This window comes from Polypterus senegalus, chromosome 13 (assembly GCF_016835505.1).
Source record: "Polypterus senegalus isolate Bchr_013 chromosome 13, ASM1683550v1, whole genome shotgun sequence".
In the NCBI taxonomy this organism is placed as follows: domain Eukaryota; kingdom Metazoa; phylum Chordata; class Cladistia; order Polypteriformes; family Polypteridae; genus Polypterus; species Polypterus senegalus.
In genome coordinates, this window is record NC_053166.1 from 69,081,437 (window position 1) to 69,369,794 (window position 288,358).

Sequence of the window (288,358 nt, forward strand, 5' to 3'; positions counted from 1 at the left end):
ATATGTATGTGTGTATATATATATATATATATATATATATATATATATATATATATATATATATATATAATATGTTTGTGTGTGTTTGCTTGAATAAATAAGAGATCATTTAATCCTACACTTGTCTGAGTTCCTGTGTTTAGTGTAATTGGGTTCATTGCATAGTGGGGCCTTTAAGGATCTCATTGAAGGAAATGAGGAAATAGGGATACTCTGGAGTGACAGATTATGCTTCTTCAGTCCATCACACTTCAAAAACTACATAGTCTGGTGAGGAATTAGCGAAAGGCTCTTGGCTGCTGTCGATGGGATAAGTTATGTGACACTGTTCTAGACACTATAAAGAGTATTGAAATAATATTGATTGGTACCAAAATATATAATGCTGAAAAAATTCTTATCATTACAGAACTCAGATTTGGCTCATGGTTTTCATGCTCAGCACCTCAGCATACCTCAAACCACAGTGCTCTCTGGCAAGAAAATACCCAAAGGTACGTTTGTTTCAGACACTGTTTTATTTGGGTTTGGGTTGTGGATTTGCATTGTAGAGTATCTACAGTGTGTTGGTGAATCTAATGTTAACATCTCTGCCTCATCAAACTCTGGTGTCTGGCTCATGTGGAATGACTATGCAGCTGAATATGATGTGTTTGCAATGAGAATGAGCACTTCCAAATTGCGGGTCTTGGTACTTCCCTGGAGAAAATTGTCTTGGTCCGCAGCGATAAAAGGTTGAACATATAGCCCAAGTCCAATAGAGTCCACCTGGAGTAGAGGCATTCACAAGACAAGATAGGTCTACTGACGATAATGTGGGAGCTAGTCCTCTGACAGTCTTGAAATTATATCTCTGTCCACACCCTAATGAACTGTAGGTAATGAATATTAAAACGAGGTTTCAAATGCAAGTGACAGAAATTAGGTTCTGTTTTATGTTGGTTGGCTTACTCTCTATGATAGGGGTACATTGAACTAGAACTTCTGCTTCTCTGGATTAAAAGTAGCCTACTGAAGTAATCTGGGAATGTTGTTAGAATGCCTTCTATTTGCCTTTCAGTTGGTGTGTGCTAAACACTAACTGGAAGAAGACTTAGACCCTCCTGGAATTTGGATGGGAATTCCTCAGAACCAGCTAGTAAAAGTATCTAAAATATGCCAGCCTAATTTGTCAAGTTTAGTATGTTGCCATTGTGGCCTTCACAATAGAAAAGTAGATTGAAAGTGAAGTGAATGTACAGTTGCCTTTTGAAAATGTGTTAAAGCTGAGGAGTAAGAAGAAATCTTCATTTCACTTTACATTCATTTGTATCCTCATGATTTGGAGAAATTGGATATCAAATGTATAAAACTTGTGTACATACAAAAAGGGTTTCAAAATATGCATACTTTATTTGCCACACAAATGTTGAAGTTTATAAAAGAAAACTTTACATGACAATGTTCATAAATATACGGTAACTCTGCCCAATCCTCACACAGTATTTTAGAGAAAGTGGGAAATAACAACACTATCAATTGAGGAAATGCAGCCAACCAAGTTAAAAGGTGTCAAATGCAGATTATAATAATGTGCATTGAAGTGACAAACGTTAAAACCTCTAAAGTGAGGAATATGATGTACAGACTGTATTTTATTTCCCTTTTAAGGGGGCCAGTTCTATGTATCTGCACTGCAGAACTTTTTTGGGTTTTCATCACTTTATATATCCTGGCTGTTCTCACTTCTCAAGAAACTGGTCAACAACTCAGCAATATATCAGCTTTCTCATCATATTCCTGTTTCACTCCATCATACCGGCTGTGCTGGAGGCGATTAATCAACCAAACAAGGTGCAACAATCAGTTTTTATTTGGTGTGGGTGTACAGGCATAAAACATAACAGGTTTTTGTTGTCATAAAAAGGCTATTTTTCAGCAGTGTCTGGTTTTCCTAACTTAATCGGAGTAGTCTACTGCACTCATATTGCAATAAGTGCACCAAGTGAGAATATGGTGTTAACCATAAGCAGTTACATTAAATTGACACACACGTTATTTATGATGCCAAGATGAGACTGACAAACATCGTGGCATGGTGTCCTGGGTCAACGCATGATTCATTTATTTTGAGTCAAATTAGCATGACAGACAACTTCCTGATGGTGCTTTATGTGGTGGCTGGCTTGCTGGTAAGGTAATTAAATGAACCCTCAGTTTTTTTGTTTTTTTTTTTGGACTGCACAATTCACTTAACAGAATCATGTCATTACTTGTGCCAGGTGATAATGGGTATCACTCAAATGCTGGTGGTGTCAGGTTAATCTCCTCCTTAATCTGCTGCAAGTAGCTTGATTTACTGATTAATAAGGATTGATTCCATTGACTGGTTAATGAGAAAGCCTTTAATGCTGTGATCAGACCATACCAACTTTAGATTACTACCTGTGTAATAATATTTTAACCGTTTTTGTTAATTCTTTGTATTCTTTATCTGTCATTTTTCAGAGGTGAAAGAATATTGTGAAAAATATCTTCTGCCTGTTACTGCCCAACCTTCGCAGCATGCCTTTCTCTGTGCCTCTCTTTTAGAGAGGAATTCAGCAGATATTAGTGCTGTGCAGGAATGGGAATCTGAATGGAATAGTCAAGGACTTGCATCCCGGCTTTCAATAGATGTATGTAAATACAGTTTTTATGAATGTTAAGAAATACATTTGACCTTTTAATTGACAATGTCTTTAAATACATAAATTTGCCCTACTTGGTCATCTTAATGTAGTGAGCTAGAAAACACTGGTGTTATAATCTGGTAGTCACTTGTTTCAAAATTACATTTTTATTTATTTATTTTTTTGTTCTCTTTTTCAAAAATTTGCAGTCTGAGGTCCTTGACTCTCTGGTACCCATTGTCAGCTGGATGACCTCTTATAGACAGTTATGTGGCTTTCCTAATCAAGTGTGATCAGTTGAATTGAACATGACTACAAACAAAGTGTAGAATCATCTCAGTGGTAATCAATAGAATGGGATATACCTGAGCCAAATTTCACGTGTCATAGCAAAGGATCTAAATACTTGTATCAATGTGATAATTACATTTTCTATTTTTAATAAATTTGCAAGGATTGCTAAATTTGTTTTTGAATATCAAGTTATCAAGTGTTGATTGATGTGGAAAAAGTGCATTTATATGATTTTAGCATAAGGGTTGAAACATAGCAAAATGTGTTAAAAAAAAAAATTTAAAAAAAAAATGAAGGAATCTGAATATTTTCCGAAGCACTGTATGAATAAGGATTTATACAAAACTCATTTTGAAGTAAACAAGTAGAAAAGTTGATGCAGTCAATTTTTAAAAAGGATGTGACTTCAGTTTTGTATTAAATGTCTGTGCATGCCTTACACTTTACCTAGGAGTACAAATCCCGTAAGAGACAACGTCTTCAGAAACGTCTTCATGATCAGCTTCGCCATGCTGTTCAGCAAAATCAAGAAAACCAGCACACATCACGTTCCAGTTCTGACCTGGCTGATCTTCTGAAATCCTTTGGTGCAGGACCTTGTGGTCATGAAATCTTGGTTAAGGGAACCCGTTTCACTCATACAGAGAAATTCACCTTTACTCAAGTAAGAAGATGGTCACAAATACTTTGCTTTTCTTAACAGTTTGTATGTTTTTTTTTTGTTTTTTTTTTTTGCTGGTGTGTTAATTATTATATTACTCAACACCAGGATTAAAAACTGGCTCATTGTTTGCAAGGTCATTTACTTACAAATTTTCCCCAGATGCATTGAGTGATATGTAGACAAAGAAAACATTGAGTGCAGCTAATATTGAGATAACTCAAATATTATCCATTGAATTGACATGAGCATGTTGATAATAATACAATATGTTATTTAAAGTATGACAGCACAATAATGTGGTACACTACTAGTCAAAAGTTTTAGAACATTTTTTTTTAATTTTAATCAATTGAAATGCAATGAATGACCTTAAAATGATGAAAAAGTAAGCAGTAAACTGCCAGAGGTTTACATTTTTTAAATTTAGGTTAGCAAAACTGAAAAACAAAGGAAATTTCAGAATATTACAAATGGACCTTCTTCAGGGAACAACTAACAGGTTACAACCTACAAATGTTCTGCAATTAAAGTAAATTAAGCCTTGCAAGTTGAAACAAACAATTTGCACAGTTGTCCCAAATTCTTTTGGATTACTAGGATATATATCAAAGTGTCAGTGAGTACTGTGTCCTACACAATCCAAAGGCAATTATAAACTGGAAGATACTTTTCTAAGAAGAGATCTGGCAGACCCAGATACACAACCCAATCAGAAGACAAGTTTTAGAGGATCACCAGCCTGAATGATAGGCACCTTACAGCACAACAACTTCAAGCATAGCTTAATAGTGGACATAAAAACAAGTATCAGTTTCTATTGTGAGGTGGAGGCCTTGTGCTGCAGTTTTAACAGGGCGAGTGGCAGTAAGAAAGCCATTCCTTAAAGGACAAAATAGGGCCTTGATAATATACCACCTGTGGACTACTGCTTCAAATTGCAAAAGCTCAATTTACTTTAATTTCTTAAGAACATCTGTAGGGTGTAACATATTAACTGTTCGCTGATGAAGGCCCATTTGTAATATTATATTATAATCCTTTTTTCAGTTTGTTCTAACCTAAACTTTAAATTTAAACCTTTGGCAATTTACTGCTTACCATTTCAACTGATTAAATTTGAAGAAAAACTGGAAAAAACCTAAGGTGTTCTAAAACTTTTGACCAGTGTTGTATACCACTTGTTGAAGAGGCTAGATGTCTAATTTTCTATCTGTTTAATACTTATTTTATTGTCATTTCAGTCCTGGCCCAAAACCATTTTTTAGCTTAGGTTTGTTCTTTTACTAATGTTAAGCCAAACTGGTTTGATCCACACTAACAATAATTGTGCCTGTGTGAGCATTACACTTCCTTAGGTTGAAACAGCAATGAGCCTAGTTTCCATACTACTACAACATTTTAAAATATCTTGATGAAGAGTCGATTAACATGTGGAATTACAGAAAATAGTTTAAGATTTGTCACTGTTCTGACAATATAAAGAATTCTGCATCTGCAAAATCAAGGAAACGTGTTATTGACTTTCACAACACCATAGACTCTCAATGCCTGCTCACTAATTAGGGAGTGGATGTAACAGTGGTATATTGCTACAGGTACTCTAGGGTCCACATCAGTGACAAAGTGGGATGGTGTAATAACACAGAGGAACTATTTAAGAAAGGGCAGAACAAACTTTGTTGTTAGGCAAGATGTGTTTCTGAGTGGCCAATCCATGTTGAGCTGCTTTGTGACAGGTGGATATGCTGACAGGCAACATAATGAAGTAGGTGTTCTCTGACAAAACTAAATAATTTATGTTGGTTTCCCTACGTTAATGCTTCTTGGGGCCTGGTCTATCTTGTTTTACATTCCCCTTTTGCAGCCCCTTATAGTGTTGTCATCTTCTAAACTACAGCAGTACAGATTTAAATGTTTCTTAAATTGTGAGCCTTGCAGTCAGCATTAACTAAGAGCTACCTAAACTAATGCAACAGCATTCGATTTTTAATTGCATGGCTTTCAGCTATGAAAGAGCAACTGATAATAAAAGGGAATAAACCTCCAAACAAAACACATTTCATGATTCAAACAAAGCACTCTGAGGCAGCTTTTTCAAATTAACCATCTTTATATCTTCGTGTTTCAGTGGTTGTCAAACAGCAAAATGTGTGCTGCATCCACAGTCTGATCAGAGTAAGAACTTGTGCCAACATTGTTTCTGGTTCAGTATGTTTTTTCTTTAAAAAAATGAAATATTGTGCCTTGAAAAAAGATTTCTTGATTTCCTCTATTTTTGCTTATGCATAACACATCTCAAACATATTTAACAACATTAATACAAAAGACATCCTGACATCATTCGATTTATTGAAAGAAAAAAGTCCACGAAGATCCATATATCACCCATATGAAAAAATAATTACCTCCTTAGTCACTTAGTCAACCAGTGAATCAAATTGAAATCTTCTTCTTCTTTCGGCTACTCCCGTTAGGGGTTGCCACAGTGGATCATCTTCTTCCATATCTTTCTCTTCTCTGCATCTTGTTCTGTTACACTCATCACCTGCATGTCCTCTCTCTCTCCACATCCATAAACCTTCGCTTAGGCCTTCCTTTTTTCCTCTTCCCTGGCAGCTCTATCGCTAAAGAACTTCTCCCAATATACTTAGCATCTCTCCTCTGCACATGTCCAAACCAATGCAATCTCGCCTCTCTGACTTTGTCTCCCAGCCGTCCAACTTGAGCTGGCCCTCTAATGTACTCATTTCTAACCCTATCCATCCTTATCACACCCAATGCAAATCTTAGCATCTTTAACTCTGCCACCTCCAGCTCTGTCTCCTGCTTTCTAGTCAGTGCAACCATCTCCAACCCATATCACATAGGTAATTATCCAATTTTAAATAACAAGTTAAATTAGACTAGACCAGGGGTCCTCAATCACGGTCCTGGAGAGCCGCAGTGGCTGCAGGTTTTTGCTCCAACCCAGTTGCTTAATAAAAAGCACTTATTGCCAAAGTAACTCTTCTGCTTCACTTTAGTGATTTTGAGCCCTTATTGCTTAATTTTGTCTTAAACAGCTATTTTAATTGCTCCTTATTATCAATAACATGCAAATGACAAGAGAGAGCAGCATTTCTCCATTTAGCTTATTTACATTTACACCTGTGTGTATTTACCTGCACTAGAAAAATGGAAGAGAAAAAAGTGAAGGACTGAGAATTACTCGTCCATTTTAGCCTTCAAATCATTTGCATGATAGAAAGGGAAAGAAAATCTAGGGTATGAGAATGACCTGACATAGCAGAGTTAATTTAATTTCATAGCTTGTTAGTGCTTTATTGGCAAGAATTGCTTTCTAATTAAGCAACCAGGTCAGAACAAAAACCTGCGGCCACTGCGGCTCTCCAGGACTGGGATTGAGGACCCCTGGATTAGACACATTCAAGCTTGATTGCTTCCTGTCTTACTGAATCTAACCATCACTTAAATGCTCAATGATTAGCAACAGCAAGAGCTATTTTTTGCTGTTGATTACCAGCACTCTTAGAAGCGGAATGACCCTCATCTTGGTTATCTGTTCTTCTCCATCAAACTCCTGGCGTGATGTGACAGGTGCAATGAAGCACTCTTGGGTGGGTGCTGGACCCACATTTGATGTGTCAAGAGGCATGAAACACCTAATACAAATAATGATTTGGGTAGAAAGGGCATGGTTGGGTACTGGACTCCCATGAAACATCAAGTTGTGCCAAGCACAAGCACATAAATGACAACCTGTTGACCTTTGGAGTTTTAGGAGCCATAAGTATGTTGCCAAAAGGTGAAAGGCCTGGGAGAGGGAGTTATTACCCTAATGACAGCTGCATGACAGAACAAAAAGGAGAATTACTGATTACCTGTTTCAGTTCAAAAGAATACACTTTACTGTAGAATTCTCTTTTCCAAAGACCATCAATAAAAGCCTAGTCACCAGGAAAAAGCAGAAATTGATCTATGGCAAGAACATTTTCCTCATGGACAATTATGTATAGTCTGTTCAAGAATAAGCAGCTCCAGTGACCTAATACTTTTATTATTACTTATTCTTTGACTGATGCCTTTATCCAAGTTGAATTACAACATTAGAGATATAATTGGTTACATTTCTTTTGTTTTACCAATTGGAGCACAACTCTTAGTTAGTCATCGCCGCCCCCTGCTACTGTCTAAGACAGTGGATTGTAAAATGTGGTTTCTGGCCCCTGCAAATCTGACATGATTAAAAAATCAATTCCAATTTTAAAGATATCTTTAAATTGCCTGTTTTTTAAATAAAACAAACAGGTAATTGAAAATGTGCTTCTGCTGTTGCAAAGAAGTAATCATGTATTAATGTGTCTGTAAATGAGAGCAGTGATCAGGGTGTTCCTGCTGTGACACTCCACTCCTGGCTTTTCAGATTGAAGTCTTTCATTGCTCATAGCATACATACCCCACACCAAAACCAATGGATTTATGTGAAAGTGTCTTTCTCACTCCCACCTACCTGAGGTGACTGCAGAGCTTCTCTGTCTTTCACTGATGTTACTAGATTTCTGGTGAGCTAGTTTTTTGTACCCTCATTTTTAGAACAGCTTTTTAAATTGGTGGAATAAGGCAAAATGATAGATAATGAAGACAAATTTTAATAATAAAATATATGAATGTAACATTCTAGTAGCTAAACGGTACTGTTTCAAAGAGTTGCCCATATTTGGAAACCTTCATTCTACCTTTAAAATTAAATACAGGCATTGGCTGATGTTAGAAACAAAACTGTGCTTAAGGTTGTCAAAACTGGAGCTGCCATCTATACTAATAAAAGGCAAAGCCCTCAATGACTGACTGACTCACTCACTCATCACTAATTCTCCAACTTCCCGTGTAGGTAGATGGCTGAAATTTGGCAGGCTCATTCCTTACCGTTTACTTGCAAAAGTTAGGCAGGTTTCATTTCGAAATTCTACGCATAACGGGCATAACTGGAACCTACTTACGTACATATATGCGGCCATAGCCTGCAGCTCCGTCGCCGTGTGAGGCGGAGTTGCGTCCCTTATCGTCACGCCTCCCACGTAATGAAGTGCCTGCCCATATAAAGCCGTCCATCAGCAGCAATTCAATAGACACGCTGCCGCTAAATATTCGCGGGTGAAGGACTGTGCTTATGCAAACGAAGATGAAATGGTCGGGGATAGACTAGTGTTTGGCACAAACTCAGCGAAAGTGTGAGAGAAACTTTTAAGTGCCGGGTCTTAGCTAACATTAAATAAAGCCGTGGACATCGCACAAGATCGCACGAGATAGCACAAGCACAGCTGAGAACCTTCAATGCATGTACTCCGAGCGGCTCACATGAACTGACTGTGAACGCAGTACGCAGAGAACAAGCAAGAGCTTCAAAGAGCGCTGAACAAAAAACACATTACGCAATTGAGAAGGCAACAAAAGAATATGAAGCGAGTGAGGCATACAAGCATATTCATAAGTGCAGCTACTACGGAAACCAAGCACGGTGTAAACCTTAAGTTTAAATTAAGTTCATAGACACGCTGCCCCTGGCGCTTGTCATGCCTACGACAAATACGATATTCGCGAGATACAAGTTTAATGAGAAGACGCAGGGTATAAACGAGACTTTAGATCACTTTGTAACACAGTTAAAATGGCTGTAATGGAGTTAAAATTGCTGGTAAAGGACTGTGCTTATGCAAACGAATAGCAAAGCAAGGTGTAAAGCTTAACTTTAAATTAGGGTCATAGACACTCTGCCGCTGGCGTTTGTCATGCCTAAGACGAATACGATATTCGCAAGATACAAGTTTAATTACAGGACGCAGGGTATAAATGAGACTTTTCATCACTTTGTAACGGAGTTAAAATTGCTGGTGTAGGACTGTGCTTTTGCAAACAAAGATGAGATGGTTAGGGATAGAATAGTGTTTGGTACAAACTCAGTGTAAGTGCGAGAAAAACTTTTAAGTGCCGGGTCTGAGCTAACATTAAATAAAGCCGTGGACATCGCAAGATCGCACGAGATAGCACAAACACAGCTGAGAACCTTTGATGCATGTACTCCAAGCAGCTCACGTGAACTGACTGTGAACATGGTACCCAGGCAAAAAGCAAGAGCTCCAAAGAGCGCTGAACAAAAAACGCATTACACAATTGAGACGGCAGCAATAGAATATGAAGCGACTGACGCATACACGCATATTCATAAGTTCACCTACTGCAGAAACAAACCACACGGTGGAAAAAGTCAATGTCCAGCTAAAGGAAGACAGTGTAAAAAATGTGGTAAATTGAAGCACTTCGCTAAAGTTTGCAGGACTGGGAAAGGTAAACCCGTGCTTGCAGTGTGTGATGTCTCAGATAAAGAGGAAGACGAGATGTTTATTGATGCAGTAGGACGGGAACTCTCTGACGCTGAACAAGCCTTTGTGGACATATCAATAGGAAAGCAAGGTGTAAAGCTTAAGTTTAAATTATGTTCATAGACACACTGCCGCTAAATATTCTCAGGCAAATCCACAACTTAATACCGGGAATGCCTTTTAAACATCTTAGATTCATGTGTACTGATTTGGGTGGTGATCACTTCGATGAATGAAACCTGTTATCTTTACAATGGTTGACAATGAAGATGAGATGTTCAGGGATAGACAAGACAAACATGGAATGTAACTTGAACACAACACATCCTCCAAATACAAACCTGATTGAAAGAAATGATAATCAAATCCTTGATGACAGCAACTCATAACACAAAACAATTACATTGACAGTCATGTTACGTTATTTTTAAAATGTCTCCTTTTCTCTTTCTTAACTTCTTTAGCACACTACTTCTCTGCTGCGAAGCGCGGGTATTTTGCTAGTTGACAATAAATGATCCTATAGAGCATGGGTGGGCAGATTCAGTCCTGGAGAGCCGCAGTGGTTGCAGGTTTTCGTTCCAACCCAGTTGCTTAATTAAAAACCAATCCTTGTCAATTATTTAATTTCATGACTTGCTAGTGCTTTAACTCTGTCATATCAGGTCATTCTCATATCCTAGATTTTTTTTCCTTTCTAAGGATATCATCCAAATGATTTGAATTCTAAAACAGACAAGTTATTCTCAGTGCTTCACTTTTTTTTTTTTCACTTTCCTTCACAGTATTTAATTAAACCCAATAGTGTATGATAAATACACACTGGTGTAAATGGAAACAAGCAAAATGAAGAAATGCTGGTTTCTTTTGTCATTTGCATCTTATTGCTAATAAGGAGCCATTACAAACTGAGACTACAGCTGTTTAAGACTAAAATAAGCAATGAGTGTTCAAAATCTTAATGAGCGAGACAACTAATGTGAAGCAGAAGTGTTACTTGAGCAGTAAGGGCTTCTTATTGGGCAATTGGGTTGGAACAAAAACCTGCGGCCCTCCAGGACTGAATCTGCCCACCCCTGCTATAGAGGATAAAGACACACAACCTTCAAAACTGACTTTGAGTTACTTTCCTCTCTTGTGAGTGGAACTAATATATGCAACTTGAGTTTCTTTTCTGCTTCCTTTGATCTGTATTCATATGTAAATGTATACTTTTTTATAAGTTAAAAGAAAATAGGCTTTCTAATATTTATTCCTTATCTTACATTATAAAATCATTTTTAAAGTATTTGAAGTACATAACAAAACAAAATGACATACACAACCACACAAAAAAACTCACTGTAATCACTTGTTAAAATCCGCAAATGCAATATTAGGGTGAAAGGTGTGAGAGTTAAGAAGTCTCACTTTCAGTTTTGCCTGGTAAGAGTTCATTACTTAAAATTTTAAGACTGAAAGAAAATAGGAGTACTATAGAATATTTCAATTCCAGGAGGTAGTATAGCATGGAAAACTCCTACCACAGAGGTACCATGTGAAATTGAATCACCTGTGTGTCAGTGGTCTGACGTACTTAAGCATTTGCTTTGATTAGTAGGTCTACTAATATACAAAATAATCCAATTTGACAGCTGTTAGCAGTAACTGAGATCCAAGATCATGCTTCATTTCATTGCATTGAATTTATATTAGTGTGGAGCCTTGACTTAACGTTTAGGAACCCCTGATCTAATCTATTCCGTAAACATTAGCTGAGAAATATTACGTTTGTAATGCTTCCTTTGGGTTTAAAAGTTCTCCTGATAGGTCAAAGGACAAAACTGTCAATACTTATAAAGTTAGTGTAGGTAAATATAGTTATCAAAGAGGTACAATCTCCTAGGCTTATTACTTAAGAGAAGAACATGCATGATTCTGCTGTAAAAACTTTTAAGGTTAGACAGCAATATCTGTGGAGGACTACAATCCATGAATGTACAACTCGAATTATATCCATGAATGAAACAAAATCTAAAGCATTAAATACCGCTGTTTATTGCAAAATGGATCAGAACAGACTGCAGACTTCTAAATATAGTTGAAGATACAAGACTGAGATGATCGTTCGGTGAGGTCTGACAATTCTTACACATTACCATCACATGAGATCACGAAGTCATGTTTTAAGAATTACCTGAAAGGCACAGGTCTTCTCAGTTTGAGCAGCTAAGAAGTTGTACAGCTATCACATCCACAAAGGACTAATGGATATTGGTTAATCACGCAATTAATTGAGTGACAGTTTGCAGTTTATTCTCGATTAAATGTTTTAAAAATTCAATACCTTTTACATACTGTTTATGAGGTCTTGCTCTGAACAAGTGACTAATTATTTGAATTTTTCATCAATAATTTGTGTATACTTTTAATAGGTTTCTTACGTTTTTTTGTAACACTCCGCCATACTTTGGCATACAGTCTGAAATGAGGAAGTTAAGTATCAGTTCCACTTACTCTGCTTTCTAATTATAGTGATTTTGGAATTACCCAAGATGGCCACTTTGTTGTTGATATGATACTTCAGTGGTTTTATTAAAGAAGGTGCTGTTTGAGGGATGGTGAAATAAAATTATCATCAAAAAAGAAAGTAACACTTCTATGAATAAGGAGAGAAAGGAAATACTGCCGTTGGGGTACATGTAAATTATATGCCTTATATTATTTGTTGTAATTAAAATAAAAATGTTTTTCAACTTTAACCAAAAATACTTAAGTATACAATTGCATTACGTTATGTTTTGCTTCTTTTTTGGTTTGGTGGAGATATTTATACATCACTACATTTTGATTCTGTATTTTTGCCTCCAGGAGTCAGAGAAAATGGTCCAGCAAATGCAAGCTGCAGCTGACTGTCTTCCAAGCTCAAAGCAATCAGAAAAAGAAGTACAGGCACGACAAGAAGAAGAAGTTACCGGATTACAGCAACAAATAGAAGATATAGCTGTAAAAATTGAAGAAGTGAGCTTGGATATAAAGAAGCTCACTCTTTCTGTTATGCAGGTACATATAGCCACTGCTTCTTTTTTTTCTTTTTGAAATGCTTTGTTAATCCCTGAGGGGAAATTGTCTTTTGACATAAATGTAATGAATTATTATTATTATTACCTTTGGGGTTCAGAGCACAGGGTCAGCCATTGCACAGCACCTTTGTAGCAATTTTCAGGTTAAGGGCTTTGCTCAAGGGCTCAACGGAGTGAAATTCCTTCTGGCTGTAATGGAATCTGAGCCAGCAAGAAGGAACATAAATGCCTTAGCGAGTAAAAGGAAAACAAGAAGAAGTTGTGTGAGAGATAATTGCTAGTGACATATATTGTACTTAATAAAAGGGCATTATATGGTTTACACCAGATGGTGTTTTGATACAGGAAATATTGTGGGTTAGAAAATTTTGACATATATTGGTACAATAGCAATGGTCAAGGTTCTGTTGAGGAAAGGAATAGAAAACAATAGCATTATTTAAATATGTTTGTTTTAGAAGTGATAAATGAATAGTTATTGAAGATAAATAATTGAGAAGTTGTGCAAAATGTGAATCTACTTGGCCAGAAAAGTTGCATGCATTAAAACATCATTTGGTAGAAGATAATGTTTGAGCCAGAGGCATGATCAAAGTAAAAGGCTTAAAGATTGTAAGATGTATAAGTACAGTCAAATGTGCAGATTCAATTAGGCATTTTCATTAGGGCTGAGTGAGTGAGACTTCAGAACCTTCAGATGTGAATGTTAACACTAGAATTACTAATGCCTATGGAAAAAACTCATAATTCAGGCCCACCTTAAATCCCTTCACACCTCTCAGTCAGCGTCTTTTGTGTTGTTAATGCGTCAATAAGCACAAGCAGACTGCTATACCATCCCCCCTACCTTTGGAGAATGGGCAAGAAGTTCTCCCAGCTCAAGCCTTGATTATGTTGGAGTGAAGTTTTAGAGGGGAAATAATAGATCGTTATTTGGAATACATACATTTCATGTGTTTTCCATGTCTACAACAATAACGATCACATACATTTCATGTGTGTTCCGTGTCTACAACAATCTATGTAAACACCTTGTTAAAACAGAAACGTTTTTCATGTTTTAGTAATTCATGACAAAATGTCGACGTGAACTGTATAATGTGTGAAGCCTGAAGTCAAATATCAAATAAACACTTTTATAAAAGGTACAAGTGCAATACAACAGCTTCCGTGGTGTAGTGGTGAGAACTGCTGACTTGTAATCAAAAGGCCGCTGGTTTGATCATGGGTACCTCTGAAATTTACTGTTTTGAGTAGTGAGCTGCTCTTATTGTTAATATTATAAAATAAAAACATACATTTGATTTGTGTCTGTAACAGCTGGTGTAAATTGATAATACTTGTAAAAGTTAGCGTTTTTTATTTTTCACTTTTATTCTCTCAGTCACAATCACGATACAACTCCCCCCACCCAGATCTGATGATGTCTGTTTTTATTTGAAACTTGGAATAACTATAGATGTGAGTGGTGTTTTGAGACAATGGAACTGGAAATTCTCTGATCTGGAGGGATAAAAGCTGACACACAAACGCTGGTGAATCTGCCTTCTTCGTGTCTCACTGTCACTTGAATTTTTTTATTCAGTTTAATTGAGTGTTCCTGAATTAGTATGCACCTTATGGGCCATCATGTCAAGGCCACACTGACAAAAACCACATAGACATAGGTATACAGTAATCCCTCCTTGATCGCGGGGATTGCATTCCAGAACCCCCCGGCGAAAGGGGAAAATCCGCGAAGTAAAAACCCATATGTTTATGTGGTTATTTTTATATATTCTAAGCCCTTATAACATCTCCCACACTATTATAAACATTTCCCGCACAGTTATACAGCATAAACCCTTTGTATTCTATTAGATATTAGGTAAGATTTGTTGTAATTATGTATGTAAACTCACTGTTTATATACAGTAAAACCTAAATATTATTTTGAAGATATTGAGTGCCTCCGATATCACATATGTTACAGCCATTATGACAGACAGGCCACCAGCAATAAATACGTACAGTGCAAGAAAAATTGTATACAGTAAAATGTGTGTACAGTGACACTAAACTATGTACATGTAATAAGTACTGTATGTAGAAAATTATTTATGGTTACTCACCAACAATGACACGACGACTTGTCCGATAGTGATGAGTTTAATGTTACTGCACAACAAAGGAGAGCGTTACAGCTCTTCTAAAGGAGCCTGAAGAAGATTGTGTAGCACCGCCATTGTTCTTTGTCCGGCAGTCTTCAATCCAAATCCCTAAAGCAGATTACATCTGGACTACTGCCTTATTACATCCACTTACAACTCGTTTTGCGCCCTTATTAAAGGACACTGCGGGCGTAGATCTTATATTCCTTTCCTCCTTTTTAAATAAAAAGAATTGTGGACTCATTGATGCCGTAATGGCGTCCTGCAGCAGCGTAGCTGTTCCCTTCCTTCAACATATCGAAAACTTTTACCTTTTCGGCAATCGTTAGCATCTTCCATCGGCGCTTGGGTACGGCCCCTGAAGCAGTAGCCGGAGCAGATCATTTTGGAGCCGCAACGAAGGGCTTGACTATGCACAAAGATAAACACAAAAGAACACAAAAGTTAACTCTTTACACAGCAAAACACGTTGATGCTGAATGAGTGAGACGAGACTTCCTGGTTAACGCAACAGAATCGAGTTTGGCGCTCCATCGCTGAGCCAGTCAGCACACAGGAATTTAACTGTGTGCTCTGATTGGGTAGCTTCTCAGCCATCCGCCAATAGCGTCCCTTGTATGAAATCAACTGGGCAAACCAACTGAGGAAGCATGTACCAGAAGTAAAAAGACCCATTATTCACAGAAACCCGCGAAGCAGCGAGAAATCTGCGTTATATATTTAGATTCTTACATATAAAATCCGCAATAGAGTGAAGCCGCGAAAGTTGAAGCACAATATAGCGCGGGAGAACTGTATATTTGGAATATTTGAAATAATTAATTTTATGACCTTATAGTACATTTTGGAAAACATTGTGGCACTGATGCAACATTATTTATATTCATTCGCATACCTTCTTGCAGTTTTAATCGGTGGCCACGTTTTGTTTTTTTTCCCAGATCTTGCCCAATCTCCACATTTTGGTGCATGTTGGTGTTTCTTTTGTACTCCAGGACATGCAAAGGAAAGAATAGTACAGATAGGTCAGTTCTGCGCTATATGCAATCATCAAATTCAAATGTTAACAGTTTCCTTACACCCAAGGACCGTCCTTCCTACATTTACGACATGTATACCTGCAATGTGTGTTAAATGTACACACTTCTCCCTGTGCTGTGGTTCCTATTACATTGAAGGGGCACCTGACACTGACTGAGTTTGCTTTCCTGGGGGAAGCAGTGGTCTTGGAACAGAAGCTTGTCGATGTTGCATCCTCTTTTTCTTTGTCCATCACCTTTTCTTGTAAGAAGTGACAACAAAGTTCCTTTGCAAGTTGAGTAAAGAACACTCTTCCCTGTTTCTGTTCACACTGAATAAGCTCACGCCTTCAGGCCCATGATGTCAACGTGGCATCATGCAAAAAAAGAAACACAAATATATGTTACATTTTGAAGGTGGGGGTGGAGAGCTTGAATGTGACTGAGAGAATAAAACTGGAAAAAAGCCAACTATTACAAGTACTATAAATTTACACCCGTGTTGATCGACACATTTACAAGGCAAAAGATACTGATCGAGAGGTGCGAAGGGATTTAAGATGGGCCGGATTTACAAGTTTTTGCGTGGGCTTTGGTAATTCTAGTGTTAAATGGGTTCTGATGTGGTTCAAACCCAGAAAACAATGTTTGTCATTAGACAAAACTTATATTGGTGTTAGATGTATGCTATTCTAGACAAGATGAGAGGCTATAATCTATGCAAAAACAAAGGTTGGTTGCACCAGAGGAAATCTTAATTCTAGAAATATTTTAACACACAAAAGGCCAAAGGCAAAAATAGGATGAAGAGTGGCAAAGAAAATTAAATTTTCGTTGTTCTTGGAACAAATAGAGAAAGAAGAGATCTGGTGCAGTTGAAAAGTGTGTTTGAAATTATTTTAAACATCTTAAGGAGAACAATATGATTGATAATAGTAGCAAGCACACCTGGAAAAAGGGGTGTTTTTAATAAGTGACATAACTTTTCTAAACCGTCTTAATCCTTTTAAATGTTCGAGGGGGACTGAAGCCTATCCTAACAGTACTGGGTCCCAGCAAGGAAACATTCACGGTTTGAGCACCAAATATTCAAATATGAGCCTAGTAACTTAACATGCACATCTTTCATGAAGTAGAAGGAAAATCAGAATAGCCAGAGGAAAACCCACACAGAATTTGCAAATTCAATGCTTAGGCATGGATCTTCAGTCCAGATTGCTGCATCAGTTTGCTGGCATACTGCAATACTTCATCACCATACTATACTGCCACTCAAAAAGTATTGATTTGTAGAATTGCATCAGATATCAACTTATCAAAAGTATATGAAAATTGTGTAAAGAGGTTGTACAGGAGTAAGTTATAATCAGCAGCGTATAGATAAAATGATTAAAATAAGGATGATTAGTTGGATCTATAGAGTGTTACTGAGAGAGTAGAAAACCAGTACTTAGTTGAGAGAGAGGATTGGTGTGAAAACAGCAAGTTACAGAGAAGGAGCAGCAGGCAAATAGAGTAAAATTTGGAGTGTGACTTGGTTGAAGTAGAAATGCACCATGAATGAGATGGAATGAACCAAGCCAAGAGAAATAAATGAGAAGAAGTTGTGGCTCTTCTAAGGATTCCCAAGACTGTAGAAAGGAAGAACCTGTAGAAACATTTTTTTTGTGAAGAAACATTAGTTGACCATAAACTCCCATATTAACCATTTTTTGCTCAGGACAGTAATTATTTTGGAATATGTCTTAAGCATTATGCTTTGATGTAATATCAGGTTATCCATTTTTGTAATTCTTTTAATGAAATATAAGAGCTATTGAGCCAGAGGCTACCCATAGTGGAACACCCACCCACAATCAGTCATACTGGACCATTGTAAACTTGATGATTAATCAGACACAAATGTGTTTGTACTGTGGTAGTAACACCAGAGTAATAATTGAGTTTACCTTAATTTTGATATGAGGATACATGTCAAAGTAAATTCATTTTCCTGGTTATATTGTACAAACTGACTTAAATCTAATATTGCCTGTATATTTTTAAATTATTCAATTTAAGGCATCTGATGAGATTCACCAAAAGCAACTAGAAAATGAGGAGAAAAGTGGATCAGTGCAGGTGAAGAGCAAAACAGTTGAATTGCTTCCTGATGCAGAGAACAACCTTGGCAAGCTGCAGGTAAAAGCTTAAATTTTACATGTCTTTATGGGGCAGCCACTGAAAGGATCTTTCAGATGTGTTAAATGGGTTCACATGTAGTAGTTTTCTTATGTTTCACTACTTTCCTGATAGGGCTTAGCTTGAGGAAAAAAATCCTGACCCTATAACTTACATATGGTATGTTTAAATCATTTGCAAGAAAGGTGAGGATCAACCTTTATTTCTAGGTTATTAAAATTAAGTAATACTTATTTTTAACATAAAGAGTGTTCTTTCTTCTTTATTTAGCTTTGTTTACATGTATTTCTTTGTATACATAAAAATATCAGACAATAAAATTTCAGTGTTGAATGTTTTTATTCCCACTATGCATTATACAGTTTGTGTGTGTCCATATACTATATACATGCACTTTTATAAAATATCTAAAATGCACAATATATATCATGCTATAACTGATAATTATCAAATTCTTGTCCAGTTGCTAAAATCTGATCAGTCTAACCACAGATGACAAAACAACACAGTTTACTTGTCATTATTTGTTCAACAAAATTTTGTCAACATGAAGAGGGCCTGTGCAAAAGAGTATTTTTAGGTCCTATTGCAGATTAATGTTTCAGCCTTGGTCTCCTGCCATTCTTGTTATTCTTGAAAATAAATATTAAGTCTGGTTTCTGGGCCATCTGGAAGTGAATGTATCATTCCTCTCCCCCTTCAACTTTCATAGTTGTTTATTTTTCCTTTAGCACTATTAAAGTCTCTTGCAAATAAACCCTAATTATCAACATATCCAAGGTATGCATTGGCTATATTGTATATCAGCGCCCACAAGTGTTTAGCTGTTGACCTCTTTCAGACCCTTCCTGCCAAGTACAAGAGTCCCTGGTACTTTTCTCTACGTTTTCTGGAGCTTTCCTTTTACTTCTGTGTGCTGGCTTAATGTGTCTAGTTTTCTTTCTTCAGTTTTAGCCACATTAATTTTTTTCCCTTATATGTGTCTCTTCCTGGACCCTTCTTCACACACTCTCTCCCTTTCTTACCCCAGCAGAAAATGTTTTATTTAAAGACTGCTGCTACCAAATTCACCCAAACTGTTTTCTGGAGAGAGGCTAATACCTTATCATTGATAATGAAATCCTTTAACAGTTATTACTAAATGAACTATAAGCAATAATAAGCAATAACATTTATTTATATAGCACATTTTCATACAAAAAATGTAGCTCAAAGTACTTTACATAATGAAGAATAAATAAATAATAAATAAACAAAATAAATCATCCAGTATAAATATTAAGAACTAGTCCTCTTGTACCCCACATCCAGAACTGAATGTTATGATAGTGTCGATTAGATAACAATTTTACATTAGTGAAGATTGAGATTTGGTGGGTTTGTTTTTTATTTCATGCTCCCTTTTGTTATAATCTTGTGACTTAAATAAGGTCTTGTGTGTCTTAATAGGCAAATATAAGACTTTGGTGGCCATGAGCATTTATGTTCCAATACCCTCAAGATTTGTTGGTGATTAGTCACCTTGAGTAAACCGAGAAAATTTATGTTAAACCCTCAGAGAGGGAGAGAGTATGAAGTGATCCACAGTACTTTTTTTATTTTTTTATATATATATATATATATATATATATATATATATATATATATATTGTGGAGGACTGCCGGCTTCTCATGCCGGTCCTCACCCCCAGGCCGTCAGGAGGAGCTCTCTCGACAGCAGGATCGTGCCCCGAGGTCCAGCAGGGTCTTATAGACTTTGTAGTATTTATACACAGCCCTGCTAGATACTCTGGGGGCCACCAGGAGTCGCTGTGGGGAGGCTTATGGGCTCTTTTATGCCTTATGACCCGGGAGTACGTCACAGTCACGTGACAGGAAGAAACGACGTGCTCCCGGGTTGAAGTAAAGGACTGATTGCTCTGACCCAGAAGGAATAAGGAACTGTGGACTGATGGGACAGGAACACCTCCGGGTCATGGGCTATAAAAGGACTATGGCTCAGTCCAGACACTGAGCTGAGCTGGGAGGTAGGAGGGCGAAGTGTCTGGGAGGAGGAAAGATTATTGAGTTTATTTGGTTAATTAAATATATGAGTAGTGTGGAGGGTGCTTGGTGCACTGTGCAAAGAAAGAATAAAGAATATTGGACTTGTATCCAGTGTCTTGCGTGGTACCTGAGGGTTCAAGGGAGCACTAGCGCCCCCTACTGCCACTATATATATATATATATATATAAAACTTAAGTACTTATTTGCAAACAGATTTTCAACTACTTCTTTCCCCTTGTTTGTGCTTCAAGGGTATTAATGAAGATGGCAAATCACAGGAATCTTGACATACAAAGTAGTATCCAGATTATCATTTACCAATCTTTCTTTGTATAATGTAATTGGTATTAGCTGGCCATGCTTATTCTCTTTCGATGCTTGTGCAGCTAATACATACCACTCTCATAAATGCCAGCTGCCATTGAACATACTTTGATAACTTTTTTCAATAATATTTTCCTGAGTCATAGGAATTAATAAGCTGTTTCCTAAGCACCTTTCCATTTTTAATTTTGTCAAACATTACACGTGTTGTTGCTCAACTCATAGTATTTGACAGTGACAGTGAATACTAGTGCAATTAGAAACCATGAGTAGTTGCACCCATTTGGATAATAATTAAGACTTGACATAGTAGTAGCAAAAGAAGTTAATGATTATAGGAAATGAAGGGGAACAGGATCTCTCAGTGTTAAATTGTTAAAAAAGTGTCCAGGGCAAATTCCAAGCTGAGGACACTATCATAAGGTGCCTGCATTGATAATTTATATGTTTTGGTAATTTTCTGCACACAAACTATTTTGAGCATAACATTTTTTTTATACATCATGAATTAAGTTGGATTTAAAATCACACTTAATGCCTTAATGGCAGTATCTGGAGCAATGCCTTGTAGGATAATAGCAAGGTGTGGAAAATCACACTACTTGCCTGAGGACTTATTTTGTTCCTCTGGAAGAATCCTAATCCAGCCTGTCTAACTCAGTGGGAGAGTGATGTTCTATGTATCTCAAGTTGGAAAAAATAAAATCTCAAAACTTCAGAACTTGGCGTTAACTCATTAATATAATTCTAAAGTAAACATATCGATTCTATGCTCAGCCTTCTTATTTTATTTGCTTTCTTTAGTACAAAGTGGCTCTATTGTTCTGGTGGGAACTGAATGCACTGTTTCATAGATTGTTTTTTAGAGCATATTGTTGTGCATCGTTTGTTTGACTGAGTTGTATTCAGTTATAAAATTTTGTTTACAAATATCCAAGCTAAAAAAGAAAAATGTATATAAAGTAAAAACTGATTGACACTGCTCCTATATTACAGTGTTTCACATGATTAATATATGTCACTATTGCTTTAACCTTGACACTCATGTATTTTATTTGTAATGCAGGTTCTTGTTGACAATAGTGCCAAGCGTATTGTAAATCTGGCTTCACAGTGGGAGAAACATCGAGCTCCGCTAATTAAGGAGCATAGACAACTGAAAGAACTTTGTGGGAACAAAGAGGTAACCTTCATTTGTTTATCTTCTGAAAGTGTTCAATGTGGTACCATCCAAAATTTTCATGCTGGAAATACGTCTGCAGGCATCAACTGACAACTGAATAAGTGCACTAGGTGCCAGCAGATCCTTGCTTGTCACCCTGTGGTTCCTTATTACATTCTTGAGGCTTGTATAGTGCACATTCTGAGTAATCTTTGCAGGTGGTAAAGATTAGATTGTGAATTTCTTCTTTTCTACCTTACTTTATATTTATGGTGGCCCACCTCTTGAGAAATGCTTTCCCAGATTTTTGAGCTTCAACAACTTTTATTTTGAGGTCTTTAAAAACTCTTGAACAGGCCACATTTTGCTTCAGTAGGTCTTAGTTATGAAGAGCAGAAAGCCCTCTGGCTTTATACATGCCCTTTCCAATTACCATTGTTTGTAGACGGTCACAAGTTTTCTATCGTTAACCATGAATATTGAAACTATGTGCTAAAAAATGAGATAGCAATTTTTTACTGTTTGTTCTTTCAGATGGTGTTTATTATTATGCCCATTCATATATAAAATCTAGAAATTTTCACATGGTTGACAAATGTTTTGTTACAATGGTATATAAATATTCATTGTTATGCTGTAAAGTATATATATTCATGAATTGACGGGATGCCTTGGAAGGACCGGGGGAGTGAGTGTGGACAGGGCATCACCTCCCCCTGAACACTAGATGGCAGCCCCCAGGGTGGCAGCAGTACATCAGACTCCAGCAGGGCTTCATGGGAGATGGATACAGCCCTGTTGGGATTCGGTAGGTGCTGCCTGGGTGCACTGCAGCTATTCCTGAGCTCATGTGGGCGTTTTTTCCGCCACACCCGGAAGTGCAGCTGGAAGTGGGGCAACGAGCACCTGGAGTACTTCTAAGTGATTTATATAAGGGGTCAACAGAGACTACTTGGTGAGCCAGATTCGGGAGGAGGGAGACAAAGCTTGCTGAGGAGAAGGAAAGGAGAGAAAAAGTAAAGTATTGTATTTATTGGTTTGGACCAGGGGTTTCCAACCTTTTTTCCCCTGAGAGCTGCTTTTACAAAATGAAAATGACCGAGAGCTACTCATATTTTCTAACGTTTATTCTTATAGCTTATTTCAACCCAAACAAACTGAATAAGCTTGTTTTGCCTGAACATTTACAAACTATTGGTGTCCTCAACTCATATTTAGCATTAAAACAGCACTACAAATATTTAATTCACCTGCAAGTGCATTTTGCATGTCTGTATGCATTTTCAAGTGTATCTCACACTATTGTATTAAAACATGAATGCTGTCAAAACAAAACAATGTAATTACAAATACAGATATTACTTATTAATTTGTCTTTTTGTTACATGTCACTGTTTCACTTCACAAGAGTATTCACATATCCAGTTGCATGTGTCATGTGTTTTTTAGTTGCGATTATTGGCACTACATGGATTCAACAAGAGAGGTGTATGGTGGAGTGTAGCCACTTACGTTCACTCTTCTGGAGTAATTTAAATGTTCATTTGTCAGTTGTGTTCTGAACTTTGATTTCATGACATTCATGTCAGAAAAGGTAGACTCACAGAGTTATGTAGACCCAGACAAAGTAGTCGTTTTCAGATCTGTTTGGTGGCGATTCTTTTGGTTATCTGGCTCTACTAAGCTCCAGAAATGCTAAGAATGCTGTTGAGACTTTAACTGCACATTATTTTGAAGATTTGCTAATATGTAATATATAGCAAAATACCCGCGCTTCGCAGCGGAGAAGTAGTGTGTTAAAGAAGTAAAGAAAAAGAAAAGGAAACATTTTGAAAATAACGTAACATGATTGTCAAAGTAATTGTTTTGTGTATTTGGCCGCAGCGTCACGAAGTTGTTTTCGTCTAGCTGCATCAGAAAATGTACCACGACGTCTGACACGCCTCCTTTTTAGTGTTTTCTCACAGCTTGGAGTGCTGCTGTTATAATCGGTTTGAGTCTACATATATATATATATATATATACACACTCACCTAAAGGATTATTAAGAACACCATACTAATACGGTGTTTGACCCCCTTTCGCCTTCAGAACTGCCTTAATTCTACGTGGCATTGATTCAACAAGGTGCTGAAAGCATTCTTTAGAAATGTTGGCCCATATTGATAGGATAGCATCTTGCAGTTGATGGAGATTTGTGGGAAGCACAGCCAGGGCACGAAGCTCCCGTTCCACCACATCCCAAAGATGCTCTATTGGGTTGAGATCTGGTGACTGTGGGGGCCATTTCAGTACAGTGAACTCATTGTCATGTTCAAGAAACCAATTTGAAAAGATTCGAGCTTTGTGACATGGTGCATTATCCTGCTGGAAGTAGCCATCAGAGGATGGGTACATGGTGGTCATGAAGGGATGGACATGGTCAGAAACAATGCTCAGGCAGCCCGTGGCATTTAAACGATGCCCAATTGGCACTAAGGGGCCTAAAGTGTGCCAAGAAAACATCCCCCACACCATTACACCACCACCACCAGCCTGCACAGTGGTAACAAGGCATGATGGATCCATGTTCTCATTCTGTTTACGCCATATTCTGACTCTACCATTTGAATGTCTCAACAGAAATCGAGACTCATCAGACCAGGCAACATTTTTCCAGTCTTCAACTGTCCAATTTTGGTGAGCTCGTGCAAATTGTAGCCTCTTTTGCCTATTTGTAGTGGAGATGAGTGGTACCCGGTGGGGTCTTCTGCTGTTGTAGCCCATCCGCCTCAAGGTTGTGCGTGTTGTGGCTTCACAAATGCTTTGCTGCATACCTCGGTTGTAACGAGTGGTTATTTCAGTCAAAGTTGCTCTTCTATCAGCTTGAATCAGTCGGCCCATTCTCCTCTGACCTATAGCATCAACAAAGCATTTTCGCCTACAGGACTGCCGCATACTGGATGTTTTTCCCTTTTCACACCATTCTTTGTAAACCCTAGAAATGGTTGTGCGTGAAAATCCCAGTAACTGAGCAGATTGTGAAATACTCAGACTGGCCCGTATGGCACCAGCAACCATGCCATGCTCAAAATTGCATAAATCACCTTTCTTTCCCATTCTGACATTCAGTTTGGAGTTCAGTAGATTGTCTTGACCAGGACCACACCCCTAAATGCATTGAAGCAACTGCCATATGTATGTGTGTATATATAATGTAGATAGGTGTGTGTGTGTATATGATGTAGATAGGTATATATACATACATGCATATATATGTATGTGTCTATATGTGTGTGTATAGCTTTGGTCACTGAGTGCAAGGGAAAAATAATAAAATGTAGTCTATAAGTTGTTAAACAGTAAAACATTAACGTTTTAAGAAGTAAAGCTACATTGAGCATTACTTGAGTGGTTTCGGGTAAACTACATTTTAAAGACAGTGTAACACAACAGGTAAGTAGTACTAACAGCAGCTAAAATGTACTTGTATATGGATGATCTCTTGGTAGTAGATCCCTTATTAGAGGCGCTACACGACGGCTGTGGTATAGAAATTACATTTTCTATGTGAACGTCCAAATTTCTGCCTCTGGTAATGTGCCTTACCGGCATTACCAGCAATTAAAGAAAATTAGTTTTGTGTCCTCTGCAGTGTTAAGACAGAAAGGCTTTGGTTTGGGATAAAAGGAAAAAAGGTGTAAAGAAAGGAAAGTTGCTTTTTTCTTTTATATAGTGTAGAGAGAGGTCTTCGCTGACGATATGAGCGCCTTTTGGGGACAGTCGCGGTGGGTCTTGTGTAGACTGGTGAGACGTCCCTGCCATTAACTGGCTGGGATGGCACTGTCAGTCCTCCACTCCTGTGCGTGTCTTCATAATCCGAGCTGACGACCTCATAATCGTATACGTGCAAAAGAAAGTGTGAAGTGCCTTAATATTAGTTTGCCGCTGTGTAGAAAAGGGATCCCGTGTTTGCACTTGTCTGGGCTATAGCTCAGGGGGAAGAGGAAAAAATGAAAAGTGCTCACTTTGACTTAAGGCAGAAGCGCAGTCAGCGTCTCAAAGGCCGGCACAGCTATGCGCGCACGCTGGCTGCTCAAGTTTTGTAGGGCAGGAGACGCCACTTTTTGCAGACACGTTCACGTGATCAAAAGTCTCCTCACTCTTTGGAGGTCATTCATATATATTTTCTGTGGCAGAAAAGTAATGAGACTGGCAATGCTGCGCTGTTGTCCTTGATAGATCACGTGTATCAGTACCCTTCCATAGCTCAGTGCGAGTTTCAACTCCTTCCGCTAACTACGTGATTTTTGTGACTGCTGTTAACGAAGTTGTGTTTTTGGTTGTGCGTCACGCAAAGTGGAACAGCGGAATTTGGAGCAACATTGTGCCATTAAATTTTGTGTTAAGCTTGGAGAATCGGCAAGTGTGACGTTTGAAAAGTTAAAACAGGCCTATTGGGAACATTCTTTATCCCGATCTCAAGTTTTTCGCTGGCACAAATCATTTTTGGAAGGCAGAAAAACACGTTGAAGATGAACACCGTTCAGGGATGCCTTCAACTTCGAAAACCAATGAAAACATCGAACGTGTGAGCACTCTTGTGAGATCAGACCGTCGTTTAACATTAAGAATGTTGAGTGAACAATTAAATTTGAACAGACTTACCGTTCATCAAATTTTGACTGAACATTTGCACATGCGAAAGGTCTGTGCCAAAATGGTGCCGAAAAACCTCACAATTGAGCAGAAGGACAATCGAAAAAACAAGTGTCTTGATCTTCTTGACAGAATCACTAATGAGCAAGATTTCTTTAGTCGTGTGATCACAGGTGATGAATCATGGATTTTTGAATACGATCCTGAGACCAAGAGATAAAGTCAGGAGTGGCACACTGCAAACTCTCCTCGACCAACGAAAGCTCGAATGAGCAAATCGAAGATCAAATCAATGCTGATTTGTTTTATTGACAAAAGGGGAATCATCCACAAAGAATTTGTTCCTCTGTCAACCAAGTTTTTTATAAAGACGTCCTTGAAAGGCTCAGAAAAAGGTTCATTTGCGTGAGACCAGACATTGCAGACAAATGAATGCTCCATCATGACAACGCCCCATGTCACACTGCCCTCTCCATAACAGAATTTTTGACCTCAAAAGGCATTCCTGTGGTTCCCCAGCCCCCTTATTCACCTGACCTCAGTCCGTGTGACTTTTTCCTTTTCCTAAACTGAAAAATGTCCTCAAAGGACGTCATTTTGGGACTTTAGAAAACATCCAAAAGAGTGTAACGGACATGCTGAAGACCATACCGGTGTGTAGCTGCCCAAGGGAACTACTTTGAAGGGGATAACATTGATGTTTGAAAAAAATAAAAACTTTGGTAAATAAAAAATCAGTCTCATTATATATATATATATATATATATATATATATATATATATATATGTATATATATATATATATATATGTATATATAAATATATATACACACACACACACAGTGGGTACGGAAAGTATTCAGACCCCCTTCAATTTTTCACTCTTTTGATATATTTTAGCCATTTGCTAAAATCATTTAAATTAATTTTTTTCCTCATTAATGTACACACAGCACCCCATATTGACAGACAAAAAAATAATTTTTGAAATTGTTGCAGATTTATTAAAAAAGAAAAACTGAAATATCACATGGTCCTAAGTATTCAGACCCTTTGCTCAATATTTAGTAGAAGCACCCTTTTGAGCTAATACAGCCATGAGTCTTCTTGGGAAAGATGCAACAAGTTTTTCACACCTGGATTTGGGGATCCTCTGCCATTCCTTGCAGATCCTCTTCAGTTCTGTCAGTTTCAATGGTAAACGTTGGTGGACAGCCATTTTTAGGTCTCTCCAGAGATGTTCAATTGGGTTTAAGTCAGGGCTCTGGCTGGGCCATTTAAGAACAGTCACAGAGTTGTTGTGAAGCCACTCCTTCGTTATTTTAGCTGTGTGCTTAGGGTCATTGTCTTGTTGGAAGGTAAACCTTCGGCCCAGTCTGAGGTCCTTAGCACTCTGGAGAAGGTTTTTGTCCAGGATATCCCTGTATTTGGCCGCATTCATCTTTCCCTCGATTGCAACCAGTCGTCCTGTCCCTGCAGCTGAAAAACACCCCCCACAGCATGATGCTGCCACCGCCATGCTTCACTGTGGGGACTGTATTGGACAAGTGATGAGCAGTGCCTGGTTGTCTCCACACATACCACTTAGAATTAAGGCCAAAAAGTTCTATCTTGGTCTCATCAGACCAGAGAATCTTCAGGTGTCTTTTAGCAAACTCCATGCGGGCTGTCATGTGTCTTGCACTGAGGAGAGGCTTCCGACAGGCCACTCTGCCATAAAGCCCTGACTGGTGGAGGGCTGCAGTGATGGTTGACTTTCTACAACTTTCTCCCATCTCCTGACTGATCTCTGAAACTCAGCCAAAGTGATCGTTGGGTTCTTCTTTACCTCTCTCACCAAGGCTCTTCTCCCCCGGTAGCTCAGCTTGGCTGGACGGCCAGCTCTAGGAAGGGTTCTGGTCGTCCCAAACGTCTTCCATTTAAGGATTATGGAGGCCACTGTGCTCTTGGGAACCTTAAGTGCAGCAGAAATTTTTTTGTAACCTTGGCCAGATCTGTGCCTTGCCACAATTCTGTCTCTGAGCTCCTCAGGCAGTTCCTTTGACCTCATGATTCTCATTTGCTGTGACATGCATTGTGAGCTGTAAGGTCTTATATAGACAGGTGTGTGGCTTTCCTAATCAAGTCCAATCAGTAAAATCAAACACAGCTGGACTCAAATGAAGGTGATCAAGGATGATCAGAAGAAATGGAAAGCACCTGAGTTAAATATATGAGTGTCACAGCAAAGGGTCTGAATACTTAGGACCATGTCATATTTCAGTTTTTCTTTTTTAATCAATCTGCAACAATTTCAAAAATTCTTTTTTTTGTCTGTCAATATGGGGTGCTGTGTGTACATTAATGAGGAAAAAAATTTATTTAAAATGATTTTAGCAAATGGCTGCAATACAGCAAAGAGTGAAAAATTGAAGGGGGTCTGAATACTTTCTGTACCCACTGTATGTATGTGTATTTGTGTGTATATATATATATATATATATATATAACTGATCACCCATTGGCCTCACTCACTGAGTGCAAGGGAAAAAAATAAAATGTAGTCTAGCTATTAAACAGTAAAACATTAACGTTTTAAGAAGTAAAGATACATTGAACACCACTGGAGTGGTTTCGGGTAAGCTACATTTTAAAGCCGGTATAACATAACAGGTAAGTAGTACTAACAGCAGCTAAAATGTATATGGATCATCTCTTGGTAGTTGATCCCTTTTGAAAGGCGCTACACGACGGCTGTGGTATAGAAGTTACATGTGAACGTCCAAACTTCTGACTCTGGTAATATGCCTTACCGCCATTAGCAGCAATTAAAAGAAAATCATTTTTGTGTCCTCTGCAGTGTTAAGAGAGAAAGGCTTTGGTTGGGGATAAAAGGCAAAAAGATGTAAAGATATGATGATGAAGATAAGAGATGCCTTTTTCTTTAATATAGTGTAGAGAGAGGTCTTCGCTGACAATTTTGTAAGTAGTGCCTGGAGGATTCAGAGTGTGGAGAAACTCTAGAGACAGCGTGTGTATTAACTTGTGTATTTTTCTGTATTTGGTGGCAGCGTCACAAAGTTGCTTCCGCACGACTGCGTTAGCTGCGGAGCTCAGCTCAGAACGAAATGAGGGGAGATGATGACGTGACTCCCCCACCCGCCTTAACTGTCAATCCCCCCACAAACACAGTCTCTCGGAATTTGCATAAGCACAGCCCTTCACCAGCAATTTTAACTTAGTTACAAAGTGATCAAAACTCTTGTTTATATCCTGCGTCCTCTCATTAAACTTGTATCCCGCATTAGCCGTGGGCATGACAAACGCCAGCGGCAGCCTGTCTATGAACTTAATTTAAACTTTAGGTTTACACCGTGCTTTGTTTCCGAAGTAGCTGCATTCATGAATATGCTTGTATGTGTCACTCACTCGCTTCTTATTGTTTCGCTGCCTTTTCAATTGTATAATGCATGTTTTCTTCAGCGCTTTTTGGAGCTCTTCCTTGTTTTCTACGTACTGCGTTGACAGTCAGTTCACGTGATTATGTGGGAGGCGTGATGATGTCACACGAAACTCCACCCCCCACGGCCATCGAGCTCAACTCCATTACAGTATATGGAGAAAAATAGGTTCCAGTTATGACCATTACGCGTAGAATTTCAAAATGAAACCTGCCCAACTTTTGTAAGTAAGCTGTAAGGAATGAGCCAGCCAAATTTCAGCCTTCCACCTACACGGGAAGTTAGGGAAATAGTGAGTGAGTGAGTGAGTGAGTCAGTGAGGGCTTTGCCTTTTATTAGTATAGATATAATCCAATGTCTGTATGTCTCTCTAATTTGCTTGAACATAGATTTTGTGACTCCTCTCATTTCACTATGTATCATAGTTCGCTTGCGGTACCGATTTATTTGCGCAGATCCGAGAAACACGGAGCGGGCCAAGGGGAGGGGCCTTCCTCACTCACTAGCCAGCTTCGGGGCATGTTCCTTAACTACGCTTAGTTGGCGAACGAGAGAACAATTGAATTCAACTTTGTTTGATATTTAAAATAGTGTGTTACTTAGGTCTTGATGAGTTTGATTCCAGATAAGTGCATGCCACATTGAAAAGGTAGATTGCATTCAGATTGTGGATCGTGATTTTTGTGTTCAAAGGATTGTGATATGATTTTTTTGGAAAGATCGCCCTCCCCTAATTTGACTAATCAAGTTTTCAAATTTATGTAGGATTCATTAACCTTTTGGCAAGCTACTTGGAAAGGGTTTGCAAGCTACTGGTAGCTCGCAAACGACGTGTTGGAGACCCCTGGTTTGAACTGTGTTGTACTTGTGGGAACGAGGAAGGAGTTGCACAAAAGTGAAGAAACAAAATAAAAAGCTTGTGGTTTTATAAGTTTGCTTTCTGCGTCTGTCTGTGTTGGGTTGAGTGACTGCTACACCCTCTACACTTGTCACAATACAGGTGCTGGTCATAAAATTAGAATATCATGACAAAGTTGATTTTGAATTTGGGACTTTCATTAGTTGTCAGTTATAATCATCAAAATTAAAAGAAATAAACATTTGAAATACATCAGTCTGTATGTAATGAATGAATCTAATATACAAGTTTCACTTTTTGAATGGAATTACTGAAATAAATCAACTTTGTCATGATATTCTAATTTTATGACCAGCACCTGTATATATACTTACACACCTTTGTATGCAAAACACTTTATGTACTGCAAAAATTTACTTATTCATTTTCTCCTATGTAAGAAGATCTTAACAAAATGTTCTTTTAGTTTTAATTACTTTAATAAGTGCAGTGTGACATATTGAGATCCTTCAGTACTCTGGTAAAATTTCATATGAATATGGAGGATTCACAGGTTTTATACTGAAGTAAGCAGTAACAAAAAAATATGTTTGACTTAAGCCACTTCTGATTGTTCCAAAGTTAAGCTGTTTCTGTAGGCCATATTACACATAACTAATTCAGTGATATTTTATAAGTGTTATTAACACCCCAAGAAGCCATTGTTAATGTCCTGTTACATTTTTTCAGCACCTAAACTAAATTGTTACCCTACCCCAAAATCTTATAGAGGTGGTATGTTTATTCTCCTATTTAGTTGGAGTCCTCTCGAAAGGTCTCTGAGATCAAGGGGCTTCATGAGAAAATCCGTCAATCAGCAGATGAAGCAAAGAAAAAGGAGGAACTTTACAAACAACTGGTAAGTACTTTAAAGTTTACATTTGATGTCTTTAAATTATTTACATAAAGTGCTACAAGGCAGTCTGACTAGAATATTTCTTCTTACACCTTGTAGTGCCCATAGTCCTCTTCTTTTTTCTTGCTTACAAAAATGTTTTTGACTAGCAAAAAATTAAATTAAATAGGGCAGAATAATACAGACTATGTAAAAGTTTAAAGCATGTGTTTTCTCTTCTTCAAAGACACTGGCATATTTCTTAAGGATCTTAATTGGCTTCCATGGCTAGGAACTGTATGAAACAACAAAGCACTGATTATGCTTAATTTTAGTATTATTTTTATTTAGATATTTTGGCACAGTGGATAGCACATATGATAGATCATAGATCCTGCATTCTCATTTTAAATCCCCTGTTTGGTTGTTTTCATGTCATTGGTACACTCTGCCTATACATAGTTGGTTTTCCTTCAGATGCTCCAGATTTCCTCCTACATCTCGAACAATACAAATTTTATATTACTGATTATTCTGGATTAGCTATATGTGAGGATTAGTGTGAATGTTGTGATAGTGCACCATGCACTATCCCTATCCAGGGATGATTCCTGCCCTACCAGTGCTATGATGGACTTTGTCCTCATGCAGTGTACAACTGGTCTAAGTGGATGTTTTACTGTTTGGATTGCTGTTTATTACTACTTGTTATGTAAGTGCAATTTTTAAATAAAGTAGATTACAGCCACATTTATATGAAAAATACCAAGGCATTCAAACTTTGAGTGAGTAGGCTGTGTTTTCTTTGCTAATTCAGTTAACCTTTTATGGTGTGCAAGGCAGCAGGGAGATAGACGCTGTTTACCAAATGTAACCTATTCCTGTTTTACTGTGAGTGCAGCTGAGATTTTGCAAAATTGACAGAAAAGCCACTATAAGCCTTATCTGGCTTATGTAGTGAATTGGTGGTTTAAGAAAATGAATGTGTATGCAGGCTGCACTTAATGTTTTGCTTCAAGAAGTGAACCATGTTAATTAGTATGGTGATGGCAGCAAGAAATATTACTATAACAAATAACCTCAAACAATGCTCTTCCTACTCTTGCCACCCATGTCCCAAGTTTTATACCATATTTAGTGGAACAATGTTAATGTCATCAAACTATACTTCCAGACCTAAGTGCACTGTAAATTATTTGCACTAAAAGATTTTACCAGAGAAGCAGCAAAATGTGTCTTGGATAGATTCACTAGATGCCATTATAATTTGTGATATAGATAGCTCAAGGTGAATCACATTATAGAATGAGAATAGCTAATACCTCAAGATGATTAATTCAAGGGACTTTTTTGGGGAGCAAGGAACAATTTAGCAGTCACACTGCACTAGGTGATGAACTTGTTTTGGTGCACAGTGAGAGCAAAGCTGGAGATGTCTTGGGAGAATAAGAATTTGAGGTAACATACAATATCAAAGAAAAGCAAGACGTTATAGACTAAAACTACTGAACAGGAGGATAAGACAGCACATATGCATAAATATGCCATGAACACCACCGAAAGAGAGGAACAGGAAAAAAAATCCTATTCAGTAAAGCTTGTGACAAATGAGATGAAGCTTCTGCGTGTATTTAAAATGAGTAAAATAATCATTCGCCAAGAAATCTCTTTAGAAGATTATTTTAGAAAACCGTATCCCAGCGGGGAGGTGAGATTAATCAGAGATCCAAGGCCTATTAAGACCTGAAAGTAATAGCTTATGAGAGTTTGTGTAACACAGAGTAGAAAACAAACTTTCTTTGATGAGAAAAGGAGATGGCTGTAGAGAGGTGATATAATAGAGATCCTGTAGCTCCTTAGAGCACTATGGCAAATAGAAGGAAAAAAGAAAGGAATGCCAAAGCAAATAATGGATGTTTTGAAGTGACTTGAGGACAAATTTACCAAACAGATCACCCATTATCCTAATGCTGTGCTGCATCTGGACAGATAGAATACAAGGTATAATTATTATATAACTATAAATATTGATGAGTACATGTGTAATTTGAGTGTACGATCAAACTGACTTATTGTTTTGTAACAAACTAGTATTGAAAATGCTAAACTGGGCCCCAGGCAAAATTTACAGGTTTGGAGAAGTACTTACCCAATTCCAGACTGGATGCAACACATATCCAGTGATATAATTGTAGATCTGGAAGTTTTATACTGTACCTACATCACACCCGTATCAGATTAGTGTTAAAAGATTTTCATCTTACTGTATATCTTGCGCAACTCCAAATAAATCTACAGAGGAAAGACTGAGGCTACATCCACACTGCTATATTTTTATTTAAAGACAAATACAATATTCTCAGTTTTTACCTTTCTTTCACACTACCCAGTAGGGCTTTAACAATTAGTCGACGTAATCGACGACGTCAACTACAAAAAATCATCGAAGCGGATTTTTTATTGTCGATGCGCTGTAAACAGAACCTTCAATAAAGGCTCCAGTCACAAAGAATCACATTGGTTTTTGTAACTGCAATGCACTACATGAACATCTAGGGGCAGCATCGTTTGTTATTGTTTGTCAAGACTGCACACAGTCCTACCAATGAAGAAGAATGTCTGAGGAGAAGAAGAATGTAGAGGAAAATAAACGTGGTTGCAATGGTGAGTCGGACAGAGTAGGGGGAAGGAGATGGAAAAAAATTGAGACAGAAACTTTTTAAAGTGTGGGAGCACTTCACTGAAAAAGAAAACAAAATTGAATGCAGATTATGCAAAGCTGAGCTTTCTTTTCATGGCAGCACCATCGCGATGCATGAGCATCTGAAACGAAAGCATCCTGGAGATGTGATGCCACAGTCTCTTGAGAATTTATGCTTGCGCTGTTACTTAGTTAGTTAGGGTCAAATCAGGAGGGCAGGGAGAGCGTGAACAACACTGAGAAAATAAAAGTAAAAAAGCTAACTTTTACATGTAACAAATTTACACCCAATCTGTTCATTTTCAAATAATATTGCATTAGTGTGATGATGTTTTCTGATTAGTACTATTCAGGTCATACAATGATTTCTTCAAAATGTCACATATACAGTATTGTCTCTTTCTTTTTCTATTTTCCCTGGTGCTGCGCACCGACACCAGAAGGCATGAGCTTATTCAGTGCTAGCAGCAGCATGCAGGTGGCCAGTTGCTTGTGCTATAACAAACTTGACCTGGAGGTGATCAAAACATATGTACTGTGCAAGGCATGTACAGGGTCCACTGAGAAAAGAAGAGCATTCATGGCTCACCTTGCAGAGGAACATTCTTTCCTCTGCATGTCCTGGAGTCCTGTGCACACTGGGCAAGATCAGGGGTGAAAAAGAAACACGTGGTCATTGATTACAACCGCAAGAAGGTACAAAAATGAATATGAATGGTGTTGCATCTGTGCCACAATGTTTTCCGAAATGTACAATATGGTCATAAAATGAGTAATCTCTCGTTTTATCGTAAAGTCTCGTTTTTTTGATCAGTGCGGCTTTGACATCATGAGCCTTAAGGCGCATACTAATTCAGCCTAAGCAAGAAGCAGTTTTTACCTAAAATTCTGTACATTCACTATGGACGTATGAGTCCTTTTTGGCCTCGACAAACAAATGACTCTAGAACATTGTGTATAATTGCAGTATAACATGTAAATCTATAAATTCACCATCATACATAGGATATGATACACACAGCTTTATACCTAAACTTCATTATATTCGCTATTGACATACGTGTCTTTTTGGGCCTTGCAAGTCATGTGAGGCCTCAGACTACAAATAAATTATCCTAGGGCATTATGCATAATTGCAGTATAGCAAATGAATACCTAAATTGACTGTCATTCTTGGTATTGAATAAACAGAAGTGTTTACCTAAAATTCTGTACATTCACTATGGATGTATGAGTCTTTTTTGGCCTTTCAAACGAAATGAAGCCTGAAAGGACAAATAAATGACTCTAGAGCATTGTGCATAATTGCAGTATAGCAAATGAATCCCTAAATTCACCATCATACACAGGATGTGATAAACATAGCCTTAAACCTAAACTTCATTATATTCGCTTTTGACATACGTGTCTTCTTGGGCCTGCTAAGTCATGCGAGGCCTCAGACTACAAATACATTCTCCTAGGGCATTATGCATAACTGCAATATAGCAAATGAATTCCTAAATTTAACATCATACATAGGATATGATAAACATAATTTTTTACCTACAACTCTGTATATTCACTATGGACGTATGAGCCTTTTTTGGCCTGTCAAACGAAATAAAGCATGAAAGGACAAACAAATGACTCTAGAACATTGTGTATAATTGCAGTATAGCAAAGGAATACCTAAATTCACAATCATATACAGATATGAAAAGCACAACATTATACCTAAACTTCATTATATTCGCTATTGACATATGTGTCTTTTTGAGCCTGAAAAGTCATGTGAGGCCTCAGACTACAAGTTAATTTTCCAAGTGCATTATACATGATTGCAGAATAGGAATTGAATACCTAAATTGACTGTCATACGTGGTATAGAATAAACAGAATTTTTTTCCTACAATTCTGTATATTCACTATGGACATATGAATCTTTTTTGGCATCTCAAACCAAATGACGCCTGAAAGGACAAACAAATGACTCTAGAACACTGTGTATAATTGCGGCATAGCAAGTGAATCTTTAAATTCACCATCATACATAGGATATGATACACACAGCTTTATACCTAAACTTCATTATATTCGCTATTGACATATGTGTCTTTTTGGGCCTGCCAAGTCATGTGAGGCGTCAGACTATAAATAAATTGTCCTAGGACATTATACATGATTGCAACATAGCAAATGAATTCCTAAATTAAGATTAAGATTGAAGTACTTTGTTGGGTTTAACGACCTGTTCACTAAAAAAATTGTTCTAACATTGAATTATTTAATGAAAGAAATACATTATTCTTGTTTCCCATTGTTCAATCCCATAGGCATTTTTAGTGCATTCTCTTAAACTAATTGAAAATATTATAGAAATCAACTGTACTTGTAAATGTTTTTAAAACCTAAGCCAATGAAGCTATTAAAATAACCACTACTTGACTAAGTGTAAAGAGACAACCTTTATATAAGGTAATCAGTCTGGATTCAATGAATAACTAACTTTTACAGCAAATCTCTTTTGGTAACATTTGCTTTGAAATATTTATTACATACATACATATACAGACAAACACAGAGTTTCAACAGTGGCATATTGTGTATTACTCAAACATGCAAGCAAGAATTTCACTGTACATGAGAAAAAATATGGTTATATAGGATAAAGTGTAAACTCTCGCTACTGCTGTATAATCTTTAAGAATACTGTACGTAGGTAAAACACAAATAACCACACATATTCAAATCTGCAAATATTTTATTGTAAACTATCTTTTAGATTTTTTTTTTCACTAAAATGAAGAAAATATTGGAGTGTTTCAGAAGAGCAGATACGTCGTCCTTTGACCACGGTCTTAAACCTTTCTTCAATGAAACTTTATATGTTCCTCTATAAGAAAGAAATATTATGTTAAACGGTAGCCAATCAAAATATGAATTTTGGTATCTTTACCATATATGCATACCATAAGATATTCCGTCTTCATCTTCGGTTATCTAGTTTGGCAGCTTTCTTTTTCCTAAGGAGAGAATTATTGAAAATTATTTCTATATTAAAGTGTCAAGTAATTTTGCAAACACTAATTTACAACAAATGTGACTGAACCACACAAACAAATAAACAAATAATTAAAGTTATATGAGGTTTCAATCACTAAATAAAGTCTCTGCTGTTGCTAGAACAGATACAATTCTTAAAAATCTTTTGGTTAAAAATAAAATTTAAACAAAAAGTACTAGCCAGGTTTTATTACTTCTGTACTAGATTTTACTGTCTTAACCTTGCCTCTTATATGTAATTAAAGCAAGATATATTGATTTATTACTATCTTACATATCAAAAAAAGATGTGCTTAAATATGTAACAATAAATTAGATAATCCCACATAACATCCATACAATATTTGTTAAGGTTGTGTGAAACATGGGAGATGCTTAAGCGGACACAATGTAGTCCTCTCAACTCAAGTGTCTTCATAAACCACAATATTTTAACAACACACACAGATTGCTATTCTCAGAGCAACGCAAATCAGTCACCTAACATGTCCCTCTAAATACGTTCCGTCCTTATAAGTCACATTCTGTCAGACAGACTTCAAAATTAAATCCAACTGTAATGTTCATCAAAAATTCAAACTAACAACTCTCTCTCCATTAAACTGTAACTGTGTGCCAGTAATCCCACCTCACACTGAAAGACCCTCAAGTCCTGCCTGCTGAGCAGGTTCTCCTTTTGATGCTGATCTGCAGCTCAGTGCTTTGCTGGCTTTTTGAGGTTGATGGGTCACTGACAGAGTCACCTGAACCTTAGGTATTAGATGTGCACTGTAGAAAGACAATCAAACCATGAAGGAGAATCCTTAAGGAGTCATTGCATTGTGTGATACAGTAGATGTTATGTGACATGAAACCACAGCCCACCGGCGTACAGAAACAGAATATGTGAGAGCTGCAGGTTCACATTGTCATACTGAGAAAAGCTTGGAGAGAGGCTTTACAGTTTGAAACAAAAAGGAAAGTTCTTGCTAAAAACGGCCACATACTTACGTAATGGCAGCACAGTGAAGAAATATTCAGAAATGTCAACCTGCGAATGCTGCAACCAAGTCCCAGCCTCACTAGGTCACATGTTCTGGGACTGCAACAAATGAAAATTATTCTGGAACTAAATTTTTAATTACCTTTCAGGCAGCCTTGGTCTCACAATCCCTCCTACCCCATTAACAGCTGTATTTAGGGTTCTTCCAGAGGGGTTTAAAGTGGAGAAAGACAAACAAATTGTGATTGCATTCACTACACTTTTGGCACGCAGACTTATTCTGATAAACTGAAAGAACCCAAACTCTCCTCTTTTAAGTCAGTGGGAAACGTGTTATACTATTTGAAATTGGAAAAAATCAAATACTCAGTTAGAGGATCCGTACAGACTTTTTTCAAAATATGGCAGGATCTAATCAGTAATATTTTAAAATAAGCTCATAAAGCACAGAGAATTTATTAATTTAGGTATGTTTACAAGCCTTAAATTTCACGCCGTTTGCCTTGCTCTCTCTCTCTCAGGGGTGGAGATCGATTTGTCCTTAACTCAATTTTTTCTTTTTGTAAAAACATGATTGATTTGTATGGATTGCAATAAACTTAATAAAAATATATATAAAAAAAGAAATGTATTTCTGAAAATCAAAGAGTGAACAAGTTTAATAAATTGTACACATGTTCACAGAGTTGTCAAGATTTCTGTGCAAAACTTAGGCAACACCTGAGCCGCTATATCCTGATTTTTTTAGAATAAGGCAAACTAAATACGTGTAAGTGAAATTATATCAAATATCTACAGTAACAGATAAACCCAAGTGGTATCTGAAAGGAGCAAAATGGTTGGAAGCCAATAAACCTTTACTTCTAATCACATTTCTACAGTTCAGAGTCAATCACTGATCTTAAAAACACATTACATTTTGTAAAAATACAAAGTCTCACCCTTTTCGTTCACCAAGATTGCAATTATGTACTGTTATCACAAAAAAAAGACTTGAGGCTATAATTGCTGCCAAAGGTGCATCGACAAAGTATTGAGCAAAGGCTGTGAATACTTATGTACATGAGATTTCTCAGTTTTTTTATTTTTAATAAATTTGCAAAAAACTCAAGTAAACTTTTTTCACATTGTCATTATGGGGTGTTGTATGTAGAATTCTGAGGAAAAAATGAATTTAATCCATTTTGGAATAAGGCTGTAACATAACAAAATGTGGAAAAAGTGATGCGCCGTGAATACTTTCCGGATGCACTGTACTTAAAACGAATTCTTTAAAACTCACTTTATAAGCCCTCCACAGATTTTATACTAACAAACTGTAAATCTATAAAGACATTGATGTAATATTTCACTTTTTTTTTTGCCTATATCACAATTTCGGTGGGTCAAAAATATACATATACTTTGTTAATATTTGGTAGCATTCCTTTTAAATTGTTTAATTGAGCCACATGTTTTGGGTAGTATTCCACAAGCTTCTTACAATAAGTTCCTGGAAGTTTGGCCCATTTCTTCAGACAGAACTAATGTAATACGCAGGCCTCGTTGCTCGCACACGCTTTTTCAGTGCAGCTCACAAATTTTCAATCGGATTGAGGTCAGGGCTTTGTGATGACCACTCCAATACCTCAAGTTTGTTGCTCTTAAGCCATTTTTCCACAAGCTTGGAGGTATGTTTGGGATCATTGTCCATTTGGAAGACCCATTTGTGACTGAGCTTCAACTTCGTTGCTGAGCTCTTGAGATGTTGCTGCATAAATTTCATTCCTCATGATGCCATCTGTTTTGTGACATGCACTAGGCCCTCCTGCAGCAAAGCACCCCCAAATTAAACAATTTAAAGCAGTGTTACCAAATATTAACAAAGTGAATGTAATCTTGCAACCCACTGGAATTGTGATATGGGCAATAAGAATGAAATAATCAGAAATACTATGTCTTTAAACCTTGCTGGAAAAAATTACTCTTGCCCTGCACAAAGTCGATGTCTTAAACAGTATTTCAAATTTATAGATTGTTAGCGTAAACTCTGTGGAGGGGGTTATAAAGTGAGTTTTAAAAAATGTGTATGTAAACGTCTGACTTCAGCTCTATACTGTGGTCCATGCTGGGTATGTAGTTTTATTTTTGGCCCTCAATAAAATTAATTTTGTTGTCCCAGTCTTGTTGAATAGGACTAGCAAACTTTTTTTGGGTGAATGGCCTGTTATTGTTAAAATAGTTTTATTGTTCTTATTAGCTGCACATTATTCTTGTTTGTCAACTCTTTGTACATTTAAGTCACTCTTTCTCGATGGAGCTTTGGACAAACTAGCCCTTAGCCCTTTAGGCCTTTTCTGAGTACCTGAGTGTAGGTGCCATGTACCTCTGGAAATGGGCTTGTAAGAAAGTGGCCATGATCTAGGAAGAGGAGAGTGTAAGTTCACCCAGAGTTTGAGGTTTTGTAGTGGAGCCAGCTGCATAATATTTTGAGGGGCTTTTTGTTTTCCTTTAATCAATTTTGCTGACTACTCATTGATCTTTTTCTTGTGTCTTTCTATGGCAGTAAATGCAAACATATTTTGAGAATTTTTTAATTATGCTGAGAGATATGAATTGTTTTTGTCATATAACAAAAAGATCCAATTATAATATCAGTGTGCTATATACCTGATTTATGTAAAAACATGAACATTACTACTTAAATTGTCAATGTTATTTGTTTCTCTTCTGTGTTTTATTGTTTATTTTGATGTTTCATTTCATGCACAGATTGTTTATCTTGTTTAATTTATTCACCATCACATTCTCAGTAACATTAACTCAGTAATCATTAAAGCATAGTAAACATTTATAATATGCTGCAGTTTAGTTTTATTATTGCTGAACTTTAGCCTGACTTAGAGAGGCAGTGTAACAGCCACCATTGCTTGGACCCTTATTTAATTCCAACCTAAGGTGCCAAATTTGTAATGTATTTAGATATTCTGTTTGGGATTACACTGATAAATCTACACCCACAACTTGTTTACTTTTTAGCATAATTTTTATTTTTGCTGCTTAGGTAACAGAGTATGAGAATCTTCCAAAAGATGTGTCTCGTTTAGCATACACTCAGCGAATTCTCGAGATTGTGGGCAACATTAAGAAACAAAAGGAAGAAATTACCAAGGTAAAAATGTGTTTCTCATGTCCCTGTCCTATATAATTATATATTTATTTCATGTTCTAAACACTTCATCATTTAGCATTTTTCATATTTATTCACTTACATGAATTGGGTTTTTTGATATATTTATTTTTCACAGAAGGGATTCAACTTTTGATATTTTGATGAATCAGTATATCAGTATTTATTGAGCTCACCTTGTTTTTGATAAAGAACTATTTTTGTAACCAGTTGTGGCTCTCTCACATGCCCTGGTTTATCCTCGGTATGACTAAGCAATGCCCCATTGCTGAACTGTTGCAGGGTACATGGTGTGTATGGGGCATCACACAGCTAGATACACAATGCTAGATTTTTTATTGTTTTAATAGTTGTAATCAATAGTTGAGGCAGATGTTGCCTCTTAGTGGTCATTCAGTGGTAACTAGTTATTTTATTAATGTTTTACAATGCTAATTCCAAATTATATCTTAAAAATAATAAAGTACTGTACATAGTTGAAACTATAGTGTGAATAAAACCTAATATAGCTGAACTATTAAATTGTTTCATAGTCCTACTCTGTGTAGAAAAGCTCTGTAGCAGAAACACGTCTTGCTTGCTTGCACTGGTTTGTACAGCATGTAGATTACCTCTTAAATCTTTATAGTTACATAATCTGCATTGAACAAACCATTTGAAATTTGTTTTTACCAATATTTTATAGATTTTGAACATAAGCACCATTATTTTATGTTCTGTATTTGTTATCATAAAACCCCAACATTTATTTTAACCTTTTTATTTATTTAACCTAATTGTCTGGAACATGAAGACATTGTGGCAGTATAAAAAAAAAAAAAAGCTTGAAATCTTTTGAAAAATTAGTTTGCTATTTGGTTTTATTTTTATTTATATAGCACCTTTCCCGTGCTTAAGGTGCAGTATTCTTTTTACCTGCATTTTACAGTTTAGGGTGGTGTCACACTGCATAAAGTTTCTAGTACTTTTTACATAGTCTTAGCAAGTTGTGCACAGTTGTGACACATACCTGTGACTACCAGTTGTGTAGTAAGACATCCCCAGTGACTCAGTTTTAGCACTCGGTGACTAGGCATGACAGAATCAAACAGGTCTGATTTTGTTTTAAGTCATAGTTAGGGCATCTTAGTGTGTGAACTTTGACAGTTGTTGAGAGGTCACCCTGAAGTACAATTCCTATAATGTGACTACAAGGAAAGGAGGAGTATTTTGGACCACACAAATGAAAGAGAAACATGTCAATCTGATGTCCCACGATTGTTATATGATGATAGAATGAAAAGAAATATGGGAGAAGATTGTGGTGAACTCGCCATATCTTGAAATCATTCACACATCCACTGGATATGAGTTTGCAATATCTTGGAAGTTTGAAACTCCATCATCCACTGTGATTCCTTTTGTAATCTGGCATCCTCAAGGAGACGAGATCTGGCAACTGCCGATATTGAGTGTGAAATGTCCAATTCTAAGTTGTGTATTGTGAAACCTGCTAGTCTCTCTGTGGTGTTTTTTTTTTTTTTTTTGTTTTTTGTTTAATACCAGTTTTTAATGTAATCTTAAACACAGCAATAGAAATAACAACAGACAGATTGAGTACAGAGTCAACTGTTTTTATTTGTCATACCAGTGTTCAAATTAACTAACTGTATCTTTATCTAACAAACTATAGAAGAGCAATAGCTGTAATGTACATTACATGGCGAGAAGTATGTGAACATCCCAACATCACACCCATATGTGTTTGTCGGCAATATAAACAGTAGGATAGTAGTCATAAAAATGGCTTGCTAGTTGGTTGTTTTACAATCTTGTTACAGTGTGAAATGGACAAAAATGTTTGTATCAGGTCCTTGCCATTCACTTTTATTAAAAAAAATGCTATTTTTCCACATCTAAGCATGCTGATTGATTGACACTTACAGACTGTGGAGATGATATTTAATATTAAAACAGATTAGTATGGACCTTTCTTTAACATGTGCTTTATTATTGTTTTCAGATTCTTTCCGACACTAAGGATTTGCAAAAAGAAATCAATAATCTCACTGGCAAGCTGGATCGCACCTTTGCTGTGACAGATGAGCTAGTTTTTAAGGTAACGTTGTGTTTTGAGGTTGAAATGTTGTAACTTATTGAGCACATTTAGACTGGGCTGCCCAGCTGTAGGTAGTATTTTGCATTTGTATTTTTTTTTCTTACTGATCTTAGAGCAAAACTATAATGGTAATATGTAAAGACTATATAAATTAAAGGAACACTTTTTAGTCAGAGTATAGAATCAAGTCAGTAAAATGTCTGGGATATTGATCTGATCAGTTAAGTAGCAGAGGGGGTTGTTAATCAATCTCAGCTGCTTTGGTGTTAATGAAATTAACAACAGGTGCACTAGAGGGGCAACAATGAGACAACCCTCAAAACAGTAATGATTTAACAGGTGGAGGCCACTGACATTTTTCCCTCCTCACCTTTTCTGACTGTTTTTTAACTAGTTTTGCATTTGGCTACGGTCAGTGTCACTACTGGTAGCATGAGGCGATGCCTGGACCCTACAGATAGTCAGGTAGTCCAACTTCTCCAAGATGGCACATCAATATGTGCCATTGCCAGAAGGCCACTGGTGTGAATGTCTCTGACCAAACATCAGAAACAGACTTCATGAGGATGGCCTGAGGGCCTGACATCCTCTAGTGGGCTCTGTGCTCACTGCCTGACACCATGGAGCTCAATTGGCATTTGCCATAGAATACCAGAATTGGCAGTTCCACCACCACTGCTTTTCACAGATGAGAGCAGTTTCACTCTGAGCACAAGTGACAGACGTGAAAGGGTCTGGAGAAGCCGTGGAGAACGTTATTCTGCCTGTAACATCGTTCAGCACGACTGGTTTGGTGGTGGGTCAATGATGGTCTGGGGAGGCATATCCATGGAGGGACGCACAAACCCCTACAAGCTAGACAACAGCACCTTGACTGCCATTGGGTATTGGGATGAAATCCTTGGACCCATTGTCAGACCCTGTGCTGTTGCAGTGGGCCCTGGGTTCCTCCTGGTGCACGACAATGCCTGGCCTCATGTGGTGTAAGCATGCAGGCAGTTCCTGGTGGATGAAGGAATTGATACCTTAACTGGCCCCCACGCTCGCCTGACCTAAATCCAATAGAACACTTCTCGGATATTATTTTTTGGTCCATCTGACCCTGCGAGGTTTCACCCCAAACTGTCCAGGAGCACAGTGATGCCTTGGTCCAGATCTGGCATGAGATCCCCCAGGACACCATCCATCGTCTCATTAGGAGCTTGCCCACCCCAACGTTTTCAGGCATGCATAGAAGCATGTGGGGGCCTTACAAACTACTGAGTACGATTTGGAGTTGCTACAATGAAATTTCAGCAAAATGGACTACCCTGCTGCATCATTTTTTCACTTTGATTTTTGGGGTGTCTTTGAATTCAGCCCCCTGTAGAAGAGTTTAATTAGGGGTTAATATAAAAACGTAAAGCAGTTTTTTTATTTCTTTCTTTGCATTGTTCACATTTTCTGCTACAAAAGGTGCAATGTCATTGAGAAGGCTTAAAAGTTAAAAAATATGTAGATGCTTACATACAAGTGCTTGATGCATAGATGTGTTCTAAGAGAAGAAAAAAAAAACTTCAGCATGGCAAGAAAATGTTGTGTTGTATGTAACAAATCTTCCCAGACAGAGTATTTGAAACTGGACAGTGAAAATCTGGTCATGAAAGGCAGTGTAACAGACCCAAAATACCCACAGATATGGGAATCAGATAACATGTTTTCTTTACTCTTCACTTTGTTTAGAAAGTATGTAATATGCATGTAACTCTAGTGAACTGTTCAGCCACGTTATGAATAAAAAAGCAGCTGCTTATCCCATAATTATTTAAACGTTTAAAGTTCCTGAAAGTCTAATAGTTGCATTCAGAGCTGCCAAAGGTAAGTTTTTTCAAATTGAAAATATTTAGAGCATTGTGGAGTCAAAATGGCTACACTTTAAGATAATTTGGTGGCTCCTCAACATTTGAACTTTGAAGTAAGGATGGTTATAATAAGCAAACACCCTTATTAATACATTTATTTAAAAGCAAATGTGAATTTCAGCTGTCATCCTCACACAATAAGGTGTAGTAAGGAGGACAGTGAAAGTAACATAAAATTGCCTTCAGAATTAATGAAAAACACACATTTTGTTAAACAGGTTTGGTGAAAGCTTCTGGATTTTTTTTTATCATGTATGTTAGGTAAATTCAATACAGTTCAACAAAAAAACATTCTTCAGTTCATTTTCTTGAAATTGGTGTATTAAATCTGGCAGAAGAAATCAACTGTTAAAGTACTTGTAAAACAGATAACCTGCATTTACTTATTCTTGCTTTAATTACAATAAACATAAATCTACTCGATTTAATATTTAATCTTATGGTTACCATGTTCTTTATAATTGTAGAATTTTTTTCAAATAATTATTTTTATAACTGGTGAATTGCAGGTTGTGCTTTATTAAGTGACAGTCATGATTTTTTTTGTGTGTGAAGTTTAATAGTGTGCTTTTTATAATTATTCAAGCTGTTTTGCAGTTGTTTGTTAATTTACATATTTGTTACAGGATGCAAAACGGGATGAATCAGTCCGGAAAGCTTACAAATATCTGGCAGCTCTACATGAGGTGAGTATGTACACTATATTCCTTGTAATACATTCTGGACACAGTGGGTACTTTTATGACAGATTTCAGTTTTTGATTTTTAATAAATTTTCAGACCTTTTCGAAAACATGTTTTCACTTTGTCATTTTGTTTTTATTGAGTGTAGATTGACAGGCCAAAATGACAAATCTATGAATTCAAACTAAAAATCTACAACACAATTAAGTCTGTAGAAAATGGACTCTGAATACTTTCTAAATCCACTGTATATGTGGATGCAGTCCAGACAACAGAGAGCTAATAAAATGGTGTGATATGCTGTTAAACTATGTATTACTATTTCTTGGTGGGTAAGGAGCTGCATCAACCAGTCATTGAGTTTGTAGATGGACCACTACATGTTGTTGTGCCTAAATGTTTTCACTTCATGCCTAAACCACAAACCCCTTCCAAACCAGCTCTCCTCATCTTGTTTCTCCCTCTCTCTCAATTATGTAAGTGAGTAATATTCAAAATTGAATGCAGGAGGTAGCGTTTCAGATAATCCTAATTTTTTATTTGTTTATTTCCAGTTTTGGAAAGCACATAAAAGCTGAGGTTGTCTCTCTTGCAATTATGTGTTTAGGTGACAGACAACCATTGAACTGCAATGAATTTGATTAAATATCCATCCATCCATCCATTTTCTAACCCGCTGAATCCGAATACAGGGTCAGTGTTTGAAAATTGACTGTTGATAATCTGTCAACAGAAACAGAATAATTTGTGACTTCAGTCAATCAGCTAACAGCTGATTACAGCATATCATAAAGCACCACTTGTTTCTTGTCATAGATGTAATTTGGCACGTGACAACCCAAATGAGTTTCTCATTAATAAAAATGTAGGTTATAAAAAAAAACATCACAAGGGCAAATGGTGGAGCAGCTTTTTATACACAGATGAGGAAATTTTAAATTCACTTATTTGTAATTAAGGAAGATATTTATCCTTGAAAAGCTCAGTAAAGTGGTATGTGGCTATTATAATATTAAGAAAATTACAACAAATTTGGGTATAATAGGAAATGACGTGCTTTTATGATTAAGAGGTCCAAATCTCCAGGATTAGACATTTATTTACAAGTACTGAAAAGAGCAAATGATTATATATGCCAACCTTTAACATGCTATTTTCAAAAATCACTGCATAGTACAGAAGTTTCTAAACATTGCAAGCTTGCCAACATTGATTAACTATATAAAAGAGGTGACTAGGTTGGCCTTTATACAGTGACAAGAAAAAGTAGCCAGTTGAGATCTAAAAAAGCTAACTGGACTCTAAAGTTATCATACCTGGAGTCCAATCAGTGAAATAAGATTGGATACGTTTTAGGAATACCTTTACCAATTAAAAAAAAAAAGAAAAAGCTTAGACATTTTGAGCTTGCTATTCACTTGAAACTTTTACTTACATGAACTATGCCTCACAAAAAAGAGATCTCAAAATATCTATCATCAACAATTGTTGATATGCATAAAGCTGGAAAGGGTTACAAAGTAATTTTAAATGTTAGACATTCATAAGCCCAAAGTTAGACAAACTGTATATAAATGGAGAGAATTTAGTATTGTTACTGCTCTGCCTAGAAGTGGACTCCAGCCCATGCGACGGAAATGGTGCAATGTGTAATGCTCAGTGAAGAAAAAATAAAGAACCCTAAAGTATCCACTAAAGGCTAAAAGGAATCTTGGAAACAGGTTAATATCTCTGCTCATGACACTACCATTCGCAAAACATTAAACAGGCATGATATTCACATGGCAGGACATCAAGGAAGAATTCACTGCTCTCCAAAATACATGGCTGCATGCCTATAATTTTTTAAAGAACACTTCAATAATCCACAATACCATTGGGAAAACATGTGTGAACTGATGAAACTAAGGTTAAATTATTGAGGAAGAATATTCTGCAGTACATATGACATAAAAAGGGTACCGCATACTAACATGAAAACATCATCCCAATGGTGAAGTACATATTGGAGGGAACATTATGGTTTAGGGCTGAGCTGCTTTGCAGAACTGGGACCTAGAAAGCTTTCCATCATTGAGTTTATTCTCAAATTTATTAAGTTATGCTACAAGATAATGACTGGGTGGCTTTCCACCATCTGAAACTCTGTATTAACTGGGTAATACAGCAGGACAGTGACCCTAAACATCAAAGTAAAACTGCTATAGAATAATTTTGAAAAAAGGAAAATCTTCCTTTAGTAGTTTTCCAGTCAAAGCCTATACCTTATTTAAAATAGAGATGCTATGGAATGACCTCAAGTGAGCCATTCACATGAGACATCTTAGAAATATGGCTGAGGTGATACACTTTTGTAATGCAGAATGGTCCAAAATTTCTCCTGAACATTGTGTGCAGGTCTGATTTGTAACTACCAGAAGCTCTTGTATAGCTGCCAAAGAAGATTCACACAGTTATTAAATCCTAAGTTTCACTTACTTTTTCCAAGCACACTGTGGATGTGTGATGGGTGTGTTCAATTAAAACATGAAAGTTTATAATTGTGTGTGTGTATGTGGTATAGCATACACATACTGTGCTTGTCTACACTTGTGACTTAGATGAAGATCAGATCACATTTAATGGCTAATTAATGGAGAAGACCACAGAGTGTTCAAATACTTATTCTTGCCACTGTAACTACAGGCCAGTTGGCTTAACATTAAAAATAAGCTATTGCAATGACTGGAAAACTGTGTATCTAGTTAAGCTGTATCAATGGATCATCAGCACAGATTTAGAAAGAAGAGACTTTGTTGCAGAGGTAAAAGTTAGCTTTATTTGTAAGAATCATTTTATTAGAGTAGAAAGTAAAACATCATTTTATCATTTTTCTAGATGTTTTTTGAAGTTCCTCTATGAGGCAGTGAGTCAGAGTGTAGTGTACAGATATGTGCAGATTTGGCATAAATTCAGAAAACAACAGGTGTTAGTGAAAAAAACTTCTGTATTAGGTAAGGTCAAATGTATGAGTCTCAAGGAATAATTGGTAGTGCCACTGATCTTTTAAATGTGTAAATTAATACATGATAACCTCTTAAGTTCTCTTGTGAACAGAATTAACATTACTAAGTTAAATATCCTCCCCAAATTTTTATTCTCATATAGGTTCTCTCATAGAGTGAGGCGGGGATGCTACATTCAAAACTGAGGGACTCACGGGAAACAAACCCATAATCTGCTTACTACAAGGCAGTAGCGCTACCATTGTAAATGGTGTGTTAAGGCAGTTGATCTATCATCTGTCTGACAACTATTTCCAGTAATTTGTGACAATGAAAAATCTGTTTGGATGTAGAAAAAAAAATCTTATAAAAAGTCCTCCTGGTGTGCTCAATGTTCCAGTCATCAATAATTATCACTAGTTTACAAATAATTAGATTGTGTCCTGTAATAGTGCAGCAGACAATAGTATGAACTTTGCAATCGATCCCTCCCTTAAGTACACAGTATTTACTTAGTGGACATTTTTGGTATGTCACCATTTAGAGGTCTATAGTATATATTGATAACTTGTTTACAGTGTAGTTGGTCAGAAGGGGCAAAAATGGACTTACCTTAGCATACCTTTTTTTCTTTTCAAAGTTCGAAACATTTTATAGAATATGGCTATCATACCTAACCCTCAATATCAAAACTATCTTGATTATCAATAATAATATTGCCAGTGTTTTCAGAGTATATCGATTAATGTCACATCACTCATTGCATGGTCTTAAGGAGTGCTGATTTAAGTAGGGAGTGAATTTTATTAATTCACAATATTCATTCTTCTTTAATTTATGTGTAACACTATAAAAAAAATTGTATGCTGGACACACCTCTCCAGATTAAAATATATCAGCATTTGACCACCCTAATTCAGAATGATGTTGTGTAGCTGTTGCCTCTCTAGGGCATGTTTTCTAGGAATATCCTAAATTTAAAAATTTTTAGACAGTTTTTTTTTTTTTTTATTTATCCCAATAGCATTGTATTTATGATCATCCCAGATCCTCTTACAATAGCATTTGGTGTTATATCTAAAGAGATCGGACTGTCTAGCAATAAACTCATCATGATTTTCCTACATTAGATTGTTAGTGTATCGACTGATCTTGCCCAGCTGAAATAATCACCATATAAACTCAATGGCAAACTAATAACTTATGTTACCTAAAACTAGGTAAAAAAAATAATATCATTTTTGCAGTGTTTCTCTGGAATTTTCCAAAAATTAATTATAAGACCACTAGGCCCCTGCCACTTTTTCTGCAGAACTCCTGTTGGTTCAGTCATCACAACGATGTACAACACAATGCATATCCTCTTTAATAAAACCCCTGTATGCGTCCAGGTGTCCGTGTGTGTGTGTCTTTTGGTGAAGTGCGCATGCGCGAGGCTCGGTGCGACATGCACGACCGACATCGTGGACACACACACACTGGAAGCTGAGCACGCAGTGAATGGTGTAGCCGCGCATGATAAGCAAATAAAGGACATCATTGCTGGGGAGACCATGTACGCGCACACAGTGAATGGCTTAGCCGCGCACATAAAATCCATTGCTGGGCCGACGCCATGCATACTGCCCCGTGCATGTCTACTAACTAACTATCTACTAACAACATGCCACCCAAAAAAAAGGACACATCAAGTAGGACAAAAGACACAGACACTCAAATCGTATATAAGCAAAATCTCCTGGAAGAACGGTCAGCTCAGCAAGTAAACATCAACAAAAGAAAGGCTGAAAGACAAAGAAAAATACGAGGAAATAGATCGATTGTAAAAAAGAAAATGAGCGTCAGAATATTCACCGTATTGATTTGGCTCTATCCTCTACTAATTTACCCTTTACCATAAGAAGGCAACAATTGAGTTACATTAGCCCTTGCCATAACAATTAATAAAGCTCAAGGGCAAACCTTAGAAAAAGTTGCCATTTACTTGCCAGAACCAGTATTCAGCCACGGTCAGTTATATGTTGCATTATCAAGAGTTAGAAGTTTTACAGATGTTGTTGTCAACGTTGTAGATGGTCCTGAACAAGAGTGTTTGCAAAAAATGTTGTCTATAATGAAATTTTATTGAAAAATTTCCTGAAGTAAAAAAATAAAAACATTTTCCTAAATATCTTCTTCAGATATTGTGTATTACAGGTTGTTACAAAGTTTTACACTAAGGCAATATTAATTATACTTACTGTATTGTCATATACATTTCTATTTTATTTTTAATATTATTTTACTTTAGGCTTCTTGCAAAAATATTTTTAACAAAAAAAATTAAGACAACAAACAAAATTAGGTCAAGGTCCCTTGCCTTTTAATATAGACTGTTCCTAATAATGTTTATGCAATACTGTTCTAGCGCCCATTATTGTAACAGGCTTAATGTCTAGTTATTACATAATATATAACAGACAATTGATAACAAAATTAGTCTGCACCTATTTTCACCATTAATTAGTAGCTGCAGTTTTTTTGTCTATCAATCTATCTCTTTCACTATCTCTCTTATATACAGTAGGTCCTTTCATATTTATCTGTCTCTCTCTGTCATATTAAAATATATGATTTCTAATACTTTAAAATGATGGTGAAACAGATGTTTGTGTGTTTAAATTATTCGTAAACAATTAATTACTGTTTATTTTGTAATAGAACTGCACACAGCTGATCCAAACTATTGAAGATACAGGAACTATTATGAGGGAAATCCGTGATCTAGAGGAACAGGTAAGGGCCCTGAAATTTTGTCTAAATATATCTTCAGAGACTGGCAAGTGGCACAATAAATTGTAATACTGTGCCACTTGCCAACCTCTGAGCATATTTTTATGGAGAGTGCAGGAATATTTAGTTGAATTTAACAAAAAAAAAGTTTGGTTGACACTAATATTTGGGTTTGAGTTAATCTGGATTTCCCTATGACTTTTATTCTTTTTTAATATAAAGTAGGCCTTATTCAAAAAGATGTGTAACAAACACCACAAATGGTTCATTGGGAGAATCAGACTATTAGAACAGATTCAGTCCTGGGACTGCAGGTTTTTGTTCCAACCAGTTTCATAAGCAGTGAGTTTATCTTTTGTTGATCTCACTGGTTTTTTTTTAACTGTTTTTATTTCTTCCTTTTTTGCATTCAGAAAAGTGCATTAATGCTAGATTTAAATGTATAAAAAATACAGAAAAATACCTTTTTTTATATTTTGAAAGCTCTGTCATTTTCTTTTTAATTCACTTCATCTTTGAAGCTTGATTTCTTAATTACTGAATACTGACAATTAATAAAAAAGGGCAAGTGACACTGGGTGAAGGGCATTTATTTTAAGTGTTGCCTGTACTTATTAGTAAATAGCGCTGAGCGAACCCCACTAAATTTGCTTCACCTCAACTTCAGAGAAAATGCGGAAATATTCAATATCTTCACTGAACTTATCAAAATGTGTTGAAGTCATTGGGGAAGAAGAAACTAAACTAGTCTCGAGTGGATTATAATGGTGCATTGGTCAATCAAGCATCACTGACAACTAGGGAAAGATCTGACAACTTTGATGGACTGATCATTGTGGCAAGAAATGTGAGGCAGCAGTGCTTAAAGCTGCACCACCATGCTTCCCTGAGACAAAATGAATAGAACTGAGTATCAGAGACCAGTAAAATTTCTCGCAAATGGGAAGCATGAATTCACTTATACATGCTCCCCACAGATCTGATAGAAAGTACTTAACTCTCTGAAACTGATATGTTGACTTTATTTTCCCCCTGACATTTTTGCTTGTTCACTTCAACAGCTACCAAATGATCATATCACATGGATTTTTCACTCCTTCCTTTTTTGAATCACTCACTCACTCACTCACATCGCTATTGGTAATAGTATTAAATAAATAGGCTTACTATTATATACTAGTGATATATAAGACCATTAAATAAGACATTTCCTTTAAGAAACAAATACACCAACACTTTTCACTTTCCTTCCCCATATGCATTTCTACTTTATATATTAATTAATCTACTTCACAGTTTGGTGTTGCATTGTCCTAACTCCACAGGTGCTGAAATATGTATACAGAAGTATATTTTTTTCAGTTGCCTTCCATTATTACAAAGATGCCTTACAAACGTGGAAGGCATGTTTTCCTCAATTGAAAACTTTGCTGCTCCAAGGTTTTAAAGATTTAAGGCTGTATCAATCATATAATGTCACTGGTTTCCATATTATCCCTTTTAAAGCTGCAAAAACAGATCAAGCACCTTTTAAATTCATTTAAAAAAAATATAATTATGGGGTAGGAATCAGCACCTCCAAATCCGAGACCATGGTCCTCAGCCGGAAAAGGGTGGAGTGCCCTCTCAGGGTTGGGGGCGAGATCCTGTCCCAAGTGGAGAAGTTCAAGTATCTCAGGGTCTTGTTCACGAGTGAGGGAAGAATGGGGTGTGAGATCGACAGGCGGATTGGTGCGGCGTCTGCAGTGATGCGGGCTCTGCATCGGTCTGTCATGGTGAAAAAGGAGCTGAGCCGTAAGGCAAAGCTCTCAATTTACCAGTCGATCTATGTTCCTACCCTCACCTATGGTCATGAGCTATGGGCAGTGACCGAAAGAAAGAGTGCGAATACAAGTGGCTGAAACGAGTTTCCTCCGCAGGGTGCCTGGGCTTTTCCTTAAAGATAGGGTGAGAAGCTCAGTCATCCGGGAGGGGCTCAGAGTAGAGCAGCTGCTCCTCCGCATCGAGAGGAGTCAGATGAGGTGGCTCGGGCATGTGATCAGGTGGTGTTCCGGGCACGTCCAACCGGGAGGAGGCCCCGGGGAAGACCCAGGACACACTGGAGGGACTATGTCTCCCGGCTGGCCTGAGAACACCTTGGGATTCCCCTGGAAGAGCTAGAAGAAGTGGCCGGGGAGAGGAAATTCTGGGCATCTCTGCTGAAGCTGCTGCCCCCGTGATCCGATCTCGGATAAGCGGAAGAGAATGTATGGATGGATGGAAAATCATTCATTTCTGAACACAGTTTTATATCGAAAATGTATATAATGATTGTGAAGAGATCACTTCAACTTGAAAAATACAGAATTTACCCTTTAAGCATTTCCAATGTATGGAGGTGGGGACTAAATTTAATGCTGGCAGGATTTAGGTTAGAAATGAGAATTTGTATTTTTGGTATGCTGAAAGAAAGGATAGAGATTTAGAAATTTCTGCATTTGAAGAGAAAAACAGTAAAACCTCAATTATCCGTCACTTGATTAACCATCAGTCTCCATTTACTGTCAGGCACCTGTAGTGCCTGCCTATTACTGGTACTACTACTGCCATGTAGTATGCTGCGAGCTTTGCACATTGGAATAACTTTCCCCTGTGTTAGCGCATTGTGTTCTTCCCCAGCACCACAGTGTCATTTTCATAACTTCATTTTTAATAGTGTTAAGTAACTTTTCTCTTTTGTTATAATTAATCTGCTGTACTTTTTGTTATGGCCAATAAACTTATGTGTGTGGTTCTGGAATTGTTGCAAAAATTGAAATGGTTAAACATTTACAAAATGGCAAAAGTGTTTTAAGTATTGCTTCAATTTACGGAATAGGTAGAACAGTGAATAACATAAAACATGGTGCAGACAAAATTGAAAAATGTGTCGAAAATGGAAACCCCTGAGGGTAATGTTATTCTGTAATAATGTTAATGTTCTTCTGTATTGCAATTTTCTTTTTAAAGTTATATTATGTTTTGTTAATTTATTGTGACATGCAGGCAACTTGTGATGTGGTGTATGGGAGCAGAAAGGGTGGAATGAATGCTGTAAGTGATGGGACTGGGTAAAGGGCTTCTGTTCTGTAAGGGGGTGGACATGCCTCTTAGGAGATGAGTGACAGGAGAAGTCAGGAGAAAAAGGAAGGTGCAGAAGAAAGATGTTTTGAGTTGGGGGATAATAAGCACAGGAGTGTTTGCTGTATAATGAAAAAAAGAATGTAAAACTGATTGGTAGCGAATTGTTGTTTTGGAGGTGTGCTCTGTAACCCAGATAACAGCGTATAAGACAGGGCACTGTTTGTTACGGAACAAAGACTCCAAGCTAAACATAGAAAACTCCAGTACCTCTGAGTTGTATTTTCTTATTGTACTGGTCATTACAATATTATATGAATTAATGACATTTTTTTAAATGATTATTACATTTGTTAAAATGATTATTATATGTTGTTAATATAGTTTTGTTTTGTAAATAAATATGACTATTCGCAAAGCTAATCCACTGTGTATCATTTTTAAAGTAGCTGTTCTGTTATCCGTCTTTTCTCTTAGCCATCATGGCCTCTGTCCCGATCCCTGACAGATAATTGAGGTTTTACTGTATATACTTCCAAAATTTTCACACTTAAATTTAAGTTTTAGGTTAAACTGAAGCGATCAGTTCCTTAAATACTCTACATTGCTGATTTCTGCCATTTCTTATAGCTGTCTTTTAACAACTTATAATTTATCAATTTCAATTTGAAAGTGATAGAAATTATGGACTACATTTTTTGGAACTTTAAATGAATATACACATAAACTAAATGTAATTAGTTTTTTTTTTGTTTTGTTTTTGTAGATTGACACTGAAAATGGAAAAAAAACTGTGAGCAATTTGGAAAAGATTTTAAGTGACTACAAAGCAATTCGTCAGGAGAATTCTGTTTTGGCAGCTAATATTCGAGATGCCTGAACTTCCCAAACCCTAAGTTATCAAAATATTCTAGGCAAGCTGCTAGGCTTGATGTCAGTTTTTGTCGAGGCCACAGTGAGAGAATCCTGTAAGGAGCTGAAGATGATTTCTGCTGGTATAATTTCCATCATCTGCCTCAAGCTAAGTCTGGACAAACTCATGTATTTTGCTAGATCACTAACATGTTACCCACTGAGGCTTGTGGTGATTTAATTACTGGGGAGGCATTTTGTGATCTGTCTACAACTTTTGATACCATTTTAAAAATTATGGATCAAATGAGCTATGTTTCTTGAATTGTTAAAGCAAAAAATAAGAGGAATAAAACTGAAAGAAGTCCACAGATATCATGAACTCTGTCTCTAATCCTTGTGACTTTTTTGCCTCCCATGTTAAGGTATATGGCTGGAAAACTGAATGTTGCTGTTTTGCTTCACCAGTCTGAAGAAACTGGAATATTTTTGTACAGAACTTTTTTCCATCAATTCAGAAAACTAGGAACAAAAGATACGAAGGTTATATTTTGAGATGTTGAAGTTAACCTCTCTTGTTCCCGTGTGTGTGTTCATTTTTCCCAATGTCTTCAGGAAGTAAGCAAGATAATTTACTTTCTTTCTCTCTGTCTTTCTTTGACAGGTCCTCCACACACAAGAATATGGATGTCTTATTTAGGTAGAAACTTGATGAAAAAGGATTTTTTTAAGAGTTTCTAGGCTATTTTTACTGAACATACACAGTAGCCAATGTGCTATCATGGTTATTAAGCACATTTCATTTTGTTTTTATTTAATTATAACAAAAAGCAAAAACAAACAAAATGTATCCATATCTCCTTTCTGCTGTTTTTTGTGGAGTATTTTGAGCTCTTTTAACTTCTTTTTGTTTTTACTGAGTCTTTATTGGTAAAAGCACCAAAAATAAAAATTTGAATAATGAAAATTTTCACATTAAGCGGTGGGGAATATTTAAAATCAATAAGATTCTGCCTGAAGTATATTCTCAAAACTTAATTTTCATTCTGTTACCTTTTTTAAAGGATTGTTTATTGCAGCAGATTTAAACTTTATTAAAACATCTAATTTCCATTATTTAGAGGATCACAGAAATGCATTCCTCTGAATTGAAGGAATGTGTTGTTTATGTAAAATACTCATCTGTTAAGTAAGTCAAAAATGCAGTCTTTTATCTTTGTTTGTTTAGGAGTTTTTGCATCAAGTTTCTCTAATAAAACACAATCATAAACTTATTTTTAATTAACTACTGTTTTGTGCTATGTGAAATTACTGGAATTTCACTCAGTTAACCAAACATAGCCAGGTACGCAATGTATTTCTACTGTAGCAAAAGCATACAGTGTGTGCACAAGCTTTATAGTTTTTATTACCCGACTGTCACTTTTACATATTTTTGCATTCTTTCTTGTCCTAAGGATTTTATTGTCATTTGTCACATTTACTATGGGAAAGTAGTAGCTCTCTGTTGTAATGACAAGCCATGATGTAGTCGCTAGTCATACTGGTTTCTTTGGAGCAACAAAAAATATTAAAATTGCATTTCTCATAAGGGTGTTCAATTTCTTACTGCTAAGTGTGTTTAATTCAATGTCCTGGCATCTGATAAAAAAGGAATTGTAGCATGTGTTTTGGAACCAGTGTTATCAGTATATGGGCACAAATGGTTTCCTGGTTTAACTTAGCTGAGGGAAATCAAATAATAATTTACAGTATGTGAATTACAAAATGATCCTTACATTGAATTTTTAAACACAAAATGTAGGTATGATTTTTAGATAGCATAGGTCGGGATTTAATATTTCCAAAACTTGATTTTTGATGAAAAGTGTTTATTCACAAGAAAGTTAAATATGTCTACACACCAAGAGCAAATCCTTAAGGTCATATAAAATCAATTTGCATACATTAAATGCAGTTTTGTTATTTAAGGCACATGTAGTTATTGTTTTTCTTTTTTGTGCACTAGGAGTTATTTTGTAGTATCATATTAGGTACTAGACTGAACTTGTAACAATTCAGTGACTGTAGAATAAACACAAGTCTTTGATCCTGCTAGGGGGATTTTAAAAGAGAATTAATCAGATTGTGGAATCATTTTAATAAAATATTTATACAACTAGTTTCTGCTTTGCCAGCTGAGTGAGTGGAATAGCAAAAATATGATTTAGAAGGAAAAAAAATCACAATATTAGGATACATCTGCATTAACATTAATACCTTTAAATGTTCTTTTTATCCTTTAAAAGAGTTAAAGCCTTTAATGGAAATTATACTTACTGTACTGTACAGTCATCTCTGATCTCTCACAACTGTTGAGACCAGGATCCATTTATTGGTATGTTTACATTTTGACCAGTGTTATCTGCAGAGTCTTTTAATTATTTTTTTTTCTTTCAATTATTCATTTTTGCCTCAGCCAGAAGTGTAGATGATCAAATAGGTTGTCATATCGCTGTGAAAAAGAAAATGTTAAACTAGCACTGTGAAAACCAGTAGAATCGTTTTTTTCTTTTCACTTTTTTTTAAATACACATTAAACCGTTCTCTAAATGTTTGGTGTGATAAAGTTTCATTTTTTTGCTTTTTCAAAATGCACGACAAATGAAAGGAATTTAAAAAAAAACAATTGCAATGTTCTTTATGTATTGGAATAAATAAGAAAGGCATCTAATTATTCTCCCTGAGTTAAATGTAGAGTGGAATATGTTTATTATTAAGAACAACAACACACCATGCAACCTATAAATGTAATTCAGTGGGGTAAGTGCACAGTTTTCATTCTCTCAAATAACTAAATGCTGTAAGTGTATTTCCGAATTTCTTGCCTAGTATATTTCATTTTAATAATGCCCTTAGTATATTTTAAATCTGTATTTTTAACTACACAGTATAGGAATGCAAACTCCATCTCTGCAGGAACACTCTGGGAAACTCTTAAGGCCTTCTTAAGAGGACAGATTATCTCATATCTTTCCCACAGAAATAAATCCGAAGCGAAGAAAGTAGCAGAGATAAAAAGCGAAATTACTAAAATAGATGAAGAACATGCCAGACTACCAAGCGAGACTCTACATAAGAGGAGGCAGGCTCTACATTCAGAATTAAACCTCTTGACAACTAAAGAAACCGAACAACTAATTTACAAATCCAGACATCATTATTATGAACATGGAGAGAAAGCTAATAAGCTTTTAGCGCAACAAATTCACAAGCAAGAAGTGCGCATACGCAATCTCGGTAATTACTAACACTAATGGAGATAAAATCATCGAACACAAAAATATAATGTGCACTTTTAGAGACTACTATAAATCCCTATATACTACTGAGTTTAAAGAAGACAATATACAATCTAATGCATTTCTGGATAAATTACAGATACCACAAATTGACGCTATTAGTGTGGAGGAGCTCGATAAACCTCTGTCATTATCAGAATTACTGGATGCTATAAAGTCACTCCAAGGTGGAAAAGCAGCAGGCCCTGATGGCTACCCTGCAGAGTTTTACAAGAAATTCTCCGCTCAGCTAGCTCCCCTCCTATTAGCAACATTTACAGAAGCCAGAGATAACCAATCTCTTCCACAAACCTTTCGCCAAGCACTAATCACTGTCTTTCCAAAACAAAATAAGGACTTATTACAATGTGCATCATACAGACCAATTTCACTTCTGAATAACGACGTTAAAATACTCTCTAAAATCATAGCTAGAAGGATGGAGAAAGTGCTCCCCTCAATAATATCACAAGACCAAACTGGATTTATTAGGGGCCGACACTTATCTTCAAATCTTGACGCCTGTTTAATGTAATATACTCACCAACTAAATCAAACACCCCAGAAATATTATTATCATTGGATGCAGAAAAGCATTCGACATGATTGAATGGAAATACCTTTTACTATTTTGGAGAAGTTTGGGTTTGGCCCAACATTTGTGCATGGATTAAATTACTGTATACTAACCCAGAAGCTTCAGTTTGCATCAATAACATTTGCTCAGACTACTTTAAACTAGAACGTGGCACAAGACAAGGATGCCCTTTGTCACCACTGCTGTTTGCAATTGCCATTGAACCACTGGCAATACATTGTCGAAATACTGATCAGATAAAGGGGATTAGCAGAGAAGGACTGGAACAGAAAATCTCATTATATGCAGATGACATGGTACTGTATATATCGGACCCAGAAAATTCTGTGCCTGCAGTCTTAGCAGCACTCACAGAATTTCAAAAGCTCTCTGGTCTCAGAATTAATCTGAATAAAAGTGTACTCTTTCCGTGAATTCGCAAGCATATAATATTAGATTAGACACCCTTCCTTTTATCATTGCAGAACAGTTTAAATACCTCGGGGTAAACATCACAAGTAAACATAAAGCTCTTTATCAACAAAATTTCGTCGTCTGTATGGAAAAAATTAAACAAGACTTGCATAGATGGTCAACCCTTCATCTCACACTAGCTGGAAGAATTAACACTGTTAAGATGAATATTCTTCCTAAGCTCCTTTTTTTATTTCAAAACATACCAATATACATTAATAAATCGTTCTTTAAGCAATTAGATTCAACAATAACCTCATTTATTTGGAATTCTAAACATCCACGCATCAAAAGAGCGACCCTACAAAGACAAAAGGCAGAAGGCGGCATGGCTCTACCTAACTTCCAGTTTTATTACTGGGGCAAATATACAGTCGATAAGAACCTGGACACAAATAGAAGAACATACACAGGCATGGACCGCAATAGAAGTAAAATCCTGCAGTACTTCTTTGTATTCCTTGCTTTGTGCTCCAATAAACACACGCTATCGGCAATACACTAATAACCCAATTGTGCTCCACTCACTTAGAATCTGGAACCAATGTAGAAAGCATTTTAAGACGGAGAAGCTTCTTTCTGTGGCACCCTGCAAAAGAACCACCTCTTTCAACCCTCACAAACATATGCAGTTTTAATATCTGGAAAAATTTGGAATTAACTTGCTTAGAGATCTTTATATAGACAACGCCTTTGCATCCTATGAACAATTACATTCCAAATTTAACATTCCAGCTACAAATTTCTTTCACTATCTTCAAATCAGGAACTTTGTTAAACAGAACCTTCCAGATTTTCCTCATCTTGCACCCTCATCCACGCTGGAAAAATTATTGCTCAATTTCAAGGAGTTAGACTCCATCTCTACAATATATAAAATCCTTTTACAATCCCTTCCTTTCAAAGATCCAAGAGGACACTGGGAAAATGACCTCTCAATTAATATATCAGAAAAGGAGTGGAAAGTAGCAATGCAGAGAATTCACTCAAGCTCCATATGCGCAAAGCATACAATTATACAACTCAAAATTATATATCGAGCACATCTGTCTCACTAAAACTCTCAAAATGTTTCCAGGGCATGATCCAACCTGCGAACGTTGCAACCAAGCCCCAGCCTCACTAGGTCACATGTTCTGGGCCTGCTCCAAATTAACATTATTCTGGACAAAAATTTTAATTACCTCTCAGACAGTCTTGGACTCACAATCCCTCCTAACCCATTAACAGCTGTGTTTGGGGTTCTTCCAGAGGGTCTTAAAGTGGAGAAAGACAAACAAATTGTGATTGCATTCACTACACTGTTGGCACGCAGACTTATTCTGATAAACTGGAAGAACCCAAACTCTCCTCTTTTAAGTCAGTGGGAAACTGATGTGTTATATTATTTAAAATTGGAAAAATCAAATACTCAGTTAGAGGATCTGTGCAGACTTTTTTCAAAACATGGCAGGATCTAATCAGTAATATTTTGAAATGATTTTATAAAGCACAGAGAATTTGTTGATTTAGGTATTTTTAAAAGCCTTAAATTTTACACCGTTTGGCTTGCTCTCTCTCTCAAGGGTGGGGATCGATCTGTTCTTAGCATAATTCTTTTTTGTAAAAACTTGATTGCTATGTATTGATTGTAATAAAATTAATAAATAAATAAAAAAAAAAAAAAAAGGAATGCAAACTCCTTTAACTTTTGCATCCTGAAGTGACATAGCACAACTGTAGTATTTTTTTAAACTGCAGGATGAGAAGATGCAAAGCTTCCTGTGCATACATCATTAATCGTTTGTGAGTAAAATTCACACATGCACAGTGAGAAGAAATGACCTTTGGGAAGATAAGACATCAGGTGCAATGAAAAAACAACTCCAGCTTACAAGATCCCAGAGAAAACAAACTTGCAAGGCCAAAAGACCATCTAGCCCCATCTAGGCATTCAACCTAACACAATTGTGCTGAAGTAGTTCATTCACTTCCCTAGAAAATTGGGTGCAGTGGGTCTCATCAAGAATTAGAGTACTCAGATTTCTTTCAACATCACCTCCGGCTGGAGAGTACTTAGATCAGATGTCCGTGGCACTGGACACAACCTCAGAAAGCCAAACAAGAAAATGGTGAATAGTACAGGTTAGTAATGATTGCAAATCTATAAAGTATATGCCATCGCAATGCATATTTTAATCTGTTAGATCTGGCCAAAAAAGTAACCATGAAAAAAACAAAGTAGTAGGTTTTTGGGTCTTTAAAAATCTTCAACAGTATAAGCCTGCTGTGTCTCTACAACTAAAGCATTTTAGATTATTATTGTGTAATATAATATTGTATAGCCCTGCGCCCTGCCGGGGTTTGTTTCCTGCCTTGCGCCCTGTGTTGGCTGGGATTGGCTCCAGCAGACCCCCATGACACTGTAGTTAGGATATAGTGGGATGGATAATATTGTATAACATATTACTGTATAACACTACTTTTATGCATAGCTCTTAGAATAATGAACAAACCAATGTTTGAGAGGCTGTGATTATGACTGGGGATATAAAAGGGACATGCACACCAAGATAGGAAAAGTAGGATTATTCAGAGCATTGTATATAATTAAAAGAATTTGAATACTTTATGTAAAATGTTTTATATTTTATATAAAGTACTTTATATGCTTTATAGCAACTACTAAATACATTTTCAAGGACAAAGGTAACCAATGTAAAGATGCTAAGATTGATGAAATATGCACAGATTTTCTTTTTTTGGTTATGGTTGTTGCTAATGATTTCTGAACAAGTTGCAGTTAATTTTCTAGGTATGAATGTTAAAAGTGCATAACAGTAATTTAGTCGACTAGAAACAAATATGTTAATTCTTTTGTCAGCATCTTGAGATGTTATTAAAGGTTTAACCTTTGCAATATTTCTTAAACAAAAAAATGCATTTGCTGATATGTGATTTGAGGTTTAGACCAATGCCCGTAGTATCACCTCCTTAGAACATTAGAAAATTTTTTTCTGAGAACAGACTATTCAGCCCAACAAAACTCTCCAGTCTTATTCACCTGATTTCATGTATGTGTATCAAATCGAGTTTTGAAGGCTCCTAAAGTCCTACTCTCTACCCCACTACTTGGTTATTTATTCCATCAGTCTGTGTTACTCTGTGTGATGAAAAATATTCTAAGGTTTATGTGAACTTTATCCTTACCAAGTTTCTTATTATGTCCCTATAGCTGTTCTTGTTGAATGAATTTTAAAGTTACAGTATGGATCCACTGTACTAATTCCTTTTATAATTAAAAAAAAATCAACAAGTCAGGTGATCAAGTTAATTTCTTCACAATTACTGAAATTTCTAGTTTTGTTTTTTTTTTAGATAAGTAAAGCTTTGTGCAATCTATATAGCTGTCTCAGTTCAACTTATGTTTCAAAATAATCTGATGTAATGGGAGCATGCAGATTGAAAATAACGGTGTTCGCAGAATAGATCTTTGTGCTATCTTGGTCCTGCAAAATAACAATCACTGCAGCTTATGAATAATTTAATTCTTATAATGCAGGATTGAAACAAGTTTAAGACACAACCAGAGAGAACTACCCAGTGTTTGAGGCAATAAATGAGACTACTGTGAATTATGTTATGTAATCCTGCACTTAAATTCAAAGGAATAAAAACAACAACAACAAAAAATGTATTTATAAAGCGCATTTAAAAAAACAGCCAACGCCGAACAAAAGTGCTGTACAAACAAAAATAAAATTAAATTAATCACATAAAACTTGGTCACATAGAATTAAAAATAAACAAAAAAAGGAAAATACACTGTGTGCACAATTATTAGGCAAGTGAGTATTTTGACCATATCATCATTTTTAATGCGTATATTCCAACTCCAAGCTGTATTAACTTGAATGCTTATTGGATTTAAGCATGTCAGGTGATGTGTATTTGTGTAATGAGGAGGGTGTGGCCTAAGGAGATCAACACCCTATATCAAGGTGTGCAGAATTATTAGGCAGCTAGTTTTCCTCGGGCAAAACGGGCCAAAAAAGAGATTTAACTGACTCTGAAAAGTCAAAAATTGTAAAAAGTCTTTCAGAGGGATGCAGCACTTTTGGAATTGCTAAGATATTGGTGTGTGATCACAGAACCATCAAACATTTTGTTGCAAATAGTCAACAGGGTCGCAAGAAACATGTTGAGAACAAAAGACGCAAATTAGCTGCCAAAGATTTGAGAAGAATCAAACGTGAAGCTACCAGGAACCCATTATCCTCCAGTACTTTCATATTCCAGAGCTGCAACCTACCTGGAGTGCCCAGAAGTACAAGGTGTTCAGTGCTCAAAGACATGGCCAAGGTAAGGAGGGCTGAAACCCAACCACCACTGAACAAGAAACATAAGTTGAAACGTCAAAACTGGGCCAAGAAATATCTGAAGACAGATTTTTTTCAAAGGTTTTATGGACCGATGAGATGAGAGTGACTCTTGATGGACCAGATGGATGGACCTGTGGATCAGTAATGGGCACAGAGCTCCACTCCAACGTGGAGGTGGGGTACTGGTATGAGCTGGTATTTTTAAAGATGAGCTAGTTGGACCTTTTGCATTGAAGATGAACTCAAAATCAACTCCCTAACCTACTGCCAGTTTTTCGAAGACACTTTCTTCAAACAGTGATACAGGAAAAAGACCATGATTTTTATGCAGGCCAATGCTCCATCACTTGCATCGAAGTTCTCCACTGCATGGCCAGCCAGTAAAGGCCTTAAAGATGAACGAATAATGACATGGCCCCCCTTCCTCATCTGAACTAAACCCTATCGAGAACTTGTGGGCACTTCTTAAACGCTAGATTTACGGGGGAGAAAAACAATACACCTCTCTGAAGAGTGTCTGGGAGGCTGTAGTCACTGCTCCACAAAAGCTGATCGTCAACAGATCAAGAAACTGACAGACTACATGAATGGAAAGGCTTATGACTGTTATTGGAAAGAAGGGTGGCTATATTGGTCATTGATTGATTGATTGATTGATTTTTTTTGAAATGTCAGAGATGTTTATTTGTAAATTTTGAGGTGTTTGTTTATTATTCTCACTATAACAGATGAAAATAAACAAGTGAGATGGGAAAATGTTCATTTTTCCTTTAGTTGCATAATAAATCTGCACACTAATAGTTGCCTAATAATTGTGCGCACATATGTATTCCCCTGATGATGTTCACACTCACATTTCTGTTGTGAAACATTCAGGTTTCAGGTTTATTAACATTTTGGATTGACTGATAGCACTGTGTTTGTTCCATATTAAAATTAATCCTCAAAAATACAACTTGCCTAATAATTCTGCACTCCCTGTAGAGTAAATTAAAATAGCAGCAGTAGGATAACAATAAGAGAAAAGGGAAAAACAAGACTTACACCATTGATTCAAAAGCCAGCATGAAGAAGTATGTCTTCAGTACTGACGTAAATGTAACTAAAGAGCGGGCCATTCTGATATACTCTGGTAAACTGTTCCACAGAGAGGGAGTTGCTACTGAAAAAGCCCAGTCACCTCTCTGTTTAGACCTTGATCTAGGAACCACAAGGAGCAGCTGGCTGGATGACCTAAGTACCCTCTTTGGGGTGTAAATTTTGAAAAGATCCAAGAGATAAGAAGGCACCAGTCCATTTAGGCATTTAAAAACCAATAGCAAAATTTTAAAATCAATTTGAAAATGAACCGGAAGCCAGTGAAGAGAGGCGAGCACTGGAGAAATATGGTCACATTTGTGAGTGTGAGTTAAAAAAATGGGCCACAGCGTTCTGTACCATCTGGAGGTGATGTAAAGATGCCTGGTCAACCCTTAGGTACAGACTATTGCAGTAATCTAACCTGGAGGTTATAAGCATGTGAACTGCTTTTTCAAGATCATTTTAAGATAAAAAGGCCCTGACCTTTGATAAAAGTTTCAAGTGATAAAAACAGGATCTAACTACAGCATTGATCAGTTTATAGAATTTAAAAGTTCTTGGTATAAGGCCTCTCGTATTATACCAGAGAACCAAGAGCGTTAGTTAAAGAAGCTGAAATTTCAGCATTTCCAAAAAACAATTTTCCTGTTTTCTTTTCATTGAGCTGAAGAAAATGTATTGCCATCCAGGATATTATATCATTTAAACATACATGTAACAGGTGTGCTGAGCCTCCCTGAAGTGTTTTAAATGGACAAGTAAAATAGCTCTGTATCATCGGCATACAACTCGTAAAAATGAAAGCCACATTTCCTAATATTGGAACCTAAAGGCAGCATGTAAAAAGTACAGGACCGAAAATGGAGTCTTGTAGAACACCAGAACTAAGAGGGGCATTAGCAGGATGAAGAATCAGCAAGGCATAACAGAAAAACTGATTTATTAAATAGGTATAGTTTCTGTGTTATAACAAGCTTGAAAACCAGACTGAAAATCATCCAGAATAACATTTTTATTTACAAAAAAATCTTCAAGCTGAATAAGAACAACTTTTTCAAGAATCTTGGCAGGAAAATGCAATTTAGAAATAGGTCTATAATTGGACAGAGTAAAGCGATCTAAATTCTGCCTTTTTATCAGAGGCTGCGCACAGCGTGTTTAAAGGCTGCTGGGACATTTCCTGAAGACAAGCTAGCATTTATCAAGGCAACAATACTCAGACCAATAGTATCAAATACCTCCTTGAGTAAAAGGGGAGGTGAATAATATCAGCGGGACAATTAGAGGGCTGCAGGCATTTAACCAGTTCCTTTAACTGTACCAGTGAGATGGGCTGACAGTGATCAAAAACAGCCGAATACACTTGAGGGCCAGAAGGATCATATACAGGTAAAATAATAGATGATTGAATGGCAGTGTTCTTGTTTACAAAAAAGTTTAAAAAATGTCTTCACAAACATTAGAAAATGCTGTGTAACTGTCTGAATCACCTGGGTTAACTACAGAGTGTATGGTGTTCAGTAAAGCCTGCGGCCTATGAGAATTATTTGAGACCAGCATGGAGAGATAATGTGACTTTGCATCCTTAACTGTGTTCTGATATTCTCTTAATCAAATAAAATGCTTTGAGAAACATGCAAATTGCCTTTCTTCCACCTTCGTTCAGTATATCTATACATGCACATCTAAGAGAACAAATGATTTCATTAAGCCAAGGCTCTGACTTAGGCTTACAGCTCTTACTCTTAAGCACAGCAGTAGAGTCCAAAATAGACCTGCATGTACATTCAAACTGGCTGAAGATTTCATCTACACTCAAATGAGAGGATTGCATATTGTTAATTTATTGTTTCTTTAAAAGCAGAAGAAAAACAATATGCAGTTGTTGAAGTAATACATCGTGCACAATGTGCAGCAATATGTGGTTTTACATTAAAAGAAGGCACAGTGATAATAAATAAAATAGAATATAAATAATTTTTTGCAGGCTAGAGATAGGTCTAAAACAGAGGAATCAAGATTATTTTCCTGAAGTAAAGTTTTAACTACTGAAGTCTTTAAAGAATCTGGGAAAACCGCAGTATTTAATGAACAGTGAACTATTTTTAGAACACTTATTTAGCACATCAGAAAATTCTTGGGGGAAAAAACAACTGTTCATACTGTGTGAAGGTAGATGATTTTACTTGAGTAATTAGTTCAGACAAATCTTTTTGTAAAGGAATGTAATTCACAGTAATGAGCACACTGACTTTCAGCAGGGTTTGATTTAGAAGGATATATTATATTACATCTAACATTATTTTATCTATGTTTATTAGTTCTAGTCACCAATTATTTCTACATCAAATGCAAAATGCTCAGATATACCAGTGTCAATGGCACACCATGTGTCAATTTTGAATCCTTTTTAAATTGCTGGGTTCACCATGTGTCTTCCTTTGTGAGTTGGCTGGGTGACATGCTAACTGAGATCAAAAGAATGAGGCAAGTTGTTAAACTCTCTTGGTTTGGGGCCACATTGGGTATTTACACAAAAATTGAAAACCACCTATTATCAGGAACGTATTATAATCAGTTAATATTAGCAACACTCAGACCTCCGGTCCTCAAGGAGAAATGTTTCGTGCAGTTCTCATAAAAACAGCACCCAAGCCCAATAATGTGGCAGGGGATGCCCACACCTCCATATCTTTGGTTGTGTGTGACTTTTTATTGCACCCGGTGTTTGTGACTGGCATTTGGAATGAAAACAATTAATTGGCCTTTGCAATGTCACTGTCAGCAGAGTTCACTGTAGTTCTTTTCCTGTCAGCAATGTCTGCAAAGCTGTTGTTTTCCTTTTGCTAGCAGAGCTTGCTGCGGTTCTTTTCATGTCAAGAGTGCCATGTGTTTGGGCAGCTTTTGTTTGTGCCAAGGAAACTATTGTTTTTTTTCTGTTAGTCGTGGCATGTGGCCACATCTGTGCTTGCCACAAGAAGGCAATTGCCCAATTTCATGGCCAAAGTAGCCTGTACCACCAATTCATGGGTCATGTTATGCATATCATAGCATAAGCTCTCGATTGAGATCAAGATTCAAGGACAGTGGTTCACAAGTTTTTATGTGACTGACAAATATCCCTTAGTACATTATATATTTAGATAGTTTATCAGCAAATTCTCAGACTTACTAAGAGAGAGGTTGGAAGCATGTGCTGATAGGACGTTGCCACACCCACCACATGACAAACCACCTGGATTAGTGAGTGACACCTCAGCACCACGCTAGAAGAGTTGTGAGGTTTTTTCCGGTGGCAGGAGTGTTAATCCTGCCACCAACCCCCACATTTTCCCTGTAAATTGAGGACCTGCTTTCAGGGTTGAATGCAGATTAACATCACACCCAGGATGAAGCAATTGCAGGTTAAGGGCCTTGCTCAAGGGCTCAACAGAGTAGAGTAACTTCTGGCATTTTACAGGATTCAAACCAGCAACCTTCTGATTGCTGGCGCAGATCCCTAGCCTTGAGCCACCACTCCACCTGAACTTATTACGGATGTATTGTATTTTGTTGAACAGTAAGTGCTTAATATTAGAGTTATTTCTTGAATAACTGTGGAGAGATGCACAAAAGGTGTGAAAGTGCCAAAACGTGTATTTTCGCAGTTTAAATGGCTAATGGAAATACTTGCTAAACCACTACATCTTTTTTTTTTTTCTTTGACGAACAGAGCAAGCAAAATTATGATTTTGGAGGTGTTGCATTGCAGCACTGTCTCTGCTGATCCATGTTTCACACAAAGTTAGAAAGCCTGTTTTCATAGCGATGATAAGATTATTTATGTAAAATGTCCTACTAGTTAAAGCTCTGGTATTAAGTAACAGCTGCATCAAAGATTTAGTGCATTTTTCAACTATTTTGTCCAGGTCTTAAAAGGTAATCTGCGATTTGTTATAATAGAGTTAATATAGTGCACATCTTTAGGTGAACAGACTGCAGAGTTCTCATTTTTAATGCATATTCATGGCTAACATTAGACATAAAGCTAGGTAGTTATGAATGTTGTGTTTAGAGAATCCTAGTGCTAAGTTTATTTGGTTGCAAATCATTATGTATGAACAATCATGGACTCTCTCAAAAGAGAAGCTAATGTTTTGCCCACCACAAAAAACATTCATTTAGTAGGCTTTGTCTGATCTTCTCAGCCTTAGCAGCAGTCTGTAAAGAACAATTCTTGGAGAATGAGTTGTGTCTTTTATGGCTTGAACAAGTGATGAGAAGTCATACTTCAGAGCCTCCAACTGGCAACATTGAATGTTCTTGTTTCTTTTGGAGGCTGACAGGGGTCTTCTTTTAACATCAAGAACTTATGTACCAGGAAAACAAGATTCAAATATTTTGCGGTTATATGGAGGAAAGTTGTGCACAACTGAATTTTCATTAAGAAGGACATCACTATGATCTGCTGGCTTGGTGGAGGAAGAAAGAAACTCTAAGCAGTTGTTAATGGTGAAGCCTTTCTAAAGAACTGGGGTTGGGGTTCCACTTTTGTTGCTGAAACTCCCAGATTCTGTCAGTGTTATTAGAAGGAGAGAGCTGACTTGGCTTGGATTGCAATCATGCTTCATAGTTGACTTCAGCTACAGAGAATGATTTTGGTCTCAGTTGCACTCAAGTCTCTGTGTCCTGAGATAAAATTGCTCTGCTAGGAGCTGCTGAATCTGTCTCTCCAAAGTTCTAAACCTCCCTTCTAGTTGAAGCAGAGCATTTGGTTCGTCCCAGCTGAAACACCTGTCCACCCCTGCCATCCATCACACTGTCAGTAAAGAACAATTAAAATAGAGGTATCCAAAGAGTGTAGACTTACAGTTTTAAAAGAAATGTCTTTATTTAGCCCACTCCAAATGCTATTCCAAATTACCGGGTAAAATGGAAACAAACCTTCTGAACTTCTGTTGCCAAGTAAAATAGTTGTAACATTGTTAGCAGAGAATTTCTTTTTTAATCTTTAACTAGACAGCATAAGACTAACATAACATGCATCCATTCTGAAACCTACTTCATCAAATTCAGTAGTACTAAAAGAGCCAAAGCCTATCTCAGCAGAATTGGGAGCAAAGCGGAAACAAACCCTCGCTGGGGCACCAGTTTATCACAAAGTTCGCTCATGCACACACTCAATAAGGGGTCTATTTAATACACGTTTTAGGATTTTGAAGAAAGACTGGGATACTTGGAATGAAACACGTACAAATTTAGATTGTGACAGGAACCTGCGTAGGGGGTTTAACTCTTTCAGGGCTGATGTTGACTTTTGTCAAAATTCACGAGTAGAGGACGGTAATCAGCTATAAACTGCAACAAAACTCACCCTTACGTTTTAGTTTGACTCTCTTTGCTAGAAGGAAAGTTACATAGCTTTGTTGATTGAACCTCGACTCCCTAAACGTGCAGGAGTAGCAAAGAGTATACAACCTCTAAAATGGCACCAACATCTGGCGAGAAACCAAAGCAAATGTGCAAAGCAAAATACTCGGTGGACGTTATACGTCATTTTGTTGAATAGGGCTCTGACCTGTCGGACTCTGATGTAGAGATGGATATCAAAAATGAAAATGAGTTACCAGCATCATCTCGATCGGTCCCCAGCTGATCGTGGTAGCTGATGCACCTACAGCAGTGTTTGCCTGGGAGGACCACCACTTATGATGATAAGAGGTACAAACAATATTGCATCACACTGCAACCGTCACCACCACCCACCTGCTGTGCGAAGACAGCCAGGCAGCCGGCCCAACGTGTATACCTGTTGGCCAACAAGGTGCCCCCACGCAGCCACTGTCACCAGAGATGCTGAACTTGCACCAACAGCAGCCACAGCGCATAGCAAAAGATGTTTACTGTTGACATATGTATGAGGCCATTGCTAAGTGTGCTTTCCATAGAAAAATATTCAGCCCTCAAAGAGTTAAGCCCATGATTCTAGATCAGAGAAGCATTACTGCTAAACATTGTACCTCCATGTCACCCAGCCTTACATTCCACGGCTCATATTTATCATGCATCTCAGAATTACTCTTAGGAATTGCACCGATAGTCTGATCAGGGTAAGAATTTATCCTACCTCAGAGTAGGATGTGAGACGTATTTACGAAGCATCCTAAAAACACTCAAAGCGAGGAGTAGGTGGCCATATCTCAAAAGTGAGTGACATCATGATTTCATGGTAAACCTATGCTTTTGTTTGCCACGGTTGATGATGTTCTGTAGTTTCCTGAAACAAATACTAAGATTTCACCACAAAGTTAACAATAACGATAATAATAATCAAAGTAGTACGAGAAGAAGAGGATAAAACATAGTAAGGATGCTGATAGTAACTGTTGCCACTTTATCACAATATTAAGCATAATGCTGTAATGAGCACCACATACAGCAAATCAGAGTTAACCCCAATAACTGACATGTTTATTCAAGAATTAATGATCCACATCCAATTTTTTTCAAGAGCATCACCTTCTCGCTGTTATGGCCACAGGAAGTGCCAGAGTCATGGGTCGTGACCCTCTCTGTGATTCCTCTCATTTTCTTGTGTGGGGATATATTTGTCTGACTCCCCAGGAATCTCCATCTGCCTTTTTGAACATTTCCTGGGTTTATAAAGTGTAACACAAATATTCCACAGGTTCATGGAATACAGAGCTCACTGTAGCTGTGAGACATGTCCTTGTCAATCACCCATCCAGCCCTATTTTGTTTTGGTTTTTTTTGGAGTGCTCTACTACCATGACCACCTCTATCTTGATACTATAATATTATTTGTGATTCACATATGCATGTTCATCCTCACTTGCTTTAATGTTACCTCACATGCAGTAGTTGGGAAATCTATAAATGTGTTTATTATCTCATGCGTTGTAAGCGCATTCAAAGTTTGGTGCAGAATTCAAGAAAAGGTTTGTTGTGACATACCCAACTCATGGCCAAAAACATACCGATACTAACACTTTAGTTTCAGCTGACATTTCATGGCATGTGTGCATATATAGAGCAGTTACGTGGCTTTACAAGATTTGTTACAAATAGTATGTCATATCTGTCAAATCAGTATATTTTTACATGTTCATTGTTGTTCAGTGTTTCCAGAACATTCAGCCTTTCCCAGGATGTGTGTGCCGATCTCTGGATAAACACCATCTTCTGACAGTTCCTGGCGACTCAGGACAGCTCACAGGGAGGGTTAGGCATGCTAGAGAATAACGGTGGGAAAAAATTGCATTTGGTGGCTTCATGCCTGCACAAATGATTGATTACAAATCAGATATAAATACAGGAAGAGAAGTTAAACTTTGCCATTGTAACCTCACTAATCATATCATTCTGTCAACAGGAAAGATTTTTGCACAATTTTGTAAATGTAGGGGGTTGCAGATGAAACTAAAATATAAATCCTTCGGATGAGACGTTAAATCAAGGTCCTGACGCTCTGTGGTCAAAAAAATATTTCGTAAATAGTGGGGTCTTTCCTGATGTTCTGGCTAAATTTCTTATTCTGACCCGCTAATCATCCCCTGTCCCTAATTGGCTAAGTATCTCTCCCACCCCTTCACCACCTTGTGACTAATCTGCGGTTAGCATACTGCTGCAAAAATGCCTGCTGGCATATCATTCACGAGGATACTGCCCAGTGGCAGTGGTTGAAAGGGCTCCCCCCTCTCAGTGCTTTGAGGGTCTTGAAAAGCACTAAATTAATCTAATGTTGCCTTCTTCTTTTGAAGCTGGGGTTGTATATAAAACTAAACACCATTCTTCCTTTGCCAGTTCTTCAGATTTCACTCGTAACGTACAGTAACACCATTTTTGTTAAAATGATTGCCAAGGAAAACACTTAATTTCACTCTAAATACTTTGATATGGCTGGCTCATAACTGTAACTGACATTTTAATATCCTCAAATTCAAGAAAATCCTGCAATGATTGCCAAAATGCATTTTAGAAAAGGTTTTGTTCCTGTCCACCAAGCCATTCAAATAGACATCATTGGAAAACGCTGAGATTCAGGCACAGTTTTGCGTTGTTTACTTCATACCCATCAAATTGGTTTCAGTATGTGCTGAACGTTAAGATCTTTGGCTGTTTGCTTTTTGATAAAGGTTTGATTAAAAATAATGAGCTAAATGTTAAAACAGTTCCCCATCATGACCAGCTTATTCAGGAGAACACATGATCAGTTCCAGCAAAATCATTCTTAGGGATTAGCTAAAGAGTCGCTGGAGCATGGATGGGTCCTTAATCTTCTAACACAGTAGAGTGAACTACATTAGTTACATTCCGAAGCAATCCTATTTCTTTTCTTTTAGTTTGTTTCTTTATTCTTTTGCTTTAATTTATTTTCTTTTGCTTGAGTGCCATGCCATTTGTTTGGTCAAATTAGAGGCATCTCACTGTGTGTGCCCCCATCTTTTATAGTGTTGTTGGACTGACTTTAAGCACTGGCACCTAGCATTGTGCTATACCAGCGGCAGTGCCTAGGATTTTTATCTGCGGCTAATGTCTGCATCCTGGTTACAAAATGGAGATCTAGTGACATCACTGAAATTGTATTAAGAAATTAAAACAATAAGAAATGAATGTTAAAAACAGCATGTACAAACAACAAAAACATCAAACAATAATTGCAAACACGTACCTGATGTTCGCTATAAGTCGTGTCTCTCTTTTATTGTTCTCAGTTGTCTTCCAAAGTTGTGTGCCACATCTCCATCCATGATCTCCCCCCCATTATATTTTGCAAGGCTCTCCACCTCTCTTTTTGAACATTCCTGGTCTTGTAAAGTGTAACACAAATATTCCTGGGGGTTTGTGGAATGCAGAACTCTGTGTACCTGTGTAACATTTCGTTGTCAGTCACCCATCCAGCCCTGCTTCTCTTTGGAGTAATATTCTGGCTACTATAGTACAATTTGTAATTTGCCTATTAGCTTCTGAGTTGTGAGGAGGGTCGAAGTTTGGTGCAGGATTCGAGTTAATGTTCGTTGCGACATACCCAAATCATCACTATTGCAAAGCTGCATTTTTCCCTTTGGCCAAAAATACTTTCATTTTGGCTGACATTGCATGGCTTCTCCTTGTATATGGAGCAATTGCATGAATTTACAACCTCAAACCATAATTTTTAACACGTTGTTGATGGCTGTGTTCTGAAGTTAAATGTGGTGACCGTCATCATTCAGTTCTGCGACTGTTAAACTTTTTTTGAACTGTGCTATCTAGATGAGCTTTTGAAACAATACAATCGCGTTTATTCAGATTTGGCTGACACACAATTACAGTTGTGCTTGAAAGTTTGTGAACCCTTTAGAATTTTCTATATTTCTGCATAAATATGACCTAAAACATCATCAGATTTTCACTCAAGTCCTAAAAGTAGATTTAGAGAAACCAGTTAAACAAACGAGACAAAAATATTATACTTGGTCATTTATCTATTGAGGAAAATGATTGAATATTATATATTTGTGAGTGGCAAAAGTATGTGAACCTTTGCTTTCAGTATCTGGTGTGACCCCCCATTGCAGCAATAACTGCAACTAAATGTTTCCGGTAACTTTTGATCATTCCTGCACACTGGCTTGAAGGCATTTTAGCCCATTCCTCTGTATGGAACAGCTTCAACTCTGGGATGTTGTTGGATTTCCTCACATTAACTGCTCACTTCAGGTCCTTCCAAAACATTTCGATTGGATTAAGGTCAGGACTTTGACTTGGCCATTCCAAAACATTAACTTTATTCTTCTTTAACCATTCTTTGGTAGAACGACTTGTGTGCTTAGAGTCGTTGTCTTGCTGCATGACCCACCTTCTCATGAGATTCAGTTCATGGACAGATGTCCTGACATTTTCCTTTAGAATTCTCTGATATAATTCAGAAGTCATTGCTCCATCAATGAAGGCAAGCCGTCCTGGCCCAGATGCAGCAAAACAGGCCCAAACCATGATACTAAGACCACCATGTTTCACAGATGGGATAAGGTTCTTATTCTGGAATGCAGTGTTTTCCTTTCTCCAAACATAACATTTTTCATTTGAACCAAAAAGTTCTATTTTGGTCCGTCCACAAAACATTCTTCCAATTGCCTTCTGGTTTGTCCACGTGATCTTTAGCAAACTGCAGACGAGCAGCAATGTTGTTGTTTTTTTTTTTGTTTTCTTTTTTTTTGGAGAGCAGAGGCTTTCTCCTAGCAACTCTGCCATGCACACCATTGTTGTTCAGTGTTCTCCTGATGGTGGACTCATGAACATGAACATTAGCCAATGTAAGAGAGGCCTTCAGTTGCTTAGAAGTTACCCTGAGGTCCTTTATGACCTCCCCGACTATTACATGCCTGGCTCTTGGAGTGATCTTTGTTGGTCGACCACTCCTGGGGAGGGTAACAATGGTCTTGAATTTCCTCCATTTGTACACAATCTGTCTGACTGTGGATTGGTGGAGTCCAAACACTTTAGAGATGGTTTTGTAACCTTTTCCAGTCTGATGAGCATCAGCAACTCTTTTTCTGAGGTCCTCAGAAATCTCCTTTGTTCGTGCCATGATACACTTCCACAAACATGTGTTGTGAAGAGCAGACCCTGATAGATCCCTGTTCTTTAAATAACACAGGGTGCCCACTCACACCTGATTGTCATCCCATTGATTGAAAACACCTGACTCTAATTTCACCTTCAAACTAACTGCTAATCCTAGAGGTTCACATACTTTTACCACTCACAAATATGTAATATTTGATCATTTTCCTCAATAAATAAATGACCAAGTATAATATTTTTGTCTTGTTTGTTTAACTGGTTTCTCTCTACTTTTAGGACTTGAGTGAAAATCTGATGATGTTTTAGGTGATATTTATGCATAAATATAGAAAATTCTAAAGGGTTCACAAACTTTCAAGCACAACTGTATATTTATCAGTCAAACCCAATGTGTTTTCAAAAATTGTGTCCCCCATTCCCTGGCAATCGTTATTTATATTTTGAGCTTTTCAGTACCAGTTCTCTATTGTTTTCTTTAATTTTTTTAATTGTATATTTTGCTGTCGTTTTGTTTGTCACACCAGCCACCATTTTCCAATTCTTTCAAGTTTAATGAACATTTGATGCGCGGAAACTCTACTCCATTGCTATGACTGCAGACCAGAAAGATGTGTGTTGTGGTGTCAGCCTCCTGAGACTTTTTAAGATAGTGATGTGCTCTTCCTGGCATCTAACATTTCAGATTTATAACAGATCTTTCTGGGTGCTAGTCAGTGTTCCAAAAAGAGCTCCTTTCAATGTTCTTTCTAAAGACTTTTGAACTTTCATTTTTGGTTGATGTTTTTTTGATAGTTTAGTGCATTGGTTTCCTGCGATTTATAGCTTTTTAAATTTAATCTCAAAATCCTGCTTAATTAATTTTATTGCCTATTTCTTCATGACAGTAAAGTAACTTTCATTATTTTATAGTCTGCTTTTCAGTAGCATACACAATTTTGAAACACTTCACAAGACTAGAGCCGAACTGCATTACGATTGTTGATATTGTTATATGTGGTAATTTTGGAGTCACACTTGTAATGGATAATCTAATGACATTATGATTTTGACACAACATTTTTGACACTTGTTCTGACTACTCTATGAACAACTTTAAAGGCAAGACCTGCAGGCTTAAAAAAAAAAATAAAAATTGGTGAAGTAAACTTTTTTTGGGCCGGTGTGTGAAAATGTCAGCTTGGTGATATTTTGTATATTCATTTCCCATGATTTATTTCTTCTTTCACAATTTTTGCAAATTATCATTTGATAGGACAGTTCCAATAATCAGAGCTATTGGTTAGTGACCCATTCTTGTTCGCCTTTCCAGGTGGGCTCTCTGTGTAACTCTTCAACTGTACTTACCACAAAACCTGAAGCAGCACATGTTGATAGTAATGTGCACAGCTAAATCAAGGCACTACAATATATTAGTGTTGCTGCCTCAACGCCCTAAAGTGCTGGTTTTGGTTTTTGACTCCATCGTCATCAGTGTGGAGATTGCATCTTCTTGCTGAACTTTGTGTCTTTTTTCCTCCCACTTTCCAAAGAGAGGATATGATAATTTATCAGAAGACAAGTGAGTGTACTCTCTGATGGGCCAGTGTCTTATACTGTACATCATTGGCTTGGTTCCACTCTGCAGTGGATTAAAAAATAAATGGGTCCTTGGACAAATACATCACTATTTAATGTTCTGATCTTAAAAATGATTGGCTTTGTATTTCTAGTGATGATTACATATTCAGACTATTATTGTGTTTAGCCATAATTTCTAAATGTCTCTGTTCTTCTGTTCCACTAGAGCTGCAGTTGTTGGCTTTGTCTTTCAATCAGCTTCACATCGGTTAGTCTTTACAGCAGCCAGCATTGAATATGTTTGGCTCCAGAATTCCATCACAGATGACATGTCGTTCTGTTCCAAGGGTGCAATGCACATGCAGGGTCCTTTGTGAGTGCAAAGCAGAAGCAACATGTTGAAAATAAATTCTACACCTTAGCACTCCACACTGCACTAGTGTACTAAAACAAGGGGCAGACAAAAATGACCTGGGAATTAATTAAAATCAACACATTCAACACGTTAAAGTCATGAAAGTGAAGAAAGTAGAACACTGGCTCCCTCACACCTACAAGAACTTGCTTTCAGTTTCAGATGCTCTTTAAATGGATTGTGTGTGCTCTTTCTGTGTCTATGGGTCACCCAGAAATATTAATGTTTTTAATACAAAATGGTCCCTTTTATTACTGGTTAGTTCTAATTTGCCATCTTCCCTTAAGACACTAACAGACTCCTTTGCATTAAATTTGCTGTTCATTGGAATTCTGTCACATGGAATATAACCTCCATTCTATAAAATAAAAAAAAAAAACAACAGGGCTGACACATTAGTTGAGAAAGCTTTTTCAGTTTGGCCCTTTTTGAATCCAGAACTGAACTTTAGGAATGGCCAGTACCTTGTAACACAAGTGAATAGGATTAAAAATTAGGGTTAGGATTAGGGTTAGGGTTTCTCTAATAACCAGCTAGAATGTAAACATGACCAATTAATGATTAGCTATGGGAGTTTACCATTAGGCCACTGGCAGCTGAAAATGGGGCCTTGTAGCCATATGTGAAAAATAAATTAAAGTTGGCAATTTCATGCAGTACTAGTTATTACATCCATCCATTATCCAAATCGCTATATCCTGACTACAGGGTCACGGGGGTCTGCTGGAGCCAATCCCAGCCAACACAGGGCACAAGGCAGGAAACAAACCCTGGGAAGGGCAAACACCCACACACACCCACTACAGACAATTTAGAATCGCCAATGCACCTAACCTGCATGACTTTGGATGGAAACCCACGCAGACACGGGGAGAACTTGCAAACTCCACGCAGGGAGGACCCGGGAAGCGAACCCAGGTCTCCTAACTGTGAGGCAGCAGTGCTACCACTGTGCCACCGTGCTGCCCTAGTTATTACATATACTGTACTAGTAATGCCTTGGCTATATTTTTAAATCAATTTAATGGTGTCTTGATAGAAAAGGTATCAATTTCTATCAAAAACATGAACATTTCTGGTGACCCCAAACTTTGACTGGCATTGTATGTGAGATATATTTTTATTGAGGGGATCACCAAACCCCCTCACTGTCAGTTACTAAGTTCAAGAGTTCCCCATATACAGTACACACTAGCTTCCTGAGACTTTGAACTGGACAAACTGGGAGTGATAATAGGCTCCAGCACCATGTGAGCCTGTGATGGACAAAAGAAGGTTAAGAAAATGGATGGCTGGACATAACTTAGCCATTGCTCTATTATATTATTACATAAATTATGAGGGTAGTATGGTAATACTACAGCATCCACTGAACAGGATCATCTCCGGACAGAGGAGCAGCTTCAGCAACAGACTGCTGTCACCATCCTGCTCCACTGACAAACTGAGGAGATCGTTCCTCCCCCACACTATGCGACTCTTCAATTCCACCCAGGGGGGTAAATGTTAACATTATCCAAAGTTATTGTCTGTTTTTTGTTTTTGCATTTTATCACTCTTTAAATTAATATTGTTTTTTTATCATTATGCTGCTGCTGGAGTATGTGAATTTCCCCTTGGGATTAATAAAGTATCTTCTATCTATTTATCTATCTGTCTGTCTGTCTGTCTGTCTGTCTGTCAAGTGGTTCTGACCAAGGAACAGTCGGCACAAATATTAATTGTGTTAGTAGTATGGTGGTGCATTTGTTTGTTTGTTTGCCTTTCATCATAGCCCCTTAAAGAAGTGCTTAAGTAATTTCTAATTCCCTTTCACTTTGACATGTTTGAGACACTGTACACCTATTTTTTCTAATTTCTTTATATAGTATAAAACTGGATTCTATTGTCACATGTAAACACTGTTGTAAATGTTTGAGAGTTTGTAAAAATGCTGCAGGCAGAGAGGTTATTTTGCATATTTCCCTATGCATTACTGATACTATGGCTTGGGGTCTTGTTTTTATTCTTTTTTTTTTGCGCAATAGGAGGTTGTTCTGTCTGTCTGTCCCTAAATGGCACTGTGTGACTAATAAACAGGAAAGTTTGTGATGAAGTTAGGAAACCACAAGAGGGTGCTGTTCGATTATGTAGATTTGTGGAGGTGACCAAGCAGTCACTAGGAACAAAAAGGCAAATCTAAGGCTAAAATATTGCATCATCGCTTTCTTCTTTACCTCTTACTGATTTGTTGCCCATTTCCAGGGTTGAGATTCTCTCTGAACCAGAAAAGTCCTATTTGTCCTTAAATATGTACATCCCAGTATAGTGGTTTGTGCCATGACAATGTACTACCCAATACAAGCACCCAGTCACTGCATCCCAGCATGTTGTTGCCAGATATTCAGCACAGGACCCAAAACAGCTACCATAGCATAGATATGCAATGCTTAGTTGTTCCAGACTCGGCACAATTTGCTCTTTAATGGTGATCCCAAAGCCCTTAACCTGAAAATTGCTCCGGGGTGCCATACAATGGCTGACCTTGTGCTCTAACCTCCAAAGGTCACAATTAATAATGTATATAAAATCAAAACATCCTAGAAGATAATCTCTTATTCACATTATATAAGGGTAACTTTACATTGAACAAACCAGACAGTTTATTTACAACTGATAAACAATTTTTATTTTGTATAGCACCTTTCATAGTTAAGTCAATACCTACAAAGCTGACATGTACAATTTGTAGCAGAGGCAGGTTACGTGACTTGCATGCAGTGCATCAGCAGACCTGTAACTGATGAACAATTTGCAAAAGCAATTTCATAACTAAAAAGCTCATATTCAATTTTGATTCTTTTAGTTCACTAATGTGGCTCTCTAAGTGGCTTAGCTTGAATGAGTGTGCTTAGAAGAACATCCCATTCAGGGTTTGTTCTTGCCATTCATCTGGCCAGGATAGTTTCCAAATCTCAAGTGATCCTCAACTGGAATAAGTGGGTTCAGAAAGTGGTTGGGTGAGCATATCAATGCATTCAGAGTTTGTTTAAGCACTACTACCTCACATCAATTCCCAGCTCAGTCTGTGTACAGTTTGCATATTGTCAATGACCTGAGAGTTTTCTCCAGTTTCCATGACAGGCTACATTAAAGCATACACTCACAACAGGCAAATCTGCAGTCCCTAATCAACCTTAACTGCACTCCTTTCAAAAGAAAACCATGAAATGGACATGAGGAGAATGTGTAAACTCTCTATGAAGACTGGCCAAACAGAGAACTGAGCCCACGCAGATACTTGATATTTATCTCTCTCCTTTCTAATGATGTGAAGATTCAGATATATATATATATATGAGGTCCTGGCACATACGGACCCCCAGAATATTTTGACTAGCCATCAACTGGATAAGAATGAGACTGAATGGTGCCCTGCCCTGTGAAATGTTGAAAACGGAAGACATCCATGCTAATAATGGCAAGATAATTAAAACCTGATCTGTCAGGGTTAGGGTTTAACACAGAAATCGATAAGCACAGCTGCCAGGGATGCAGGAGACCCAGTTATCGATGGTGTTAACTCCAGGTATGCATTTCTCCTCTTGATTGTGGTGATGTGCTTCATGTAGGCAGCCATGCAACAGTTCTCTGTACCCTGTACACGTAACAATGCAAATACAGTGGTACCTTGGTATACATCTGCTTTGGAATAAGTCCAACTTGGTATACGTCCTGTTTGGACGCGAAAAATTTCACTTGGTATACGACCTTTGTTTGGAATACGACTCACGTGCTAGAACACCGCTCGCTACCCTTGTTTACCTCTCTCGAGACAAAGCCACCACTGCCCACGAGCGTCAGTACGCCAGTTGCAAGCATTCAGTGAACAACCTGCGCTATAACTCTCTGTGAATTTTCACGTGATTTTGTGTTTTTTCGTGTAAATTTGAATTGATTGTTGAAAAGTATGAGGGTGGCATGCGTACCCGGGACTTGGCTGCTGCATACCGTATGCCGAAAATGACGGTATGTATGATTGTGAAAAACAAAGACGTTATTATAAAGTAAAGTGAGGTTAAATTTTCTTTTATTTCATCTAATTGCTTTTGCATTTATGTATTTTAGTATTAAGCAGTTTTTAAATAATTTAAACAACCCGATCAATGTATAATATGCCAATAACAATAGGATGGGAACGGATTAATTATTTTCCCTTTATTTCTTATGGGAAAAACTTGTTTGGTATCCGTCCTGTGTGGTAAAAGTCAAAGGATGTGGAACAGATTAAGGACGTATACCGAGATACCACTGTACTACTAAAACTGAAAGATATTACCCACCAATTCCTTTAAAATGACTATGGAATTTATTAAAGTTATGATAAGAGATGTCTGTAGGGAGCCAGAGCCAAAAGCAAAACATGCTTATTCTGTGAAGACATTAAGTCTAAGCTCTTAAACAAAATGTACATAAGCATATAAAATCGTCATAGAAGCAGAAGCTCAAACAATGTCATTCAGCATGAGTTTTACAGATATTTTTTCTTTATGTCCATTTATGTAAAATCAGAACTTTTTTTAGCTTGTAAATGTTTGGTTGGTAGGTCATATCTAAAATCTCTGTTGATTGATCCATTATAACAAGACCCTCAAATGGGACAAGGAATAAAGGCGCAGCACAACCACGGGGATATAACTGGCAGTCCAAACTAAATTTGAAGGAGCGGCACGCTTTCCCTGAGCATACTGTGTGTAATGCTCACAGGCTTGGCTGTTTAAATGCGGTGTGTGCAAGTGACAGGAAGATGTGTTTTGTCAACTTCACACTAGCAAATGCATGAAAAGGAAAAGGAAACCTGTTCAGACTTTCACATGATAAAAACGTTGCCTACTGGATCATTTATTACAATTCATTCTGCGTTCTCTTAGCTTCACAGCTAAGATATGTTTGTGAAACAATTTGCTATGGACAGTGTGTCCTTTATTTTAGTACCAGATACTGGCTGTAAAAATGGTTCAAGTCTCTATGCATCTTACACAAATGTAAAAATTCCTTGCACAAAACATGAACAGAATTTTCACTCACATATATACTCTATATACAAGCAAACGTATACTTTTTTTTTTTTTCACAAGAAAGTCACTACAATTTATTCCCTAAAATCATAACTGCTCCTCAGTGCAGACATGGTTCGTTCAGGTATAACAGTTTTGACAGGAGGTGGCTTTCTTTTTGGTGTTACAAGTCATCCATTGCTGCTGACTCTTTTCAGCTGCTGTTGGGCTGACCAACTTTCCATGGCTCCTGTGGGCAGAGGTGAGCATACGGACCAACCCAATGAACATCCTGGTCTCTGGAAATACAATAATATATTTTACCAACAAATAGTTGTTTTGCTTCATTAGTTTTAAATGTTTTATTTGTTTACAAAGTATGACCTATTATGCCAGTAATCTTGTGTCCCTCCGGTCTCATAAAGGACAACTATAAGAGGTTGGTGTCAGGAAATACATGCAGCTGTATACACTTCTGCTCCAGTACCTCATTTGAGGTGGACAACTAATCAATCCGGATGAATCCAGAAAATGGCAGAGTGAGAGAAAGAGAAAGTGTAACCCGTATTAAATCATACCTTGGGCAAAAGTTAAACTGCACACAATGCAGGACTTACTTTTGCTTGCATTTTTTTGGTATTTCCTACTGGTCCTGGACTGGATGCTATTTTTCATACCTTTGTGCATTTTAAGTTGTTATCAGGACTGTATCCATGTAAGAATACATATTTGGAGTATTGCTAATTAGTACTGGACAATGATGATGAACTGAGTGCAGTTTTATTTTCATCTGAAAATGCCATGACTTCTACTTACCATCTCAGACAAGACTAAAATGCCATCTGCTTCAGAGTGATGACTGAATTGGCCTGGACGTGTGACACCGTATGCATACTGGGGTTTGGTTAAAACTGCTTTCGGTTTTTGGTGAGTACAGTAGTAGCTCATCCAAGGAACTGACTAAAAAGCAACAATCGGATTGCAAGAATAGCCAACAAAAACCTCCACTGGTTCAGAGCAAAGCATCGCTGACCTGAAGACGCTCAAAATACACGTAGACGGAGGGAAAACAGAGACTGCATTTTGTTAACAGGATTGACTAAAAGGTATTGTTTCAAAGCTAATTTGTTTTCTTCCTAACTTCATTAAAGATCCTCAGCATGTTAGATCCTTACAAATGTTACCAGAAGAACCCTGAAAAGGTCTGAATAGAAAAATTATTTAAGAAACATCTTGATGAAAGAAATTTTAGTGGACCTTGAAATTATTTTCAATGCAGTTGCATTTTATTAAAATTTTGTACATCCATCTTTTGTGAAAAGTATTTTTTACTATTTGATGTTATTCTCTGATGAACTGCTGCTGGAAACTCTCAGTGATTAGAAGGCAGCAGGCATGGAAAACGTAAGCACAAACACTAATGCATCAAAGGAGAATGGGTGGTTCTTAGCTTGAATAATTAAATAAATAAATAAAACTTTAATTATGAAATATCAAAAGTATTATTTTACTTGAAAACAATTGCTGCATTCTGAATAACTGCTTTAAATTGGCATTTCTCGATGGTCAGTAAGATTTCAAGCAAAACGAATGGTTAATTGAATAAAATGCATTCTGCAGATCAGCCTCCACAGCTGAAGGTTATTCTTACTAAAGGCTCTATGAAAAAAATATATTTGTTGCACATACACATTTAATATGGTCAGTAAATGAAAATGAATTCTTAATATATGAAACTGATTTACTGCCACATTAGCACTTTATCATGATATGTTTAATGAGTTGACATAGTCTGGCTGATCAACATTTCTAGAAGCCAGGCATTAATGAAAGAAAAGAATATTCAATGCAAGTAGAGCAGCTCAGTGTTCTCTGTACATGTGATAATAATGAGCCTATAATATTTTGCTACAGTTATACATTCATACATTTTCTTTGGCTATGTGACATATGAAGTTGTAGAATTCCAAGGAAGTAGCCAGGTGGCGTACATCTGCAGAATTCTCAGCACATCGTGCCACACAAGTCTATTTGCTCCACTATCAACATGCCATTTCTTTTGTTAGCTAGGAGTTAAACTTTCCATTTTCACTATAGTTATTAAATCCTGTATTCCTGTTCAGTTATCCATCCATCCTCCAACCCGCTGAATCCAAACACAGGGTCACAGGGGTCTGCTGGAGCCAATCCCAGCCAACACAGGGCACAAGGCAGGAACCAATCCCGGGCAGGGTGCCAACCGACCGCAGGACACACACACCTACACACACACACCAAGGACAATTTAGGATCGCCAGTCCACCAAACCTTCATGTCTTTGGACTGTGGGAGGAAACCCACGCAGACACGGGGAGAACATGCAGGGAGGACCCGGGAAGCAAACCCAGGTCTCCTAACTACTAGGCAGCAGTGCTACCCAGTGCGCCACCGTGCCTTCAGTTATCCTAACATGGTTTATATACTATATGTAAATGTTACTGGTGTACTGGAATAAATGTTCTGAGCCTGTAATCTGCAAAATAAGGAGATTGGTATCTGGTCTTCAAAACTTTGCTTTAACTCTTTCAGGGCTGATGTCGATTTTTGTCAGAAGGAGGAGTTGACGATGGTAATCAACTGTAAACTGTGACAAAACCAAACGTTATGTTTTAGTTGGATGCTCATTGCTAGAAGGAAAATTAGATTCATTGGTTTGAGTAAGATTCCCTGCCCTTTCATGAGTAGCAAGGCGCACACAGTGGCAAAAATGGCACTGACATCTTGCGAGAGATCAAAGCGAATGCGTAAAGCAAAAATACTCCATGGACGACATGTTGCCTATTATCTCTGAACTGGACTATGACTTGTCGGACTCAGTGATCAAAAACGAATGTGAGGTTCCAGCTTCAGCTAATTGGTCCCCAGCTAGTTGTGGTACTGACAATGTTTGCCAGGGAGGACTGCCACTTAACAATGATAAGAGGTAGAAACCAGATTGTAATGTACTGCGACTGTGACCACTGCTGCTGTTCCAGCCAAGCAAAGACAGCCTGGCAGCAAGCAAGCCGCACATTCTTGGCAAACTGACAGCCACAGCATGCAGCAGCAGACATTTTATGTTGATTTCTGAGTGAAACCATTGTTTTTTGGAAAAAATATTCAGCCCTCAAAGAGTTAATGCCCATTGAATAGCCTTTTTCTCATTAGGACAGCATCACTATTATCATCTTTTAAGCCACATTTAAAATGTTATTTTAGTGTCTTATTTTGTGGTGATAGACAATTTTGAATTGGTACATTTTTTTGGGTAGTTAATTTTGCTTATTTTCATTTACTATTATTTTTATGTCATTATTGTTTTTCATTTTGCCTTTATTGTTGTTGTTATTCTAATAATCAATATACTTCATCATTTCAGATATGTGTATGATTACTTAAATGAATATTTACTTTTAGCTAGCTTTATTTACTTAAAGTAATTTCTTGTGCAAAAGTCAGCCATAAACTTCTTTTAGATATTTTTCACATTCCTTAATCAGAACTCACTTTTGCAGTTGTTGCTCAACCCTGAAACTGCTGAATGGTGAGGAGATGTGCTTACCTGTTGAATTTCTGCCCCCTTCTCCTCTGAAACTCGGCTTCATCCACGGTCCACACAGCACCCTTGCCTCCTTCCACCCTGACAAAGCATTTGTGGAGACTGAGATTGTGACGCACTGCATTCTAGGGACAGAGAAAAGAGACAGATGGGAGCTAAAGGGGTTCTGTATGTTACACGAAGAGACAAGGAACTCCTTGATGAACAGTTTCTTGGCGTACTTGCTCTTTTGTAAGCAAAAAATAAGTAATGTTGATGGAGTATTCTATAGGGTGGTCCCGATCTAATTATGCAACTTTTAATGCAATGCAGGAAAACAATACAAGACAAAAGAATTGTTCGAAATGTCTTGTAATAAATGAAAATGGACTTAAATAGAATGAATTCACTGATTTTCCATGTAATGACTTCCAATTTTTTGTGAATTCTCTATGAAATAAACTTAATAAGTTATAGCGTAATGAGAATTGCATAATTAGATCTGGACCACCCTGTAATTCCTTTTGTGTAGGGAGCTTAGTATTTAGAGTGTAGCACATTTATCACAAAATACTTCTATTTTAAATTTAAGTCTGGTCACATAAATTGTAACGATACTCTATAATCCCTGCTTCCTTTCTCTTTTTGCGCTGTCTAGCCTGTGAGCACATGGGAGATCATTAAAAGGGAGACTGAGCGCTACAGTTGCTTCTGGGACTGTTGTCTCCTTGTTGCACAAGGGCATTGGAAGTGCAAATTGGTAATAAGTAAATTGGAAACCCATGAAGTCCACCCCAGTACAAGAATGTTCACAAGGATTGACTGAACTGGTGCTGGTTAATCTGCTGGTTATGGATACTGTATACGTGAAAGGCCACTGAAAAAGATGGCCAGAATTTCACTTAACCTCAATAACAGGACAGAAACTCCCATAGGAAAAATCAACGAACGGTACCAGAGGGCAGAGGATAAAAACCCCATTTTTACACAGAACTAGGACTTTTACTGCGCCCGATTTCCCAGATTCAAAGAGTTGACTGCATCTCCAGGTTTTCAGCCTTGTGGCCATAGTATACTGTAGACACATTGTGAAGCTGTTTGTATCAATCTGCATCACTTCCTACTTTAAGCAGCACTTCTTATGAAAACCGTTTTGGCTTTTTCCCCTTTGATGATTTTTTTTTTTTTTTTTACTATTATTATTATTATTATTTGTATCATAGTTTAATGAACGCTATTCTGTGGCACATGGGTACTTTAAGTATTCGGGCCAAGTAGGCTTATAGCCACACACTTTGCTCATTGGATAGCCTTGTTTGGTAGCTTAGCGTTTTAATTTATTTATTTTTTTTTTTGCAAATGAAACAATATGGCAAATGCATATTAATAAGCATCTCTCCCATTAAAATCTGAATTATAATCTGAACTTTTTTTGTAATTTACTGAATTGCTAGTTATGTCTTGTTGGAGGGAAGCTAAGCAATATCTAGACAAGCAACTTATTTTGGGTTTTAGTAGCCAATAGGAAACAGAGAGGACCGCAAAACATTCATTCCACTAGCTCTGGTAACATTAGCAATGAGTTTCTTCAACACTAGGATGTCCAACACCATTTCTGGAGGACCACAGTGGCTCCATGTTTTCGTGCCAGCCACTTTCCTTAATTACTGATTGTATTGAAACATACCGTATTTGTTTTCTTTAATAAGCGCCCAAACAATAATGAGATGCAAAGAGAGCCAACAGATGACCAGACTAATGCCGACCCTTTTGCACTTGTGGCTATCTGTCTCAGTAAAACATTGAAAAGAAAGAAAAATGAAGGTCTGAGAAATACACATCTGCTCTGGCCCGCAAAGTATTTTGAGGGTTATTTCAGAAAAGAAAGAAAATAAGTTTTTTGGAATTCACTAGTGTGGCAGAATGAGAGTGTGAACAACCTATGGAAATAAAATCAAGTGCTTCACAGCCAGCTAAACATGAAATAAGTTGGAGTGAAAATAGTGGCCACCAAGAACTGTTTGAGATGCGAAGCTTAACTTTGTCATTTACCAGCTTACTTTGTTTCTCATTATTGTTTGGCTGTTAGTCAAGAGAAAAAAAAGCACAATTAAGCAAGTCAATCATAATTAATGCTAAATAATTGTATTAGATTGGCACCAGTAACTTGTTGTTAATTAAGAAAGTAGATGGTATGAAAATCTGCAGCCACTGTGGCTCTCCAGAATCTGAGTCTGACACCCCTTGTCCAACACTTCTACTAAGTGGAGTGGAAACTCTACAACTATTCTGCCACAGAATGTTAAAGGATCAGATCTTGGATTGGTCAGATATTCATGAACCACAGCTTCTGTAATAGCCGGTAGAGCAGTGGTTCTCAACCTGTGGGGCGGGCCCCCCTAGGGGGGCGCGAAGATGTGACAAAAAGAAAACAAGAATCAAAAATATGAAAAAAACATCTGTTGAAACCAAAACAAATGAACTTAAACTACATTCTGATACTAGAACAATAAATATAGAGTTAGATAAATGTCGATAAAAGTTAAGTAGCTATAATAAAATATGCATCTACAATTCAAAAAAAATGTTAAGGGGCGGCGCGATTAAAACTGTTATGAAAACTCGGGTCGCAAATACTTAAAGGTTGAGAAATGCTGCCGTAGGGCTCACAACTTTGCAGAAAAAAATTGAAAGATGCTTTTTTTTGCCAGAAATGTACAGAAATTTTGGTGATAATCTAATTGAGGACAGACTCATTTGTAGAATCAGAAACTGAAAACACACTTGTGAATTGTGAATTTCCCCTTGGGATGAATAAAGTATCTATCTATCTATCTATCTATCTATCTATCTATCTATCTATCTATCTATCTATCTATCTATCTATCTATCTAAACTTATCAGGCATGTTTAGAGTAAAATAAAAGTCCTGGGTCAGCGCTTCATAAATAAACTAGTTACAATGAATGCCATAATTGGTGCCAAAAATGGTAGTCTATCAGTTTGCTGTTATGGGATCTGGACTGGTAGCTTGTAAGTTGTTGGTTTTAATCCTGGCAGTGACAGAAGCAATGCTGCTCTGCTGGGCCCTTAAGGAAGTCCCTTAACTTACAATTGCTCCAGGGGTGCTGTACAAATACAGTTAGGTCCATAAATATTTGGACAGAGACAACTTTTTTCTAATTTTGGTTCTGTACATTACCACAATGGATTTTAAATGAAACAACTCAGATGCAGTTCAAGTGCAGACTTTCAGCTTTAATTCAGTGGGTTGAACAAAAAGATTTCATAAAAATGTAAGGGAACTAAAGCATTTTTAACACAATCCCTTCATTTCAGGGGCTCAAAAGTAATTGGACAATTGACTCAAAGGCTATTTCATGGGCAGGTGTGGGCAAGTCCACCGTTATGTCATTATCAATTAAGCAGATAAAAGGCCTGGAGTTGATTTGAGGTGTGGTGCTTGAATGTGGAAGATTTTGCTGTGAACAGACAACATGGGGTCAAAGGAACTCTCCATGCAGGTGAAAGAAGCCATCCTTAAGCTGCAAAAACAGAAAAAACCCATCTGAGAAATTGCTACAATATTACAAGTGGCAAAATCTACAGTTTGGTACATCCTGAGAAAGAAAGCAAGCACTGGTGAACTCAGCAACGCAAAAAGACCTGGATGTCCACGGAAGACAACAGTGGCGGATGATCGCAGAATCATTTCCATGGTGAAGAAAAACCCCTTCACAACAGCCAACCAAGTGAACAACACTCTCCAGCACAGTTCTGGAAAAACATTCTTTGGACAGATGAAACCAAGATCAACCTCTACCAGAATGATGGCAAGAAAAAAGTATGGAAAAGGCGTGGAATAGCTCATTATCCAAAGCATACCACATCATCTGTAAAACACGATGGAGGCAGTGTGATAGCTTGGGCGTGCATGGCTGCCAGTGGCACTGGGACACTAGTGTTTATTGATGATGTGACACAGGACAGAAGCAGCCGAATGAATTCTGAGGTGTTCAGAGACATACTGTCTGGTCAAATCCAGCTAAATGCAGTCAAATTGATTGGGCGGCGTTTCATGATACAGATGGACAATGACTCAAAACATACAGCCAAAACAACCCAGGAGTTTATTAAAGCAAAGAAGTGGAAAATTCTTGAAAGGCCAAGTCAGTCACCTGATCTTAAACCAATTGAGCCTACATTTCACTTGTTGAAGACTAAACTTCAGACAGAAAGGCCCACAAACAAACAGCAACTGAAAACCGCTGCAGTAAAGGCCTGGCAGAGCATTAAAAAGGAGGAGACCCAGCATCTGGTGATGTCCATGAGTTGAAGACTTCAGGCTGTCATTGCCAGCAAAGGGTTTTCAACCAAGTATTAGAAATGAACATTTTATTTCCAGTTATTTAATTTGACCAATTACTTTTGAGCCCCTGAAATAAAGGGATTGTGTTAAAAAAATGCTTTAGTTCTCTCACATTTTTATGAAATCTTTTTGTTCAACCCACTGAATTAAAACTCAAAGTCTGCACTTCAACTGTATCTGAGCTGTTCTAAATAAAATTCATTGTGGTAATGTACAGAACCAAAATTAGAAAAAAGTTGTCTGTCCAAATATTTATGGACCTAACTGTAGCTGACCCTGCACTCTGACCCCAAAATTCTGTGCGTGTCTCTGGAAAGTAAGTTGGGGTATGTGAGGAATGAAAAATTATAATACAACAAATTGTACTGTATATGGCGAAGAAAGAATTAAAATCCGTAATACTAGTTTTCAAAAATTATAGCAGTTATTGTTTAGTCATTTGTGCCTTGCAGTGGGCTGGTGTCTTGTACTTCACCATTTGTAAGTGGATTTAAATTTGTGTTAAAAATGCATAAAAAAAAAAAGATGAATGATTATTACTGTGAAATACATACTCCTTTTAAAAAACATCAGCCATTCTAACATTAACAGATGTTTTTTAAAGAGGAATTTATATTTAACAGTCATAAAAATAAAATTAGGCCCTTCCAATCATGAACCATTGAAGCATGGTTAGTAATGAAATACAGTTTAGGGCAAAATTGCATGTAAAGAGACCATCACTGCCAAAGACTATGCTACAAGTATGTTGAACATAAACTAATGCCACATGGCTTGTAAATTCTTCATAAAGAAGACTGGAAATATTGAAGGAAGTGTATCCACAGCAGGTTATTTACATATTACATCTATTTTTTCCATAAACATTTTCTGAATTATTTGAATCCTCCAGTGAATCAGCTTGTATTCCAGTTACAACTAAACCATTACCTTCCAAGTAGCAGTATTATAGCGAAAGAATGCAAACATCTTCATAAACCAGTGATAGATCTCGTTGAGAGTGAGTTGTTTTTCTGGAGACTCCAGAATCGCCTGTGAAAAAAGGGAAGAGATCAGTAAATTGGCAATAGGAACAGGGTCTCCACTTTAAACATTCTTACTAGGGACCTAGCCAAGCTATGTAGGACAATTCTGTACAACAACATGTTGTTTATCAAGCTGCCATAAGTTAATACTTTGTCAATCATGCATTCTTCTTTTCCAGCATCATCTATATCATCAGGAATGCTAAAAGGTAGCATGTTAGGACATACACGGAAGAAAATGTCACCCATTTTATGTCTTTTCATGGCAGTTCTGTTTGATTCTATGTTATCTCTGTGCTGATAGATCTTTTTATCTGATTGGCATCTTTTCTTTTTTTATGGATGTCATTTCTTTCACTGACCTTTCTTCTTGTTAGCTATTTTTTTGTATAGCGTTCTTTATTGAGCACAAACTTACACCACTTCATAAGCTTCCAACTATAGTGCTTACAGAGCCGCCAATTCTACTTAATATAATGAGATTCTTTAGCACGATTGTCCCATTCACAAATGAAACAACAGTCCTTGGGATATTTGAGCCGCATTTTTAGATCAGCACAGTTGTTAAAGATGTAGTTGTTGTATTTTATATGTTTCAACAACAGTCCCATGTTGGCCTATGGATATTGAAAGTTGGACATTGCTATTCTGTAACAGCTTTCCGGATTAATAGGACCAAATCAATAAAAAAATAACATTGCTGTCGATCGTGTTCACAACCTAGAGTCGTGAACAGCCCATCAATGTCAGTGTAAAAATACTGTGGAAAAAATATTATCAAGTACTCTTGGCCACTCTGAAAGGCAGAAATTTCTGTATCTGGCAACAGCAAATACCATGCTTGCAGTCGTGAAAAACAAGTAGTTCTGCTTTTGCTTTTGACAAACCATAAGTCCTTGATGGAAAAGCAGTATCAGTCTCACAATAGCATAAGCGTGTTCAAAAAACGTGTTCAGCTTGTTGGATAGTGTCAGCTTATTTTTACATTGTGCAGAGGGTGCAGACCTATAAATACCTGGGAGTGCAGCTGGATGATAAATTGGACTGGACTGCCAATACTGATGCTGTGGGCAAGAGAGGACAGTGCCGACTATACTTCCTTAGAAGACTGGCGTCCTTCAACACCTGCAATAAGATGCTGCAGATGTTCTATCAGGCGGTTGTGGCGAGCCCCCTCTTTTATGCGGTGGTGTGCTGGGGAGGCAGCATAAAGAAGAGGGAAGCCTTACGCCTGGACAAACTGGTGAGGAAGGCAGGCTCTATTATAGGCATGGAGCTGGACAGTTTGACATCTGTGGCAGAGCGATGGGCACTGAGCAGGCTCCTGTCAATCATGGAGAATCCACTGAACAGGATCATCTCCAGACAGAGGAGCAGCTTCAGCGACAGACTGATGAGATCGTTCCTCCCATCACACTATGCGACTCTTCAGTTCCACCCGGGGGGGTAAATGTTAACATTATCCAAAGTTATTGTCTGTTATACCTGCATTTTTATCAGTCTTTAATTTAATATTGTTTTTTATTAGTATGCTGCTGCTGGAGTATGTGAATTTCCCCTTGGGATTAATAAAGTATCTATCTATCTATCTATCTATCTATCTATCTATCTATCTATCTATCTATCTATCTATCTATCTATCTATCTATCTATCTATCTATCATTGACCTCTGGCATTTTTGGTGTGGAACAACTCAGATCTGAAGTTTAATGCAGACATAAACAAATGTTTGAAGAAAATTAAGAGTACAGTCAAATTTCAACTTGTGGTTCAATATTTCCATTATACTGTGCACAAACAAACTTATTAGTTCATCTTTGAAGGCAAAACCATGTTTAAGAAGTCAAAACTAGACAGTGTTAAAGAAAACCTTTCCATTTGAATATGTCACAGACTCTAATAGTTAACTCTTTAAAATATGTATCCGCTTAACAGCAAGCTCTGCTAACAAAGAGGATGTTATCTACCGGTAAGTGTTAGTCTTTCCAACAAGTCAGTGTCAGAAGTTCATGGACTGCCAAGAATAAAGAGACATACTCACCCATCTAATGAGTGATGCATATGTGTATGGAGGTCTGATATTGCTGTATTTGTAGTAGTCAGCAGGCACCATTTCTGTATTTAAAACACAATTGCACATAATTATAAACTCATTTTAGCTAATATGAATTCTGTTTGTATTATATTTTATAGAAAAGTAAAAGACAGCATTCTGAAGCATGTTTAATCCAATCCAGGGGGTTTAAGGGGCTGAAGTGTATCGTAGTAGTATTGGGCACAAGACAGGAGCCAACCTTAGACACGGGGTAAGTTGATCAAATGGCTCATTCATTCAGATACCCACACAAGGCCAATTTAGAATCACCATTCAGCCTAACTTGCATATCTTTGGGATAAGGAGGAAAAGCTCAAGCAGACATGGAGAGACTATACCAAGTCAGCACAGAAAAGGACTAGGTGTGTGATTTGAATACAAGACTCTGGACCTGTAAGGCTGCAGAAGTAACCACTGTGTCACTGTTGTTCATATGAAAATAATATCTTTCATTAATTCTACTGATGCACAAAAGTGCTAAGAATATGAAAATGTGTGGGGTCCAAAACTTCTTACTGCAGCATTGGGTGCAGGGTAGGATTAGTATTTAAACCATTTAAGAATATACTTTTTAACAATTCTAGAATATTCAGTTTGTGTTACTATATTTTTGCTCTTTTCTTATCCATACCATTTTTGTGGTATTCATTTCATTAATTATACATATGTGTAGTCCTGTGCACTTGCATTATGCAATATATGCTTGGAAAGTAAAGTGAATTGTTTCAGGCCGCTGTTTATGACAATGATTAATATTATAGCCATTACATTAAAATAGGTTGCTTTGTTATTAATTGATATTGGTTCTAAAATTGATTTTACCAACTTAAACAATGTTTCAGTGGGTTTAAAAGAAATGCACATCTCATTTCAGAATTATTGAAGTAGAGTATTTAACACCAGATTTCTTGATATCAATCTCCTATAGTTTCCGTTTATAAATCATAGAGGAAGAAATGACTGCATTCTAACTCAAAGAGTCACTGAGGTAAACTTCTAGTCAGCTGCAGGGTTCATTAAAATGGTTTTTGCTTAAGAATTTGTGGTTTTATGTATGAATTTATTCCTTTTACTTGAGAACAAATCTTTACAACTGAACACAACACAATCAAACAAAGATTAACGAAGCAAACAAATCGGTATGGTTTAAATTTAATCCAAAAAAAAGAACTCTTATTCCAGAATTTTAAAAACAGATGACAAATGGTGATATGAGAAAGTGAACTTAAGAGTCTGTAGTTCTATGTCAGACATTAAAAACAGATAACACAGGTTATATAAAACAGCGATGTACCTGGTAATAGTGAAGTACTGGGCAAGCTGCCATGTCCAATTTTACTGAGTTCTACTGCAGCCTCCTGAGAGCCTTCATGAAGATGGGTCTGGGAGAGAATGAAGGTGAAGCCATGGGCTGAGAAATCCATCTCTGATGCCTCCCAAAGTTTCTTCAGGAAGGGAATTAAGCAGAGAGTCTCTTATATCGAACATAACTTCAATTTAAAAATAATTTTGGCTATTGAGAATGTCAAAAATCTTTGAAAAAGAATGATCATGTGTACTAAGGCAAAATAAAACTTAGTCTTATTAGACTGATGTAAATAATACTAACCATATTTTAATTTCTGCTGTATGTAATTTCTATACTTTGTAAATTCTAGTGCATGTTATTTTTATCCTGATGGTTATAATTGGTAATGTCCGCCAATTTGTGTTCTTAACTTTTCCTTTTAACCCATAAGTCCCAGGATCTCATTGGGCAGAATTAGTTAATGTGTGTGCATATGGAAGAAAACTGCATTGTGATGCAAATCACTGCTATTGCTGTAGTATGAAACCCTTATATGTGAAGAGTATGGTTATTATTATCCATTATAATCCAGTCATTCCTTTCCCAGCTTCAATGATTATAATTACCAGTATATTAGAACATTAAACTTCTGCTTGTAAAGGGGCCCACACACACTATGTTCTATGTGATTAAACAAGCATCACAATATACTTTAAGTAAAATTTTCTTTTTATTGGATTATATTTTCCCTTGATCCACTACTGTTATATTCTGTCAATGTACAATTATAACATGTTAAAGTTATATTACTTCTAAGTAATATTTTCAAACATACTAATTTTACAAGCACTAGACGTTTTGTAAATTTGCAAGAGATGTTGAGGGAAGTGTTAATGCAGACAGTTACATTATTGAATTCTTTACCAGTGTACAGGAACGTTTTACAAATAATTTTCACTCACATTTGTTGTGGCGCTAAGTCTGTGCTCAGCAAATTGCAGATGAAGTTGCATAGCATGTAGCCTCTGTCTTTCTATGGTAAGCTGTCAAAAGACAAATACAGTTTTACATATAGTGATTTTTGTCTAAGTTAATTTTATCTAGTTTGAAAATGACTTTTTCCTTCACAGATGAATTTCAAAACAAAATAAAAATGATTTTGATGCACCTATATTTTTGTATAGTAGTCTTTATCCATATTTTAATATGATTTTAAATTTTAGAACATCATTTTGCCTTTTTTAACCCAGAATGCATTATAAGCCAAATTCCTATAATAAATTCAGAAACAGAAACTAAACAGAGAGAAAAATGAAATTAACAAGCAGGTCAGAAAATAATGTACGTATCGACATTATTGTAAGTGCTGATAATTAAATTACTGTAGAAATCTAACAATACAAAAACAGTATGTAGCATGTTGGTTACCTATGCTGCCTCATGTTTATACGCTCGGACACTATCTTTTTCAACTGTGCATGTCTACTTGAATTTTTCCAAGGTGTCAGGTATTTGGCAATACTAAATTTGTCCTGTGTGAATGTGAGCAGGTCGATTCCTTCTCAGATAGACCCCTGACTCCCTTGAATCTGAATTGGTATAGGCTGATTTGAGAATGTTGTATTATCTGCAGGATGAGCATATTTACTGAGAATTAGTAAGGGTTAGGGTTAGAGAATGTGGTGTTTGATGACCCCTAATTGGTAGCAGCAGCAGAATAAAAAAGGTGGCACATGAAAAATTGGAGAGCATTAAGAAATGGCACTGGCAAATTACAGGGATGAAGAGATGATGTGAATACAATTGGAGGAATGGCAACATTAAGAAATGGCTTGTGAATAAAGAGAGTAGCAGCATAGAATTTAACTCTACTGACAATTAAAACAAATATTAAATATGAGTGACTATTTTGTTATTGGGATTATATGACTTGCTAAATTTACCCCAACCTACCAGCACCAAATTTTTAATGTCATTAAAATCTCCTCCTACATTTCTGGATATCGTGTTTAATTTGACCAGCATTACTGACATTGACAAAAACAATAAATAACATTGGAACAATTCAAGCCAATATTTTGACATTCATAACACAGCCTGACTTGACAAACCCAAAAATCATTTTTCATTGATTGTGTTGTTTATGTGAGAAGACTGAATAACTAAACCTTTTAACAGGCTGTTTCTGCAAAGCAGGCGGGAGCTTGAGGCTAGATCACCTTCGTCATCTCAGGCAAGTGTCGCCATCCAGAACCACTTCGACCCTCTCTATTCCCCCCCATTGTGCTGGCAGTCTTTGGTGATGTACTTGTTATTGGGCATTCATTTGTATGCCACCTCTGTATTTCATGCCCTGAACATACAACTTTTGTTCTTGTTTTTCCAGTGCACTACCGGTAGTACGAGACATTACGAAAAGAGCCCAAACAGTCATCAAGAAGCACAACGACAGGGCTTTTGGGACCATCGTACTCCAAGGAGGTGTAAACAATATTCAGTATTGACAATCGGAGGTTCTATAGACGGACTTCGCAGAACTAAATCAAACGACGGAAAAGAGGACCCCGGTGGTGAGAATCATCATTTCGGGTCCTTTGCCATTGACTAGAAGGTTGGATGAATCCTCGAGTTGACTGCTGGCCTTGAACAACTGGTTGAGAGGCTGTTGCAAGAGACAAAACAGGTTTTCTGGACAACTGAGATCTTTTCTGGGAGAGACTGTGTTTTTTCAGATGAGGTGATCTACACTCAAGCAGATTCAGGGCCCAGGTCCTGTCCAACAATATCTCAATGGTAAATGCTTTTCCTTGACTACATAATTTTAATACTAATGCTTTTTATAATGCTGTGTTATGATGGGATAATTCTGTAGTGAATATAACAATGCAGTCTGACCTTGAGAGGCAGTCCCATTTGTCTAAAATTATAAATGCTAATGCTGGCAGTTCAACCGTTTTATTCTTAACTCATCTTCTAAACCCAGCTCACTCAATGGAATGCCTCCTAAAAACTACTAGTGAAACTTGTGAATCTGTTGCTGTATTTTTTTAAGCACAAATAAACAATATTAGAAATAATATAGCACATCCCTCCAAAAAATCCCTTTGAATCTCAGCATGCCCTTTTAAGCAAGTTAAATGTTTTCAATGGAATACTATAGAACCACCCGAACTACATAGAATAATTTCTGAGCTGAAACCCTCCAGGCGACATGGTGGCGCAGTGGGTAGCGCTGCTGCCTCTCAGTTAGGAGACCTGGGTTTACTTCCCGGGTCCTCCCTGTGTGGAGTTTGCATGTTCTCCCCGTGTCTGTGTGGATTTCCTCCTGGTGCTCCAGTTTCCTCCCACAGTCCAAATACATGCAGGTTAGGTGCATTGGCGATTCTAAATTGTCCTTGGTGTGTGTGTGCATGCCCTGTGGCGGGCTGGCGCCCTGCCCGGGGTTTGTTTCCTGCCTTGCGCCCTGTGTTGGCTGGGATTGGCTCCAGCAGACCCCCGTGACCCTGTAGTTAGGATATAGCGGGTTGGATGATGGATGGATGAAACCCTCCACCTGCGTCCTTGACCAGTACCAACAGGCTTTTTCAAAGAAGTCTCTGATAGTGCACTTATCATATTGAGCTTATCATTAGATAAGGGGGTCTTCCCTGACTGTCAAAAGACTGCAGTTATTAAATCCCTCCTCAAGAGAAATAATGTTGACTTCAGCAACTTTAAACCAATTTCTAACCTGCCTTTCTTAAAAAAAATTCTAGAAAAGGCAGACTTTCAGCAGCTAAATGATTACTTGAATAAACATTTTATTCTTGACAAGTTTCAGTCAAAGACCACAGTATTCCTTTAAATCGCTTCAGACAGTGGGTGGGCCTCTCCAGCAGCATCTTAAATTGGTTTCAGTCTTACTTAGCAGGTGGAAATTTCTTTGTTAGTTGTGATGATTGTACTTCGGAGCCCCGTGATATTTTATATGGTCTACCACAAGAATCTACTCTGGGCTCACGGCTTTTTTCAATCTGCATGCTTCCATTAGGTCAGATTATCTCAAAGCTCAAGGTGAGTTACTGCAGCTACTCTGATGACACATAGCTTTAATTAATGAAAGAGCCTGAAGACCCTGATGCTGTTGGCTTTCTGATCCAATGTCTTAGCAGTATTTCTGATTGGATGAGTAGAAACTTTCTCATACTAAATAAGGAAAAAACAGAGGTCTTACTGATTGACAAATATGGAAATATCAAGGGTATTAGAAATAAACTTGATCCCTGAGGTGCAAAAGTCAAGGCGGAGATAAGGAATTTTGGGGTAATCGTTGACTCTGACGTTAACTTTAAATCACATATTAACCAGGTTCCTAGGACTGCATTTTTTCACTTAAGAAATATAGCAAAAGTTAGATCTATTATAACATTGCAAGAAGGTGAAAAATTAGGTCACGCTTTTTTTTTTAGTCGACTAGATTACTGTAATACACTCCTATCAGGTCTACCCAAGAAAGACATCAATCAGTTGCAATTAGTGCAGAATGCAGAAGTCAGAATCTTAACTAGAAAAAGAAAATCTGAGCATATCTCATCAGTTTGAGTGTCATAACACTGATTACTTGTGTCATTCAGAATTAACTTTAAAATATTACTAATGATTTATAAAGCTTTAAATAATCTTGCTTCATCCTATATTTAAAAATTCCTGTCCCCCTACACTCCAAGTCATAACCCTAACCCTAAGCCTAACCCTAACCCTAATGTTGGTCTGCTTATAGTTCCAAGATCCAAACCTAAAAGAAGTGGTGAGGAGGCTGTTTGCTGTTATGCACCTAAAATTTGGAATACTTTACCGAATGAATTTTGTCATACTAATACCATGGGACACTTAAAAAAAAACTGCTAAAAACCCATTATGTTAATTTGTCTTTTCCATAGCTACATTTTAGTTGTATTCCTAAAAGACTATATGAGCATAGAATTATCATATTCTTCAGGGATCTGCACCATGCAGCCATCTGTGATGATGGAATGAAGGTGGGTGCCACAGTTTTCCATGACACCAACTTCTTCAAATCCTATTTCATGAAGCCTGAAAACAAAGAGGAATGAATTATAAACATTTATGTTAGGTAGAATGCTCATTGGGGGATAGGTGGTCTTTTGGTTTTAGAACCCCTGCAGATGTTTTCTTTTTCCTCCAGATTAACTGGAGATTTTTAGTTTTTTTCTGTCCTACTGGCCACCCAACCTATTCACTGAATCCCTATATATGAGTATATAAGGATGCTGCTCTTCTACTTCATATTTATCTGTTATATTTATGTGAGGGACAGCCAGGGTCATTACCTGGCTGGGACGCCTCCTTAATGGAAGGACAGGGGGCCGATGCCTTATGAAGGGCACTATCTCTCCTGAATTGCTATTTGGCAGCCCTCCTGGGTTGCAACAGCACCTCAGGCTGGAGTTACAGGGCTGCATGGGAATTGGTGTTTGTCAGCTCAGCCCTGTTGGGTCCTGGGGATGCTGTCAGGGGGTGCTGTGTGGGAATTACTGAGTCCTTTTATACAGGGCTCCAGGCTTACTCAGACGTACTCCCAGGCCCCAATTATGCGACACCAGAAGTACTCACGAGATTCTGAATATAATGAACAACCGCATCTCATTTGGGGAGCCAGAGTCGGGAGGAGGATGAATCTTGTCAGGAGAAGTGGAGGTGGAAGAACAGAGAAGAAGTGCTGTGTGCTCAGTATTTGAATGTGCTTTATACTGTGCTTGAGTGGGGAGCGATTGTAAATAAATGTGTGCTGTGCTGGACTAGTGCTAACGTCTGACTGTGTGGTGTGTTGGGGAGCCAGACAGCCAGGGGTGATGGATAGCCAGGGTCCTTACCTGGCCAGGATGCCTTCTTAAAGAAAGGACATGGGAAACAGGTATGCACAGGGCACCGCCTCCTCCAGAGAGTTAGATGGCAGCCCCCCTGGGTTGCAGCAGTGCCTCAGATTCCCATAGGGTTCCATGGGAGTTGGAGTTTGGCACAGCCCTGTAGGGTTCCACGGGGGCTGCCAGGGGAAGGTGCAGAACCCCTACTTTGTCAGGCTTCTGCCACATCTGGGAGTGCTTCTGGACCTCTCTAATGAGCCAGCTGGAGTACTCTCAGGTGCGGCATAAAAGGAGCCGCCTGACTTCATTTGAGGAGCAAGAGTCAGGAGGATGAAAACGAAGCTTGCTGGAGGAGGAGTGGAGGTGGAAGGAGGCAGAGAGAGCAAGAGAAAGAAAAATAGAAAAATGCTGTCTATATTTGCCTGTTGGTATTTTGCTGTACTGTGTTGTGCAGGTGGGAAACGAAGGGAAAGCATTTCCCACATCAAAATAAAGCCGTGCGTGCCTAGTGTCTGTGTCGGGTTTGGGGAGCTGCTTTGCACACACATATGCACAGATATTCAAAGGTTTATGAACACCATATATTACAGTATATTTGATCTAACTTCAAGTGATATGATATGGTCACTGTAAACACCCTACAATTAGAAAAATTAATTAAGGTAATTTTAATCTTATTACAAACAATGTCAATCTGATTGGTAATGGACTAGATCTTAGAATGATCATTTTAATTAGGCCCTTAAAGTAGGTAACATACATTTGTCTTCCAGTTAATGTTAACACTGCCTATGTTTCTTTTACCTGTATTAGTTGTTTTACTTTTCCTGTGTACTTGCCTTTATTAAAGCACTGATATAGGATTGTATTATAATCTGAGAGCTTTACTAATTATTAAGTCCTTAAACACAAAGATTTTGGTATTTGATGAAGCATTCTAAGACACTTGGCAGTTGTCATGGAAAGTAAATGTATATCCTGGCAGAGAAAAGGCAGCCAGTTTTTAAGGCATGAAAGCTTGTCTTAAAGGGGAAGTGCACAAAAATGAATTTACCACTGAGCACTAATGTATGCAATATCAAAAGGCACCAAGAAACTGGAAAGAACTCTGATCAAGGAAATTCTGGCAGACCTCAATCGACAACAAAGTAAAACAAGAGCAGTGGTGCTTGAAAGTTTGTGAACCCTTTAGAATTTTCTATATTTCTGCATAAATATGACCAAAAATATCATCATATTTTCACTCAAGTCCTAAAAGTAGATAAAGAGAAACCAGTTAAACAAATGAGACAAAAATATTATACTTGGTCATTTATTTATTGAGGAAAATGATTGAATATTACATATTTGTGAGTGGCAAAAGTATGTGAACCTCTAGGATTAGCAGTTAGTTTGAAGGTGAAATTAGAGTCAGGTGTTTTTAATCAATGGGATGACAATCAGGTGTGAGTGGGCACCCTGTGTTATTTAAAGAACAGGGATCTATCAGGGTCTGCTCTTCACAACACGTTTGTGGAAGTGTATCATGGCACGAACAATGGAGATTTCTGAGGACCTCAGAAAAAGAGTTGTTGATGCTCATCAGACTGGAAAAGATTACAAAACCATCTCTTAAGAGTTTGGACTCCACCAATTCACAGTCAGACAGATTGTGTACAAATGGAGGAAATTCAAGACCATTGTTTCCCTCCCCAGGATTGGTCGACCAACAAAGATCACTCCAAGAACAAGGCGTGTAATAGTCGGCGAGGTCACAAAGGACCCCAGGGTAACTTCTAAGCAACTGAAGGCCTCTCTCACATTGGCTAATGTTCATGTTCACGAGTCCACCATCAGGAGAACACTGGACAACAATGGTGTGCATGACAGGGTTGCAAAGAGAAAGCCACTGCTCTCCAAAAAAACACTGCTGCTCGTCTGCAGTTTGCTAAAGATCACATGGACAAACCAGAAGACTATTGGAAGAATGTTTTGTGGGCAGATGAGACCAAAATAGAACTTTTTGGTTTGAATGAAAAGCGTTATGTTTGGAGTGTGGAAAACACTGCATTCCAGCATAAGAACCTTATCCCATCTGTGAAACATGGTAGTATCATGGTTTGGGCCTGTTTTGCTGCATCTGGGCCAGGAAGGCTTGCCTTCATTGATGGAACAATGAATTCTGAATTATATCAGAGAATTCTAAAGGAAAATGTCAGGACTTCTGTCCATGAACTGAATCTCAAGAGAAGGTGGGTCATGCAGCAAGACAACGCCACTAAGCACACAAGTCGTTCTACCAAAGCATGGTTAAAGAAGAATAAAGTTAATGTTTTGGAATGGCCAAGTCAAAGTCCTGACCTTAATCCAATCGAAATGTTTTGGAAGGAACTGAAGTGAGCAGTTAATGTGAGGAAACCCACCAACATCCCAGAGTTGAAGCTGTTCTGTACGGAGGAATGGGCTAAAATTCCTCCAAGCCGGTGTGCAGGAATGATCAAAAGTTACTGTAAACATTTAGTTGCAGCTATTGCTACAAAGGAGGGTCACACCAAATACTAAAAGCAAAGGTTCACATACTTTTGCCACTCACAAATATGTAATATTCGATCATTTTCCATAATAAATAAATGACCAAGTATAATATTTTTGCCTCATTTGTTTAACTGGTTTCCCTTTATCTACTTTTAAGACTTGAGTGAAAATCTGATGATGTTTTAGGTCATATTTATGCAGAAATACAGAAAATTCTAAAGGGTTCACAAACTTTCAAGCACCACTCTATATAAAGGTCTCTAGTCTGCATAACAGAAGGCTGTCTGTACCAGATATCAAGGCTCAGTTGAATGAGACTCAACATAAAGTGTCCACTTCAATAGTCCTAATAAGACTTTGGGAAGCAAGGCTGGTAAATTGTGTGGCGGATTAGAAAGTTTTATTAAAGGAAATAAAATGGTGTTAACAGGCTTTCTTGGGCTAAAAAGTGCAAAAAACTGGACAACTATAGAAAGGTATAGAAGTTAAAAATGTATGTGTGGAGTCCTAAATCTTAGGAGTATTTGGAGACTTATTTAACTGATTTGAAAGTTGGAGCATTTTGCATTTTTAATTATATTAAAGAGTCAGTTATCACATTCTTCTTTTTAAAATATTTTTAACAGTAATATTTGTGCATAAATATCACTGATAATATAATGCAATTATATGTGTTAATATACTACATTAAATACACACTTTTTAATAGCACTTTACAAAATCATGTCGTTAAAAAGAAACCCAAATTGGCTTTTGGTGACTCAATAGCTTCCAACTTCTAAGTAATATAAAAAAGTAATTAACTGATATACTATTGTTAGTTGTTGGTTGTAGAGAGTCTATGACTAACTATTGTTTAAATTTCTTAAATACAGCAGTTTTGAAAGACATACTAAAAGAGATAAACTCTGTTTAAGTCACAGGTAAAATTGTTAGACCATAATGTAGAACAGTTCTGGAATTTTGCCTACAAATTAGAGAAATATAATAATTATTATAATACGTAGATAATGCAGAGATGAAGTTCTTCCTGGTATAACATACTGTAAATGTACATATTTATTCACTCTGTGCTTGCAGAGAAACACTTACAAAATTCCTTCATTCATTCATTCATTCATTTCTAGATAAGTGACGTTTCTTTGTTATTTTTTTCTTTTATGGTTAATGTACCTTAACCAGCAGCAGCACTGAGCTGATGTGCACACACACCTCTCCCAGCATTTGATGAACTTTTAATTTGAATATACAAGTTGAAGTGCCTGATGAATCCTCTTTTATAATGCTGGAAAAAGAAGGCACACACCAGAATATACAGCCACTCAGATTATGTTGAGTATTGTAAAGCCAAGAGTATTATACGTTCAGCAAGGCACTAGTCAAAGAAAAACACACAGACTTGTAAATTTATCAAAATCAATCAGGTGGTTGTTAACAGTTTGTTTTCTGTGTGATGCATTCAGTGTGGTCTTTTAGATAGATAGATAGATAGATAGATAGATAGATAGATAGATAGATGCTTTATTAATCCCAAGGATTTTGTGACATATATGAAGCCTAGCACAAGCTACTATATTTGGACAGTATGTGTGGACATCTGTATTAACTTTAAAATCTCATGACATCTGATTGATCAAATCTTATGGCAGTTTTGAATAAAACTGAAGTAATTACTTATTACCCCAAAAAAAAGAAAAAGTAATTACTTATTAAACACATTGCAACAACATGTGAGGGTCAGGAACTGTATGCAAAGATGTACGCAGTGATATGTCTGTGTATGTTATGTTATATGTGCAAACATTTTAAGGCTCTTTAAGGAGACATTTTTCAGGTACATCAGGGTAATAGTAAGGAGGTGGAACAGTTGTTGACTTAGTCTCCATTGCTCTCCGCTCTAGAATGGTGGAACACTACTCGAACGAAGGACACTTTTTCTCCATGTATGGGTCCACCTCTTATTGATAAAATTTGAAACCTTCCTCAATCTGGCATCATTTCCAATGACTGTCTTTAATGGTTGGTATTTAGTGCTACAATGTTGTGGCTAGTTTTTCCTGGCATTATTTATGCATTCAAACTTCAAATTAAGCTGTTCATTTCACTAATTGCCCTTCCTTTTTACAGTTACTGCAGTGAAGAATTACATCCATCCATTCTCAATCCTGTTTAATCTGAATCAGACTCCTTAGAGCAGGAACCTGTCCCACCAGTCATGAGACAGGAAACCACCTGAGACAGGGTGCCAATCCATTGCAAGGTATGCACATGCCCTAATCTCTGGGAATGTGAAAGGAAAATCTGCACAGACACAAAGGGGAACATGCAAACTCCAAGTAGACAATAACTGGGCTCTACCCATTGTGCCACCTTGCTGTCCAATGTAAAATAAGCTGTGTCTAAAGTACAGGACAAGTAAGATATTTTAAGAATAAGTTGGACACCTAAATTGGGGCTGATACACAGGACTGTCTCAAAAACTAAGGGGAGTCTAATCAGCCTAGTTACTGTATATAACATATGCTCAAGTCGTTCCGAACACATATCTTCCACCATAACCTGTCCTCTCTCACAGACTGGTCAGATCTGTTTCTGATGTACATTAAAACAATTTTGTCAAGAATGGACCAATTAGTCCAACAAAGTTTGACAGTTGCATTTCTGTAATGAGCAATGGATGCATTGTAGCAGCCTGCCATCAATGGAAAGAACCCCCACACTGTGATCATTTATTTTAAATATACAGTTTGACAGCCCGTCTTACTGTGACTAGGAGTGATTCTTTACTTACAAGACATAAGCAGGACACACAAGTGTGAAGGTCTTGTTTCTGCTCAGTAAGAGGTGATCATATAAGGAATTGGGGTAATATCATTTCCACTTTCCTACAACAATTTTTATGTGCATTACTGTCTCTTATTTTCTATTATGTTAAAACCAGTAGCCCTTCTAGGGATGGTTGTGATGCCATAAACACTCTAGACTTGATGTTTTTTAGAGGAATTACTTTAAGTGAATTGTATTGGCGAGCTTTGTTGGGCTGAATGACCTGTTCTCATCTAGATTGTTCTTATGTTCTAAAAAAAATAACACTCACTGGGCAGATGATCAAGTACACTATATTTATACTGGGTGGAAGCTCCTTTTGCTCTGAAAACAGCCAATTCTTCATGGCATGGATTCCACAAGATGTTAGAAACATTCCATGCTGACATGACTGCATTACACAACTTTTGCAGAATTGTCAGCTGCACATTCATTCTGTGAATCTCCTGTTCTGCCACATCTCAAAGGTGTTCTATTGGATGTAGAGCCAATATGTTCATGATGTTCACGAAACCAGCTTGCAACAACTTTTTCTTTGTGACATGGCACATTATCTAGCTGGGTTTAGCCCCTTCCAGGATGGGTAATTTGTGGCCATAAAAAAATGCCCATAGTCAGCAGCAACACTCAGATTGATTGGTATTAATGGGCCCAAAGTATGCCAAGAAAACATTGTCTACACCAGTGGTTCTCAAACTGTGGGGTGGGCCCCCCTAGGCGAAGATGTGAAAAAAAGAAAACAAGAATCGAAAATATGAAAAATACATCTATTGAAACCAAAACAAATTAACTTAAACCGCATTCTGATACTAGAAAAATAAATATAGAGTTAGATAAATGTCTAAATAATAAAATATGCATCTATGATATATCATTAATTAAAAAAGAACAAATTGGTATTAGTGGGCTCCTTTCAAAAAAAGTTGGGGGGGGGCACGATTAAAACTGTTATGAAAACTCAGGTCGCAAATACTTAAAGGTTGGGAAACGCTGGTCTACACCATTATGCCACCTCTAGCATGGACTGTTGACACAAGGTAGCAACGTGTGAGGATTCATGCTGCTGATGCCAAATTCTGACCCTACCATCTGTGTAGCTCAGCAGAAATCCAGATTCATCAGACCAAGCTATGTTTTTTCAGTCCTTATCTGTCCAGTTTTGGTGAGACTATACCCAGCTTCCAGGTCTTGGCTGGAAGGTGTGGAACCTACCCTGTTCTCCTGCTGTTGTAGCCCATATCCCTTCAGTTTTCATATGTTGTGCATTCTGAGATGCTTTTCTGCTCACTGAGTTACTGTTATCTGAGGTACTGTAGCCATTCTGTCAAGTAGAACCATTCTGGCCATTCACCTCTGACCGCTCTCATCAACAGGCTTTTCTATCAAGAAAGCTGCTACTCACTGGGATGTTTTTGGTTTTTTTTTTTGCACCATCTGAGTAAACTCCAAAGACTACTGTGCATGAAAATCCCAGGCTGTATGGCACCAGCAATCACGCCACAGTCAAAATCACTGAGGTCACATTTTCTCCCTCATTTTGGTGTGTGAGGTGAACATTAACTGAAGCTCCTGACCTGTATCTACATGATTTTATGCATTGCACTGCCGCCACATGATTGGCCAATTAGATAGTTGCATGGATAAGTAAGTGTACAGGAGTTCCTAATAATTTGTTCAGTGAGAGTACATTAGATGGTGCTACACTACTCTTGAAGGATTAGTTGATTTTCTGTGTGTAGTTTACAGCAAGTTATCCTGGGCTTCTCATACTATTGGTGCTAGTTAGTCAGGATCATATTTAAAATCATGTTTTATGCATTGTTAACAACTCTGAACTGCTCTTCTGTGGAAGTCTTAGATGTACTGATGCAGAATCCCTTTTAGTGAAATATTCTAACACTGAGTCTTATCTTTTTCAGAAAGAAATGTATGCATCCATAATTCTCAGTTTTTCACAATAAGAACATGCTTATTGTTTTTTAAAAGAGAAGCAAAAGGATGAAATAGGTATTAATAATCATAAAGCTCAAAAATGTAAATTAGTGTAGTTGGTAATATGTTTTAATGATATGCTGCCATCCACCACACTATAAATATACCTGATTCTGAAGCTGTAGCACCACCTCTCTCTGCACACGCCACTGAGCCAGGCTCTTTTCATCTGGGCTGTGATCCCGATAAAGGTGCCTAAAACAAATAATAAGGAGAAACTGTGAAGAAATGGACATTAGAAATTATGGCAATAAGGTACTACAGTATATCTACTTTTCCCTGAGTCTGACATACTAAATGACTGTCAATGCAATGAACTGGTGCGTTATCTAAATGTAGACATTTAGATATTTCATTTTGCTTTAGGTAACAATAAAGTTTTGGGTTTTTTTGATAACACATGTAATAGACGTAAAAGACATAAAAGTCATTTGTGATTACAGACAACAGGTTGTTCTGTAACATGTTTGCTTCTCCTAGTTAATTATCAAAAATAATAACTAATCCAGAATTCCCAAAACACATTAAATCTTTAAAATATTTAGTCACAGAAAATGTATAACTACCTAAAATATTATATTAAACCTAAACCAAAAACTCCATTAAAAGTGTAAAACATACATTCATTTTTCCAACTTCTTTTTTCCAATGTAGAGCCTGAGGGTAAAAAAGCTCATCACCACTACCATTACCTCAAATTAAAGCAAAAAGAAAGGGGGCACTAATTGGCCACAAACCTCACTCTGGGTTAAATTCAAATTTCAAGGTAACTAGACCCCTCAAAAATGGTATCATTGGTCAGAACGCAACATTTATCAATATCTTATTCAATATAAATAGAGACGGCCAACTTTTTCATCTGTTTGTTAATAATGCTGTAAGAATGCTTCTCTTCTAGGTATTCAGAGGACATACAGTATGTCAGAATGCACAGTGCCAGTTTTCAACTCTCATTTAAGCCTAATGACTGCTAAAGGGCCTCACAGTCACCATGGTGTCGTAGCATGAATTGATAACATTGGTAAGGCAGCTACCATTCACAGTACTAACATGAGTTCCCCTGATAACAATACCTGCCAAGTTAGAGTAATTTCACATAAGTATACTTGTTCCTCCTCCAACCTTTCCACTCATGCATTTTCCCTTTTACAAATGAAGATTTTATTTGTTTAATATGGTAGCTCTCAAACAGTTTATTATCCATCTCAACAAGTCAAAAGTTGAACGATTTAACTTTTCTGATTACTGAATCATTACTCTACTTTCATAGCCACGAGAACTACAAAAATTGGAAACTGACCAAATCATACCTCAAGATTACATTCTCAGGGGAAACAGAATGAAAGATGTTGGAAACTCAATTAATCATACACTGAATTTGCATTGCCTTAAAAAAATGGGCAAAATGGGACTGAAAGTATTTCTGATTGGGGTCTTTCTGTTTTGTTTTTTTGCTTTTAACTTTTTGTTTTGTGTTTGATTGTTAAATACTTACCTTGTAATGCATAGTTTCGGGAATTAATAAACTGTATAATGAATAATGCATAAATAAATGTTGTGTATGGGATGAGTTTAAATCTCATTTGGGCACTCTTGTTGAGTCGTATTTTTTCTAGTGTTTGGCCCTGTTTTCTCCATGAATTCAGTCTTACTTTTATGCCCAAAGGCATTAAGGTTAACACTAATTTGGCATTCTATAAATAAAGCAATAGTTCATCATTCCTGTATAGAGTGAATATTAAAAATAAACTAATATTTGCAAGATTTAACTTAGGCTATACTCTAAAAAAGCAATATTTCATCTTGGCTTTTTTTTCTTTTCAGTTCTTTTTTTTATTTAAATAGTTTTTTTTCATTTTACTTTCCATTATTTAGCTTTTTTTAAAATTTTGCATACATTTTATTTGAAAAGCTAAACATTACAATGGCATACTAATCAATCAAATAAAAAATAATAGCACATCAAATAAAATAATTGACTTCAAAATCAATCCAGAGAAAACAAAGAAAAAATAAAAATAAAAATGACAAAATCCAAAATAAGATTCAACCACCGCCAAAAAGAAAGAAAAAAAGAAGAGAGACATAAAACATCCCATGCAACTTTCTAAAATATAACAATTAATGGCATATGTAAGTCAATTACAGGCAAAGCATGCTTATTCTAAAATTATATTAATGAATTCTTGCCAAGTTTTAAAGAGGTTTTAGACATAGAAGAATTAGATTTTTTTGTAATTTGAGGTAATATACTGCAGAATGTTTCTTACCCACTTGGTTATAGAAGGTTGCTTGTGTTTTTTATCATAATGGTTTAGCTGTTTAAACATTACCATCTTTAAGCACCTTCTTGAGGGTTACTTGATGTCAAATGTGGAGATATTGTTGCCAGGCACTTGGGTTGAGATCATTACCCCACATCCTCAATTACATTGATTTTTACACCTCTCATTTGCCACTGTCTGGCAATTGCTATGAGTCTATCAATAACTGAGGCTCTTTTTGAGCTAAGTATGCTTTAATATTTATGCAGGCTTCTTGCACTCGGTCAGCAATATATCACATCAAGTCATATCCATGTTTTGCCTGTTATTAACAAAGTCTTTACCTGTTCCATTAGTACTGATTATGAATGACTGATATAATGATATTTCTTATTCATTCAACTTTGTTTTTCAGTCTTCCTGAAATTCAACTCAAAAATTTCCATATTTGCAGTTCAGAGGCCTTTTGAGCACTTCTAACTACAATTTCTGGTTCACTTTTTAATGAAAAACTGCTCAGGCAATCACTTGTCTCAAGGGTATGTTTTCTCTATCATCTGTGTTAATTTCTATTACCTTGAAAAAACTAAAATTTTAACAGTGATTTTTATTTTTCATTATAAGGCATTGTTGTTGGTCACACTAGTAGCCTTGTGTTTCTATCTGTTACTAACATGGTTGTGCAATATTTAATTTGCCCTCCCAGACCTCATTTTTCTCCGTAATTTAAAGGTCAGGAATTCCCAGTATCTACTGGATATTTTATCCTCCAGCTTCCTGAGTAAAGGTTAGATTTCCACCCAGGCAGCATCTCTCTCACCTGTAATGGTGCCCCTGCCTGTTTTCCATTCACAATATCCAGTACGCATACAGTATAATGTGTATAAATGGCACCTGACTGCCTGCTGCATTACCACACTGGCAAGTGCAGGACATCAAGTACTGCTAGGGTGGTTCTGCCTTTCTCTTGTCTAGATGTCTTATATGGACCTTTAGGTTCCCCCTTACGCCTTTGCTTTAGCTATCCATATCCATATCCATACATAAATGGGCAAACAGACACAAAAGACAATATGTTAAAAAATTAAATATACTACATTTCAAGTAATGTGATTAATTATATTTATTGCAATGAGATATATTTTTACAAAAATGGTCACTTTAGCAAGAGCTTACTTGAGAAATTGCCCATATTCTTCAAAGACTTCTTCACAGCCTGGCCACTTGCACATTCGGTTCACAAAGAGGGTGTTGGGTGCTTCTGGTATTTTCTGGGAAGAGCTGTACAAAGAACATTAGATAAAGCATGTGAGACTGAGACAGTTATTAACATGTGTTTTTAAAGTTTTAGGTAACAGTATGTTGAACTCTGGGTTATTGAACTATTAATACACTGTGCTGAAATTAGTAAAATGTGTACACACATGGGTCACGTATGTAGCAATAGTACCATATTGTGTTTGAATTTAAATATCACCAAATGAACTCAACGATCTGAAAACTTACGGCTTGATTGTGGCTATTCTATAAGTTCCTCAAAATATGTTTAGGTCGTTTCCATATCTGTGTACACTTTATCTCTAGAGTCAACAAGCCAAGCATTTCTTATTGTTATTAACAGTAACAATATTAACAATACTACGGTGGGCTGGCACCCTGCCCAGGGTTTGTTTCCCGCCTTGTGCCCTGTGTTGGCTGGGATTGGCTCCAGCAGACCCCCGTGACCCTGTATTTAGATTATAGCGAGTTGGATAATGGATGGATGGATATTAACAATAACATTTTTATTGTTATTTATGAATTGTTATTGTTAAAGTTTGTTTTACTAAAATAGGAAAGGATTTTAACAATTTGCTTATGTTATAATTTTAAACAAATAAAATAATGAAGGTTATCAAGAAAAATATATGTGTACTTCCTGTCATTGCTCTGTTTTGGTAGCAAGCCTTTCAATTGATATGCTATAGATACACCCAACATCCCTTGCATCTTTTTGGTTTCCAATAGCAGAGTGTTTGCACTTGTTTGGCAGACACATTAGTACAATGAACAGATGTATCTTGATTTCTGAATTCCTACAATCTTTAGTATGTGTTAAATACATTTTTACAATTAATCACTATGTAATTATGCAGATGTGTTAAGCTAATAGTCAAACCTGTCTTCATTCATATGCAAATGTTATGCTACAGAGGGGATAAAGGGGAAAGTGGCTTGGGCAGTTGAATAACCAGACTGCATAAACATCAGTACTTAATATATTCAAAGCCTTACAAAAATATTCAGCTTACTGAAATAGATTACATTAGCTTTTACCTCTGATCTACAAAGCACTTGCACCATTGTAAATCTTGTAACAGTTCTCAAAAACTTTTAACTTTATACACAAAGAAAAGCAAAAAATATCAGGCTAAAAAAAAGTTCACCCTTTGTAACTTAAGTCTCAGTTTGCTTACATATGGTATATTGCCTCAAATCACAATCACTTTTTGATGGGCTCTACCTGTATTTGTGAAATGAATTTTAAGCAATGGAATCACTAATCTATCAGGATAAGTGCCTATTCTTTATGTGATATCCGACAGACTGTTAGAGAACTGCAAATGAACAGATCAACATGAAGACAACAGAAAATCCCTAGTATGTCAGAGATTTGATTGTAGAGGAGCACAAGCCTTGGAAACGGTATAAAAGTATTCCAAAAACAATGCAAATACCCTGAAACTCAGGGCAAGTAAATTTACAGAAAAGGAAAAAAATAATAAACTGATGCTACACTGCATCAGTTTATAAGTTAATGTAAACATATTTGTCTGAGGTCTGAGTTTTCAGAAATCAGTTGATGTTCCAGGATCAGCTATTTTCAGTGCTTGCCACAAGTTGTGGCTTTATGGAAGAAAACCAAGGAAAAAACCCTGGCTGAAAAAATTAAACACGTGTAAAAAGTAGTATTCATGGAACACTGAACATCAGCCCTGATGCATCATTTACATATTAAATTGTGGCAGTGATAGGGGCATGTTTTAAAAATGATTTTCAGTACTAGGAAATGGTAATTTTCAGGACTTATTGAAGGAGGAATATTTTACAATACTGAGAAATACTGGATACAATCACACCTGAAAATGCGGAATTAAGTTGTGTTTTAGCAGAATAACAATGTGAAGTCTACTGTCATAGCTTCTTTGCAGTGCTTATAATGAAGAACATTTGGCTATTTGAGTCCAGACTTAAAACTGTTTTGACAACTGTTGTGCTTGTTGTCTATGTCACTATGACTTAATTAATTTAATACAAACTGAACAATTCTTAAGGGTGGAATGGCTAAATATACAGTATCATCATTAAGATAATTGTGATGTGCACGTTAAAAGACTTGCTCAGATTGATTACTGGCTGTTATAACTGCTATCAGTGGTATACAAAATTCATAAAGCATAAGGATGAATATTTAAAAAAAGCATTCTTTATTATTATAATTGCATTCTTTGTAGTTTGCTTCCTTTTGGGAGGGAGATTTGTGGGGAAAAAAGGTGTGACTCACAAATAAACATGCAATAAAGAGATCAAGGCTCAAACCTTTTCTCTGACACTGCATAAAAATAATGTTACATAGTTCAGCTTGTAACACATCAGTTTTGTGGATTATAAAATACTGTCAAAACATTGCATGTGCTAAATGTAAATAGGTTAATTTGAAATTAAACATTCTAGATTAAGGGTTCCCAAACATTTTCAAGCTGACATCCCCCAAAATGTTGTACCATCTGGTCAGGGTCCCCCATTAATATAAACCCAATGCTGCAAAGTAGAGTATGATCTTGAATTCTTGGTTGCTGCTAGTCACACAAATATAGAGTTGTTAATTAAAGTAAATGCTAAAGTGCAGTAGACTGTTGACACATATGTGACCAAGTGTTGTGTAATTTCTCTTCCCTTTCGGTTTTCAACACCTTTTTCTTGGCATACTCCCTCCAGGAACTAACTGTTTTGAAATACCACAATAACAAACTCTTATTTGACAGAACAACTAAAGGTGATGCTTCTTAAATCCTTCATCCCTGGTATTGTATTTTGGTATTTTAACAAGTAATTGCTAGTTTTTTGTGTTTTTTTGTGTCTTTTAGTTTTTCTTAATAGCTGAAATACCCAGCGTTGCACAACTTTAAGCATAAATATAAATGAACAAACAATGAAGACTCACTAACATGGTTGATTTGGGGTCTTGTATGTATGTTATCATATAGTTGACACTCTGAACCAGCCAACTGTATTTAATTTCAAAAGCAACAAGGGCGCGGTGGTGCTCAAACATAAAGAATGCTGGCAGTCACCTCCAGCTCGCCCTCTGGTGGTCATTCCGAGTGTCAACTAGATGATAACATGCATTCATGACCGCAAGATCACCCCCCACCCTACCCAGAAGGGAGTGAGTTAGGGTTGATTTCATTCTACAGTATTTTAAGTTGACCAATCAGAAAAATGTACCAAGTGTCGTGAAAATCGCTCCAGCCGTTCAGAAGTGATGCTGGAACATATATACATAAACAAACACACATACATTGACTTAGTGAAACAGGACAAACTTTAAAAATCAATAAAAGTTGGCACTGTATGTGATCATGTTCGGCACTGATGGGAGAGCGTTCCCCACGTGGGGAGAAGAGCACATGGCCGTGATATCTGTGGCAATCAGCAGCTACCCTCTAATACACGTAACTCTGATCTCTCTCTCAAAAATGTCAAACGGTACTCCTTAACAATCTGTAGATGATAATGTCTGCTGAACAAACAGGTATCGCTAGCTGAGTGGAGGCAAGGTGCATTCCAACAGGTGGTGAGAGGTGGACTAACTCGAACAGAGGTTGGCGAGGTAATGAGGAAGGCCCGCCCCCCTGCTTTCGGCCCACAGCCACTCTGATGGATTTGCATAAATACATCGGTACCACAAGCGACGTATGGTACTTAGCGCGATGACAGAAGTCACAAAATCAACCGGAAAGTTCAAGCAAATTATAGAAAAAAAACTATTTAAATCCGCTAAGTAATTCTCTTGTGAAAAACAGACAGACATAAAGCGGACAGACATACAGGCAGAATGCTCATAGACCATGAAATTTTTAAAACCATTTCTTAGTGAGCACCTATAGGCCAAGGGTAACCTACATTCCAAATTTCAAGTCCCAAGCCCTCATGGTTTGGGAGATTTCGTGATGAGCGAGTCAGTGGTATTTGGCTTTTATATATATATATCTATACTAATAAAAGGCAAAGCCCTCACTGACTCACCCACTCACTCACTCACTGACTGACTCATCACTAATTCTCCAACTTCCCGTATAGGTAGAAGGCTGAAATTTGGCAGGCTCATTCCTTACAGCTTACTTGCAAAAGTTGGACAGGTTTCATTTCAAAATTCTACGTGTAATGGTCATAACTAGAAGCTATTTTTCTCCATTTACTGTAATGGAGTTGAGCTCGAAAGTCGTGGGGGGCGGAATTTCGTGTGACATCATCACGCCTCCCACGTAATCACGCAGTACGTAGAAAACCAGGAAGAGCTCCAAAAACCGCTGAAGAAAACATACATTATATAATTAAGAAGGCAGCGAAACAATTAGAAGCGAGCGAGTGACATATAAAACCATATTCAGCGGCTCACGTGAACTGACACAGTGCGCAGACAAAAAGCAACAGTTCCAAAGAGTGCTGAACAAAAACTGAATTACACTGTACGCTCAAATAGACAAACCACACGCCGTGGCGCAATAGTAGAGGCTTCGCCTCTAGCGCCGGCTTCCTAGGTTCGATTCCCGAGAGGGGATGCACTGAGTATGTACGCGCGCTTCCCGATACGTTTTAGCCTCGCATCCCCTTGGTTTGAGACGTATGAAAAAATATGCAGTTAACGCGGAAAGACAGATCACCAATTGAAGCTTTATGAATAATGGATACTTTATTCGCGATCAATGATTGTTTTGGTAAAGCCATACTCAGTATATTCATTAGATGAACGGTAAAAAAGTAAGAGCGAGGGAAGGATGACTTATTGAGGCACGCAGGCAAAACCACAATTGCACCCAGGCTCGATGTACTGTAGTGCGCGTCAACTCGATCTGAATTGCATGATCACATTTGAAAAAATATATCTTTTCAAGTCCTATTTAGTCCACATGTGTCAAACTCAAGGCCCGCAGGCCACATCCGGCCCAGCTTGTAATTATATCCAGCCCGCGAGATCATTTTATATATTATTGTTATTAATGGCCCGGGGATATGAAGCGCTGGTAACACAATAAACTACAGATCCCATAATGCAGCGCTTCAGCTGCCTTGCCGAACACTTACCGCGTTAATCAAATCTAGCTTATGATGCTGCAAGTTATTGAGAAGCTAGCCCACACGATGCCGAAGAGAAAAGGTGATTATGAACATAGAGCCTTTAAAAACCGATGGGAGGCTGAGTATATGTTTACTGACATTGCCGGTAAACCCGTGTGTCTCATTTGTGGAGCTAATGTGGCTGTAATTGCAGAATTTAATCTAAGATGGCACTATGAGACAAAACATCAAGATAACCTGAAAGACCTGAATGCAATGCACAAGATACTGAAAGCAGAAGAGTTAAAGAAGAATCTGACACTTCAGCAGATGTTTTTACCTGTGCAAAATCACAAAGTGATTTCAAGTGAAGCTACTTTTATGGGAGACACAAATGCACCAGTGCAACTTGCCCTACCTTCCCTGTTGCCAAGTAATGTCGAACCAAGTTGGCACAACAGTGTTCCCAAATACGCACTTTGCTGATAAACTGAGCGCACTGCGCACTGAGTTCACACGGCACTTTGGTGACTTTGAAGAACAAAAAAAGAATTTTGAGTTGTTTCGCAACCCATTTGCCGTCGATGTGGAAACTGCACCTGTGCAGATTCAGATGGAGGTGATTGAGCTGCAGTGTAATGGCACACTGAAGGCAAAGTACGATACTGCACGGCCCGCACAGTTTATTCACTCCATTCCCGCAAAAATGCTCCAGCTCCGTCTACATGCGGCTCGAACCTTGTGCATGTTTGGTACCACATATCTGTCTGAGAAGCTCTTCTCAGTCATGAAGACTAACAAAACAGCACACAGGAGTCGCCTCACTGATGAGCAAAAAATTAGCCCCCAACCTACCCAGAAAGGGGGTGGGTTAGGGCTGATTTCACCCTACAGTATTTTTAGTCGACCAATGAGGAACATGTGTACCAAGTTTCAAGAAAATAGCTCCAGCCGTTCGGAAGTGAGGCTGGAACATACATAGACACTTTGACCTTTATATATATATATAGATGTAAGGCAAATGCTTTTTAGTGAAATATTTCTTAATGTAAGGGTGATAGTGTGGCTTGATATGGAATAAAAAATAAAAAGCCTAAAATTTTCATACATTTAATTTACAAAAATCATACAGTTACATCTGGATTCAGATCAAATGAAGTATTCTAAGGTTACTTACTACTTCAGGTCACAAAAAGAGCAAAATAACTCAAAGCCAATATATGGGATTAGTTTGCTTCTTGGCTACATAGTTCTGCTTCTGTTTTCCTGTATTTACACTGACAATTCTTTCTGAAATAAAAACTTTCCACTGTTGAATATTAGTAAACACCAAAATTAAATGTTAGGTATGTTTATTTTCTTATAGATAATTGTTAACATTTGTTTTTGTTCCTTACTGTATATTCTACTACAATAGTCTGATAATATCTATGACTGGTATAAAAATAACCGTACACTAAAAATGTTTACCAAAACTAAAAATATTATAATGTTGGTGGACAGAACCTTAGAATCAGAAAGTCAGAAAGACACACACACACACACACACTGCAAACTTTTCATCGTACAGTGGAGGGGTGAGAAAGAAAGCACTCATGTAATAAGAGGTTCTTTTTTTCCAAATGCCTGTTTTGACACACGGTTTCTGGACAGCGTCAATTCTAGTATGGATCAACTCACAGAGGTGGGGAATGTGATAATGTGGTCATGGCCCCAAGTAAGCAGATGGAAACTTTGAATTGGCAAGGATAACGGACATGGAAGAAGAGAATGAGGTGGAATGCGCGCAACAGTAGTGAAGTCTAGCAGTAGGGGGGTAGTGAAGTCTAGCAGTAGGAGCACTCCGAGATGGAGAAACGTGGAGGAATTGAAGCAAAGCTGAGCATGTAGTCTTGGGTTCAAAAGCTAGATATAGTGGACTTTTTTGGAACCAATCTCCTTGAGAGGCTGGAGTTGCCCGGTGAGGCGCCGAGCAGGTGTGGGCATTTTGGAGCCTGTGCATTGGGGTTTTTTTTGGGGAAGGGTCCTATGTATGTGGAGTATCCACCCTTTTGGAGTCTCTCTAGAGGGCATACCTTCTGGGGATTCCCTCGTTTTGCTGGGAGACTTACCTGAGAACCTGCGTGATTGGGAGGAATGCTGAACCCGGGTGTTTTGTTATTGGACTTCTGTGCTGCATGGATTGGAACACCATGTTCAAGCAATATCTGGCACCAGGACACCCTAGGCCTTGATGATCGACTTTGTGGTCGGTGTGTGGAGCCATATGTCTTGGACACTTTCGGGTGAAGAGAGGCGGAGCTGTCAACTGATCACCACCTGGTGGTGAGTTGGCCGATGGTGGGGAAGATGCGGTCAGACCTGGTAGGCCCAACGTGTTGTGAGGGTCTGCTGGGAGCGGCTGGCAGAGTCCCCTGTCAGAAGTAGCTTCAACTCCCACCTCCGGCAGAACTTCAAAGTCGAATGGGCAATCCCGAACCCGTTGGTGGACACCGCGGTGAGGAGTCCTATAGGAAGGTACCGGCAGGCCAAGCGGAAGCGGCGGTTGTTGCTGAGGCAAAACTTCGGGCATGGGAGGAGTTTGAGAGGCCATGGAGAAAAACATTTTGAGGAAGCAGAGCCTGGGGACTCTGAGGTGGGCTCTCCCATCTCTGGGAGTCACCGAGGTGGTCAAAAATCCTTGGTGGCAGGGCCCGGGGTGGATGAGATCGCCGGAGTTCCTTAAGTGGATGTTATGACACGTCTCTGCAACATCGCATGGACATTAAAAGGGGACGGAGGGTGTGTTCCAACTATAGAGGGATCACACTCCTCAGCCTCCCTGGAAAACTATTCGGGGTTCTGGAGAGGAGGGTCCGTCGGATAGTGAACCTCGGATTCAGTCCTGGTCGCGGAACAGTGAGCTCTTCACCCTTAGCAGAGTCCTGGAGGGTGCATGGGAGTTTGCCCGACCGGTCTACATGTGTTTTGTGGACTTGGAAAGGCATTGACCGTGTCCCTCGGGAATCCTGTGGGGGTGCTCGGGAGTATGGGGTACGGACCCCTGATAAGAGCTGTTGGTCTCTGTACAACGGTTCAGAGCTTGGTCCGCATTGCGGCAGTAAGTCGAGCCCGTTTCCAGTGAGAGTTGGACTCCGCCAGGGCTGCCCTTTGTCACCGATTCTGTTCATAACTTTTATGGACAGAATTTCTAAGCGCAACCAGGGTGTTGAAGGGGTCGGTTTGGTGGACTCAGGATTGGGTCACTGCTTTTGCAGAATGTTGTCCTGTTTGCTTCATTTGAAGGCTGGGATGAGAATCAGCACCTCCAAATCCGAGCAAGTGCCCTCTCAGGGTTGGGGAGAGATCCTGCCCCAAGTGGAGGAGTTCAAGTATCTGGGGTCTTGTTCACTCGACAGGCGGATCGGTGCGGCATCCGCAGTGATGCGGCTCTGCATCGGTCTGTCGTGGTGAAAAGGAGCTCATTTTCGATCTACGCTCCTACCCTCACCTATTCATGAGCTATGGGTAGTGACGAAAGAACGAGATCGAATACAAGCGGCTGAAATGAAGGGTGTCTGGGCTTTCCCTTAAAGATAGGGTGAGAAGCTCAGTCATCCGGGAGGGGCTCAGAGTAGAGCCGCTGCTCCTCCGCATCGAGAGGAGTCAGATGAGGTGGCTCGGGCATCTGATCAGGATGCCTCCTGGACGCCTCCCTGGTGAGGCGTTCCGGGCACGTCCAACGGGAGGAGGCCCGGGGAAGACCCAGGACACGCTGGAGGGACTATGTCTCCGGCTGGCCTGGGAACGCATGGGATTCTCCGGAAGAGCTGGAAGAAGTGGCCGGGGAGAGGGAAGTCTGGGCCTCTCTGCTTAAGCTGCTGCCCCCGCGACCCGACCTCGGATAAGCGGAAGAGGATGGATGGATGGATGGATGGATTTTTAAGAAAGTCAACTTCGGCAGGGCTGCTGTGGACCCGGAGTGTAGAGTCAATTGCAGCTAGGTAACCCCCAGTTTGAAATCCCCAAATCTAGACAACTTGTGAAAATATGGAAAATATAAGTATGCTGCATTACCATATAGTTTGACTAATACAATAAATTAATTTTAAACTCTTTAATATTATTTTAAGGTAGGAGGTCATAAGAAGAATGACAATGTACACTATTAGCATTATGTTTCAATGGTGAGATACATAATGACAGAAAGAAATACAACGCTCCCCCAACACATCCAAATTAATGATTTAAGATACAGTGCAACCTTAAATGTTACATTTTGGGAAATTTGCAACATGGCTGATTTGTTTGATGAGTCAATGAATAATATTCTTATCTATTGGCAATAATGCCAAGTTTATAACTGTTTTAATAAACTGACTCACCTGACCTGGATATTTAAATGATATATCCTAGCAGTTTACACAAATACCTTTGGGTCTTTGCTGTCTGGGCAACAGTGTGGCCATTTGGAGGGCTGTGTCTTCTTTGAAGAGGAGAACTCCGCGCAGATGTGCTTTGACTCGGAGAAGATGTATTGCGGCTTACCCCGGCTTCTGTTTTACATAGTGATGATTCAGAAGGTTGAGATGTGTTACTCTCAGGCCATGGGGAAGGTAAGCTTGATGTTCCTACAGAAGAAGCAGTAAGCTGGAAATAAATGACCTAAACTTTACAATATTAACAAAACACTCTTGCTGATCAGTCACAGTCATTAATTAATAGAATAAGTTTACAGTAGTCAAGTCAAGTAGTCTCAAGTTTTGTGAGATATTAATTTCTGTACTAGAATATGAACAAATTACTGTTTGTGGGTCAACTTGTATTCTTAGTCATGTGAACTTGAAAGACATATGTAAAGGAAGTGAATTTAAATAACCAGAATTAATAGCTATTTTATATTTGTCTCAGGAGATCGAGTTCAGCATTAGGTAAGTGCAGTGTTGTGATGCAGCCATTGGGCTTAACTTAGGCTCATAACTTACAAAGATGGTCTCTATAGAACAACACAAAAACTAAATGCATGTGGACCTTAATTGGCCTTTGTTAAAGAAGCATTTTCTAGTTCTGTTCTTTGGGACAGTCATCCAGCTTTTTTTCCAATTTACTGTCTCCCCAACTCCCTTCTTTCTCATACATTGATATTTACTATTTTCACAGTATAATGATTCTTTACTCAGTATAAAAGATATATTTAAAAAGTAACATGACAGATAGCATTGTGAAAAAACATTTATAATTTTTGAATTAATACAAAAATTGCTGCACATACTTCATGCATGCTTTCATTTTACAAAGGCATACTACTCATCTATCATTTATTTGTTATACTTCCATAATCCTCAATGGGAACTTGTCTTTTTGCATGACCTTTGGTGGTCAGAACACAGGGTAAGCCATTGTACATCATCCCTGGAGAAATGTTCAGTTTAAGGGCCTTGTTTAATGGCCCAATGGAGTAAGATCCATTCTGGTAATAATGGGATTTGAATCAGCACCCTTCCAGATGCCAATGCAGATCCTTAGCCTCAGAGCCACCACTCAGCCCTAATTTACTTGATCTTTTGGGACAATTATTGCCACTTATACACTTGACTGATTTTCAGTCAATTAACCTGGTATCATTTTAATGGTGGAGAAAACTGGAATACTCAGGAAAACTCAAGTGGCCATAGGCAGGCTATGCACAGCTAAGGCAGACAGCAAACAGCCTAGGAATTGAGCTATAATCACTGAAGCAGTGAAGAAGCAGCATTAGCTCTGTGCAGCACACATTTTTATATTCATTTAAATAAATACAAGTGGAACATTTATTTGTATGGAAAACACATTCTATTGTCTGAATGGTAATATTATTATTATGGTGGCTCTTCTACCTAACACCTCCAGTGTTTTGGATTCAAATTCACACGTAGTCACCAGTCAGTGTGGAGTCTACATATTCTCCTCATGGCTATATGGACTTTTCCCAAGTACTCCAGTATCCTCTAAGGTTCCAAAGACACATACAAGGTCTATCATGAAATGAATGCAACTGATATTAAAGAGAGTTTTATTGTAAAAATAATTTTGCATTAGCCCTGTCTCCTTCAAAATGGCTCCCTTTAGAAACAATACACTGTGACCATTGATTCTCCAACTCCCAGAAGCATTCCTGAAGTATTGTTTCTGTGAGATCCATCGGCACATCATTTAAAGGCTTTTTTTGGACAACTTGTTTGAAGATGATGTCCTTTTAGGTGATTCCTGAAATTGTGGAATGGAAAAAAATCACCAGATATGGTGAATGCAACAGTTGCTGAAGCATTCGGTATGTATTTGGAGTCCAGAAACTCCCTGAAGAACAACACATGGCGAATTAGTGCATTGTCATAGTAAAGGGTTCAGTTGGTTGGTAACTTCACATGAAAAAAGGTCTTGTGCTGATGAAAAACTCGAGTCTGGGTAAAAAACTTTAACTTTTTGTATGTTACTGTTATGCTTTAATTAAGCTTCATGCAAGATTTTCTAGTGTAATACTGCTCAAAATTCTTGTGCTCCCTTCCTGGCATGGATGTCAAATATGCTGTTAGTTATTTCATGATTATTCAGAACACAAATAATGAAGGAAGTTGAAAAAAATCTTCTTGTGTCTAAGAGAAACCAAACAATGAGTGCTAAGCAGTTACAGAGGTAGAGGTAGAATTACAATGGCACCTTTTCAAAAATGTGTTTGATTAAACACATGAAATGCCTTGTAGTTTTGGGTTAATTGACAACTCTACATTTGCCCAATCTGAATCATTGTTGTTATGGGAGCAAGTCTGCGCTGCACTAGACTGATACCCCCTACATGATTAGTTTATATCTAGGGCTTCACCCACTGTGACCGTGTTTTAGAATTTGCAGTGTCTGACATTAATTGAATTAATTATTATTATTATTATTTGCTTGGAAGCATTTTCTTACCTCCTGGTAGTGAGCAGAATGGCAGATTCAGACGCCCCCCTCCTCTTAGCACAGAGGGTCTCTGCTGAGTCAGCTGTGGAGGATTTAGAGAAAAGTAAGTTGGATTAGTTGCTTTCCCACTGGGACAGCTGCATATAGTTCAGGGACATACTTTTTTAATAAACAACTGGCAAGCTAAGTGTCTCAGTTTTAGAAGAATATAATCCCTCTTGCATAACTGAAGTAATTCAAGGAGATAAGCAGTCATTAAAAATCTAGTTAGGATGTTTGTCTGACTTCTGACTACAGAAAATAGCATAATTAGGTTAAATACAAATTTTCTAAATATCATAATCAGTATTTTCCTGACTGGTAGAAATCCAGCTATGCTGCATTTAAAAATGTGTCACAAAAAAGGGTCTGGTGGTTAAACAACATGGTGTTACACCTATGTCAGAGCAGTCTAGCCTGGTTCTAGTGGATTTACTACATGTAAGGGATAAAGTACTTCTCAGATCCTTGTATACTTTCTGCCTGACAGAAAGCAACACTCATATACACCTTAACCAAACAAGGATTGATGTCAGTGGTTCTTGTATACTCTCTACATGTGACAAAACAACACCCAGCTACATCTTGCCTAAATGAGTTTAGAAAGTTAGAGGAGAACATCAATGAGCCAGCAACATGAATGAAATGAAATAAATGAAATATAATGAAATAAAAAATAATATTAAGAGCCAATTTTCCAGTACTCCTCTATCGGCCTTGGCCTTTTCAACTGTAGTATTGTAGAACAAAATAAGAAGTAGATGATGATGTACAGTCTACCTCTACTGCTAACAGTACAAATGATTACTGCTTATTTGTTTAAGACTCAAACAATTTTTATAAATGTACTAACTGTATGTCACGTTCTTTTTCTTTTAATTTTTTTGTCATCCATGAAAAACTAATGGATTTAAAATGAAGATGTGTTTTACATACATTGTAGAGACAATAAATAAATATTGCAGGCAGCTAGTTACCTGTTGAAGTATGATGGCCTGACGTGGAGATAAACTCATAAAATTTCCTTGAGAAGTGGCCATCACCACTGGAAAGGAGACCTGCATTTAAATCACAAATGTTACCAACCGATAAAGAAAGAAGATCCTGCAGATCACAGGGTCTGTTTATTTTGTTAAGTGGCATAAAAAAGAAGGGTTGATTTCCTTCATGGCATCCATCTTAACTTTTATAACAGAGAGATACAATTAGACAGTAGGGAAACAGTCATCTTTAGGAAATTTATACGTGAAACACATGGACTCCAATTTGTTTTAACAGTATTTAAAACAGTTGTCTCGTAGTACATTTAAAAACAACCACATGCAAAACAAAGAAATTTCAGTTTGTACTGAAATAAAACAAATAAAAGCAAAACCCTAATGGAGAATATACTGAGAATATACTGTATATGTTCAGCACTGCTCATTCTTTACACGTCCTGGCAATGGGCTCACAGTTTAAATTATAGATGTGGCCATTTTCTCAACTTACTTCTCCTTTATCAGGTCGCACAGAGAGAAAGCTTGACCCAGCAATACTGAGGAATTAATCCAATCTGGACTCCCATTTTATCACAGGGCACACTTGTGCACACACTTTCACCAGCCTAAGGTCCTATTCCAGCTAACCTAACATGAACATCTTTTGCAAAGTGAGACTGGGCAATGAAATTAATTTGGCTCCCGGGGCAGTGGTAATATAAGTTAATTGTCATATTCATTAATGTGACCTAGTGGTGTGAAACTGTATTTTTGAAAATTTGCATTTAATAGAGAAAGATGAGTTCCACTTAGGCTGAAATTGTAGGACCGTTGGATGACGAGTAAAATTTTCAAGAAGGTACATATAGGTTGATTCATCATCATGCAAATCACTTGAACCCAAACAATTTGCATTAAGGATGAATCAATTTGTGGTGAACACCTCCTCTCTATGCTACATGCTTGCTCTTTTTTTGCCTTCTTCTGGTGCTACTTTTGAAATTGCTATTATTCATTTCTAATAAACACAAAGTGTCAGAGTTTTCTATTAAAGTCAACTTTATTAATCTATCCTCTGCATTTTTCACTATTTTCTTCATATCATCTAATATTTCAGCAGCTGCTTGATATTGCAAACACTATTAAGAGTGGAAGTGAATGAGCAGCCATTTACAATAGCAGTTTTATTTACAATAAAAACAAAAACCCTAAAAGTAAAACAAAATTTAGTAAAGAACATATAGCAAAATGAATCCATCTTCTTAACCAACTTATCTAGGCAGAGTTATGGAAGCCTATCTCAGCAGTCATATGTTGCAAGAAAGGAATAATTACTATACAGGGCACCCGTCCATCACAGGGGTACATACAGAAAAGGGCCAGTTTACCGACACCAGTTCACCTAACCCAGGGCCATTTTAATAGCACTATAGTTGCCCAGGCAAAGAAGTGCACTGGGGCTCCTTCCTACACAACCACTCACTAAGTCACAACATACTGTACATAGATATGCTCTTGGGGCCCCTGGTCAAATCCCCAGTGTGCCCATGTGATAAGACGGCCCTGACCTAACCTGCATATCTTTGGAAGGAAACCAGAAAACACTCATGTACTCAAGGGTAAGACATGAAACATGAACCCCAGTCTCCTCGTTTCAAGGTAGTAAAGCTACCACAGCACTACCATGTCACCCTAAAGCAACATCTGTTTGCAAAGCCTTGATGACAATACAATGAATCATTAATTTTATGAACTGCATATTATATTCAGGATAGCTTAAAAGAAACACTCCATTTATCTCCCAATTCATATTAAAGCGTTTTGGTGTGTTGAAACCTGTCACAGCAGCATTGAAAGGAAGGTGGGAATGAACTTTGAATTAATGAATTCATTACATGAGATACTCTTGCATACCTGACCTGTTTACAATTGTTAATCAACCATGTGCATTTCTTTGGAAAGGACTTGAAGTGAACAGGAAAAGCCAATGCTGCATACATGTGTAAACTCTATACAGTACATTCGGTGCCTATGCATAGATTCAATAACAGGACTCTGCAGCCTGGAAGCAGAATCCTAAATTGAACTAGCTTTATAATCATACTAGATATTGAATTAATTTTAGCATTTGGCAAACAAAACTATGGAAGCCTAGAGGGGACATGCAATATCATTATTTTTTTAAATTGTCTCATTGAGATGACAGACTAATTTTATCGAGATCTTGAGAAAACGAAACTTAACCTTTGCTCCTAGCATCAGGCTTACATAGATTGCAACGCTATACAGCTGAAGCCTTGCTAACCTTCTTCTTAAATGATGGACACTAATGTTATTATTTTCTAAACTAAGGCATAACCATATTTCAGCCTGTGTCAGCCCTTGATTGAACAAAAATGTGACGCGCTGATCAATACAGTTCTGCTCTTCTGCCATATCAAACAGGACACGGCTTCAATAAGCTAAACATTAAACGTTAGATATAATTATTTCATAATTTCGAGAAAACAAGATATTTTGTTTTATTGAGATCTCGATAAAATTAGTCTGTTATCTTGAGGAAACAATTTAAAAACATAACGATATTGCACGTCCTCTCTTGCCTTCCGTAGAAAAGAGTTAGTATACTGTTGCTGTTCACTTCATCTCCCGAGTTAAAGCCAGCTCAAAGCATATGGGAGGCCACTAGAAAGGTGCTAAAGAACGATAGTTACTTCAGAGCTTGTGAATATAACAAGGTCAAAATTGAGAAAGAGGCGATGACCATTTCTAGTCACATAACTCCATGGAAAAGATGGATTGCCTATAGTCTCCACAAGGTACAAAGCCCTGCTTTATAAACTATGCTGGAGGACTAGACACTGTCTGTTTAATAGGACCACTAGGCATATATTTACTTAGACAAGCACTGATGTGTTAACTGAAGAAAAGAGTATTAACTTGTCTACTTAAAAGAGACCCCATTTCCCTAACAATGGAAAGAGACCAATGTTTCCATTCTGAAAACTATTATGTAATTATGAAGTTATTGCATTTCTAGTTGGTAAAAATCCATTCTGTGGAATCTACATTCATTTTCTGAGCATCCTCAACCAGTCACCATATATCTGAATGCATGTCTGTGTGTTGAACTTGTTTAGTGTACAGCAGGGTTTCTTAAACTATGGGTTGTGAGTGGCCGCCATTGGGTCACGAGTCACAGTTTTATTTACTGGGAATGGGTCTGCTATGGTTTGCAAAGTATGTCACTGTGAGTCACCGGGGGTTCATTAAGCAGTCGTCAATTTGCTTCTTAAAGAGGGTAAACTTCAGTGGTAATTCTCCAAGGTGAAACCAGGCTCATCCCTCCATTGTCAGGTGATGAATCGTCCCTGAATCTCGAAGGGGGAATACCCCCAACCTAACCCCAAAGGTTTTGAAGGTCGTCAAGGATTGGGTTTTGTAAACATTAAGCAGGGCATATTTGGGTCATGAGGAATATAGTTTAAGAAACTCTTGAAAGTGGAAATGTGTTTTGCATTTCAGTTTACTAGTTAAAGGATAATTTATGATTTTTTTAAAGAATGATAGGTGGGTAAGCCACGTGAATCCACTGGCCTTCGACATGTGCAATTGTTTAGTATAGTTATTTCTTTTTTTAATACTGCTTTCAGTCTTACGGTATGCTGCTTTACTGAGTGGTAATGGTAAGGTGATTATTTACAAGTGATGCTAGTCATATGCGCACATTTTTTTTCTATATTTTTTATCATCTGCCTAATTATTTAGAAGACTAATTTGTAAATACACCTCATTGCCAGCAAAGCAGGCATCAGTAGGTTATTGAATGAAACACCTATCACTCCCCCACCTGAATTACCAGTCTGAAAATCCCCCACTGCCAGTAGACATAAAGTTACATCTCTGCTCCTGCAAAGGGTTGTCCAGGAAGTCCCTAGTTAATATACATTTAGATTCCATGCCAAACTGCACCTAGCAGCTATCAACAGCATAATATTACAAAAGTATTCCGAATGTCAGCCCTGTTACAAAGCAGTGATGGCCTTGCTTCCTAAACAATAGTGATGCTAACTATCATAGTTATACACATTTTTGATGAGTCACATTAGGGGTCAAGTGTAAACCTGATCTTGGTTATAGCAAATTTCACAATTACAACAAAAAAAAAAAACTGTTTCCCTTTTAAGAAAAAGTCATCTTACTGTTTACTCTGACTGTTTAAAAAAGGAAAACGTAGGAATGCAAAACTTTAAGATAAACTACAACACATGATACATATTGGGCACTCTGATTGTTAAGTATGTAGTCTCTTCATTTACTGTGAGAGAGTATTTTGACACTAAAGTACTGTATTTCTTAATATGCTTGCAAATACTCTAATTTAATTTGACTTATAATTTTTGGCCTCTCACTGACTGTTACCTTAAAACTTCCTGCAACCTATTTGATCCTTAAAAGCCTACATTAACTGCAATATGCATAATTATTTTAACGGTATCACTCAAAATGTCAGTATTGTATTTGTTTCATGAAAATTAACTTACAAAATGATAAGGCCCATGGAAATCTGTTGAAATCTTTTCACAAATTGCTCTCCTGCTATTTAACATCTCTGCAATGGAACACATTGCTCATACACATTCAAGCATATTTAGTTTTTTTTTTATAGATGTTTAGTGTGATCTAAACCACGTCAAACAGCCTACTTAAAACCAAGTGTGGTAAAGAACATTCAAAGGTGCAATTATTTATGCATGCACAGAGTGTCTAGAATACTAAAATAGTAGTGAAACTCAAATCAATAGTAGCACCAATAAAATATGACATTTTCATAAAGTATAATACCAAAACTAAAGAAAGATGAAAGCACACTAGGCACATTTGAAAAATATGTGTGATTTCAGATGCTGTTGATAGCATCAGAAACATATCAACTAGACTTTTTTAACATATGAAATTCTGACGGATTGATTTTTACCATTTGGATAAATGGATTTGATATTCCTTTACAACTTCTCAGATCATCATTTTTGTGGTGTAAATGTGTCCAGTAAAGTCACTTTAACCTCTAAGGTTCTTTTTGCATTGGTGGACAATTTAATACTGGAAATGCCTAAACTGTTATGTCCCGCAAAATTAACTATTTAAATTTCAATCAGCACAGATAAAGCTCAAATACAAAAGAAGAATATCTCAACATTGGCCAAGGCTAGCTACATCAACTTAGGTACCTTACCAGGGGCTGAAAACCATTCTGCTCACAAGGCGTCCCTGCTGGGATTCAACTTAAATGTCAATCCATCTTCAGATTGCTTCCCCTGAAAGGACTGCTACTCCTGTCGGGCTTTCATATGACGATGGCTACCTTTGAAAGGGCTACACAGCCTAACAGAAGCCAAGGGACTAAATGGACAATGTTTTATTAACAGTAATCGGTCATTATTAAATGTCAGTAAACAACAGGACAACTTTAACAAAGCGATACTCAAACTGTTTAAATCATTATGTTTATTTGAAGGATAAACAAGCTGTAAATGTTAAATATGAAAACATACAACCTGAACAATTCAAATCAGGGTCACACAGCAGGATTTGTTTCAGGTGGATGTGGCTTTAGTTGTTGCAATATTTGGTTTCTTAAACCAGGCATGATGCTTGGGAATGAAGAGGTAGTCTGTAGGTGGCAGAGTCAGACCAAGTTGTCTTCTTTTTAGCACTTGTTTCTCTCTGTCCTCCTAGTCTTGGCAGTTATGATGTCTCTCTGGCCTTGTGCCTTTTAAAAATCATTTCAATTTATAGGATCTTGCTGATTGCCCCTTTCCACAATAAAACCCTTCCTTATGTAAGATATTGCACTAGTCAAAGTTTGAAACAACCAATAAGATTCCAAGGTCTGGTTGATTTTTGATTAAGTTACTTTTGGCTAGAGACAAAACATGCTCCTGTTAAAGTCCAAAGCCTCCATTTTACATATTCTTATCCGCATATACACATTGTAGTAAACAATTAAAATCTTTAACAATCAATACATATTTTCCCAGAATTCCTGTCTATGTCTATTTTGCATTCATCCCAGAATTTCATCTATTTCAAAATGTAACAGTCTTGGGGAACTGCCTCATGAATATTAATTATTTAATGAGGTAATTTGTACCTGCCTGCCCTTTCAGTTATACACCATTTCCCACATATGCTCTGTGCCCACAACTTAAGATACATCATCTAAATATTATTTAAATAAAAAGACTGAATAAAACACACAAATGAAATATTATGAGTCATATTTAGCATACTGTACAAGCTCAATTTTTCCAACAGCATTACACCATCTTTTCTTTCAGTGGTGGGTAATGGTGAATATGGCATTGTCTGGTTTCTGTTGTTCCTGTTGGAACATCAAGTTTATCTTTCCATTGCAGACAATCAGCATCAAAGTGAGCCTCTGACTCATAAAACTAGCAATATAGCATAAAGACACACACTGTCACATGATTAAATAGTCGTTTTAAAAAATCTACTTTCCTTAGCAATTTAAATAATGACTGATTTAATTTTCTCTGATCTTGGAGAACTTTGTTGATATTTAAAGAATAACCATTCTTACCTCAGAACCCATTACCCGATTGTAAGAAATCTATGTCTAACAGCCGTTGTATACCACCATATTTACACTGTGAGGGTGGTGCAATGCACAGCTTTGTAAGCCCACAGACTTTTGATCTTAGACTTTAGTTACTTTTCTGTAAAGTTAGTATATTCTACCTGTTTTTGCTGTATTCTCTTGCTTAGTCTTGTGGAAGGACTGTAGTAATAAAACCATATAACTCTTTGATGTAAAAGCATAGGTAAGGAAAAGCATTTTGGTAGAAACAACCTGTTTACCAGTAAACAGCCTTTGGCCTAAGATGTTTCCTGTAAAGCAGTAATATAATTTCTCCCTTTGATGTAAGGAAACTGTCAATTAGGATGTATCAACCCTTTGATGTGTCAATGTTTATTCAAAGAGTCTCTCTCACAGCTTCAGAAATATAATTCTGTTTGAGGTACAAATGTAAACAACAACTTATCTGCCTACTAAAAACTGCTTCTCAATAAATGTTCTCTTTTGTCTAGGTATTTTGAGTCAGGTTTTAGCAATGAAACAATATACTGTATTGCCTTATAAATAAATCTCGTTCCAAGTCACAATCTTTTTTTTTTAAAGAATCTGAAAAATCCTTAATTTACTGGGGATTCTAAAGTCCCACAGTCCAAAGACTGATTATTAGGCTAAATGTTTATAATAAATTGAAACAGTGTGGCAGTGGCAGTGCATTTGATTATGATTTAATACTAGATTATTGCTGCTGTGTATCCACTTCTAATTAGATGAGCTCTATGGCTTTTAACTGAAAATAGTAAGTACAAAAAAAAAAAAAGGTTGGAATAATACATAGTCAATGAGTAGATACATATATACACACCAGCAACCTCTGTTAAAATTGTCCTGTTTTTGAAAGCTTAAATATGATAACAATTTGAGATGATTTTAATTTTAAAAACGCTACTCCACCTAATTTAGGTTTTGCCACAGCCCTGCCTTCAATATACACTGAAGTTTCCAGTTGAAAATAAAGGTACAGATAAATAGCATGAATATATGATTTGCTATGTTACATTTTGTGTGTGTAAGTGGGTGAGGGGTGGTTAGAGTTAGGATTAATATTCAATCACTTTGCTCAATAAAATATTCCATTGTTCCTCCAGCACAGAATTATTGACATGACTGACAAACTCACAATTCTTTGCACGTTTGGTGGTATGTGCCAAATACTGTATGTCAAATTTCCTGTGCTATAAGCACAATGTGGGTGGGCCTAATTCACTGAATTATTTGTTACTTTGTTAGCAAACTACCAGCATTATTTCTGAATTGCTTCATGTTCTGCAGTTTGGCTCATTGTATGGGAAACCTGTTTATCTGTATAAAAAGCAAGAAATGGCTCACAGGAAAAGACCATTGGTCATATCGGATGACAGTGAGGCACATTGTACAGGCCAGTCAGGCATCAGCTACACACCATTATGCCATGAAAAACAACAGACTGCAGAACAAGAAGATCAGCAGCGTTATCTGCTCACCATCAAGCGCGACATACACAATGCAAGCGCTGACAAAGAATGACAAACAACACATTATAACTAAAGTACTAAGTACTAAAAACATATCTCCTACAGGAAATGCAAGAAGATAGTATATAGAAGACATATGCAGGCAATACACTAATAACCCAATTGTGCTCCACTCACTTATAATCTGGAACCAATGTAGAAAGCATTTTAAGACGGAGAAGCTTCTTTCTGTGGCACCCCTGCAAAAGAACCACCTCTTTCAACCTTCACAAACATATGCAGTTTTTAATATCTGGAAAAATTTGGAATTAACTTGCTTAGAGATCTTTATATAGACAACGTCTTTGCATCCTATGAACAATTACATTCCAAATTTAACATTCCAGCTACAAATTTCTTTCACTATCTTCAAATCAGGAACTTTGTTAAACAGAACCTTCCAGATTTTCCTCATCTTGCACCCTCATCCACGCTGGAAAGATTATTGCTCAATTTCAAGGAGTTAGACTCCATCTCTGCAATATATAAAATCCTTTTACAATCCCTCCCTTTCAAAGATCCAAGAGTACACTGGGAAAAAGATCTCTCAATTAATATATCAGAAAAGGAGTGGAAAGTAGCAATGCAGAGAATTCACTCGAGCTCCATATGCGCAAAGCATACAATTATACAACTCAAAATTATATATCGAGCACATCTGTCTCGTCTAAAACTCTCCAAAATGTTTCCAGGGCATGATCCAACCTGCGAACGTTGCAACCAAGTCCTAGTCTCCCTGGGTCACATGTTCTGGGCCTGCACCAAATTAACATTATTCTGGACAAAAATTTTTAATTACCTCTCAGACAGTCTTGGACTCACAATCCCTCCTAACCCATTAACAGCTGTGTTTGGGGTTCTTCCAGAGGGGCTTAAAGTGGAGAAAGACAAACAAATTGTGATTGCATTTACTACACTTTGGCATGCAGACTTATTCTGATAAACTGGAAGAACCCAAACTCTCCTCTTTTAAGTCAGTGGGAAACTGATGTGTTATATTATTTAAAATTGGAAAAAATCAAATACTCAGTTAGAGGATCTGTGCAGACTTTTTTCAAAACATGGCAGGATCTAATCAGTAATATTTGTTGATTTAAGTATTTTTAAAACCCTTAAATTTTACACCGTTTGGCTTGCTCTCTCTCTCAAGGGTGGGGATCGATCTGTTCTTAGCATAATTCTTTTTTTTTTTTTGTAAAAACTTGATTGCTATGTATTGATTGTAATAAAATTAATAAATAAATAAAAAAAAAAAAAAAAAAAGAAGACATATGCAGTATCGATAGTTATCTATTGAATCCTTGGAAGCCTCGATTGATAATCCCCAAGGACATGGTGCATATATGTTCAAATGAAGCAATTAGGCAAAGGGTTTGAAGTTGTATAAATGAAGACATTTCTCCTCATTTTCTCAGAAAACTGCACAGTTTCATTGTAATAAATAACTGTTACACCAGAGCCTTTAGAAACACACTCTAAAGCAAGTTGAAGAAAGAGAAAAACAAAACGTACATACAGATGGCAGACTGGTTCAACAAACTGAAATATACTTCCAAACCTATTTACCCTCTTTTTCACTTCATTATTAACTTCCACATGCCATTAGCTCTGATTACATTTTCACTTCCCTTTTATTTGTGGACAGGTGGTCTGCGTGTTCAAGTAGTATACTTTTGTATAGTTTTGTTCTGTAATGGCCAACATACATAGCAACAGACTTTCACAAACCATTAAGAAAGGTAGACTTGTGAAGCTCATATCAGCTGCAATAGATCTGAAAAGCCATTGGTTTCAACAAAAGGTACTCTATCCATTACATCAACGTACGTAATGTAGGACAGCACTTATGCTACCTGGTTGTTTATGTTGTTTATGAATTTGCCTAATGGAGGATAAAAGAACATACTCTTATATATTTTCACTTTCAGACAGCATTGATGCCCAACTTCGCCTTGGAAGTATTAACTATTAATACCTTCTAAATGTCTTACAAAAGCATTTTAAAAAATTTGAATTAGATATAAATATTAGAAACACCCAACATAATTAAAGAAAAAGGTTTTTTAATGCAGAAAGTGGTTTCTAATAACGAAGAAGTACACAATCTGATTTTACTTAATGCTTATCACAAGCACTTTACAGAGCCATTACAAATTGCATTATTGTACAAATGACAAGCAGCAGTTATTTTCATGACTGAGGTTTCAGAAGCTCTTCAATATTCAAATCAAAAAGTCGACTGCTTTTTTAGATAACGAATACTGTAGAAGCTGACTTCAAATAATGCTAAATTTTACTCAATCTGCATTAGAGATGGTCTAGATAAGCTGTAAAGTGTACATTGCTCACAACTTGCACTTTCTTTCAGCTTTGCATTTTTCATTTCTGGGGCATCATAAGCTTGGTTTAAAGAGTTAACACATACTTGGAATAAAATTTTATATGTTAGATATGTTTTCAAGCATCTGCTTCACTAGGTCTCATATTTAGAGATGCTCTGTGTTTAAACCCAATTGAAATAAAATCCTCACTTTGATTATTTACTGTATCAGACAAGTTTTGGTATTGCAATAAATCCTAACGTTAATGGCTTTATTTGGAGAACCATCACATACTGTACAATCTTTTTTGATAACTAAATACAGGCTTTGCTCAACTAGAATAATCATAACCCTACCTAATTTAGTACAGTACAATAGGAAAACATTGTTTTACTTTATATAAAGTTAGAAAAGATTAAATTTACTGTGTATACTTAAATATTTCAACACTCTGAACCATTGCTATTCCTTTGGGTATATCAGTACCTTTGAATAACTACAGTTGTGGCCAAATGTTTTGAGAATGTCACAAGTGTTGGTTTTCACAAAGTTTGTCGCTTCAGTGTTTTTAGATCATTTTGTCAGATGTTTCTATGGTATACTGAAGTATAATTACAAGCATTTCAATTTCACAAGTTTCAAAGGCTTTTATTGACAATTACATTAAGTTTATGCAAAGAGTCAATATTTGGAGTGTTGGCCCTTCTTTTCCATGACTTCTGCTATGAACCTAAAATTTCGATGTTTTGTTCCCCGATAGATAGATAGATAGATAGATAGATAGATAGATAGATAGATAGATAGATAGATAGATAGATAGATAGATAGATAGATAGATAGATACTTTATTAATCCCAAGGGGAAATTCACATAATCCAGCAGCAGTATACTGATATACTGATACAAAAAAATCACCGTGCTCCATCATGCTGGAAATGGCATTATTTCTCACCAAACTGTTCATGGATGGTTGGGAGAACATGCTATGAAGGATAGATAGGAAACTCTCCAGACCTTAATCTCATTGAGAACTTGTGGTCAATCCTGAAGAAGCAGGTGGACAAATAAAAACCCACAAATTCTGACAAACTCCAAGCATTGATTATGCAAGAATGGACTGCCATCAGCCAGGATTTGGCCCAGAAATTGATTGACAGCATGCCAGGGTGAATCACAGAGGTCTTGAAAAAGAAGGACCAACACTGCAAATATTGACTCTTTGAATAAACTTAATGTAATTGTCAATAAAAGGCTTTGAAACTTATGAGATGCTTGTAATTATACTTCAGTATACCATAGAAACATCTGACAAAAAGATCTAAAACACTGAGCAGCAAAATTTGTGAAAATCAATACTTCATTCTCAAAACCTTTGGTCACGACTGTAACTGTTGGATGGAGTTTTAAAATTATAACCATATTTAATTTACTGGCCTGTAATATCTTCATTGAAATGAAATTCAAACCATGATAAAATAAAACAAAAATCTAAATCCATCCACTCATGTATCTATCCATCAATTTTCAAAACCCACTTTTTCTGAACAGAATTGCAGGTAGCTGGAGCCCGCCCCAGCAAGCATTGGGTGCAAGACAGGGACAATCCCTGGACAAGACAACCTACACACACACTAGAGTCAGTTTAGCAATATTAATTCATCTAGTCTGAATGCCCTTAATTCATCATCAAATCTTTTTACTTTTTTTAGTGATTATAGCTTGTTGAAACATAAACAAACATTATTACTTTAAAAAGTTTGAAATGTATTATTTGCATGTAATTCGAATATAAGCATGGGCAAGCGATTGTATGTATATATATATATATATATATATATATATATATATATATATAAGCTATAGAACATTGTGATAAAAGGCAAATTTTTTTATATGTTTTGCTGCTTAAACAATTTAAACATCATTGTAGGAATAAATAGGACAAAAATCATAAGCTCAATGAAATTGTTTCAGTAATGCACTCTTGGTTCCATGTTGAAAATATACTGTGTGCAATTCTAGCAATCACATTGTAAAAACAATAGCTGCAAAACAATTCATTCAATTAAGATAAACCATGTCTGGATTAAATGTCATGCCTGTCATGAGATGGAAGCTAACCTTCTTAATATTTCTATGAACAAAATGAGTCCAGCAAAACTGTTTTAACTACATAATGAAAGAGGCTGTCAATTAATTTTTACAGCCTTTCAGGTATTCCTGGAAGAGAAACATTTTACCTTACCTGTAGACCTACATGAATAAATGTAAAATCATCAGTTACAGACTAGGTACTCCTCCTGTTCAATGGGAATCAAAATATTAAAAAAAAAGATACCTAACTGTATTTTTTGCTTTTTAAATTATGTAAGTAGGGCATGGCACTTCTAAAGTCGGTATCACTAGGTATCAGGGTTCCACAGGGTTTGTGGAATTAGTATATTCTCCCTTATCAGTGGTTTTCTCTCATGATACTTGTGTATCATGTAAAAGTTCTAAATAAAGGATCTTAGGTTAACAGCCAACTCAGAATTGGCCTAATAAGGTTCTGTTCTAGAGCAGATAAGATAGGACTTTTGTCTTATCCAAGGCTGACTTTAGTCTTCCAACTTAATGCTCTTAGGGATAGGTTTTGGTGTCCTGCCACTCAATTCTCAAATAAATGTTTTCAGAAAATACCTGTCTAGAAGGGTTTTCCATATAAAAGATTCTAATTATTCATTAAACCTCTTAGATCTTTGTAATGATGATGTTTTTGGTGTTGATTTTAAGTAACTTGTTTAAAACTGAATTCCATGTCTATGACTAAGCAGACAATGAAGTTTCATTCTCCTACCTGGCGGACTGGTTGCACGGGTGTGTTGTCAGTGGTGTTGGGTTCTCCTGGATTGGAAACAATATCTCCTCCCTCATTATGCTGCTGCACTCCGCTGGAACTCAAATTGTTCTGTGGAGACTGACTTCCCGGCATTCTGTTTACAAGTACTGCATGTAACAAAAACGACACCCAGTATTTAGATTACCTTGTTCATATAAAGTATAGAAAGACCTTAAACAGAAATGTTCACAGAATGTTATGACACAGAATCTGTAAGTTTAATTTAATGCACATTTTTGCTTTGCAGCCATGTTGGATGACTAGACTCTTAAGTTCTTTTTCTAAAAGCACTCTCTTATTCTTGCTATTGGGCAGCAGTGTTTACTTATCTTTCTTAGTTTTATTTCATTCAATAAAGAGGTACCCACACTTAGTAATTCAACTGGCATATACATTGCACACAAAATTTAATGTGAAAAACAAAGTTATGCATAGAAAGAAATATATTATTATATTGGATTATAGTGTACACCTGGCATGTGAAATGTGAACAAACCTTGTGAGTCATAGTGAAATTAGCATTGTACACAGCTAGAAAAAACATAAGCACTTTTTTTATTTTTATTTTTTGCACTGTGCAAAACTAAAAGAGTTGCTGCTAAATCATGCAATACACCTGAGAGACTTTTTCTATGAATATTGTAATCAAGTGTGTGTATGTGAAATGAAGATATATTCTAGGAACCTTATACTATTAAAATAATAAGTCACTCCAAAACACTTGGGGGTTGGTGGCAGAACTGGCACTCCAGCCACCATAAAAACAAAACCTCACACTGGTTCCACTCCATCTGAACTGGTGTGGTGCTGAGGTTTCACCCATTGCATGGCTGCACTCGGGTCCTAATCTGGATCCTGAGTTGGTTGTATCAGTGTGTGCTCCTAGCCTCTCTCTCTCTCTTTATACTTAATAGTCTTAATATAAAGTTATTTCTCTTCAAATACCAGCTGGACACAAAACCGTATGGCTGTTATTGTCTAAACCTTTCTTATATTTTTAGTGAGTCTGGAAATGTGTGTAAGTGTATCTTGCAATCGCTCGTTCTTGACTTATACCCAGTACTGCTAGAAGAAGGCATAACTATCTAGAACTGGATTAACCATATGTGATCATAAAAAGATGCAGTGAGTGATTCTGTGAACATTTTAAAGGTAAATTATTCAGCCTCCTTTCGTACTAATTTGCTTTGTGCACTTTCACTTGCAATTTAACAATGTTTTGATGTAAGATGGCTGTGTTTCCCAAGGCTTCCTTCTTGCCCTGAAGGGAGTGTGGCTTTTTTTTTTGTTGCCAGCTGCGCTCTTACATTGTGGCATCCTGTACCTACACAGCTGGCTGGTTTGGGTGCAGTTTGGGGCCAGAAAATCAGAAATAAAATGAGACACTGTCTTTCCATTCTCACTAAAGGAGTTTATTTTATACCCATCGCTCCTATATAAGGTTCACATCACTAATAAATTAAAAATATTATTGAGTTTTTTTTACTTAGTGATAAGACTATGCTTCAATGGAGAAATAAACCTCTGAAGGTGAAGTCATTAGTGGCATTTTTATATTAAGGACCAGATATTTTACAAAGTAAGCAATATGCTTCACTCAATAATTTATTATTAAAATGTTTATAATAATCTTCAGCTTTGTCTATGTAAGAAAATTTTTGTTCAATTTTCTTTCATATGCTCAATATATTTGCTTATCTAGAAAAATACTGCATCTGTTCTTGTGCAGAATTGTCTTTGTGTTAGATGCTACAAGACTATTTCTAGTTGACAAACCATACCAATTGGTCCTGCAGCATTCCCTATACCCTTGAGTATTTGTGTACATGTGCAACCTGAACTTTTATAGCAATGGGGCTTGAAGGTCATCACATATATTAAAAATGAGGGCTGCCTGTTGGCATATTATTGTAAATGGTGTGTTTACACCTCCCAAGCTTTTCCCAGTTGTGGCCATGCAGCAGATATCTTCAAAGAGACATCCAGTACCATTTGTCCCTAAACATATCAAGAGTATCTTGTAAAAAGAAAAAGAAAAGTGATCAATATCAGGAATGCATCAATTCACAATACTACATCTTTAATTTCAACCACCACTGAGGAGTATTACATTAAATTTAAAAAAGACACCAAGGAAGCCAGTAGTAGGATGCTTCTGTTTAAAAAAAAATGATGCTGCTTTTGAAAAATATTGTGTGCTGGTCTGGTGCTTCCCAAAACATCTTGCTGCACCATAGCTTGAGCTGCTGCTGGATGTGCAATATGCAGTTCACGTTATGTATGCAATGTGTAGTTTATATACTGTATTCTTTTCATGCTATTGTTATTTGTTCTTTTTTACCTGAAAGCCAAGACATAACTTTGTCGTACTCTTCCACAGGTATTTACAAAAATCTTTGAGAAAAGAGTTCAGAAGGGAAAAAGCAGTAAAGTAAAATACGTGCTTCGGTTACACTATAAAGTACAGTAGGTTGAATTCCTTTTTTTAAATAAATATTACAGAAAACAATATTGACAAATTGTCAATGCTACTCCCAACACAATTTTATTTACTCAGTACTTGCCAATAATAAAACGCACGCTTCTACATGTCTTTATTGTGCGACTTCGATTTTGACCGGGGAGCTTTTTGTTAAACTGACTTTTTACCAGTTTCCCGCGCGCGCAAGTGGTCATTGCACTTGGGCGGAGAAGAGGCTGTGGGTCCACGTCTGCTGCATGAAGACGCTTTGCGGAGTAGCGCCGCAAAACGTGCAGATCTGACATTTCCCGACTGTATTGAGGATTTAAGCTTTTCAAGGTTTGCTATCTAGTTTCATTAAAAAAATGCTACGTAGTTTGAATTTAACAGTAAACTAGTAGTTATTAAAATAAGTGCCTTCTCTTCAAAGGCTCTGTACCTCTTGATACTGGGGCAGCACTTTGAGGAAATACATTAACCGATATTTTCACGTATATTTTCTGTTGAAAATACTGTATAAGCATGTTATAATTATCACTAAACTTTAATTTGGTATTATTGCATATTGTAGCGACCCGTAGTTGAGTCTTAAAGTTTTCAGAGCCGAACTCAGCCGTGCACTTCCCCCAAGCTGGTCGGCCAGCGGAATGCCAGCGCCATGCACGCAGCTGTACCTAGCTCATTAAGCCAGCGAGCACTCGTGTCCCACACACCGCACGACTCCAAGTGTCTCGGCAATCATTGCTTAGATGAAATCTTAGCAATACACAGCCCTGTCCTGTTGTATCTCTTTAGTAGAGCAGATAGTCAGAAAACAAAGCTCGAACTCATTGCAAAGCCATTGCCAAGGCCATTAACGAAGCCATCTTTCTCATTGATGGTAACTATTTACAATTTAATAACCCCGGACGGCAATAACCCAAACCCACCCCACCAGTTGAACACAAACACATACAACAATTACAACAGGAAAAACAATTCGATTGCCTTGCTAATTTAACACAACAGTAAACTTTACATAAATTACCCACAATGCATCATGCCGCCAGCGCTGGCTGCCGGGTCACTACAATATAAATCTCAAATGATCAGTTGTCAGGTTTTGAATGTACATAACACGGTTAAGTGAGTGTATTGATACCACTATTGGAAGTTTACCTATTAAATAACCTTTTTAGCTTACGCTAGTTTTATTGAGTAATCATGGTGCCGGAGCACATGCACACGTTAAGAATTTCACTATACTTTGTACAAATTAAAACATGAATCGATAAATCTATAACCTTGTATCTGTAAATGTTCAACTGAATGAAACAACATGGGATTATAAAATAAGCAGTTATTCATTTTGAAAACTGTTCAACCAGTGCTACCACCATCGAGATGAAGCATCACGACCCACTGGGAGATGTCGTTTCACCGCTCATCTGTAGAAAGGGAACAGAGAGATGCCTGTGGACCATCTCTCGCAGGGCAATGGCTTGCCTTAGATTACAGCCTAACGTGCCTTCACGCTCTCCATGCGACACCGGGCTAAATCACAGCCGGGGCCAAACAGGCCATAAATCATATGCTTTTGTACGAAAACTATTGGTTTACTTGTGTACACTATTAGTTTATGAATATTTACTATGAACATTCACATGAACGAAATTGGTTTGTGTTAGTATATTATCGGTTTGTGCGTGAACTACACCCGTTTGATATGCATAGCAGTAGTTTACATATGAACTATATCGATTCGCGTGAGTATATCAGTGGTTCCAGTAAGTTTGTTATTGGTTTGTGAGAGAACTGCATCGGTTTAGGCTCGCACATTATTGGTTTGCGTATGAACAATATTGGCTTGCGTTCTGTGTCGGTCTAAAAATGGATTTGTGTATGCAAAATATTGGTTTCATGCACGTCTTACACTGGTTTCATGTGGGTAACATTTCGGCCCTTCATACCTAATGGCACAAAACGCTCCTTCCAACAGCCAGGTTACAGTATAAAGTAAGGTGACCATCCGTTCCCGTTTTCCGTGGACAGTCCCCTTCTTCGGACAACTGTCCCCACACAGAAACACGCCCCCGTTTTAAGATTTCGTCCCCGGTTTCTGCTGGTTCACTTTTTTGAATGTCATCACCACGATAATTTGAACTCGGCGCGCGTGCGCGGTGTTTTGATGGAGGTTATGCGTTACCGCATCAAGCAACTTTGGCGAGAAATCAAATGATAAGCTTTCGCTTTGAACTCTTTAGTGTTTAGAATCCCTACTCGTGATCTGTAGATTCTAAGAGAGGCACGCCGTGCTCTGCCTCAGCCTGTGGCGCTGCGAGAGCAGCGTGGCGGCTGTTTTCTTCCACCAGTTGTTTCTGCATTTTGGCGCGGTGATCCCTGTGATTCAACACGAGTGCCAAAAGGAAGCGTCAGTTCAATGATGGGCTTCAGCGTGAATTTCCGTATTTGCATTTTTCCATTGGTAGTGGTGGGAGAACTTCAATCACGGAACACGAGGGGAGTAGTCTATGCTCCTCTAAAACAATGTCCCCGGATTGGCCCAAAAATTCTGGTCACCTTCTATAAAGTGTGCTGTGCAGTTGCATCTGTACAGGCCAGTGGTCCGCGGCTCATAAATACTTGTACACGCGTACTGACGTTTTCTTAGTTTGTTGAAATGGAAGCAGTGGCTGATGACTGAAAGTTAATTAAAGCAGAACTTTCATCATAAGATGTTTTTATTTTGTTTCCGTCAATGGCAGTTTCTCCCTCTAAAATTTTTTTTCACATGCACATGAGTAATGGCGACTGTTTGAATACCACTGAAAATTAAGGAGTTCAAATTTTTTGCAGGGTGTTGACCGCGGAACAACGCAGCCGCTATAATAAGAGGCGGCATGACTATAAGGAAACAGCAAACGACCTAGGGAATAATAAAAAAAAAGTCGGTGCGTTTCCTTAGTGAGAAGAAATTAGGGTGTCAAAATAATTAAAACATATACTAATACATAACGCTTATTTGTAGGAAAGTGAGGGTCTAAATTTTCACTCATAAGGTGGAATATATTTTTAAACACAGTGTAGGTGGGGGCCCAGGTTTTAAAAGTAAGGAAGCAAAAATGGGGCATCCTGTTAAGAAAGCAGTCACCTAGCTCGGCATGGGCAAGCCAAAAAAAATAAAGCCACACACAGGAAGACAAAGGATGGGAATATTACAGGTGTTTCACGGGGCCTGCAGGCGTATTCATTTACAGTGCATCCGGAAAGTATTCACAGCGCATCACTTTTTCCATATTTTGTTATGTTACAGCCTTATTCCAAAATGGATTAAATTCATTTTTTTCCTCAGAATTCTACACACAACACCCCATAATGACAATGTGAAAAAAGTTTACTTGAGGTTTTTGCAAAAACTATTGGCCAGCAAAATGACATTAAAACTGTACAATCTATGATGTTATTTTCATACACTTACTGTAAGTCACATTGCAAATTAAGTTATTTCTTTGCATTCATTGTATTTTTTATTTTTTGCTGTCACTTTAAAAAATGAAAACTGAGTGATTGATTTAATTTGTAATGAAGTTTTTGTCCAGGCTTCTATGGCTATTTAGCATATGGCATTTTGAAGCTGATAAGTCAAGGTTAGTAACCCGTAAATCTTCCACTCTGTAAAATGCAACTCATAATATTGTTTATAATACTTAGTTTCCATGTTCACAACATGATAAAGAACCATTTCTAGTATGTTGTATTTAAAATCAAACATTCTGTGCCTTTATTGGTGACTCTACATTTTCTTGCTCTGCATATTCCAGTTGTTTTTCTCTGTATCTGAAATTGCCCTTTTCATTTTCTAATCTAGTTTTTCAATTCTGTCTATAAGAACTAATGTATGTTCACCCATTGCTTAGTTGTGTCTATGCTGTTTCAAAAAATGTTAAAATAACAAGTACAAAGTGACAGCAATAAATGTAAAAATTAAATAATGAAAAAAATACTCATACTGGTACGCAAAGTTTATTGTACTTACTGTAAACAATATTGATCAAGTTCACTTTATACACAGAAGATTGGTGGTAAATGTCATGTGGTGCTTTATTGATGTTATCTAATATACAGAATTAAAATCTGTTCCTACTCTTTAATGGGTTATTTATCTATTAAAAATATCACTGAGTAAACTAGGTGTACTTGCCTTGCATTAACTTACTGTAAGTTTGAGGGCCCTATATGTAATGCTAACTTGGTTTTACATCAATAACATTCAGCTAAAGTTTTTACAGAACATTTAGTATTGGCACTGTATTGATATTTCAAAAGGAAACTGACAAGTTTATCCTCTTTCATCTATAAGGATATTTTTTTAATTTATTCAAAAAGCTCACAAACCCATAAATAAAAAAAATCAGGAGTGGTCTCCCCTAGATTTTCTCGTATACTCAGATATGGGAATGGATATTTGAGGAGTACACCTCAAGACAATGATTATACTTTTATATTAATGTACATTAAAGAACAATCAACAACAAATCAAACCAAATTAATAATATATTGAACAATTATTATAAAAGTAAAGTTGAGTAAATTGGATTCTGCAGCTGCATGAGTAAAAGGTAAAGTATCACTTCCGGTTAATGTAAATAGTCAAAAAGTTGGTAGAAATCAATGTTTTATACCTAATACTTGTGTGCAAAATTTGGTTGACCTAAGTGAAAGCGTACTCAAGTTATCATGTATACACACACACATAATTCCAAAAATGGCATTTTCGGACTCGGGGAAGGCTAAAAAGTTGACATTCATCACAATTTTGGAATTTTTGGAGGATTCTAATACATTCACTACACTTCGTATACAAGAAAGTCAAGGAGGTCTAAAACATCAAGATTCATCAAAGTCTCGACATTAAATCTTTGGACGATTACAATAACTTTCTCTATACTTTGTATACAAAAAAATAATGATCCTCTCAACAACAACAGCAACATTTATTTATATAGCAGATTTTCATACAAATCATTTAGCTCAAAGTGCTTTACATGATGAAGAAAGAGAAAAAAGACAAATTAAATAAGAAAATAGAATTAGTGAATACTAATTAACATAGAATAAATGTAATGTCCGATGGCCAGGGAGGACAGAAAACATTTCTGTTCATCATCTCTTATAAAAAAATACCTAATTGGGAGATTAGGCTGTACACAGTTATCACAGAATGACAATAATAGATCAGTTGAGGCAGCAGTGTTTTTTTAATAACATTAAACACTGGGTTCAAATAGAACTGCATAGCAGTGGATATTTAGACCCGGTGGACCTGCTTTGTCTGGTTCGACTCAGTCATAATTTGCATTCCTTTTTTTTTGTGTTATCTTCAGTTTTTCTAACCCCTGTTTAGAAGTCTTGTGTCAATAAAAATAAAATATTTTCCCTTAAATGTGTTCCTTTAAGTTTTTTTTAGCATTTGATTCCTGATTCAAATTAATATATATTGTTACAAAAGGAACCATATCAGCCTATCACTAGTATTATTCTCTCCTTTCAGTATCTTAATTAATATTTAGATATTTATAAAAATCCTTATAGGAAATATCTTCAAGTACACATTGACTGCTGTTAGCCCATCTTCCCCTTTTATGTTCTTGTTTTCTGATGCTTCTGTATTTAAATGAATCAGACTGCTTTATTAATCATTAATCTACAAAAGTGAATTTTCTAAATCCACAACTATTATAACATTTTACACCAAACAACACATTTTGTCCCATAACTACATTATATCAAACCACTGAGTTTACAGCTGGCATCTTAACGCCTGTGAGACTAATACACAGATATTTCCCTCCTCTGTGTTAAAGAGATAATAACAAGAATAGTTCTATTTTGCATTTGATGGTCATGTAAGTCACTTTCTTATTTTTGAACACTGATAAAGAAGTTTCTTTTTTCTGTAAGTTTTTAAATGTATGTCTCAGTTGGTCTTGGGTTAGATAACTATTTAGCTGACCCTCACGCGTTTATATTTCAAACTTAATTTGCTGTTAGGTTAGTTATAGCTCATCATTGAAAATCTTTCACTGTTTAAATATTTTCTGAAGTATTAAAAAAAATAGCATTTTGTGCATTTTTTGGAGATCATTTCAATAAAAAAACAATGCATGCTGTCTTATTTCTTTGTTCAATAGATAATAATTGGGTTATTATCTATGCTTTCTTTGTTACACCTATATAATTGTTATTTTAACATTGTGTGCTCAATATTAGATAATGTACTGTTGCATTCCAGTCCTTTGTTGGTAAAATTGTTTGCTTATCTTTTAAGAAAATTGAGTTAAAAAAAATACATACATGTTGTGCGCCTCAGATTTGAATCCTACAGTATTTATTATTTACTCTTTAAGTGCTCCCATTAGGCCAGGTCACTTCTAAACATTAGTTAAAGTATCATAGCTGTACTGATAGCACACAGCTATACATATGTTTGGTTTCAGGTAACGCCAAGGCATTCAACCTCTGATTAGTTGTATTACAAGAATTAAAGAACGGATGTAATTTTTTTAGATTAAACAAGGAAAAAACAAAACTTATACTTATTGACTGTGGTGAAAAGGTGAATTAAAAAAATCTAGGTGTCATTATTAATTTAGAGCTAAATTTTCAATCATATATTACACATTTTCCTAAGGTCTGCATGTTTTTGTTTTAACATAGCACAAATTAGATTTTTTTTATCATTGCAAGATTCAAATTTTTTAACAAATGTTTTTATTTAAATCTGATTTTTACTGTGCTTTGTTTAAAATGCAGCAGCAGGAATCTTAATATAAAAGAGACGATTTGAACACATTTCACTACATACTGTATCATTACATCTGCAGCCCATGATTTTAAAATGGTTTTATTGTATATTGTCTATAAGGTGCTCAACAATCCTGCACTTTCCTATATTTTTCAACGCCTCCACATATTCCTAGTCATATTGTCAGACATTTTAGCTCTGCTTGCTCTGTGTTGCAAAAGTAGAGCATGAAGAACATGGTGAGCTACTCTTTTTCATTTATGTAAATAAAATCTGAAATAGGTTATTGTTAAAAATATGTGAGACTATTGCCATTGAACGTTTAAAAAAACTGCTAAAACACATTTTTTTAAATTTGGCCTTTATTCATATTGCTGTAAATATATGCATATTGTTGTAAACATTTAAAACAAACACTGTGTAACTGTATATTTAAAGCTTTGTATTTGTTCACAGCAACAGGTATGACTTTTTTCATAGAATACACCTATTAGACAGTCTTAAATGTTTTTTCTAGCTTCGATTAACCAATTTTGTGTTCATTTCTGTTATCCTGTGGCGGTGTTCTCTACCATTGCCACCTGGCCAAAGTACTCTGCCGGCAAGTTTTACTTATTGCTATGATGGTACCTGCGACATTAAATCTTATAGCACTTTTTTTATTGTTATTAATTTAATAAAAACCAAATAACAATCCATAAAGTCAAATCAAACTCAACAAAAGCTAAGTTCATCCCCCACCCAAAAGAAGAAGGAGTGCCAGCCAACAAAGCAAATCTTCGAAGCACCAAGGAAAGAAGAGTATCCTTTTCCCCCCTGAAATAGAAGCTTATTCTCAAATGTTATTGATTAGATTCTGCCATATTTTAAAAATATTTTGAACAGATCCTTTAAATGATAAATTGATTTTTTCCCTTTTAAAATAGTATAGGGCATCAGTTACGCACTGACTTAAAGTTGGGATTCTTCCAGTTGAGCAAAATAAGTCTATTTGCTAGTAGCGAGGTAAAGGAAATTACTATTTGTTTGCCTTTCTCCACTTTAACCCCATCTGGAAGTACAATAAACACAGGTGTTAATGGGTTAGGAGCAATTGTGACACCACGGCTATTTGATAGATTTTTGCCTAGAATTATGTTATTTTGGTGCATGCCCAAAACATGTGGGCCAGAGAGGCAGGAGCTGCTGTGTTAACAGTTTGCATCTTGCCCTGGAAACATTTTGGATAGTTTAAATCTAGATAAATGTGCTTGATAGAAAATTTTAAGTTGAGTAACTATGTGCTCTGTGCATATGGAGCTAGAATATATTCTGTGCATGGCTGCTTTCCACTCCTCTTCTGAAATGTTACCTGATTGTGCCCTGGGATCTTTGAAAGGAAGGGACTTAAAAACATTTTTATAAATTTTAGAGGTGCCATCTGAGTCTTCGAGGCTGATCATTATTTCTTCCGGAATAAAAATAGGTGGACGGTGAGGAAAATTGGGCAGGTTCAGTTTAGCAAAGTTTCTAGCTTGAAAGTAGTGAAAAAATTGTGTTGATAAGAAGTTACATTTGAAGCTTAATTACTCATAGGATGCAAAAACATAAATGCACACATTTCTAAATGTTTTAATCCTAGACATTTTCTAAGCATTAAATACTGTGTATATTTCAGAGGATGGAAAAGAGTGGTTGTCATGTAGATAGAAGCTTCTCTGTCTTAAACTGCTTCCTACACTGGTTCCATATTCTGAGTGAATGAAGGGCAATTTGATTATTAGTGTATTGATGATAATTTGTATCTACTGGGGCACAGAACAGGGAATATAAAGAGGTACTGCAAGATTTTCATCCTATTTCAGCCCATCCTTGTGTATATTCATTAATATGTGTTGATGCCCAGGTCTTTATTGCTTGTATATTTGTCAACCAGTAATAAAATTGAAAGTTAGGGAGTGCCATGCACCCTTTTTGTTTTAGGTCATTGTAGAGTCGCTCTTTGGATATGTGGATGTTTAGAATTTCAAATAAATGATGTTGTTAAGCAGACTAACCCCTGCTGAAATAAAAAGGAGATGATAAGTCTAGGAGGAGAAAAATGAGGGAGTAGTTAGTCAGCAGGATAGAGGACAGAAAGCTGTAAAATATAAACCAGAAAACAAGAACTAAAGGACACCTGCAGAATATAAAGTATGTAGAAACCTCCCAAGGGCTTATTATATGACAGTGGTCTTCTGCTTGCCTCACTATGTAGCATTTGCATGGATTTTGTTTGGGTCAGTTTCAAATATTGCTTCCTGGTTTTTGATCAGTGCCTGCTTTCTGATCACAAAATTTTGCCAGTGTTGTTTAGTATTTATTCAGATAATAGTAATTTCTTTTCTTTTAAAATGCATACATTTCTTTCGCAGTGTGCCTTAATGGGTGTAGTAGGTGTAGTAGCCAGCAGAAGCCGACAGAAGCAGTGTGTTGCTTTGAGCAGTTTTCTTCAGGCAAACCTTGGTTCCTGACATTCATGTGAGTGTTACTTTGACACATACCACCTACCTAAAGATTTTTGCAGAACACGTGCATCACTTAGTGGGAATAGTATAACTTGATGGAAGTTGCCTCTTTCATCAGGATAATGCACTGCACCACTCTGAAAAAAATGTTCAGGAATGGTCTTAGGAATGTGACAAAAAGATCAAAGCGTTGACTTGGCCTCCAAATTCACTGGATATTAAACAACAGATCAAGCATGTGTGGAATGCGGTGGGAAAATAAATCTAATCCATTGAGGCCCCACCTTGGAACCTTACAGGACTTAAAGGATCTGCTGTTAACATCTTGGTGCCATTTACCACATTATACCTTCAGAGGTCTGGTGGAGTCCATGCACCTGTGGGCCACAGCTGTTTTGGCAACACTATGGGGACCTACATGATATTAGGCAGGTGGTGTTAAATATACAATATATGTGAGTAAGTTATGAATAATAGGGTTTGTTAACATCAACACTTAATCAAATTATATGTTTTTAGCTATTTAATTATAAACAGATAATCCACTACTTACTGTACATTTATTTGACCAACAACTTTTTCCAAAGCAACTTACAACATTTGACATACAATTGGTTACATTTGTTTTCTTTTTTTCAAATTGGACCAAAAACAGGTGATGTGACTTGCGCGGTGTCAGTGGATGGATTTGAACTGGCCTTAACTACTGCACCACACTGCCTGCCTAAACTTAACTAATTCCTATCTTTATTATTCCTTGGGTGTAGAACTGCTTCCGCAAGTTTTTTTGAGGCACAGACAATTTAAGCCTCCAGCAAATACTGCATTGCTTGCCTTAGTTTACTGCAGACAAGTGTGCAGCCTTTGTTGTGTGAAGAAATTCATCCATGTCTTGGTATTTCTTTTTTCTTTGTACAGTATATACAGCATGTCCTTTCTAGTTTCCTTTGGATCTACCACTGTCAGCCCTTGATATTTGTTGTTCTTGAATATTATCATGCTATGAAATTAGAGACCTGTCACACATTTATAATGTGATTACCTTTCAACTCTCAGTTTTTCTTTTATGTATATCTTTTTGCTGCACAGAGATTTAAGAGAGAATGTCAGAGATTAATGGAAGTGTTCTTGATAGTTTGAGGTATTCTGTTTGGAAGATATTCGATCAGTTGAATACATCTAGGGTTAACTTCCTGTCCTGTTCTACTTAATACATTGTGCTCTTCATTAGATTGCCCCTTTTTGTGTGATTTTGTTAAATGTACAACTTTTTTCATACATTTGGCTTTTGTGGTTGTTATTGCATTTGATTCCTGCACAAAGGAGCCATTTGTTGCAATATACAGGTATATGCTCAAATCAGAAACACAGTATTTATAAACCACTATTAGGAAAAGCGATTCAAAGTAGCATTGTAAACATAAAAAACACTACACTCTTTTCTAACAAGAATGTGCTGTATGAATGACCTTTCTCATGCAGACATAGCATTAAGTAAGTAACATTAGATCAGCCTTTTCTGAATATGAACATGCAGTATTTTGTAAGCTGACAGTCTGTACACTCTCTTTATGCAGCGCACATGTAATACTATGCAATGTTTTACTGGTGCAGAAGCTATGAATGCTATTTCTGGAAGTAAACATGCAGTTTCTGGTTGTACACTATCTATGTAATCAACAGTCATTGAGCATGCAAAACTTCATGTTTATGAAACAATCATGTTTAAATATATATTAGGTAAAAATATTTGAATCATGGCAAAAGTTTTCAACAGAAATCTCATAACATAAATGACATAAACAGCATCCTCAATGTCATTAGCCAGAAGTAATTTTAATGCAATTAATTTTTATATAATGTTACTAAATTTGTATGCTCAGAGCATCATAGGAAAAACCTGGAAGAATGGCACATGCTAAAAGCTGCTATTTAAATAAACATTTAATGAGTATCAATTAAATAAACATTTTTTAGTTTTCCCACAAACATACCTTTGTTAAATATGCCAACTTATTATATGTATTTAAAGTTAGAGCTATGATATGATCTTTTGTTGCTTAATGCCTGTGCTTTGTAAAAGATCATATTCAAAATTATTTGTAAGACTGAAATAAAAGGTTGCATTATTATTGTTCGACTTTTACTTACAATTCAGGTTGATTCATATTTTTGTCCTGTGTTGGTAATATCTAACCGCTAATTCTGAGGAACCAAAACAATTTCTTACTGACTATCTATATATATATAATTCACTAAGGCAAGACACCCATGGAAAGCACGGCGGAAGGGGTGTGGATTCACTAAGCCGCCGACAAGTAAGACACCTATGGCGCACGCAGGAAGGAGCCACGCCCACCAACTCCAAGACCATTGGATACGACGACAACTCGCAGAGCCACGCCCATCAACTCGGACGCAACGACACAGAAAAAACGGCGTCATTTATATTCGTCTGTCGTAGAGGCCACATGCACCTCCGAGCCACGTTGACTGTTCATAGAGGCATGTTTGTCGCAGAGGTGAATCGCCATATGCAGCATGTAAAATGGTTTGCGAGGGGTATCCCATGGGACCCTTAAAACAATCCTTTACAACTGAGGTTAAAACACAATGAAGTAAGCAGTCTTTAAAAACCGAGTTTTATAGAAAAGCAGCCAAAATTCCACATGGCAATGAAAAGTATACGTGAGTCACAGATGCATCTGGACTGTGCAAAGACAACAACGACTCAAGTGACGAGTGGAGGTGGAGGTGGGCACATGAGCCGGCAGTGCATACTGAACGAGAAATCAGCAGACTAGCATGACGGAGGGAGCGGAATGGACGTCCTTCTCCTCTCCTCCCGTTCCACCCTCCACGCCTGAGTGCCATCCACCCCCATCCCTCTGTCTGGGAGGAGAAGGCGCGATGGCAGTCCACCAGTTTTCAGTCACGGACAATTGTGTGTTGGTTCGTTCCATTATTACATTACCGATTTTTCAAATGTTAATTTTCTCCCTGTGCCTAAAAATCATAAAAAAATCGGCCTGATTATGCGGCGTATGGTACGCCACGGGTTGGCTAGTATTTTATAAACATCAACTTATTTTAAAGAGTAGTAGTTTAAATTTTGTAAATGCTTATAGATAATGAATCCTAATACCAAAGACTAACTAAAAGTTGTTAAAAAAATATCAGCTTAGTTAAGATGTCCATAAACTTTGAAAGTAATAATATGTGTTAGGATAACAGTTTTTTTGTTTTCACACACACTGTGAGAAAAAAAGAGGTGCTATAGTTTATAGTTTAAAATAATGTCTACTTTAAAATTGCAGGAGACATTTAATACAGTAAAGACGTACATTAGCCCAGAAGCATCTCAACAGAATGACCTTTTTAAGAGCATGTCAATGTCAAACCCTAACGCGAGTTCTTTTTCTGCAGTTATATTCATGAATAAAAGCGCACTTGTTTTGTTATACTTGTACCTTTTATGAAAGTGTTTATTTGACATTAGGACTTCAGGCTTCACATATTATACACTTCATGTCTACATTTTGTCAGTTATTCCACAAGAAAGAAAACGATAACACATAGAAACCCATAACAAGCAGTTACAACAACTCTAACAATAAATCCACATGGACACCAGAAGCTGGCAGAAACTCCACCCCGGATAAGAGTTCTCACTTAAAGATTTACCAATGTTGTTTCTTGTCCTAGTGTTTATATAAACACTGGGAACTCCAGTTTCTGTATTACATCTTACCTGAAGAAGTTTTTAGTTAACCAATAAAATGTGTCATTTTGCTTGACTTTTCACTAAAACATGAAAAATGTTACTGTTTTAACAATGTTTTTACATTGATTATTGTAGACACGGAACACACATGAAATGCATGTATTCCAAATAACAACATATTATTTACCCTGTACAACTCCAGGCAGCTCACACGCAGGTAAACAGACTTGAGCCGAGAGAACTTTCTGTCCATTCTGCATTGGTGGGGGGATGGGAATAACAGGCTGTTTGCTGCTTTTGCTGATTGACACATTTACAACACAACAGACGCTGACGGAAAGGTGTGAAGGGATTTAAGGTGGGCCGGGATTACAAGTTTTTTCGTAGGCTTTGGTAATTCTACAGTAGTGTTAAAAGGCATGTTCAACATGTATGTTGCATGCAAGTGAACCTGCTACTGTATAGAGGAGGAGAGGTTAGGAGCCTGCGCTGATACAGCACATTGCCGCAACCACCACATGATGAATCAACTCAGGATCCCAGACTGGGACCCCAGTCCAGCCATGCAACGGGTGACACCTCAGCACCACACTAGTTCAGGTGGAATGGAACCAGTGGGAGGTTTTTTATGGTGGCTGGAGTGCCAAGTCTGCCTCTAACCCTACTGTATAGACTGTTCACAATTTGCTGCACAATTGTCATTGTCAAAAATGTCAGTGTAACTGATAAGTAGTCAGCTTGGCCTCATGGCTAAATTGTAGGTCTGTAAACCACACAGATTATGTTTAAATCCATTCCACTGGCTCACTGTGTGCCCCTGAGAAAACCACATACTGTAACTAGCCAGTATTCCAAATGAAAACATATGTAAGCAATTGATATATGCAAGTTACTTTGGATAAACCATAGAAGGAAGAGATGTAATTAAGTCTGTAATGAGCCAGAAACTTTTCATTAACTCATCAGTTGTAATAACATCTGGCAAGTGGGCGAGAATTAGCCTTGGTAGAATTTTTCAGTCGGCAGATGTGTGGCTTTTTCAAAGGTTGCGCATGTCAGTGACTTTGTGTTTGTGTTAACAGCTTTAAATCAGTAATCTTTGGCCACATTTGCTGCAACCCCCTTGACAGGAAACAGGAATGTAAGTGCATCATACTTCTGTGGTTTGCCTTTTTTCATTTTAAGAAAGAACAAAAAAAAAAAAAAACAATGCTCCGGATTTTGTTTTGCAACCTTGTGCTGAGGTTTTTCACTTGGTTGCTTTTTGTTTATTTCTCATTTATGACCATGCTTACAGAATTGACTGTTCCATGCATAATATATATAATGTCAAGTTCTGGTTAAAACATTTTTCCAGTTATTTGAACTACAGGGCTTTTGCAGAGCTTTTACAGTATTTCTATGAAAGCCACTAGCTTCTAGCTCCTTTATGTTTATATTATGTTTTAAATAAGGATGATCAGATAAATTAATCAAAATCAGACTAAGGTTTTTCTGTGCAGTCATTTATCCATACTTTTTTAAACCTGCTCTATCAATTTCTTGGTCTAATTAAAAGGCATCTTATCATGAAAAGACTTTCCATAACATTTAAAGCAATTAAGACTTTCAGTAAATTTGATATAATGCTATCAGTTCAATGTGTGTGAACAACACCAATACAAAGAAAGTAAATGTCTATGAAAAGAATCCCTAGCCTTTTCATTTGGCTGATTTCTCATTTACAATGCAGCGGTATGAAAATAGTGCACTAAAACAAAAACGTTTTTGTATTTTCATTGTCTGTTTGAGGATTACAGGGAGTTGGGATTCATTCATGCAACAATGTGTATGGTGTAGTATAAGATATAAGTTACATTAATGGCTCCAGAGAGATGCAACATGTTGAATGCTGATTGGTATATGTGAGTAAGAATTTCTCTGTACTCTATACATGTGACAGTAATGACCCTACAATCCTATTTAAAGGTAGATGATCATTCTGAAGCAAGTCATAGAACTCATTTGAGCTCTCAGCATGCATTAGTTCTAAAAGGGTGACAAGAATTTTCTTAGATTGAAAACTTTTTGAACGTAGGTAAATCATGAAAGATTCACAAAAAAAATGCTCATCTGGGAAAAGAATGGGGGACATGCACTGTATTATTTATTTTTAAATTTGCTCTTTGAAAAAAAATAATATCTTGAACTAAGACTGACAGTTGTGGCCTTTAAACATAATGACATAATATTCAGTAAAATTATGTTTTGCTAAAATGATCTGTCTATCTATGTTTTATTTATCTTCTTATTCAGTTCAGGATTTATGGGAGTGAGAGATTTATTTGCAGTTTTAATAATCAGAAGATGGGAATCACTAAAAATATATAGGCTGCTTCTCTGTTCAATTTTGTGTTGGAAGTGGATTGTAAATGATTAATTAAATAATAATAATTATTATTAAGTATGAGCTAGAAAAAAAATCCCTAAGGTTAAGCAAATATAGTTTTACTATGATACTAAAATTTGCATCATCGAACTAGAGACTGAACTGATAATCAGTGCCCATGTCACATTTTCCGACTGAATCCTGATCTTCCAGTGCAGACATGCTCACCCCTTTTTGTGGCAGCCCATGTTATACTAAGGATTAATAGCTTGGCCAGTTCAGACACAATCTGGGCCCTTTTATTCTTTCTTCCATTCTTTTGAGGTATATAAAACAAGAGACATCAGACAGACTAACTTTGGACTTGTTTGTGAGGTCCAAAATACCTGCATTTCTTATACCTCATTGCAATAGTAAATACATTGTGCTTCTGGATTAGCATTAAATGCTTGACTTCTCACTACATTCATAGCATCTTTCTTGGTAGAGATTTCTGATTCTAGAAATTTGAACATTCATGTCTGCAGTCCGATAAAACCTCTGGTTAAAGAGTTCTTTGGTCTTGTTGACTCTTTTAACTTAGCTCAGGTGGTTTCTAATTCCACACTTCAGAGAGATCATTTTTTGGACCTAATTTTAACTCTTGGCTACTCAGTAAATAACCTGGAGATTTCTGAACACTTTGCAGTAGCTTTTGAAGCTAAACTTTTGCACCCTGTCAAAAACATGCGTGCATGAGAGGCAGCAGAGGGGTCTGGCTAATGCTGAAACGCAGGTATATGGGGATAAGGTGTACTAATGCCTCTTGTCCCATCCTTACAGAAGCAGTACGATCTAGTCCTCTTCTGACTTTAGATTACACCCTCCAATGACCTAATTTCCTCTTTTCCTCCAGATGACCTGCCTCTTCCTTTCCCTCAGCTATAAAAACACATTACCTTTGCTCTGCAGACAGTTCTCTTTGGTGACTCAGTCCCATTTAACTACTCTGCAGAGTATCACACAGCTCTTTGCCTTCAAAAAACCTCTACAATATACCGGGTTGATCCTCAAACTTTTATTTTTGTGTTTAGGTTTCATTCCAGCCCGCTCAACTACAGCACTACTCACATTTTATAAATGCTGATACAGCACTGGAGTTTTGTGATATCTTCTGCGACACTCAACTTTAGTGACAGAATCCCTCCCCTTTGCTCTGATATTCATGGTCTGGTTCAGCTTCTGCAATTTACTTGCAAAGATACACTGGGTCTCATCACATCATTAAAATTAAGGATAGCAAAGGATAAAGCCATTACTCAGCCCTGGCTAAATGACACAATTCAGGCAGGCCATGCATAGGTGACAAAAGGACAAACTTCAGGTTTCTTATTAAATTCTCAGAACTCGCTTGAAGTATTATCAAGAGGCTGTAAGAGCAATAAAAGCTAAATATTTATCTTGTTTAATTGCACTTTCTGTCTCAAGACCTGTGGTTCTTTGTAGCACATTGAACACTCTCTTAAACCCACCTGTCTGCAGCCTTCCTGGGAGTATGCCTGAGATCTATGAGCTATTTCACAATTTTTTTATAAATAAAATTCAAGTCATTTAATCTAGCATCCATGTGCTGATCACTGTGTGCCGATACCAGCTCAGATTAGGCTAGTGCACAGCAGTCTAACTTTTTTTCAACAAGTTTCCTATTTTCAGCTAACAGATATAGTCCTACAGTCCTCCAGTTATTCGCTAGATATTTTACCTTCATGCCTGTTTAAAGATACTTTCTGAGTCATTAGTTCAATTGTTTTGGCTTTTATTAACAACTGCCTATAATCAAGTATAACACCAGGCAACTTTGAACATGCAATTGTTTAGCCACTGCTGAAGAAGCCTACCCTTGATCCCACAGATCTTGTAAACTACAGGCCTATTTCTAAACTCCTGTTCTTGTCCAAAATTATGGAAGAGGTGTCTTCTTTGCAGTTACTTTCATGTCTGGAGGATAATAATGTTGTACTTCAATCAGGTTTTAAAAAACTTCATAGTACAGAATCTGCTTTGTTGAAGATGACAAATGACATTCTGTTAACCTTGGACTCAGGTTCTTGTGCAATTTAAGTTCTGTTGGATCTTAGTGCAGCATTTGACATGGTGCACCATGAGGTTCTGTTTAAACGGCTTGAGTATGAAGACGACATTCAAGGCTGTGCATTGAAATGGTTTGAGTTGTACCTTCAAAGTAGATCTTTGTCTGTTAACATAGCTGGTAACTTCTCTCAGCCAGCACCTCTCATACAATGTGTCCCACAAGGTTCTATTTCGGCCTATCTTTTATTTACCCTATGTATGCTCCCCCTTGGGACCATCTTTGAAAAACATAGTGTCACTTATCATTGCTATGCTGATGATACCCAGCTATACCTAAAGTCGGACCTGACATCATTTCATTTGTAAAAAGGCCGATAAAGTGCCATGATGATATTAAATATTGGATGGCGCAAAATTTCCTAGAACTAAATGAAAATAAAACAGAGGTCATTATTTTTAGTCCTACCTCATCTACAGCTGAAATTGGTGCTCCATTAGGCTCCTTGTCAGCAATCATTCGTAATGATGTCAGGGACCTATGTATCATCTTTGAGTCATCACCAAGTTTTGATAAACAAATTTCCAAAGTCCAGTTTTTACCAACTTAAGCAAATCAAAAAAATGTAAATCTAAAACTGCTTATTTGTGGGATTGCCCAAATCTGCTTTGTCACACCTTCATCTGGTTCAAAATGCAGCAGCTGTATTTTTAACTAGTACTAGGAAAAAGGATCATATCTCTCCTGTACTAGCCTCTCTCCATTGGCTACTGGTGAGATTTTGTATTGATTTTAAAATTTAAAAGTTTTGCATGGCCTTGCTCCAAAATACATCTGCAACCTCCTTCATCCTCATTCGCCTGGACAGCTACTACTCCTGTGTTGGCTGAAGTCTAGGGGAGACAGAATTTTCTCAGTTGTTGCTCCTAGGCTTTGGAATTATCTGCCTCTGCACATCAGGTTTTCTTCCTCTATCGAGGTTTGTAAAACATGACTTAAGACCCACTTCGCTTCCACATTTGACTTTGTGTAAGGTCTGGGGAATGGTGTTAAATTGTTTCATTAATCTGATCTTACACTATTATTTGTGTTGTGTTTATTTTATTGTCCCTTTGTACAGCACTTTGGCTCAATATCTGTTGTTTTAAATGTGACTTGAATTGACACTGATGTTAGCTTGCCTTTGTTGTCATTTATGAACAATAACCCCAATCAACAGTGCTTTGTTGAAGCATTATTGATCATTGGAAAGCAAGGTCCATGTATTGCTGCTAGGATGTAGATTTCATTCTTTATCCAGTTACAGTCATTATAGATAGATAGATAGATAGATAGATATGGAGTTTCCATGGGTTTTCTCAAGATTATCAAGTGTCCTCACACTTGCCTGACAACTACAATAAATTATTTTGGTATAAGTGAGTGAGTTGTGTGTGTATAACTGTAGTATCCCATCCACAGCTGATATTTGCATTATGCCTAATATCAGAGAATACATTGCGGCTACCTATGATGAGACTCCAGGTGCAGAAAAAGAGTGCAAGAAAAGGCAGGTTGTGTTTTTAAGCTATGGAACTTCAACATTAATTCATTCCTGACTATGATAGTTTTTGGTGGGAGTTTGCCTCTTGTTGCTGTGTTTCTTTGCACTTCATTTCGAGGTTCAGGTTTCCTTTCTTTGTCTAAACACATCCTGCCAGGTTCAGTTAATATCTTTAAATACTCCCTTTTCTATAAATGCATGAACAGACTTTGTAAACAGTGGGTAATATATCTGGAATGATGCATTCAATACTTGTTCCTAACCTCTTCCCACTTATTTTGGGATAAGCTGTGGTTCACATTCTAGCTGACCAGGAAAAATAAATTGAATTTCTTGTGTTATAAAACTATTTTTAAATATGTGCTTTCTAAACCTGTTTAATTGAGTTTAATGGGTGCTGAATGGAACAACTGCTTCTGGCATATGGTTCACTGCTATAACTACTGACATAATTATTTTTAAAATAATTAATTTCTTAGTCCCACATAAATTTGAATTTCACCTGAGTTCATGGTGAACAAAATGCAGAAGGCACAGCCATAAATATCATGTTTAAAAAAGGCTAAAACACTCAGGTAATTTAGTATCACCGAATGATGTAAAAGTATACATTGTTGTCATACAGAACTCATCCCAGAACAATATTATCCTTGTAACTTAAAGCTGAATCACAATAAAAAGAATACATTGGAATGTCAAAGTAACATAGCCTTGTGGTGTGATGATTTAGCACAACAATCAACAATCTTTAGTTTCATTTTTTTTTTAAATGTGACTACATATACAGTAAATCAGTAGGCTATGCTTTGGTCCTTAAGTAAGATTTTAAGTGTGTGCATTTGCTTAGAGTATTCTGAGCACAAATGAGTAGATGCTTTGAAAAGATTGTTGCGGTCTTCAGAAAGTCTTAGGGTAGAAATGAGAATCAGCTCTATAGATCAGATATGCGTGTGCTGCCAAGAGCAGGTGTTTCCAGGTCTGGTAGAAGACCCTTTAAAAAAAAAAACAACAAATCTTTGAAGTCAGACAGAACAAAGTTACAAATTCATGATGAAATCATGGACAACAAATAGAACAACATATACAGTATATAGTTAAAGACTAACAAAGAAAATAAAAATGTGCAAAAACAGTGGCCTTACAAGGTGTTACATAGATTTAAATGGCTTATCTTCACCTACAATTGTAAGCCTTAAATTAACTGACTTTACATAACTTTTTGTGATTCTGTCCAGTTTTTGCTAATGTATTTTTTTAGTTTTAAATTCTTCCTTCCTTTGATATTTTTCATTTGATCTTCTTTAAGAAAAGGTGTCTAGGTATTTGTAGTTTAAAACATATTTTTAAAATTAGATTTTTCAGTTGTTAAAAAATTCTGAAATTGTACATTTTACAAAAAAAGAAAAAGAAATCTTTTTTTCATTGGTAAACTCAAAAAATGTGCATTAGATTAAATTGCTAATACAAATTGCAAATTGATAAATATGTATGGGTGTGTGTCCGATTGTGGAGTATAGTATAATGTAAATCCATTTAAGCTTTTTTTTTCTGCCTTACATCTGATTCTTCCTTAGTGGCCCACTGAACCCTACATTGAATTAAGCATTTTGGATGATTAATGGACACCATTGAGTTTTCATCAGTTAATTGACACTTCTTAGGCTTAGAGATGATTTATTGGTGGTACTGTGGGTGAACCTGCGGGTGGCCAAGTTTATAATACAAAACACATACCTGGTGTGCTTTGGTCACTTAAAATGTTGACATGTTATCAAGTCAAGATTTGCAGTACTATACCTGGATACACCACAGCAATAAAAAAGGGACCTTAGAGATGGAGTCTTAATGCCATTTTCAAAGTCCTACACTCACAAGAGTCCAGTTTTAGATATTCATTCATGTGGTGAGTAGTCTATATAAGCAGAAATGCACATGTATATGAAGCACAATTAGTAATTTCATAGAAAACAATCTTCTCCATTCCTGCTCCTTTGCTCAATATCATACCTTTTTATCATTTTTTGGTAGATCAAGCCAAAACAGGAAATGAACATATTTCAGAAGATAGTTACAGTTCCAGACATATTTGAAAGAAAACACTTTCCCTACCATGTTGAAGCACACTTAAGAAACAAAGTTTACTAGGTCTCAGAGACACCTAAAATACAATTATATATTAAAATTAATACAGTATAAGAACAATCAAAAGGAAGTATATAAATTTCGATATTCTAATAATCATGTCCAAGCTGTTACATACATTTGAGATTGTTATGTTTTGTTAATAATTTTGTTTATTTTCACAATTTGTTTAGGTAGAATTGTTAAGGGTACCTTTCATGGTTCAAAGGAAAAGTATAATGGAGTATATGGGAAGTAAGAGAGTAATTGGCACATTGGATATAAGAACCACCATATTCATACAATACTGTATATCCTGGAACAGAGTAGTCAACAACATTGATTAATAAAAACAAAGGATTATTAAAAAATATTTTAAGTTACTGGCAGTGTTCAGTGTGTTAGACCCTGGATAAATCTTCGAGGATCTTTACTAAGTTAAAAGAAATACCCACATGCAAACTCTCTCTAGCACACAAAGGTGTGCTGCACAGATCGCACCGATAAACATGAGGTAAACAGTGTAGGTTAGCTCACAGCAAGCTCTGTGGTTTTGGCAAGAATAAATGTCAAGTTGTGCCCTGAATTCCTCATAAGCAAACAACATCCTATTCACGTGAGCTTGTTACTAGTGTAAAAAAACAGCCCAGCATGGGTTAACTCCAGGGTTAATGATACATTGTGTGTAAAGAGATGCCTGCATTATTTGTTTCTTACAGCAATCTTTGTATTACTTTGTGCAGATTTTTAGGTTTATCATATATGTTAGACTTATTAATTTTGCAATTGGGATGTGGTTTCAATTGCTTTTCAAGTATTAATTTTCTTTATTATTAAACAGAAAAAGTAGAAATGGCCAGTTTTTGATAGCAGTACAAAGCTTCACTTTGAAATGCTTTCTAAAATATCTAAAATATTTTTTCTCTAATCTATATAAGCACAAAGCACTATATAAGCAATTGGGATAAACCAATGTTCAAATATAGGATAGCTTTTTATGCTGTAAAACACATTGTACATTTAATGCCAATTTAATCTGCTATTGTTTTATAAGTTTTTAACAAAGTGCTACAGCGGAAATGAAAGATGAAAATGAAAAAGGAAGGGTGTATGTTTTTCTGTTTATGTTGTTACATGTACACTGCAACAAATTCTGTATACAAGTATGTATCAGATGCATCCTAGACTGTGATGTAGGATGACCTAAATGTTCAGCTTTGTTCCTTTTGTTATTTTTATAATTATACTGCCTGGACTCATGCCAAAGGGCTACGCAAAGTAAATTTTATAGAATAATCTAAACTGGTGATAATGTGAAAAACAGCTATATTAATTCTTAATGAGGCAATTTTAGATTTTTCATGTAATCCTCAAAATATCAGGGTTAAAAAAGATTACTACTGCCTTGTTAAGCTATGGTACAAACGAACGGGGAAAATCTGAGAGTCCTAGAGAAAATATACTTAGGTAAATACTTTGCTTTAGTGAGTCTATACAGTAGGATACGTATGTGTGTGTGTGTTTAGTACTTTAACCTTTGCTCATACCAGTTTGATTTTACTCCAGTCACCCATACAATCTTTGAATCATACCTTTTTTTCAATTAAGACGACATCACAAAGCTATTATCAGGCACATTGTTGGATGTAAAACTCAAGTACACAATTACATTAGACAAATTTAGAATTGTTGTTTAACCAAACATGCACATTTTGGAGATTCTAGAGGAAAGTGAACTGCAGGAAGGAAATGCACTCAGATATAAGGACCTTAACCCAGGTCCTTAACTTTCTGGTGGTCCACATGTATTTATGTTTATATAATTATACTACAATTATAAAAAGCCTATGGATAGTGTGCACTCTACATTTACAGAAAAAATGGTTTATAATTGTTTATAATTTTTATATGTTGATGAATATTTTATTACATTTTCTCATTATCATATGAAGTATAGATATATTTTAATATAACCCAAATATTAAAGTTCTTGCATTTTTCAAAATGTATCTGTCATAAATGTAATTAGAGGAAAACAATACTGAAATCTGTAAACATTGTCAATAAAAAGTCGATTTAGAAGTAAATAGAGAATAATCAAGGAAACCAAGGGAAATGCTTAAGAATAGTCTTTTACTCATTTTGCATATTTCAATATTACATGGGTTTTTATATCCAGGTTTATTTGCTACAGAGTACAAACGTGATGGAAGCCCCATGACATGTCTCTGATAACTACGAAGAAGAAATGCTAATAAAGAGAAATTCAAATACATAACGAAAGCAGTTTTCTTGGTCCGCTTCGTCCTGATATACGTATAGGTGGTTTTCTCTATTTAAGACTTTATATTTAAAAAAAAATCTATATATTTACTTATATATATGTAAAAAATGATTGTGCATTTCCATTAAACCCAGACAACATTTCAGAGACATAATGTCCGAGTACTACTTCTCCTACCACAAGACCTGTTTTCTCCACCAAAAATAAATGCTAATGCATTGGTATCATGCTGAATTAATTCAAAAAAGCTAATAATTATGGAGTGAAACACAACTGAGGTTAATTTTCACTACTGAAATCATATTATTGCTTGTGATTCTGACACGAAGAAGAAAGCAAGTACCTAGATGACTAATTTGTACAATTCACGTCTTAGTTTGTTTTACAAAAGGTTTGTCTATAATAGATTTACAATTTAAGGGAACAAAACATCTAATTTGCATTACAGTTTAATAGTTAACCTGTAATATAGTTGTAGATTTTAAAACATGCAACATATTTACTCACTAATGAAATAGAGAAAACGTTTGGCTTCCATATTTTTAAAAACTGCTTTATTAACATATTTAAATTATGTGTTCATGTGTGTGGAAACTCTAGATTCCTCCAATATTTAAAATATGTTTCTGGTTAGGCTGACTGAAAACTCCAAGTAGGACCTAACTTTGAGTGTGGGAATATGCATTTATGTGTTCTGAAACAGCTGTGGCATAGTGGCAATATGGCTGAAAGATTTGAAGGATCTGACAATAGTGAAAATTGCATAACATGGCTATCCCAGTCAGCGGATCTCAATCAAATTCATCTCATGTGAATAATTTTGAAGTGATGCAGGAGAAAACATTGCATCTCTTGAACACAGTTCCAACCCCTTTTAAAAGCTGCACCAAGGGACAATCCTCTTGTCTATTAATACAATTTAAAAAGGTATTTGTCAGTTAACAGTACTTTTACATCATAATATGTATATTTTCCACCTATTTTAACTCTGTTCTTTATTATGGTGCAAAATAGGAATTGTATATGGACACATCATAAGCCCATCACAGGATACACACCAGCTTATTAATTCGGGGCCAGTTTGTTAAAGCAAGATGCATATTGTTGGGTTAAGAAATACTAGATTGTCCAAAGTAACTCAAACAAATATGGGGATTGTCAGAAATTAAATTTAAGCCTTGTGAACTACAATACAGTGTACATTATGCAGAGGATATCAAAGGTTTTGACACTCCCAACTGTAAACTTTTTTTTTTATAATAAACAATTATAATTAAATAAAAAAAACTCCTTTTTAGGAAAAATTTAATTTTAGAAATATTTCTCAGAATAAATGTTAATACAGTTTATTAAAAGATTGTTGTTATGCATTATGTATACAATTATGAACAATATAGTATTTTATTAATATTGTAATATAACACATAATAAGAGCAAATACTGTTATATAATAAAAGCTCCTAACCTAAAACCCTGTGTTGTAATATGCAGTTTTGGAAAGGAAATTAGTATAATAAATTATATAAGGTAATTAATAATGTAGTTGACTGCTTATATTATATTATTTGATATGAGAATAACATGCCATTATTTAGTATTTAAAAAGGTTATGGAATTATGATGCCAGTTTACCCTAATATATGTGAATGAATTATTGGGTTCAACTGTTGTTTGCTCATTTGACTGATTGCATGCAAATTTTATTTTGGTAATTAATTATTTTCTACATCCATATATGTCTAATGTTTGTGTACATCTAATGTACTAATAAGATTCCAGGATTTATAAATTTTGTATTTTTTATTTATTTGTGAAAGCTAGTAAATATATGAGGCAGAGTGTTTGTTAGTTCTTTAGGCATGTCAGTGTATGTATGGTCAAAATTCTTCAAGGACAATCCTGCTGCATTTAGCTTAACTAAATTGCAAATTATCTGACAATAACAAACATTTAGGTATGCTAGTAATTTAATTAGATAAAATATACTTTTTATCAGTAGGACACTAAAGATTTCTAAACAAATTATGAGATATTAGCCATAACACACAACAGTGCATGCACATTTGAGCAAAATTAGAAAACAGAGAAAAGGTGCTTCTTTGATTTAGATTTTTTTTTTTTTGCTGTTATAACAATTTTTATACAGTCCCGAAAGAACATGAAACTGTCAGTATACGAGATAATTTTTTAACTTGTCAGAAAACTATTGATTTTGTCGCTTAGGCACATTCTATAAACTTTGATTGAGAATTCTTATAAAAATATTATTTTTTTTTTTCTTAGAACAATCAAAAATATGATATATTCCATTTAAACAAGTGAAATACAAATGATCATATATGGCTTCTTTTCAGATTTGCTATTGCTTGCTTGAAGCATAGTATTGCTGATTGACCTGAGTAAAAGGTATGCCTGCACCAGCTGTTTTGTGTTTAGAAGAAACTAACCCTTTATCTATTAATGTTTTTTTATCACAAAAATGTCTTATAAAGGTTAAAGCTAAAGACCTATTGTCAATTTGATCAATTACCCATGCAAAAAGAGTTTTTATGGAGTGTCTGTTTTGACTGGAAAATGTGAAACTTTTTTTTTCTTGTTTTTGAGTATGCCCTTGAATGTTGTTTACAATTTACAGTTCCAAAAAAAGAAGTACTGTAAAACTTTTTTGGAATTTTGAAATTAAACATTAAGGTAATTGATAGATACAGTATTTGCTACATATACAGTGTATTAGGAGAAAACTGATCTGGTAAATATATGTATATGTATATAGGTATGTATATGTACAGTATATATGTATATGTATGTAAATTGTGAGAGATGGCCGTCAGTTTATCCCTGGCCAGCACATCCAGGCCGCTAGATGGAGTCCTCCCTGCAACATGGAGGTGCCCCGAATTCCCGCAGGGCATTATGGACAATGGAGTTCGGCTTCACAGGCCTGCTGGATACCGTGGGGGCCGCCAGGGGACTCTACAGGGTGGTACGATTGTTTTTATTATAGCCCAGAAGTACTCCCTAGTCACGGGAACGGAAGAAGTACTTCAGGACTGTAGAAAAAGAAGAAGATTTCATCTGACCCGGAAGTGCTATGGATTCACATGGACTGAAGGATAGAAGCACTTCCGGGTCATGAACTATATAAGGACGATAGGAAACCCAGCAGGCTGAGCTGGAGTTGGGAGGGAGTGTAACAGAGCTGCTGGGACGAGAGGAGGATTATTGGATTGTGATTATTGATTACTGTGTATTGTGGTGGAGTAGGTGTTTTGTGCACTTCAAAGAAGAAATTAAAATACTTCTGGGTGCTTTTAAACAGTGTCTGTATCTGTCTGTTGGGAGAAAGGTGGGCATAGTGCTACCAAGCGTCCATTAACTTACAGTATGTATATGTATGTATGTATGACCAACCACATTCGTTACCTGGTTGGTAACCACCCAAACAATCAGATCGAGACTCAGACTAGGGATGCTATGAATATATATATATATATATATATATATATACTGTATATATGTGTGTGCGTGTGTGTTTATATATATATCTATCTATTATATAAAAAAATCTTGGATCGAGACGTGATTATTAGCGACACTTTGAAGTCCCGCGAGACTACTTGCATGTCACGCCCTACTTACAAACAATTTCTCGGAGACACTTTAACGTCCTGCAAGACAAGAAAGTGAGACAAAAGGACAGCTGCTGTACAGGCTTTTAAATGATCGACGCACAGTGCAACATGCAGATCACGCAGCACGGCAGCAGCAGCAGCTGCTATACAGGCTTTTAAATGATTCAGATCATGCAGCTCGGTAGCCGCTAGCAGCAAGCCAGCAGCTGATATGTCCGCATCTTCTTAGCGTGAACTAGTGTGAAGCGCGCCCCCGGGTGGGCGAGCGAAGTGAGTAGGGGGCACAGCCCCCTAGTATATAAAGTGCAGACTTGACTGAGTCATTCACTAATTCACTCGTTCACTCTTCAATTAAAACACTATTTCCTGTTTAGTTAAAAAGCTGAAATTTGGCAGGATGGTACATCTAGGGCAGTATGTTTCCACTAAGAAAGAAAATTTCAGTATACCAGTATTTAGAGGTAAACTGCCCTCTACACTAGACAAACTAAAACCCCTAAATCTCAAAAATGCTTTGACAAATTTGATTGGAATTTGGTAACGTTATAAGAAAAAGAAAATTAGCTGACCTGTGTTTTTTTTAATTTGTTCATATCTATTAATATTATGCTAACATACAGTACAAGCTCTGCAATAGCGTGGACAAACAAATGAAGAAGAGATGGTGTCCTGGACAGAAAAAAAAGACGTGATCATGTTTGGCATCTACAGTCATGTATGAAAAGGAAGGAGAAAACTTGGTGAAGCTCAAAGAAGATGTGAAGGTCAATGATTAGTAAGCATGCTATAAACCTTGCCAGTGCCTGGTGCTGTAGCTGTGAGTAGGTGTTGCTTCGCTAGAAGCAGAAAACGAGTGAAAGAGAAGTAAAGGTGGAAATGGTGTCCTCTGATCCAAGACCAGCCAGGAGTGATGCAGCAGTGATGGGAGGTGGGTAAGAGCTTCAGAGGCTTAAGTCCCTGATAAATTGTGTTAAGTTCCTGATCTTTTTCTCAATTATATACATGACAATAGCGATAAGCCCCTGATCAATGTTACACTATTATATATACATGCACCAAAGCCCAAAGGAATACCCCTACTTCCTCTTCTCCTTGATTTTATACAGTATACATGTAAGACCATGTGCGACAATCACAAAAGGGAGTAAGACCATGATATCTGCAAATCCTAAAAACATCCCTGGAACGATGGTGTCAGTTTAGACTTAATGGGTACCCCATGAGCTACTCCATTGTAATATACATTTGCATCTACTAATTTTGAAAGGGATTCCCACTCCCAAACAGTGAAATTGTTAAAAGTTTCATCTGCTTATTTCAAACGGGGATGCACCACTCCCCCACTCTCTAAAATTCTTTGCACTGTATTTTCTAGCATACCTATTCTCATCATGGTCTCATCCATTCTGTTCCATCTTCTTCCAGCCCCGGGGCAAAGGGGACTCCTCAATCCCAGCACTTTGATCATGGTGTTTATATCATACAATATCTCAGTGCCAGTGTTAAGATTGTGATGCTTGAAATTCTAATGAGGTGGAAGCCACGGAAATTGTTTTGCAGTGCTTAATGCTACTGCCTCACACTCCTCCCTCTTCACATTAATAAATTATTGTAACACATATGGTACTGGCACTTATGTATATCCACTTCAAGCACTGCTTTGCATATATATTTACATCTACAGAATGTAAAAGGGGACCACATACAACTAGCAAAAAACAGAAACAAATACTGGACTTGAGTGATCAATATAAACAAATGAAAATTTTAAACATCTAATAATGATAATATATATACTCAGATTTCACGTTATTTCTGCTGATTACCTATTTCAATTCAAAAGAATACACTTTCCTATAATATGTTATTTTGCAGTAACCATTAGCCAAGTCAATAGGAAACACAGGGACTGATCTAATGCAGGAAGGTTTTCCTCTTGGGGGATTGTATATAGCATGTTCAAGAGTAAGCAGCTACAGTGACCTAATAATATTGCAAGGCAACTTACCACATTTCTTTGGTTTTTCCAGTTGGAGCACAGGCAGGAGAATTAACTCAATCATGGTCACACAGTGTCTGCAGCAGGATTTGAAACCACAACCTGTGGGTTTGAAGTCTAAGGACTTAAACACCACACCACACTGCCTGCATTTAATATTACCCCTTGGTAAAAAAATAATAAATGTTTTATACAGAAAGTTGGTTACATAATACTTCTCATACACCTGATTAACTAAGGCACTATAACTGAGACCCATTTTCTTAATAAATACACAGCTGGTAAAACATATAATTGATCTAGATAAAAATTTAACAAAAAAATGTATTAATTTTGCAGATCACATTGCAGGTTAGTGGATTTGGTACAATTTATTCTGAAAAATCTTTTTTGTAGGCTTGGACGGAATTATTAATTAGAAAATAGGTGGTAAAATATGGTTGTTATTATTAATAAAAGTTTGTTTTTATTAATGGGAAACATTAATCATTCATGTATTTTCTTATTCAACTTATTCCAGTACTGAGCCATAAGAACCTGTCTGTGTAGCACTGGCACCAAAACAGAAACAAGCCATGGATAGGGTGCTAGTTCATCATAAGACGCTATTGTTTGGAGTCACTTGTTAATCTACAGTGGGTCCTGGGATGAAACTAGAGAAAACCTAAATGGATATGGGCAGATTGGCAGATAACACAAAGAATCCCTGTCTAGTATTTAAACCCAGGAACCAGGCAGTAGTACTATCAACTTTTGTCACCATGAAAGTAAAAATAGACCACAGAAATTGCAATTAATGTTGACCGTCTTAATATATGTCAAAAATATGAGAATACAAATAGTTTTTTTTTTCTATTTTACTAATTAGTAATTTAAAATAATCTTCCTAAAACTCTGTAGACTTTTCCATGCTAACCATGGGATAGCTCTGTAAAGATGGCTTTCTCATAAAGTTAATTGATTTTCTGATATTACACATAATTATTTTTACTTATTGTAACAATTCTGTTGGATAAGGCATGCCCTAAAATGCATTTGTATTCTATGTTGGGTGACATTTTCTTTTCTGTACCATCAGCTGTTTGGATTTGGATTTCTCCCATCCTCTCATTAAAAATGTTAGATATTCTTTCTAAACTTCTCTTTGGCTTCTTTATTGTCCCAAACGTTTAACCATACCATGAACTGGTTTCTTAATTTTCTAATTTTGAAAACTGTAAATGCCAAAGGTTATTGGTTCTTATACAGTGGTGTGAAAAACTATTTGCCCCCTTCCTGATTTTCTTATTCTTTTGCATGTTTGTCACACAAAATGTTTCTGATTATCAAACACATTTAACCATTAATCAAATATAACACAAGTAAACACAAAATGCAGTTTTTAAATGATGGTTTTATTATTTAGGGAGAAAAAAAATCCAAACCTACATGGCCCTGTGTGAAAATGTAATTGCCCCCTTGTTAAAAAATAACCTAACTGTGGTGTATCACACCTGAGTTCAATTTACGTAGCCACCCCCCAGGCCTGATTACTGCCACACCTGTTTCAATCAAGAAATCACTTAAATAGGAGCTGCCTGACACAGAGAAGTAGACCAAAAGCACCTCAATAGCTAGACATCATGCCAAGATCCAAAGGAACAAATGAGAACAGAAGTAATTGAGATCTATCAGTCTGGTAAAGGTTATAAAGTCATTTCTAAAGCTTTGGGACTCCAGCGAACCACAGTGAGAGCCATTATCCACAAATGGCAAAAACATGGAACAGTGGTGAACCTTCCCAGGAGTGGCCGGCCAACCAAAATTACCCCAAGAGCGCAGAGACGACTCATCCGAGAGGTCACAAAAGACCCCAGGACAACGTCTAAAGAATTGCAGGCCTCACTTGCCTCAATTAAGGTCAGTGTTCACGACTCCACCATAAGAAAGAGACTGGGCAAAAACGGCCTGCATGGCAGATTTCCAAGACGCAAACCACTGTTAAGCAAAAAGAAGATTAGGGCTCGTCTCAATTTTGCTAAGAAACATCTCAATGATTGCCAAGACTTTTGGGAAAATACCTTGTGGACTGATGAGACAAAAGTTGAACTTTTTGGAAGGCAAATGTCCCGTTACATCTGGTGTAAAAGGAACACAGCATTTCAGAAAAAGAACATCATCCAACAGTAAAATATGGTGGTGGTAGTGTGATGGTCTGGGGTTGTTTTGCTGCTTCAGGACCTGGAAGGCTTGCTGTGATAGATGGAACCATGAATTCTACTGTCTACCAAAAAATCCTGAAGGAAAATGTACGGCTATCTGTTCGTCAACTCAAGCTGAAGCGATCTTGGGTGCTGCAACAGGACAATGACCCAAAACACACCAGCAAATCCACCTCTGAATGGCTGAAGAAAAACAAAATGAAGACTTTGGAGTAGCCTAGTCAAAGTCCTGACCTGAATCCAATTGAGATGCTATGGCATGACCTTTAAAAGGCGGTTCATGCTAGAAAACCCTCAAAGCTGAATTACAACAATTCTGCAAAGATGAGTGGGCCAAAATTCCTCCAGAGCGCTGTAAAAGACTCATTGCAAGTTATCGCAAACGCTTGATTGCAGTTATTGCTGCTAAGGGTGGCTTAACCAGTTATTAGGTTCAGGGGGCAATTACTTTTTCACACAGGGCCATGTAGGTTTGGATTTTTTTTCTCCCTAAATAATAAAACCATCATTTAAAAACTGCATTTTGTGTTTACTTGTGTTATATTTGACTAATGGTTAAATGTGTTTGATGATCAGAAACATTTTGTGTGACAAACATGCAAAAGAATAAGAAATCAGGAAGGGGGCAAATAGTTTTTCACACCACTGTAGATTATTATCTTGTTTTGGATCACTGGCATGCAGTGTAAAATGTAAAGTAGGCAGCATTGAGGTGCACCTGTATTTGACTGAGAACAGTTTAACAAAGCAGTATGTAGCCAAATTATGAGCAAATAATTTAAAAGGAAATCCTGAGTCTATACGGTAATATATGGATTAAAATTCAGATTGTTCAAATCGGAAGAAGATATTAGTCTAGATTGTATTTAACACTGAAACAAATCAAAATTAGTATTCTGACAACGGAATGAAGCTTACAGGGAAATTGGTAGATATAATGTAATATAAACAAAAGTGGTTCATCTCAGTTATGATATTAATGGTTCCAGGTTCATGAACTTTGTGGCAGCTGGAGCTAACCAGGACCATCACGCTACACTTCTGTTTTCAAACTAGCCATTATCTTGATTGGCTTGAAAAACTTGAGAACTGAACTAATGACCAAGTGGTTTCCAAATATCATGTGTAGCACTGTAGCTCAGGGAGCAAATAAATAGCAGGTGAATAACTGGAGAGGGCTGTTTGAAATAAGACTTCACATGCCGGTCTGAGTCACTGTCTTGTTAATTCTGTCCTGGTTTTCTCTTTTCTTTATTTAGACTATGCAGGAACACTTCTGGCTATGGTATTTTAGCAAACCACTCCTCTTATTGCTTCATTTTGAATGCTGACATATTTGGTTTAATAATATAAAACTGTAATATAGGAATAATAATTCAAAGAAAAGTTTTAAAACAAGAATTTTAAAATCAGAATAAACATTAAAACTCAATTTTGAGAGGTAACATTACCTTATTAGATCATGTGATACAAAGGGTCATTAGTCAGCAATGTGGTATAGCGTTTAACAAATTGACCTAAAATGCACATGGTCAACATCCTGGATTTTATTACCAGCCCACTGTGTGACCATGAATGTTTGTAAAGATAAAGAAAGAGTATTCTTAAACTTGCTTAATCCATTTCAGTGTCTTAAGGGAGTAGAACCTATCTGGGCAGTACTGGCACAAGGCAGGAAGCAGCTCTGAGCCATCGCATGAAAATTAATAAAAGAAATAAAATGTTTATAATTATGTTACTCTGGCAGTCCCCCGTGACCCTGTTGTTAAGATATAGCGGGTTGGATAATGGATGGATGAATGTTAATCTGATGTTATTGTTGAGCATTCACGAAATTGTTCCCTTTTTTAAAAAAAAAAAGCCTAGCTTATCTTTATGGTCAAGGTTGAATCCTTCATTTAATACCCTCAGTTTTTTTTGATTAGCTGTGCCAGTGCTTGAAATACTGACCTGCAACAGTAATTTTTAGGTTTTCTGAGCCTGGGTTTTTATTTTTATTGTATCACAATAATTCAGTTTAATATATGGTCATTATACCTTCAATATATCTGGGGATTTCAATGGTTGTATTATACAATATATGTATATTTTAAGAGGCAGGCACCAAAGAAGAAGCCATTTATTATGTAGCATTACCACCGTTCATGGAAAAATGGTTTTGATATTTTATCCCTATAATTTAAGTGCAAGGAATAAGTTTTTAGATGGATACTCAGATGCACAATACTGTTGATACCAGTGAATGAAATTTTTATTTTTTGTTGACTGGTATATTACTGTTTGTATTAATAAAAAAAAAATAACATTCATGGTAGACAATATTGCATTTTGTGTGCCATTCAAGTTTGTCTGAAACAAATGTGTGAAAGTACAAATAATAATAATCTGAAATATAAGGCTTGAAATAGATGCCTTAAACATTTATGAGCAGCTTCTAAATTCCAGAAAACTCTTGACTGTCCTCCACCAGCATGGCTATAATACCATCTTGCCACCTACTACAATAATTCCTAAGTAGTGCTTAAAAGAAGTGTGAGAGTATTGAGTGGAAAGTCAAATTTATTGCATATATATATGTGTGTGTGGGAGGCTTTATTAATGTACCTTCCTACGCCTTGGCTGTCTGTTAAATTTTGGTAACGTACTTAAGTGTGCGTGTTACTCTCTGTTTATTAATAATTCTCTTTCCCTTTACGGAATGTTGCTCATTTAATTCTTGCCTTTCGGCAGTATTCAGTTTACTCAGCATGCTATTGTGTGGTTATTTATTAAAATTATGATGAGTTTTTAAACATGGTACATAGTCATTCTGTACAAATAGTAACGCTTATGGCTCAGACATGCAGTCAGCATCACCATCAACATGGAGGAATATATTTTTTTTAATAGATGCATGTTGTTTTGTTTCTATCTTGTAAAACAGGATTGTGCAGTTCAAAAAGTTTGGTTTGTCATACGTCCCTGCCACAGGAAACACTTTAACTGTCCAACAACTGTACACAGTGAAGGGGGTTTCCAACCACAACATCTTTCTTTCATTGTTATGTAAGGTTTGACTGCATATTATCTAGCTTATAACAAATTAGCTTATTTGAAAAAAAAATTACAACAAAAGATCTATATTATTGATTTATCTATTCGGTTTTCATAACTTAATTCAACTTTTAATTCATTTTAAATTTGGCTTTCAAGAATAATATTCCCAAATTATGCCAGTAGCATGAATATAAATGCTAGTCAACAGAATTTTGGAAAATATGAATATAAATCTTACTGTTTGCATTGAAAAGGTTCATTTCTATGAGAAGAGGTTTTAGTGTCAATTGTTTCTATTAGACTGCTTCTGTTAAAATCTGCCTTAAGTCAGAATATTTCTTCTAAACTTAATAGTTACATCTTTAGTTTTAGAATATTAAATTGTAAAAAAGACCTAACACCTATCCTTTTATTTTGTATTTTAAGATCTTTGCCTTTTTATACTTCCTCCTGATATATTCTCTTGGGAAAGATTATATATACAGTAAAGTAAAAATAACTTGATGTAAGTTTAAACCTTTTACTGATCAAAAGTTATCATCCGTTTTAGTAGCTGTTTTTGCAAGAAACATCCATGTTCCTGAACACAGTTAAATCCAATTTAGATGTAAAGTTTACAACAGTCAGATTCAGTTCACAGTATTTAACATTCACAAACTCTCTTGATTCAACTCAGGATGCTGGAACCTATTTTAACAACATTGGGCACAAACAGGGCATCAGCCCATCACAAGGCCCACTCATGCACATGCACACACAGGGACAATTTAGAAGAGCGAATTAAAAGTACAGACTCCACACAGACAATAACCAGGCATGGGATTCAACCATTGCACCATCCTTTAGCTGGATATTTACTATTTAATGGAAGAATCAAATTATTTTAAATTTCAAACATCATAAACTCATGAGTCTTTAATTTTCCAAATCTGTCCCTTCTTTTTTACATTTGTTCCAACTTTAAAGCTTCCTGTTTGAAGTGAATCTTGACAGTTTTAAATTAATCCATTTTTAGAACTATTGTTAAACAGTTTTTGTTTGGCTGTTTTCAGGGATTTGTTCATTAGTGGTCAGACTTTGCTATTTCTTATGACTGTGTACAAATGTAATTAGAAAATTGCTTGGGCTTTTGTTGCCTACAGTATACTCAGTAAATTAATTACTGTGAGACACACAGTAATTGCCAGTTGTGCACCTCTGGTCTTTGAAACTTGACGTTGGCGTCAATTAATAGTTTAAACTGTGACACACGCAGGGTAACCAATGAATTGGACAAGCATGGCACAATGGGACTGAGATTGGGCTATGAGTACTGGCTGATAAAGACACGGCAGCATGCCTCAGTGAGCCTTGCCATGATGGTTGCAAGTCTTCAACATGAGATATACAGCTACTGACAGGAAATGCCAGCGTTGTGCAACGTGCCACACAGCTGACATGACAAGTACGGCTGTCCAGTCACATCGCTTGTCTAATACGATTTCGACCCATGAATTGCAGGTGAACTCAAACTCACAGCCACCCTGATTTATGGCTTCGACATGAGATTCACTCTCTTGCACACCACTACTATCAGGAAAGGCCAGCAGCATCCAACATTCAACATTGCTGACATATCAACTATGGCCGAGTGATCATGCCTCAGTCATGAGTTGAAAACAACCTTGATTACAGAACACCATTGCAATAATTTTTAACAGTGTGACAGAGAGTGCTGCTCTTCATGAGAAGTGTACACACCAGGTGCTGATGGTGAAGTGTGCTATATAGGGTGGCTGTTTTATTCTCTGGTGATAGAGATGAACCAAAATATTTAATTCAGATGGTGCTTATGCCTCCAGAAATACATTTCTCCTCCGGTTCTTGATGCACAAACTTAAAGCATGTACAAAAAATACCATTCTGGTGGCTCCAACTGCTATCATAGCCACATTTTTACCTGGTGGGAAAACAGCACATTTTAAAATTCCATTGAATTTCACAATAACTCAAAGAGATTGAATATGCCCACTTACAGTATTACTGAGGTGGCTTTGATGCTCCCAAATTTAGATCTGTTATTTGTAGAATAACATTTTATGGTATCTCCAACCTGCATCTACCTTTCGATGGTAAAAATCTTCATAGTTGGTGGTGACTTTAGACAAGTCTTAACTATTTGTTGTGGAAATAGGACCTTCACGACTGAAGCCTGCATTTAAAAGATATTCTTTGGAATCAGGTTATCAAGTTTCGATTGATTACAAAAATGAAAGCTGCTCCTGAATATCTGCAGTTGAATTTAATGCCAGTGCTGTGCTCATTCCTGAAAAATGCATCATTGAATATGTTGAAGGAGCAGATTACCTATTTTGTTCAGTTCAGTTTTATATTTAGTCCATCTATTAACCCATATTTCATTAATTACATCAAAAAGAATGGCATATGCAACCTCATGGAAGGTGAACAAAAGATGCACATCAATACGTACTTTGGTATTATTTCAGTAGACGCCAATTATAAATTTAACATCCCCATCAAACTCATTAACTTTTTGACACCTTTTGGACTACCATTCCACAAGCTATTTTAAAAAAATAACTATCATCATGGTTTTAGAAAACCTAAGAGCAATAAAGTAGAAGTCAGTAGCAACAGATTTGTTGTCACAAAGCTCCTTCAAAACAAGATTGAAGTAGAGGTCATCACAGGATCCTTCATTAGGCAAAACTGTTTTTACTTCTCATGGATCTCTGCATTGAAGACTGAGCAATGCATTTTCAAATTCAGCGTAGGCAACTTCCCATTTGGCCAGATTTGCAGTGAACATTAATAAAGCTCAGGTATAAACATTCAACAAGTTTGACCTTTTTCTGTTTTTTTTTCTCATGTACAGCTGTTACCTTGCATTTTCAAGAGTCCTTAGTTTTGAAGACATTAAAGTCATGATGCAACAAACCTCTGTTGAAGTCAAAGTGGACAACCAGTTTACACTACTACTCTGGTCTAAAAAAAGTTCTGTAAACCTTTCTATCTGATATGCATTACTTTCTGTTTTTGTTTTCCATGTTTTTTCCCATTAGGAAATAAAACATTTCTTTTACTTTGTACTTCCACATTGCACACCCTCTGACTTCCTTTTCCATTCCCTTTTATTTGAGGACTGGAGGTCCTTGTGTTCCACTAATTATAATATATGAACAACAGTATATTATATATCAATATAGTATATGGGTTATATTAATGATCATTAACTTTCCTTTCAAAACCAAACAAATGACACAAATTAAGTGTATGCAGATTTGAATTTAGCAATGAAGTATACAGTTTGCTTGCTCTGTTACCTGCATGTTTCATTGACTATACATTTCTGTTAACACAGTACATGTTGTATTAATAGGCAGATGTACCTTGTCCTTCAAAGCATTGAAACATTAAATCATTTTATTTTAGGTATAAACAATTGGATAATGGATGGATGGATAAACAATAAGAGCAGCTTGTGTCTTTGCCGATGTAGACAAGCAAATTACCACTTCAGTTGAATCTTGCCTCAATGTTTTCTTGCTACAGCTGTTGTTAGTGCTGCCAGTCCAATTACACCACACATTCCTGTAGGCATACTGCATACGATTGATAGAAAATAGATGGATGCTTCGACTGAGACATCTGCAGAAGTGCTCATTACAATCAGAAAAGGAATTTTAATGTATTGGGACTATGTAGGATACTATACTAAAAAGTCATTAATCTAGTCTTCTTTTCATCTCCTCTTACAAATTTGTTATAATACAAGTTAAACAACTACACCTCATCTGATTGGTGACAATATTTTGCTTTCAAAGCATGCACAAATTTGTTTCTGAGCTAACTCCATAATGGGATAAAGGTTTAAATAATAGAGTCTATTTGTGTATGTTTTGCCTTTTTTTCTAAATAGCAAGTATGATTTCCTCGAAACAATACAATACAATTTATTTTTGTATAGTCCAAAATCACACAAGAAGTGCCGCAATGCTCTTTAGCAGGCCCTGCCTTTTGACAGCCTCCCAGCCTTGACTTTCTAAGAAGACAAGGAAAAGCTCTCAAAAAATCCCTTGTAAGGAAAAAAATGGAAGAACCCTTAAGAAAGGCATGGGTGGGAGTGCAGTGGGTGTCAAAAAGGGGGTCAATACAATACAGAACACAGAACAGAACACAAGTAATATTTAATACAATATAATAGTGCAATAGAAATATTACAAGTACAGAAGAGAATCAATCACACGCTGATATTCTTCTGCCCCAAACAGAAAAGAATTTCCAGACATGACATCTGCCATTTTTCAATATGTGTTGATGCAGTGCTGTATCGTCACCACTGTGAGATGTTTTTATGTGTAGTTTTTATTCATGTTTTTGTCGCATACAGTATTATTTATTGTGCCTTCTGAACTAATGTGTCCTTGCAATGCTACCGATACTGTACAAAAGCTAGAATCATTATGTTTTCTGAACTATGGTATCAACTTGGTACCGACTTATCGGATCTGGTTACATCCTTAGATGTGAGTGTGCATCTGCTTAAACTATTTAGATAGTGACATGTTCATGGTGATCGCAGGCTGATGCAAAACTGAATTTATATTTCTTTGAAGATTTACAGTATCTCCTTTTTAAAGTAGTAAATCTCGACAAATCATTTTGCACTTTTGTGCAGGAATCATTTGTTCCAAAGCATGGTCGAATATAACAGAAATGCAATACACTTGTCCCAGTGCTTCTCCCTTTCCTGGAAACATTTATTTATCTTTTGTTACAGTATCTGGAGCCCCCAGCTATTTAAAATTTTTGGTACAAACAGAAGTCACAGGGAGCGAGATCTGGCAAATTCTGGGTGTTGGAGCATTTTCATGGGGCTTTTTTATCAAAAACTTTGATTGATAGCGTTGCATGTGCTGTTGCACTGTCATGGTTCTTAATTTTGCGGGGTGGGGGGGTTCTCACAAACTGTTTATCAAAAAGATTGTCAGTGTTAAAAATCTGATCATTGTTGTCACTTTACAACAAAATTTTCATTACAACGAAGTATTTTATGGTCCTGACGGTTTCCCCATATATAACATGTATAGACACGAGTCTATAGAAATCTCATACTACGAAGTACATTCAGCAGATACTTTCATTACAATGAAGTGACTTTGAAATACCTGAATGAATCATCCATAGAGCAGTTACTTCTGTGGTTGCAGCTCAGTTGTTAACAACGATCCCCAAACAGAAACATTGTAAAAAAATTTCTTTCTTCGAACTTTCCTTGTACTGTTTTTTTGCTGTTTTTGTTTTCATTGGTTTTCAGTGATACCTTTTGCTTATTGCTCGTAACATTTGAAAAACATCCATTGGAATTTAACTCATTGTCACCCTCCTATAGAAACAGCAGACACGAAAAAATGATAACAGTGTTAATGTTTGTGATATGCAATGCATATGTCTTTGTTATATGCAAAGAAAGAAGAAAAATCTCGGGTTGCAAAAAAAAGTGGTTTTTATGTGGTTCAGTGATGCTCGTTCAAGAAACATTCCTATTAATGCAGCATTCATTCAAGAAAATGTGAGGTTTCTAAACTCTTGGGACCTCCCCCAACTGGACAGCATGCCGAAGAACATCCCGAAGTGCGATCTCAGCGTCTTAGGAAGACTGTTTATCCATTGCCGGGGCAACAGCAGGCTTACAGCTCTTCCAAAGCAAACAGAAAAGATCTCGATGGGTAAAGCAAGGTACATTGTAATTCAGGGAACAGCATTACATGGCCACTAACCTGGCCACAACCTTGTCTGACTGCTGTGTCTATGTATAGGAGAGTGGCAGATCCCACTACAATAAATAACTGTGCTGTTCCTGTTTTAAGCAGAATAAAGCTGGTTTTGCTAAAGTACTGAGGCTGTTTTGGGGTGTAAGACAGGAACTTATAGCGTGACCACGATCTTTTAGGATTCGCTTCTGTGGCGCCTCACTGCACTGCTGTGAGCCTGCTGTTGCCCTGCACCAGCAATGGACAAACAATCTTACACAGACAAAGCAATCATGCTTCGGGACGCACTTCAGCATGACGTTCCTGATGGGATTTGGGGGTTTGGAGGAATCCCAAAAGAGTTCAGAAACCTCACAATATGAAGAAGAACAAAAAGGATGATTCGGCTTCTGATTGATAACAGTGCTCCCCACAACGTGCGTCCACATTTAGATAATGTTCACATTGAATTCCTTCCACCCAATTGCACAGCAGTGCTTCAGCCATTGGGTTTGGGCATCATTCGTACCATGAAAGTGTATTATCGCAAGGAAATGCTGAGAATAATTCTCATCAGCATAACTTGTAGACAGGAGAAGATTAAAATTAACGTGAGAAAAGCTATTGAAATGATTGCAAACACCTGGACGCAAGTTAAAAAAAGCAGTATAGCAACAAATAAAGAATCTCATTACAACAAAATATTTTTTAGGTCCCTGGAAGTTCGTTGTAATGGAATTTTACCTGTATTTGCACTGTAGGCACACAGGCACTATTGGGCATCCCACCTTTATCCACTCTGCAGACTCAGTATCCAGCCGTGCTGGAGGAGTCTGAGGAGGAAAATCTGAGGCAGTGGTGGAGTAGCAGCACGTGGGGCAGAGGCAGAAGATACCCGTTGTTCATGTTGGCAGATAATGTGGCTGCATTCAAAGCCAAACTTGATTTATAGGGCAGATGAGTGAACATTGGGATTTTTGATATGTTTCAAACGTTAGCAGAGGTTGGTAAAGATACCAAGCCAGGGCCTTCTTTCTCCCAGCTGGTGTATTATCACCTATCTCAGCTTTCAATAGAGCTTGAGCATTATTCCCAACCACAAAAAAACCTTGAAATGGGAAGGAATGGATCTGTGACAATTTGTGAATAAGCCAGGTGAATCAACCTTGTCTATGCTTGAAGAGGATCAACTGCTTGAGGTTGCAAATGATGGTGGCCTTAAAAGTATGTTTGAGACAACTTCAAATCTCCATACATTTTGGATTAAAGTCAGGGCGGAATATCCTGAGGTTTCCACAAAAGCACTTAAAAGTCTGCTTCCATTTCCAACATCCTATCTTTGTGAAGTAGTGTTTTCTGCAGTGACAACAACCAAAACAAGATTACGGAGTAGACTGAACATAAGCAAAGCACTTTGCGTGTCACTGTCTTTCATTGTCCCCAGATGGCATCATCTGGTTGCAGAAAAACAAGCTCAGGGCTTCCACTGATTCTGCATTATGGTGAGTTGTATAGAAATGTAATGTAAATTGTGTATAAAACTACCCTATGAACCCGCCCCGAATCCTTCCCCACCACCCCCACTCCCCCACTCCCCCACTGGTCCCTGGAAAAATTTGTTTCTAGTAAAGTGGTCCTTGGTGTCAAAAAGTTGGAGACCACTGCAATAGACTATATAGGCTGCCATTTGTCATGTGAAAATGTTTAGGTTTAAACTGGCCCCATGCCCAGTTATTATTCTTGCCTTGCACCCAATGATTGTTAGGACGGTCTCCTGCTGCCCCTGTGACCCTGATCTGGATAAATGGGTGAAAAACTGGATCAATGGATGGGGGGATGGTTTAGGTTAGTTAAAATTCTGCTATAAATAAATTGAATGATTCTAGATTTGTTCCACTTCCTCTGTGCATCATGGATAAATGTTACACAATATTAATATTTGCTCAGTATTAATATTTAGAGTAGTTCTTCAACTATGTGTTGCATATTTTAATTAGCTCAGTTGTTTAATGTTTTAAAAACATTATTATTGTATTTAGCATTAAAGCTGGTTTATTTTTACAATGCATAACTAATAGTTTGCAATTCCTAACTGGCATTGGCATACCTGCATTTACTCTGTGAAGTTAAAATCCCACTGACAGCATGATATCTAGTGTCATAGGGTTCCAGAGCCTTAAATTATCAGCTTTTGGCATAAGATCATGACTGCAGTTCCACTTAAATGACAAGCATTATGTTGTGCATGAAGTATTTAAATTCATAAAAGCATACACATTCTGTGGGTTTGCTTTATATACAGCCTTAATAAAAAAAACAACAACCTATTGTACTGCATATATGAAATACTTAAGAAATTTTACCTACTAATGTAGGCAGGAGTATCTGGGTGATAGAGGAAGATGAGTTCCATTGCGGTATTTACCAGTCACATGCTTTCTGTCTGTAAATTGAATGTGGGAGTCACTAAGTGTAAAAGTACATATTCTATTAAAATATTCACCAGCCTTAACTCAGCTTAAGTCAGACTTAACAAAATTGCTGAACTATTTCCATTAAGAATTAGTTGAACCGTAGACATCTGGAGTAATTTTTTTACTATAATTTGATGGATTCTGTGCAATTTAACCTATTAAAGATAAAAAAATAGCATGCATACTGCTTATAATACAGTATAGGCAAATATTTGCTACTTCCTTATTATGCTTGAATGACTCACAATGAAAATATTGTTATTGGAGTTTTTTTGTGTTAAAAGTTTCCATATACCTGGAAGTGTCACTTTATAGTTCAGTCATGAACAACTGTGGGTACTTCTGTTTTTCATAGCACTTTCTCTAATTTGTCTTTGTTACTTTTAGGTCGGGGCAGCATTTGTTCATTCTCCTCAGTATTTTCAGGAACACCTACAATATATATTGTTCACCGGCAAGGATTATTGTGTAAAAATACATTAAATGCATATTACATACCATGCCATTTTCTAAGCCCACTTAATCCTGAATGGTGTTGCAGGGCACTGGAGCCTATTCCAGCAGTAACAGGGTACAAGGCAGGAACAATCTCCAGATGGAGCAGGTCCATTGTAGGAGCGCACATTTACACACAAGCACAGCACACACCACACATCCATTTGAGCCAATTTAGCGCTGACAATCCACCTAACCTGAATTTCTGAAATCTAGCAACTAGGATCAGGTGTAAACTTTTCCTTTAAAAAAGGTACTTTTGCATAGTTAGTTATGCTAAATCTTGTAAGCATCAAGTCATTTGCTTCATTTTCCAGATCAGTTTCTATTTTAATTAAAACCAGGAGGCACATTTACCTCTGGTCCACAAATAAAGATACATAGAGTAAGCTGAACGTTTTCCATTTTGGTAAGACAGTGTTTCATTTTCATCATGAAAAAATACAGCTTCACAGTGATCACATTGGTAATGTAACTTTCCCAATGCAGTGCTTGTTTTAGCATTCATTTCTCTCTTGTTCTCTTTCTTGTACTCTTTATCCTGTATTAAGCACCATCCATGAAGCCACCTTAGCTCAGCAGATGTCACTGCTCTTCTTTTCACATCTTCCCATCACAGAATTATTTGTAACAGCCAATGACCATAATACTTACACTTGATTATGAATTTGGAAGAGGTATGCAGCTTATCCTGAGAGATTATCAAAAGCTTGATCTCTGCAAGCTCATCTATTATTTGATAAACTTTTCTACCCAACTGTTAGTCGCTCAGCAGATGGTGCCACTTTTCTTTCTACCCTGTCACAATGCTGATCATATTACTTTTACGAGATTGAAAATGTTTAGACTATCTGGAATGTATCAAGTCATAAACTTTAAATTAAGACCAACATCACGGTGCCCTAGTAGTTTGTGATTAAAAGCAGGTTGCCACACCGTATATGCTTGTGTGTAGAGGCCACAGCTGTCATTCTTCTTACTATCATGTAATCAGCTTCTGCAATTTGCTTCACACTCAGCAGTTGTCACTGCTCTTTTTCTTTCTGCCATGCTACCTTCTTGATCTGTTTGCCGCAAGAAACACAAGCTCACTTTATAGAGGTTGGAACTTCCTCAAATTTGTTGATTCACCAGCATACATCAGGTCATAAGCTTTCAATTAAGACCAGGATCAAAGTTCTAGACCCAGTAGTTTGCAAGTAATCACATGACAGACAGTCCTCAGTATTTTATATACAGTATATATAGATAAGTACGTATTGTACATACAGAATGTCTGAACCACATGGTTAAAACAGTTATGGAAGAGCCATTATCTTCTACACACATGAAGTTGTCTAGGACATACATGAACTCTTTTATGTACAAGATAGTTTCATGTATTTACAAGAAAGTATTTCATACGTAGGAGATAATACTTCATACATACGAGGTACAGTAGTTTTATGTATGTACAAGACCACTGTGTAGTTCATAGCTTTCATACTTTTCAGCTCTATATAATTAGGATAATAAATTGGGTAATGTCATTTTGTTGATCAATGAAGACAAAAAAATTATTATGCTGCTTACCTCAGTAACCCAGAATCAGACAGAATTAAACTAAACTTTTTTTTTTGTTTTATTTCTAAAACTTTTCTTCCCAACCTTACTACAACCACTCTACCTTCTACTACTTGTTTGTTTCATTTTTATTAAGTAGGAATACCGTCAATAAGATTGTGTTGACATTGTGGTCCCAGATTGCTTTTAAGTCAGTATTATCACTTGGGGCACATGACTACAACCAAAGTGTTGTTTCTCATGGTACCTGATGGTGCCTTAACTTTCTATCCATGTAAATCACAAACAGAAGACAAGACACATCGTTCATGAACACCAATGTCCATGTTGAACAGAGTCAACATTATGTGAATACATATTCTTGCAGTACCTTCCACAGGATACAATAAGTTACACAGTCATTAGCTTTTTTTACAAGTTCTTAATGAGTATGTAGATGGGATTGACATGACCCCCTCAAATATCTCTTCAAGAGCAAAGTATTGGTCCACTGTTCCAAAGCCAGGTCCAAATCCATGTTTTTCCTCCCATATCTGAGACTCAAGTATAGCACACCCCTTCTCCTACAACATCCAGTGCTTTTCAAATTACCTGACTGACCTCATCCACATCGTGGTCCTGCTTTAGCAGAGCTTTTTATTCACTTCAGCTATAGAGATGGATTCTACTTCAAGCAATGTTTCAGACACTGTCTCCTCCAATGGCTTTATACATTCCTCAAAGTACTCATTCACTCTCTCAATGATATTCCCATTTGAGGTTAGCATTTCTTCTATGAAAACAGCATGAGGAGTATTCTGCTTACCCTTTTTGAGTCATCAAATGGTTTGCCAGAACTTTCAACTCATAGTCATTCCTCATGACTTGACTAATTCCACTTTTAGATGGGCTTTTACTTCAGTCTGCTGGAACCTCTCAGTCAAATCCAAAGACCTTTCTGCTAACATTACACATAGGGCCTCTTTTTTAAAGTTTACAGTATCACTTACCACTAGCAACTGCGCCTAGGGTCAGGTGCCATGACAAGCACCAATAACCTTTTGTCCACAGCTCCTTGCAGCTGCAAGTGAGCACTATGTTGGACTGAACCTAATTAGCTGATGGCTCAGCAACCTTCTTTATCTGAGTATCCAAAACATATGGTTTTTGCGCAGATGAGCTGTCCTTTGTGTTTTGTGCTGGTATTAAGCGCTTATGAGTAACTGTGTGTTTGAACAGAGTGTCAAACTATGACTAACATAGAAATTAAATACATCTAATAACAATAACAATTCCCTTCTCAGATTCAGATTAGACAGGACTGTCTTCCACTTAGGCACATCTACATATTTCTGAATACTTCCTATTTGAACTCCAAATTCAATGGAGCACAAAATCCATCCATCTGTCAATCTTCCAAATCATCTGCTTATCATGAGCAGAAAATTCAAATACTGTGGAAAGCTGTTAGGCACATACAACAACATTTTCCCTCTTCTATCTCAAAGTGATGTGTTTAATCCTTGCATACTACTTCATCTAACCTTACTATAGCCTTTCTTTTTCTTAGCTTTCTCTAGTCCTTAAGAACTTGTTTTTCAGTCTGCTTTAAGCTTTGCCTTACTTTAATGGCCACACTGTCCCACTCTTATAATTAGAGGATCATTTCCTGTCCTCTCCAGCCAACCTTCAGTGGCTCTAACTTTTTTCTACAAGGATTTTCAGGTATCCCTGGCAGAATTGTTTTCCCTCTAGAATTCTAGGGTCACATTTTATACTGTATTTATTTCCATGTTGCGGTTCCTTCTTTGTCTAACTATGTCCTTCTCTCTCTCTCTCTCTTACTTACTCTCTCACTCACTCTGGGCATGGTTTCTTATTTTGTACATCTGGCACTCAAGGTCACTGTCCCTTCCGTGGACCTCACCTTTCTTCCTGGTAACCACTTTCCCATCGGTAATCTTTCACACAATAATAACAACAAGTAGCCCAGTGGTTAAATACAAAAACTTCTGTCATTTAAATTTAATCAAAAAAAGATAATTTTCTTTAGTGTTCTTGCTGTTATGATCTGATTGATGTCTTGTTTATTTTTTTCTGTCCGTTTCTTGTTTTTTGTTTCACAAAAAATTAGACATTGTAAACTAGGGTTTTAAAACCTAAAGAATTTTATTTTAACCCTTGTTTATCATTCTGAGTTGAACTGCATATTGATGTTAAAAATTAATACCATTCTGTGATTTCATTTTGTTTTTTGTAAGGGCACGATTATTTTATGGTTCTGTTACCACTATGCAATGGCTGTTTGTCAGGGGACATGTTCAGGAAATCACATTGTATAACATTATCAGCACAATCTTATTAAAACCATCTCTGTGCTAGGACACTTTGTGCAAGATTTTGGATTCACCCAAGCCTTATAGCAAGTGTTACTTTGTTGTTTTGGAAGTTTTGTTTTACAAATTATTGTTCTGTTTTCTGACTACAATTTAAGTTTCAGCTCTAGTTACTTGTTTACTGATTTTTCTCATTGCAAGTCTTAGTTTGGACGTCAGTTGTTCTCTTGATTCATTATTCTAGATTTACTGCTGCATTCTCTGTGTAGTCAGTACTCTTACTTCCAGCCTGGTTCTACTTCTTGGAATAATTAGAAAAGTGGCATTAGATGAAAGCATTTACTTTGTATTTCATTCTGTTCAGTTCTTCACTAAATTATATACATACACGTTTCATATATAAATTAACAAAGTATAGTTATTAAAAAAATTAGAGAAGGAAACCATCCTTCAATATCTTTCTTTTTTTTTCTTGTCACTACATGGCTTCTGACAGAATATGTCAAAGAACCTACCACACCTGATATGATAGTCGCCTGACATTTAAATGTCATTTTTTTCCAAAAGTTCTCAAAAATTGTAACATCTTCTTAAAAATGTATGCACACAAAAATGTAAATTTGTGTATGCTAAGCAGAAAGGGGTCAAAGACAACAAAAACTGTGGATCAGCTTTCTTTTTATCTGTTCTGACTTATTTCTGTTCAAGAAAACCAAGCAAATGTTGCAGTTTCACACCACACTAAACCCACAGGATTGTAAGTCTTTGATGTGCAATTTTTTCCAGGCATCTAAACAATCTGCAACATGCATCTGGTTTAGTTTCTTCTTTTTTTTATTTGCTAATCTGGGACATGCAGGGGGACTGCTTCCATAGTGACGCAAGTGTCAACGTTTTTTTTTCACAGTATGGCATGAATATACTTTATGATTAAGCAAAGGCCACCTTTGTGCTTTTTGTATAGTATATAGTGAAAGTAAAGTCCAGATTCTTTCCTAACCTGTGAGTACAGCACCTTATTTCACATGCCCAGGAATAACTTCATTTTCTTCACACATTCATGATAAGTTGTATAAACTCAGTTACTTTTTACAATAAGCTATAACATGCTTTGTGAATGCAAACAAATTCTGTTATTGTATCATAATTATCATGATAGGCACAATATAAAAGAGCATGCTGACACAATTCACAACTGGCTGTTGAGGTATAATGTAAAGTACACTACATTCTGCATTTTATTTATGTAAAATTAATTTTTGAAGGTAAACTTTTTAAAGCTTCCCTTTGCGCTCTCAAGTAGCTTGGCTTAAATTTTCATGTGAAATATGTACAATATGTAAATAATCCTACTGCAGTCATCAGTTCTATTAGAAATACACTAATTCATTTCTTAGTTTCCATCATAAATGTTAGGCATAAAAAGTAAAGGGATATTATACAAGTTGCAAAGATTTTCATCATTTCATCTATTTTCCTATTTAGTATTGGGCAGTAATGAAAGAAAAACAGTCAAAAGACATAAGCCAGTATAAGCTAGGTCCTTTTGAGAATACCATGTCACCTGAAAGTCAAAAGAAAACTTAGTTGGTTTTTCATATGATAAACAAAGTACACATATTATTCTACAGCAGGGGGAATTTGTGTCATATTCTTAAATTTACTTTTGACCTGCTTTTGTGAATGCCAGTGTGCACTTCTCAGGTGACACTGGGAGGGGAAAGGCAGGTACAGAAAAAAGGATGAATAAATCTGTATTTATTCTATGCATTTATTTGATCTATCTTTAGATAACTACTTCAGCTCCTCACATTTCTTTTATGAAATTTGCCAAACATATACCAAACATTTATTCTTTCCTGAACATGAACCAATTCAGCACCACAAAGAGTGAATGAGTAACAGTAAGGAATAGCTTAAATTAAAAAGAAAATACTGTTCCACTTGCATTGTTTGTAAGGGTGGGGTGACTTGTGGGGCAATCGGTTTGTTTCAGGGACCTTGTTATTTGTAATTCCCACCTGCAACCATCCCTTGACCTGTGCTGGTTCCAGGTATTTGTTTGTAGGTAGCTCACCAATCGACAGTGGGTGGGGCTCATTTTGAATGTTCTTTACTGTTTCCTTTACTAACCTTGATAATTTACTTATATTTTCCATACTAAAGTAGACTGTCAGCATTTCCTAAAACTAACATATACTCTTTCAAGATGTTACATTTGGTGAAATCACGCAATATCCTCCATGCAGACCATGAACTACAATCATTTTAGCCAGCTGAGCCAAGTTATTTCTCTCACTTAATTTTTATATAAACCTTTTACGTAGAGTTCTTATTTTGTAATAAACTCACTTTACTTGAGCAAGGTCTGACAGAAGTCCACTTTGAAACCAGTCTTCGCCATCTTCTACATATTACTTTTTGTAAGCTGGTATAATTTATTTTGCACAGATAGCAAACAGCCACCTCAGCCAGCAGGTCAAAATTAAAGTCTTTTCTGTTATTAACTATTAATACTTTTGACTATGAGAATCCCTTTTACAATAAACTTAGTTCACTCTACTTTAAAACTTCTTATCCTGTGTGCCAAACCACATTGGAATGACTGACAGTTCCTTCCACTGGTAAGCATTCTCCTTAAATTTCACAGTTATACCCATTTTTTCCAACTCACTGCCACCCTTCATATTTTGCTATTTGTTAATGCCACTTCATTCTAAGTTTCACTGACCACACCCTAATATCAATGTACATGCTTTATATGCACATTTTACCCGTAACTATATGTGTACTGCCAACTTTGATTTTCTGCAGTTTGGATTTTGGAACCATCATCATACGTGTATGGGTTGGTTTAAGCAAAAAGATAATAGGTTGTGGATAAAATTAAGGAAAAACTCCATAAATGTAACCTTTTTAATGATTGTGCCATTTCAAAGACCCAATTTCAACAAATACTAATATACTTGTTGCTGTTATGCTCTAACTGTCCATTTTATCCAAAACCTTTTTAAAGTAGTTAAATGATAAGCTAAAAGTAAAACCCATGGACTGTTAATAAAGACTCAATCCTAGAAATTAATTAAGCATGAGTAAGACGTATTTGTTGTTATTATAAGAATTAATATATGTACTGATGTCGGATTTTTTGTCAGGCTAATTTGTACTTTCTTGCCATAGAGATGTATTTTGTATGGAAACATGCATTAATTCTCCCAAGGTTCACATGATCTATAACTACACTTTAGGTTGTACAGTATAATGCATTTGCCTGTGAATACTATCCTACCAAAATTAGAACATGCATGTGGAAACACAAATATATATATACGAGGTGTGGCAGAAAAGTAATGAGACTGATTTTTTATTTACCAAAGTTTTTATTTTTTTCAAACATCAATGTCATCCCCTTCAAAGTAGTTCCCTTGGGCAGCTACACACCGATGGAGACGTTGTTCCCACTGTTGGTAGCAGCGCTGGAAGTCTTCAACCGGTATGGTCTTCAGCATGTCCGTTACACTCTTTTGGATGTTTTCTAAAGTCCTGAAATGACGTCCTTTGAGGACATTGTTCAGTTTAGGAAAAAGGAAAAAGTCACACGGACTGAGGTCAGGTGAATAAGGGGGCTGGGGAACCACAGGAATGCCTTTTGAGGTCAAAAATTCTGTTATGGAGAGGGCACAGACCTTTCGCATGTGCAAATGTTCACTCAAAATTTGATAAACGGTAAATCTGTCCAAATTTAATTGTTCACTCAGCATTCTTAATGTTAAACGATGGTCTGATCTCACAAGAGTGTTCACACGTTCGATGTTTTCATTGGTTTTCGAAGTTGAAGTCCTCCCTGAACGGTGTTCATCTTCAACGTGTTTTCTGCCTTCCAAAAATGATTTGTGCCGGCGAAAAACTTGAGCTCGGGATAAAGAATGTTCCCCATAGGCCTGTTTTAACTTTTCAAACGTCACACTTGCCGTTTAATAGCACAACGTTGCTCCAAATTCCGCTGTTCCATTTTGCGTGATGCACAACCAAAAACACAACTTCGCTAATAGCAGTCACAAAAATCACGTAGTTAACGGAAGGAGTTGAAACTCGCACTGAGCTATGGGAGAGTACTGATACACGTGCTCTATCAAGGACAACAGCGCAGCGTTGCCAGATCGCTTGCAGTGTTGCCAGTCTCATTACTTTTCTGCCACACCTCATATATATATAATCTCAGCATTTCAACAAAATCATGTAATATTTAAAAATAAAACAATAAATAGTACATTGGAAAGTTAACCTTAAAAAATGATCAACTTACAAAACTTCTTAACTATATCCTTATTTTTACATGTTTCTCTTCTGTTTTTAATATTTAGTTATTTTATAACTAAGTAATGGTTAGGAATTTTTTTTTTCAGAATTTCCATTTTAGGTGTTTTTCTGCTATACATTATACATTCTTTCCTTGTCATGAACACTGACTTTCTGGATTACTTTTTTGAATCATTTATTTTTGACTATAAATGTTGCCATTCTTTTCGAAAATGTCTTTGCTTCCTTTCAATGTATTTCTTCAACATCTGACAGGCATGTCAATGACCTGACTACAGATGGAGCAGTTCAACTTCCCACCTTGTGGCACCAACTCAAAAAAGTTATTATATTTAGTTCATTGTACCATTACAACAGAATCTAATAGACACAGCAGGTCCCACAGTCAAAAGGGGATGGTTAATTTTGCTATAGAACACAAAAACTTTAAGAGGTTTCTACTGCATTTTAATACCTTAAATTGCTGCTTTTGAAGATAGTAGACTAATCTTTTAGAAAATTTGAACGCTTTTAAAAACTGGTTGATTTTGAAATATTTTATTAATGAAAATCTGATAGCATGTTTATGTATTCATTTAAAAAATATTTACATTTAAACTTTCAAGTTTTTTGTGCAGCTGATAAGAGAGAAATCCTGAATTCATTTTGGTTTCTCTTACACAAATATGATGTATATAGTTAGGATCAACACATCAATGAATGCACCTGCAGTGAGCTTTGCTACAAAAAACAAAATAAAAAGTTAAAAAAGCGCTTTTATGTTATTGTTCTGTTCATAGAAACTAACCTGGCATCTTAAATACATATGTGTGCTATGGTGCTCTCATGGTATATAAGAAATGACAAAAGAAAAGGGGTGCCTGTGTTGATTTTAACCATCCTCCATTATAGTGTTTTATTTTTTAAATTTCATGGTTATGTCATGAATAGTAATAATAACCAATAAAGATGTATACTTGAAGACTAAACAATCAGTTTTGATTCCAAAAATCTCTTAATTGGTGGCACAGTGAACTAGGCATAATCCCAATCGAGTTTAGCTGTAGACCACCATAGACAGACCCCTCTGTGACTGCTGAACTGTTGTAGTTTAAAACTTGCCTTCTTAATTTTGACAACTTATTGTTTTCATAACATACACTTAAGAAATGACTGACAAACGCTGCTACAAAACTTAAAAAAAACAAAATCAAGTCTGGTTGCATAGCTACAGTGGCAGACCCCTCTCTGAATTTCCAGTCCACAAGACTATAGCTAGTAGATTTAACATAACAGCATTTTTAGACATTAAATTCTGACATTTCCACAAGGAAATATTGTAGAATTGTTGCAGCAAAGTAATTGCACTGAACATGGGTGGAGCTGCTTGACTGATTGACAGCAACCTGTCATACAGCTTAATATAGCCAAACATTCCACAAGTCTTGAGAAGGTTCTCAAGTACATTTTACAAGCCCCAGATGATTAAAGCATACTGGCAGAGTCTTTCAGAGGAAACGGTGTATAACAACAGAAGATGAGGATGCGTTTTGGTGGATTGCAGGCAGACTCTGTGATATTGGGAAGGATGATCAGTGATCACAAGTAGATGTATCTAGTACCAAGTGCACATTTGCCATTTTATGAGGCATCTCCCATGGCCCATTAGAGTGGAAAAGTGTCACTAGTGATATTAGGCTTACCAGGGTACAGATAGACGATTTGTCTTTGTAAAATAAACATGCCCAAATTACAGAATATTTAACATGAGTGTATCTTTAGATGTTAGCTAGCTAAACACACACAGATGGGTCTGCCACTGGAGGTCTGCAACCAGACTCTTTTCAACTTACTTCTGTCCCCAGCTTCTGCCGATGTAGAATTTTGTAGAATGTTTGAAACTCTCTAGCGTTTTCTCTGTGAGCTTGGTATCTTCCCATTACTTATAGTGTGTATGTTTATTTTTGCTTAATTAGTGACTGTACAAGATGTTAGCATAGTGTAAGTGAAAATGAGTGTTCACTACTAGAAAAAGGCACTGACTCTGCACAGACATGAAAAGAAAAAAATGTGATTTATAGATAATTAATGGATTTAAAGACAACTGTTCATTGTGAACTCATTGTGTAATTGGTTTTCTGGTTTCTTCACTAAGTCTGTAAATGTAATATGAAACGCTACAGAGATATTTATGCATCATTGTGCTATACATTAGCATACTGATTCACAATCCTTAGAACTAAATGTTAAACAGTATTTCTACAATTCTTTGAAAAAGTGTAAATGGAAATAAATCAGCAACGTCTGGATAGGCAACTGTCCTATTTGTAGCAATGATTATTAATGGATCCTGATTTTTCCAGTATTAGAATTGTTTCTTCAAAAAGTTAGCTTTGAACAAGCAGGGCAAACAGTTTTGTAGAAAATCATTACTGATTATGATACAGGTTAAACAAAAGAAAGCCGAAATTGGAATATATCCTCAGATGTGTTCTTTGCACATTTTGGCAGGTGTCTTTCTTGTTCTTGTGTTTTTTTTTATTGGCCTCTTCCCATAGTTCAAAGTACATTTTCAAGATGAGGGCTGTTCATTCTTCTACCCACTTTCTATTCTGGCAACAGGATAGCATTCTATTTATAACTTGATTTGTGTGCAAAGGTTCTCTTTTACTAAAAAATTATAATAGTATGTTTTCATTATCATGTTATTATGCATGGTGTTTAATTTACATTATTTATTGGCTAAAAACAAAACCATCAACAGCACATAGCTCAACTGTAATTTTCAGTGTTGTTTTTTAGAATTCCAAATACAGTATTTGTTGAAGTTAATAAAGGCTGTGTCTGCAAAAAAAATAGATAAAGATTAATCTCTGGCCATTGAGGGGGAAGAGAGAGCGAGAACGAGCAAAGGCTCACGTGCAGCTGAACTGTGAGACCTAGCGGGGTGTTTGGCCAACACCAAGGGCAGTTGGTAGTGATTGCTCCCACTGAGCATTTTATGGAGGAGCGGGAGTGACCGGAAGAAGGACTGCTGGCCGCTTAAGGCCGAGAAGGCAGCAGGAGTTGGGAGGCTTGGTTGATGGATTTCCCAATGTGAGCGACCTGGCCATTGGGGGGACGCCAAGTCTCAGCCTGGAAGGAGCGGCACCGAAGCCAGGGATCGGGAAGCCTCCAGACCAGTCGAGTGTAGAGAAAGTCAGCTGCAGGGAGGACGACTCCCCTGTTGAGAAGCCCGATAGGAGAAGCATGGGAGCTGCCAGGTAAAAGAAGGCACCAGGCTTTGTTTTTAAAGAGACTGTTTCCAGCCGTTGTTTTAACCTCGTTGTTTTTTAAAGTTTTTTTTTTCTATTGAATTTTAACTTCCACGGATTCACCTCTGTTTTACTGGATTATTTATTTGAAACATTTGATGCACTGCCCTTCTTTATTTGAACACTTTGACTTTGTTTTGATGATATTTAGAAGCGCGAGGCGGCTAGTAGGGAGGAAAAAAAAAGAAAGGAAAGAATGGGAGGTTGCAGGAGAAGGCAAGTAGCAGGAGGCAAAAGCCAGTGCAAGAGGCTTGCAGACAGCTGGACAGTGAGCCCTAGAGGGGTGTTTGGCCAGCACCTAGGGCAGTTGGTAGTGGTTGCTCCTGCTGAGCATTTTATGGAGGAGCGGGAGTGACCAGAAGAATGATGGCTGGCCGCGTAAGGGAGAAGGCAGCGGGAGTCGGATTCCCCAGCGTGATCATCCTGGCCATTGTGGGGGGACCTAAGTCTCAGTCTGGAGAGTGCTGAACCAAAGCCAGGGATTGGGAAGCCTCCAGACCAGAATGAAGAAGGAAGGACAGCTGCAGGTAGAGCGGCTCCCCTGGTGCATAGCCTGGATAGGGAGAAGCAGGGGAGTCACCAGTTAAAGAATGCACCGGGCTTGTTTTTAAAGAGACTGCTTCTTGTCATTGTTTTAACCTCGTTGTTTTAAGGATTTTTTTTCTATGGTGTTTTAATCTCCACTTTTCGCCTTTGTTTTTATTGGATTATTTATTTAAGGAATTGATGCACTGCACTATTTATTTGGACACTTTGTTTTTATTGTTGTTTTAATAAAATCACTTGGCACTTTTGCACCATCCCATTGCTCCATTTGTTGTGCCTCACTGCCTAGCTCTTCAGTGACATTACCGACGGTGTCGGGTTCAAGGGCTCCCAGAAGGTGAATTGGAGCGTGGAGCAAACCTGTATCATCACAGTGAGAAGGAAAGGCAATATTACAAAGTGGTGAATTCTTTACTGTCCAAACTGTTTTAGGAATATGTTGCAAAGTATCAAAAATAACATAAAACAAAGTTATTTGGTTATAATATCAAATAATGGGCTGTTATATTGTTTTCAGGTCAAAGATCTTTGCTATCATTTACAGCTTTCTGTTTTTATTTGCTTTTTCAATACAGTCCCAACTTTTTCTGAATTGGATTCATAGATCAGTTCAAAGATCTACGATATATACGGTTAGATAGATAGATAGATAGATAGATAGATAGATAGATAGATAGATAGATAGATAGATAGATAGATACTTTATTAATTCGAAGGGGAAATTCACATAATCCAGCAGCAGCATACTGATACAAAAAACAATATTAAATTAAAGAGTAATAAAGCATGCAGCAATGAGAATGCATTACCATTACTCTTCAGTGCTAAATATGACAAAGTAAAATAGTAAGTTTAGTTTAAATATAATTTATGTAAATTACTTTTTAGTTTAAAATAATTAATTACATTTAATTATTCAGCAACTTGTAATTTTTTTCAACAATGGCCCAAAAGTAGACTCATTAGAAAATTATAAAAGATAAACACTAAGCAAATTACCCATGTCCTTAATAGAAATCAGAGCCACCTAAACCCCACTGAAGACAAAGATGCAAATATGAAAAACGTCTTGCAAATAAGTGGCTTCAAGGGAAGACAAAGAACTGGTTTCATCTGTCACATTACTTACGGAGTACAGTCAGACTGAAAACCTAATGGCTGCATTTATGACAACAGTCGATTAGAAACTTCAAGCTCTTTTTCTCAGTTTCTGAAAAAAGAGTTTTAATCAAAAATAACCAGAAGTGATTGTTAGTTGGCACCAATATGAAAATAGACTAAAATCAACAGAAATAGTGAAAAGTAAATTTAAGAATATTTTTTACTTCACTTTTTAAACAGCTCTCATGCCGCCAACCACTCTGAAAGTAATGTGAAAGTGATAATATTTTATAATATTATTATCTAAATAACTGTAACAATTTACTTCATTGTAATTTAGCTTCAATAAAAGCTATTAAGTAAAGCACCTGGAGTTTATTTTGTTTTGATATCTTCTGAAATTTGTAAGTGAGGAAATATGAGTTTTGTATTCAGATAATATTTTCTTTAAACATCCTTAAAAGTAGCACAGAAATTTTAAACTACAAGTTTCAACAGAAGTATCTTTGAATTACATCACCAAAAACTTTACTTATTTCTGCAAAGTATTTCAGTTCATTCTTGTTAACCATACTTCTTCTTAATTATCTAGTGTGATATTCAATAATTACAAATATTGCATAAAAAATCAAAGCATAATTCTTAAATTTCTTTTTTTAATGTAAAAACAACCTTTATCTCTGAAATATTTTTAATTTCATTTTTTAACTGCACAATGATAAAATTGTTCTCCAAAGGGTTAACTGCTTATTTGTAAATTATGATATAATGTTGATTATTTTAATAGTTCTTTTTTTCACTGGCTGGCTATGCAAGTGCATAAAATTACTTGCTGAACGTCAATAGCTGTTAGACGACTCCAGTAACAGACTTCTAGATTTAGGGAAAATTTAATCATCAGAAATGATGATTGTGGCTGAAACACCCTGTGTGATATTTTCCACACCAAAGAAGAAAAAGAAGGTTTAGGAAACAGACACTGAAAAAGTAATCCTGAAAGTTTACACCTTAACAGATATATTGGTCTTTTCATGATTTTACTTTTCAAATGTTATCTTTGACTATTAACTATATTCCGTGTGTGTACTTCCTGTGAACATTAATAGGAATTCAATAGTTCACAATAAAATGTTTGCGGTTTTAAGATGTAATTGAAGTTGAATTTAAAAGGTGAGCTCTTCCCATTTTATATTGTTAAGATCTGTGAATAATTTTTTTTTTTTTTTTTGAAGCTGAAAGTAATAAACAGGAATTGCGATTAAAGATCATGGTAAATGGGCAATAACAAGCTGTTCAGCTTCCTTTCAGTTTACCTGTGAATCTGCATAAGAGTTAACCACAGCTTTTTACATTTTTGAAATTTTATTAGTTAAAAAAAAAACAGACCATTGCTGGTAATATTTGAATATGAGTGGAATTCCTGTCAGTTGTTGAAGAAATACATTGTGACCCAGTTTTTTTCTCCCATGTATTTAAATAAACATGAAATTTAAAAATTTGCATGTTATTACCAAAAGTGCAAAACTCTTTGTTATTTTAAAAAATGTGTTAATACAGCTTGTTAAGATAGAAGCTATTTAAAATATTTGTATCAAAAAACAAAAACTTAATGTTAATGTATCAAGGTATATAGGGTTAGATAGATACATTTAACATTTGTCTGTACTTTTTAAGGAAAAAATATAAAAGATTCACCTCCATTAATATTTTCAAATAACTCATAGCACATAGTCTTAGAATTAGTGTAGCAGCTTTGGAATGACTGTAGCTCAGTTATATCAATTATGTAATATGGAGTCAAAAACTACACATCATATTTCAAATGGGGCCTCTCAGATGGTTTATACAGCTTAAACATAACTTCTGTTTACCAATATACTGCATAACATACTATGCAACCATTTAGCGTTCTTAATCAATTCTGTATATCAACTGTTGTAGGCAGTGACAAGCTCAGTAAAGTGTACTTTGAAACTTTTATCTACAACATTTATCCATCCATTCAGCAGTTATCAGAATTTATGAATCCATTGTCTTGTGGGCTTAATTCTTTCCTGGCAGTACTAACCATAAGGAAGGGTCCATCACATTCAAACACACATAGACTCATTTGTTCAGTGTAAATTATGAGCCAGCAATTAATCTCATACTCTTGTTGTGTGAAGGTGCAAGCTGCGGGCAGACTTCCTAAGTCGGCATTTCAGTCCAGAAGCACTGAACCAGGAGTGTTATCTATTTTGTCACCTAAACATAATTATTTATATAAATAGAGCAGCTGCTCCAGCACTCACCCAATGGTGACCCTGTTTTTAACATTATCAGTTTTATATGATCTATATAGTATATTAATTGCTTAATGCAATTATGTAACCTCTGAACACTTGTGCTCTGAATACATTGTCATTTGATCATTAGCCTCTCATTAAGCACCATTTAAAATCATCTTCAGTAATACTGTGTGTACCATTAGAAATCAAAGCTTTGGTGGCTGCTTTATAAATGTATAACATTTAAGTGAAGCACAGTCCTCCTATGCTGACTGTTTACAAATACATTCATAATTGATACATGTTTTCCTGTTGTTATTTAATAGTTGCTTCCATTAATTTCTCCTTCATACACACTAATCTAACAAGTCTGTGTTTATTAGTGTTTGTCTGATCAACATTTTATACATTAGAACAATGCATACAAGCTTCCACTTGTCACAAATTTCTTTGTATGTAATAATTAAGAGTTCATATATACATTAACTGTATATACTGCATACAGTATGTATACTGTTTGTATGTATGTATAACTTCCTTAAGCACTCATGGTTAACTGTTACCCAGTTCTAGTCATACAGTAGAGCTTTCTCAGTAATTCATCAATATTCACGCCTCTGGCTTTTTCATTGGTGAAAACCTGAAAATAATATAAATTATTTTCCCATTACCATTTTTAATACATTATGAACATTTTCCCACCTCTAAAATATTGAGTGAACATCTTAGAGTTAACTTTGGCATTTTAGTTACTTTATTCTTTAACATCCCTTTTTGCATTTGGAGTTTCTTTTTTGTTGCTTTCTGATAACCATATATCTTACATCTAGAATTTGAGCGGTATGTTTTGTACACATTATATAGCTACATTTTCTTTTGTCATTTCTTATATAGTCCTTTAGTTATTTTAATAGTTGTTTAAAATTTACTTTTTGCTAAACTTTGGAATGAACTTATACTGTATTGATTGAAGTATACCTTTAAAAATGTTGTGCTTCTCCTTAACCATCTCCAGCTCTAGTTTATTTCTGTAAGACAGTGGCATATCTGCTTTAAACTGACCCTTTTTGTGTTTTGCTCTGCACAAGTACTGTGAAACGTGCTATGTTGTGACATCTAGATCCTGATGATTCAATAACCTCAACATTCTGGATTCTTTCTTGAATATTAATGAATATGAATTCTAGTCAGGCTTCTCTCATTGGTACTTTATATATTGAATATGGTTGTAAAACCATCAGAGAAGGATTAATTGAATCCATGAACTCTTGCTTCTGTGTTAAAACATTAGAATAATTTTAATGAGAACATGCAATTCAGCCAAATAACATCAAGTCAATTGTCAAAGCCTGCATTATATCTAGTTCCTCGCTGCAATGATTTACCTGATTCTAAATTATCTACCATTTTACCTAGTGTGGCATCATGCTGAAAAACATGTTTTAGGTTTTATGTTAGCTTGCCCATGTAAACTTGCTTTTTTGAAATTAAAGTTGTGAATTGAAACAATTATTTACACCCTTATTCCAGCTTTGTATCCAAACCCAGGTGTTCCCAGTAAGTTTGGAGACATCTTCCATTTATAAAATATTGACATTAAAATTCTCTGCTATGTAAATGATCATTTCTCCACTGAACATGTTTAATTTTTCCCATTTTACTGAATAATGTATATTTAGTAATGTTATACTCATCACCACCAGAAAGTAATCAGCCTGTTTTCTCACCGCTTTAAAAATCATATTTATGTGATTTATGTATATTTTTGTTTTTATTTTTAATAATTCTAACATTGAGGCAATCAATTTTATGTCTAGACATTGTTGTATGTCCGCTTATTTCATGTTAGGTAGGAAATTACAAATTTATATTTCATTACATAATCAGGGTTGTGTTTTGTACATACAGTACAGTATTCAATATTACTATCTTACACATATAGATACTGAAACCTGGCACACATCAAAGCAAAACACTATAGTATGCACGGCTGTGAAAGGAATATAAATAATTATGCTACTGGGAGAGATACTTTAAATCACATGTTTGGAGTTCATTGTAGATTATATATATTTTATATACCTGTAGTATGTTTTACTTGCAGACAATACGTAAAACTCCCTTCAGTTTTACTTAAATTCAATATGAAGAGAAGCTTCTCTCATATTTTCCAGAACATATGAAATCCATCCATCTGTCTATCTTCTGAAACCATTTCTTCCAAAACTGGGCCTGACCTAGCCATGATAAGAGTGCTATTCTGTCATTCTCACAGGGCAGTCTTTCATAATTATCCACACCTAATCACACTGGGCCAATTTAAATTATCCAGTTCACCTATCTAGGACATCCTTGAGATATGAGAGGAAACTGGAGTAACTGAAGAAAAGCTACAAGCCAGGTGCCTCTCTATGATGCCTCTCTATGAAAAACTCATGCAGTAAAAAAAAACATGTGCATAGGCATGTATATCTTTCACATTACTATTTGTTGCTTGGCAGTTTAAGGTAGGCCTCTCCCATTGCTCTTGCTAATCTCTTTCAGTCCTCTCAGGTTACTTGGTAATCACTTAGGTACCACAAAGATGAAGTTATCTCCGTGAAGTAGGTTTGGACTTTTATGTGGCCTTTCCAAAATCCTGCACTTTTAAGGGCTATTTAGTGTATATTTGCTGGTATGTTGGGGATCATTGTTTCAGTTACATGAGCCAAGCAGCAGCTTTAACGGTTTAACAGATGGTGTCACATCTTCTTCAGAATCATTCTGGTTTAGTGTTGAGTTCAGGATAAACTCAAAGAATTTAAATTCTAAGGCAGTAATTTAAGCCCACCATATCTGCTCCATCTAATTATCTGATGAAGAATTAAGATCACTTTTATTTGCAGAGAGTACTTGTGCTATCTTTAAAAATAATTTGTAAATAGTAATTAGTAAATAGTTAACATGCAATTCCACATTTAATTTAGTTATATTTTAAATAAAAGAAATACAATTAATGTTGATTTGAGGTTTAAAATGATTCAAATATTTAAAACTGTAATGTTTAGTGTTTGGTAATTGGTTAACTAAACACAACTATATATCTTTGTCTGTTTTCAAACTCTGTTCAGTATTCAATTGTTTATTTATGTATGTATGTATGAATTAAATTATATTCTCGTTATTTTAATATTTACTTTTTAGTAGCACATTCAAAAGCTGATCATCATTTCATTCTCAGTTATTTAATAAGTTTGTCATTTAGTAAAAATATAACTTTCCACTTTGTATTTCTGTACTTTTTGAGGAAGTGCCTAACATATTTCAATATAGTACAGTGATATTCAGGCCTGCTTTTAGATAGAACCTGGACATTTTAGATACCATTCTTCAGTATTCTGTAGTGTGTCAGCCTCGGATCTGGGAGAAAATCATAATTGCTAATTTCACTCAAATTATTTCTAAAGTAAAGGTAATTTCCTTACCTAAATGAAAATAATTTCTTAGTTAATCTTTGTTTTGTTCTGTGTTTAAATTCTGAGTTTGAAAAGTGTGTCTTACATAACTTTTTATGTCGCACTTAATTTAAGTAGCCTTTTAAATTCCATGATTTTTATAGGGATGGCATTTTAACTTTTACTGAGCTAAAGCTACACATAACAATTCTGTTATGGAAAAAATAAATTCAAGGTATTTGTCCATGTGCTCATCTTCAAATTGAGTTTAACTGTATAATCCATCCATCCATTTTCTAACCCGCTGAATCCGAATAGGGTCACGGGGGTCTGCTGGAGCCAATCCCAGCCAACACAGGGCACAAGGCAGGAACCAATCCTGGGCAGGGTGCCAACCCACCGCAGGACACACACAAACACACCAAGCACACACTAGGGCCAATTTAGAATCGCCAATCCACCTAACCTGCATGTCTTTGGATTGTGGGAGGAAACCGGCGCCGGAGGAAACCCACGCAGACACTGGGAGAACATGCAAACTCCACACAGGGAGGACCCGGGAAGCGAACCCAGGTCTCCTAACTGCGAGGCAGCAGCGCTACCACTGCGCCACCGTACCGCCCTTAACTGTATAATTTAAAACCAATTTAGTTATGAAATAATTAAAAATATGATAAAATGAAAAAATAGTTAACAGGAAAAAGTTAATATTAAGTTGAAATAGAGGTATAAGGTTATGTGCAACATAATATTTTGAAATGTATTTTTATATTGCAAAAACATGTTATACAGTGTATATTAAGCAAAATGTGTGTATGGTAACAGAGCTGAGCTTTAAATAAGCATTTATTACACAGCTATTTCTGAATAGTGGGACTGATATTCTGCAGTATGCTGATGCTAATCTACAAATACAGACCTGTATAATAATACTATCTGATCGCAAATGATCATCTTTCTGTCTGCCAATCTGCCTTCCTCCTTAAGGACATCACATACGCAGTTTCTGGTATACTTAAATCGAAACACAGTGTGAGACATGACACATTTATAGAAACATTTAAGAATCATATCTTGCAATTTGAATGTAAAAATAATCACTTTGAGATCATATTGCTATTTTACTGGTAAATAAATACATTCCCTTACAGTTTTTCAAACCAACTATAGTACTTTATAATGGTGGAACAAACTTAGACAAATAGATATTGTAACTTTCAAATTTGAAGTAATCTAAATATTTAATTAAAATGTACTTCATTTGATTTAAATTGTATACCAACTGAGACATTTAGGATTGATTTGTTAACCTTTGATTGGATGGCATAAAGTGTACTTTTTAAATTTGATGCTCAAACTTTTTTGCAATATTGTTTGTATTAAAAGTTATGAGTAAAATAAACAATTATATAAATTATTACTTATTTATATATTCTGTTCATTTTAACAATAAATTTAATTTTATGCATGTATTTATTTTAACAATAGCTGTATTTAATTTTTGGTATGCCGTAAATTCTGCAATTTCCCCTGGCATTAAAAAGTATCTATCTATCTGTCTATCTGTCTGTCTGTCTGTCTGTCTGTCTGCAGTATCATATAAAGAAATTGCTATAATTTACAAAATGTGCAATTTTGACTTTCAGTGATTAACTATTATTTACAGTCAACCAATTGTTTTCATCCTACCTTTTAATTATTACAGAGTTTTATTATATTAGACTTTCACACTAATGTCAGGGTATTTAATGCACTTAAAACCGTTTGCACATAAGTTAATTGCATTAAGAAATGCGCCTCTATCCAGTTTTATCAGGTAAAAGTTATAAGAAGTATTGAGGTGCTTGTAACTTGTCCCCCATTGCCTGAACATTGTGTAATGTCTCTTAACAGATTAGGAGGGTGCTCTTATAAAGTGAGCTTTTGGAGTGCAGTAAGCAATTTAGCTTTCAATTTACAATTAACTTGTAAAAAAAAATCAGAATTAGACAGATTTTCTTAATAAGTATACAATGATGTGTTTTTCAAACACAGCATGTAAAGCAAATATCTATAGATTTGTTTAAATGGAGAATTAAGTACAGTATGAAGTTAATTTATAATGAACTTTGATTATTTTGTATTATGTAGTTTTCACACTTACTTTGACCAAACAAGGTAACATCAATTCAAAGGTGCCTTTGCGTGTTTTATTTACTACAGTTCATTTTCATACTACGTATTATACTCATTGCATACTGGTGTTATCCTTCCATGTGTTTTGTAAATGTATTTTTCCACAGCTACAATATCATATTGCATTGATTTGCTTTGTAATGTTTTAATGTTAGCCACTGTGTACGGTAATATGCTGTTTACAACATTTACACTAATTGCTTGAACTACAGTTTTTGGATTTGATATTATTTAACCACAAAATGATTTTTCTACTATTAATACAGTTTTGCTGTTACTTTACTGCTTTACCTAGGTTTTGTAAATTTATCCTCCCAAAAACACAATGTATGTAAGTGTATGTTTTTGGAAGGGCAAATGGACAATATCAGAAAATTAGCACCCTAACATAATTTGTAAGGAAAAAAAGCCTGGTGTATATTATCAAAAACTATTAAAATATCTCTCAGTGTATCAGTATATACATTTTTGTTTATTTCTTTATCTGAAACAAAACTAGTTGTCATTTGTTGCACAGTGTAATGGTACTTTTGTTTAAACATGGATTTCCAAAAATACATCAGACAAGGATTTCCTTCATAATTCAATGAAGTGGATTCCTGATGGAATATTTCTCAATGTTCGTATTTATACGAAAAACAGGCTTATACTGTAAGTAAGGAAATACTTGCACATTGGTTCTATAAAAGATAAGTGGCCTCAAAAATTAAAAGTACAATTAAAGTTAAACTTAAAAGTCTATAAGTAATGTAAGGTGGTCCACATACATTCAAAAGATGTTGCCTCTTTAAGAGAACTTGTTAAAACAACTAAGACTAAATAAAAAACAGCAGAAATCTATTTAGCTTATTTTATTCAATTGTTCATGCAGAACAGACTCCAAAATACTGTAAAATGCGTTATTAAATAGGATATGATTAAGCTAACTATTAAACTAAAACTCACACACACCCACACAAAAATGAATTTACTATTAACCACTCTTCATTGTATGTAGTGATTTGAATATGTGATACTGTCAGACAAGGCTTTCAGAGCAGTAAACACTAATATTTTCTGTATTTACAAAAAATGAATTTCTGAAAACTGAAAGCACAGCAATAGTGTATAGTTTTGTAATGTACTCTTAACCAATAGTATATAGTTTTGTCACCTGAATAATTTTTGCATTTTCATAATCTTTTTTGGAAATTGCTACATTTGGAATAAAATAGGTCAAATTTATAGCACTCACCCTTTAACATAAAATATAGCAAACTCAAATGTGAAGTAGTTAAAGGAACTGTGGATGAAATAAGAGTGCCATGATGACCTGTATAACACACATAAAATTTCATTCTAGATCTTTAGGCAGCAGAAACTACAAAAATCTCAAATAGGCAGACAGTATTAGGGACACTTTGTAAATTGTGTTAATTAATAAAATAATGAAAAATTTGCCATCATTATCTGTTTGGTAGCTTTTTCTTATTTCTGACTAAGCATATGCACAGAATATATGTGAGGGATTGATTTTACTTCATGTTGCATTTCTTCTTATTAATAAGCCTAGTTACAAATGATCTCTTTTATAACTTTCATGTTCAGAATTTCAGGTTTCTGTCACTTGACAAACTATTAAAATGAAATCTGCAGTGAAGAGGATGAATGGATACATTAAGGATTTCATCAAACTTTAATTCAAATTATGCATATACTGTAGGTCTTTCAAAATTGTGTGATGAACCCCAATAACTTTGCTCAATGCTTAAATCATGTGTTGCACTTGTAGCTCAGCATTACCTTCTCCATTTATGTTTCCAATACCACAGATCAGACCAGTTAATAAAGAAAATACTAAACAGATGTATAGAACATTTATAAACTATAACAGTATTCCTGCCTTGTGATGCTGCTGGGATAGATTCCAGCCCCAATTGCAGTGAACTGAATTAAGAAATTTGGACTGTATTATCTTATTCTATGTAAGAGTAAACAGAGAAGCCATTCATTTGATTAAGAAAGCAGCCTTTGTTGTAATGTCTTAACTATAGTCAGTGTGTATTACCAAATATTTTTGATTTGCTTTTGCATTCTAATGTTTGTAATCATCCCTTTCCTTTTCTTCACCCATACATTCAGAAAGTTATCAAAGCACCATTTAAAAATTTAATGACTCATTTTTAAAATGGTCTGGATATTGGTGAATGACAGAGATGAAGCCTGGTATTCATTTAGATCCTTAATGCTCACAAAGACCATACCCTGGCAGTCTTCTTTGTTAACATTTTTTAAGCATATTAGAATAGAGTTAAATCTCACACATTATGTCAAACATTTCTGAATTTTCCTTGATCTTGGTGGATGGCAGACATAAAGCTTGATATTCATTTATATTCAGAACGCTCACAAAAGGCCATACCCTAGTAGTCTACTTTGTTAATAGTTTTTAAGAATAATAGAGTAAACCTCACTTGTTGCCTTTGAGTTACTAGAAAACTGAATGCAAGTTTTTAATTAATCTCTGATTTCTGTCAGTTTCTCAGTCACAGATAAAATATCTAAATGCATCTTCATTTGATACTGAGCTTGCTCTAGATTTTTTGGAAACCAAGACTTATGCATAGGCCTACTTGTTTTCCTTGCCCTGGGAATCTATCACTAAGCAGTCTGCAGCTTTGGTGTAATTTAAGAAAATGACCCATATAATTTCATGAATTGCTCAAATCAAAAATAGTTTTTAACGGCTACAGATTTTTTTTGAAGGCATTATGGTTTAGTGACTAGAGAACTGGACTTTAAATCAGAAGGTTGCCAATACCTTTTAACATTTGCGACTCTGACCCAGTCATTTATGGTATTTTGCTCCTGTTAGTAAAAGTATATGGAAATAGTAGTATTGTTTATATGTACTTGTGGAGTGATTTGAAATGCCAATTGCTATAGAATGGAGCTATAAAAGGAAAGTCTGTGTGTGTGCCTGTTTTTTCTCCTTGGTGAAGTTAGAAACATTAGTTATTGTAGGTAACAAACTGAATGTAAAAATTGGTTAGCCATTACTTTACTATGAGAAAGCATCAAGTGACCCATAAGCAGAAATATTTTAGAATTATTAATATTATTTTTGTTCCACAATATGAATCTAATATTAGGGAGTGGTGTTTAAAAATAAAGGTTATGTGATGTACTGCAAGTTAGCCTCAGCTGGTTCCCTTCTCTACAGTTTATGTAGAGGATAACTGTGTTCTACAGAAAATAAATGTACATTAGGTACTGTAAATCAGATTTAAAAGATTGACATTTATTATAGTAAAGTGTGTTTTTGGTTCTGATAAGTTTGTCAAACATAAGAATAGTTTGAAAGAACTTCTGTGTCATGGTATTCAAAACATCTGATTACAAGAAAGTAAATGATTAGTACAATAAAAATATCTAGTGCTTTAAAATCCATATATCTTTGTACTCATTGATAATCAAAACAAAATATTCTTAAAAGGAGCAATAAAAGGCATTTCTATAGTGACTTTCTTGAAAGGATGCTACTTGACCCATTTTTGAACAAACTGTCATTTAATGTAAGGTATAGCACTTGTAGAGAAGTAATTGAGAAATCTTGGCTCTTTTTTAACTAAAAGCTTTACCAAGAGAAATATGTATCCTTTTGCATTACATACAGCTTTCTAAACAGAAATTATTATATACACAAAAAATAGTTGGTAATGTTATTCTCCAATTATGTTGTATAAATTACATTGAGCTTCTGTGCTTGCACTTTTTGTTGCCAAGGAAAAATCACAATGCTTGTGCAATGACAAATGAGCTGCTTGAGACAGCTCAAAGCATATTCTTCCTGTATGAATATTAAGAAGGCCTGATGTATGTATGGAGTACCCTTTGGTTCAAAATATATTGTTACATTAACGTACATAACACCCTCTCCAATAAACAAGTTCACTTAGCTCAGCCTTTACGTACTCACCAAAGGCAATCTTTCACTTTCCAGTAATGTTTTCTTTCCCCCAGAGATAACCAACAATGATGGAAGAGAGCCAGGTCCTTATAGCAAGAAGGCCAAAGAGCAGGATCTTCCTTCTTACCACACCTCCAGGTTCTTCATCTGTCTGTCTTTCTCTATCTTTCTTTCTCTCCCTCTCTCTTTCTCTCTCTCTCTCCCCCTCTCTGTTGCTCTCTGTTGAAATCGAAGAGCAGGTTTCACACGCTGTGGTGAGATGGAAACTTCAAAGAACGGTTTCTCTTTTCTCTGAAACAAACAGAGAATCTATTTTTTAAGTCAACTTTCTTATCTTATAAATGTTTAAATGTCATCAAAATTATAATATATGTGATTTTTTATTATAGTGTTTCTCTTTCTGTTATTCTTTTATACACATATATGCGTATATACAGTATTTATGTTAAGGTCCTTAAACTTACTGTGTTTATTTAAAAAAATATAAACACATACATATTTTAATGGAAATTGATACACATTACATTTCCTCTATAGCTCCCATTTCTGTACTTGTTTGTCGAACAAATGTCACAGTAGTATTTCTCATGATTTAGATTGCAGCTTTTTTGCATAAGCCTGGACCAAGCCCAAACCGAGTGCCAATGTGTTACATGTTGATTAGTATATGCAATGGAGAATTTCACTGTATGTTGTACATGTGATAGTAATGACCCTATAAACCTTGTGAACTTCATTGCTGAATACCTACTGCGTGGTGCCACAGCAAGTGGTTGATTAGTAAATTAAAGTGCCTGCACTGCCAGAATCGATATACTGTATAAGTAACAATTTCCGTGATTTTTATTATGCATGAATGTTTAACACTTATCACATGTATCAGAAACCCTAAATCTTACAACCATCACATCACATCATCTCCTGGTGCTGTCACAATTTTTGTATTTTGGGGCAGTTTTTTTTCTGGATGCATGTTCACAAAGCATTGTTAGAAATGAAATTTGCCCATCGGCTAAAATAGTTCTAAATGCTTGTTTGCAACCATTTCATTTGCAACTTTCATATGTTAAACCATTTGAAAGAAGAAGCTGCAGAACTTTACCTTTCATATAAAGAGATTTGCTGTATGTTTAACAGTATTTTTTAATGTGTAGTTGAATTGGTTGGATGTGGTTGAATCTACTAAGCAGATCTGTGTTTAATTATGATATTACGTGTCTTATTAATTAATAAGTTTTGTTATAACTTCCTGTCAGTGAGAAAACATGGTTTATATTTGAAATCTGAGTCAGCAGTACTAACTTTAATAATAAGTGTTGAGACATCCCTTTTTAAAATCAATATCTGATTTACCTTTATTCATATCTTTTATTAATGAACACCATAATAACATATTCTTTAGCACTACAACCATACAGCTCCATCAGACTATACTGGTTACTGTCTGTTTCAGGTTTACCCATTTTGCTTATGAAGTTTTCCTCAATATATTTGTATTTTTTACATGCCTCATTCCAGAGACAGTCAGTTTAAGTTGATTAGTGATCATAAATGTATATCCATATGTGTCTGTGTGTATTTGTGTGTGATTCTGTCCTGAAATTGACTAGCAACCCAATAGTCTGCCATTCCCTGTATCCCTTGAGACTGAATTAAAGAGATGAAATAAATAGATTGTTGATATCTTAACTGTGATGTGAGCAGCTCTTACACTGATGTAAACTCCACACATAGAGTGATTAGGCTATGATTGAACCATGTCATCGGGAGCTATGAGTCAGCAATACTATACACTGTATAACTGTGACAACCAACTTACAACCAAAAGAGTATGCTTTCAATGGCTACGTTATTAGATTAATCTATTTAGTACCAGGTAAGTTGCCATTTCTTTCTCCTGAAAAGCATAAATTCTTTGAGGCATTGATTAAATAGGGTCCTGGAAGCATTCCTTAAAGATTGTTGCCCATGCTGACTTAAAAAGTTCACTCAGTCCCAACAGATTTTTTTATGGTACATTTATGCTGCATATCTTCCATTTATATTTCTTTATAAAGGTGTTCAGTTGGATTGAGATCTGGGGATGGTGCATGCTATTAAGTAAACTGAGGGCACTGCCACTGCTTTGTGATGTGTCGCATTATCCTGCTGGAACTAACCCTTTTGAAAAAGAGTGCACTGACGTAAAGGGTTGCATATGGTCAGCAACAATGCTTAAGTGTTAATGTGATATTCAGTTAGTAGTATGAGGCCTGATAGGTATGAAGAGAACTTTCCCCATACAATTATACTAGAACTGCCGGGCTATATTGTTGTCACAAAGCAGAAATGATACATGTACTTTTGCTGTTTATGTTGATTACTAACAAAAACATCCACATTGTGCAGCAGAAATCTAGACTTGTCAGGCCATGGTTAATTTTTGGCCAATTGTTGGTAATTATGTGCCCACTGTAGCCTCATTTTAATTTTCTTCACTGGCAACAGTAGAATCCAGTGTTGTAGTCAATCCACTTCAGGGATTGTAGAATTGTGTATTCAGAGATGGTCTTTGGCACATTATTGTAGTTAATAACTCCAACTCGAATATTTGTGACCTTTCTGTGACCCCTTTCATTGACAAGGTGTTTTCCCATGCAGAATGGTTGCCTCCTGAATATTTTTTGTTTATCACAAAATTCTCAGCAGCCTATAGTCCTTATATTCAATGGGGCATGTTTCTGAAACACTGGAACCATCATGTCTGGTACAAAAAATCATACCATGGTCCAGGTCGCTTAGATCATGTGTCCTGCTTACTCTGTTATTTGGTGAATAATAACTAAACCTTTTGACCATGTCTGCATTATTTAAATATTATTTTCTGTTTGGAGGAACAGAGCAAGTAGATATAACTTTTCTGAGTGTTTTATTTTGTTCCAAAGTGGCTTTCTTGTATTTCTTGAAATCATATCATTAATACTGAGTAGTGTAGTGTTTCTGGGTTATTTATTTTTTTAGTTGGTACTCTTTTTAATTTGGTACATTTGAAAAAATGTGCATGTAAGGTCACTAGGTATGAATCAGTGTTCTTGTGTGTTTGAGTAACCAGTGAGCTTCTGGAAGATTAAACTCCAGTTTCTTCTTACCAGGTAGTGTAAAAAGTGGGGATAGAACATTGGTGGACAGAAAAATTGGCAAAATTATGAGGGACTTATTTTTTCATGCCTTCTACAGATAATGTATTTAAAAGTCTTCTTTGCATTCTTAACATGTCCACCATATTGAATACATTAGATTTTTTTAGTTGCATGTTTTTTTTAGCTGTAATATATACTTAATAATTGTAAATTACATTGGTTGTTAAGTTGTAGTAAGAATAATTAGAATTCATTTTTTATTTTTTTAAGGTTTTTGCAGACAACACTTACTCCTTGGAGTAAATCTTTCATGGATTTGGCATATACTTCCACAGTTCAAAGACATGATAAATGTCAACTCTAAATTATCCAGGTATAGCCATGCTTGAGTGACTTCTGTAACATTGGTCCAATCTTCTGACATGAGTAGCTGGTTCCTGTTCAGATAGATTCTGCACCCGGCAACACTAGCAGAAAACAACTATTTTAGCAAAAAGAGAAAATCATAAAATTTCATTTTTTCCTCTGTATTTTTGTGGGCTTCCCTGAAGGAACATTTGTCCAGGATGAATGAATACTATTGCGCCCCAAAATGTGGCCTATGATCGATAGGTGCCACACTTGTGGTTGATATCAGTAGTGTACACATTGCAGCTTGGGGTAGTTGTTCATTCCTTTGATTCTGAAATATGTTGAGAGGTTTTGGATTGCCGACACATAGTTGACCCTAGTGTGTGTGTTATGAGTGTGAATGTGTTCACCCTGCGATATACTATCACCTGGTTCAGGGAATTGTTCCAGCCTTGCATCCTATGCTTGCTGGGATAGGCTCCAGCACCCCTCAAACCTGCTCAGGATTGAGTGGGCTTAGAATTGTATGGTATATTAAGGGATGAATTATTTGAATTGTATTGCCAAGTATTTTGTGTTAATTTCTCAGTTTGAAATGCGCAATGTTAAAAACAGTTGTGTTTATCGTATGTTAGCTTAAGGAAATTTCTGTACCTAGGTTGCATTTATTTTTGTTTATTGGCCTGTCGGTTCACATATGGAAACTATAAAATTTAATGATCGTCGGTAATTGTACCTTCAATCACTTTCTTCTCTTTTATCGGTCCTGTCTAGTACATTTCCTGACGTATCAAAAAATATCATTGACCTAAAGAACTGCTGAAGTCTTGGCATTGTGCAGATTAATTTTTTTCTATTTATTATCAAATCATTTTACCCTGCCTTTTTAATGTTAATTAAACATTACAGTGGTTAACTGGAAAGTAGTAATGTAAACTGAGTGTGTATCATGATATTTTATATTTTTGCATTATATCCATAAAATGTAATTTTTTAATCTTCTTAATGCATACAAAAAAAAATATAAGAATCTCAAAATGGTATACATTAAAACAATACTGTGATACTCCTATCAGAATCTATTTTTTAGAAAATAATAAAGTGATAACAAGACTTTAATTAATTTAATTACAAGGCATATATATCATAAATGTCAATTTAAAAAACTAAATTAGTTTATTCAGCAATAAAGTAAAAGTAATTCATGATTATAAAAATACACATATTTGAAAAGTAATGAAATATACAGTATATATATTTTGGCATGTACGTGCGCATAGGGGATGGCTCTATTGATGGTAATTCACTGCTGCTCAACAGGTTGGCGCTGTATATTAACGTCTTTTCTCTTCGCCACTTTGCAGATTAAAAGATTTATGGCTTTAACACCAATGTTACTTCCAGTGTCCATCCACTTGGACCCGCCTCTTCCTTCCAGTGGTCCTTAAATCCACCATCTTGCATCTGAAAAGTCGTTTTTATTTCTCAACACCATTTGTAAACCGTGTTAATTTTCATCATAATTATATACCACTGTGTATATATATATATATATATATATATATATATATATATATATATATATATATATACACAGTATATATATACATATATATTGTGAACTATGGCCAGCCGTTCATCCCGGGCAGTACCCCCACCCCGCCAGATGGAGCCCTTCCGGCAGCATGGAGGTGCCCCGAATTCCAGCAGGGCATCATGGGTATTGGAGTTTTCCTTCTCAGCCCTGCTGGATACCATGGGGGCTGCAAGGGGACACTGCTGGGAGGCTCAGAGACTTGTATTTGCCGTATACCTCGGAAGTACGTCCTGGTCACAGGGACAGAGGAAATGACGTACTTCTGGGATGAAAAAGGAGTTTTTATCTGACCCGGAAGTGTTACCAATCACATGGACTGAGAGGAGTGAAACACATCCGGGTCAAGGACTATAAAGGACTCTGGGAAATCCCAGACAAACGAGCTGAGCTGGGTGGCAGGGTGGCAACTCGTCTGGGAGAGGAGGATTGATTATTGTTTATTGGAGAATTGATTTGTTTATGAGTATTGTGGAGAGGAGGGTGCTTTATGCACATTATTATTATAATAAATCCATTATTTGGACTTTTATCTGGGGTCTGGCATCTGATCTGAGGGTTCAAGGGGACGACAGCGCCCCAATCTGTCACTATATATATATATATATATATATATATATATATATATATATATATATTATGTGCATGTGCAAAGGAGACATTTTAAAGGCTTTGGTGGTGGTAATCCTGTCCAGGGATTGGCACTGTGTGATAACATTATCTCTTTTCCTCCCTTTGCAGAGTGGAAGATTGATGGCTCTCCTTCACCAATATTACTTCCGGTTTCTGTACATCTGGACCTGCCCCTTCCTGCCCGACTGACATATGACCAGAAGAGCAGGCATCTTGATCAGTAAAATGAGACTCAAGTCTGAGAAGATATTTTTGCCCTTACACATTGTGACACTGGCACAAACCCCAAACAGCGCTCAGCAAACCCCCAGCTGCGCTAAAACTCTGTTAAAACAGGCAGGGGTGGTTGTCCTCTACCAATTCAACTGCAAGTGCACAGGCTCACTGCGCAACAAGTCTGTTGCCCGATGGTTGATGCAGGGAACATTTAAATCCATCACTGACCTGGCCTTGCTCTCTTTTCTGTCTTCTCTCCTCCAGAATAAGCCTGCTTCTCAGCCGTTGACCCTAAGCCGCTGAACCTACCTGTCAAGGAATGCTATCTGTTCTTTTAATTTGAAGAAGGGAGCTAATGCAGGATGTTGGAAAATATCACTGCTTACTCTAGTTTGAATAAATGCTGAGAATGTTCCTGTCTTCACTACAATAAAGCTGATTTTTTCAGGAACCAATGGACTCGCCTCCTTCTCTTATGTGGAAGTCTGTGACCCACACATCACAAGGTGCCTTCTTTTTCTGAAAAGAACTTCAGAGCATCCAATTATATGGGGTTCGCCAAGGGTGCCCCAACTCTTTGACAGTTTCAGTCTTGTTTATTACTAATATATATATAAAATACAATGTGTGTATCTTATATATAAACTTTTATATGTGGAAGTGTGTGTGTCTGTCTGTCCGGCCCGGAAGAGGAGCCGGGGTAAGGGCTCCACCTCCAAAGAAACAGAAACTATCTTAGCTGCTAATACACAAACAAGGCAGGCACGTTGGCAAAATGAAACCTCCAAAGAATGAGTCACTCGCTTAGCTGCTAATACAGAAGGGAGGCGAGCACATCAGCAAAATGGTATCCCTTTTACTTTTCCTCCAGCCACTAATACACAAGCGAGGCAAGCAAGTTGGCAAAACGAAACCTCCGAAGGAAGACAAACTCACTTAGCTGCTAATGCACAAGCAATGCAAGCACATCAGCAAAACAAAACCTCCTAGGAGAGAGATGCCTAGAGTAGTTACTTTTAAATTACCTGACATTTCTACATTTCAATTTTTTTTTCTGCTGATTTTAATAGTTTACAGAATCACGCACTTTTTACAGCACGGGCTTACACAGCTAGTATATATATATATATATATATGTATTCGGATTCAGCGGGTTAGACAATGGATGGATGGATGGATATATATATATATATATATATACTGTATATATATATATATATATATATATGTATATACAGTAGATCCTTGTTTATCACGGTTAATCCATTCCAGACTCTACCGCAATAAATGAATTTCCGTGAAGTAGGATTCTTTATTTATAAATCTAATATTTTCGCAGTTAGTACATAGAAAACCTGTGTACGACCTTCTAAATATGTTTTTTAACATTATTAGAGCCCTGTAGACATGAAATAACACCCTTCAGTCAAAAGTTTAAACTGTGCTCCATGACAAGACAGAGATGACAGTTCTTTCTCACAAAAGAATGCAAACATATCTTCCTCTTCAAAGAAGTGCGCGTCAGGAACAGAGAATGTCAGAGAGAGAGAGAAAAGTAAACAATCAAAAATCAATAGGGCTGTTGGGCTTTTACATATAGAGCATGGAAGCTCAACCCTATAGGGTCCGTGGCCACCGCCGGGGGAAGCCTGGACAAGTGAGGAGCCCTGGACGCCAGCTCTTCAGCCACACCCGAGGTGTGTTTGCTTGCGGCTCTGCGCAAGCTGGAGGATTGCCTTCAGCCAGCAGAGACACTCTTCCAGGTAATGCGCGTCCTCCGTGAGACAGTGGAGAAGATGGACAAGAAGGCGACCGCATCACTGAAAACTCTACGCCAGTGGACAAAGGGGCACTACATATATATATATATATATATATATATATATATATATATAAAAGAGGATCCAGGTGCATCTGGAGCATTTCCGGATGCCCATGCAGCACTTCCGCTACACCCGGGAGTGTTGCCGGAAGAGGATCAAAGAGCACCTGGAGCACTTCCGGGTGGACTATAAAGGAGGCTGCCTTACTCCATTTGAGGATCCAGAGTTGGGTGGAATGGACAAAGCTTGCGGGGGAGGAGTTGTGTCGGCCGGAGAGAGAAAGAATGAGAAGGAAAAAGAAGTACAGTACTGAGCTGTATTATTATGGTGATTTGTGCACTCTGTCCTGAGAGGGCAACAAAAGAAATAAATTGTGTGTTGTTCGTGTGTCTCTGTGTCTGTCTGTGTCTAGGTTAGGGCAGTGGTACACGCCCAAGGCTTTCACTATATACACTGTATATATATATATATATATATATAAACTGCTCAAAAAATTAAAGAAACACTCTGAAAACACATCAGATCTCAATGGGAAAAAGAAATCCTCCTGGATATCTATACTGATATAGACTGGGTAATGTGTTAGGAACGAAAGGATGCCACATCGTTTGATGGAAATGAAAATGATCAACCTACAGAGCCCTGAATTCAAAGACGCCCCAAAAATCAGAGTGAAAAAATTATGTGGCAGGCTAGTCCATTTTGCCAAAATTTAATTGCAGCAACTCAAAATTGTACGCAGCACTTTGTATGGCCCCTGTGTTCTTGTATACATGCCTAACAACATCGGTGCATGCTTCTAATGAGATGACAGATGGTGTTGTGGGGGATCTCCTCCCAGATCTGGACCAGGGCATCACTGAGCTCCTGGACAGTCTGAGGTGCAACCTGGTGGCATTGGATGGACCAAAACATAATGTCCCAGGGGTGTTCTATTGGATTTAGGTCAGGAAAGTGTGGTGGCCAGTCAATGGTATCAATTCCTTCATCCTCCAGGAACTGCCTGCATACTCTCACCACATGAGGCCAGGAATTGTCGTGCACCAGGAGCCACTGTACCAGCATAGGGTCTGAAAATGGGTCCAAAGATTTCATCCTGATACCTAATGGTAGCCAAGGTGCCTTTTTGTCAAGCCTGTAGTGGTCTGTGTGACCCTCCATGGATATGCCTCCCCAGACAATCATTAACCCACCACCAAACTGCTCATGCTGAATGATGTTACAGGCAGCATAATGTTCTCCATGGCTTCTCCAGACCCTTTCACTTCTGTCATGTGCTCAGGGTGAACCTGCTCTCATCTGTAAAAAGCACAGGGCACCAGTGGTGCATCTGCCAATTCTGGTATTCTATGGCGATGGTATTCTATATTCTGGGCAGTGAGCTCAGGGCCCATTAGAGGACATGGGGCCCTTAGGTCACCCTCATGAAGTCTTTCTGGTTGTTTGGTCAGAGACATTCACACCAGTGGCCTGCTGGAGGTCATTTTGTAGGGCTCTGGCAGTGCTCATCCTGTTCCTTCTTGCCCAAAGGAGCAGATACTGGTCCTGCTGATGGGTTATGGACCTTCTATGGCCCTCTCCAGCTCTCCTAGAGTAACTGTTTGTCTCCAAGGATCTCCTCCATGCCCTTGAGACTGTGCAGGGAGACACAGCAAACCTTCTGGCAATGACACGTATTGATGTGCCATCCTGGAGAAGTTGGACTACCTGTGCAACCTCTGTAGGGTCCAGGTATCGCCTCATGCTACCAGTAGTGACACTGACTGTAGCCAAATGCAAAACTAGTGAAGAAACAGTCAGAAAAGATTAAGGGGGGAAAAATGTCAGTGGCCTCCACCTGTTAAACCATTCCTGTTTTGGGGGACATCTCATTGTTGCCCCTCTAGTGCATCTGTTGTTAATTTCATTAACACCACAGCAGCTGAAACTGATTAACAACCCCCTCTGCTACTTAACTGACCAGATTAATATCCCATAAGTTTCATTGACTTTATGCTATACTCTGATTAAAAAGTGTTCCTTTAATTCTTTTTAGCAGTATATATAACTGTATTTTTTATAACCCACCCGGAAATGCTCCAGGTGCTAGATCACTTCCAGGCCAGGCTGTAGAGTTGTCCAGGCTGGCTCTGGGATCCATGCAGCACCCCCTGACGGCCACCCCAGATCCCAACAGGGCTGTGGAGAACTCCATCTCCCATGGAGCCCTGTGGGAAGCTGAGGCACCCTCGTCAGCCAAGGAGGCTGCAACCAAGCGTCCCGGGGGAGGGACTGAGGAGTCCTTGGATGCTCCCCTTGAACATATGTAGAAGGGCTGCCGTCACAATATATATATATATATATAGATATATAGATATATATATAGATATATAGATATACTGCAGGATGGCTGGGGCTTTCACCCAGCTGGGATGCCTTGAGGATGGAAGGACCAGGAGAGAGACAATACCTACCACAGGACAAGAGAGGGCAAACCCCTGGTTTGCATCGGGGCCCACCGCCAGGGGGTGGCTGCACAATTGTGGAGCCTTGGACGGCAGCACTTCCACCACACTCTGAAGTACTGCCAGAAGAAGATACGGGAACACCTGGAGTCGTTCCAGATGTCCATACAGCACTTCCACCACTCTGGGGAGTGCTGCTGGAAGCTAATGGGAATGCACCTGGAGCACTTCCTGGTGCAATATAAAAGTGGCCGCTTTACTCCATACTGAGAGCCGGAGTTGGGTGGTGAAGGACAGAGCTTACGAGGAGAGGACTGGAGGCGGCAAAAGAAAAGACAGACAAACAGAGAGAGAGAGAAAAGGAGAGAAAAGGACTGAGGATTACTTGTGAGGGAATTGTGGGCATTGTGTATTGTGAATAGGAAAAAGAACAAGAAATTAAAGGCATGTGATTTTGGACTTGGGTCATGGTGCCTGTCAATGTTGGGACTGATTTACCGCTAATATATATACTGTATATATATATATATATATATATATATATATATATATATATATATATATATATATATATATATATATATATATATATATATATATATATATATATATATATATATATATATATATATACACACAGGGTGCCAAAATTATGTTAAGACTAATAGTACTGCTATTTATAAACTTTTTTGTGGACAATTTATGTGCCACATATGGTACATGTGTTGATCATGATGGCGGACAGGTTGAGACATTCTTGTAAATCATCTTAAACATATGAAGTATGTTTTGTGAATAAATTGTTTCCGCCATTCAAATGTTAACATAATTTTGACTCACACACATATATAAAGGTATCAGACAAAATTTTATATGTATTATAATTCATAGAATATTTACCATACCTACAGAATCTTTCTTAGACAGTCTCCTTTATAAGGGAACTGCCAGGTCTCACCGCTATGGGGCACACACACATTGAAATTGAATGCTATTATTTTTAGAATCACGTTAATGTATCTCATAAAAGGCTTCATTTAATTCAAACATGTTCATTTATTTGTTTATCTGATTTTCTCCAGAGACTTTCCTGAGAGCAAGCGGCTCTCCTAAACAGGACATCAGCCCACTTTTGGCTACACTAATAAACAAACCAACACACCTTCCCACAGAGGCAATAAAGTTTAGTTCAATTCAGTATTTACTTTATATACACAGAAAGAAAAAAAAATTGAATGAAATAGGAATTTACAGTATGTTCCACAATAAAATACATAGTGTTTAATTAAGCTGATTGTTTAAAATCTTGAGGAAATAAATGTAATTTCTAAATCAAGAGGTGTTATCTTTTAGGTAGTAGACATCAGCAAAACTCTATATCCAAAGTGACTGTAGTTGTGAAATATGTGGTCGGCCTTGAGCCCTACTGTGAAAATGTTTTGGATTTGTATGAGTTCTACTGCAGGAATGTTATAGGCTATAATTGCAACTCTGTAAAATCTTGTGATCAGAAACTAAGAAGCAACTATACAACTCTTTGATAACTTTGTATATAAACCTACTGTTACACTTGCAGTATGTAGAAACTGATATGATTTGCCAAATGTAGGTTTGATAAGTTATTAAAGTCGTTTGTACAAGGTACAGTAAAATTCTTACTTCCATCTACAAATCAACATGCAATACATTGCCAGTCTTTGGCACCATGATTGGTAAATATACAACCTTACCCCAAAATGTCTGTGCTCTTTTTTACCTTTGAGTTCTTTGATAAACCATTATAGTAATACTAGGAAATAAAACTTTTGCGATGATTATGGTATACTATTTTGTAATAATCAAGCCACCATCACAATTTTACTAAAATGCTGTTCTCTGTAGAAAATCAGTATAAAGTAAAATTCAATTAGTAGTTGCATGAGGAAGCAAGGTTGAGCATGTGCCTTCTTAATTACGACAGTTAAATATTTAGACCAAGTTAAATTAGTGGTGCAAATACTGCACAGAAATTTAAAAATTGTTGATCATCTCTGCAGCAGCCCTAATAATGTAAAGGGCACAAGCTCCCACCTTGTTTTTATATGTCAACTATCATTTAGTTTTGATTAAACTGTATTACAGTTTTCTGGCCACACAGTACTAGATGGACAAATAAAGTAGGCAAAGACACAGCCTTGTGGGTACTTCATTTTACTGCCATTTCTCTGACAATCTCAAAGTCTAGAATTCATATAGAGTGATGCAGACCGACTAGCGGAGGAACACAGTAGACATTCCTAGGGAGTACAGTAGACAGACGTCAAGCAGTTGGTAAACCCAACCCAAAAAGAAGCACAATCCACTATTGGTTATTGCACTATGCCATAAAGGGTTGCTGTATACTCTTGTTAAGGAAAACTAATGAAGTTAATGCCAAATAATATGAGATTTTTTTTTGGAGTTGTAGTTACAGAGACCATTCTTACAGATATTATTCAAAGTGTCAAATCTATATTACTTCTAGCTAAAAAAAAACTTATTGTACTTTGTAAAAGATATATCTGGGCTTAGTAATAGAGCTAACCAAAAGGTAATGAAAGGAAGATATTGTGACTGAATATATAAAAAAAAAAAGCAGATAAAGATGAATTAGCATCTTCTTCTTTTATTTCAAATCCTGATTAAAAATCACGATACTACAATAACATATTCATTCTTAGATGATGATTATAAAATGTAATTGAATGTTGCATCCTAAAAAAAGAAATATTAGTTGTTGAATAAGTGTAAGTTTTAAATTTTATTTGTTAAATACCCTGTTTGTTTCTGTTTTTTTATATTTAAACATAACTTATAAAATACACAATCACATTATTTAGAAACTTGAAATTGAAGGATCCTTATGTATGTAATGTATATACGTTTGTTACTTTATATTTATACTATATTCACATGATATGATACACTGATTAATGTGTCTATTATTATATATACAAAGGTCCTTACAATACAATAAATAATTCTGAAATACTTCCAGCTTATCAATGGATAATCATACAGGACACAATTAATTCAGTGACAGGCTTTCATTTGGTAGTGACCTTTTTATATTAAAATATTACTAAGTAAATGCACAAAATATTCTATAGTAGTCTATTTAAAGATATCATATCTCTTTTGAGACATATTGTAAATTCTCCTAGGTAATGATATTCTGATTTAGCAAAAACTGTATGACTTTTCTAGTACCTCAGTTAGAAAATATGATTTTGTAATTTATTATTTTTAAAAAAATTAATGTACTTATATATATGCTTAGGAGCATAAAATAATTTTAAGCATCCTGCCATATCAAATCTTTGTATACAAAACAGGATATCAAGAAAAAGTAATGTTGATTAATAATAATAGTTTTTCTCTGAATTTGGAATGGTGATATTAAATTGTTTTTATTAATTGATGTATCTGATTAGAAAACGCTTTTATAATTATTCTATTGACATAGTAATTCATTGTCGTGCTGAACAATGATGCTAAAATTTTGTACAGTCAAAGGTACAACTAAATTTTCTGTGTAAAACTTTAACAAAACCAATATTTTATTATAATATGATTTGATATCTCAATAAACTACTTCAAATAATATTCAAGTTCTTTACATGCCAGTTTTTTTTCTTTATATTTAAAAATGAAACATTTTTGTCATAATCTAGATTTTGGATGCTCTTGATGACAAAAGATAGTGGCACACAGCTTCTGGAATTTGTATACAGCTAACAGTATAGAGCTTTAGTACACTTTTAGTGGTAGACTGGATTTGTTTGGTGACATTTCTTGACTACAACTTTTGATTTGTGTCTCTTGCTCTGTATTTTGGTTATTTAAGATTTTCACTGTGTTTTTGACACTTGCCTGTTTTTCTGGATATTATTTTGCCATCACCAGTAAGCGTTCAGTTTCCTGGTCATACCTTCGATCCTGCCTGCTTGCATTCAAATATAAAATCTTAAAAATTTTTAATTATAATTACAATTTTTCCATTAAAGAGCTTAACAAATAATATAGGACAAATCATTTAGGCTGATGCAGTATGATAGTTTTTCTTTACCTATTGTTTATAAGCCAAAGTCAAGTTGCAACCTTGACATTATTTTTAGCATAATAGTTTGCAAAACATTTAATCTCTGTAATTCTGTATATAGTAGCTGTAGCCAAATGGGTAAATCAATACCTGACACTTTCAATGACTTAATGAAAAAGCAGCTGGCATAATTTTAATTCATTTCTTTAATTATTTATAATATTCAAATCAAATATCTTTCTGGTATTTTTGTTTTAAATTGAAACAGTTCATCCCCTTCTTGATTACTTCACTTAGCGCAATCACCCTTTTTAGTCTATACAATATTTTTTAACGTTTAGGAATTCTGCCATTTGAAGTGACCAATGAACAACAGTTTATTTGATGGTTTGAATACAAATGCATGAATTTTTTTTGTACTTGAAAATTAATTAATTTGTTGACTGAAAGTCAAAACCCTTGGTTCTCCATCATGCTGTTCTGTTTCTGGTATATACAAGTTTTATAGACATTGTTTACCTTTAATAATACATATAAGTAATACAGTAAATATTGGTAATTATATAATAGATATAAATAGCAACAAAAAAGGTACATTTACATTTCTGGTTATATTTTATTCCAGGAGACATTTTGGAATTACTAAAGCTTTTTTTACACAGTGGATTTTTTTTTTTTTTTTGAAGACTTTAGGTACACTTTGCATCTTTTTAATGCTTATAACTTCCTGCCTCACAAAATCTACCAATTACTGTATCTAACTTTTATTGTTTGCATATAACTTTATTGCATTCTGTCACACTTTTCCCTCATATATAATTGGTCTGGTTTTTACATATAACATCTAAGAGTTTATAATTGTTTTAAATTAGCTTTAGACCAAAAAATGTTATGCTCATTGATGGTCTTAGTCCAGCGTAATTAAGTTAAGTTGAAATACTAGCTCTATATAACATCAGTTAGTCTTCATGTTACAATATGGGGAGGCAGCCATTTATTTCAAATATGGTTGGTCTGTGTAAGCAGTTTATGGAATGTTTAAAAAATATTGACTACCTACAGTATGAGTGTTTCTTGTTTTAAGGAGCCTTTAATACTTTTTTGATGTAATAAGTGGAACAGTGGATTAGCCAAAGTAGTGTGGTATATTATTATATTGTCTTATTCATCTTGACTCTAGTTGTGTGTGTCTGGTGTGTTAAAGACTCTTTTGATTAGTTAATAGCTACATTATCTCAATATCTTATATATACCTTTTTTGTAAAAGCTTGTCTCTACTTCAACAACTTGACACATAAAGTTTTCCAGATTCCTGTTACCCTTTGTGTGAAGAAATGCTTCCTGTTTAATTTACCATGTTGACCCATATAAAAAGGATTTTTTAAAGTCTAAATAAGCTGTGTTAAACACTTTCACTTTCTATACATGTTTGTTTGCCTATTCAAAAAAGAATAAACATTTGTTCAACTGGATCTTCCCTTTCTATTCCTAGGCTAGCTTCTTTTTTCTTCTTCTTTTGGCTGGGGAGGTTGCCACAGTGGATCATCTTCTTTCATATCTTTTTATCCTCTGCATCTTGTTCTGTTACACCCATCACCTGCATGTCCTCTCCCACCACATCCATAAACCTTCTCTCAGGCCTTCCTCTTATCCTTTGGCCTGGCAGCTATATCTTTAACATCCTTTTCTCAATATAATATAATATTCTCAATTTAATATAAACCCAGCCACAGGAGATGCACAAACCAGTATGTTTCTTCATGCCGGTCCCAAGCCCGGATAAATGAGGAGGGTTACGTCAGGAAGGGCATCTGGTGTAAAATTTTGCCAGATCAATATGCAGACAACGATATTCTTAGGCTGGCCAATACTGGGAATATTATTTTAAAGAAATCTTGTTTAATGTCTGACAATAATATCATACAATGATCTTACACAGGTCACAGGGTATATTATCAATCTTCATATGGAATGGAATCTAATTCACAGCATTCGGTCATTATTTACTATAAGCTTCCTAATGGATGAATTAATTAAGTGAGTGATTCATTTATTAATTTGATTGTTGGGAAAATGTATCTGTACATAGGGACTATTACATTATGTTGGCAACTGAAATTATTAAACAATTCACGCTATATCAAGCATATATCGTCTACCCTTTCACATTAACAGAAATCTCTCAGCTTGCCACATTGCTGATCGTCCTCAGCACCAGATTCAGGTAAATTCACTAATACTTAAACATTTATTGCTGAAAGAAACTGCTGATGTTATCAGAGCAAAGGTTGGGATATCTACAACATGTGATTAATTTCAAATATTAATGACATATACGTATTGCTTTAATCAACCAGTCAACTGCCTACAGACCAGATTAATTCAAATTAGTTGCAGAGTATTTGTCACATCTGTATTAAAAAAAAACATGTAGATAACTCTAGGAAAAATTGATAATTTAAAAAATTTGCAAACTTTAAGGCTAAATGGACAAACAATGAATGTACAGTCTTACAGCTTATTTTTGATAAATATGGAAGTTTGGTGTAGTTTTGACATATATTTTTGATAATTAAAATATTTAATTACAAAACTGCAGCATTTTTTAAGTATATCTTTTCCCATTGTTGAAAAAATGTAAATATTCAAATTAATTCCTGTTATTGTCATGCGTTTCCAATAGTGACATTTTAAATAAGTCATCCCAAAAAACAGTTTTCTTTTTAAATATTGATTTTTTATTTTTTTATTTTTGGTTATTCTGTGATGAAATGAAGCGTTGTTTAGGTCTGTATCATGTCTTGCTTTGATTTCTGCCAAAAATTAGATTAACATGTGTGGGGTATTACAGCATAGTATTGAATTTTTGTATAATACATGTTTGTTTGTTGTTGTTTTTTTTATCAAAATGTTCAAAATGTCACTGAAAATCTATGTATGTCATTAGTGTACATCTTTGTATGCCTGTAGTCAAAAAATGCACAACTTTTAGCACCACAGAGACAAACATATCTTCCTAGTAGAAATGTAGGCTTCAGTAAACTCCATGTTCATATCAACTTTCAGTCTACCACAAGGTGGTATATGGTTCAGAGAACTAAATAAATAAAAGATCAGATGACAGTGCAACAATAGAGAGTATTGTCAAAATACATTTAGCAAAGCATTCAGCAAAACTATGAAAAAAATCTAAAATTCCCAACATTATTAAACATCTTCTAAGTCTAACAGACTTACTACAAAACTTATCTCAATAATGTCTTGCAAATGATAGGCACCATCCTTGGAGAAGATACCACACTTTCAAAATGTACATACATACTGGACCAGTTTAGAATCAGCAGTTAACCTATTACAGATGTCTTTGGGATGCTGGTACTTTGGAAAGATATCTTGGACTTTGTGCTATCTGTGTGCAGTCTGACAGTTCCCACACCAAGTTATAAGTCCAGAACTCTGGAGCAGTAAGGTAGGTGGGCTGACTGCCATTGCACCACTCCTTCCCCTTTCACTGCTGTACTAAACATTAAAAGGCAAGTCAATTATCCACAGTGTAGTTACAAAATATTGGTTTCAAGATCTCGTTATCTATGATTTTGTAATGAGATGTATTTTACTACATAGAGATTAAATGTTTTTGTGTTCAATTCTTAAATATTTTGTTTACTTTAAATGCATATTTCTGAGATTTAGACCATGTGTGTATAATAAACTATATTACCTTTTCACTTTTCTCATAAAAATACGTTTATAGACAGAGTAAGAACATAGCACTGTTTACAAATTAGGGAATTATTCACATCCTGTAACTGATTTGTTTGCGAAACAGTTAAAGATCCAAGAGCTTAATGTAGTCTTTTCTTGAAAGGTAGTTGTTTTTTTTCTTTTCATAACTTCCTGGGCATTTTGTATTTTTGAACCATGAAAGTAAAAGAGTCTGTCAATTACTTTAAAATAATTATCAGATAAAAGCTCAGTTATAATTGTACTTTCAATTTTGTGCAAAGTAAAAAGCCTTTTACTGTATATTTACATTTACGAAATATTTTAAGCATGTCTTTCAAATGTATTTTTTAATTATAACTTACGAGATTGCAGGATGTTAAAGCGTTCTTCTCAATACTCGTAACCACTTTTATTTAATCACTCAGCAGTTTCTGATTATTGAGTTTAATTAACTGGACACTATGGCAATGGAGTTCTTGTCTGCCTTTATAGCTGAAACATAACAACAACAAAACAACTTATATATTATGGCTTTACTAAAGTCATTTGACAGAAGTACTATAAAATATAAATATTTATGCATATAACGTACCTTTAGTGGCTTTGACAGCAACCAGGATGCGGTGCGCTGAATAACATCGCAAATGTATAAAAACAAACCATTTTATAGAATTGATCTAAACTGTAGCAAAAACCACAATATTTTTATTAGCTGCCTGTGGTTTCACAATGACATCAGGTTGATCTTTAAAAAGAAAATCATTTCATTTGCCCATTATGGTATTTTCAAGAGTTTCCCTTTTATTATCTTCAAATACAATTAAAAAGATATTTTTTTACTTGCTCCAAAATGATTAAAACAAATAATGAAGGACATTCAAGTAAACCACAAAATTGCTTTACTTTTATTCATACAGCTTCATGCACCTTTTTAAACAATGAAAGTGAAATGAAGAGTAAAAAAGGAAAATCCTTGTTCTACCTTTTATCAGATTTGAAGTTGTATGCTGTGAAGCAATAGCATATTCATTTATAAAATAGTTGTAATAAATATGTGTGGCATGTAATGAAGGTTTCTCTGGTAGTTTGTTTTATTAAACACTCTAACAATAATGCTGGTATGCTTATATATGAATCATTTCATATTTGAAGAATGCTGGATGTTGTACTTTTTATCTGTTTTGGTAGCAAGCCATTCTCTAATTTGCAAAAGTCTCATAATGGATGGTTTACGTTTTGTACATCAGAATGGGATAGATGCCAAACAAGTTTTAGGTGCTGATTACTGAGCCATAAGATTTAAGTTCTTCTTTTTCAATTTCTTTTGTCATAGCAGTCATCATCACATTGATTTTATTGGTGAGGGCCATTGTAGCCATATGCTGATTTTGTCTGCCCAGACTTGCCTAATCCCAGAAAGCACCTTCAGTCCATCTTGGAGAATACCCAGATACTCCCAGGAATGCTGAGGAATAATACTCCCTTTAAAAACATGTCCTGAGTTAATCTCAGTCTTTTCTGAGTAAGCCATATGAGTTGTACACCTTCTGATGGAGGTATCCAGAGGACATCCTAAAAGCATGACCTAACCACCTCAAATGATCTTGGTCAGGAAAATCTAGCAATCCTGAACAGGAACTTTGTTTCAGTGATTTACAATATACAGTACTTGTGATCTCATTCTTTCATTTAAACAGATGAGAATGGAGATGTAGACCGACTAGTAAAAAAATAGCTTTTGCCTCAGACTTGGCTCCCACTTCACCACCATTGTGACTTTGGTGTTGGGGGTAAAAAGGAGGGTTGAGTTTTGATCTTTGTACTTTAATGGCCTTTAGAGCTATGTTTTCTGGAGATCTATATTCCTGATAGAGTTACCCATGGTAGATTGGTCCAATGATGTAATTCAGGCAAAGAATAAACCATGTTCTAAATAATCATTCACTCTTGGAGCCAAGTCAGGAGTGGCATTTCCTGACAGAGGTTTGATTACCAGGTGATCTATATAGGACAGTCAGACGTAGCCTGGAAAGCTTGCATAGTCAAGGGGCAATGCCAGTCAGGTAGCACTGACCCAGGCATACCAGTCCTTTGCAATGGAAACACATTCTTGGCACTTGGAATGTAACTTCCCTCATTATGACAAAATGATTAAATTACACATGCTTCACAAATGAATCACATCATTGCTCAGTGATTGCATTTATTTGCTCTTCATTTGAAACAATTCCACTTTTGTGGCATGTGTTTTGCAATTGCATTTAAAAAAGAACTTTAGAGCTTTATTTGTCCCCAAGGGGAAATTTGCTTTTTGCAGAAGCTCATTAAATAAATAAACATATAAATAGGTCGATAAGTAAGTAAATAAATACATGTACACCACACTTTGGTCTGAACAAAGAATACATTTTTTTAAAAAAATGAAATGTTCTGACTTGGCTGTCACAGTCAAAGTGTGGCATTATGCAGATGTACTGCTCTTGGTATAATTGAGCCCCAGTAGTGTCTTTTGACACACTATTGCTGAATTATGCATTGGTGGAAAGTCCTCAGTGTTAGTTTGTCAGAGACATGATGTGCAGCATTGTTCAAAATGGCACTCAATTTTGTTTTAATTCTCTCCAATGCTACTACCTCCAGGGGGTCCTTAGGACATCCTATAACTGAGTTGCTTGTTGATTCAGTGAGCCTCTCTTAAAGTGATGTTTCCAGCCCACCACACTAAAGCATAGAATGTCATCCTGGCCATTACTGAGTTACAGAAGATGTGAAGGATGTCACTTCCCACATTAAAGGATCACAGTCTCCCAAGGATAAAGAACCTGCTCTGCCCTTTCTGAGACCAGTCCAGGCTGTCTTAATGTGGACCCTGAAGTTCTTGTAGGAATGGACCACTTCTAAATCCACTCTTTGAATAGTGACCGGTCATGGGGGCTGTTTGGTGTGGGGAAAGTCAGTAACCATTTCCTTGGTTTTTCTGATGTTAAGATGAAGACAATTCTCTTTGCACCAAGAAATGAACATAATAAAGCAGGCTAGTGGGCTGAGCTGAGGAAAAGAATGTTAATGCTATTTATAAAGAACAGACAATCCAGTGCTAATGACACTTTAATTAATTACATGAATATGAACAAGCCTGTCATGAAAAGAAGGTCATATAAGCTATGCAAAAACACATGCTTCTGTTTTTGTCTTACATGCAGTTTGAGAGATGCAGTATGTTTGTGTTGTACATAATTTTTAGAGTTAAACAAAAACATATATTATATCAAGCCATTAAAATTGAAGACCTTATAAAGCCTATTGTAGGACACTTCACATTGCTTGATCGTAGCCATGCCCATCTCTCTGTTTGAGTTCTTTCACAAGGCTTCAAAGACACTAATTAAAGAAAAACAGAAAAAACTAAGCTCATTCTCACCCTGAGATCACATATTTCTCCATGTCTCAATGAGTGTGTTCTCAGTCAGTTATGGTTATGATCTACCAAGCCAACAGACCAGCAACAACTATTATATTTTCTGTTATGAAAATGAAGTTGAAATTATACTAACATAAACAGTTTCCCCTTTAAACAAGATGTCGGAGTCCAATGTCCATAATAGCCAGTAGGGCTGTACAGTCAAAGTGGATGATGTAGAGGATAATGTGTCTGTCAAGCATTTAAGTCTGCTGCTACAATAGCAATAAAATCACAAGGCATAAGCAATTGATCTTTAGAAAAGGACATCACCTTATATTGTGGAAGACAACCACAAGTCTTGAAGGTAAATTAGTTAGGATACAATGTAAGTAAGTTGGCAAATCAAACAAAACAAAAAATCAGTTGATCTTACACTTGTGGAGAAATGCTTCGAAAATGTCTGTGTTGCTTTGGTAGAAAGAAATAAAGTGGAAATAAAGGTACTTATTGTATAAAAATGTGCTCCAGCACCTTCAGAATTAATTAGAACATGAAAGAGGACCTACACCTTTTTGAATTAAGAGGCTGAAAATCAAATACAGTGATCCCTCACTATATTGCGCTTTGACTTTTGCGGCTTCACTTGATCACGGATTTTAAATGTAAGCATATCTAAATATATATCACACATTCTTCGCTTGTTCGCGGATTTCTGCAGACAATGGGTCTTTTAATTTATGGTACATGCTTCCTCAGTTTGTTTGCCCTGTTGATTTCATACCAGGGACGCTATTGGCGGATGGCTGAGAAGCTACCCAATCAAAGTACGTATTAAACAAAACTCCTCAATGATATACGATATGCTTCCCTCGCGGTGCTACGCACACTTAAAAGCTCTAACAGCACGTATTGATCTTTGATTGTTTGCTTTTCTCTGCCTCTCTCACTCTCTCTGACATTCTCTGCTCCTGACGGTATTGGTGTGAGCAGAGGGGCTGTTTGCACAGAGGCTGTTTGCTTAGAAGATACGGACGCTCCTCTAAAAAATGCTGAAAGACTACCTTCACATTGATCCCTTCCTTGCGGCCGCTTTATCGCAGTGCTTCCACTTAAAAGCCCAACAGCCCTATTGATTTTTGATTGTTTACTTCTCTCTCTCTCTCTCTGAGATTATCTCCTCCTCACATGCACTTCTTTGAAGAGGAAGATATGTTTGCATTCTTTTAATTGTGAGAAAGAACTGCCATCTCTGTCTTGTCATGGAGTACAATTTAAACTTTTGACTAAAGGGTGTTATTTCATGTCTAGAGGGCTCTAATAATGTTAAAAACAGTATTTAGAAGGTCATAAACAGGTTTTCTATGCTCTAACTGCGAAAATATTAGATTTATAAATAAATAATCCTACTTCGTGGAAATTCATTTATCGTGGTAGAGTCTGGAATGAATTAATTATTTGACTTTTGTTAGGATGAATTGACTGCTCATCTACAAAGGACATTTTCTTGTATCTCAGAGTAGCCCAGAAATAAGTCTGAATGTACCTTATTCAAGGCATTCAATGTAGAGCTAAACTAAAAGACTTGTTGTTAGACACCAATGGGATTTTTTTGAGTTAAAGAAAGAGACCTTTTATTTAATGGTAGTAAGTGGGCCATCTAGATTTGACTGTGAGGTGTTGGCAGGCTAAGCAGATGGTAGTTGTTGCAGTAGCTAAGGTGAAGTCCCACATATGAAAGGACTTTATTGAGACCATGGTGTTCAGATAGTCTTAAAGAGAAATAGCCCCACCATTCTTACCAAATAGAGATATCAGGTGGTGTAATTTCAGCATTGAAAAACTCAGAAATTTGACAGATATTCTAAGACATTGGTGGAAACATTACTTAGAATAGGGTGCATTTATGTGGCTGAGATAAATCCACTGATTGAAACACTCTGTTGTGGTAGAACCACAAGAGTGGATGAATGATCTAGAACGATATGCTGAAACCACTGGATGTTGTGTCTCAATAAAAATGCTTCATTTATGCTGTTTGGAAGATGGGATTATTGCATTGAAATTGGCTGAATGAGGTGGTGATCTCCTTTTTAAATGGAGAAGAAAATACAGATTCTGCTTTGGTTGTGAAATGATGGACCACAGATTTTAAAGGAGTCATGGGAGTCTGTCAGTCCAACCTACATGAGTTCTATAGATTGTGGTCTCCAATGAATTTGTGGGAATACGTGGTGATACCATAATCCAGGTGGACTGCCATCTAGTGTTTAAGTGATAACGATGCCCTGTGTAAACTGTCTTCCCCTGTCCTTCCACACCAGGGGCTTCCCTCAGCTGGGCCATGTAGGGCGAGTAATCCCAGCGCACAAGGGCTGTACTGCTCCAAGAGGACCTGCTAATTTCCAATAGTCCATGACCCCAGCCTGAAACATAAAAACAAAAGTCATACAGGGAGAAATTGTGCTGATGCTGTTTTCCAGCTTCTGCTTGCTTCCTTCTTGGGCAACATCTCCAGCCATGTCCCAGCTGATGGCATTTGAAACAACTGGGCTTCCCTTTCAGAGCCTGTGTCCTGTGCTTATGGAAGCAGGATGGGAATTCTTGCCTCTCCTTACACTCTGCTGAGTTTGACTTGGCCCTGCAGAGTCATCGAATCATGGCTAACTGAAGCACAAGGCTGTGACTGTGACTAGCATTAGAGTACTAGGATATATGGTCTTCCTCCCACTGTTCTCCTTTCTTTTCTAGAGTGACATAACAGTCTGGGTCATTCTGTGGATTAAAGTATTGTCTAAACTCCTTTTGATTGGTGTGAGACTTCCACCAGTTTGGTGAGTGGCTGGACAGTCTAGACATTGGCACCAGTAAGCTGATCCTCCTTGTCCAACTCTCTGCCTTTCTTCCCCTCCATGAGATTTTCCCTCAAGGTGTCCCTGCTGAGAGACTGTACCACCAGGTAACGGTGTCTGTCAGTAAAATCTAGAGGCCCTTTGCTCTGTGTTCCTTTATGCTGTATGGTACAGGACACACTTACCTGCACTGCCAAATCTGCCCTTGGTATAGTGTCCTAGGCCAAGCCTGTCTTGGTATGCTGAGGGTCTCCCTGCCTACAGAAAAGATGTAAAACGTGTGCCTACATTTATAATACAGACCGCATAGTTATACCACAATGCCAACTTGAGCATCACATAAAGGGATCATTTTCCTGTAGATCATCTAATGTGGTCTACCTAATTCTCTGCATGAAATGTCCTGACACTGCACTCTATGTGGGAGAAACTGGACAAACACTCCAGCAGAGAATGACTTTACACAGGTTCCACATTAAACATGGCAACACAGATGTTGCTGTAGTGGCCCACTTCAACAGCCATGGACACTGTGAGAGGGACTTTAGTGCTTATGGGCAACTTCAAAACGCAGCAAGAGAGAAAAGAATGGGAAGTTAAACTCATGCTAAAATTTAATGCATAACAATATGGTTTGAATACAGACAAGAGTTTTATGGCCAGATATGAGGATTGTTTACATCTCTCAGAATGACACAGACAACCTGTCTACAGATCCACATTGTTTTGAAAAACTTACTACAAACTTCAATAAACTTTGTTGGACAATTATCTTATCCAAATGATCTTGACCTTACATTGTTCTTCTCTCTTTTGTTAAATTAACCCTAGCCTGAATGAATCTAATAATTTTTTACATTTAAGATTTCTCATTTAAAGATTTACCAATGTTGTTTCTTATCCTAGAGTGTATATAAACACAGGGAACTCCAGTTATTACATCTTTCCTGAAGAAGGGGCCTGAGTTGTCTCGAAAGCTTGCATATTGTAATCTTTTTAGTTAGCCAATAAAATGTGTCATTTTGCTTGGATTTTCTCTACATTTATAATGGCTAACATGGTACAACACCCTAGTACTAAGTAAGAAAAATGTCAAATAATAAATGTATTATTATTTTACAGTAGTTTAAAATGTTAAATAATACATTTATATGAAATTTTGCAGTGATGAATATGGAATAGTTTTAATGTCTGCAACAGTGTGTGTCAAACTTTATTAATCCATAAGGTTGTTAGGATACAGTAAAAATGGATTATATATCACACACATTGAGTTGCATAAAAAATTCACATGAGTGACAAGCTAAATGCTCTGGACTCACTTAATTGATATCTAGAATTGATTTTTTTGTCATCTTAACAACCTTTTCTTTTAAAATAATTTATCTCCAATATATTATGTTTGACTAATTAATTTTTAATTATTTTTTAAAGTTAATTATATTTTTTTTAAATATGAATACTGTATTTTATACATGTTGACCATGCAGTTGTTGACTTGTCTTTTTAGTGTTTATTATTTACCAATACAAAGTACAATCTTGTACACTCCCACACTCAACCAATTCAGAGTCATCTATTAGTTTAATGCACATGACAATGGGATGTGGGAGGAATACTTAAGTACATGGCTTAAAGTGCATTTCAGCATGGAGAGAACATATAAACTCTGTGTACACTGTGACTGGGTCCTGGAATAGAACTCCAAAGTCTGCAGCTCTGGGGCAGAATCACCTAACAACTGAAAATTGCTATTTAAAAATTAATTGTTCAACAACCATATCAGCATTTTCATTACTTCTTTAGCAGAACATTCTCAGTTTTGTTTGTTTCATGATTGTACCAATTTTATAGTTTGTTTAGATTTTGCATACCCATAAACCTTAAAAATTGTGATAGCTATTTCATTACCACTCTAATGTTTTCTTTCTTTCTTTCTTTCTTTCTTTCTTTCTTTCTTTCTTTCTTTCTTTCTTTCTTTCTTTCTTTCTTTCTTTCTTTCACTCTGCACCTCAACCTGCTGCTGCTAAGTAGCACAAGAGTGAAAGTGTCTGCTTAAATCCGAGTAAGCTGAAGTCTCTTTGTTTATACTAGCAATGATAAAGAGAACATTTTCTGTATGTTATTTTCATAAACTAATTGTTGCTTTTTAACTTTAAATTTGTTAGCGGAAATATCACACCAAGATCAATTACACCAGACTTCCACAGAAATGTTTTTAATGGAAATCATGAGCTGGAGTTCAGAACGAAGCTTACTGTGCCTTTCTGTGTAAATACATAAAAATTTTTTTAGAATGACTGCATTGCGAAACTGTTGCTTATTTAAAATCATTACACAAATGATTAAAAGGTGAGTGGGATGTAATGTGAAGAGATAAAAAAAAAATTCTTCTTGAAGAGTAGATTTGCATAGGTTCCTCCTTGATTACTGTATCATTTTCGCTCCTGGTCCTGACTAAAGTTAAATTATTTTTGTTTATTCAAAGTTAACTTGTATATTAAATTGTTATACAAAAGATTCTTAAATAAGAAGAATACATTTTCAGTGGTCAAGTGGGAAATACCTGTTTGGTCAGCTTAGTTGCCTATCACAATTTATTATAAGGACGTAGCAAGTTAGGGTAAATTATTATGAAAAAACCTCTTTATGGATCAATTAACTAAATAGAGAAACCAAATCATATTATGTGATATCATCTACTGTTAAATTCTATTCTGTACTTCTAAAATTTTTATTTTTATACTGTACTGAGGATTTGTTCTGTTCTGTGTATTGTACTGTATTGTATTGACCCCCTTCTTTTTGACACCCACTGCACACCCAACCTACCTGGAAAGGGGTCTCTCTTTGAACTGCCTTTTCCAAGGTTTCTTCCGTTTTTTTTCCCTACAAGAGTTTTTTTGGGAGTTTTGGCTGGGGGCTGTTAAGAGGCAGGCCTGTTAAAGCCCATTGCGGCACTTCTTGTGTGATTTTGGGCTATACAAAAAAATTTAAAAAAATAAAATTAATGCTGCTTCTGGACTTGCCCCTTTTGTTTTCAATGACTTGAAAAGGAGCACATCCTTATATAGTTGTAACATAGTGTGTTTCTATTACTAATTTCTAGAATGTATGTTTTGTGTTGTGGAGCTTCAAATTTTGTGTTTGTTTTGGATGCTGGCTTCTCATTTACTGTTTTTGATAAATTTGCTTGTTCATTCCTACCTGTTCCTTTTCTTACCTTTAACTTTTTTGAAAGTCCTATTTTGGATTATGGACTAATTCTTTTCTTTTTCCTTTTCATCATTGTTTCTGTTTCTTGGTTTACCATCACATAACCAAAGCTTTTACACCACCACTTAACTGACTTTCTAGAACTGTGGTGTGCAAACAGCCACATATTTGTCCAAATATTTAACTTTGAAATTAGACTTTCAACTGGATTATTTGGACAAAGGTTGTTGCCATCTCCTTGTAAATATCTAATTTATTGTTTGTTAATCAATTTATTGTAGAATGTAAGACAATAAAGTTTCTTCTTCTGAGATGAATCTCTGATCAATTCTTTTTCTAAATCCAAAGCCTAAATCCTAATTCAGTTCAACAATACCTTATATTATTACATAATAATTCTCAACCCTAGCCTGAGGTGTAGCATCCAGGTGCTTATGAAATATTATTAGGTGCTTCCAGGCTACTACAGATAAAATATAGTGCACTGTAGATCATCTCACTGTGAGCCATGCTTAATAGATGTCTTGTGAAAGGCACCCATAAACACCCCCATCACCTGCTGAAAACACATCAACTGATTAATTTTCATTCAGAGAAATAATTTTTCTACTCCAAATTTTTCCTGAGATGTTGAACTCTTTATCCAATTTGAACTCCCAAAAAACACTCTTCCATCTTTATTGCACCCAATTAATTATATGTACTTGAATATGAATGAATAGTGTTTCTTCAATAGAAATTTATGAAGGATGTGCTGTTTTTAAAATTGCTGTTTGTTTAAACACTGATCTGCATATAGACTGCAACAGAAGACTGGTATGTTGTTAGCACACACACAAAAAAACACAATTTTTTTCTGCCTTAGTTTGTATTTCCAAACAAAAGTAAGTTAGAATGATAAGTATAATCCTTCTTGTTCTTCTTCTTTAATCTGCATTTTATCAGTTATCACTTTTTTGTGTCTTTACAATAATATTTTCAGACAATGTCAGAAGCATTCATGAATTTGTATGGATTGAGAGTGTGGTTTAAATTTAAATAAAGAGGTGAAGATGGTTTTACTTCAACAGAATTTTATAGGAAACTTGATGTTACATAGCATGTGTGCTAGGTGTTACCATAATATTTTTCTAGCATTACAGGAAATTTCAAAATATACCTCATCAATGTCTACACAAAAACAACATTAATTTCAGTTTCATTTTTTCAATTTATTTTTTGTTTTATGCAGCCATTATTTCACAAAATAATAAAGTAAATTAAAATAGTGATATATTGATTGAGACCTGAAGAAGTGGCAGTATCCTGAATCTACACATATGCAGTACTGGGGTTAGTGCAAATGAATGCAGAAAATTAATATGAGAGTGATAGATAGTTTGTATAAAAAGTGTCAATAGCTTGTGTTATCGGGTGACCCTGAACTGGATAAACAGGTTTGAGATTAGATAAATGGCATCATTAAGTAATCTGCTAAGGGGCACTCAGTTGGTCTTGCACAATATTGCTGCACACTTCTGGTCATTTTTCTTTTATTGGAATTCACATTGTATTTGTTAACCATTAGCGCTACACTGTCCAGCCTGACATTACAGTGAAGTTTTATTGCAAAAAAACAGTTTTGTACAGCAAGCATCCACAAGTAATTTCTGTATTGGGGACAAACATGGCTTATATTGTATTTCTAAACCTGTTCTACATTCATGTTTGTGTTACTCCAGATATGTTAAAAGAGGACTGTCAAACTCTGCTGAGTGAGATGCAGGAAGAAAAAGCACAAAACTACAACCTACATTAATGTGGTATAAGGTCAGTCCCATTTTCTCTGAAATGTATTAAATAGGGACTCACATGAATTAGACACACACAAGTACTGCTTTACTGTTAACCATTATAGTGTCCAGAGTGTAGATGCAAGGGCTAATTGAGTAAAAAGATGTCCATGTGACTACTGAAGAAAGAAACAACATAGTTTTATTAGATAACAAAATAGGTGAGGTCTCCCGGAGAATGTTTAGCATTTGTAAAATGTGTGAGAACACACTTACACAGGCTATGTCTCCTTATCTCCATTTTTCAGTTACAACTTTCAGCACAAAAATAACCTCCTTCTCAAAATAGCCTGTGTATATTCATGTTTACCCTTAGCTGGTCTTCTGCAGATTAAAGGAGACATCATTAAATGTCATCCCTGATATAGTTTTCTGAGATCTTTTGACTTTTAGTACTCTATGCATATAGAATGTTAGACACAGTTTAATTAAGTTGTTGTGTTTGCACCTATATTCACATATTCTACACACATAAATACAGATGTAGCACAAATGAACTACATGTTTATTTGGGGTTAAACCGTGCCATGAATAAATTGATCATGTGGTTTATAGTCTGTGTGCCTCCCTAGCCATTTGGTTGCATTACACAAGATTACAGAGTCAGAAGAAAAAAACTATCAAACATTTAGATAAGAAAAATAATTTTATGGATCCCTGCGGTGGGCTGGCGCCCTGCCTGGGGTTTGTTTCCTATCTTGCGCCCTGTGTTAGCTGGAATTGGCTCCAGCGGACCCCCGTGACTCTGTAGTTAGGATATAGCGGGTTGGATAATGGATGGATGGATTTTATGGATGTGACCTGGCTGAAAACATCCTAGAGGCAAGTATTTAAACTTTCCTTTCCAATATAAGGAAATAGTAAATCATAGATCTATTTTTATAGACACTCATAGAAGCATAAGGTAAATTTTATAATTTTATTTTGAATATTAAGAATCACATTTTTGACATAAATTTGTGCAGCTCTGTCTTAGTGTATAATGAGGGAATAATGATTCACCAGTGCTTAATGGGACTAAGCAAAAGAAATCAAAGGAGAGTCTTGTAGAAGATGCCTTCGAATTTACATATTTCTCAGATTCCTCCACATTCTGGAGCCTCTGACCAGAAAGAAGATATGTAATGCATGGCTAGCTTCCCTTGTTTCTCCATCTGCTGCCACTCAACCGTCACTTTCCTTTATTAGGACTCCACTAGGGTCACAAACTATATTCTTTTTCCGGTTTCTTTGTGGTGGCGGCCTGCGCCACCACCACCTACTCAAAGCATCATGATGCACCAACATTGATGGACTGAAAGCCAGAAGTCTACGTGACCATCATCATCAGGTCCTTCCATGAAAACTCTAAATACAAAGAGGACTGTTTGACTTATGTTAGGTAGATTGCCCAGAGGGTACTGGGCGGTCTCTTGGTCTGGAGCCCCTACAGATTTTATTTTTTTCTCCAGCTTTTGGAGTTTTTTTTTTTTTTTTTTCTGTCCACCCTGGCTATCGGACCTTACTCTTATTCTATGTTAATTAATGTTGACTTATGTTTATTTTTTATTGTGTCTTCTATTTTTCTATTCATTTTGTAAAGCACTTTGAGCTACATTTTTTTTGTATGAATATGTGCTATATAAATAAATGTTGATTTGATTGATTGATATGACCAGAAATGATGTTCAGCTCATTTTGCATTGTCCCTTTGACAACACTGGCAATGTCTCAATACACCTTCAGTCCTTCAACATCAAATGTTGACAGTATCCCTTTCTAAACTTTTCTCATGTTTCTTTTTACACAGGCTAATGTTTCTGCTGCCATTTTATGTTTTTGTTTTCTTTCTTCAAAACAAAACTTTAAAGTTGATTTATTGTTAAGGAATAATGTTAAACATTTTATTTGAATAACTGCATACTGGAAAAATTATTTATTCTGTCTGAAAAAAATATAATAATACATAAAAAATAATTGAGGAGTTGGCTTATCAGTACATAATCTTTAAATACGAAGGTTACGTTAATTTTATACATCAATCCATTTTCTAACATGATTATCCAGTTCAAATGACCTGAAAGTTTTTTTCAGTATCTTTATGTGACTTAATGTTTGCCTGACTTACTTCAAACCAATTTAGTGGGATAGAGTGACACATTTTTCCATTCTGACTGCCCTTCCTTTTGTCTGCTTTGAACTGCACTGTGTTAGGGGAAGAGTTTTGATGTTGCAATTTGTTATGAATTGTCCCGGTGCTGTACATTAAAAATGAACTCTTTACGAGGTTGCATTTACTTATTCAATTGATGGGCACGAATGATCACTGATAGAGTTAGATACAGATTATCAAATGTATAAACTAGTTGGAAAAATTAACAAATTATGAACAATAATTTTGCTTTGTAAGTCACTAAACAAGGCATATTGAACACTTCTCGTCTTGTTTATTTTTTGAACTGAGAAAATATTATTTTAAGAATGTAAGAAATGTTCTAAATAGGAAGACAACATTTTCTCCATCAAGCTTATTCATTATGTAATAACTTCATTTTTTCAATAGGTTAGGTTGTTTAAAAGGTACACCTAATGAGGTTTGTCAGCTCTGACATCTTTATCTTTTTATGTTTCCTTTTTTAAAATTATTTGGCTGAAGCCATTATACAAAGCAGTATACCAGGTCAAGATATGTTACAGGTGTTTACAGAAAGTTGGAGGACAACCAGGTGACCAAATAGGGATCACATAGTAAGGCAGACATAAATGAATCAGCACTAGTGATGAGTGAAATGATTTGCAGAAAATTTAATATGCAGAAAAACTTAAGAACTTCACTTTAGAATAATTTGCAAAGCAAATTGTGCTTCACCAAAAATATAATTTGTGTCATTAGTACATATACTTTGATCTCATCTAAAATCTTTTTCTCCATGTGCAGAACCATGGCAAAATTTATTCTGGTGCAGACCATGAAAAGGAGGATGCGGCTAGACAACACTTAGCTGCAAACAATTTGGATGCACTTCTCCACTACTAAAATCCATTGGCCTGGGTATGTGGCTGCTTGCAATCTTTCATTGGCTTACAGAGTTGGGGAAAATGAACGTCGATGATGTTACCTCTGAAATAAAATGAGCAATGTATGGCAGAATTGTGGGGGTAAACATACAGGAAGGCAGTAAATGAGACAGATTTAAGCATTTGGAGTTGAATGGAAGGAGCTACAGTATGGAGTATCGTGGCATCATTGGAGAGACAGTGGTTTTGGCAGCAGAATAATCCTTAGGAAACAATATTATTTGCTTTCTACTCCAAAAGAAAAACTGAGAAATCCTGTAAAACTTAATTTTAGTGACTTTAATGTTTTGTAATTTCCAAATCACATGTAAAATGAATTTTAGTGGCAATAGGGCAACTTCACAAAACTGAACGTGAAACAAAACTCTGCTGTTTTGCTTTTGCTAATCAGCAACCTTGAGTTTGTGAGTCAAATGATCTAAGCACATTATACTACCGTACTTACTTAATTTACATCTTTGTCATCTGACTGATGGAAATGCCTTAGTTGCTACACTTTAGTTAGTTTAGAAGACAAGACAAAATAAGATGAATGTTTGGCAGCAGGCTAGGGGGGGCTAGATGTTTGAGTGGCAGCAGCCCTTCCACAAAAAAATAGAGCACATCCTTTAAATCAGTAGAACTCAAGAACAAGAATGAAAAGTTTCCTAGGAAACAAATAAATCAAAATTCCACAACAGTGTTAATTCCTGCTTGTCCCTACATCTCAGTGATTATTAAAAGTTTAGAAGTGATTACTTATACTGTGATACTGGAGTTTTCTGTGATGCATAGAAATGGAAAGGGAAATCATCCCATAATTTTCATGTGGTATTTAAGACATTGAATATTCTGTAGTGTTATACAGAGTGATGGACTAGGAAAAGAGATGGTGCAGGATAGCAGAGGCTTTTTTTAATAACACTATATTCCTTTCTAAGGCAGCATACATTATGTATGCATGTCTGTGAAAAAAGCATGTTGTGTGCCTTTAATATTCTGTGACACCCTTTGTAGTGTTTTTCCATTCTGAGGTGAAGAACTGCCACAATAGGATGTTATGTGGCACCTTGGGATGGATTTTTTTGCGTGCCTGTAAAAGCTTGGGAACACAGATGGAGACATGCAGGCTTTCTGACATTGCTGCCACATTGCATATCCTTTATGTGTTATCACATAGTTCAGTGTTATTGCAAGCAACTTGGCATTTTGATTTTCACTCTAACCAAATTCATATTTGGAAAGTAACCTCTTTGATAGTTAATTTATTCTGACATTTTTGTGCACAATTCTTGTTTTGTGTTTAGATTACAAATTCTTGATTGCATGGATTTTACTTAAGCATCAGTGTCTACAAGCCAGTGTACATGGTAACTCAAAAGTCAACATATTACCAAGCTCCAGCGTTTGCAATTGTTTGCTATCAGTGGTCACTTTTCATTGCAGAGCCACAAACTATCACTTCCTTGTGGACAATATAAATTTAACTATGTGTGAAGTAACACAGAACTTAGAATTACAAGTTGTTTTTGCATACAATATCTGATGAATGACAATAGTTACATTCAGTGGAGGTTGGTAAGTTTGTAGGTACAAGGTGAGCCAGACTGTTCTAGAGAGGTCAGTAATTTTTTCCAAGTAACATTACCAAGCTGAAGTTTTTATGACATTTAAGTTAATTTGAGCTGTGAATCTCTTTAGGGCCTACAACATTTGAAACCAGTCTGAAAGTTTAACCCATTTGAAGTAAGCTTAATCCAGGCAGGCATATATTTCTGATTCATCCGCTACATAAGTTTAGTGCATTCTCAGTAGCCTGCATGAACACAAAGAAATAATCCGGCAGCAGCCATACCGCATGCACTTCAGAACAGGTACAGTGCATCTGGAAAGTATTCACAGCGCATCCGTTTTTCCACATTTTGTTATGTTACAGCCTTATTCCAAAATAGATTAAATTCATTTTTTTCCTCAGAATTCTACACACAGCACCCCATAATGACAACATGAAAAAGTTTACTTGAGATTTTTGCATATTTATTAAAAATAAAAAAATTGAGAAAGCACATGTACATAAGTATTCACAGCCTTTGCCATGAAGCTCAAAACTGAGCTCAGGTGCATCCTGTTTCCCCTGATCATCCTTGAGATATTTCTGCAGTTTAATTGGAGTCCACCTGTGGTAAATTCAGTTGATTGGACATGATTTGGAAAGGCACACACCTGTCTATATAAGGTCCCAGAGTTGACAGTTCATGTCAGAGCACAAAGTCAAAGGAATTGTCTGTAGACCTCCGAGACAGGATTGCCTCGAGGCACAAATCTGGGGAAGGTTGCAGAAAAATGTCTGCTGCTTTAAATGTCCCAATGAGCACAGTGGCTTCCATCATCCATAAGTGGAAGAAGTTTGAAAACCACCAGGACTCTTCCTAGAGCTGGCTGGCCATCTAAACTGAGCGATCGAGGGAGAAGGGCCTTAGTCAGGGAGGTGACCAAGAACCCGATGGTCACTCTGTCAGAGCTCCAGAGGTCCTCTGTGGAGAGAGGAGAACCTTCCAGAAGGACAACCATCTCTGCAGCAATCCAGACGGAAGCCACTCCTTAGTAAAAGGCACATGGCAGCCCGTCTGGAGTTTGCCAAAAGGCACCTGAAGGACTCTTAGACCACGAGAAACAAAATTATCTGGTCTGATGAGACAATAATTGAAATCTTTGGTGTGGATGCCAGGCATCACATTTGGCGGAAACCAGGCACTGGTCATGACCAGACCAATACCATCCCTACAGTGAAGCATGGTGGTGGCAGCATCATGCTGTGGGGATGTTTTTCAGCGGCAGGAACTGGGAGACTAGTCAGGATAAAGGGAAAGATGACTGCAGCAATGTACAGAGACATCCTGGATGAAAACCTGCTCGAGAGCGCTCTTGACCTCAGACTGGGGCAACGGTTCATCTTTCAGCAGGACAACGACCCTAAGCACATAGCCAACATATCAAAGGATTGGCTTCAGGACAACTCTGTGAATGTCTCTGAGTGGCCCAGCCAGAGCCCAGACTTGAATCCGATTGAACATCTCTGAAGAGATCTTAAAATGGCTGTGCACCGATGTTTCCCATCCAACCTGATGGAGCTTGAGAGGTGCTGCAAAGAGGAATGGGCCAAGGATAGGTGTGCCAAGCTTGTGGCATTATATTCAAAAAGACTTGAGGCTGTAATTGCTGCCAAAGGTGCATCGACAAAGTATTGAGCAAAAGCTGTGAATACTTGTGTACATGTGATTTCTCAGTTTTTTTATTTTTAATAAATTTGCAAAAACCTAAAAAGTAAACTTTTTTCATGTTGTCATTATGGGGTGTTGTGTGTACTGTAGAATTCTGAGGAAAAAAATGAAATTAATCCATTTTGGAATAAGGCTGTAACATAACAAAATGTGGAAAAAGTGATGCGCTGTGAATATTTTCCAGATGCACTGTAATTAGGTCTGGGAGTCCAATCAGGAAAAGCTCGGGTTGCTGCTGGAAGAAGTGTTGGCAAGGCCAGCAGGGCTCTGAATATGGATCTCAATGCCCCAGTGCAGTGACGGGGATGTTGTGCTGTAAAAATGGTACCATACTTCAGATGAGATATAAAATCAACTTCCTGACTCTCTCTGGTCATAAAAGATCCCTTGTCATCCTTTGTAAAGAGTAGGGGTATCCTGAGTTAATGATATGTTAACTTCAAATACTGCATGTTGCTGGATTTTGTACACTTGGTTTTCATTTATGTTGTTTTTTTTGTTTCAATAGCGAGACTACTGGACTAAGCACGTTTCCTATAAAATTATGATTCTGTGCTTTTTCTTTAACTGGTCTTCTTGTTCTGTCTGCTGACTACTAACCAAGTGGTCTCATTTGTACAGCTATTGAATCTTACCAAAGCAGCTATCTTGTTTCTATTTTCTTGTCAGCCAAATAACTCTAGTGAGTAGTAGATATTTATCTGAGCCTCAAAAATCTTCATTTAGAAATCTGGGAAGAAATATATATATACAGCAGATTCTGAAGTCCACTTAATCCATTTCAGAGCAGGAAGAACAAGCTTTTCTTGGCCTCTTAGGGTACAAGACAGGAATCATCCCTGGACAGGGCACATACGCAAACACACACACATTCACTTTGACTGGTGTTCATCCAGGTAAGAAAATGGCAATAGACTAATGAATGAAGAGACAAAACCTAGTCAAAAAATGAATCTAAAGTCAAAGCCAGCAAGTCAAAAAGAAATCTGTTGTCAAATTCTCAAACTTTAATCAAAACTCATAGTCAAAAGAAATTTGATTAAAAGATTTGCTTGGTAAATCAGACAGATTCAGCACAATGTCATAAACTTGGACAATTGGGAAATCTATGAGTCAACCTTTATACAGTGGTGGTGGTAAGTTTATGCATCACAACTTGAGGTCATCATAAGGTGGCAACTGGGACCATTTCTAACAGTGAGGCCCAAAATGGAAGCACCCACATGAAACCAAGTGGAGGCATGGGAAAACAAAATGGTAACATGAAAAAATAATAGCGTAAATGAAATGAAACCAAAAATAATTTTGCACGTACAAATATCTTAAAATCATAACAGCTAATGGTAATTTGGAATTGTCCAGTTCTGCTAAGCAGTTCAGTGTAATAATCAATGTTAAGTATGTTATGTGTGGCTGGGTGCTGGAATGAGTATTCCAAAAAAAAACAAAGAAACATTGGGGTGCCAACTGGGTTAGCCTTTTATTGTACGAAAATAAAACAAAAACAAAAAAATGCTCTTCAGCATATGTCCCATATGCGATAAAACTCAGGCAATTAAGTTGCTGGATAGCTTAGTTGCTTCCAGCGGAGTTTCAATCGTGGGTTGCTTGAGCCAGTAATGATGCTTTCTCCCCGGACACCGGGGCTGAACCAGAAGGAGCAGGGTCTGGAGGAAGAAGGAGGAGTTCACAATGTTAGTAACAGCACCCCCTCGCGTCTCAGCCGCTTATTACATACATCAGCTGAGCCTGCAAGAAGATCCTTCAACACGCATGTGTGACATATGTTAGATTATGTATCACCCACAGATTCTTTCCAACAATCACTATATTTTATAAACAAGTAACAGTGAATTTAATTATTAGATAATATCCTATTTATATGGAAGATTGCAATTTTTTTTTATTCATTTTTGGTGTTATTTTTACTGCACCTTTGTTACCTCTAAGTCACCATCATCTATCATGGTAATGCTGTGTAACTAGAATATTTCTAAAAATAAGTTCCCCAAAAATGACTCATGCACTTCATAACCAGATATTTTCAGCCTGGCATTTATTAGAAATAGGAGGAAATATTTCTGCAGTGGGCTGATGCTTATCATTTCTAATAATTTTAACTAATTTTGACTTTTTTCTTTATTCTGCATTTTTTGTATCTTGATTTGATTTCCCATTATATGGACATAAGACCAATAGTGGCATAATAGTGACAGTTGCAAATAATTTCTTTTTGAGGTTTTGTTTTAATTGTAATCCATTTTGTCATGGTCTGTTTCCAGTGCAGTGCTTTGTTTAAAATGTGGCAGGGTGTGGTAGTAAACTTTACCTTTGTATCCACATTATTTTGTTTCAGTGATCTCTGACATTATTTGTTGGTAATTTTGCTTTAAGGCTATAAGACATGACTGTTATCTTTTGCTTTTGGTCATAGACAGTGGGGCAGAAATAGTACTTTTTAAAGACCAAGCTATGGAAAGCACAAAGTAAGAATAGGCAGGATCTTGGTCTGGGGACTAGCAAGAGGTAAAAAAAAAATGAGGGAAAAAAGACAAATTTAAACAAAAACAGTCTGCAAACCCTTAAAACCAATCAAGAAAATGAAGCAGAAAAGGCCCAGTACTTATTTTTTCTTTGAAATGCCTTTTGGCTTCCTCTGACACTAAAGAGAGTGACAGAATATAGAGAAAGTCCGTCAAATGCTTTTTGTTTGCGATCAAGTGTTCTTCCAAGTTTTCAAAAGTGATAATGAACAAGCACAATAATCAGGAGGTTTGTTATAAAAGACAATGATAATAACTAATAGTAATAGTATCACACAGTCTCTCCCTACAACCAAAAAAAATGTCCTGTAGACAGAGGTAAAATCGACAATTACTTTAGCAAAGTCTTAAGGGTAAATGCGACATGGACATCAGGCACTTTTGGGATAAAGTTTAGGAAGAAAGAAGGAGTAAGCCAACTGGCTCCAGAGAAGTTTGCACCAGAGCATGCCATTCTGTAATAAATTAATCAAATAGCCAATTGATCACTGCTACTGAGAGTTCCGGAAGAATAAGATTGAAAAATTCATCTTGCCAAAATGTAAAGGAGACATCATATTTCTAGTGAGAAGCTAGGAATGTCTTTGCAAGTATTGTACCTAAACAAAGCAACCTTTGCTAGATGGAAGTTAGGGAGAGAAACAAGAGGTCCGGTAAAAGAAAAACTGTCAGAGAAAAGGGATATGAGCATAAATGATAGTCAGGAAACACATGCAAAATGGTGCCTAGAATGACAAAAGAGCCAAGGGGTATAGATCTATGGCAAAACTCTTCTGAGGAGTGAAATAAGTGCAGTGAACAATTCTAAATTAAATTTTTTGGAGTTAAAGATTTTTGGAATAATTTGAAATGCTGGTGAAAATAGATTTCTAAGAGAGGAACACTGTAAAGGAGATGGGAGGGAAGAGCTGAAGATAGGGAAACATTTTAAGCTTTAAGAACAGACCTTATTTTTAAATAAATTGATGTAATTTCAAATTTGGGATTTGGAATAGCTAGAGCTCTGGCCCCAGTTATAAATGTCATGAAGAGTCAATAAGCCAAGACAGGATGAGGAAGGAAGTGAAATGAATTGATCACCTATACATAAATCCATTTCCAAAATGCCTAAATTACCTGTGGAGGTAAGCTTTCAGGTCCCAGAGAGTGCCCAATTTCATTGAATCAAGGTCCTCTTATAGCTGTGTTGACAAAACTGGAGAATCGAGCATGTCTGCATCCTCAACAGATGGTCTGGGAATGAGATAGGTTTTATGAATCAGTAAACTATTATTACTTTATTAAAATCTATATTTTTTCATCTTTGATACATTTTTGTTATGGCCTTGTATACATCTTTATAAAGACATTCTGAGGAACGTTATTTTGCAATGTTTTTAAATTTTTGTGGAGGATATTCACATTTTGTCATTTTCTTTTAAGTGTGTCACAATGTCATTTTGAGTCTTAGCATTTAGTTAACATATTTCTACTTAGCATGCCACAGTTGCTAGGGATTTTCTCTTAGGAGACACTATGCACAAGCTCCACTATAAATCTCAGTGCAACACCTCAGTCTTTTGTCTGAGACTACAGCTTTGATTCTCAGATCTTAGTTTGGAGTGATTAGTGTTTGATATTCTGGTTAGGATTCAAAGCTTTTTCTCTTAATTCAGTTTTTATCTCTCGAATTTTGGTCTGGGCTACACTCTCAAACTTTTTGGTAAGACCTTGAGTAGTTCCTGTATTATAAGGCATATAGTTAGAAGTTTGGTTTTGGTTTTTGAGAAAAAAAAACTTTGGTGCTTGTTAAACTATTTTGGTTTAAGCTTTTTTGAATAAATGCATTCATCTCCTGGTCCATTTTAAACACAATGACAGTACACAAAATGAAAGAGCCAGTTAGAAGTACTGTATTTTAAATCATGGCTGATTTGCAGTAAATGCTATTGCAAAGTCACAAATGGCAAGCTTTATAGTCAGCCAGACCTATATACTGTAAGGCCACTGATGAAATAAGAGTTTGTTGACATCTAACATGACAAGATGTTTGGCACAAAACTCTGAACTACAAAGCAGATATGTTATACTGTAAATTGCACTGGTCATGGAGGGAAAGCTGCAGAAGAAAAATTTGACTGTTCTATTTTAGACAGTGAGTCTTATTCCAATTTTAAATCAGACAGCAAAGTCTCAGATGATTATGGGATGAAAATACAGTATAGTAAATCCTAAAATGCTAATGATGGTAGGGGGAAAAAAAAGAGGTTTTAGCAGGTTAATGAAGTAAATGGAACAAGTCACAAAGATTTAAAACTGTTACAAATATGCAAAATAATCGACTTAAATGAGTGACATGCTATTGAAGCAGTAGTGGCACTTTATTGAGTAGTGGTTACAATCTTTATATAAATTAGCATCAATGACTTTGACAATGTCATAGTCTTTTTGAGAGAGAACATGATTAATAATATAAGGAATAATATTTAATTAAGTGTGGAGGATTATATAAAGGAGAAGGTGTTTTTCTTTTGAGATCATTCACAAAATGTTAGCATGTTGGCTGCTGAAGAACTGGATTGCCAAATCTCATTTCTGTGAGTCAGCCAGAGCTGATGCGACAACAGATTAGTATTTATTACAGAGTTTAAAGTGTACAGTATGCCCAAAGCTTAAACTCCTGTAGTAAAGACACATCAGTCTTTTTGTGCCATAGTGAAGCATACCAACCCTTTTGATCACAGGTCACAGACATTCAAATATAATATATTAGGGTTAGTCGTAGAAGCAAGAAGAAATAGGCTGAGGCGAAGTATTGAAAAATGAGACTAGCAGCATGAAGATTAGAAGGAGTTGATGCTGCATATCAATTCCGTATCCATCCTTCCCATATAAAAAAAAAATAATTACAGGTATATTCATAGGAACAATCAACTTTTCTTCTCCAAATCCCTATGGAAAAAACACAATCAATATTAAACAGTAATCTTTATATTTCAACTTCTCCTACACTGCATATAAACCTATAGTCAGAAATGTCACTGCAGGAATAAACTTTTTAACCTGTGCGAGTGAGGCAAACCCTTCCACACTTCCCCTGCCACATCAGCAAAAACGAGTGGTGCAAAAATATGTCAGGAGGAGTCCAAAACTGGAGATAGCAACATTTGGAGAAATAGATTAAAAATCAAACAAAAGCAGTGGGAGAGAGGTGCACAGGGGAAATAGTAAAAGAAGGCAGCACCTGGCCCTCATTGTTCAAGACACGCACCTGGCAGCCTAGGGAGTCATGTGTGCCATCAGAGCAAGAGAATGACATTTCACTGACCTCTCAGAAAACAAGGAAAGTTTTCAGGGAAGTAGCTAACCACAAAAGAGTTACTTAAATGAAAGTGGGAGAAAGTTGTGGATAATGGCAAAAAATCTAATAATTATGCAGAGGTGCTATAAAAAATCCAGGTCCATCTAAGTAGCAATTTGCACTGCCCTTTAAGACGGTGCAAAGTGCAGTATAGGATGAGGCACTCGTAGAAGAATAACCTAGTTGAAAAACATTGCTGATTCTCTACTGGTAAAAGTCTCATGCTCAATCCCTAGGACAACTTGAGTCAAGCAGGATGCAAACAGAATGACTGCAGACCGTCTTCAAGCCCATTTATTGATGGAATGAACACCTTATGAGACATCACAGGCCACAATCTTTTTAAAAACTGAATGGCATCGCTGCCTTCAACATTTTCTTTAAGGTCAATAATACAGATATTTTTCTGGTTTTGGTCTTGTCTGTTAGTTTAGAGTAAAGAGATGTAACCTAATACTCCAGTGATTGTATTTTTGTGTTGTGAGAAGCCACCCTATCTACCAAGCTCTTTTTTTTGCTAACCTCCCAGTGAATTGCCGTGTGGTCTTCCCTAAAAATCAAGCCAAAATTTCAACCTCATTTGAGGCAAACCTTCTTCAAATCTAAACTCATGGTGTGCATTTAGGAGTCGGCCTCTCATTGGCCCTTTTTTGTTTACTCATGGGTTGCAGCACAGAGTGAGACCTACTGAATGATGGCATCACCAGATATTCCAGTGAGGTAAATATAATATAATACTTCTGTTCTTGGGAGGAAAATGTGAGCAAAATGGGGTAAAACCAGGCATGGAGAAGGGGGATGATCTAGCTAGCTAGTATCCAGGTAGCACTCAGGATAAGGTGATCATCCCAATGTATGGATTTTGAGAGAATCATGGCTCCATCTCTAATAAAGGTTGTGTGATAGTGTAGTATGTCTTGCTAATAATCAATAACGACATTCACAAAGTATGCCAAAATACACCTATTTAATAAGTCATAAATGCTTCATGCATAAAAACATAGCTCCATTTTGTCTATTAAATGGTTAGAATAAGCAGCTATGCTGATAGATCTCAATTACTTGATATTTTAGGTTATTGATAATCATATGCATACATGCAATAAACCAGAGGATTGGCTTAGTTACAGTGATAAAACAGCTATTTGAATAAATGGTTATGGCAATATTTGTCTTTTAGATCATGGCCATTGTGACATTGATCATATTTTCAGAAAAACAGTTGGAGTACAGCATATGTAGTTTGGTAAAACATTACCATCCCTGAAACAAATAAAGACAAATGAGCAGGAAGTATCTTTGGACGAAGTTTGAAAAATTAAAGGCTGTCAAGGATGATCCAACAAGAAGTGAGAAATTAATTTTATTTGCCAGTAATGGTTGTCCACTGTCAAGTAGAATTGAAATCCTGAGTTGGTATTATTGCTTTTATATTCTTTTTTGAAATGTTCTCACTAATAAAATATCTACTGGATGCATTACAAAAAACTGCTTTTGAGATTAGTTTTTGGAGGTTTTCCTTTCACAGGAGTTATAACCAAATTGAAAGCATGGTATTTGAGTATAATAATCAGGGAGTCTTTATTTTACATTGTGCCATTTTCTTTATCATCATAGCCAGAGCTGTTGCAACCATTAAGGCGAATTAGGCATTTGCCTAGGGCGCAGATCATAAGGAGTGAGGGACCCAGCTGCACGGGTTAGCTACAGAATAGTCGGTTGGTGCACTAATAAGCTTGGCCTAGGGCACAAAATAATCTAGCACTGGCACTGAACATACAGTAGCTTAAATGTCTTTACATTTGTCATTTAACAGTTTCTTACAACAGTGTTATTAAACTTTCCCTTTAGAGCAGGTCAGGTAGACTGTTGATGCCAGATTCAATTGATAACATTGCAAATAAGGAATATTCCCTGTTATTTATTGGTTATCTTAAAAAAAATCTCACACTGTTCTATTCCATCTGAACTAGTGTGTTCCTTGGGTGTCACCCGTTGCATGGTTGCACTCAAGTCCTAATTTGGGATCCTGAAGTGGTTTGTCATGTGTTAGGTACGGCAATGCACTGTATCAGCACATGCTCCTAACCTCCTCTTCCTCCTCCTTTTTCCAACTTCACTCACTTGTACAATGTTTAATTTTAACTGTATATCCACATGTATAACTACGGTACATTCTTAGCAAATGAGTATAACTGTTAACATATTATTTTATTTATTATGCAAAAGAGCAAAATAAGATAATTAACTAATTGTTACCAATTAGAAAGCAATAAATACGTCCAGCCAGCCATTCATCTTCCAAACACACTTATTCCAAATTAGGGTCATGGGGCAGCTGAAGCCTATCCTGGCAAACATTGGGCACAAGGCAGGAATAATTCCAGGATGGAGTACCAAACCATCGCAAGGTGAACAGACACACACACACATATACACATACTAGGGCCAATTAGGCATTGGAAATTTATTTACTATGTTTGATGATTGTTATTGGCATGAAAATATTCAAAATATTCAGGTTAATACAGGTATTTGTAATATGTCTAGGAAGTCAGGTCCTATTTAATACCAATTTCTAATTAAGTATTTGAATGCTAAACTACCTCTACATTATTTTCAACCACACACCGTCATTGTTTCTTTTCATATTCAACTGGGCATTCCTTGATAATGATTCCTTCCTGTGGTTCTCTTTGACTGGATCAATATATTCCATATAACACTGACCACATAATCTGCTGCATACGATCTCCATCTTCATAGTTTTCTTCAGAGTGAAAGCAATCCACATAATTTTTTTAAAAACCATTTCAAGACGACTTAGGGGCTACACTTTTACTGAGTAATTTTATTTACTTCACTTTTTGTTTTTACTGTTTAGCAGTATATATTGGCAGCAGAAGCAGTGGGTTGGTGAACCATTTCAAGAAATACATTAGATTTGTTACGATGTCTTGACCATAAAAGCATTTAACTTTCTGTTGTGTGTTTTTACATAAAGGCTCACATACACTGCCATGAACAGAATTAGCCATCTTACTGAGTTCCTCTATTACTGCAAATGTTTAACACTAAATATTTCAATATCTCAGTCAAAGTCTATTATTAGATAAAGTAATAACAGAGAAAATCAACAAGGGAGACATTGCAGTATCTTGGTTTTCTTCTCTCTTTATCCACCACTTCTGAAAAATGTCATAATTCTCCATTCTTTAATATATTTGAAGGAGACTCAACAATAAAATATTTATTTTCTGAGGATCATTTTGTAGCATTAACTTTCATTTCTCATTACAGCATATTAGATCCATTTACATAGTGTACTAGAAGAAGTGTAAATAAGAGATGTATTCTAAGGAAGTAACCACTGTTGTAATTTGTGGGCTTGGTGCCATTTCTTTGAAATAACAGTGTTGTATGCTGAACAGTATATACTGATTGGTTGTTTTTCACATTTAATGGTCTGTTCAATTAATCTTGGCCGTGCAGTAATTTATTGTTGTAATGTATTCCACAGTGACACATTCCAAATCATGTAATAAGCAGACAGTGTTATGTCTCTCTATTTTAATAAAAAAATCCTGGGACAAGACGTGACTTTTTCAGAGAGAAACTTTCATGTCTGGCGAGACAAGAAAAAAAAAGACCAAAAGATTTAACCACTCCCGAGGCTGGAAATAAAAGACAAAGAGTAGATGACAAAGTAGAATGGCTTAAAGAATTCAAAAATGTTGGCGCGATACACAAGCAGAGCAGGTTAGAGATAATGAAAGTTCTAAAATTCAAAAGTCTCAAAAAAATTGATAGTAAAGATCACATTAGTGCAAACAAACGGAAATTATTACTCTGTGAAATAACAGAACAATGAAAAGAGATCGAATATATTGTTCGGATTTAAACTTTAAGTCAGAGACTTGTAGATTGTTTAATTCATGTTCTCAGCAAGGAAAAGTAGTGTTTTTTCCCAATGAAGAGGTGAATCCACGAGAATTAAAAGATTTGTTATTTGGTGACAGTGAAATTAACATATGCGAGCGGCAGAGACGCGAAGTGGCTGGCATGTAGCGCAGGTCAGGGGGGTTGGCAAGCCAATCGAGCAGGGGACAAAGCCCCCTAGTTGTACATAAATTGTTATCAAATCCAGACACTTCATAATCCTGAACCACCTCTTCACTGATGTAGATATGCTAAACAGCTCACTGCATGTATTGCCCTTCAGACATATCACAACTCGGTCAACTATCTTTTAATGGTTTGTGACTCTAAAACGAAATATCCGAAAATATCTGATAGCCACCTTCTGGGTTAAGCCTTACATTTGCTAGCCTGAAGAACTCTGAGCGATTTTAAGAGCTTGTGTCTGAGATGAAATATTACTAGCAAGAGCAACTTTGTGAAGTAAACATTTGTTCATTTTAGCAGGCAAACAGAAGAGATGGTGTTAAAATATACTAGTTGATGGAAGCCTTTGAGTGACTTGTTCATTTGCAAAAAAGAAAGCAGAAAAGGTGTGTTACCTTCTTCAGTCTTCTGTTTATCTCAAGTAAGAGGATGCTGGGTTAACAACTATCATACTGTTAGTTGCCCCTTCATTATAAGACAAATCTTGTGTCTGCAGGGAACCATTTGTTTCACAAACAGGAGTTTTTTGAGTAAATTGTTTACATTAGCACTTGAGCATTTTCATACAACATAGAAGAAAGAACAAGAAAGAAGTAATGTAATATTTCATAACAGCAGAGTAACCGGTACAGAAGAAATACTTTTTTCTTCATGGCTGATGTGTTATGGGCAGCATGATAACAATAATTACCACTGCTTGCTAACAGCTTTAGAGTCTTGGGTTCAAATCTTATCTTGGTCACTGTCTGTGTGTGATTAACAGAGGTACCAAAAGGCTATTCATAGCAAATGCCATACCAATCCCTAGAATCTCAGCATCTCCATCAGCAATGAAAACATTGAGAGCAAGCAATCAAGCACCTCAGCTACACTGAGAAATCTACTGTATAATTAAACAGAAAATAATAAAATAATAAAAAAATAAGGAAAACTAGAAACTTAATTATTCTCAATTTAAAGAAATATTCCTAATAAGCCTTGAATAATGCAATTGTTATCAAAGTTATGAATTAAGAAAGTAGGAGATAATACAGTAAACACTAAAATTCTTCAAAACCTTTAGGAGCATGTATCTGACCTGCTTTGAATAAGATGTAGTGTTTTCTTGCAAAACTGTATCTTACACATTGTATTGTTGGTGACACAGTAGGTAGCACTGCCAACTCATGGGTCCAACATCCTGGGATTGGGATCCACAACCAGACATTATCAATAGTGATTAGACAAACTCTTTACATACTTTCCTTGGTTTTCCTCCCACACATCTTAAGGCTATGTGACTTGGTGATTCCAAAATTGCCCTTTGTACTAGTAGATACTATGGTGGACATGGAAATTCCAATTCTTTTTCCTGTTGTCCACATAGAGCCAGGGCTGTCTTAACTCATGGACACGCTGGGCAGTTGCTAATCTATGTAAGTTGTGACTTGCTGTGTGGTTGTGCAGGCAGGAGCCCCAGTGCACTGCTTTGCCCAGGGGCTTATAATGCTGTTAAGTCGGCCCTGTGTAGAGCTTCTGGGTTAGGCTTTTCTTTACATCACAGAAGAAATGGGCCTCCAGTTTAGATTAGAATGTTGATTGAAAACCTCCGATTCTAGAATGCTTAATAAATTTGTATATACAAACAAAATTTAAGTTTACCACATATACAGTATGCCTGTGTGTGTATTCATTCAGGCACTTGGGTTTTTCATCCACATCCCATAAGATATGCAGGTTAAGTTGCTTCACATTTGTAAATTGGTCTTGTGAGTTTGTATAAGATTTGGACCTCTGATGGTCTAGCGCTCTGTTGAGGATTGATTCATTCTTTGCATTCATGATGGTCAGGATAGGTTCTTAAAAGTCATTTTGGAAATTAGCTGTTATGTCTCTATGTTTATGTTGAATTCTAAAGTAGTATAATGATACATATATTTAGTTCAAAATACATTTTACTAATCTATACACTGTATAATTTTTCATATACTTACTTGAATATTCTTTTGACATGGTCTTTAAAAGATATTTCTGATTACTGCATTACACAGAACATTATACATAATACATAAAGAAATAAAGGCAAACAACACCACTACAATCAAGACTCGTTCCTTACTTCCTGGCTGCCATCCAAGCAAATTTCTCAGGATAAGATCCAACTCTCAATAAGCCCATAATGGAAAAAGCTAGTGGGCACAGTATTTGTCTATTTAGTAACAATTGCTGGTACAGTCTTTGCACACAATGCTGTGGTTTGCTCAAGCATGTTTATTTAGTTTTAAAAAGCACTTATTGTAACTGTGTTCAGAAATTTGCTAATCCATTAATTTCCTTAACCTGTGTATTTCATTATAGAGGCAAAGGAAATCAGTAACTATCCTGATAGTATCTGGCACAAGGCAAGAATTGAGAACTCAATCCATTACACTGCACACTCACACATATATACATACACAGTCATACAGGTCAGTTTATAGTCTCCATTCACCTGACAATGCTTTTTAGAATATTTGAAGAAAAAAGATCATGTTTCCTTAGTAATAAATAATATAATCTTGTTCTTTTAGACCTGCAAATAATTTTTGTATTGTGGGTAATTGGGATGGCACTAAAATTAGCTCCATCATGCTTGTTTACTTAAATGTTCTCTCACAATCTGTGCCACCTACCTTAATGACTAACAGTTAATCCTATTCATAAATAGGCTTCAGCCTATCATAGAAACATTCGGCTCTAAGCAAGAATCAATGTAGGTCAAAATTCCAGTGTATTATTGGTCACACTCACTCATGCTCGACCAATTTGGAGTTGCTAGTCAATTTAACACGCACACCTTAATAGAGAAGCTACGTGTACACAGGAAAAATGTGTAGCTTTACACAGTGGTTGAGCTAGAAGTGGAACCCAGGACTGTGGAGGTGTATGGGTAACAGTACTAACTACTGCATCACCAAACACAGACGCATATACATGGCTCATAAACTCATTTATGTATGTAATGTTTCAATTGATGGAAAGCAATCATGTATGAAAAGCACTAGTTAATCACGCCTACCTGAAACTTAGGTCCTCAAGATGTAATTTCAGTCTGTCGTTCTGAGTTGTTTAGCCTGTTATACTTTATACTTGCATTGAATAACATTTAAAGTTACTGTAACAATACAAGGACACACCCCAAACAGATTGTATTTAAAATTTACAAAGAGAGTATTAAACTGAAATGGTAAAAAATATATGCAAACTGTACTGCAGCTCTACACAGTATATGTTCTCTACGTTATATACGTAATGTCCAGACATTCTGTTAACAATTAAGAGTGGATTTTTAACAATGGTCTTCACAAAGTACAACATAAAATATTTTGTAAATTGTTTTTCAGTAATACAGTACTGGCTAAATGGCACATCTGTCTTAAAAAAGTTCATATTTTTAATCTATACAGTAATATTAAAGATTGCATAAGTTTTTCATGGCAGAAGAGCACATTATCCTTAACAGCAATTATTGTCTTTTTGAATTGTAGCTGAAATGTAAACTGAGTTCAAACATCTGCTTTAGAGCACTCTTAAACTATTGGCTATGAATTTTACCGTGTGATTAAATGGTCGTTCTATCTGCTTTGTTCCGGAAAAGATTGCGCTCAGATACCTGTGTTTATGCCCCTCCTTGCCATGTAGTATGGGGACATTTATTCAAAGCAATTGTCAATAATAGGATTTTAGAAAGAAAAAAGAAGACCCTAACTTTGTTGCTTTAAGGGTAGAGAAAAATGGCGCAAATCCAAGGCCTACCGCAGCCATTATCCTCTTCTTTGAAAAGTGAAAAAGGCCGTTAGTTCACTGGAAATTCCAGTCAGGTTCGAAATGACGTTTTAGTATTCATGGTATTAAAACAATCTGTATTTTTACATTTGGCAAAACAGCATTATTTTTAGCTGTATGGCACTTGACAGTATGTACTTTGTGGTTCTAAAAAGGTCATTTTACTACCGTTTCGTGCAGAAAAACAGAGAGGAACGCCCCCTTGACTGCTCTCAGGAAACATTTGGGGGAAAACAAAAGCTACATTTCTGATTTCCTTTTAAACTTTTGTTAGATTTTTAAATAATGTACTTAGGCAGTATCACCAGAATCTCAGACATTGGTACTGTAGACAATGGGTGGATGAAGCACATGAAGGGTTTAATATAAAGAAAGATTTCTACCAGGAAGCATTTTTATGAAAATATAACTTATTACTGCAATTCTGTGTAATACTATTTTCTAAGGAAAGACAGCAAGCAAGAAATCTGATATCTGTATATATGTAAAAACATTTTGCATAGTGAAGGCCAATTTTATTTGCTAAAGTAAAATTTCTTAGCTGTAATTAAAAAAAAAAGTCTTGCACAGGTATTAGCTAAAGGAAATCATGACTGTAAAACAAGAAATATGATACTTAGCAAGGTATAAAAGACCACTGTTATCACAGCCTCTTCCTCACAAGCAGACGCAAAGCATTGCCATTGAATCCACTCACAGATGATTTTGGCGACTTGCACAAAAGTATTTTTTTCAAGTAATACAATACCCACTAGAACATCTGATGCAGACATAAAAAATATAATACAAAGTACATCTTTATAGTACTCTTGCATTTTTGTTTGTGTTATTAGGTGATTTCATTATATAAAGAATATTGTGGGGAAGAAACATTTACATGGCAAAAATATTTATTTAATGTGATTAAAACATTGAGTTAAAACAACATAATATTTCTTCAAGATCTGACAGCATTATTGTAATGGCAGAAAAATGGAAGATATCCATGTGTTATTTATTTTATTTTTGTTTCAATTTATGTCACAATGTGTAATTCACAAGAGAAAATGCTAATTCCACAAAGACTGTAAACAGATTGGAAAGGATATGCAGCAGTTCCCTATACTATGCAACCATGACTAACTGCTTTTAAATTATAAAAACACAAACAATAACTATTGAGAAATTTATTTTACAAATCTGTTTATTCCAACTATAGGAATAAAAGGTGCAAGAACCAGGCCTAGACAGAATGACAGCTTGGTTCAGTTCAATTCAAATTTATGAATTACCTGAACCAGCCTATTTCAATATAGGATAATGTGGGGGCTAAGATTAATTCTGTCAGCATTAGATATTAGAAAAATCAGTACATTAGAGTATTATAGTATACTTCTCTAGTGATGTGCCATGAAGGTAAGTATCAGTTTTTTTGTTTTGGTGTTTATATAGGTATTGCATGGACTGGGTGTTGGGGCATCTGTTGGTGAAGAAAGAGTCACTGATCTTGACTTTGCTGACAATGCTGTGATCTTCGCGAAATCAATGGAGGCTCTGATTGGGGCTCTTGAGAGATTAAGCAAGGAGACTGAGTGTCTGGGCTTGCAAGTTTCCTAGATGAAAACCAAGATCCAGGCCTTTAATGACATCTTAGGAACAGCCATCAGCAGTGTGTCATTCTGAAGAGAAAGTGTCAACCTTGTCGAGAGGTTTATGTCTTCAAGTCTCTGGTGACTCTTCCTATGTAGTCAATAGTCAGACTGGGAGAGCATGGGGGTCATGAGATTGTTGGAAAGGGGTGTGTGACACTCCCAGGATCTATGCAAAAGGACTAAGGTCCAAGTCTTTAGAGTCCTGGTGCTTCCTGTCTTGCTACAGTATATGGTTGTGAGACATGGACGCTATCCAGCGACCTGTGATGAAGAATGGACTCCTTCAGTACTATGTCTCTTTGGAGAATCCTTGGGTACCACAGATTTGATTTTGTGTCAAATGAGTGGTTGCTTATGGAATCCCATGCCGTGTGATTCCCCGAGGGTGATCCGGCTCAGAGGATACTCATTGTTGAGGACCCAAGTAGCTGGTCCAGGCCAAGGGGACGTCCACGTAACACCTGGCTGCAGCAGCTAGAGGGTCATTTCCAGAGGGTAGGACTGGAGCACGTGTCTGACTGGGAGGTTGTCAACCAGGATCCCGAGCTGTATCGTCATGTGGTGGGTACGGCAACGCGCTGTACTAGTTCATGCTCCCCAACCTGACCTGACCTGATCTTATATAGGTACAGGAGTCTGTGCATCAATGCTAACATTTGTGGAGCACCAGTTGAGGGTTTCTGTGATCAATTCATTTATTGGCACAACAAAATACATCCCTACTATATTTGATTTGATTAACTACTACCAAAAATAATGCATTCATCTACTCAGTTTTTTCTCCACCTCTAATGCACAGTCCCCACATGACCAAATCCGCTGTCTATATTTAAGTCAAGAACTTTGGTCATTTTGGAATTTTCAATGTTACACTAAAGAGAAGGTTTTATATAAAATATGCCTATTGTAAACTGCATCCATTTTCATATAGTAAAATTGAATACTATGCCGCACAACAACTGCCTGTCCATCTCCAAAGGACAGGCAAACCAAAAATCTGATTTAAATTGAATTAAGTCACAACATTATGTAATCAAGGACAAAGGGAAACCTTAGCAGAAACAGCTTGTTAGATGAGTGCAGTTCACAAGTTCCTGCATATGTGTCTGCTTTATCCATAAACCTGGTATTCTCATTCTTGGTGTAGAGCGGCGTTTCTCAGCCTTAAAAGTATTTGCAACCCGAGTTTTCATAACAGTTTTAATCGCGCCCCCCTAACATTTTTTTAAAAGAGCCCACTAATACCAATTTGTTCTTTTTTAATTAATGACATATTATAGATGCATATTTTATTATACCTACTTAACTTTTATCGACATTTATCTAACGCTATATTTATTTTTCTAGTATCAGAATGTAGTTTAAGTTAATTTGTTTTGGTTTCAATAAATGTATTTTTCATATTTTTGATTCTTGTTTTCTTTTTTTCACATCTCTACGCCCCCCTTTTTGTTACTTCACTCCCCCCTGGCCCGCCCCACAGTTTGAGAACCAATGAAAAGAGCTGTCAAATATTTGAAATTCATTTTCAAAATTAAAAAAATTTATGTTTAGGTGCATTGAATTGAGTGAAGGGCTTTCCTTATTAGATTTAATAGACTGACACATTTTTGCCTCATAGGGTATGATGTCAACTTTAAAAAATTATTTTAATGCCAACATATGCTACAGAACAGAATCACAATACTTAATATTGTAAAACATGATGAAATTATACTATTATCGTATCTTAACCTAAGTATTAGAATAATATCTTGGTGACATTTCCCAATGCATGTAAAGTGGGAACTGTGTGAATTTAGAGATGCCAGTTAACTTCATATACAAGTCTAAGGCAGTTTAAATCAAGACTCTTATGTTCAATCGGCACCTCTATAACAATAAATATTCAGTATGATAAATATATTACCAAAACTTTGCCATCCTGCAAATTTGTCTAAGACTATACATTAAAACTTTTTCTCACCTAGTTAGATAAAAAGAAACATCTTCAGAAGCTATTATTCTGTCAGTGTTTAAGTAATTAATAATCAATTTTTAGTAATCAGATCTGTATAATTCCTTAAGTCAGTGAGGACGTGCTATATATTGTGCAGTTAACAATAATAAAATATATAAAGTGACAGTCTCCAGAACACGTTTGTGGAATGAAATGATTCAACAGGGGATTTTTCCTAGTGAAATTCTCAATAATATTTGAGTGTGAAGCAGATTTATGCTTGTACAGTAAGGCCAGGCAGGCTGTGGTATTCTCAATATTGCAGTACAGTCAAAACGGATGGAAAAGAGTTCTCAGGCCTATTTTAGCAGTCTCATCTTTTCTGCCACAAATCAGTAAGATAGAAATGGGGGGAAATTTATTAACACAGTCGTGGTTGTTTCCCTTGAAATTACCTTCAAGAAAAAACATTTAGGTGACTGAACATGCTATCATTTATTGCGTAATCAACTTGATATATAATCTGAAAATACAGTCATTATTTTTAGTAACTAGATTACTAGCGTCACAGTCATTTTTGGCGACGTGACAATGTTCTGATTGAGTTAGACTAGTATGTCATCTTGTAAAAGGTCATGTTCATTTGAATCTTCAAACCTGGGTCACAGACATCAAAATGTTTAGACTACTGGGAATTTAGAGTCATTGCCCCCATCCATCACCAATATTTGTTGTTTACACATTGTTGTTAAATATTAATTTCTTTGTCTTGTAAACACCATTATGAAACTCAGAGAGAATTGCAGCTGTTTTCAGTTTGTCCAGGATTGGGACAAAGTCATGATACTGTATATGCTGGCACTAGGAACATAACTTGCAATGCCAGTACAATAGCATTGATACAATCAGGTGGTAGTGCCTGTGAGTGTGGGGAGCTCCAGGAGGGCAGAGACAACATCATAGACTGTAAGAAACCTGTCCTGGGTAGAAACACACTGTATTACCTTGGAGTGCAAGACAGCAGCCATCATAAACTTGGATAAGTTAGAATGCCTGATCCTAGCATGAGTTGCTACTATACTGTATTAAATTCTATACCCAGGCAATTTGTAGGGCTACTCTGATGTCAGATGTTGTCCCAGGTATAGTTCAAAAATGAACCCAGGCGGTTGCTTAAAGAGTTTTATTTGAGTTTGGAGTCAGAGTGAAGATAGGCCAGAGAGTGAAACAGAAAGAAGAGAAAGCATAAAGTGACACTGAAATGTTTTGATGCTTAGGGACAGTGTAACAATATCTGTAAGAGGACAAGTGAATCCACTAGCAGGCAGTATCAGTAAAGCCCAGAGCGGCTTCAGCTGTTTGACATGTCCTTTTGATTTACTTCTGCATATCTCTTTCCATTTTTATTTTCCTAACATATCTTGTTATTTATGTTTCTTTTACATCCTTGGCATTAATCTGATTTTAGTGGATGGCTCAAGAGTGGTCCCAGTCCTCCACATTACTAAAAGTAAAGCTATGAGGCAGAGGTCTCAGCCTTCACATGCTGATTTTTTCCCTGACTCTGTTCATCTAGCTCTATTGCCCTGCAGCATTTTTCATGCAATAGTCACATGACAGGAAAAGCAGGCAAAAAAAAAGCACTGGCTTTGATTGATGCTGTACAGTTGTGTCTCGAAAGCCTTTGCAACATTTCTTATTTGGAAATTAGGGTCTCATGTATAGTCGTTTGTTACTTCTTTTCTGATGTTTTGAAAAATTCCTTTGTTTAGTGCTTTCTGGTAACCTAGTCAGTCTTTACTTGATTGCTTGTGTTTTAACCTTCAGCTTTACATTTTTGAATTGTGGATATTGATAAAATATATTTGGTTTTTTTTTTTTTAAAAACTGACTTTGCTTGCAGCTATTGTATATACAGTACCTTAGCTTATCCAAATCATCACCACCTCTTTTAATATGTTTTTTCTTATGTAACTTTTATTTTAATAGACAATTAATGGAATTTATCTATTTATGTTATACATTAAAACAGAGTTGTTGGTATGTCTTGAAGATGTAATTTATAAAGAGTAGCTAAACATTTGTGTCAATTTACCAGGTTCATTTTAGGATTCTCTGAGCCCAGATTATTAGGTAAGCCACATAGTGTGGATACATTTCCTCACAAGCAAGAAAGCTAACTCAGATATTTCTCATTTTTGGGATTATGAAGTAAACAAAATAATTTTACAAGAATACAGGAAGAAATGCAGATTGTGCAGAAAAGGTGTTTCATGGCATTTTCAATTTCAGGCTCTAGATGGTGTGATGTTTAAATACTAGGAAAACATTTGTATAACATATACTGTATGTATGAAACTTACATACAGTACTATCACTATCTGACACAAGGAAAACTGTCACAGTCTAGTAGTATATATATTTATATAGTCTAGTATACACAGTCCACTTTACTTTCAGCCCAGTAGAATTGCATCCAAAACTTGTTCATTAGCTGACCATGAGACTAACCAATGAATGGATGGCTTCCAACAATTTTGGAAATATTGTACTGGACTGAGGTGAAGCAGGAGCTAAGTCTTCAGGCAAAGCTTTCCATTTACAGACCGTCTACATTTTTATACCCTCCTAAGTCATGAGCTTTGGCTGAGTGAGGTGTTTTGGGCATGTAATTAGGGTGACCTCCAGGCGTCCACAGGAAGGATGAGGACCGAGTAGTAGATCCACGATTATATAGCTTGTCTGCTAGTAAATATATTGGTGTTTCCCAGGAGGAGATAGGAAAAGTTACATAGTATAAGATAGCCTAGTGTGTCTACAGTTCAACATGATGCCACTGTTACACTCAGGAAAATGTGGTGGTGGAGGTGAACTTGCACAACATCAAGATCAATATCTCAGCTTTAGTTCTTCAACCTGTTTTGTACATTCATGTTTAACCCACTCTGTTCAGCAGGAGGCAGTTTCCTACTGTGGAAGACACTGCTAAATAGAAAAGGATGAATACAGCTGACAAAGCAGTTTCAAGCTGAAAATAATACTGTAGGAATGACTACTGGAAGATAAAGACATGGGTTGAACAAACAATAGTCAGCTGAATGAAAAATACAAAAAGCCAACACGAACATAGGATTGAAAAATGGTCTAAACACAAACTGAGCAAAATGTACACAAATTGCACAATATAAAGAAAAGTTCCAAACTCTTTGTTTGACTGAGTGATTTCATGTTCAGTTACATAGCATGCTGATATATTTCAGCAATCCTGAATTTACACTGCATATGTTTGACTGTAAATATGTGAAAATATCGTGGTAAAAAGGTATGATTTATTTTTAGTTTTGATCTTCTTTTTGCCATTTTGTGTCAAAGGACCTTTATGTTCAGTTGAAGTTCAGTGTAAATAACAGCAGTCATGTTCAAGCAATATTATTTCATACCTGCATTAAAATACTTTTTTTTTTCTAACAAGGGGACTAAAGAACAAATCACTTTTGACAATGTGTAATAATACATCAATATATTATTTTGCAGAGCATCATTTTATGGTACAGGAATTGTTTTCCTATAAGAAAAGCAATGAAAATCAAGTGTCTACAGGTTGAAATGTAACAATGTTTTACTAAGTCCGGAATGCTTTTCTCTCGAAACAGATGTTTTTCTTGTCATTTAGATTAACACCAGTTGGTTTTCTTGACATGGAAGCTATCAAATATTACTGAAATCAAGTCAGTCCATTTTGCAGAGCATCATTTTATGGTGCAGGAATTGTTTTCCTATAAGAAAAGCAATGAAAATCAAGTGTCTACAGGTTGAAATGTAACAATGTTTTACTAAGTCCAGAATGCTTTTCTCTCGAAACAGATGTTTTTCTTGTCATTTAGATTAACACCAATTGGTTTTCTTGACATGGAAGCTATCAAATATTACTGAAATCAAGTCAGTCCTTTTCTGAGCAATTGATTTATTGATTGGTGTGGCAAGGTGAACTTAATAGTTGAAAATTAGCCCAGCTATTTGAAACTGTGCTAGAACAGCAATATGATCAAGGCAAGTATGTTTGTATTTGATTCATTAAGTGCTCAGTTGACAATCTGCCCTTTATATGAAATTATGTAAAAATGGAGAGACAAGATTTCATACTCATAAAATAGCATATTATTTTCAAAGTATTCATTCTTAAAGAGAAGTGATTAAAATGAGTGAGCTAAATATGAAACTATAATTTCCCCAAATCCAGATTTCTAAACCATTTTTTATGACAACTAACATTAACAATTTTTTTCAAGCACTATTTATGCTATTTTTTATTGAAATGAAATGCAAGGATAAATTAATATTTTTATGCTTGCTGTACATTTGATAAGAATAGCCCAATTCCATGAAATATGTCTTTTTATGTATTTTGCTTCCCCAGTACATGGTGGTGACAATATGTGTCACTGCCCCCTGGCCTAAGTATGCTACAGCTGCCACATATACTGAGAAGATAAATAGAAAGAGCTCAGAAGAAGTATCCTGTAATTGTGACACATTCATGGGCTGTAGAATAGGACTTGGGACTCCTGCAGATTTTGGGTTTTTTTTTTCTCCACCTTATGTGGAGTTTTTCTTATTTTTTCTGACCTCCTTGGCCTTCTTTTGAGGCTTAAAAAATACATTTTTAGAGACTTTCATATCTGTGTTAGGTAAATATATACAAATTTATTCTTATCTAATGTTTTTAGCAATTAATGTCTTCATTCGTTTTATCCATCTTTAGATAATCACTTTGAGCTAAAGCCTTTGTATCAAAATGTGCTTTAGAAATAAATGTTGTTGTTGTTGTTAACGAGAAATAAATTGGCTGCTAGTATGTGTTTGAGACATACAGTATTGGTCCAGATATGTTGTAAATGAATATACCATGTAATTCTGGAAGTCAAACTGTTTAGAAACTGCCAATGTTAAGGAGTCAGTAAAATGATGATATGCAAATGTGTTGAATACAGTTGCACATTCAAATTAATATTAAATGTAGTGTTCACCATATATGGTATAAAATAACATGTAAACATATAAAAGCCAATGGACAACAGGGAAAGAAATTAACTGACAATCAAGTGAAACAGTTAATCAGCAAGCAGCACTGTAAGCATTTTTTGAAAAGTCATTCTAATATTTCGATTTACTAATAATGGGAAGTCAACTGCAATGGAACTTTGTGGTGATTCACCCTGCCCTCGATATTCAAGATTACAAAAAGCAAAATAGATTACCGCTTTATCATGCAAAGCCTTTTGCAAAGTCAGAAACTGCAAAGCTTTTAATTTTATTGTCATCTCACTTGCCATTACCATAGCTTTGTAAGACTAAAATCAGTTCATTTTAATTGTTTTCTGTGTGCATCATTTTACTCTACTGTTTTCCCTAGTAAAACCTTAAATTATGATTGATTTGTAAAACTGGTGCACAATAAGTCAAATTGTACTAAACAGTTCTTTACTAAATGAAATGTAACATTTACCCTGACCCAGTCCTCACTTGTGATGCTGAATGGAAAATTTTGTAGGTCAAATAAAAAAAAAATCTCTATTTACATCCTGTTTATGGCACTTATGATAAATACACACTTAATAACCTTTTTATATTAAGTCAAAAAATAACTTCACATTCTCAAACCTGCTTAATGTATTTTAGAGCTGCAGGTGATCAGAGCCTGGGATAGGGTGGTAAATAAACTTTGGATGGGGCTCAATTCGTGGCAATCACATACACTTGGCCAGTTAGAATTTTCCACTTAGCATAATATTTGTGTTTTTGGGGCTATATGAAGTAATCTATGCAGAAACTGGGAAGATATGCAGACTTCACACAAACACCAACTGGGTGCCGATTCTGAATCCTTAAGGCAGCAATGCTGAACACTGTACAACACGGGTATAAAATTATGTAAGTAAAATAAATGATACTGCCAGTAGCCATTATAAAATAAACAGTAAAAACATCTTTAAAATAAGCTTATAATGTTTTAAGATGCAGTTTTTTTTCTGAGCATAAATATATTAACCGGGTCAAATTTCAAATTATTGCAAAGAAAGGGATACATGATTTAACATTGAGCCACTGTGAGACAAAAATACAGTCATACAGAAATGCTAGGGATAAAAGAAAGGCCATTGAATAAACTGTAGATCAGTTTTAAGATGGGCTTTGCAGGAAAAGATCAAAAAATTGTTTTTGACTAGAAGACAAAAAAAGAATAGAAAATGAATAATGCACACCCTAAGAGCACAAGCACACCTACAGTAACTTCTGTAAGAGTGTAATGTAGTTAGCAGTTTCAAGATGTTTTCCGTTCTAGAGATGTCACCTAAAATTAATTTACTTGAGGTTTTTTTTTCATGTTTTTTTCTTCTTCTAGCAGATCTTTTATCTCTATACAATGTAATGTTATTGCATACTACTTTTACATTAGTATAGTGGTTATTCAAATCCAGTAATGTTTTAATTTCAATTAAAACAACGTGTAAATTATACTTTTACTTTACATTTGGTTGAATAATAGTGTAAAATTTAAGTAAAAACAAACAAACAAAAAAAAAACTGGTGGTGATTGTTTTAAATTACTTGTTAGTGTTACTGTCTCTCAGATCTAAGAGATCTGGTTTGAATTCAGGCCTAGATGCCATTTGCATGGAGTCTGTCTAATATCCCCTTGTAAGTCCAGAATTTGCACTTGGTACATTATTTTTTTCCCTTGTTCATATCCCAGATGTTTAGGTGAGGTTAATTGGTGATTCTAAACTGACCCAGTGTTCATTAGTATGCCCTGCAAGGCACTGGTGACTCTTCAAGGGTTGAGCCCCACCTTGCATCTGAAGTTGTCAGTATCTGCTCTGGAACTCAATATTCCATACATAAAATATGCAGGTTTAGAAAGTAATGGACAAATGATTAAAGAATATTTTAGTGTCAACTATTTCTCTGTAAAAGTATCTTACTTTATATGGCAGTTCTATGCTGGCCCTGTGGTCATAGATGTGTGACTAGCAGGTCCTATAAATGATCGACAGACTGGCAGTTGTTGATGTAATGTTTGCTTCTGTTTTTGGCACTTTGCTGCCTGGACAGTCTCTGGCCCACCCTGGAATAATATCAGAAAAATGAAAGAATGAATTTTATCTAAAAATATTTTACATAGATACATTACAGATCCAACAACCCAAGTTCAGTCCCAATCTTTGTCAAAGTCTGCATCTACTTTTTATGTCCATGTGGGTTTTCTCCAAATCCTCCACTTTAATCTTACATACAAAAAATATGTATACTAGCATCTCTTAATTGTGTGCTATGATAGACTGGCTCTCCATCCACATTTAGTTCCTGTCTATATCTAGTAACGAAGGATAGGTTACAGCCATACAACTGAAAACTGTTCATTACTCTGGAACTGTGCATTAGTATCAGCCAAGGTAACCATTGTGTATTACATGTCATAAAATTACCTTTGGAGAAAATGTGGGTTTTATTTCTATTATTTGTTTCAGTGGATAATACTGAAATAATGTTCCATCATACTATCGTAATGTATTATCAGATATCATGTGAAATTACACCTGTTGTAAAAACAAATATACAAAGTCTTTTCAGAGCCTGTTTTTGCATAAATAATGTAAAACACACACTGTAAAACGTATGATTTGGTGCAAATGCTGTTACTTGAAGGTGGTGCTATGAATTAGTTTATTCATGAAGTACTTCAACCTAAAATAAGTCAGTATATTTTAAAATGCATTTATTTAGCAATTTCGAACATGTAGGCTAAAACATTCCTTCTGCATGGCTTTTGCTGCCATGAATAGCCTGACAAAGGAACAAACTGGCTCCCTGTGAAATTTAAGCATTAGATACAATGACTCTTATTTTCCTTTTTTAATGTAACATTATTGTAAATGTCCTTTGTTATAACATTGAAAAGGTCAATATTTGTTAGAAAAGACATTAATAAAGTATAATGAATGGAAGAAGGTAACCCTTGGGCTCCTTTCAACTCTGTAATCAGAGCGGGTCACAAGAGCTGGTGACACGAACCAGTCGTGCTACAAAAGTTGGCCTTTTTTATAAAACCTGCTATTAAAGTAATTACAGATAACTATTAAATGTAACTAATATGTTGTTTTAAGAGAAGAGGTCAAAAAAAAGCAGATTAATCAGTTTTTCAAGGCCAGATGGAACTATTTGTAATGGTATTATAAAATTTTGGGTGCAGGTATATTTTTGATCACCGTGTTGGGCAGAACTGAAGACATAAACCTTTGTGATGGTTTCAAAGCTCTTCACTTTGTAGTACATAATTACTCTGTCTTGTGAATGATCTCACACAACTTATAAAGCAGTGTTTGTTAGCTGTAGACCTTACGCCCTATTATGTGTGCTGATGTATGTAATAAGTAAAAATATACTAAACAAAACTAACATTTGGGTGGGATTATGTTTTTAGGAAGATGGCTCTCCTTGTGACGTTACCTCTGTGCTGTTAGTGCTGTCAGAGTAACCAACAAAAGGCAGACAGGGTGCATGCAGACACCCAGAAGATACATTGAGAACAGACTTTTATGGAGACAGTATCCTGTAAGCGCACAGAGTTGCTGTGAAAAACAGAGGTAAAGTTTATAAATTTTTTATTTAAGAAAAAACTAATACTAAGCGTTCAGTTAGTTGATGTATCGCTATAAAACATATTTTATCATAGACTTAGGCAACGACTCTAGTTAGTTTTCTCAGAGATGGATGATGTCATTCTGAGCCATGCAATACAATCTGAAGGTCAGCAAAGTGGCACAGCTATGGAGTTAATGGTCAATATAGAGGTTGTGTGTTGGCTTGCGTGCTTTCCCTTGGAGCTCTGGTTTCTTCTCATATCCTTAAGAGAGGATACAAAGTTTAGATTAATGAATTTAAAATAGACTGGAATAGGGACCATGTAATAGAATAGCATCCCATTCTGCCTCATATCTGTGGCTGCTGGTACAAGCTCCCATGATGCAATTAAAAATAATAAAAAATAACATCTATGAAATGGAGTGAACTTTATAAGATATATATATGAGTGAAACCCAGTAAACACATTAGGAAGACCTGCTTAATTTGGAAAACTCTGACTTCTTGGAAAGCATACACATATTTCAGTGTCTTCAGTTACCATCATTTGTCAGCCTTCTTAATTGCTTGCTTATGTTATCTTTTTTTAAGCTGATGATTCTCCCAAAGTTTCATCTTCAGATCTACTTAGATATCTTGTGTGGAATTTAAAAAGTACTTAGCCAGCCATTAGTTTAATAAACTACAATCTAGACAGTAATTAACATACCAGGGGCTTTCGAGTGAATTCAAAGCAGAATTTGTGCGGTCTTCGGTGCAGCAGTCTTAAAAGATCTTCTAAGACTATGGGGCAGAGACTGGGAAATATTAAAAAAAAAAAAAAAAGTTATTTGATAACACAGACCACCACAACAGCCATTATGCATTTTTCTAGTCTTAAATTATAATGCTGAGCAAATATTTTTGCTTTTATATGCAAGATTGAGCAGCATAGTAGGAACTGAAATAGTCACAGAATGAACAGGAAATTAGAAAATTAAACATCTAATTTCTTCAGGCCATGTAATGTTCTGCCATCTTGTCGAGCTATGTTTCCTGCCTTATGACTAATGCTGCCAGGATAGGCTTTGCCCCACAACCCTGACATAGATTAAGAAAGTATGAAAATGTTAAAATTATATTTTTATACCTTCATTGATTTGTAATATATACTGTATGCTAACAAGAGTCGTTACTAATTTAGAAGCAGACCAAAATTAATGATAAAAATGTAAATTTAAATTTCTTGACACTCCATATAAAGCAAACCTATACTTTATCAGAACATTACGCACACACTTCATCAACAAAATGCAGGTCGAATGTCCATGGCAGTATCAAACCTTCTAAACTGCAACATTTCAGTTTTTTAGTATTATAGTTATGAAAAAAGGAGATTAAAAAAAATCTACATTTTTATTTTAAACAATTAAGTATCTTATTTTCATTAATTTCTTTATGTTAACACTCTGAATATCACTACATAAAATTCTTGCTATGTAAATGCACTGTTCTTCTGGTAAATTTCATGCACAGGCACCACCATGTGGCCTAATGCAGAAATAGCATCTCTTTCCCATAACTGTAAATCTTTTTCTTTCTTTCTTTCTTTCTTTCTTTTCAAAAGAATCCTTTTAAATAAAATATAAATGAAAATAACAAAATGTAAACAAATTATCAGGAAAATCCTAAACACACAACTAGATGGCATGCAGATACAGTAGAGAGATTGCTTGGGGTGGGTTAACAATACTTCCTGATGCCCAGCCATCTTTTTATTATTTTTGCAAAGTCCAGTAGAGAGTCACAGAAAGCCAGAGCCTGCCCTGGCAAGAATCAAACCTGGACAAGACAAACATCCATCACAGTACATACCTCCGCAATACTCAGAACAGTTCGAAATACCAGTCAACATTATCTATATGCATTATGGATGTGAGAAGAAAACTGGAGTTAATGTAAAATCCTATGTAAACATTTACTTTGTACTTAAAAGTTCTAATTAACTTTCATAATAATTTATATTTCTGATCATTTTAATATATTACTATTAATCCCAGCATACCATAATATTCTCAAACCCACTTTACCGCATTGAGGATCGAAAGCAATCTGTCTTAACAGTATCAATCCACACAGAGTCAGTTTAGAACCACCAGTTAAACTAATGTTCATGTCTTTGCGGTTTGTGAGGAAAAATGAAGAGCCTAGAGAAAAAGCCATGCAGACAAAGAGGGATTATATTTACTTTTCATGTACTATGATGCAACACTACAACTGTGAAGCAGCACACTAAACTCTGCTCTGCCACTTAGAATCAATGCTAACATTTTTCTAGATTGTTAAATAATTTAATGGGATGCACTGACTAATCTTTAAACATCATATATCATGTAATAGTATATAACAGCATTGTGAGATATTCTTATGAAAATGTTGCACATTTAATGCCCTAAAGCCATTAGCACGTTACTAGTGTTTCTGACTGTAAAGCCTTTATTTTTGTTTTGCTAGCATTTAACTCCATATCTGTGAATGTACATGCATGCCATGCAGAGTATTCTGAAATCCTCAAAAGACAAGAACTAGTAAAATAGAGGGGCAATCCAATTCTAGTCCCTAATGTCAACTAGTAAAAATCAAAGGGTGCTCACAGTTCTGTTTGCACTTATTTAATGACATGGATATGGATCAGCCACCTGAAGTCCTCTGTGGGACCTGATGAGCCTAAACGTTATAGTATACTAGAAGTCGCATAATACTATGTTGTTGTAGTTTAGTTGCTCAATAAGTCTTCGTGTATTCATTGTTGGATTCATAAAGATAAACTAATCAACTGAAAATAAAGATCGGGGTGCCACTTAAAATTAAAATTTACAACTGCTATAAGGCACACTTTTCCTGCATCTTTTAAAAGCTATGTAGTGGAGTAGTGGTGTTCACTAGTTTCCCCTAGCATGTCAATTTCAGTGATACACTTTTAACTTTAGAACTGCCAACACTCCTGAATAAAAAAATATACATGAACAGCACATTTTGTACAAAGTTTTATTTTGAGCAGAATAGAAAGAAGTGATGCTGAAATTCTTTGACTCTCTTCATGTTGTACTTGTATAATCTGACAGAGCTTTGTGTTTCACCATGTTGATTGTGTAAAAGTTCACCTCATAAATATAAGTGCTGACAAAAACAAGATCACTTTTTGCACACAGTATTGAACAGCTGGATACTGAAGCATAAGGCCATGGCACTGTAATTAATTATGGAGAATATCCTTAATTTTAATTTCAATTATTTCACTCCAGCTGTGCACAGTTGAAAAACAAGTCTGCTATCACAAACAAAAAATAATTCAGACAAGTTAAAGTGATCCTTGATAAAATTGAAAAAAAGTTTATTACATAATATCTATGAATCTGGTCTCAAATAATTCTGTACTAATATATTCCAAATTATACAAATGAGCCATACTTGAAATCAACAATCCAGGAGCTACCTCTACAATTTTCTTGAATTAGAGAAAATGCAAAAAATGTTCATCAAGGTTAATTTTATCTTGTTTTTGAATAACAAAATGGCATACTGCATTTTACAAAGAAATTTGCTTTAGCCATGAAATTTAATATTAAGCTTACTGAAAGAATGAAGTTGTGCTTAATTACATCCTCCACGTTCTCCAAGTGCACTTTCATCTTGCTTTTCAGCTAACAAAATTCCTTCAAATGGAGGTGTCAAACTCGGATATCTTTTTAGTACTTTACCCTGCAAAAACCACCTCATCTCACTGTGAGTTATAAGTTCACTGCACTACCTTTCTCATAGAAGAGCTGAAATCTTTCTGTTATCGAGAGCCCTCGAAACAATTAACTATAGCCTAAATTCTTACAGCCTAATTCTCAACTTTGCATTTTGGAGTGTGGCTAAAACTGTTTCCCAGTGTATAAAGCAGTGGAAAGTCGCAAGTTTGGGTTTTTACCTTTTACTTATGAAGTTAATCAGTTGAATCATATTTGGTTCTCCTTCCATCCGTGCTTAGAGGTACTAAGTTAGGCTAGTCAAAGTAATCCTACTAAAAAAAAAATCAAGAAATTAAAATTCTTTTATCACCTAGTGTGATACCTCTGTGGTTTTACTAATGCTCCTTTGGAAAAGCAACCTATGCACATAACATTTACATGTCTATACATCTGATAGATGCTAGGCCATAGTACAACTACTCTTCAGATAACCTTATTTAGCTATTCTGCTCTTTTCATATTTTTATATCAGACTGTTGTAAAACTTAAATATACTTTAGAATGGCATTTTAATACTATAATTAGCATACCTTATTTTTGTTGAAGCCAAATAATACTGTTTTATATTTTGAGTGTCAGCAACTTGTTTCTTTGGTTTTGCTACCTTCCATGTTACCATAAGAAAAGATTGTGTCAAATGCTTACCAACCATTGTTCCACCTTTGTGCAAACCATTCCATTTACTTATTCAGCTCATGCCTTTATCCAAGGCAACTTTCAGTGTTTATAGTACAATTGGTTACATTTCTTTTGTTTTTTTATTTGGAGCACAGGCAGGTTAAGTGACTTGCTCATGGTGACACAGCATCAGTTGCAGGATTTGAACCCACAACCTCAGGTTTTGAAGTCCAAAGCCTTAACCACTATACCACACAATAGATATTTGTATATAAAATCAACATAAATGTTTAATAAAATGTTCAGGATTACTACTCCAGAAGTGCAACTGATGGATTCAGATTAAGAAAATGCATTTGCTACAATCATAGCAAATCCCCACCAATATAAATTCCTGGCTATGCCCTTGTCTTAGTTGCCCCAACACAAGTAAATAATCCATAGACTTTTAGTTTAGGGACAGTTTATATTCTGACCTTTCTCTGTTTCAGTGGCACCGACCATGGCAGCTTTATCTTCATTTTCATGATTTTTTTAATCTTCAAACAAAAAAAACTTGATTGTTTCTCCATTTTAGAACATTCACTAGATATTGCTTATTTTTCCACTTTCCCATTCTAATTGAAGGTCATAGGAATGCCTAAATGATCAGCATGCTGTTTTCTGTTGCTTCCTGAGCATTATTGATTTTTTTAAATATATATTTTTTGCTGTCTTGGTAATGTAATTGGTTTTCATGGACGTCACTGATAGAAAAAACAAAACATTGCCAGTCATGTGGAGGTTGCATAGTCCATGAGTATATGACATTGTGACACCTCCATTATAAAAAAGGTCAACACATAGTAAATTATATTTTAAGACCTCTCAAAGAGACAACCAGCAAAAGAATAGCACTGCAGAAATTGCAAAAAGAAAACAATAATTAGGGAAATATTTCTTGTAACATGCTTTTGCTGAAAAGTATTTTCTCTGTATATAAGAGCCAGCCATTGACACTGACAGTTATATTGTTAAACCATAGTGTTTGACTCTTCACTGCGTTGTTAAACGATAAAAGACAGCTTTTACACAACTCAGTTGCCCATGACTAAAGCCTGTTGCGAGCCGAATTGGAGTCAGTAGAAGTTTAAATATTGTACAAAGCAGTGTTACCCGAATGAACCAGGAGACACTGAGGAGTATGATAGCTTAATTTTCAACAGATTCAAGTATAATGCAAGATACTGTAGCCCAACTCCTTTTTATTTAAATTCTGAAAAGCTTTTTTACAATATCAGTAGAACGAAAAGTCAGTACTGCACTCATGCGTGACTATAAGATTACAAGGCAAATTACTTCAGAAGACCCAATAATATGTGAGAAAAATGTGAAGAAAAACTACATATAAAAATGGCTCAAAGTGGTGAGGGTGATGATACAGCACCACACTGACACATCAAAAAATAAAAATGCTGAAGTCATGTCTGGAAATGCTGTGTGCTCGATTAGGAGAATTTCAGAGCATGATTGCAGAAATTAGCCGTTTTTAAACATATGCATTTTGTCTTCTGGGAGGAGTCATTAATGGGTAAACTCTCTTCCAGTTAACCTAAACAATGACAGAAACACAAACGAAGAGCTTTTGTAATATTCCTCTAAACAAACATCCTTGTCTGAGTTTTATCAGCTTGCCCACTGATGAAACATAGTAACGATAATAGATCTAAACAATCATACACACCATTGCATCACTTAATGTTTGTAGCCAGCATTTTACATCTGATAAGTACAGTACATAAAGTATGCATGGTGTCTTAAGACTGATGCTATGCGTTTCTAATGGGAACAACTTTGGTGTTGCACTGACACAAAAATCAATTTTTAAAAAGGGCAGATGCTTTCTTTGAAGTTAATGTGTGAGAGTCTCCACTGATAGAAAAAAGCACAGTAGTAGATGCCTTCTCAGGGGAACAAGACAATGCAAGGGTAACTGCTCCTACTCAGTATATACAAATTAATGTAACTGCAGTTTTATTCAGTTATTATTTTCTTACTTACAATAAGAACCTTCAGTTTAAATGCTGTATGTGTTTAATTCAGGAACTTTTTATAATAGCTGTAGTGGGGTGAAATGATGGTCCATGACAAAGCAGGCTGCTTGGGGTACCAACTGAGTAAAAAATCCTGTTTAACTTGAACAAAAATCAGAAAAATAGATAGATAGATAGATACTTTATTACTGTATTATTAAGCACTTCAGTGTGTGATTTAACAACAAGACAGTCCTCTTTGTAGGATGTTGCAAAAATTTGTTTCTGACTTGGATCAGCGCAGAAACAGGGTCAGCATGTAAATGAGATTATCATCCTCCGTGAGCATTCTCCTTTGATACTGTGTGGATTGGAAGGGGTGGGGCTTGTTTTGCTTCAGTGCACTAAAAGGACAGTTTCTCGAGGCTGTGAGGGAAGAAGGAGACAAGACTGTAGGCAGCAGCATCCCCTCCATCCCGGGACGGTACTATTTACTTTAGGCAACACCTGGAAAGTGACCCTCTGGCACACATGTGTGACATACCTCACATCAACAACATTTTAAGATAAATGGTCATTATAAAAACATAGATCAAATATGGTTATTTTATAAGATTACAACTAAGCAACAATGTTTATTGCATATGCTATATTAAATATGCTGACACTGGTTAAATATAAAAAAGCAGCTTATCTGAAAATGTTAGTGTACTGACATATGAAAGTTAACAGACTTACCTTAGTAACTATAAATGATTACTGAAATTTTACTGTATTTGTAGAGTTTTGATGCTTTTGTTATGCAGTGCTTTACAATGATCTTTGATTCTTACACTGCAAAAATTTATCAATAGAGAAATAGAGTGGAAATAGGGAAGCAGAATACACCTCATCCATTGCTGGCAATTTAAAAGGAAATAGATTTACCCCTCAGAGCGTCACTTTCAAATTTTGTGAAAAGAGCTAATTGTGCTTATCTCTCTATTATATAAAAAATCCTGAGACAAGACAAGACTTTTTAGCCTGGGACTAGACGTGACCTTTTCAGAGAGATATTTTCAAATCCCGCGAGACGAGACAAGACTTTGTACCTAGAGATTTAACCACGCCCAGGGCCAGAAATAAAAGACAAAGAGTAGATGACAAAGTAGAACGTCATAAAGAGGTTCAAAAATGTTGGCTCGATACATATGCAGAGCAGGTTAGAGATAATCAAAGTACTAAAATTCAAAAGTCTCAAAAAATGATAGTAAAGATCGCATTAACATAAACAAATGGAAATTATTACTCAGTGAAATAATGGAACAGCGAAAAGAGATTGAATAAATTGTTTGGATTTAAACTTTAAGTTGGAGACTTGTAGATTGTCTAATTCGTGTTGCCATCAGGGAAAAGTAGCGTTTCTTCCCAATGAAGACGCGTATCCGCGAGAATTGTTGTTTGGTGAAAGTGAAATCCACATACACGAGCAGCAGAGATGTAAAGTGGCTGGCACATAGTGCAGGCCAGGGGGTTGGTGAGCGAAGCGAGCAGGGGGGCAAAGCCCCCTAGTTGAAAAATAAGGCAAAATAAACAAGTACATATGCATAAGCTTTTCATATATTTCACCTTTTATCTCATTATGGAGTTCAAAAATAGATCCATATGTGTTTGACAGCACAATAATGTGACTTATCATACGTGAGTGCTAATCACTTAACTTCTAGGGTCATAAATCTGTAAGAAGAGATGAAATAATGGCGAGAATAGAGGCTTTTTACTAAGTGCTCTAAACAGTCCCGATAAAGGAATAAAGGCTTAGCATTAATTTTCTGATTGCAATGAGCAAGCATCCATTTATTTTCTAATCTGGTTGTGGGCAAAGTCTCACACACATCCACAATTATGCATATAGGACTGTTGGAAACTGCACAATGGCAATTATAACAATTGTAGCAATTAATAATCAAGGCAAGTTTCAAAAACTGGCTATTTGGCTTGCTACACTGGTGATAACATGAGCTACTCTATTTGTTAATACCAAAATAAAATTATTTAGTGTTTCACAAAGTACATCTCCCTATTAATACAACATGTTAACAGAAACACATTTTTGCCAAAGACACAGTTATCAAGATGGGCAAAACTGCATATTTCATTGCTGAATATAAATATGCAATTACTACATCTGTGGTATGTATTTGGTTTTGAAGGCAAACCAATGTTTATGAAAGCCCTAAAATGTGACAAACATATCAAAAACACATCATATATTTGAATGATAAATATTAATTTACAGGGAACATCAGTCTAGTTCATTTTCTAATCCTGGATTTGTACACAGGCTAAGCAGTAACAAAGTCTGCTCATTCACGTAAAATTCTTTGAAAATAGTACAACAAAAGTTTTTTTCCAAGAGTTCTGAAATAACAGATTGATTTTTTGCTAGTCTCACAAAACCAAACATGTAATGTTTACATCTGGAGACAACCATGATGGAATGTTTCTTAAATTGAGTGGAAGGATTTCTAAACAAATCCAACGTCTAATGATTTTGGTGCTCAATGAACTATCCACAACTAAAATGTCTAGCAGAGAGACCCCTATTAAACATATAAATGTATATCATTTGTGTAAAGAGCAAAGTGCATGTGTTAAAAATAAACATAACCTGTTGCAAGGGAAAAACATCCTGTAAAATTAGATTATGCACTGGTGTTTGATTTTGAAAATAATGAAGCTTAAACTTCAGGGCACCTAATACTGGAGGGATCACCATCACTTTATTCCACATTTTTTTTTAAAATGTTGGGTACCTACCGTGTGATAATGGATTTTTTTTAAAATAACTAGGGGGCTTTGCCCCCTGCTCACTTCGCTCGCCAACCCCGTGCCCATGCTACGCGCTAGCCTTTTTGCAGTTCTGCCGCTCGCATATGAAGATGTGGATGTACAATTTACTAAGTATTTTACATTACAACAAGTAATTAACCATATTAAAAAATAATAAAACATAATAATTTGAAAGTAAATTATGTTTCATGTTGCGTTACAGTTATTTGTTGCATAATACAATTTTGTTATGTTTGGCTTTGAAATTAACAAGCAAAAACTTTTACTGTAAAACTTCAGTAAAAACTATTTTTTAATTACACTTTCATCAATATCACATTGAATTTTGATTCTGTGTTTGGACTTTCATCTTGACAACGTAACGTATAACTGCCCGTGATTGAATTTTGTTTCTTTCTCTCTATTTAATAAAACGACTTTTTCAAATGTTTGGCTGTGAGATTTGTAAATTGTCTTTGCAAATGCTATTCTAACTGGAAACTGTTAACATTTTAATACGAATGGCATATCAAGATCTCCTTTGTTGTCTAATGTTTTCCCATGAAGATGTACTATGTTACCTTTGTTGGATACATCCTTCTTTCTACGGTAATTTGTGCAGACGAAGACCAGACGGTGTTTACGATTGTAGATATTCTTCGGGATATTGTAAGTTGATGTTCCGCACAATCACCACAAACTGTTTCAGCATAATCTATTGATATGCATTTAACCAATTTGCCGTATAACCTATCATCATTTTTGGTGTTAATTCATTTGACTTCATCGTTTCTCGGTGCTAGGATTGCTCATGTACTCATTTTTACATAATACGCCTTCTTTGATTGGGAACTTAAATTGAGGAAAACTTCAAATGTATAAGAGCTGAGAGAACAAGAACTGGGTTATTTCAACAGCATTCACATGAATGAGAGATGAGAGTACCATGTATGTGGTTGAATATGGTTGAGAGGAGGGCGTGACTTGAAAACATCTCATGGCCAAAGTCTCGACTCGCGGGACTTGAAAAACTCTTCCTAAAAGTCTCTTCTCCTTGCAGGATTTTTTTTTGTTTAATAGAGGGATAATATTAATAATATAGGGTACATCAATACAAAATAATAATTAAAATAAAATTAAAAGTTTATTAAAGTATTGTGTAGGCTAGCCATGAATGAAAAACATTGAAATTAAGGATGTTTCATTTTAAATATATTCAAAATTAAATACATAATTTAAAACAGTATTGACATTTATGACAGAAATTGACATTTTTATTACATTTATTTATCTTAGGCAAGCTGTAATTGTAAAAATGAAAGCATATTTCATTACCTAAGGTTATTATAATGGACATTTTGGTAAAATTTTATTTACATGAATAATCTTATAAAACCTTAAAATATATTAAACATATAATACTATTACAATACATAATTACTATTTTACCTATGACAATTAAAATGGGCGACACGGTGGCGCAGTGGGTAGTGCTGCTGCCTCAAGGTAAGGGGACTGGGGTTCGCTTCCTGGGTCTACCCCTGCTTTGAGTTTGCATGTTCACTATGTGGGTTTCCTCTGGGTGCTCTGATTTCCTCCCACAGTCCAAAGACATGCAGGTTAGGTGCACTGGCAATCCTAAATTGTGCTTGGTGTGTGTGTGTGTGCCTTGCGGTGGGATTGGAGCCCTGCCCGGGGTTTGTTCCTGCCTTGCACCCTGTTCTGGCTGGGATTGGCTCCAGTGGACCCCCGTGACCCTGTGTTGGGATATAGCGGGTTGGACAATGACTGACTGACTAACAATTAAAATACAGATAACATTAAAAGGTAATAAAATATCTTCTTTGGTAGATACAAACCATAGATGATGTATTATAACAAAAAGGGTAGCTATGTGAATCATGTTAGCATTGTTATTGCCTTTCCAACGTGATAACACTCAGGATAGCATTCTAGACAAGAATTTCCCCCATGACCCTGTGTTACAATTAAAATACAGTTAAAATTAAAAGGTAATAAAAATATCTTCTTTGGTAGATACAAACCATAGATGACATATTGTAACAAAAAGGGTAGCTATGTGAATCATGTTAGCATTGTTATTGCCTTTTCAATGTGATAATACTCAGGATAGCATTCTAGACAAGAATTTTTTTTCAATAAAATGTTGATTAAATGTCAAGGATACGATATTTTAGTTACCCCTACTCAAAAATAAATTGTTATATTTAGAAAAGGAAAGTAAGTGACAAATATGAAATAGTGCTAGATTAGCATAAGCCTATTATTCTTATGAACAATGGTTACCCTGACCATGTTGCTGGCTGCAAAGAGGCACCCATAATAGTTCAAGCTTCAGGGATCTAAAATGTGTGTGTGTCTGTCTCTTCTGTCACTTTGCTCATTACAACATATAAATTAATCGTTAAGTTTTACTTATCTTGTGCTACTAAGCCCCTGAATTGATAACAGCAATTCTATCTTTGTATTTTCTCTGTGTTAAGTCTTTTTTTCAGTTTATTTTTCTGTCTCCCTATATTTCCATAGTTATTTTATGTATTTTTCTAATACATGAGTAGATATGGGTCACTGCAAACCAGAGTATTTAAAGTGCATAAACTAGAGGAAACTGGGGGTGGACTTTTAGGAAGAAAACCTGTGGGCATATCCTTTTTAGTGGCATATTGACTGCTATCCACTGCAAACTTTTTTACTTGTTGTCCTAAGATGTGTATTCTAATTTGAGAACAACATCTGGCCTGGTAAGACTAATTTCACACAGGTAGCATTTCCCACACGTTAGGTAGAATGCCCAGTGGGGGCTGCACATGTTTTGGCCTTGGAGCCCCTGCAAACCTTTGCTTTTCTGTCCACCCAGTTATCTGACCTTATTGTTGTGCTCTTCTTTAGAAACAAAATACAATGCTCTGTTTATAGAGTCTGCCTTTCTACTAATTATATATCTATTTTATGTAAACTTGTATTGATTTATTTTTTAATTATCTATACATGTAAAGGAAAGTTGGGATCCGAGAGACTGTGTTTATGTGTTTGTAGAGGGATGGAGAGTTAAGGCAGGTGGGGGAGTCACGTGATCAACTCCCCTCCCATTCACGTCATTTCATTCACTTCATTTCGCTCTGAGCTGAGCTCCGCAGCTGACACGGTCTTGCTGTTCTTTTTCCTTATTGTTTAGTCCTCTCTCCTTTACTGATTTATATAAAGGAGAGTTGGGATCCGAGAGACTGTGTTTGTGTGTTTGTGGAGGGATTGAGGGTTAAGGCGAGTGGGGGAGACAGGTGATAATCTCCCCTCCCAATCACCTCATTTCATTCACGTCATTTCACTCCGAGCAGAGCTCCGCAGCTGATGCGGTCTTGCCGTTCATTTTCCTTACTGTTTAGTCCTCTCTCCTTTACTGATTTATATAAAGCAGAGTTGGGATCTGAGAGACTGTGTTTGTGTGTTTGTGGAGGGATTGAGAGTTAAGGTGTGTGGGGGAGTCACGTGATCATCTCCCCTCCCATTCACCTCATTTCATTCACTTCATTTCGCTCCGAGCTGAGTTCCACAGCTGACACAGTCTTGCTGTTCTTTTTCCTTATTGTTTAGTCCTCTCTCCTTTACTGATTTACTGTTTACTAGACACAGTACTTACTGAATAGTATTTTTTCCTTTAGTGTTTCTACTTAGTATTTCTTAGAGTTTGGTAGACGCGGTGTGCCGGTGTTCCCGGCGGTGTTGCGGTTTACTGTTACTTTCTACTTCGTTTTTGTACTTTAGTGTTTAGTAGACTTTTACTTTGTACTTTATCTCATTTACTTTTGTTTTTTACTGTTGTTCCCGGCGCTGTTGCCTTTTTTACTTTATCTCATTTAGTGTTTGGTAGATTTTTACTTTATCTCATTTACTGTTGTTCCCGGTGGTGTTGCCGTTTTTCCTGTTTCTATTTTTTATGTCGCATGTTCACGAATTAGTCATAGAGAAAATGTATATATTTTGGCTCCAGGAGGACAAACCAAAAATGTTGTATATAAAGAAGCTCTATAAGTCACATGTAAATACATAATTATTCCAACTACAGCGACTGCAGCGAAGCGCACGTGGTCTGCTAGTTCATTACTATTCTTACCTATTTTAATTTGTTTTTCTTTTCTTACAACTACTTCTTTCACATTTTGTAAAACACTTTCAGCTACATCCTGTGTATGAAAATGTGCTATAGACATAAATGTTGGTGTTGTGGTTGTTACAATTTGTTCAAATATAAATGAGGAAGTATAGATTTGGAAAATTAAAGCTGCAGCAGTTTGTGACATTTGAAATTTGAATCAATTTGACTTATCCAATACTAGCTGCCACCGGTGGCTCCGCCCACGTAGTAGTGAAACAGGACAGTGAGGAGGGCCCTTCCTTGTTCCCTACTCCTGACAGAACGCTTCCCCCTCCCCTTGGCCAACAGCATCTGTGTTGGATTAGCGTGAATGTATCACTCCTGCAAGCGAACTATGATTCTTAGAAACAAAACCCAATCTAAATCCATTAAGTAATTCTCTATTTCACTAGCTAAATGGAGGTAAAGAACACCCCAAGGATGGCGCGTGAGTGAGGCGGGCCCCGTCCCTCTCCCCTCGACCCGCTGCATGTGTCTCAGATTCACACAAACAATCGGTACCACAAGCGAAGTATGATACATAGCGCAATGAGAGAAGTCACAAAATAAACCAGAATGTTAAACCAAATTATAGAAATAAACCCGATCTAAATTCATTAAGTAGTTCTCTTGTGAAAGCAGACATACAGACAGACAGACGTTGGATTTTATATATATAGAGATTGTCACAAAATGCATGATGAGACATGAAAAGGTTTGGAGCAGCCACTCGTATATTATATCCTGACATCATTGGCAGCGCTGGAACTGGAAACGACATCATCGGAGGAGTCGGAACTGGGCAGGATTTCCCAAGAATGGTCTGTAAGCGATTGAGAGAGACAATTAGTACACCTCGCCGCCCCAGGCATGGAATTACTATTATTCAGGCCCTTTAGTTGTCTCCTAATCACACATGTGTGACAAAATATATTATTCTTTATTAAGTTTTTAACCAGCTAATGGTGCAAACCAGCAAATGTTACAAACCTTAACAAAGAGACTCTCAGGCAAAATAAATTTTAAAATCATGTTGTTAGAAAACCAGCTTGTTAAAATGAAAATATCCTGAAATACCTTGGAGATCACTCATTCAACAGTACAGATATAATAATGTTTGAATTTTTATTTTTAGTATTGATTTTATATATTATTTTTCATTTACTGAAGAGAAAATGTCAGGGAATACATTTAGAATTTACACATGGTAAGATAAATCAGGTAGTCCATGATGATATCATTTTTTTATAAACCCTATTCTGAAATCCCCCCAAGATTATAACATGGCCTCACTTTGGGAATACCCTGGCCTATAACACTTTAAAATTCAAGCCCTGCATTTTATTTTTATATTTATGAATGATAATACTAGTTTACTTAAATGATATTTAGGTATGTAGTTGATGGATATACCACTATTTAAAGCGGTTGTAACTGTTTTTAACTATATATTTTATGTTCTATTATAGAAAAATGCACTATATTGTTTGTTTTAATAATTGAGGCACTTTTATTAAAAAAGCCATTGAGTTGTATTTCTGTTTTTGCCATGGTTTCAAATATCAAGTACTGAGTATTGTAACATTTCACCTGTATTGGTGTTGAATACAAAAATTCTGTCATCATGACATCTCCAATCTGAAATGAGTTTTTGGCAATAATTGTTTGACATATACATCTGAAAATGGCCTGACAAGTACAGTAGACGAAATTGGTAATTTGAAAGAAAATTGAAACTTCATGGTTTGTTTAGGATTTGTGAAAGCAAAGATTAATATTAACAAGGAAAAGTAAAATACAAAATCAAGTTTGAATTCAAGTCCAAATTTATGATGAAGTGTATACATAGTAAATTTTAATTCTTGCTTACATGTATCCCACAGACTGGTGATAACACAATAGTTAAAATGTGTCAACAGCTCAGGACCTACCTTGGCAATTTCAGAAAATGAATACAACACAGGGTGGCATAATGGCGCAGTGGCAGAGTGGGTAGCGCTGCTGCCTCACAATTAGGAGACCCGGGTTCGCTTCCCGGATCCTCCCTGCGTGGAGTTTACATTTTCTCCCCATGTCTGCGTGAGTTTTCCTCCCACAGTCCAAAGACATGCAAGTTAGGTGCATTGGCGATCCTAAATTGTGCTTGGTGTGTGTGTGTGTGTGCCCTGCGATGGGCTGGCGCCCTGCCTGGGGTTCGTTTCCTGCCTTGTGCCCTGTGTTGGCTGCTATTGGCTCCGGCAGACCCCCATGAACCTGTAATTAGGATATAGCAGGTTAGATAAAGGTGGATGGATGAATACAACACCACAAATTAAACACAACATAAGACAATTAAATGCAAGAAACACTTGTGCAATTGTCAGTCTGAGTCACTGTTGAGAAACATTGTGACCTGTTGTTAAAAGCTGTTTCTGAGTCTAGCAGTGTGAGTGCTAATGATCCTGTGCAGTTTGACCTTCTTAGGCAACATTTGTTACAGTGTACAGCATATGTCCTAAATAGAAGAAAGCTGTGCACCTGTAATATCCTCTTTTGACTTGACCACCCTCTGTAGTTCTTTTCAGTCTTGTTCTGAGCAGGTGCTGTTCAGAACAGGTCCCAATGTGCACCTGAAGTGAGGTTGGTGAGGTTAAATGGAGACATCCAGGTTTTCTTTATCTAAGGAAACAAATGTATTAATGAGATTCTTTATCAGCACTGGCTGAGATGTATTGTGAACACTTTAGGTTATCAGTGATAGTAATGCCAACAAATTTATAGATGGTGAACCTTTACTGTCGATGAGGGGTGCCTACTTCTTCTTGAAGTCTATGACCAGTTCCTTGGTTTTTCTGATATGGTGGCAAGAGATTGTTGTCTTAACACCACTATACCATAAGATAAATCTTCTGCTCTCTGTAAGCCAGTTTACAATGGTATTGTTATTGTTATTGTCAAACTTATTAATGGTATTGAAGATCTATTTATCCACAGCATGCAGTTATAGTGGTTAAAGCACTAGACTTCAAACAATGAGATGGTGGGTGCAAATCATACTTCTGACAGTGTATGACCATGAGTGAGTCACTTAACCTGCCTGCATTTCAATTGCAAAAACAAAAGAAATGTAACAAGTTGTATTTCAAATATTGTAAGTTGCATCGGATAAAGGCATCAGCCAAATTAGTAAATTTAAACAATTAATAAGTATAGGAAAGGGCTCAGCCCACCATTTGGTTAAGTGCCTGTGCCTGTGCCTGAGGATGAGCACAGATGTTGCCAGTCTGTGTCTGCCACTAAGAAAATTCAAAATCCAGTTGCAGTGGATGACACTAAGTCTCAAGTATTGGAGCTTGGAGCTCGATGATTAACTTTAATGATATAACAATGTTAAATACTAAATACTATAAAGAACATGCTGATATAGATGTTTTTAAAATCAAAGTGTACCAGGTTGGTATGAAGTGCAAAGGATATTGCCCCCTTAGTGGACCAGTTGTGACAATATATAAACAGAAGGTGGGCCATATTCTCTGGAATGTTATGTTTAATGTGTTGAGCACCAGTCTGTCCAGGTTTTCCATAACAATAGTAGTTAGTGCCACCAGTCTGTTGTCACTGAGACTGTGCACTATTGTTTTATTTAACAAAAGGACAATTGTTGTCTTTTTAATGACTTGGATCATAGATTAGTGAAGCATTACATATGTACATGAAGATACCACATAGTTGGCCATTACAAGTCTTTAGAAATCATTGTGAATGTTGGATGTTGACTTGGTTAAAAAAATAGATAAAAAGATATTTGTCAGCCTGTGTTTTGGTCATCAAAACTAAATACTCTTCATAACCAGTAACCTCACTGAGATTAACAAAAGTTTTTTTTTGTTTTTTGTTTTTTTTAACTCATAATTATTTTAAGGTAATAGGTCTAAGCTCACTATGTGAAAAACTTTCACATTAGACTCTCCTTTTTCAATGTGTGAAATTAGGGAAACTTGTAGGAAATTTACCCAGGTTAATATAGGCTTGAAGCTATATTTGCTCATAAAGGGGCTTCTGCAAACTACTGAATTAAGAGTCTGAGTACTTTTATGAATGAGAGATTTTTTTAATTTTTAATAAATTTACAAATCTTTCTGAAAACATGTTTTCACTTTGTTATTATGTAGATTGATGAGCAGTC

The 288,358-nt window shown here is 36.3% G+C and overlaps 2 protein-coding genes across 3 annotated transcripts in view; one reads left to right on the plus strand and one right to left on the minus strand.

Moving 5' to 3' along the window:
- ccdc22 (coiled-coil domain containing 22) overlaps positions 1–56,405 on the plus strand; it is a 91,583-nt gene extending 35,178 nt beyond the window's left edge. The window contains exons 5-16 of the mRNA XM_039774576.1: positions 410–494; positions 2,488–2,657; positions 3,397–3,609; positions 12,840–13,031; positions 18,282–18,401; positions 21,839–21,955; positions 31,668–31,769; positions 41,517–41,624; positions 43,645–43,740; positions 46,268–46,327; positions 52,010–52,084; positions 55,947–56,405. Of these exons, the coding sequence (XP_039630510.1) occupies positions 410–494; positions 2,488–2,657; positions 3,397–3,609; positions 12,840–13,031; positions 18,282–18,401; positions 21,839–21,955; positions 31,668–31,769; positions 41,517–41,624; positions 43,645–43,740; positions 46,268–46,327; positions 52,010–52,084; positions 55,947–56,060 (1,452 nt within the window). The 3' untranslated portion in view covers positions 56,061–56,405. The remainder of the gene's footprint in view (positions 1–409; positions 495–2,487; positions 2,658–3,396; positions 3,610–12,839; positions 13,032–18,281; positions 18,402–21,838; positions 21,956–31,667; positions 31,770–41,516; positions 41,625–43,644; positions 43,741–46,267; positions 46,328–52,009; positions 52,085–55,946) is intronic.
- Positions 56,406–83,612: 27,207 nt separating this feature from the next.
- LOC120543017 (forkhead box protein P2-like) lies at positions 83,613–227,806 on the minus strand. 2 transcript variants are annotated; one of them, XM_039775832.1, is made up of 15 exons: positions 227,774–227,806; positions 227,544–227,673; positions 209,225–209,506; positions 138,782–138,930; positions 125,471–125,551; positions 124,464–124,536; positions 121,948–122,146; positions 112,392–112,496; positions 109,059–109,146; positions 96,718–96,798; positions 95,762–95,912; positions 94,414–94,487; positions 92,277–92,378; positions 87,002–87,123; positions 83,613–83,720 (listed from the first exon to the last, which is right to left on the minus strand). In XM_039775832.1, exons 4-15 carry the CDS (start codon positions 138,914–138,916, stop codon positions 83,636–83,638), a joined length of 1,296 nt encoding a protein of 431 aa, XP_039631766.1. In that variant the 5' UTR covers positions 138,917–138,930; positions 209,225–209,506; positions 227,544–227,673; positions 227,774–227,806; the 3' UTR covers positions 83,613–83,635. The 2 variants fall into 2 exon arrangements, with proteins under 2 accessions (XP_039631766.1, XP_039631767.1); XM_039775833.1 differs by lacking the exon at positions 209,225–209,506.
- Between the last annotated feature and the right edge of the window lie 60,552 nt (positions 227,807–288,358).

Coding starts and splice junctions, on each gene's coding strand:
- LOC120543017 (XM_039775833.1), bottom strand. CDS start 138,916: ATGCCGGGAAGTCAGTCTCCACAGAACAATTTGAGTTCCAGCGGAGTG. Junction 122,147..124,463: donor ATTCTGCTCACTACCAGGAG/GTAAGAAAATGC, acceptor CTTCTTCTGTAG/GAACATCAAGCTTACCTTCC. Junction 109,147..112,391: donor GAATATGGGCAATTTCTCAA/GTAAGCTCTTGC, acceptor TATTTGTTTTAG/GCACCTTTATCGGGATCACA.